Here is a 288,358-nt window from a genome sequence, read left to right as displayed (position 1 = left end):
GACTAAGGGCAGGAGGACCCCTCCAGCTTTGTCAGCCAAGCCCTCTGTGGGTGAGTGCTCAGAGCTCACACACTAGGACTCCTAGGACTGAAGGAGGAAGAGAAGAATGTCCATATCACCCGCACTGAAGCCCAAAGCACTGTGGGGATCATTCTGCCTCACCTTCACAAGTGGGCAGAAGTGTGAACTGAGTTGCATCCTGGTTGGTGGCGCCCAACCGTGGATGAGCTATGTTGTCCTAACACAGAGTCACATTTGCCCCATGGAGACACACATCTGCTTCAATCACAGGAGACTAGCCTCTGTGGAGTTTGTGGTCATGTAAAGAAGACAGACTCCGAAGGGCATTCCAAGATGGACAGGAGTCTCTGGGAAGGAAAACAATTCGCTCTACCTCCAAGCCAGCTCTTCCGCAAACTGCCAGCAAGCATTTGCCCAGCTGTGGAGAAGTAACTTTAACCCATGGTCAAATAATGAAGAAACGGAGTCTGTGTTTAGTTCTGCTGTAAGTACGGAAGGGCTGCTTTTATGGTGATGGCATTATGTTTAATGGGAGGAAAGTGTAGTATTTGCTTTCTGAGTGCTGGATGGCCATGTAGAAGATGAGTATCATATAATAGATTGCCCTTACTTCCTAATGAAAAAGGTTAAAATAGCTTTATTGACTCCTACTGCTTTTTACATATTAAAAGGACTTGACATCTATCTGCAAATTATCCAGATTTCTTTCATTGGTGTTAATGGGAGGAGCCAGCTGGTGCAGAGTGGAATCCAGTGATGGGCTCATTTAGAGCTATACAGGACCAGACTTTTCAATCACCCAGCAACAATAAAAGGTATCTTTTATCTCCTGAGCTGTTCCAAGAGTGTGGTGATATTTTATTTGTGTTCTAACAAATAAAGCTTGCCTGTGGATCAGAGAACAAAGTCAGCCACTATATTAAACACAGAAGTCAGGCAGTGGTAGTACATGCCTTTAATCCTAGCATTTGGAAGAGATTCATCCGGATCTCTGTAAATTCAAGGCCACACTGGGAACAGAGCCAGGCATGGTGGCACATGCCTTTAATCCCAGTACTAGTTAACCATAGAGGTCTGTAGGTCTGTACAGACAGCAGGAAGTGATAGAGCTGGGCGGAAAGAGGAAGTGATGTAGCTGAGCAGAGAGAGGAAGATGGCAGGGCACAGAAAGGTATATAAGGCGTGAGTATACAGGAAGTAGCTCTCTTGGGCTGAGGATTTCCTAGTGGTAAGAACTTGTGGCTGGCTAGTTCTATTCCTCTGATCTCTCAGCTTTCATCCCAATATCTGGCTCCAGGCTTTTTATTAAAAAAGACCATTTAGCAATTCGTGTTATATAAGAGGTCTGCCTCCTTCAATTCCTACCGTCTCCAGGCTAGGAGTTACTGAGGTTTGACCAGCTGCCCTACAGCTTTCGTCTGCTGTCCTAAGATGATCCCTCCCACCTTAGGGTGAGGAAAGAAATGTAACATGGATGCAGTTGATGGAAAGTCTCCATCTTCTTGTCTCCCCCATCACACACACACCAACATGGTTTGAGAACAAATGAGAGTAAGGCTTTGATGAACGCTTGCTATATGATGTGAGAGATGAGGATGCTAATATTCACAGTGAAGCTGTCACCTGCCACCTACCAGAAACTCTAGTCTGGGCAACCAGGACCTAAAGGAAGAACATTCCAGAAGGAAGAGGACTGTGCATTCTAGAAATGTTGGCTCAGAGAGCCTAAGAACTCAGCAGACAGGATGGGGATAACATTGCATGGGGTCACCAAAGAACCCCTGACACCTGTCAGTTGTTACCAATCTGCAAACAGCACACAATGATTGGAAGGAAGAGGAAGCAGGCCACTTTCCTTTCAAGATGGAGGGATAAAGACACTCCGATCTAACGACCCTGCCTTTAACAACCTAAGGAGTTCTTGGGGAACTGAGAGGTAGACTTGGCAATGTGTATTAAAAACAGGCTGTTGGTGAGCCCCAGAGCTAATGACAAAGTCACAGCTGGGCTCAGACTGTGCTTTCAACAGCTGCCTGGGCTGTGGGACTGTGGTGGATCAAGAAGTGAGGAGAGGTGACAAGTGACAGAGCCCAGGAGTCGGGGACCAGCGGGGAAGATCATGTTCAGGTAGAAGCACAGTATGTGGTAGAGTTAGGAATAAATGTCTATGACTTTGGTTCATAGAGATTTTAACGCCGAAGGGACCTTGAAAATCTCATGGTACCATGGCTCTCAGCCATCGTGTCTGAAAAGCCTGTTGGCCCGACTGCATCAGATTCACTAGGGAACTAAAGAAAACTAGAGGTGTTTCCATTTTACAGGATTGGGGACAGAACTGGGGCTTGGTTTTGATTTGAGTAGTTCTGAGACAAGGTTGGGCTGTGTTATCCTGGCTGACCTGGAACACACTATGTAGGTCAGAATGGTCCAAAGTTGTGAGACTCCTTCTGCCTCTGCCACCCAAATGCTGGCATCAAAGTGATGTGTCACTATGTCTGGTAGAACATCTATTTTTAATGCATACAAATAGGCTTGAAAAGTCACTCATCTTCTCTACATTTTAATTCACAAATAATGAAGCCAAGATCAAGTGACTGGCCATGCCTAAGGACACATGACTAGCAGCGAGGAAAGAGGTAACATTTGATCTCATACCACTAAGGAGTTGTTATGGGTCCCCAGGTTCCTCTTCAGCTTTCTATTTGGGGACTATACTAGTTAGCTCTGGCTGGGTGATGAATGAACTAAAACACAGCTCAGTCAGCCATCACATATTTTGCCCACCATTCTGTGGGTCACCAGCTCAGTACTCAATTGAGATGTTCGATTTTGTTGTCTCAGCTGCTCAACGCTAAGTTGCACAGCTAACTTTTTAAGTCAGCCCAGTGACTGCCTCTGAGGACTGAATGGTTCACCTGGGGCAACAGGGCACAACTGGACCACCTGCCCCTCATGCCTCAGCAGCAGCTTAGCTAAGCTCCCGCTAATGACAGCTGGGCAGGGTACAAATTACCAAGTGGAAGATGCAAGATCTCTTGTTCTAGTCAGGCCTACCCATCATCCTTCAGCCATGTTTTATCATCCTAAAACACTGCAAGGCAGACTCCAGAGACTAGCAAGAAAAGTTTCCTTTTGAGGAAGAAGTTGTGTAGCCCTAAGTTTTCTCAGATCTCACCAGGCTCCACAGTCCTGTGTTCCTCTGGTCCCACCCAGCCCTGAGGTCCCTCAGTGGCTTATAAAATAATCACTCAGAGGCTTAATATTAATTATCAACTGTATGACCTATGGCAGGCCTCTTGTTAGCTAGCTCTTATAGTTTAACTAAACTCATAACTATTAATCTATGTACCACCACATGTTCTGTGGCTTTACCTGCATCCCATTACATGTTGCTCCTAGGATGGCAGTCTGGTGTCTCCCTCACTCCGCCTTTCTCTTTCCTGTCTCTCTCCTTAGATTTCCCACCTGCCTCTAAGCTGCCTTGCCATAGGCCAAAGCAGTTTATTTATTAACCACTGGGAACAACATACATTTATAGCATACAGAAAGACATCCCCCAGCAAAGTTGCAAAGTGACCTCACAAAGAATCTGCAGGGAGGGAGGGAAACAATTGGGACAGTTTAAAATAAATAAATAAATAAACAGGAGCTTTTCTGCCTCACTTAGATTCCCATCAATTTACTTCATACTTTAGCCAAACTGCAATCCCTATTTCCTAAGTACAGAGCCAAGTCTTTTTAAAACACCTATTTGGGGACCCGCTATTTCTTTGGATCAAAACTCCTTGTGGCTGAAGGATGTGACACAAACCTGTAATCTCAGCAGTGGATAGGCAGAGGTTGTCTGAGGCCACTACAAAGCCAGATCCTGTCTCAGGAAGCCACAATGAATGAACGGATGAATGAGTGAATCGTTGGATACCATTAATGAAATGCCATTTCACTCCTCATGCCTTTGCCCTTCGAGAATCTTTTAAAATGTAATTTATGACTCCAAAATAGGAGGGGCCAAATAAAGGTAGATTCTTCTTTGTGAAAAAATTAGGAAAACAATATAAAAAGGAGTTTTTATTAAAATGCACAAATACACAAGAACCAAGAAGAGGCAGTTTAAGTCCTTTAAGAGCGTGGGATGTGGAAAGCAGATGTATGGTACCCAACCCAGGTCAGAAAAACTAACACCTGTAGTGGGGGTAGGCAAGCCACGCAATGCATCTCTGCACAGGACTAGAGGGCTCAGGAACTGGGAGTCCTGAGCACCATGGGAGACAGGATGGGGTGCTGATGATAGAGGGTTTGCTGAATGCACAGGAGGCAGCTGAGTCCTGGATCTGTAGCTAGAGTTTTCTCTCCAGGTCCCACCAAGCCTGGCAGTCTGACAGCCCACTTATAAAATAAACACACAGACACTTATATTATTTAAACTGTTTGGCCTAATGGCTCAGGCTTCTTGTTATCTAGTTCTTATATCTTAAATTAACCCATTTCTATAAGTCTATACCTTGCCACATGGCTCGTGGCTTACCGGTACCTTACATCTCACTTGTCATGCTGGCGGCTGGCAGTATCTCTCTGACTCAGCCTTCCACTTCCCAGAATTATTCTCCTCCTTGTCCTGCCTATACTTCCTCCTGCCTGGCTACTGGCCAATCAGTGTTTTATTTATTAACCAATCCGAGCAACACATTTGACATACAGAACATCCCACAGCATCCTCTCATGCTGTCATGAACTTGTGAAGATTGTTTAACATCCCAAGTCTGGATAGCTCCTTGGACTCTGAACTTGGAGCAGGTGCAGTCCGTATTGGGAGTTGGAGGACACTCTGAAGAGATCAGGATTGAGGGAAAGTCCTCCCATCAGTAGCTGAACTCCCACATGTGTGACGATCTGGGCTCTGCAAAAGCTGAGATCTTAACCTCTGCACAGCTCAGGCTGTGGTATTCCTCTTTGGGGAAACTGACCAGCTCAAGGGAGAAGACTTAAGAATACTGGCCTTTGGGGTGCTGGAGACATGACTCGGCAGTTAAGAGTGCTTATTGCTCTCACAGAACACCCGAGTTTGGTTCCTAACACCCACTTCTGGTGGCTCACAACTTGTAACTCCAGTTCCAGGGAATCCGACACATTCTTCTGAACTATGCAGACATCTGCACTCATGTGCACATACCCACACACAGACACATACATGTATAACTATACATGATTAAAAATAATAAAATTAAGTCTTAAAAAACATAATGGCCCTTTAAACCAGTCAGTAAGATCCCGGGATATCTGACTGAACCCCGGATGGAGAAGCCTCCACCCAAAATGCCTAGGTCTTCTACACAGATCTTTCAGACTCCCTTATAAGGACCAGACAGCCAAGGACCAAGTGACCTTGCTTCTACTGTGACAACAAAACCAGCATCCGACAAGAGAAGCAGGAGGTGGGTGATGGAGGCGGCAGAATAATGCAGCAAAACCCACAACGTCCAGGGAAATAAGCCAGCACACAGCGCCGAGATCAGAAAATGTCCGAGACAGCACTGGAGCACGTGGTGAAAACACACACGGCTAGTAGAACTAATTCTGAACAGAGCTGGAAATCCTGCCTCCGAGGAACAGGCAGGGCTTTATTCAAACTTATAAAACTGTTAGACATGCTACCCTATGTTCAAGCATCATTTTGTGAGAGGGACTTTCTAGTTAGCGAAGCCTGCTTAAACATCTGCTCTTAAGCTCTAAGGCTCCTGCCTCCCAGGCGAGCCCACAGCTCTTCTGGGTGTGTTTGCAGAGGGCTGTGTTCACAGAAATCTGCTGAAATGCTCTTCAGCTCACGCACTGGCAGGGAGGTATTCACGCCATAGCCTTCACCCTCAGCTTGTCTGCCATTTGTTTGCGTTTCCATCTTTCCTAGTAAGCTGAGTTGAGCTCTGAAATATTAATTTGGTGCTGGTGCCCACTTCCACCACGTGGGAGTGAGCTGAAGGGGAGTGGAAATTAGACACAGCCAATTCAAAAGGCAAACCTTCCTTCCTCCCTTTAGTCAGTGTCTTTCCGTTATTATTAAGTTCCATTAATTTCACTATTTTATTCTCAATACCACTGTAATGTGTTTCCCAAGAGCAGATTGCAAAAGAGGAAAGAAAAGAATAAAGGAGTGATTGTAGCACCGGAGGAAGCAATTCTTCCTTCTGTGAGGATCTGAAGAGGTGGCCGCTTTGAAATGGAGCATCTAACCCGGGAACTCTGGATGCCCTGTCACTGCGAGGGAACTGCTGTTTATCCACGGGATGAGGCCCACGTGCAGCCAGGTGCACAACTGTTACTTCCAGAAACTCGGTGTCCAGCTTGGCAGCGACTGAGAGCTGCTCCCCAGAGGGTGTAGTTTGTCTCCTCTAATTGCTAACGGAATGCGCTCCCCGAGCCAGGGGCAGCCTTTCCTTAGGCTGCGCGTCATTTCCATCTGTGCACGGCATGGCAGTTCTCACCCATCCCCTTTAGAAAGCTGCCTTATGGGGATTCCTGTGCCTTTTTTTTTTTTTCAACCTCTGTTTTCTCTAAATCTCCTGCAAATACAGATTGGTGTATTAAAAGAATTTACTCCCTTGGACTGGAATGTAGTGTGCTATTTGACACTGTAAAGTAGGATTGAATTGACCGTGTGTCTTAGAGACTTTTGACTAACAGATTTTTTTTTTTGAGTCAGTGGCCCTTCGCTCTATGGAGTCCTGCTCATTCATTTCTTTTTAACCCCTTGCTTTCTGGACTCACTGCTCTGACTGCTTTACATCTGTTATCTGAGTTCATCTCTCTTGTCTGCACATTTTCTACTGTTCATCTTTCCTTTTGTTCCTAGAAACTTCCTTTTTCAAGTTTCTTGACAATGTCTTTTCTTGTTTGGTCCCCCTCCTCTCTGCATGCTGCCTCCGACCTGGGCTCTTCATCACCTGCCTGCTCACTAACTACCGAAACAGTGCTTCGTTCCTCTTCCCTTCACGCCTGCCTCCCATAACCTGGGGTACCAGAACCTGCCTCATCCAGACCGTATCTTTGGTTGATCACTGGTTCCACTCAAGCTTACATACTTCAGCTTAGTGAGCTGCTTCAAATGACATCATTGCCTGTCCTTAATTTTACTTTCTAAAAATTCTTGTTTTTTAAATCTCTGTGTGTGTTTGTATAGTGAGTGAGTGTGTGTGTGTGTGTGTGTGTGTGTGTGTGTGTGTGTGTGTGTGTGTGTGTGTGTGCACTCCTGTATGCACCAGGCTAGCTGGCCCACAAGTTCTGGGCAGTCATCCTATCTCCCCCTCCCATCTCTTACCACAGGAGCATTAGAATTCCAGACACATGGTTTCACACCTGGCTTTATGTGAGTTCTGGGAATTCAAACTCAATTTTTAATGCTTGCCTACCCAGGGCTTTACCACTGAGCACACCCTGAACTCCCTATTTTTATACAGGCCAACATAATTTTTTAAGGACCTAGTTATACACATAGAACTGTATTTGTTCCCTTTGGCCTCCAACTTCAAGGCAGTGTAAGGTTCTTGAACGTCTACACCACAGTAAGTTCTGAATTCCCCTCTTCCACTTTGACAGCTGGTCTTCAGGACCATGGCTCCAGCCTCCTTCCAGTCTTAGCCTTACCCACCACACTACCCACCACACAGATCTTCCATAAAGGTTAGCTTTGATTGAGACATGGTCCTCATTCAAAAGCCTTCAGATGCTCCCATTGTGGAGCCATGTAGGAGCGCACAACTCAGACGTGCAGGCAAGCAAGCTTGGCTTTCTAGCCTGGTCCTCCACACACTCTGCACCTCATGCCGTGCTGAACTCAGTGTGTTCGTTGTTAAACTCATGGAGTCTGTTTGTCCTCCTTCTCTTCTGTTCACCTAAGTATCCTTCCTGGGTACTTCAGTTCCACGGCTCTCACTTATCCTATGGTCCCATCTTATTTCCTACACATCCCTCTTCTGATCCCAGCGGACGTTTGTCCCATTTCCTTTCCTCTTCTGCCTTCCAGTGCTGCTTGCATGCTACTAACCTACCAGCTCACCAGATAGGTGCCATCAGAAGGTGGGGTGACTCTTGGGCGAGCTGTGACACCTAGGGCAAGGCCACAACTCTTTTCAGCCTGGAGTCCTCACAAGGGGCAGATAAATGTGATGAAGATTTTGGAATCTAGAAGGAGACCCAAATGTGAGCTTCAGTACTAGCATTGAGGTTGACGTCAGTGGTTTTTTGGGGGTTTTGTTGTTGTTGTTGTTTTTGTTTGGTTGTTGTTTTGTTTTAAGTTTTTTGTTTTTGTTTTTTCTTCAAGACGAGGTTTCTGTGTAGCCTTGGCTGTCCTGGAACTCACAGAGATCTGCCTGCATCTACCCCATGAGGGCTGGGATTAAAGGTGTGTGCCACCACACCCAGCTGGTTGTTTTATCTGTAAAATGTGGATGGGAATAGGGCCTACCAGCTACTTTAATAATACATAATGGAAATGTCTCAGCATGATGCCTGGTACACAATAAATTCATATTCAGTAATGCTCATCTCTAGTTTCTTATTTGTTCCTTCATAAGATTGTTGTGACAAGTGTATGCAACGATAAATCATTCCCCAGCATCAAAGCTCCACAAGCACATTATGATCAGCCATGTGGATGTAACACAGAACACAACAGAGAGCCAGAGCCCTGGACTCAGCCCCAGTTCCAACACAGAGAGGACACACATATGATTGTAAATCCCCACTGGGCCAGATGTTTCCACCTTTATCTCTGAGTCTTCTGAGGCACCAGGACATAGTAGACAGAGGAAAGCCTTGGGTTTCAGAGAGAGCTGGATGTGAGCTCCAGGAGTGTCAGACTCTTTGCAAGGTACTGCTAGCTAAGCATAGCAGGCATCATATAGCATGCCTGTAAAGTCTCTAGTACTGTATTTGTCCTAAAGTAGCAGCTCAATGCTTGCATTCTCCAAAGTGCCTCACATGTAATATACACCTAGCGTGGTTTGGGTATAGCTCTCTGAACTTCAGCAATGCTAAAAGTTTATGTCTAGAATTTGTTGCAGGTGGGTTAGTGGCTCATAGGGCTGTCAGACTGATTCCTGCAGAATCCAGAGCAATCCCTTCAGAGATAAAAACAAAAAAACAAAAACAAACAAACAAAAACTTTGAAAACCCAGGGTCTACAGGGAAGCTGACTTCTGAAAGTGAGATACTATACATGGAGCCAGGCATCGAAAAGCAATCCACTGCCTCAGGCTGGCTCCAAGGCTCTTGCTGTGTGATGACTGGAGAGATGTGTAATTCCAAGAAAACAAACTTCCAGGGAAACATGCAGTCATCCTTCTTATACATAACTGTGCACTTAGAAATTACGGCCACTTACCGACAATGGCTGCATTCTAAGAACCTTCCATGTGAGAACCCATCTAATCCCCAAACTACCCCATAAAGTACGATTGTTACCATTCACTGCCTGTCATTAAGAAAATAAGGCTCTGTCCAAGGTCAGATAGTAAGTAGCCAGTCAGATTAGAATCTTGGTTTTAGACCATTCCTATAACTGTCATACAAAGGATAAATTTCATGTCATATGTGAGAAAGCAGCAAGCATCCACCCAGCCTGTACATCGGAATCACCGATGGGTTGATTAATGGGTGCCAATACCCAAGAGCCATCATAACCTACTGAATACAAAGAGGGTGGCAGGTGAGACCTGAGTGGGATGGAGGCATCTAGAGTGTCTCACTTCTACAACCGTCATGACTCTGATGACTCAGGGTTGACCTGGGTCAACCCAGCACATAGCCACAGTCCCTCAAGGTGCAGTTAGTTGTTGGGCCCACAGCCCACATAGGAGACTGGTATGTGCATGGTAAAAGGCCACGCTGCGCACCTTCTGGTGACTGTGCACGCCTCACAGTAGCACTTGTGCTGGGCAGGAAGGCTATGCCAGTTCCCTGTAGCAGCCCTACACTTGACTGACTACAGATGCTGAGGAGTGTTGCCAGCTCATGACTGCCCCAGACTGTCTGCCTGGCTTGATGGCTCTGAGCGTTTGTCTGTCACTTGGGTTTTTCTTTCTGCTAGGGGGTGGGGAGAAACATTGGAATACCCATTTCTATAGTGTCACTGCTACAGTGGCTAAAGAGAGGCCACATTAAAGCTAACTGCCAATGTCTTCTCCATTCCCTTCTCTTTGTTCACTCCATCTGCTTGCCCGATGCACAAGGAAAACAGAGGACCTGAATGGCCCTCCAAAGTTACACCCCATTTTAAAGCCAATGAAGGATGTGTTTTCCATCGCTTAGGACAAGTATACATTATAAAGTGCCCGAGCAATTAAACAAATGGTATTTGCAAACATCTGCCACCCAGAACTGTTGCCTGTGTTCAAACAAAGCCTCACAGTGTCTTTGGCAGAACAGAGTGAGAAGAGCTGGGTGCCACCGCTGAATGAACTCTCCTGATTACTGTTCTGTGGCCTGAGGGAATTAATTCAAATCCACACGGAGAATTTAATTCCCAAAGCGGCAGCTAGTTCCTAAGAACACAGACCAATGAGGACCCAGAGTAAATCTGGCAGTAACAGTAATTCCTGAGGGTTTCATTAACCTCTACTAAATCGCATTCACCGTGTTTCTTGGCCAAATGGCAGAATCCCCAAGTGACAGACTCCAAGAGGACAGCGAGATCTCTGGCTGTGAAGGCTTCTGTCCAGAAGCTCAAGGGAGGTCCAACAGTCTCTCCCCGAAGTTGGAAATTCTCAGTTGCATCCATTTCCCCAACATGTGATCTGGAAAAACATGCTACTGATGGTTAAAAGTGCAGACTGCTCTAAACTCTGGACCCAGTATATAAGCACTGAGTGATCTTCATACCCCCAAACTGTGATAGCAGGGTCTGATTAAGCTTGTTCTGAGGAGCAGAAGAGCTAATGTCTTCAATAATAATGCTGGGCCCCTAAGTACTGGGTTCCCGCTCACTCCTAGCAGCACGGTTTTATGGTTCTACTGTGAAAACTGAACTTTGCTCACAGCCCAGTTCTTGTGGCAGATACAGACACTGATGATACAGGACACAGGCTGACTGAAGGTGCTAGAACACCGTTCTGGCCTCCGGCTCTTGCCATCCAACCAAAGAGCTGGCAAGGAAGTGTTACTTCTTCCTCCAGGTGAACATGCCACAAGTGAGGCTCACGAAACACCTTCCTTGCCCCTGGGAGGATTCCTGGCTTTTTTCTTCTGGAGCTAAGAAAGGAAGTCCTAAGGGGAATTCCAGCTACATTTGGACTTTCCAGCATAGCCGCACTAATTAGCCAAGAAATGAATGGGCATCTCCTTCCAAGGCTGGAGAGCACAAGGCTAGATGAATAGCTAGTGCACTTCTTGGGCTTAGAAGTCGATGGCCAGAGGTGCTGGGTTTGAGGGCGAGGGGGTTGACCAGCCACCTACATTTCGTAGTTTCCATGAGAGGGCAGAAGAATTTTCCATGGTTTGGTGGAGACTGGAGGTTGTAGCAGCTTCCTTTCATTGTAGCAAATGCTCAGGTTTTTGTCAATGAACTTACAAAAAGAAGGTCCATTTTGGCTCAGTTTTCAAGGTTCTGTTCCATGACTGGCTGGCCCTGTTGCTTTTGGGGAGGCATTACCTCAGGGTAGAAGTTGGGGATAGGGCAAACTGCCCACTCAATAGAGTCAGGAAGCAGAAGAGGAAGAAGGGCCTGCAGCTCCGGACCCCTTCAAAATTCACCCTCCTGTAACCCAAAGGCTTCCATTAAAGCCCATTTCCCAACAGCACCCTCTTGGAGACCAAGTCTTTAACACATAGGCCTTTAGGGCAATGGTTGTCAGTCTGTGGGTCATGACCCCTTTGGGGATAGAACGACCCTTTCACAGGGGTCCCCTCAGACCATCTGAATATCAGATATTTATATTATGATTCATAACAGTAGCAAATTTACAGTTATGAAGTAGCAACAGAAATAATTTTATGTTTGGCGATCACCACAACATGAGAAACTGCATTAAAGAGTCGAAGCATTAGGAAGGTCGAGAAGCACTGCTTTAGGGGATGTTTAGGTATTTAGAAGAGAGCAGGTAAACATACAATAAACAGAGAAAGGAGAATGGAATACAAGCTCTAGAGATGAAATTCAAAGTTCACTGTGTGGACTGCCCACAGAATTGATCCACACTTGAAACACAGAACCAATTCAGACAGAGGGAGAGGAAAAAGAACCCTGAGGAAGATGAACAGAGAGACTCAGTAAGTTGGGACTGTAACACCAGGCTAGATATCTTGCTCAAAATTACTCCACACGGTGTAAAATAGTGGTTGGTTCTTTTGTTTTTTTGTTTTGTTTTGTTTTGGTTTTTTTGGTGGAGGGGTTGATTGTTTGGGTTTTGTTTTTAGATTATGCCTTGGCCCGTGAGACTCCATTTTCCAATCAAGGTCTGACTCATGTTTGAGGGCTGAAGAGCGCACTGAGTGGACATGTGAATAACAGTCTCTCTCCTTTCACTACCCAGGCAGCCCAGACCTGAATGGCATTGCTGGCAGCAGACAGGGTGCCATACTATCAACTCTTTAGGGGGGAACCGGGACTGCAGGGGCACATGGTCACATTAAAATCATATCAAGAACGTACTGGACACACCATACAGGGAAAAGGCCAGACAGAGAAAAGGGTTTACCTCCCTCACCCGGACCCATAACAAAGTAGACACCCACTCTGTGATGGCCCTACAGCCCTGCCATCTGACCGCTCAGTATGTGTCCAAGACTGACAGGCAGCACACTCCTGACTATCCCAGGGGCTTCACCCAGCTTGTTCTGTACGGTTGGTGCAGTGTGGTCAACTGCTACCCACCTGCCATCCTCCTCACCCATGTGGACCTGGAACCACGGGCCATCTGCCCACCTGCTTCTTCCTCTGGACCGCCTTCTTCTTTCACCTCTGCAGCTGGACTCCGCTCTGCTCCTGCAGCTCCTGACTTCAGCTTTGGTTTTAATTTGTCATTGTGTCAACACAGACCCTATTCCCATTTCTGGCTGCTGGCTTCGGAGACTTCTCGAAATTCCTTGCCTCTTTAACCCTTTGTAGTCAGTGTGCAGCCTACATAGACATAAACACATTTTGTATGATTGTGCCGTCTAATAAAAGAATTAGCAATTAAGACTGGAATCAAAGAACTTGTGCTGGCCCTGACCAGGGTTTCCAAGGACAGTGGAACTATGTGGCAAATTGCAAACTACCTTACCTGGTGATTTTTTTATTCAATACATTTTCACATTATGGAAAGACAAACACCAACATGACTTTCTATGTTTCTGTCTGACATCCCACACTCACAAGCACAAAGCGACATGACATCTTTTTTTTTTTTTTTTTAAAGATTTATTTATTACATATACAACGTTCTGTCTGCATATATTCCTGCAGGCCAGAAGAGGGCACCAGATCTCATTACAGATGGTTGTGAGCCACCATGTGGTTGCTGGGAATTGAACTCAAGACCTCTGGAGGAGCAGCCAGTGCTCTTAACCTCTGAGCCATCTCTCCAGCCCCGACATGACATCTTTTGAAGTGAGGTTGTGGATAAAATATTCGGAGACATAATGACCAAAGGTCTCCAAAGCTAGAGGGAATAACCAGATAGACTTAGCCTTAAGCAGGGTAAATCGAGAGAAACCCACAGGAAGGCCCTCATAATGAAACTGCTAAAACCTGGGAGAAAAGTGTCATTTCAAAAAACAGTGAAAAGAAACATAGTGAGCAAAAGAAAAGAAGAAGGAGGAGGAGGAGGAGGAGGAGGAGAAGAAGAAGAAGAAGAAGAAGAAGAAGAAGAAGAAGAAGAAGAAGAAGAACAGACTTTGTACCAGAAAATACAGATACTAGGACACAATAGGATGAAAGGGCTGTGCAGAGAGAGGAAACTTTGTACCAGAAAATACAGACACTAGAAAACACTAGGATAAAAGGGCTGGGCAGAGGGAGGAAACAATGCAGCAGCCTGGAATTCTGTGTACAGCAGAGGATTCCTCAGAAACAAAGGTGAAAAAAAAAAAAAACCTTTTTCATACAAACAGATGCTACGGGAATTATCAGCAGCAGCCACAGCTCACAAAACTGTAAAAGGAAGTTCTGACAGGAGGAAAAAGACACCACATGGAAACGGATCCAGGAAAAGAACGAAGATCACCAGAAATGGTAAGCATGGGAAAACCTGGAAGATGCTTTTCCTACTTAAAAGATAGCTGGCTGGTGAGAGCAAATAAGCATGTATCTGGAGGTTTCCCCAGGAGCACCAGCTCACAAAGAGCAGAAGACCGGGAAGCCAGGCAGCTGCATCCCTCCCCACACAGGGAGCTCCGCGCCGCCGGGAGGGCGGACGGCAGTCCTAAGAAAAACCATGAAACACTAGAAATCAGCCCGTACATCGAGAGCAGGGATGAAATGGGGTCAACAAATGCACCAACTCCACCAAAGGCAGGGAAGGGACTGAACAACAGATGGGGTGCCATCATTCAAATGTCTGTGACACCAAACCCATATTCAAACTTAACCTTTAACACAACAATATAAAGAGGCAGGGCCTTCAGGAAGCAATCAGGCCAGGAACATCTATAAAAGGGTTTGGAAGAGGGAATCCAGGCTCCCCGCTCTTGTTCTCCTGTCTTCAGTCACGTGAGAACATAGTTCTTTCATCTGGATGTGAGGGCACAGCCAGAAAGCCCTCATCAGGCACCAAAACAACCCCCACCTTTCACCCTCAGATTTTATTCTTTATAAGTTGTCCAGTCTAAACTATTTTGTTATAGCAACCACAATAGTTTATGATATGTGACAAATGGCAAACGATGAGAAAGATAACAGAGTCAAACACAGCCATAATAACCATCATATTAAATGTGAATGTTGCAAGTCAATTGTTCCAAACCCACTGTCCACAGCCCCAGACTCAAATCAGCAGATGACGTCAGTATGGACTGTGAGTCATGGTCCTCCTGCTCATCTTCACGAAAACTGAAGTAGCGCCGGGCGGTGGTGGCGCACACCTTTAATCCCATTACTTGGGAGGCAGAGCCAAGTGGATCTCTGTGAGTTCGAGGCCAGCCTGGGCTACAGAGCGAGTTCCAGGACAGGCACCAAAACTACACAGAGAAACCCTGTCTCAAAACAACAACAACAACAAAAAAAAAACCCAAAAAACTGAAGCAGCAGGAAGTAGATTTCACACTCAAGAAAACTCTTTATAAAGCATAAAAATTACAGACATCACTGTCCCTCGGTATATCTCTATAGTGTTTCCTGTCTCTGTTTCTATTTTCCTTAGTATAAAATCCATCTTTATGAAGACTCTACTCCAGCTGTTGATTACTGCCTGAATATTATTTTAATTATTGTATATTCAACCTATCTACGTCTTAGAATCTGAATTTTATCTCTTAAAGGCAGTGTAGATGGCGAAGGGGGTGGGAAGCTCAAAGGTAGAATGTTTGCCTGGTGTGAGCAGGTCTGCACTGCACAAAATAAAACAGACTTAGGCTCTCAATCCCACACATAAAACTTAGCTCACAGGCAAGGGATGTGGCTCAGTGGTAAGGTGCCTGCCTAACAGGAACCCAGGCCTAAGGTCCTGGATTCACTCTCCACCAACGGGGGAAAAAAAACCAACCCAACTCAAAATGGATCATAAACCTCAATGTGAAACCTGAAACTAACATTCTTGGATGGAAACCAATCATATCCTTAGACAGGCAGACCACCAAATCCATGATCATTTAAAAAAAAAATGGAATTAACTGAAATGTAAAATTTGGTGTTTTTAAAAGACAACATTAAGAAAATGAAAAGATGCCACAGATTAAGAAGACAGTTGTGATTCATATATCTGATATATGCCTCATACAGGGATTTATAAAAAATGCTTACATTAATAGCAGACAAAAAGCCCAATTTAATAAATATACCAAAGATGTGAATAAATAATTTTCTTTTTTTTCTTTTTTTTTCTTCTTCTTTTTTTTTTTTCTGAGACAGGGTTTCTCTGTGTAATTTTGGTGCCTGTCCTGGATCTCACTCTGTAGACCAGGCTGGCCTCGAACTCACAGAGATCTGCCTGGCTCTACCTCCCGAGTGCTGGGATTAAAGGCGTGCACCACCGCTGCCCAGCACGAATAAACAATTTTCAAAGATGATATGTGAATGGAGCTGGTGAGACACAGCAGTAGAGTGCTTATCTCCCAGCCTGACCATCAAGTTCCACCATTCACGTGCGAGCCATCCTCTGCGCCCCGCCTGCACGCTGTGGCACACATGCACCCTCACACATACGCACAGACAAATGAATAAACAAGGAAATGAATAAGTAACTGTAGGAAAAACCTTTTAGAGAGAAGATATGCAAATTGTTATCAATCCGATCGACAGGGCTGGGGTGTAGGTGAGGTGCTTACCAAGCGAATGTCAAGGGTTGAGCACCAGCCCTGAAAAGCAAGTTCGTGATAATTCGCCACGTAGGAACTCAAAAGTTAAAATCACAGGAATACCTCTAAGGCCACTAGAATAGCAGTAATAAAAAGACAATACCGGCATTAGTGTGGGTACAAAAGTTCTTTAACATCCCTGGTAGGCTGATAAAGTGTGACAACCACTTTTGGAGCCAAACTAGTTGGGCCGTTCCTTAAAGATGTAAATGTCAAGCTCAAGACAGAGGCCCCTGCTATGCAGCCAATGCAGAGGAATAAGACACACTGCACACGTGGTGGAACTGGTGAGGACACATCAGTCACAACACCCCTAGATGAAATCACCAAATACCTGTGAGCCGCTGGATGGATGGATGGATGGATGGATGGATGGATGGATGGATGGATGGATGGAATGGCACAGCCTGTCAATGGGATGTGTTCTAGTCAACTAGGGGCATCTGACCCACACATGATGCATTTCATTAAGTAAAAGAAGCCAGACAGAAGAGCCAAGAGAGCATACAACTCCATTTATAGTATCGGCCTAGAAAAGCAAGCCTGTAGAAGCCGTCTGGCCAGTGTCCATACCAAGAGTGAGGAAGCTTTCCAGGCTGACTGTTCTGAAACTGGACCCTGGTGATGCTTGAATAGCTACACAGTTACAATTCATTTATTTATTTTTATTTTTTAACGTGTATGAGTGTTTTGCCTGCATGTAAGTGCACCACCATGGGGAGTCCACACAGTGCCCATGGGGGCCAGGAGAGGGAGTTGGGTCCCCTGGAATTACAGATGGTTGTGAGCACCATGCAAGGGTTGGGAATCAAACCCAGATCCTCTGCAAGAGTAGCAAGTACCCTTAATTGCTGAGCCATCTTTCCAGCCCCTCGAACAACACACAAGTACACGTGCATACACATGTGCGAACACACATGGACACACAAATGCATGTATGCACATACAAATTTAATGAAATTTTTAAAAATCAAAGCCACAATTCACTAAGTTGTCAAAGACTCAAAAAGACAGAGACACCAAGTTTGGGGAGGATGTAGACAATATCCCACAACTGCTGATGGACTGTAGAACGGTACAAGCACGCTGGGCAGTCGTGGCAGTTCCTTACAAGGTAGAACGCACATTGTTAACGCGCATTCCTCCCCTATAGCATCCATCCACATGAATGGAAATCCGCCTTCACAAAGACATCCGTGCTCACCGCGATTTTTCTGATAACGGAAGAACAGCAAAACAAACGTTTATACCGAGCGGATAAGAAACTGAGTTATTCTGTGTAGAAAACAATGCAGCAGCAAACAGGAGCAAACTGGTAATGGGTGAACTTCAAGATCATTGTTCTGACCAGAAGCTACTAAAAAAAAATTAAAAGGGAGGGGCATGTCACATAATTTCATTTTTGTAAAATTCGGGAACAAGCTAATTTACTCTAAGTGACACAGAGCAGGCTAGAGTTTCTGTGCAGTCAAGGGGCCTAAGGCAACTGACTGTAACCCTATGGACGTATATATTTCTAAAGTGCATTGAAAAGTGTAAAGTGGATCTTCTGTTGTATATAAACTGTCTTAATAGGTTTCAAGATCAAATACATAAAATCATAATCTAAACCCCAAATTATATTCATACAAGTTAAAAATGGGTTATAACATGAAACACTTTTACAGATGGGAAAGAACTAATGATATGACTTTTATGTAAGGATTACAATTATAAAAATGTAGATGAAATGCTCCAGAAATACCTTAATAATAATTACTAGAAAAATTAAATGTATGCTATTTTAATGTCAAAGACACAGGAAACACAGGTCAGATATGAAAAACGAACAAAACTGTGTATGTGTGTCATATGCTCTGACGGATTTCTCACCTAACCTGATGCTCACCCTCTCAGCTAGGCTGGCTGGCTAGAAATCTCCCAGGATCTGCCTGCCTCTCCCCCACCAAAGCTGGGCATACAGGCACATAGAGCCATGTCCAGGATTTGAACTCAAATCCAGTTGGTTTTATATGAAGTGCTCTTATCCACTGAGCCATCTTTCCAGGCCCCACAGCACTATTTTGATGGCATATTTTCTCCACTTTTTTTTTTTTTTTATTTCTGTGAATCCTCGGTAGCGAGCAAATTTGAACACAAAACATTTGGATCCAATTCCTTTCATAAAGGAAAACCCAGAGCTCATTAATTTACCCTCAAGTGAAGTATATATCTTATCAAGCTGATCTTGATTTCCCAGATAAACAAAACAGGCAAGCCAAGATCCACCAGCAACACTGATCAATTCCTGAGGATTTCACAAACTTCAACCCAACAGCGAGACAGCAGAAGGAACTGAAGCTATTAAGAACAGGCAGAGCCCGGGTGACCCCAAACTTCAGCACGTCCACAGGCTACACTGCTTCATTCAGATTAGCCTCCGACATGGTGACTTCAGCCCCTTTGTTCCTTGACTTTTGTCCTTTAAAGAAAATCTCTACCATGCAGCATTATTCAACTCTCTCTCTCTCTTTCTTCTTCTTCCTCTCTCTCATTCTTCTTCTTCCTCTCTCTCTCTCTCTCTCTCTCTCTCTCTCTCTCTCTCTCTCTGTATGTGTGTATGTATATGGCAGCTTTTTACAGAAAATGACATTAGACTCCTAGCAAATTACTGGACTGGCAAATGATTTGGGAAGAGATGAAAATAAAGATAAGAAACGAGTTGGAAAAATATTTGCACAAGGTCAGGAGTTGGTGGGGGGTGGGGGTGGAACATGCTAGCTGAAGTGAGAATCAGTCTGACCACTGTGAAGACCAACTTCCTAGGGGAAAACTATTCCAGAGAGACAACTATTCCAAAGTCTCAGGGGTAGAGTGGGGATCTCAGCCATTTTCCATATTTTGTTCTATAGGGGAGGGTTATTGAGAAAATAATTAAAAGAGAGATGGAGACTTCTTTGAAAGGTTTATGCAAAATTGAAAAGTAATAAAACAATATTTTCCTTCTTTACAAAGAAGTATATATCCATGTGTGGAAATGCTACATTCCAAACTTAGCACAGTATCTACTTATAAGAAGGGGAAAGACTTTCTATGAGAGTCTGAAGGCAAAGTAGACTTGGGAGCACCCCTCTTAGAGTGCTCATCACATTACCAGAAACTTCTTCATTTGGAAAATGTACAAGGAAAATAAATGACAAAAACTAGCAGATTTCATAATACTGTCTGAAGTGGATTGTCATTTTTCCACACCAAGGGGCTTTTTCCATGTTGAGAATATCTGAAAAGCTTTAAACACTCATCAACAAAGTCAGACACCAAGTTATAACAAGCAGACAATCCCTCAAAAAAGATCTGTGTTGGTAGCTTCCAGATCGCAACAAAATATAAAACTGTTCGACTAAATGAAGTATTTGCCCTACAACTCCACAGTTTACCCATTTAGAGAACATGCCAATAACCTCGTGATCACTGCTTACCAAAGAATTACACACCCAGAGTTCCCACATGGACTTAGAAAGCATCCACATCGTATTACCCTCAAATATTCAGGTTTTGCCAAAAATCATCACATTAGATCTCAGGAACCCATCTAGCTTTACAGCATTATGAATTTCAGTGCTGAGGATAGCTTTCAGGCTGTGCCGCAGTTAGACTGACTAGGGAGTCACATGCATGGCCAGAGTACCATCCAAACGTCTGGATGTGGATACTCCAACTTCCTTGTTCTGGATGTTTTTGGCATTTTTACCAAAAAAATTGGTTACTACTCGGTATTTGATCTTGAAGAGAAGGCACTGTTCATTTGTGGACAAGGACTGATTGGAAAAGCACTATACATGAGAGGCCACACAAAGAATGTGCTGTGACTGAGACAAATGTTTTTATAAGTAAGCTGGGATGTCGCGTTTTTTCAAGCACATATCCTCTCTCCTTCCTCAGTGCTGTTTGCTCAGCTGGATGTCCACGGGGTCCAATTTCCCCTCCAATTGCCCTTGCACGCTAATATAATCGCTGCTCTATGGGTAATTGGTCAGCCTAGAGCAGCATTCGAATGCATTCGCTCATCTGCAGTCTGGCAGCTTCCCGGATGACTCTGCTGTCTTAGAGAACTAGCACGAATCTTCAGCTCTTGTCTTTATAATAAGGCTAACTAGTGTGGGTTTGTAAGGGAGAGTGTACTTTTAAGTGCTCAAAAGCTGCACTATCTTTCAGCAGCCAGTGTTTCTTGTCATGATGAAATACAGAGCAAATGAAATCAAGACTCAAATACATATTTCCTCTTCTATCGTCTGCCACCACTCTCCTCCCCAAACAGTCGAAAGAATTAGATTTGAACAGTCTGGCTAAAAAATAAAAAAAAAGTAGTAGTGAGCCAGTTTATTTAATAATGCCCTTGATGATGAAAAAAAAAAACTCATTCACCATATCAAGTCTCCATCGAGAGTACATTCTCAACCCCAACGAGATGGGTGATACATAGAAAGCACTCCCTTCGGGTGAATTAGCGAACATGGCTGCTCACTCTTGAGGAAAGCGCTAGTGTTACTGCAGGCTGAGCTGACCAAACACCCTGAACACTTGACTAACTGGAGAACTCGGCTGTTTTTGTACCTGGGTAGTGGGCATTTTCTCAAATACAAGTGAAGGTTAAATGGTCCCGGAAGGCTACCAAGGCTAATACTCAAGCTTTCTACACCCACCAGGGAGCTCAGCAGCTTCCAGAATTCCTCAGTTTCCTCAAGAACCATGGTGACACCAGTCAATTTTATCTTATATGATGAACATTCAGAGAGAATAAGACCAATGGATTTTAATGAGTATTATAAGAAACTATTATGTATGGATTATGTATGAGTTTATTAAATTCATTCTTTGACAATTCTTTGACACACATACATGATGCATGCTGACCACTCCCAAACCCCACCCTCTCCCACCTCCCCACTCCGTTTATCTTCATCCTTCCCTACAAACCTCTTCCTCACATTCAATTTAACCAGAGGCCACCTGTGTGATGGGGGTTTGGAGCTGTCTATTTGAGCCGGGCAGACTCAGCACGGGCACATATCTGAAGTCAATGACTCCCCCTCTCCCAGAATCTACAAATAGTTCAGCACTGAAGAGTAGGGCCCCATGGCTCCTCTCCCTTCCATTTCAGATTCTTGACAAGGCCAGTCTTGTGTGGTGCAGTGCAGGTAACCACAATTTTGAGTTCATGGTTACAACGGTTGCATGAATCTGGAGGAAGGCATTCCACACTGACTTTGGCTCTTACACATTTTCTTCTCCCTCTTCTGCAATGAGCCTTAGCTGGGGTGATTTTAGCCCTAACTTGTCACTTTTGCTCGGGATCTTGGGCAGCCTTGAGTCTCTGCATTCACTGTTGTTCACTTTTGTCTATCTCTATAAACAGATACTTGGACAGCAGTTGGATGCTATGTCAATCGGGTTAGATAATAGTAGTTTCTTCTTTAGACTTATGGCTTCCCCAGGCATAGGTTGTTAACCTCTGTGGGGTGGGCCTTAAACACATACAGCAGGCAGTTGGTTACGCTCACAATGGTTGTGCCACCACTGTACAGGTAGGCATATCTTGCCTAGTACACTGGTTTAGTGGTTCACAACTGGGTGAGACCATTGATGCCTCCCCACCCTACCCCCAGGAGCCTACATGTCACCAAACACTGTGAAAACTAACCAGCAGGAGGAAGCTTTCAGCTTAGTTCCAACTTGCTTTCTCTGTATCTGTAACGGAGGTGCATGGTACCTTCAGCAATAGTCTTAGCCTCTCGTTCTAGGGAGCAATCCAGACAGACAAGGGCTTCATTATTTTGGGATCCTTTGGGACCTCCGACCAGCTCCTGTGAAGGTGTCTTAGCCTCTAGTTCTAGGGAGCAATCCAGACAGGCAAGGGCTTCATTATTTTGGGATCCTTTGGGACCTCCGACCAGCTCCTGTGAAGGTGTCTTAGCCTCTAGTTCTAGGGAGCAATCCAGACAGACAAGGGCTTCATTATTTTGGGACCCTTTGGGACCTCCGACCAGCTCCTGTGAAGGTGTCTGGTTGTTTAGTAACCCACTGCTTTTAGAAGTAGGTTTATCAGATATGTAGGGTAACTTGCTTCAACTTTTTTTTTTCTTGAATTATAACACAATAGGTTTCCACATGGTTTTCTATTTACTGTTAACTTGGGTTAATCCTCCTCACTGCCTCTCTAGCTCCCCCACTCCTCCCACCTTCTTCCCTGCTTAGACCTTTCAACCCTAATGTTCCCCTCCTCTATTTTCCTTTCTGTGTCTCACATCTCTCCTATCCAGAACCCCTGCCCCACGTTCTGTTTCCTAGTTTCTTGGACTCCACATGTTAGACCTAATCCATGCGAGAGTTTGCATTTGTCCTTCTGTGACTGGTTTGCCTCAACAAGTGTGCTTTTTTCTTTTTCTTCTAGTTTCTTCCATTTATCCAAACATTTCATTTTTCTTTACAGGTGAATGAAACTACATTGTGCATATGTACACTTTTGTTATTCGTAAGTTGGTAGACAGCTAAGTTGTTTCCTCTGCCTACGTATCTGGACTACAGCAATAAGCATCATTGATATACAGGCATCTCTGGAGTGTGACAGTTTTTTGGGTACATACTGTAGCTGGGTCATATGGTAGTTTTATTTCTTGTTTTTTGAGAAACTTCCAGACTGATTTCCAAAGTTGCTGCAACAGTTTACATTCTCAGCCATGGGATATAAGGCTTCTTCTGTTCCCACATCCACACCAGCACTAGTTGTCACTTGGTGACTGCCATCATCCCCGGGACACACTTATGTTTTTGTCTCATACAAAAGAATAATCAGTTACTTGAAGAGGCTGGTAAAATATCCCTTCCTTCTCCAACCACGTTCTCTGCACAAGACCAAATATCTTCAGACTTCAGGGTAACAAGGGAGCTGATTAAATCATAAAGCAATGTGAAACCAACCTTCTTCTGTGAAGGCAGCTTTGTTTCACAGAAATCCTAATTAAAATTGTTAATTCATGGTGAGCTTATGTTTAAATACATACAATCTAATTTTCCCTCTTGTCATTTTTGTGTGTGTCTGTCTGTTCTGTGTGTAGGCATGCACAATTGGGTACAGGCAGCTGCAGACGGCAGAGGAGGGCATCAGATCCCCAGGAGATGGAGTCCTGGTTATTAGTTGCCTGATGTGGATGCTGGGAACCAAATTCAGGTCCTCTTCAAGGACAACAAACACTCTTGACTGTGGACCCATCTTCCTAGCCCCCCCTTAAAATTAGGGTACAGTAAATATCAATAAAGATAACATGTTAAAAATGCCAATATCTGCAATAATTTTTATGAATATTGAGGAGGCCTGAGGCTAAAACATGAAAATTATTGTAATGTATCCCCACTGAGCATATGCCACCTAGAATTAGAAAAAAAAAATGTGAAAAGAACCAGGTAGAAGTTTTATAGTATCTGAAATTGTCAGAAGGCAATGAGTGCTTTGGTTCACCAAACAACAAAATTTACAGTCTCATCTACAAGTCATGTTAATACAGAGTATTTATCAAAATTGCTTTTCTGTTAAAAAAAATGTAAGGATATCAAAGGATAAAAGTTATTCATTCTTTTATCCCCAGGGCAACCTGACAGGTCACCTGTGTGGCCCTGACCCATTGGTGCTCAGCTCATTCTCACTAATACACTGTGTTCACAGCAAGCAGTGTCTTGAGGCTTGGAGGCTCGTCCATAAAAGCCCTTAAAGTCTGTATAAAGTAATGTCCTAAGCACATTCTGTAACTCCAAACCTCAGATGTAAAGCGGCATCTAGACTAAAACTACAGTTGACTGTGTGCAAGACAAGTATTTCCGTCAAACAGCACCTACCATAATGCAGCCACACTGCACAGCTGAATGGAGCAGTCTGATCTCTAGACGAGTTAATCTGCCTACCTAGGACTTCTGACACTGGAGTCCACTATGTCCAGCTCGTTCTTCCTGATTATGAAATGAGTTCTGTGACTGTGGTAGAAGAACAGCCAAGGGCCACTAACTTTAAATATTCATTTAAATGGCACAACGTGTTGGAAGGGAGGATTCTTAAAACATGGTAGTTCTAAAATCCAGAATTTGGGTAGATTTTAATAAATAAGGAGGTAAGGGGATAAAAACACTCCAATGTTTTTCAAAAATATTTATTTAAAAATAAGATTTCTAAAAATACAGTACATAGTACATCTCAAGAGAAGTAAAAATTCCACAATTTAAATTAAAAGCAATTTGCAAAGAAAATAGAACATTACATGAATAAAACAAATCACTAAAATAAATTAAGAGCAATGTTGTTCTTAAGGTAGATACACAGTTCGTCTTCCCTCCAAGAACCAGTGTGGACTTCTCATGTAGACAAATGAGGGTATCCCATGGTTCCCACCTCTCAGCATCCTCCCTCTCCTCGAAGCACTCTCGCTTCTCTTACGCACCCTCCTCCTCCTCCTCATTACACTCGGATGTTAGTGAAGATTTTCTTAGGGTAAGACAAAGCAAAACAGCAGACGAGGCAGGCAATCGCCCGCGGACTCCCCCACACTACAGCTGCATGAGCAGCACACGGCAAGCTTCCAGACAGGGTCTTCCTAGACACCTACAGGAGTACCATTACTAAAGACAGGGTCTTCCTAGACAGCTACAGGAATACCATTACTAAAGACAGGGTCTTCCTAGACACCTACAGGAATACCATTACTAAAACTCAGGAAGGGTCTTTCATTAGGAATATGTGAGAATTGGGGCTGACATCAAATTTTAGGAGTCTCAAAATGACACAGGTGTTGGGTGGTGATTGCACTTGCCAGAGTGTGCTCATCTATCATGGTCCACGAACTCTGTTTTCCCAAGAGCCTCTTCTGTCCTTGGGCTCACAACCCATTGATTTAAATACCTCTGATTGGGGTGGAATTTCTTCCTTTTTTACCTTCAGTTGATTTTTTCTATCTATATTAATTTTTTCTTTGCTTTTTAATAATCACACCAAGACACAGAAAGCAGTGGTAAATTTGTTCCTATCTACAACTTGGGAAACATTACTACATTCTGCCTTTTGAACAATGGACAAGCAGTAGGATTCTTAAGAGTCAATCCAGTGGCGACACAACTCACAAGGGACACAGTGCCACCCTCCCCACCCAGGCCCTGCTTCCTCTCTTATCTGCTCATCTAGACATACTTCATGCACATGAGTTCATCACCTCTCAAGTTTTAGACTTGATTCTTTTTTCCATTCGGAATTCACTGCCAAACCACATACTGGATCAACATTAAGGAGATACAGACTGAAGCCGATGGAAACAACACAGCATTGTCAGTGAGACTGTCGACTTTCCCAGCCGCCTGCTCTGTCACTTCCTGGCCTGAGTTGTTGTCAGTCACTCAGCTTCAGTTTTAAGGAGACAATGATGAGTGTCTGTAGAGTTTCTGGGGAAGAACAGGGACACCAATCACATGCAGCAGTATTACCCCAGACAAGTCCATCCGTAGGACTGTGTTCTGCCAGTCATGTGAAATGAATCACTAAAAAAATTCGTTTGTAAAACAATCTCACTCTAACTTCCACGTAAGCAGCAGCATCCAGACTGCTTCTGTTATAAAGCTCAACTTCTGTTAGGATGTTTGCTCAAGTCAAGGTACTTTTGCATTTCCTATTGGGAAAGTGTGTATATGACTTATATTTTTTAAAGTGTCCTTTAATTTCATCTTATTTTCAAACACAGGCAAATAGCTATACCATTCTTTAAGTCATTAAGGATTATATCCACATAGAGAGAAATGCTAAATGCTTGACTTGTAATTAAAAATGGACCATTATTTGTCCTTTCTTTCAGCATTTGTGTCTAATAGAATGCTTTGCTTATAGAAATAATGTTTTTCTTCTCTGCCAAAGTGAAACCAAGGGGAAAAGTGATTCGAGAATTTTAGTAGCTTCAGCTATTAAAAGACCTTATAAAGTAGCCACACTATATTAAAATACAAAATTAAAACCCACACCATTCTGCATAACAGAATAAAAACTAAGTCTAAATAACAATCATTTTCAACTGACTCTGCCAAGCTAGCACACAGAGAAAGAAAGTTCCATCAGCTGTTCACTTCTTCAGACATAGATGTGAGAAGCTAACTTCCAGCCAACCAAAAAGAAAATTAACTCTTTGGTTCAAGAATTAAGACTGTAACTCAAAGCTAAAGTGAATAGCACCAGGATGTTTTAGTTGCTCAGGTTGTAAAACACAAGCTTCAGGCACCAGTAGGTTAGAACACCATCCATCCACACTGGCTCGGACACAAAGCTCACAGTACGCACACAATCTTCCCTCTTAACGGACAGCCTACAAACGATCAGACACCGTGCTGAGTGAAAAGGGCAAGCAAAGCTACAAAAGGAGATGGCCTGGTTATGGCAGTTTGGGCTACATCTTTACATATAAAGCTTCTGAGATGAAAAATATGTTATATGTGTGTAATTAGTTAATTATACAGTTGAGCAAGTGTGGGAAGCACTACCAGCACACACACGAGGTAATGAATTAAAAATGCCAACAGAAACAAAGACCTCCAGGGTCTTAAGAACAGCAGAAGACCCCAATCTTTAAAGTGTAAACCATCCTTCATACCTCAACTGTTGATTTTCTCTGGTGACTCAGTGTTCTTTTTTGCCCTAAGAGACTGCTAAAATAGGTTCCTGTTTTCTCAAACTTCGGGCAACCTATGATTTCTCCTCTGTATTACACAGCTGCACTTCCATGTTATTTTTAACATGTGCATGTTAAAAACGATGCAGGTTAACATATCCTACACAATTCTCTAAAATTAAAAACCATCTCTCAAGAGCATCTGGCCAGCTGAAGAGAAAGACCAATTAAGTGGAGATGAAATAAGTCAGAGCAGATGCTTTCCAGAACCAAAGACTCTTACAGTAAACAGTGCTAGCCGGGGACCAGGAGATGGCAAGGGGAGTCTCTGATATCCCAGTCCCAGGCCTAGTCAACTCTTTTGCAGAGAGGCTGATTATTCATGTCCATTCAGCCTTCTCTCTATCTTACTAATGTTCCTACTTTCTTTATCCAATTTTTGGCTATTTGCTGCTCATTGGTACCTGAACTCTAGGGTATGCGAGGAGGAAAAACAACAATATAGTAAAAGATATGATAATGGCATCAGTAATACCAACGACTCAAGAATGTTAAGCATTAAGCCAAACATAGCAGCATATGACTGTAACCCTAGAACTTGGGAGGCAAAGGTAGGAGGATTCTGAGTTCAAAGCCAGTGAAACACTGTCTTCAAATAATAATAATAATTTGTTTCAAATTATCACTAGCAGATAATATTGCCACATCTAAAGAACTGATAAAAATGTTATTTGGTTTTAACAAAATGGCTTTTAAAAATAAATTTTGTTTTTAAAAAAAGCAGAAAGACAAGGGAAGTGAGAAAAGTCACTTCTTGAAGTTAAACCATCACAAAGGCAGCATAAATGCTAAATATTGGTTCCTCTGGTCAATGACAATACTGGTATAAAATACTTCAAGTAAACAGCTTCTATCTTTCCCCACATCTGCTATAGAGTACTGTAGAATCTAAGAACAGCTAAACATAACTATCCTAAAATCTGTATTTGTAGATAAATTCTGAGCATGGTACCTACAACAAGAGGCAACAGATGTGGGTACTGAATCATATACTCACTCATTAGTTAACTATATGGTCAATAATACTAGCAAGTAGAACACACTAAGTTTATAGGACTTACTATCTACATTTGCCAATACTTGTAATTTTCAAAGCATTAATAGAGGTGGATGAAAGTCTAATGTTTTAACTATTAGTAAATTACATAATGTTTGTAATAAATTCCCAATATATCTATGTAGTAGAGTTCATGTCAAAATTTACATAATGAACTTCTATAGTTTAGTGAACTGTAGCTAGGTTATCGGACACATGACATACAAGAGCACTAACTAGCCAGAGAACAGACAGTCTAGACAAAAATCAGCAAATGTGAATGAATATTAGTGCCATATTAAGCCACTGCAAGACAGGTTGTGATTTTTAGCAATACATGTAAGAACATTCAAACTACCTATGATCTAACATAGGAAACTACGTGGCTTTCATCTAAATTCATTGGTACTTCCTGTTGAGAAGTGTGCTCATAATTTGGATCTTTGTGATTAGTGTTTAGAATTAACACATCCTTTACACAAAACAGTTACCTGTTTGGAAGTAACTTGAAGTCGATTAAGACTGGTTAGAATGAGCTACCATCCTTACTGGAGCCACCTCTCCACATTAGTGAGATGTTCTAGTGTTAGTGGAGATGGCTGCCTCACTTCCTCTACATCTCTCCCTTTCTCCTCCTGGGCTTGAACCAGGGCCTCTTGTGTATGTCACTGAGGTACATCCAGCCCCTACTTTATTACTATTAAGTAAACTCTCTTCCGGAACAGAGTTACTATGTTAGCTACAATTGTAAATGGCTCTTTTATGTTAACTAAAATATTTTAAAACAATTTTTAAACAAAATAGTGTTTTTATTTTCATGTAACATCAGCTAGCTTAGTAATTTGAAACAAGTCTGGTTACAAAGTACCAAGACTCTTTAATAGATCACTTAATGTTTAGGAGACTCGGAACTAAGTCCATTGTTGCCTACATTAAACTTATCTAATTAAAGTTTTAAAAATTGTGTGTGTGTGAGAGAGAGCGCACGAGCACACAAGCATGATGCTGGGGAGGGAGCCTGTGTGCCAAGGCATGTGCACAGAGGTCAGAGAACAACTCTGTGGAGTCAGGTTTGGTTTTTGTTTTGTTTTTTCTTACCTTCACCTTTAAATGGGTTCTGGAAACAATCTGGTCACCAGTCTTGCACAGCAAATGCCTTTCTGTGCTGAGCCACCTTGCAGGCCCAACCCTAATTGTTTACCAAGTGTAACTGCAGCCTAGTAATAAAATTTAACTCCAGAAGCCCAAGAAATGATTCTGCTAATGGAAAAATATCATTTAACACATATTTTGCTAAACTTAAATGGGAAACTTATAAATAAATACTTCAACATAATATACAGACTGAAAGGCAATCTCACTGCTAGTTGCTTTCCAGCACGCCACACATGCAGTCATTCCCAGGGCTATTCAGAGTGACGAGGGAGGCAACTATGGAATCTACAGGTTTAACTGACTGAGAAGGTTTCTTAAAAAGCAAAGAAAAAATAGTATTATTAATCAATTATTAATTATTTTAAGGCAATTGAGTCTGTGTATGTGTGAGACCATTCCAAAACTGAACTGAAAAATTAAATGTATTTTTTAGATATTCAGTAAAACACACTGGATAACATGGTTGCCACAGCAATTGTAATAAATGTTTTGTTCTGTAATAAAATAGTAATTTTAAAGTAAGTCTTCATAATGATAACAAATTAAATTACCAAAATAAGGTTTAAAGTAAAATATGAAATAGCTTATCCTAATCTAAATTTGTGATTGACAGTAAAGTGTACAAGAATACACATACATGAAGCCAAGCAATTTACCTAGAAGGAGCATCACCAACAGTAACACATTCATTTTCAATTTTCATAAAATTTTACACTTTTCTACATATATTCCCATAAGTGTGTACCTCTGACATGTTCACAAATTGGAGATACAACCCACTAATGGGACAGTGAAAGCCTAGAGCCAGTATAATTACATCAATTAGCCAAAAGAGGGCGCAGAAAGAACATAGGAGCTTAATCCCTAGGAAATGGCCAATAGGCATTTCTCCAGGAATCTAACAGTGATTACAAACCCCTCGTGGGGTTAGACATACATTTGACAATACTGCATAAGTATATATAGATATACTGCAATATAGATTATGTAAATACATTGACAGTAGCATTTCTGTAGCTCAAACTAGTGCATTAGTTTGTAGTCCAATGACTCAAAGAAACTGTGGAGAGGATCAGGACCCGGGAGAGTAAAGACAAAGGGAAGAGAATGTGCCTTAGAAGTGGTAAACCTAAGAAAACCATACCCACAAATCCTCAGCATGGGAAAGAGACCATTCCCATTACCTTGTGTCAGAGCTACTGCTACTCCAGAATATAAGCAAGTCTACAAAGCTCCATACCAGGCCTTTATTTGGCTCTGCTATGGATGCTCCAGGTCTTATGTGAATAGAATATATACAGCTGAAGGCATCAACTTGTATCTCCCTACATTATATATACACCACTTCCTTTTAGAATCTGTCATCAGCCAATTTAGTCAATCAGCTTGCACAAAATCCAACCCCTTTTCTTAAAATAAACATACTAATTTTATGTTTCCTAACCTTTATAAATGTTTCTTATATTAAACTTACTAAATGTCTTAGCACCAATAAATATTTTCATCTGCCACTTCTAAGACTTTAAATAATAAACATAATTAGAACATGAAAATATGGCATTAATATTTCTGAAAAGAGCTTATTCTATTACTTCAGAATATTTTATAAGACATTTACAGTATCTGAAAGAACTAGCCACAGTACAGCTGACTGGCTAACAATAATAATCTCTGTCTCAGCATTTCCCAGCTATGATTCTGTACTTTACAACGACCTTAAGAAAAGTATGTATATGGTTCAGGAGTAGTAGGTTTCTTCACTATTATTTTCAGGGGAAAGATCACTAGCACACACACTTTTCAAACATATGGATTTGCAGTGTTCTAAATGAAAAAATTAAATTATACAAAATGTCTTCAAATACAAAAAGGCTCCATGTCAAGGACCATCACTACCATGGACCATTCTTCTTTAAGATAATTTCCTGGCATCAGTTATTAATACAAGGTCTCTAGAGTGATGTAAATCATAACTGGGCAATGGAAATTCAATTTCAACCTGGGTGATTACTGATATATAAAGTTAATGACCTACTTTTAAAGTTTGATCTGAGTTGACCAGTATCTATTATATAATATATAAACCATCAATGTGTATAGTGAGATATACTGGCAGGTAAGTAAAAATATACATACTTTAAAACACAGTATTCCTTTGTATACTGTGTATTACACACCATCCAGTTATATTAGCATTTTAAAACATCTGCATTCTGATATAACTGCACTTGAAGAAGTAACTGGAATTATTGCAAACTTCCTATTCTTTTCAGTCTTTAGAATCTTAGGGCAAAATAGGAATATATGCTTGACTGGTCACTAATTTTTCCTGGGGCAAACATTCTATAACAATCACTGATCGCAGCGGAAAGGACAGCTAAGTTCTCCTTTATAATAAGGTAGCAGTTGGGGCATTACTCGTGTACCTTACTTCGCTTCTGATGAGCAGGAAAGAAGGCAGGCTCAGAGGGCTGCTCCTCGGCCAGCACTGCCCTTGGTTGTTCACCCTACACTGCATGTTAAAACCTGCTGCACTAGAAAAGGACGTAGTGAAAAGAATTTTAACATATTCAAAAAAGAAAATTTACACATAAGAAAGTGTACCAAGTTTTGTAAACCTGAAGAATTAAATTCAAATTTGGTTAGTACTGCTTAAAGGTAAACATTAAACATCTCAAATTTCCTATAAATTAAAATTTAAGATACTGTGAGTACTGAAGGAAATTTATGTACAATTATTTCATCCGAATCACTGCCTTTTGAGTTTAGTAACAAAAGCATTTAAAGAAATCCTAGTGGAAGGCTAATTTGAAAGTAAACATGCTTTTAAAACTTAAATATAGATCTTGTATTAGTCCCACAACAGGATCAAGATCACTATTAAAATAAAGCCTGGGGCACATTATGATGCCTAAGATTGGTGGGTGGATTTTAATTGACTTGAAGACTGTCATAGTTCTATTCTCATAAAACCTGTAACGCATTTCCAGCATGGAGGACCCATCTGTGCCCACCATCCATCTGTTAGACGTGATTGGCAAAGTGGTAGGGAACGCGCAGTGGTTGCCTCTGCCTGAAAGGAATGAACCACAGGATCTTCCAACGAGTGCCAAAAACCTCTGAGAAGGTCTGCTGCCATGGCTTCCGGGGCCGCGATCTACAGAAGACAGCATTATTAGTGAGAGACAGCACTCCCATGGTGCACTTCAGTCAGCTGAAACAATACAGGTTGGCTGGGGATCCATTACTGGACTCTGATGCATTGTGTCCCAGCATTACAAATACAGCTTTTCTTTCAATGTGGCATGCAGCTGAACTTCAGCTCTAGATAGCAGATATTGTATCTGCGTCGTCAATCAACCCAGGGTAACTCTGGAAGCAGAGGAGGAGCTCAGCATAACAGAATGTGTGTCAACAACACAGTAGCAAATCTCTTTTGATGTACTTTCGGGACAAATAATTTAACTTACTTCTGAGAGACAGGAAACAAGAGTGATCAGTACTTATTGTATTTAAAAACTCTGATGGCTGAAAGACCCCTACTGTAAGACTGGGATACGCCTGTCTAGCTTGGGCCTCAGACAGGGCACCAAGAAAAAGTCATTATTATATTAGTTTCCTACTATTAACATATGCACACAATTCTCAAAGGTTCTAAGTTGTTTTTATTTTAAGTAAGATCACTATAGACTTCATACTTACATTTCTTCACAACAGTTTGACATCTTTTCAATAGATGTTGTATCCTATTAAAAATAGAAAAATTATATTCAGATGTAACAAATTTATCAATACTTCTGTTTTATGGAATATTTAAGCCTATTCAGAAAATATTCTAAAGATTTAACAAGTTTCTATGTCTACATATATCCTGGAGTCCCCTTGGAGAAATAAAATCAACATTACATCATGTCAAAAAACTACTGAACTACAGAAGTGTCAAACACCTCTACAAGAACCATTTCATTCAATTATAACCTCTGAGGACACCTGATTTCTTAGTAATTCTTTTAAAAGCCTAGTTATTTCCACTCAACTCAACTGTCTGCAAATAAACATTAAAAATAAATGAATATCAAATGATACATAAAAATCATCAATGAATACAGAACTACCAGGATGCAAAGAGTACTAGTGACGATGGGCTTTACAGACTTCTATAAATAACAAAATTCCATAGGGCAATCTATAAATTGATCATGTTACAACATTTTAGTATGAAAATTAAAGGTAGTTGATTAATATGCCTTCATTAAAATAAAACATTTCTTTTTTTTCCAACAAACAAACCAAATCTTTACAGCAATACACTCTCTTCTGGGTGTCTGAACAAGGATGTAATGCAGGTACAGAAAGAAAGCACTTCAGCCGAAGACAGTTTCTGAAAATGCTGATGCGATCTGTAATAACAGTGGACCTATCAACTATACTGACAAACTGTTACGATATCCAAATACCCAACAAATAAATTGTACAACCTTATATTTAGGTAAAAATTAAGAGTGTAAGCACACTTTAAAGCAATACAAAGGAAATATTCTTCAAATGTGCAAAAACATTAAATTTTTGCCTTCTCCCTTGCCTTGACCTTACTAACTTGCTCACATGACGGCAGACAGTGGAGAATAACAATATTAATCAGAACTACTCATAGAAATACAGAACTTCCTTTAGTGGTGCTAGTCCACAGCCCTTTACATTTAGGCATGCTAGATGAGCACCGGTGATGACAAACTGTCAGATATGATGAACGAGCAAGCTAGCCTCTAGAAAGGAGAAGTAAATCTGGGTCTAGGAGACTAGGAACAAACAGTTCATTTACAGTTTCCTGAAGATTTACAAAAAGAGGGCAGATTTACTACATGTTCTATATACATCAACCTTTTTTATTATGCCTTGAAATTGATGGTATTTGAAAATCCTGTTGAAAATAAGCTTCTTTTTATTGTGTTATATAACTTCCTCTCAAAACAATTATTTATTCTAAACACAAACACAGCCTACAAATATATAAGAACATTTCGTAAGAATTTAGAGGAAAGCTGGACTTGAGGTTCACATCTATAAAGGAAGTGGGTAAGGTCATTTTAATAATGTCTGAGGGTGGAGACGTAACATGAGACTGCAGAGGGAAAGAGAGAGCGAGCACTCACCACATGCTAGCTCTAGAGCCGTGGTTCTTAACCTCCCTAATGCTGTGACCCTTTAATGCAGTTCCTCATGTTGTGGGGACCCTAACCATGAAATTATTTTTGTTGCTACTTCAGAACTGTAATTTTGCTACTGTTATGAATCATAATATAAATATCTGATATAGAGGATATTGGATATGTGACTCCTGGGAAAGGGATCATGACCCACATGTTGAGAACTTTCTTTAAAGGCATGTGAATGCCTGAAATACAGCCACTGACAACACCTTTACGCCTGAAAGCTATGTGAGGACAGGAAGGCAGGGTCTGTCTACTGTCACCATTAATCCTGGGGACAACTTTTACTGCACAGAATCTATACTGAGTAATTTACTTGTGGTCCTGAAGAGAATCAACTTTAAAGACCCCAAATTCAGCTTTCATATATAGAAACCGTTTGAAGGAGTCAGACAACTTTCTAGAACACACTTCAGGAAATAGACAGTATTCCTCTTTAAACCACCAGGAGTAGATAGCTGCTCTCTTAGAGGATGAGATGTTTACTCTGTTATAAAGAGGAGTTGGGAGGCTGCCCAAATCAAGCCACTGTGTTCTCTAGAATGACAAGTGCTCACCACTCTCTACCTCTGCATCCAGAACACTGTTAACACAAACAGCAGAAGTCTGCAGCTGCACACGGGAGCCGTGAGCTCTCACTCTGGGAGGAGCAAGCAGGAGTCAGTCCGACCTCACCACTTATAGGCAGGCCGGATGCTCAAGACAGACTCTGTCACTACAGGAAAATGCAAACCATGCAAACTGCTAAACCTAGCCTACTCTGTTTTGTTTTACAAGGTGGGATTTTTTTTAAGCATAATGAAAATACTCGACCCTTTTAGCGGCACTAGGGAGGACCAACAAGACCAATGCTACAGAGGAATACAATACAACATACAGCTTCAGCTAGCTAGCAGATAACCATTCTTTCAGGAATGTGAAAGTCACACAGTTACTGGGTGTTGCTACAATTAGTTCTGAGAAATGTTTATGCCTGGAATGATCTAATGATCAAAATGTCTAATACTTCAATCGGCCTGTATAACTAAGCAATATAAAAGAATGCCTCACTATTTTAAAAACTGGAGTTTTGCATTTAAACCCAGCAAGATTTTCAGAGACAGGTATTATCTTCCCTAGTCTCTCTTTCAATACTTTGTCTTTTCTTAATGGCTAATCTTGGCATAAGAAGGGATCTTTCAGATTCAGTGTAAAATTATGTTTGAAGGTAAGACTGGATCATGCCTGGAATGGAGAGAAAAAAGTTTCTTAGCAGAAGGGAGAAACAGATTTATTGGGAAATTAGAATAGGGTATAGCACAAAAAGCAAGAATATATCACCATCGGTTTCTTAGTTAACAGGTTAACAGGGCCAAGAGCCCGGCCCTGAGCACAGAAGGCTGACAGCTGCTCTTCTTTGAGTTCGTTCATTCTCACCAAGCACCACCACTTGGACACATAGGTGTTCTGTGGGGAAAAGGATGTATGGGAGAGAGGCCTTCTACACACTGAACAACAGATAAAGAATAAACAGTCCATCTGGTTCCAATAACTACCTTCAGAGATACAAGAGTCCTTGTCTTTGGGCCTATTTAACTCTAGAAGCAGCTTCCAAAAGGAGTTTCTTAGCATACCAAACACCAAGACCTGATGAAAGTAAAGGTGGCCGTCAGAGAGGGACCCCTGAAGACAGCTCCATATCGCATCCACAATCACCTGAACTCAGTCCTCACTGTAGGTCTCCGCGGCCATCAAGCCTCTCTGCTGCACATAGTTACCTAACTTATGACTCTATGCTGACTTAATGTAGCCTTGGAAACACTTTTCAGGAAGGATTTTTTGTAGCTCAAGATCATGGACCTGCTGTCTCTGCGTTCTCCTAATTTTAAGAGCTTCACTTGATTGTTTACTAGTATATAAATAGCAGTACATTTAATCTTTATGATTTTATTTTTATTTATGTGCTGTGTGTGTATGGTGGGGATGCGGAGGTACGCACTTGAATGAAGGTGTTCATGGAGGCCAGAAGGGGGTGTCAGATCCCCCAGGGCTGGAGTTACAGGCGCTTATGAGCCATCCAATGCAAGTGCTCGTACCAAATCTGAAATCTCTGTAAGAGCAGTACACCTCTGAGCCATCTTTCTAATCCCCACCCACTTACCTTTAAAGTCAAAAGCACCTAGCAGGACAGAGCTGTACAAAATGGGCATCTCTGGTATACGTCTGCAGGACTGAACTAACTGGACACACTAGAAATAGCATAATTCTTTCTCTTTAATTGTTTCTGGAGGTGAAAGCAAGGAAGGCCTGCCACCCTTCCTTCTCTCTGCCCTCCAGGGCTCGTCAGTTTACTCACTGGAAACAGGCAGCTCTTCAGCATCCATCGCTAACAGAGGACCAGCTGTATCTTTTATTGGAAATGTGAGGTTCACATAAACATTTCATCAGTAACAGGACAATAGTGCAGAGGTAGAAGGTTTTACATTTGTAGCCACTGAAAATCTCTTTCTAAAGGAATTTCTTTGCTCTTCTTCATCAAACCATCATCTGACTATACAAAATTGGTGAGAAGTTAAAACTCCATATCTCAATTTCCAAGTAGGAATGCTTACCTCCTAAGTTTTTGTGAGGTTTAAATAGATCAATATGTATTGAAATTCCTAATAAATCCTCAATGACTAAAAAGTCCTCATTTTTATTAACTGTTTTTTAAGCACTTCCTCATGCTTAAAAGAAAAACAGTGTCTCAATTATATCAGGTACTCAAATTAGGTTTACAAGAGCTTATCATGAAAGACAAAATGACCAAGACCATGTATGTAATCCTACAACTAAAGGGGGTTTACATCCATTCATAAAATAAAAACTCAAAGTAATGAACCATTGTTCAGTTATTCATCTATTTATACGGAGTAACCAAAACTACAAGGTAAGGTTTTTAATGAAGAAGCTGATGGTCAGCAAAGACGTCCACACACATACAAAGAGGCCACACAGTCACATGTTCAGACACAGAGGGTGACTGTACACACACATGTGCAGACACAGAGGTGACTGTACACACACATGTTCAGACACAGAGGGTGACTGTACACACACATGTGCAGACACACAGGGTGACTGTACACACACATGTGCAGACACACAGGGTGACTGTACACACACATGTGCAGACACACAGGGTGACTGTACACACACATGTACAGACACAGAGGGTGACTGTACACACACACACACACACACACACATGTGCAGACACAGAGGGTGACTTACACACACACACACACACACACACACACATGTGCAGACACACAGGGTGACTGTACACACACATGTGCAGACACAGAGAGTGACTGTACATACACACACATGTGCAGACACACAGGGTGACTATACACACACACACATGTGCAGACACACAGGGTGACTGTACACACACATGTGCAAACACAGAGGGTGACTGTACACACACACACACATGTGCAGACACACAGGGTGACTGTACACACACACACACACATGTGCAGACACAGAGGGTGACTGTACACACACACACACACATGTGCAGACACAGAGGGTAGCTGTACACACACATGTGCAGACACAGAGGTGACTGTACACACACATGTGCAGACACAGAGGTGACTGTACACACACACATGTGCAGACACACAGGGTGACTGTACACACACACACATGTGCAAACACAGAGGGTGACACACACACATGTGCAGACACAGAGGTGACTGTACACACACATGTGCAGACACACAGGGTGACTGTACACACACCCACATGTGCAGACACAGAGGGTGACTGTACACACACATGTGCAGACACACAGGGTGACTGTACACACACATGTGCACACAGGGTGACTGTACACACACACACATGTGCAGACACACAGGGTGACTGTACACACACACATGTGCAGACACACAGGGTGACTGTACACACACACACATGTGCAGACACACAGGGTGACTGTACACACATACATGTGCAGACAGAGGGTGTCTGTGCAAAAGGTGTTCTATCAGTAACCTCACAGTGTCCAGAAAGCTGAAAGAACTGAAAATCTATGCTTCCAAGTGAAAACCCAAACTTAACTACTTTCACATTTTAACATCGAAATTACACTTCTGAAGATGTTTCTGGTTATCAATAACAGACAAGAGTCGGGGAACTGAAAGAGCCTTGGGACTAGGGCTCGGGAGGTGTCCAACCAACCAATAGAATGTAAGAGACACTTGGCTCCCTTTGGCAAAGATAGAAAGTCATTACAGAAGATTCACGCTTCTTCTATTATGTGTACAGTGCTCTGTCTGCCATAAGAGGGTGCCAGATCTCATTACAGATGGCTGTGAGCCACCATGTAGTTGCTGGGAATTGAACTCAGGACCTCTGGAAGAGCAGCCAGTGCTCTTAACTTCTGAGCTGTCTCTCCAGCCCCACACATTTCTTCTAACCTCACAGTGCACATGAATTCAGATCACCAGCTGATAAAATCAACTTCTGGGGAAAATACCTTGTAACAAGTTAACACAAAATGTTTAGCAACACAGCAACATAAAGTGTCTCTACATTTAGGGGTCAAGAATTCTATGCACTAACTATCCTACAAGCATTAGCAAAGTTCATTCGAATGTTTCAAGCAGGCTACCACACTGAGCAAAGAGAAGTGAGGTACAGAAACACTTCTGCTCAGAAACACACTTACACAAGTCATTTAACTCCACACATAATTTTGATTACTACAAAAAAGAGAAACTAGTCTCTATAACATTCTTTATTATATCCACATACAAAGAAATATACCCAGTGTTAACATAGAGCATGAAAAGCATCTAAGAAACTTAATAAACTTTGGCAATATTTTTAGGGTTTTAAGACGACACCAAGGAGATATGCCATATAATTTTACAATTGGAAATGCTGTATTAGAAGTACATTTTCTAAACTAGATATAATTTAAGAAGGAAAGCAAAAATGCCAGTGATCTCCCTTTAAAGAAAGACGCGGCTACAAGAACCTGCACATGTGCAGTGCCGCAGCAAGCTCAATGCTTAGCACGATGTGCAGGCAGACTGCACTAACTCAATTCACTGACTCACTGACATTTGGCAAAACTCAATTATAAAGATCGACAATTCCAAGCCTACATTTCTGGATACATACTTAAAAGCAAGAAAATCCATTAATTGAGTAATAAAATGCTACTTAATAGCTAATCTCCTTTAATCTGATTTAGCATTTTGAACATGAGATACTTTTCATTGCATAAGATTAATCCCAGTTAAATTAAGTCACCATCTTAGTTATAGGCCTATTCTGTGAAGAGACACCATGACCAAGGTAACTCTTAAAAAACGAAGCATTGAATTGGAGCTTGCTTACATTTGCAGAGCAACATGCTGGGGAGCATGGCAGCACACAAGCATTCATGGTGCTGGAGAAGTAGCTGAGAGTTCTATGTCCTGATCCAGAGAGAGACAGAGAGACCGAGACAAAGACACACAGAGACACAAAAAAAGACTGACTGGGCCAGACATAGGCTTTTGAAAACTCAAAGCGCACCCTCAGTGACGCACTTCCTCTCACAAGGCCACACCCCCTAGTCCTTCTAATCCTGTCAAAGAGTTCCACTCCCTGGTGACTAATTATTCAAATATATGAACCTATAGGGGCCATTCTACTTCAAACCACCACAGTCACCCATGTACTAACGATTCTTTCTATAAGCAAATGTTGACTACAAATCAAACATGGGTCAGTAGGTATAAGGAGAAATATTTTCTCTGTAATGATTTTAAAAGTTATCTTTTGTATTCCACTAGAATTCAATAGCATCTGAATGACCAAGGCAACAATCACTTAGCTCTTACAAAGCTGCAGCTCAACACATCTTCCTCACCCTACCCTAACCTCACCACACTGAGCAACCAATGCACTGCGCTCCAAAGATGACGGCAGAGGCTCACACTAGCACACAAACTCCTGTGCCCAGGAGACAGAAATGCTTGTACACAGAATTGAGACAAACTGACTCCTTCGATGTCCATTACATTAATAACAATATCACTGTCTACTTCATTCAGATACAAGAGCAAAAGAGCTAAGTCTCAGTAAAGGCCGCTAAGAGAACCTGTTTCCTGAATAAAGGAAACAGCATCAAAGCCAAATGCTTTTGTAAACATGACTTCCAATTCAGTCAGAGCACACAACACATACATTTGAAGCCTAATTTAAACAAAATCAAATCTGAAAATAAAGTAAACCCTTAAAATTCTGCTTCTGATTAGTCAGTTTACTAGAAATACCTGATTGTGTTGCGATCCTCTAATTTGGAAATGAAATGGGGGGGTTATTCATTCCAGGTTAAAGGAAACAGTGGGGAGAGAATTACCAAACATGGGAACCTTGCTTCTCTGAAACCTTAGGTGAAAGTACAGGAGCCAGCACTTGGTGTGCTCATCTCTTGTTTAACAGACCTACATTCGAGCTGTAAAACTCCAACTCTCCATAAGGAAAAGACATTCTTTCTCCCCAAAGAATCTTTTGCACATGGGAGCACAGGGGTAGGGAGAGGAAAATGACTTCTGTGGAATGACTGGGACTTACTTCTCCACTGCTCTAATGTGATCTTCAAATACACCACTAGCTCATGGGGTAGTGATCTGTGCATTCAGACATGAGGAAAGGGATCCAGAAATGAAGCTTATAGGCAAGCTTAGTTTAATAAAAAATTAGAACAGAACAAGTATTTATAAAGAAGGGGAGCATAGTCTTATTTTTAACTTTAATGTTTTAAATGTTATTTTGTACGGATGCTAATAATTCCTTAGATTTAAAAGTCACACTCTGAGAAGACATGACAACTGTAAACAGCTAAGCCTCTCTGAATCAGCAAGGAGAGGAGTACCTTCTGAAACCATTACTCATTTAATCCAGTAAAGAGCAGGGCTTGATGTTCACCATGACAACCCAGGGAAGTGGACTTACAATGTCCTGTAATGTCTTTCCTTCTCTGTGTGGTGTTTGTGTGTGTGTGTGCACGTGTGCACACTCATGTAAAGGTCAGAGATGGATACCAGGTACCTTCCGCAGTCACTCTCCACTTTGGTTTTGAGGTAGGTGCTCTCAGTGAACCTAGAACTCACTGATTCAGCTAGCCTGGATGGCCAATGAATTCCAGGGCTCTACCTGCTTCCCTCTTCCAACACAAGGGCTACAGATATGTGCTGCCACACCTGGCTTTTATTTAGGGTTCTGAGAACCCAAACTCAGGTCCTCACACTTGGGCTTCTGAATGAGCTATCTCCTCAACACAACTTAGAACAATTTCCATTATAAGTATTTGCATTTGAGAGCAAGTACAGTAGTTAAATATCAGACTGACAAAATCTATTCCCTCCCTCTCAGCACTTGCATCTGTTTCTGAATGTCTCATAGTTGTTGTATTTTTGTGTGGTTTCTCCTCAGTTTAGAAATGACCTATCAGAACTCAATTTCCCTGCTTAATACAATGAACTTCTATTCAATATTTAAAAAATATATACAATCTGAAAATAATTATTAACATGTCACACTGTGATAGCAACAAATAGCTCACTTATTATGTTCAACTCAGAATGCTCAAATTTTATAGTGGAGGCCCTTTACAAAGCTTGAAATAGTTGCCATCAAAGTATAGTCTTGGAAGTTAATGGGGATTCACAAGGGGAAGGAAGTTGCTACTCAGCCACAAGCCTGCCAGCCCTCAGGAGTGATGGGCACTTTTAGCTGAATGTTTCCACATGTCCACTCCTAACTATTAACTGTAAGAACAGGGGAATCAGAAAATTTGTTTGAGGGATTTAAATATCCACTACAAATTCTGGCAAATTCAAAGTTGGAAATTAAGCAATGTACATAACTTGCTGATTTTGATATGTCTTCTGAACTAGAAGCTCATCATTGTTAAGTACTTATGAATGGGCATAACAGTAGAGAACAGAATTTTAGGGAAATAATCTTATCCTCAGTACTGTTCTTCATAGCCATGTCACTTATTATTATCACTACCAAAGGGTATTAGGAATATTTACACGCAATGGTAAAAGAAAATAAAAAATTTAAAAAAGATTAAAACAGACATGTCACAAAGCTCCATGGAACAACAATAAACATATAGTGTTCAACACCCATCATCAGAGAAATGCAAATGGAAAAAAGTACTATTCCAAACCACCAAAATAGCTACAGTTACCAAGACTGTCATCAAGAGATGGCAATGATATGGAGCAACAGAAATTCTCATGCACTGTTGGAGGACTGCGCCTCACTTGATAAAAGGTCCAACAGTAGGGGTGCGGGTGGCGGGGGGAGATAGGCTTCATGTGACCCAGTATTTCACTTCGAGAGCAAGTTTGTTATTGCTGAAAGAAACTCTACACCCCTAAACTGTCATCCTCAGTCCCAAACCCTATGCAATCAGTATGCCATTTTCTTCCTCTATGTATCTATTCTTCATATTCCACACAAATAGACTTGCTGAAGTATGTAATCTTTAAATCCACCTGTCTTCATGGTTATATGTGTGGTATCATGTACCAGCACTTCATTCTTTTCATATTCTCATGGACAAATCACAATTCTGGCATCTATATAATCAACAGTGTTGGACTTCCTCCTGTCTGGGGCTCCTCAGAATAAAGCTGCTGTGTATACATATGCCCATCTTTATCCTGGATATGGAAAAGGAACTGCTGAGTCTAAAGAAGAACTCTGTGGTTCTCTGTTTAAAGAACATGGAGCTGCTCTTTGCAATACTGCACAATGTTATACCACATCAGTGTGTGAAGACCAACTGAGTTCTAAGTCCACTCACACTGCCTTGAATAGAAGCACAAAAGTTTGTCATTTTGTTGAAGTCCAACTATTTTTCTCTGGTAGTTTTCACTTTGGGTGCTCTAAGATTATTGGTTATGTTTTCTTCTGAGAGTTATTCTCTAGCTTCTACACTTCAGCAATACAATCCATTCTGAGATAACTTTTTCCTTATACCATGAAGCATAGAGACAATCTTATTCTTTTGCATGTAAATATCTAGCGGTCCCAGAATCATTTGTTGAAGACTTATCTTTTCTGCACTGAACAGTCTTGGCGTTTTTTTTAATCAAAAATCTATTGACCATACATATATACCATGCTGACCCTCCATTTTCATGAGTTCTGTATTTGTGGATTTAACTGACCACGGGCCTAGAATACCAGGAAGAAACTTTACCCACACTGAACATGCAGAGACTTATCTAGACATCCTACCCTAAACAATTTGCATAGGATAGCAACAATTTATATAGCATTGGTATTGTAGTAGGTATTATAAAGGATAGAGGAAGATGTATGTGCAAATATTATGCTATTCCAATATGGGATTTTAGCACCTACTGCAGATTTGGTATCCACAGGGCATTCTGAAACCAATTCTCTACAGATAGCAAGGGACTGTATAGTTCTCAATTCTAGTTCATGTACATATATGTCCATCCTCAGGTCAGTACCACAATTCTTGAATACTGTTGCTTAATGGTAGGCTTTGAGGTTTTCTTTCTTTACTTTATTCATTATATGCTGGTAAGCACTTAAATGATCATATGCAATATAGATGTTAAACATAATGCAATGCTGCAGCCCCTCTGAGCATGTTTACATACATTCAAATGCACAGCTTCTACAAGGTTATTTTGACAAGGTTGGTCAAAAGGAATGTACATCTTAAATTTTCATAGGCATTGACAATTCACCTTCCAACAAGGTTAAGTCAAATTATACTCCTTCCAATAATATTTAAGAAGCCCACGTGACCTACTTCTCTCCAATAGAGTATTCTTTTTTCAATCCTTACAATTTTTCTCCAATTTTCCAATCTCTTTTGTCATGATAAAAGGATGTGAATATGGTTCTTCTAAAAAATGACTGATACTACAGCAAGTACACCAGTCTTCTCTCTCTCGTTGCTTCTCTACCTGTACTCTCAAACTGACCGAAGAAACACATGGAATGAATGCACCCATGAAAAGAATAGTACCTGACACTGTCAAGTGGTTGATGGAATGTTCCAATTACGTGGTATGAAAAATGACTGCATCCAATGAAGAGGAATGTTAGAGTAGACTTGACATTCCTTCAAGACTTTTTTCCATATCAAATATAGAAAGAGGAGCTGTCAGTCTTTTAGACATACTAAACAGTGACAATGACTTATGAAGTTAGTTTGCCCATCAATAAATCAATTAGGACATCCAAAGAATGGTTTAATTACTAGTAAAATGTTTGTCTTCACAATTGGGAATTTATCTTAAATAATTTAAAGGAAAACATAATGTTGAAATAGTGTTATTTGTAACATAGGAAAACAAAATGATCAGTGTGGTATAAAAGGAAGATTAGAAAAAATTACTTCACACTAGATGCTAATAATAGAAAAAAATATGTCATTATTAAGACTATAAACACAAGGTCTGCTGTCATATAAAAAATACTCTGCTAATTTTTAAGAGGGATGCAAAATTTTATGTATACTTTATACATAATTAACAGTTGTAGGTAATATTCTCTTCTAACTTGTAAACTTCACATAACTTTTTAGTTATTACATCATCATTTAGTTATAACCGCAATTACATCATCTGTTCATACATGTCAGTTTACATAAAAAATATACTTACTGTGATGATGCCAATCAGTTGTGTATAAAAGAGTCCTGTTATTCCAACTAACATAGTAATGCCCATAAAGGCAGCTAGTCTCATGATAGCCAGCTCATGCCGAACAACAAAGAGGTCCTACAAAGAGAAAGAAAGTCTTAAAAATGACTTGCAGAACTGCCTACTGTTGAAGTCATACCAATATGTCATGCCTAAGTATTCCCCTTCCTGCTTTAAAGAAACCACCTCCTCCTCTTGTTCCATGTCATCAACACACAAATATTAGAAATTTTCAAAAATAATTTTAGAACTTACAACAATAAAGTTGAACACTACAGGAATTCACTACTGTACTGTATCTTTAAATAACAATCTCTCTCAATACCAGGGTTATAAGCTACTTTTTTTTTTAAACATTGTGGCAGAAAACAAAAATCAGAAAAGGTATGGAATGTTTGGTCCACAGCAGAAAGTTTGTTATTACACTGCCAAAATTTTGGAATGTACAGTCATGATTTATAATATTAAAATTCAAGTGACCCAAATCCCTAATAATTATCAAATTTAACCCCAATGAGGGGAAAACCTGCATAACAGTACACGGGGACAGCCTCTTCAAGCACACTCCATTCATTCTTCCATTAGTCAGCCCTGTGACACACATGGTCAACAATAATGATGTGCCTTACACGCTCCAGAACTACACTGGTAAAACTCCCAAACGTGCCACACTGTACTACTGGAGGTGCGGGCACAGAGTCCTGCAGAGATGGAAAGGAACACGGTGGGGAACGGGAACTGTGATAAGGCAAACGTCATTTGGTCATTTCCAGGGAATGGAACTGAGGATTCTTAAAGTGAACTGCGTTCTAAGAACAGAAAATCAAAAAAACAATTTATTTGGCATCATGGTTCCTGAACATACCAGAGGGCGTCCAAGAATTAGGATTCTCCAGGAGCCTGTTGCTGTTAAACATGGAAGTAAAACAGCCAGTTCATAGATGCAACAGGTGGAGGGAAGGATGCCCCAATACAACCACTGTGTGCTTATGGTCTTTTCCTTAAAAATGACTGCCCCATCCCCATGAGAATCAGCCTATCACTGAGGGATTTGGGTTGTTTTGTTTTCTAAGAAAAGAAATAAATTTGATCCCATCTGACATATCTAACATAGAGATATGAGTTTTCAAAATGACTAAATAACCACCTTTATATGCAGAGATTAATGCTGATATGAAAATTCATTTTATAACAAAATACATTTTATTTTAGTCTTAAAATTCTGTATAGCTGTATTATTTTTCCTGCATATTTGGGCCTTTTGTTTATTGTAGCTGGAGTTTTCTCTCTGGGTCCCACCAAGCCCTGGCAGTCTGACAGCCCACTTACAAAATAAACACACAGACGCTTATATTATTTAAACTGTTTGGCCTAATGGCTCAGGCTTCTTGCTAGCTGTTCTTATATCTTAAATTAACCCATTCCTATTAGTCTATAAGTTGCCATGTGGCTCATGGCTTACCAGTACCTTACAACTTGCTTGTCATGGTGGCGGCTGGGAGTGTCTCTCTGCCTCAGCCTTCCACCTCCCAGAATTCTTCTCCTCCTTGTCCCGCCTACCCTATCCTTCCTGCCTGGCCACTGGCTAATCAACTCTTTATTTATTAACCAATCAGAGCAACACATTCACAGCATAGAGAACATCCCACAGCAGTTTATTAATTCCAAAATATAGTTGGAGTGTTTAGAAGTTTATTATGTAATTCCTCTCCTCCCACGTTCTTTGAAGGAACATAAATTCTTTCAGTCTCATTACATCCTAATGGAAATTAATATCTAAAGGGAAACTCACAATTTATACCTCTCTAGTGACTATCAATGAATGCCCAGAATCAAACATTACATTTTGTATATATGTATGTACGTGCAACTTTGTTATTATTGAACAAATACGACCAGCACCTAATTTCCAAGCAGACAGTGAATACTTAAGAAAAATTGTCTTGTTCGTCTTTCCGAATTTTATCAGTAGGATTTCTAAAAAGGATGGAGCAATTCATAAGAAACTGGGTAACATATTTTCTTGTTAAATTCATAACTGAATGCAGCACTGCAGTGTTTGGTAGAATTAAGACAGTGGCAACAGTGCTCCCAGGTTTTAACCATTTAAACTCCAGGAGACTGACAGTCTCAGATGCGAGAGCTGCTGCGTCTTCCATGTGAAATGCTACTCTATTTAGAACTCGACGCCACAGAAACAGTCTCATGCAGACGTGCACAGCCATCCTGTTATTACAGCACATGCTCAGGGCTTGTACAAGGTTTCTATGTTCCATCTGTCAAAACAGAAAAGGAATCCACTGACACAAAGAACTGACAACTGTTAGATTAGACTGTTTTTGTCTACCAATACCGGTAAATGTTATACAGACAACATCCCCAGCAGTAAGTCAGTACACATGAACAAAGAAGCTAGATTACCTTCACACTAGCATTAATAGTTTATTTTTTTCATATTGATCTTAACCCCACATTCTTCTTTGTTATACTTATCAAAAGTTCATAAGCTAAATATGTATTTCATCAGTATTCTCCATTCTTCAGGGAGCATTAACAAACAAGTGACCTTGTACATGATAAGAAAATGAAGATCATTAAGGCCTAAAGTATTGTAATGACAATAAACAGCTGAAAGAGTCAGATTACCTTTAAGGATGGTTATACAAAAAAAATTTTTTTTAATTATGAGATTTAGAAATATCCAAAGATACTTGCAATCAAATCTTCTTGGTTTTGTTGTTTTTGTTCTTTGTTTTTTGTTGTTGTTTTTTTGTCTTTGTTTTTTTGCCAAAAGCCTAGGCAAAGAATTGTGTGGCACAATTCTATGACACAAAATCCAAATAGTGACACTATTAGACATCCACCAGGTGGGATAGCAGTAATGTATCTTGCTAGCAGAAGAGTCTGGATGGCCACTGCACATTATTTATTTCCCTCTTAGGAATAATGGCAGCAAGTCCTTTGTTTAAATTCTTCCTCCTCGTCCCCTTCTGTTACCCCTGCTCTCATATCATTAAATGTAATTTGTATAATTTTGACCTTCACATAAAAATAACTATAAAAGAATCAATCAGAAGTTAATTTGAATCTACTTCATCTAAAAATAATTCTAAAAGCATAATTTTAGAACTGAAGTGGCATTCCACAAATGATTAGCTGTGTAACTCCTACTTTAACACTACAAATTATTTACTTAAAAATATGGATTTTCCCTCTCATAGATAGTAATTACCATCTACAATATCTAGTAGGCAGTGGGTATACATGTTTTAAAATTTAAACTATATGACATTTTTATAAGATAGAATGAGCAGTCTTTATGTTAGATAAAAATATTAAATGCAGGCTGCCTCAAAAAAAAGAAACGAAATCATCAATGTATGAATCTATTGACTTGTCATTCTTTTAATAGCAAATTTTGTAGTGTGATAGTATATTTCAAATCTATAATTACATCTTTTAAATTGCCTAGAAACTTTTCAGATGCACCAGGCACGGTGGCATTTACCTACAATGCTTGCACTTGGGGACGGGGCAGGGAAATCGGAAGTTTAAGGTCGCCTTGGGCTACACAGCAAGTTTGAGGGCAGCTTAGGCTACCTGAGACACTGGTCCCTCCCAAGCCTAGAAACAAAGTTCTTCAAGAGGGAACAGAAGCAGTGTCTGCAGACTGGTGCTTACTATGCCAGAAGCGCCGGCCCAATCCTCTTGTCAGATCTGTGAACAGACAAGCACAGAGTCTCCGCCACCTCACCAGTCTCAGGGACACTCCAAAAGAGATGTTTCCCACTATTCCAAGTGTATACAAGTCAGAATTACCCAATCTAAGATAAAAGTTGGAAAATACATGACTGATGAAAGATTTATGCCCCAGATATAACTTAAGAACATTTACTCTAAATATAGTGACACCTTCCTTCATATTTAATTAAAAATCTGCAGTTTTCTTTTGTTTCAGTAATACACTAAGTGACTAAAAATCTGCTGATGAAACTCTTATAAATAAGTATGTGTAACAGTCACATATAGACCTTGGCCAAAGATTAAAGTTTATCTTCTTCAATATTCATTTAATTTATTTAATTAGAATAGTAAATGACCTCACAAACAATGGGTTTGTTAAATCCTATAATCATTTTTATTCCAATAATTAAAGTAAGACATCAGTTTCAAGAGTTTTAAGAAAAACTCAACATTACACTGTCATGAAAAAGTTAAACAAATTCAGTGCCTAACATTTTAAAGGCTTTTCTAGACTTAAAGCTTATACACTTTACACATTTTCCCAAACTGATTATTTCATCCTATTTGTTTAAAAACTGAGCCTGTTACTCAAGTTTCTGAAAATTTCTGGACACCCATTTATTATTTTTTTACACTAATTGCGATCTTTGGAATTTTTTAACTTAAGATTTATTTATTTTACATCATGCACCTGAGTCTTTTGACTGTATCCTTGTATGTACACCGAATGTGTGCCTGGTGCCCAGGGAGCCCAGGGGAGGGTGGTCAGATCCCCGACAACATCAGCTACAGATAATGTGAGCCACTAGAGGAGTGCTGGGAACTGAGCCTGGATCTGGCAAGAGCAGCAAGTGCTCTTATACACTAAGCCATCTATCCAGTCCCTGGAATCTTTAAACTACTGTTTTCAATGAGGATAAATCATATAAACTAATTTTTTTTTTTTTTTTGTAGCTCATGGGCTGTCCTTAGCAGAAGACCTACAATATAAATCAGTTTAAGAAAGAAATCCTATTTGGGGCATCAATTCATGTTGAACTGTGCCATTATACTTTCTATACCTTCCTTCCCTCAACAACGGGTATATTTAAGTATTTCCGAAAACTTCACGAGTAGCCAGGAAAGGTGGTATTTTGAAGGTAAAGATCAAGATGAAGCCTGGGGCGGGGAGTGCAGTCCAGTGCTGAAGGGCTTGTCAATCATGCACAGAACTTAGGCTCACTCCCCAATACCTCAGGGGGAAATACGATTCTTTTTTTAAAGCATGAAGTTACTGTAAGAAAAAGAAAAACAGGGATAACTGCAAAGAAACTAAAATAATCCATTTCAGAAAGAGGTCTCCTAGAAACAGAAAATAAGAAATGGAAAATTAGATTCCCAAATGGTTTATTATCCAGAATTTGCAAACAGCCTGCTTTCTCTCAATTTTCTTTTTCAAGAGTTATTCATAATCTACCAGCTTCTCACCAACACTGGTCAAGTGCCATTCACAGGGCAATTCTATTCTTTTTTTTTTTTTTTTTTTTTTTTTTGGTTTTTTCGAGACAGGGTTTCTCTGTGTAGCTTTGCGCCTTTCCTGGGACTCACTTGGTAGCCCAGGCTGGCCTCGAACTCACAGAGATCCTCCTGGCTCTGCCTCCCGAGTGCTGGGATTAAAGGCGTGCGCCACCACCGCCCAGCCTTCTATTCTTTTAAGTGAATAAACACCTTCATCTTCAAAACTAACAGGCACCTGAGAGTTGGTAACACTTTGTTTCCCAGCCTAGAAGACCAGCACTCAGCTTTGGATCTAGAAGGAGAAAAGACACTCTGCTGCCACCTATCTACCTGAAAGGGGATCCGATCCAGAAAAGCAGGTAGAAACTTCCCATTTCTCTCAAGACAAAAGCAAAGGATCAAAGTCAAGCACACCCTTGCTGCACAAAGGATGCCCAGTACTCATTAACTCCAAAAGAGCCTGGGCCTCTTATCTCACATCTCAAGGAATCAGGGGGCAGAAGGTGGATGAAAGAGGGCTGACACTACCTGGCCAGCTGTCCACACATACTCAATAGCAGGACACAGGTTTTTATTGGTCATAGGAAAAATGAAAAGGGTATGAAGAAGGTCCTACAAAAAAATACATATGGACTAGAATTACTGTTAAGGTCAACGTGGTAATGGTGACTTCCCTACTAAAATTAGTGGTAATGCTTTACAATGTCATCTTTAAAAGGACTTCTATAAAAAACAGTGTACTATTACTTAGCCCAACAATACTTGCTATAGTCAGTATTTTATAGCAGATTTAACCCCAAATTTGACCATTTCACTAAGCCTCTTATAGTTTTCTTGTCTCACACTGTTTTTCTTCTTTCTGTTTTGCTAATCTCTATGTCACTATAAAGTCTGTCCAGAGCCCAACAGTACTCAAACCTTAGGGCCACATGCATTTAAAACTCTACAGAACTCTTATTTATATGGATTAGGGCATCTTGGTGTTGCATAATTAGGCTGAAGATAGACGCCCCAACATTGCAGAGGAACTTTGGGTGACTGTTCAGGCAGTCAGCTGTCTCTGTCATTCTAGATTTTTAGAAGTTGCTTACAATGCTTTTCCTGTTTACTTAGGTAATATTATATCCTTCTGGGGTCTTTGATGTAGTTGAAGACTAGATAGTTATAATAATTTTCCTTGGTTATGATAAAAAGATAAATTAGATAAGAAACCTTAGACTTACAAATATAGGAGAGATAGAATATTTTCTTTAATTTTGCCAAATACAAATAAACCATATAACTGTAATTCCTGTTTGATAACTTTTCTATTATATATAATTTTACTATGTTAAAGTTAAAACTTTCCTTTTTGATTAGACAGAAAAGGGGTAGTGCTGCGGGATGTCTTTCTGTACACTATAAATATGTGTTGCTATGACGGGTTAATAAAGAAGTTGCTCTGGCCTATGGCGAGTCAGGTTATAGCCAGGCAGGAAATCCAAGAGAGAGATAGGAAGTAGAAAGGCAGAGGCAGAGGAGACAACAGCTACCGTCCAAGGAGAAGCAAGATGCCAGCAGACTGGTAACACCACGGCCACGTGGCAAATTATAGATCAACAGAAATGGGTTAAGTTATAAGAGCTGGCTAGCAAGAAGCCTGCCATAGGCCATACAGTTTGTAAATAATATTAAGCCTCTGAATGATTATTTTATAAGCAGCTGTGGGACCACAGGGATGGGTGGGACCGGAGAAACTTTTGACTACAGACAATGGAAATATTTTTTAACTGAAAGCAATTGTTTATCTGTGCTAACCTGTGCTAACCAATAAACCCTTCAAAATGGAAGAAATGAAGATACTTTCAGGATTATAACTGGGATAATTTGTCCTAGGAGAGTATTTAATTCATACTGAGATTCACTATGTCAAATTCATGACAATCCTGACTCAGACTCCCAAGCCTGAGATTAATATGAATGAACTGTCAGCCCTAGCTCAGAAAACATGTCTAAATAAGAACATGCAATTCCTCCATGCATGTGACATGATCTTGGAAAGAATATTTCTAAGTTGCCATTTCATCACTTCTAACAGGAAGGTGAGCACAGGAAAAAAAAGATAAACTATTAAGCAATCCACTTAATGTCAACATGCTTGAAAAAGCTTAGGCTAAGAGAACAATGCTGTTCAACATTACTAAGCATAAACAATGGTAATATTCCTAGAGTTACTCTTACCAAAATAGCTTTAATATAATCAACATTATTGATAACTTGATTGTCATTAATACTAAGATATTATTACTATTAAAAAACCTGCATTATTCTTATCTGAGTTTCAAAAACATAGCTTTGCATATTTTTCCCTAGTATTTTTAATCTCTTGATATATTTTATACTGTTACTCTTTCTTCTAACACTCAGTATGTATGTACAAAAACACAGTACATGTATGAAAATACATTCAAATGCCACCTACAACCAGTTTCTCTACTTTAAAACATAATTCTTCCTCTTCTAATTGACATTAATTTACCCAAAGTTCCTATCTTTCAAATTATGTGTGTGTGCACACAAGTGTGCATGTACACATGTGTGCAGGTCCATGTTCATGTAGGGTGATACAGAGGACAACTTTAGGTATCATTGGGAAGGCCATATACCCACTTTGAGGCAGGTTCCCTCACTGGCCTAAAGCCTACCAATTAGGCTAGACCACTGGTCATAAGCTCCAGGTCTCCTCCTGTCTCCAACCCCAGCACTGGGATTACAGTATGTGCAACCACACTGAGTCACGAGGACTCTGCTCACTAAGCCATGTCCTCATCTCTCTAATATTCAAGAAAAAAGAATTTGTGCAATTTCAAATTTCTAAAGCTTCTACATAAGTATTATTGTGTCATTCTCTTTTCTTACTGGAATTTCTTCTGTCTGTCACCAAACCCCCAACAATATTGTTCAATGATTTGTAATTTTTTCATAAAAATGAATAGGCTAAAGGAAATATTCTCTGCTTCTGAGAGTTTTAGTAAAGCCAATGTAACATAAGTTAAACATTCACTATTTACCAGGTATTTTTACATATATCATATTTTTTTCTTAGTTGCTTTAGTTTTTTGAGATAAGGTCTTATATAACCCAGGCTAGCCTCAAAGTTGCTATGTAGCTGAGGTTGACCCTCAACTGCTGATGCTCCTGCAATCAGCCTCCAAAATTCTAGGATTACAGACAAAATTCACCATGCCTGGCTGTATATGTTTATTAACTTATTTAGTTTCATTATTAATCACACTTTTCAGTGTGAAAACAAAATTACAGATCAGAGGGGTTAAAGGTTATACACATAAGAGAAGCTAAGTGTCTGAACCTAGAGTATCTGTTTTCAAAGTGGCCCTTCCACTACCATAGTCAGCAAGCTTAATATTGAGAGCCAAATCTTTAATATTTCTGAGTTTTGCTAGCCACGCAGTCTGCCACCACCATTCAACTTTGTTGTAGCACAAAAGTAGTCATAGATTATGCATGGAAAAATGAGAATAGCTGTTTTGTCCCCCCAGTAAAACCAAGGTCAGCTAAATATGGAGATCCACTTAACCTGCAGAGGCAGAGGCTGCTGACCTCCGCCCTGTCCTGCAAGGTGGCCTCTCTTCATGATCTTTCCTCTCCATCGACTACTCTTACATCTTTTCCCTCACTTTTTGAAAAACTACGATCTTATGCCCCCTGAAAAATTTAAAACACTTCTGAGGCTATAACACAAACAGTTTCCTTGGAAAATTCACATGTTCTAACTAATACCAATTGTGCCACAGATTAACCTTAGCAAGATGAATCATTTCTAAAATTCTAATAGAAACAGGCACTGTATTTGCAGTGTGAAAATGCTAAAGACACACATTTACAAGCCTCTTTTCTGAAGGCTGAGGCAGGAAGACTACTGATTCCAAGCTTGGCTGGGCACCAGAGTGAGAGTAAGACCAAGATCAACCTGGCCAGTTAGTGAGGCCTGCATCCAAACAAGCAGGCTGGGGCTACAGCTGAGCAGCCAAGCACTTGTCCAGCGTGCATGGAGCTTGAGGGTTAACAACCAGTAACAACAAGAGGCAAGACTGTATTCTGAATTTTATTCAGTTTTAATAACCGAATACTTAATATTTAATAGCCATATTTAATCACAATCCAATCACATTGAAGACAGAGCACCACTAAGGTCAGCAGCCACACAGAACAGCCAAGTCTCAGAACAAGCCTGTGCACCAAAGCAACCACACACAGAACTGAGACTCCCATCACTCGCATTTCATAGCTTAACGGCTCACCTGCACATGGCATTTCACATACAAAGACATAAACAGTGCAAAGAGTAGAGAGAGCGTACCCTTCCACCTCTTCTTCTTTCTCAATCTTGTATCTCTGTACATGCACTCACATGCATACTCTCTCTCTTTTCCTGCTTTCTCCCACCTGTCTGTCTGTGTCTGTGTCTGTCTGCCTGTCTGCCCCCCCCTCACACACACACACACACACACACACACACACACACACACACACAGTATTTTTTTTTTAAATATAAGCAAAGTCCAAATAAAATGGAAAATAACATACGACTGTTGGGCAATCTCCCCTCCCTTTCTGTGTCCAGTACTTTTTCATTCCATTTAGCCTCAATTTTCTCTTGTAAACATTAGGAACACTAAAGTGAGAAGTCCACAGTACAGTGTTGACACAATCAAAAACCAAAGGCTCTGGAGCTGCTAACAGCATCACCATGCAGGCAAGTCTGGGCATTGCTTAAATGACGTGTAACCTAAAGAAAACTCTAGAACAGTGGTTCTCAACTTGTGGGTTGTGACCTGTTTGGGGGTTGAAGGCCCTTTTCTCAAGAGTTGCCTGAGACTGTCCTGCATATCAGATATTAACATTACAGTTCATAACAGTAACAAAATTACAGTTATGAAGTAGCAACAGAAATAATTTTATAGTTGAGGGTCATCACAACATGAGGAACTGTATTAAAGGGTCGCAGCATTAGGAAGGTTGAGAACCACTGCTCTACAATATCCTAGAATTCATCTTACTACTGAGGAGAGCTGGAGGCAGACGAACAGGTATAGTAGCACGTGCCTGTAATCCCAGCACTTTAGGAGACTGAGCAGGAGGGAGGGCTGAGAGTTCATGGCCACCTTGGGCTACATGCCACAATCTAATCTTAAAAAACAAAAACAAAAAAGAAAGGAGTCCTCTTCTCAAAAAGTTAACTACTTTTGAGAACCTTTAAAAATTAAATTAATTATCCACACTCCAGGGCAGGCCTAATGCTCAGGAAGAGCTGACCAATACAAAACAGACTGCATGTTTTATGTCCTCTTGTTTTGGTTATGGTCTGGTGGTCTTTGTTGTCTTGGTTTTTTGCTTCTGTTTTTGAAGAAACACACAGAGACAAACACAAGAGAGAATGAGAACATGAATTTGGGTAGGCATGAAGGTGGGATGGGTCTGGGAGAAGTAGAGAAGAAATTTTTATAATAGTAAAAAAGTATAATAAAAAACTAATCTATATCTGTTTTTATTTTTAAAAAAACAAGAATTTGATACTTTTCCTTTATAGTCACGATTTTAGGCTATTTTTAAACTAAGACTTGTATACTAAAAGAGCTAGGATTCTGTTTTCTGAAAAAATCTACCCAGCACAAATAACCCTAAGGAGACTTGTGTAGAAAGAACCAGAGACACCTTGTCGGCCCCAGGGCAGAGTCCACTGGTCTATGCACAGCTTTTGTTAGTCTGCCTGCACTCCTGCACTGCGAGGAACCACCGTGTTTACAGGTGTACACCACAGCTGCTCGGACACTGGGGACAGAAATGTGTCTTACCAAATTACGCTTCTTCAGTGGAAGAAAGTAATAATAGTGGCAGAAAGAAAACATCAGTGCGTAGCAGGTGAGAAGTTCGGTGTAGAAGCACAGCTGCAGAAAGAGCCAGTGGTTGTCCTCACCCACACAGTTGTTTATCCTGGAAAAAGAAAGAAACACGCACACTTTAGTAAGGTGCTCACATCAGGATTAGGAAGGGAAGCCTCTCCCAAACCTAAAAGCCAACTACTTAAAGATCCACATTTATAAAGTGCCTTCTCCTTCCAAAGGAGGCCAGCTAGAGACTAACCCTGTAGTTCCAGCAGCCCAGTGAGGCAGGAGAGCAGACACTGGGAGTCTCCTCATGTCGACGACATGGGAAGAAAATACAGCATTTAGACCACTGGCCAAAGGATATCCAGTTATAAGAGAGTGAGACCAAGAGGGCAAGAAGGAGAACCTCTCTCTGGCATTCAGCCCTTCTACAGAGCACTCTAGCAGAAGAGAGCAATTTGAATACTTTAGAGGAAAACAGCTCAAACTTACTACTTAGATAGAATTGCAAGGCACAAATTTTATTTTTATATTTTTACTTTATAAAAAAAATTGATCCTTGGCTGCTGAAAATAAAAATGTATTCAAAACCACTTATATGTACTCTCTGTCAAAACAATAGCAAAGTCTAACTAGGAAGATGATGATGCTATAATCATAAACTGTCAAGGTTGATTTAAAATTAGTAAATGCTGCCGGGCGGTGGTGGTGCACACCTTTAATCCCAGCACTAGGGAGGCAGAGGCAGGTGGATCTCTGTGAGTTCGAGGCCAGCCTGGTCTACAGAGCAAGATCCAGGAAAAGGCGCAAAGCTACACAGAGAAACCCTGTCTCGAAAAAAAAAAAAAAAAAAAAAAAAAATTAGTAAATGCTACTGTTACAAAATTAGTATATTTTAAGATTCCATAGAAAAATCTAATTTAAAATTCCAATATGAAACTATTTTTCTCAAAATTATATAAATGTTTTCCTTTCAAAATAGGACTATACTGTCACCAAGGGAGTGTGAATATATATGTGTGTGTGTATATGTCTACATATGTATGTATATATATATTTATATGAAGATATATATGTGTGTCAAGTTCAATTTGTACCTTAAATTGTTATTTTTAAGATGTGTAGTTTTGCATTATTTTTAAAAATCAAACATAGAACTGAGCTGAAATGCTTGTGGGTGGTTATCTGAGGCTACAGAGCACAGACTTGATAAACAGGACAATTCAAAGCTTTGTTATCTTCAAGAGAGGCTTTAAGAGAAGTGAGCTCGTTCACACCTGAAAAGGCTCTCAGCTGTTGTTGCCCCACCCCTCCTCTCCTCCACAGGCTCCAGAACAGGCTCTGAGACAGCATCTAAGGAGCCCTGACAGGCAGAGCACTCACGTCCATCTGTCCACCTGAGCTTAAAGTATTTAGAAAGAATGCTCAGAGACAAAACCCAAAGACGTTAAAGTGTCTGAGAGCTCGTGATTGACTCTGAAGCTGGGACAGTTCAATGCTGAGAACATTAAGAACCCCCTGCTTCCAACTAATACCGTGGACGCAGCAGCGCTCTGTACGAAATTCAATGGAGGAAATCCCCAAGCCGAGATCTGTCAACCTTCCTTGCTAATCTCCTCCCACCAACACCCTGAAACAGACACGAGAAGCAAGAAGCCTGGGGACAGAAATATCTCAGCACCACACTTGAAGTTAAAGGGTGCTTCACTTCCTCACCAACAAGCTGCTCTTTACCTCCTAAAAATACACCACTAGTATTAACAGGCACATTGCCCAGACGATGTTTTTAAACTTTAAATTATGGCATTCTCTTGTAAGGAAGATTAACACCCAACTGTACCATGAATATTTAATATCATTTTAGTTCATCAGGAAAACTAATACAAAAAAGTGCTCTCTGACTTTTCAATGTGATTACCACTTATCTGAATGCAGATTTCACATAGTATTTTCCATGTACTATTACTGTGGCTGTAACTATCACTGAGGTTTAAAATAATTAATTGAGAACTGATCTATTTAAAATGTGAGGCACATTTTTTTGAACACTGTATGACATAGAATACAGTATCTTATAGTAGACTTACACAATTAAAAAACCTCAAGTACTTTTATTTAAAATGCTCTTCTATTTTTCTAGTCTCTGGAATCTATTAAAATAAACAGTTATAGTTAAAAAATACAATTTAAACTACAAGCTTGCTAATTAGCAATGCTATCAAAATATAGCTATAAATAAAAAAGTTATCATAATGAAGTTATTATAAATAAGGGAAGTGAAATTGATAAGCATCATTAGACAAAGGTGAAGTGTCTTCTTTAGCCAAATGCAGGTAAATATCTTTTTTTTAAGTTAAAGGGTGCTATTACATAGTTAGCTTCATATATATGTGCATGTATGTATGTACAAATATATATGGACATATATTTATAAAGTGCTATATCAGTTTATTAATGCTATACCAATTTAAATAATTAAACAAGATCCAATGTTAGAGAAGCAGAATTAAATATAGTATCTTGCTAAGAGATTTTTGTGACAGCTTTGAAATGAAATACATTAGATTCAGAGCATTTGTGGGTTTTTTTGTTTCGTTTTTTTTAAATCTACTTTTTAACAGAATGTCTTTAAATATTACAACAGAGCCCCCTATTGACCAAAAATATTGGCAGTTCCACAGAAACAGCTAATTAGCACTTACATATATCCAACACGCACAAAATGTTAATAATATCCAACAGAAAATACTATAAAAGGCGTAAGGAGTGGAAGGGAGTTCTTAGCAAATCTGAAAAGTGTTGTTCTTCAACGAGTAAGAAAGAGGAATCTCAGCAGTGGCCATTGCGGTTCAGAACCCCAGGAAGAGAAACAGCTGTCAGGTAAGTCCATGTACCAAACGCTCTGCACAAATTGCCTCATTTGATGTGAGCACCTTAGTCCTCCTGTATATTTGGGTGTGTGTTAATTCTGAAGTTTTCTGCTCAAATGTCTTCTTGTTAGCAAAGATAAATCTCTACAGATAATTTGCTCTGGAAATTGCAAGAACCATTTTTTTTACTAAAAGAATATTTAATGGAATGACTTAAGTATTATTTTTGCTTAAAGCTGGAAGGTTCTCAGATTGTTTTTATTTTCATTAACTAATCCTCCTGCCTCAGCTCCTGAGTGCTAGGATTACAGATGTGCACTAACACGTTCAGGATGATTTCACCAGTAATCCTGTTGCTGTCTGTGAGCATTGACGGTCATCTACTCACCAAGGACAGTGGTGGTCCATCCTCCTCACACAGTGGCCACAGCGGCTGCAGTGATGGGAGCGCTTTGGCCTCATCAGATTACACTTGTTGCATAGCTCCCAGAGCTCCCGTTCTGAGAAGGAGAGCAGACCCAGTTAGGAAGACAGCAGGAGAGTGACGGTGAGACGCAGTTACAGCAGTGAGTGATGCTGAGACTCAGCAACTACTCTAAATTCCACAGACTCAACTTGTTTCTCCAAGACATTTCTCTTTTTTCTGAGTCTCCAAAGTAATCAAGTACCTTTGCCATAACTGCTGCTACAAGTTCTGTGTTTTATACATTTCTATTTTAACCTTACAAAAATAAGAAATCATCATTTCAAAGTAAATGACAGAAAGCATGGTTCTGAAAAAAATCATGAGAATATAAGTAAAATCTTATAAAATTCTAAACTCAATCAAAACATTAGAATTTTAGATAAGTCAATTAATTCATACAAAATATTTTATCTAAGAGCACTAAAAAAGAAATAAGACTAAGTCTTAGTTTCAGTAGACAAATAAATTGAAATCAATCTTATAAATTATTTCTCTGAAGCACTTTATTTTTTAATTATTAATGAATTAATTTGAACATATGTATTAGAAACAGGCTGGTGGTCATATTGGGTTTAGAAGACACCCAATAAAAAAAAAGTGAAGGTTAAAAATATCATTAGTATATAATGCAAATAACAAGATGAGTTTTGTTTTTATGAGACAGGGTCTTGCTACAATGCAACCCAGGCAGGCTCTGAGCTGCCAAAGCTCCTGCCACAGCCTCCTAGTACTGGAATCAGCTTTGCCTATTACCCAGTTAGTAATTTCCTTTGGGGTACTGGGAAACAGTCTACAATGACAGGTTTACAGAAGTAAAAAGAAAAGGCACTTTGTTTTCACTATAAATTGTTCTAACCACATCCACAAAAACTATTTATTCATCTTCCAAGATAAAATAATTGCTTCCTTATATGAGATGCATATTTTCTGCAGTTACTAAGATGAAATGTTACCATTATGAAATTCTTAAAATTTCAGCACTTATGCTTCCACTACCTTCATAATCTGACAGTAAACGGACAGACATAGCAGTTTTCATGTGTTATCATGTAGAATATTATCATGTAGAGTGTGGGATGTAGAATATTATCATGTAAAGTGTGGGATGTAGAATATTATCATGTAGAGTATGGAATGTAGAATACTATCATGTAGAGTGTGGGATGTAGAATATTATCATGTAGAGTGTGGGATGTAGAATATTATCATGTAGAGTGTGGAATGTAGAATATTATCATGTAGAGTGTGGAATGTAGAATATTATCACGTAGAGTGAGGAATGTAGAATATTATCATGTAGAGTATGGAATGTAGAATATTATCATGTAGACTGTGGGATGTAGAATATTATCATGAAGAGTGTGGGATATAGAATATTATCATGTAGACTGTGGGATGTAGAATATTATCATGTAGAGTGTGGGATGTAGAATATTATCATGTAGAGTGTGGCCCTTGCATACAGTGGGAATCACTAAATGCCTGCTCAAATACAAAAGTTAAATTTTTAAAAAAGATTCTAAATGTTTTTAAAAGAAGATGACCATAGCGTTCAATTTTCTGAAAGGATTCCCTTTTTAAGTTCTATTACTTTGGTTTAATGGCTGGGAATAGATCAGCATACTCCAATCTTAACAGGAAAGTGTGAGGAAAACACTGCTGTAGACGTTTTGAAGAAACAGGTAAGTAAAAGTACATCTGTACCCAATGAACTATCTGAAACGATCTCTTACAATTCCTTTTTAATGGAAACATATCATGGGAGACACTATGGCAGCAGTACAAACACCTGGAGCTGGCCTTGCTACAGCACACAGGATGGAGACACCTGCACAGTGGCCCCAGCACACGTCCCGTCTACACTCAATCAACACCAGACACCCAACGCTGACACTGACAATTCCCACAAACAAGCAGACAGAAGGAGATTCTCCACAGTGGGCCAATTTCCACAAATCAATCCTTAAAACACAAACATGTTTTTATTCTATCATTTTCTGATGAATTAGCATGGAGCAGTCTATGGAGAATCAGTGCTTTATCCATGTCTAGCATCCTCCTCCTGAGGGAAGAGAACATCTGGCTATAGAGAAGGACAGTAACTTCGCTGCCCAAACCAGGGCTCTTAACTTACCCCACTTGTAACCCTTCTCACCACAGACATTTTTATAGGACCCCAGTTATATAGGTAAATAAGTTTACAAATCAAACATTATTGATGAATCACAGATTATTTGAAAGCAATTATTTGGTTTACACAAGATTTTGACATTTAAAGAATTTCATACCAATAATACTTGTGCTTGTTTCACAAAAGAAAGTTTTGATGAATACTTGATACTGCAAGACAGAAAGCTTTTAAATGTTTCACAGCTGACTGATATTTTGATTTTATAATCTTCAGTACTGAGAACACTGTACGTAAACACATATATGGCATAAGACCGTCTAAAGCCATTTCAGAAATTATTGGAAATTCTGTCATAATACCAAGCCAAAAATCATTTACTGATTTTTTTTTAAATGAAACTCAAGTCAAAAATTTAAGCAAAAAATACAAATTTCTTTCTTGAGACACATCTTGCTATTTAACCCTGGCTTGCCTGAAACTCACTATGTAGACCAGGGTGGCTTTGAATTTGTGGGTAACTCTTCTGCTTCTGCCTCCTGAGTAAGATTATAGGCATGTTCCACCTCACCCAGCTCTTCAAACAGCAATATTTAAGATCCAACATTCCAGTACGATAAACCCAGGATATGCTCATTTGATACATGCATGCAGAGGAATGGTGGTGGGGAAATACTAAGTCCTTGTTTTCTTTAGACTACTGTTTCTATAAGAGGAGAAAACGTATGCACAGTTAAAAACCCTACAATCCACACATATAATAATATAATAGTCACGATTCTGATCCTACGTGTTTCAGGCGGCATTCACAAGGGGAAGGCTGTGTATTTAGAACTCAGTGACTCGACCCAGCTCAGTGGAGGCAAATGCTACCAAAGGTGCCACAGATTCATCATTCATTTGATTTAGAATTAAGCTTGCAACTCAGAAATCTTTTACTGTAGCTCAAGTTTTCCTGAGCCCCACATTCAGTTACAGGACCCACAGTTTAAGAAGCTGGGGCCCAGGCTAGCAGACTAGCAAACTTCAGTATGCAGGGCACTCAAGTCCACTCCTTTTCTGTAAAACCCAAGAACACTTGTGACACAGTATTACAAAACAAAATCTTCGATTTTAAAAAGTACAGCATGTTCTGTCAGTGGTGCTGTAAAAGTGTCCCAAAGCAGACTATGGAGATGGCCACATAGTAAACTGAATACTTTCAATGAATGAATTAAATGACAAGTGACGTCCCTGTAGCTAGAGTTTTCCTGCCTGGCCCACAATCAGGACAAATATCTCTCACCTGCCAATCCCACAGCTGCTCAGACCCAACCAAGTAAACACAGAGACTTATATTGCTTACAAACTGTATGGCTGTGGCAGACTTCTTGCTAACTGTTCTTATATCTTAAATTAATCCATTTCTATAAATCTATACCTTGCCACATGGCTCGTGGCTTACTTGCATCTTAACATGCTGCTTGTCATGGCGGCGGCTGGCAGTGTCTCCCTCAGCCTTCTGCTTCCCAGAATTCTCCTCTCTCCTTGTCCCGTCTATACTTCCTGCCTGGCCACTGGCCAATCAGTGTTTTATTTATACAGAACAAGATCCACAGCACGTCCCCTCAACAAAGCCATTTTTTAAGAGCTCAAATAAGATTATTCCACACAATTTGAAAATGATAGTGATATTTCTAAGTTAGGTTACTGTTTAATACTTGTTATTTCAAATATACATGCAAATAATTTTAATAATATATATGTATAATAATCTCATTTGACTACTACATCTACATGCTCAAAGGTTTTGAAATCAAATTCCAAGGACCTTCTCAAGGGAAAAAAAAACCTTGTGTTTAACTTCACCTCATATTTAGTGGATCACATGTATGCTAAAAGTATCCTGCTGTGGATATAGTTCTGTATAAATAAAACACTGATTGGCCAGTGGCCAGGCAGGAAGAATAGGCGGGACAAGGAGAGAGGAGAATTCTGGGAAGTAGAAGGCTGAGTGGGAGAGACACTGCCTGCCACCGCCATGACAAGCAGCATGTGAAGATGCCGCTAAGCCACGAGCCACGTGGCAAGGTATAGATTTATAGAAATGGATTAATTTAAGATACAAGAACAGTTAGCAAGAAGTCTGCCACAGCCATACAGTTTGTAAGCAATATGTCTCTGTGTTTACTTGGTCGGGTCTGAGCGGCTGTGGGACTGGCGGGTGTCAGACATTTGTCATGACTGTGGGTCAGGAAGGAAAACTCTAGCTACAGTATCCTTTAAAAAAAAAAAAAAAAGACCAACATGTCGATGAGAGACAGAGGTAGCAGAATCAGCTTAAAAGCTTGCAGGCTACCCAGTCTGGAGTATTTCATGTAGCTGCAGAGACAGGACACCCTGCTCCAATGCTTCCCTAAGGTTATTACATTCTACATCTTAGTCAATAAGAAATGACTCCCAAAAGTTGTCCTCTAACCTCTACATACACACTGTGGCGCTCTCTCGCGCTCGCTCTCTCTCTCTCTCTCTCTCTCTCTCTCTCTCTCTCTCTCTTTCTCATACACACAGAAAGAAATATGAAGAAAAGGAAAGAAGAAACTGTATATAAAGTAGTCCTGTGTGATTCAATAAATATGGTTAATAACATGTAAGGATTATGGCTTTAAGTTTCTTTTTCTGAATTATATGAAACTGCTTAACCTTCAAGATTTCACTAAAAAAAAAAATCATGATTCTATATTTTCAACATCTGTCATGCTATATTATTTTCCTATGTTAAATTGGCAACTTTCACTAAGTTAAAAAACATACTTACAAATGTATCCGATAACCAGTGCCAAAGAGTACACGATAACTCCAATCCCCCAAATCAATTACACCAAAGGTGAATGACAAAGGAAAAATGAATCTGCACACACGGTTGAAAAGAAGACAGTGACAGTCCTAAGTGTGTTGACAGCAATGTAACTCTCCAGCGAGGTAACCTAGGACAATCACACTCCTACCCAGCTTATCCATCTCAATTGTCGTAAGAATCATGTGATATGAGACTTGTAGACTTCGAAAAAAATTAAAATGTAAGGAAGAGAGTTCATTTGTTTGTTTTAATTGGGTAATGGAGAAGTTCTTTGGTCTCTTAAGAAGAAAATTGCCACCATCAAATAAGACAAGACAAAATGTGAATCCCCCTAAGTCAGCAAGATTCCCTGGTGTTCTTGGTCACTGCATCTATAAAGAAACCAGGACAAGCGGTGGTTTTATATGGACTCCAGTCAGCACAGATACTAGCATATTCTTTGTGGAGCTGGGGAGATGGCTGAGTGATCATGAGTACTTTCTACTCCTGCAGAGGACCAGGATTCAGTTCCCAGCACCCAGTTCCAAGGGACCAAGGGAATCTAATGCCTTCTTCTGGCCTCTGGGGACACCTGCATGCACATGGTGTACATACACACACACACACACACACACACACACACACACACACACACACACACACACAGAATCCATAAAACTATATTATTTGTTTAATGTTCAATGCTTTTATAATTTCATCACTTGTTGACTTATTTATTTGCTTATTTATTTATTTATTTATTTATTAGTTTTTTGGCTTTTCCCCCAGTGTTAAGAGTTTGAATTCAGAGCTTTATTGGTAGTGGATTTGTTTGTTTGTCTGGATGGTTCTTTGAGAGACAGTGAATGTGAGTGTCTATGTCACCATGTACTTCAACTGGGCTCAAATTCAAGATCATCCTCAATTAGACTGATTTTTTAATAATAAAATCTCTTATAAAAATTGAGACTCCCGCCGGGCGGTGGTGGCGCACGCCTTTAATCCCAGCACTCGGGAGGCAGAGGCAGGCGGATCTCTGTGAGTTCGAGGCCAGCCTGGGCTACCAAGTGAGTCCCAGGAAAGGCGCAAAGCTACACAGAGAAACCCTGTCTCGAAAAACCAAAAAAAAAAAAAAAAAAAAAAAAAAAAAATTGAGACTCCCTAATTCTCATGTTTGGATGAAGTTTGAACACAAAGGTCTATGTATTAAGAGTTTGGCTGCGAACAGGAAATGTGAACGCTGACAGACTCTGAAATGTGATTGCTTGTTCTTGCGAGCATCTCTGCCACTGCTATCCATGAAGATATGACACAAAGGGTGTTCAACCAAAGCTGAGCCAGTATAGATACCTTCCCCTGGACCTCTAGGCTATGAGCCAAATGAATCTCGTTTCTCCATCAGTATTTCATTACAATAACACAAAACTACACAAAGAACTGGATTCTAAGGGTAGGATTGTTACAATAACTCTTTAGCGAAAATGTGCAACTGGTTTTAGAATTAGGCTTCTGGAAGAGTTAGGGAGAACACACTAGAAAAGCCTAGAATACTGTAAGCAAGGCCTTATGGGCAGCTCTGGAGGAGGCTCAGGAAGGAGTTAATGTTTGATGGAAGGCTTCTCACGTCAATGTGTGCTAAATAAATCTTTTCTTCATAAAACTTGCCTACCTTGGGTATTTCATTGTAATGACAAAAACTTAGCAATGTGCCCATTTTTCTCTTCTAAAATTTTAAGATCTAGTAATTGAATTGGGTGACAATTCCACAATAGCTGATCATGGCCACTCCCTTTACACTGTCTTTTACGGACTAGCTGTGTCAGGAGCCCATAGATACTTGAGTGTGTGACCACTGCAAACAGAAGTGTTCCTTAGAAGTGGGTCTGGAGTTACAAAAGGCCTGTTTCTTTGTTCTGGGGCTACTGGACTTCAGTGTTGAAGTAGCAGCATAGGAATATGACATGGACATCTTTCTGATATACTGCCTGGGAGGAAGAGGATTACAGAGTACCACCTCTCTGTTCTCACCCCCAAACAAATGCACATTAGCTGCTGAGAGGCTGTGCTGCTACTGCTCTGTGTGAATAAAAATCACATATTCAATACAATGCTACAGCAATACAAACATCAGTGTGAAACCCCTATCTAATCTATACATTTGTGCACCAAGTAAGGCTCTGAATGGCAGGTCTCAAAAACCAAGAACCAGGATTTCTGGAGAGCTCTGTGTGGTGACTTGCCAATCTCATTTCACGTGGAATTACCACTTTGGTTCCCAGGCTCTGTTACACACTGAAACCATGGGAGAATCTTTCAACACACACACACACCAGTGTCAGTGTCCAAGTATTCTGATTTACCTAATACAGGCTGTGATCTGGACACTGAGATTTTTTTTTTAAAGCTCTCTGGGTAATTTAAAGTACAAATTAGGAAACCACTAAATTACTATGGAAAATGCTCTGGTTCCAACATGGACTACAAAAACATATAGAAAAGTACAGAACTCTAAAAGTTAACATAGAAATAATAAAATGAGCTCAAGAGAGATAAAAGTGAGCTTCTATTGTATCTGGCATATAACAAAATAAACAATCCATTTTCATTTTTTTTTTCGTGATTTGAATGGCTATCTGGCAACAGAATAATAAAAATTATCTTTAATTGATATCAAGATCAAAAGTTTTCAATTCTTCATCAAGTTGTTAGACTCTACAGAAGACAGGAAATAGTGTCCATAACACTGACAATATTTGCTCTAAGCAACTTATCAATATCACAAGATGAAAATCCTGTTCTTAAATAAATCAGAATTTCTCAGGTAATTTGTTTCATTTAACAGATAGTTATCTGTTGTAAGTGGCAGACTCTTCTGGAGACTAGAGACACAGTTCACAACAACACACACACACAGAGGGGAAAAGAACCTACATGTTCAGAATAGATATGGAGCTAAGGGGTGAGGAGGAAAGAACAGTCTCAAAAGGAAGAAGTGGGGAGGGGTCTTGCAACTGAAAACAGACATGTTAGCAAAGACTTCAAAAGTGGTTTCAAATGACTTACAGAACCCATATATTACAGGTAATAAGATATGTTAATAAATATTAATAATTCTAGCATCAGCAAAATGGATAAACCTAAAGAGAACCCTACCTGCATGTGGGATCTTGGGGTTTTCAGGGAGTCTTCCAGGATCAGTTAAGGAGGCCCTCACTAAGGCAACCAGACAGAATATGGAAATGCCATAGAATACTATAATATGAAATTAAATAGAAAAATTAGTCATTCACACTTTAAAATGTTTTATCAACAAGCATAAAGTTTAAAAAATGCATTTTAATCAGCCCCATCAGGATAACTTTATCAATAGACTAGATATTAAAATGAAGAGGATTTCTTTTACTCATCAAATAGTCCTGCCAAGATGATAACTACACTAAATGTACCAATTTCAATATGATTTTCTAAAATAACTGATAAACTTAAAATAAATGAGATTCTTTCACACAGTGACCTCTGATAATGATAAATAAATGGATGGACTCATTTAAAAGGATCAAAACAGCCTTTAAAAAATATTCTACATTTAACCTTTCATCAACTCTGTCTTCAAAATTATCCTGATTATTAGTGAAATTCAATTGCTTCCTTTGATGAATCTTAAGAGATGTACTCTTAAGAATTAAGAAATGAAGAATTAGAAACTTTTGAATGTTAAAGTAACCATAAAAATAATATTAAGGAGCAACTGAGATTCAGTCACTATAATTACACAATTGAAGTTAAAACATGGGCCTTTTGTAGTGGACTAAAAAGCCAACACATTGAACACATGAAAGGCAAACAGTGTTCACTGAATGTGTGTCTGACTGCAATGTAAGTGTGTTTGTTTGCTTGTCTGTCTGATGTACATCTTACTATGGAGCTCAGGCTGGCCTAGGCGTCACCATTTTCCTGCTTCAGTCTTCCGAGTGCTAGGACTACTGTATACATGATCATATCTAGCAATATGGATCAGTCTTGTCACATGAATAATAGGGATTATAATTTCTTATAGCTCTTAGGAGATCAAAATGAGGGGAAGAACATGAAAGCTGTAAACACTATGGATGATCTCATGAGTCATTTTTGGGGTCATGAAATTCTCATCTACCAGTAATATATCCCATCCCCTTCTCAATAATGCCTCCATTTTCAAGCCAGGCACAGTGATACATGCCTGGGGCCCAGCATGAAGAAGGCAGCAGAAGAATGGCAACTCTGAAGCCATCTTAGGTGACAGAGGGAAGCCCTGTCTCAAAACATCAATCAATCAATCAATCACCTCCCATATCTGCAGTTAAATCCAAAAGAGAAATAAAACTGCTGTCAGGCTTCTCTTAACAAAATGGTCTTCAAGTACTTTTCAGAGTGAAATGAATATGGAGGTAGAATCTTAACTCTGCAAGTCCAAAAAAGCTACTGTTTTTATACAACTGTAATTTAAGTAAAAGGTTAGCAGTACTACTGAAATAGCATATTCAAAGGAAGTCATGGAGACAGTGTACTTCAAAACATTCACAATGAGATTAAAAAAAATCTTTATATAAGGTAATAAGACTTAGAAACTTACTTATTATTAAAATGCCTGGAATATGTCCTTCTTCATAGTGAGGAAAGAGGACAATTTTGGGAATTAAAACAATATTGTATAACCAGACAAAGACAATCAAACCCATGCAGCACCAACCATGTGGGTCAACAACAAAGTGAATCCGAAGACCCATTCTGCAGTTCTAGAACTGCCTGCCAACCCACAGGAAGACAATCCTAAGAGAGAGGAAAAGGGAAAGTTACTAACACGGAAAAATTACTCAACCAAGAACTGTGTCCCTGGAAACTACATAACAACATTTACTGAATTTTCTTTGTATATTTAGGTTTTGTCCACTAGGAATTTAGGGGAACAAATAGAAAATTCACTAAAATCTTCAAATAATTTAATTGTAATTGTTCATTCTAAATCATCATTAGTAAAAGTGAAAGTTGGCATGATCTGCTCAAATGAAAATACTTTATCCTTAACTACAAATGCCATGTGTAGACACAAAAGAAAGAGTGACTCTTCCACCGAAAGACATGTACAAAAGTCTTAGCACTTTAACCAGGAGCCTAACATCACAGACTCGAATCTGGTTATCTTACAGTAGAAGAGGTGTGTTCTACCTGGAAAGGAATTGGAACCGCTACAGGGCCAAAAACATCTGCACCTTTATCTGGGTAGTACTTTGTAGATATATGTAAATATAAACATAAAGACTGTATATGTACTTAAAACCGCAATGAAAAATGTTATAAACCATTTTTAAAATGCTAAAACTAAGTGAAAATTACAAATAGTTAAAATGATTAAAATTTGTGGGATGAAGCCCAACTCATTTCATTACTATCAACTAAAGAAGACTCCTGTTTAAATGGGACTTTCATTCAGCTGAGAGTTAACAGCAGCAACAGATCCCCATATGATGCAATCTCCAAGTGAGCTGAAATTTCAATCACAAGTGATGTCCATCAAGTGACCTACAACATATCCATTCTGTAGTGGGTATAACTTACAAAGATTAAACAGCAGTTTATTGTATATAGTCTAAGGGCATCTCTGACATAAATTATTGTGGTATAATAATAAATTAGACCAGTCATCCTCAAACTTGCAGCAAACCAGAATCAATTAGGGAGCTTTAAAAAAAGGGAGAGAGAGAGAAAGATTCCCAGACCCCATTCTAGGGCCACAGAATAATTCCTCACAAGGCTCAAAACCCAAGATGACTGCTGCTGGCTCGGTACTTGTACTTGTACCAGCTGTTTCCTAAACACTGTAGATACAATTATCTTTTTTGTTTTTTGAGACAGGGTTTCTCTGGGTAGTTTTGGTGCCTGTCCTGGATCTCACTCTGCAGCCCAGGCTGGCCTCGACCTCACAGAGATCTGCCTGGCTCTGCCTCCGAGTGCTGGGATTAAAGGCGTGCAATGCCCAGCTGTAGATACAATTATTAATAAGGCATGATCTTTGCTTAAATCAGTGGTTCTCAACTATGGGTCATGACCCCTTTGGCAAACCTCTATCTCCAAAAATATTTACATTACAATTCATAACAGTAGACAACTACAGTTATGAAGCAACAATGAAAATATATGATTGGAGACCACCACGACAGGAACTATATTAAAGGGTCAGAGCATTAGGAAGGTTGAGAACCACTTTCTTAAATATACAAGTCCAGTTGGAAGAAGTCATTTTAAAGGGGTTAAATTTACTATGGTAAGTTCTAGATCTGTGAACAAGTTGTCATTTAATGCACAGAAGATGGGGCCTAGTTACATCGGGATTCAAGCAGGACTTCCTGAACAGATACAAACAGCTCAATCTTAAAAGATGTAGGAGTTATCTTGGCAAAAAAAAAAAAACATGGCAAAGGATTGCAAAGAGAGGCAAGAGCAGGGTGACTCTGACCTGAGCATCACAGGAGGGTCACAATCTGCCACCAAAAGTCATAATACCTCCCAGGGACTGTGACTCAGGGAACACAGAGGAGCTCTACCATGAGGGAAACAGAGATGTCATTTAGAATGCTCAAACTTTATTCTTAAAGCTATTAAAATGGGGGTTAAGTAAAATTTCTACTTTAAGTTATTGACACTCATGTGGAGACTAAAGTTAAAGACAGATCAGTTAGAATAAAAGAATACAAAAGCCAAAATTAATTTTAGAGAAGAGACCAATTGAAGTAAAATCAAATCAGTGAGCCTTACTAATTGATTCACTACTAGGAGTTAAAGAATAGACAAGGATGACTCTCAGATCTGCAGTTGATATGATACCCCCAACTACATGATTCTCCCACCAAAGGGCCTTTAGGGTGATCAGCGGGGCCATAGGCTACCAAAACAAAGATCAAAGGCCACTTAAGTTAAAAAGAATACCTCTTCTCTCATCCTTAGAAACTCCCAACTCCTGAAGCAACAGAAGAAAAAGAACTCAGCTAAGCAACAGTAGACTTCTTTTTTTTTTTACCTTTTTTTTCATTTTTATTTATTTATTTATTTTTCTATTATCATCTTGATACAGTATAAATTCTTATCCTAATAGTGAAATGTTTCATTGAGGCTTGCCCAGTAATTGAGTAAACCCAAAACTTATTATAAGCCACAGTCATCCTAGGATCCCCCCTGCTATGTAGCCTCCCTGGTTCTGTGGGTTGCAGTCTGATTGTTCTTTGCTTTCTATCTAGTATCCACTTATGAATGAGTACAAACCATGTTTGTCCTTCTGGGTTTGGGTTACCTCACTCAGGATGATATTTTCTAGTTCCATCCAGACTTCTTGCCTAGCATCAATCCTCAGAACAACGATGAAAATAAACTAACTTAAAATATATATTTAATTTAAAAGGTACTAGTTTCCCCTTGGGAAAAAAAATGGCAAGAATTCAAACAAAATACTCTCAACAATCTAAATCAGATAAAGTTCAAATCAGTATTTTCATAAGAATGCTAAAATAGGAATAGAGCCTAGGTCTTTTAAAAAGACCATTTAGTCAGAAACTTACAGGACAGTTCAGTGTCGCTAAAGTAAAGAAAATCAGAGAGAATAAAGCACATTGTGTATTTCCTAGGAATCATCACACTAAAAACTAAAGAAGCACAAATACAAATACATACATAGTTAGAGAGACACATTCCAAAGAATAATTTGGGAGGATGGGAAGCTGAACAGGGGCTTTGCTGTGTAACTATCAAGGGCTACAAGAAAAGACAGAGGCTCTGACTCCCAACATACTCAGCAGTACGAACTTCATTTGCCTCTTCAGCTTTCCATGCTTTGGTTCTACCCAAGACTGAAAACTCATTTCACATTCCTAATCTTGTTAACACGAGAAACAGAAACACATACAAATCTGCTAAGCAAGTAGGAAAATCATCATCTATTCACCTTTTGAACTGTTTTTTAATTCCTTCAGTTTTGAAGTGACAATGTTTTTTTATTATTAAAGATCAATCCCTCACAACAGAAACTACTACACAGTGACAAAACCACGTGAGATGGGTCTGTTTCCCTGAATGAAAATATATGTAGATGGGAAACTCTAAAACAGCATCCTCACGAAGACCGAGCCCAGAGAAATTAAACAGGGAACACACTGTTGAATACTGAGAACAAATACCTGATCAGTAAAAATCAGCGGCACATGGTCCTTGCAGTAGGCTGGGAGAACCGTGGTCTTCTGAGAGCCCACAGCTGCTTACAGCCAAGAGCCTGTGACTGGTGAAGTGGCAGGATCACGCCAGTGTGGATGGCTACCAGGTGTGGCTGATGGCTGGACAGAAACTATTACACACCCTGAGCAACAATCAAACTGAACAGCGCTGCTCAGGCTTACGGGCGGCATTTGCCAAATACTTTCATTAGCTGGCGATCCCCACATGCTAATTTGTATATTAAATGTGAGCTCATAATCAAACTTTGAAGTGACTAGTTGACAAACTGGTTCGTCAACACCGAATTGCTATCTGGTGACTATAGTATAGTGACTAGTTTCATATGGATGTAAATTACTACAGCACAAACTACTTTTAAAGAAATTATAATTCAACTATAATAAACTGCCCTGAGGAAATATTTACAAAGTTCAGTTTATTCTGAAGGTATACGATCTTTCCTGTCTTGAACCTTTAGTGCGCCACCTCAGAAAAAAGATTTGAGTCACTGAGGGGAAAAAAAAAATAACAAAAAAATGACTAAATGACAGAAGATTTAGAGAAAAATAAGGATTAGCCAAAATAACTAACAAGAAATGAAATCAAACATATATTTGTAAACTTAAGTTTTCTATTTAGCTAAAACTGGTTTTATTACTATTCCATAAGTATGAAAAATATTCATCATTTGCTGTTCGTGTCTGAAGTATCCCCAGCACTCTGCTTACTGTTTAAATCCCAAGCTAATACAAACTTCCCTGGCCCTTTAGTTCACAATGATAGTATGTATGGCTGATAAGCAACAAAGTACATATATGAGGCATCAACTCACAAACAGAAAGAAAATCTAATGGGTCATCATTACTGATGAGGAAATGCAGAGTGACTAGGTATTTTTTCATATGTTGAGAAGGCACAGGGAAAAGAGCACTCCCATACATTGCTGACCTGCACGTAAATGATACAGACCTCTTGAGAGGGCAATTTGGCACACCCATCAAAACGTGAAAGCCTTTAGCCCAGCAGTTTTATTTATACTACCTATGAAAGCACACTCCCAAGTGTGTACAAAGTAGACAGAAAAAGGATATACAGAGATACAACACTTTTAGTAATCATTAAAGTACAGTACCATCTAAAGCCTATCACAGATTTACCAAACTTGGAAAAAGCACATTTAAGATTAAGGCATTCTGTGCTATGTGCATGGCACTTTACAAAGCCACACTATAAGCCAATCCTACACTCTAGTTAATAATGACCAATACTGAAGTATGAGGGTGGGGTTCCTGATGTCTGCAAGTTACTCTGAAATAGAATAACAATGAAGTTGACTAATGGATGGACAGAGAGACAAGTGAGTATATGATGAAGTTCAGACCATCACTTATAGAACCTAAGTGATGGCACCCAGCTGTTACACCTCCAAATTTATTTCCATGTTCGTTTAGATTTTTTCAAGGTGAAAATTTGGGGACCTAAATTATAGAGCAGCTTGTATAATAGTTTTTATTAGACAAAATAGAAGAGATTTCTACAGAGTAGACAGGGAAAGCCTGAAGGAAACGGTAACCAAACTGCTAACCGTGCTCATCCATGATACAGATGGGTTCAACTCTCCCCGTGCTGACTGAGCTCACTGGGAAGCTGGCTCTGGAAGCTGGGTTACACCCCATTTCAGACCCAAGCATGCTTATTTCATACGTCCTCCAAAACCGAGGAGGGGTTGGCCTGCCTAAATCTATGACAAGGAGGGAAGAAAATTGCACAACAGCCTAAAAGTAAAAACTCTGTGTCTTTGAGAACGGTAGAAAGTGAACCGTCTCCAACTCAGAATGGACGTTCAGCCTTGGGCGGACCATCCATGGAGAGAAAGCTCACATGCTGACTGAACTGAACGGGACGTTCACTGACCGCCTCAACTCCCCAATGGATTTCTGCTTGGCGCGTGGCTGGACGTCACCTGTGTTTGCTATCTCAGTCAAGCCACTCCAGGGTCGCTACTGGACAGTGTAAATCCTGACGTGACGATAGTCTGCGGTCAAGGGCTGCTTCTCGCTACTCACTACTTGGTACTTCTCCTTTCCGTCTGCTCGCTATACTCACTCACCCGGGACTGAACACGTGGCCATCGCAGATCGCTCTTTAGACCACACAGAACACATGGAGACAGAGCAAGAAGGAAGACGACCTTTATGTTTTCTGTACATACTTAACTTTCTTCAGAGTCTACTAGTGAGGACATGTAACTCTAAATGCTTTTCAACCAACTGAAAAATAGAAATAGCCTAAAGCACAGACACCAGTGACCTTACAAACAAAATGTTTGAGATTTCTCACTTCAAATTAGTTTTTTTTAAAGCGGTACAGAACGATCTGCATAAACAATGTAAAATGTATAATTTTAAAAGATGTTTCTGAGGTTTCTAATGGAAAAAGTCTTATTTAAGAAAATACATTCTGTCAAAATTTAAAATAAAAAAGTCAAACAAGTCTAAATTGTCTTTAATTCTTCATTAGCAAATGAACAACCTGCTAAACACTAGATTCCAAGGACATACTATGTCCCAGAAAGCAAACACATTCCCATACAAAATCAAATGCCCACTTACCACTTGCAAATTCACTGAGATGAGCTGTACTTTGTCTGGCACTTGCATTGAGAAGTAGTATCTTCTTGAGTCATTCTTTTATTTATTTCTTTATTTACTTATTCCATCATATGGGCCTCCCGTCATTAACAGTTCCCTGCAAGTACCTATGAATAGTTTAACAATAACTGCTCAGAGATCAAAATAGTAAGCAGGTAGTCATTCTGAGAAAATGCCAATAACTAAGAGTGTTAAAATCAGAAATAAGACAATCCCACCCCACCTGACATGTGCATTCATACTCCACCCACCCCCAGGAGCACCCATGGCCATTATTCCTGGAAGCTCTCCTTTTTGAAATCACTCAGTTCCCATAAAACCAAATAATTCTATGTCCTGCATTTGGGCTCTACTGAACTTCCTTGGCCACAAAGCAGAGTCACAGTGCATTCTGAGCTCACTTGGTGAGACTCAGAACAATGATGACCAAAATGTGAAGCTAGACGTATCTAAGCATGACTGATGAATAGTGAGTAAATGTAAAATATATGTTTCATTCAAATTTTTTTAACAAAAGAATTTTCTTCCTGTAACAAAACCATGGAGAGTCAACCACAAAAGTGAATTCCTACAGTTCAAAATTTAAAAGACAATATTATAAAGAACTTTAGGATATACCAATTCACTCCTTTATTCAACCAAGTTATTAATTATATACTATCTTCTAGAGTACTGATATTAAAGAAACTCAGGTCCTCTGGAAGAACAGCAGGTGCTCTTAGGCACTGAGCCTTCTCACAGCTCCCACTAACTTTAACCAAGTTCAAAGGTGTCTCCTCTTTGCCTTGGTCTTAGGGGCCAAGTATTTATGACAAACTTGAGGAGCTGCTACCCCTCAATGGTAAATAAATTTTTTTCCAGGAAAAAAAATCCTGAGCATTACATGTAGTACATTTTGAAATATGGCCAAAGTCAATAATGCTGTAAGGCTGGAGCTCAATAGTGGCTTCCTCACAGCACTTTCTGTTAGTCACATTATTAGGAAAGAGCACAGGATAATCATCCATGAGTCAAATCCCAGGCACTTACTGACTTGAAATCAAGAAAGGCATCACTCTCTGTGGAATATAAATAATATCTAGCTTAGCCCCTAAATCCAAAAGTTAGGGGATAAGAATATCCAAGTGCCTCAGAACTATAAAATGTCATAAAACATTAACACTGTACACCTATTAACACTCTACATCTAAAAGAATATAAATAACTCCTTAAATAATTTTTCAAACATACCACAATAAAAACCAAAGTTGCAGATGGATATCTTTAAAGACACCCACAAAGCTATTTTGATTTTACTCTACTCTAAAAATTAGTTAACCATAGCAGTTAACTCTGAGATACCAGTCTCTGACTGACTCCCTAGAGTCAGCCAATAAGCTAATGCAAATTTTAAAATATCACAGATAGCATATTGTCAACAAAGTAGACCTAAGTCTTGTATGGGCATTAAAAATAAGGAGCTAGGTAAAATGGTGGCACAGCCTTGTTTCACTTTCCAAGCTTCATTGTAACATGGCAAAACAGAGGTAATAATGCCAACTTAGAGGACTGCTGTCACACTTCAGTGAGAAGCTGCTCAGCAAGGAAGCAGCATTGTCCAAAGGTAACTTGAAGGGAAGTGAATTAAAGTATTGCTTCTACCTTTAGCAATTACTAGAAAAAAGTATCCCTGTATCCCATCAATAAAAGTGGTACAGAAATTTAGCCATCCATCTACTTTCTACTTTGTTTATTACCAAAGCCAGGGAATTATTTGTCATAATAAACCCTTTAGGGCCAGGAAGATGCTTCAGTGGGTTAAAGGCACCTGCCATCAAATCTGATGACCTGCGTTCAATCCCTCAGACCCATCTGGTGGAAAGAGAGAACCAACTCCTTCACATTGTCCTCGAGCTATACAAACGCGCCATGACAAGCATGCGCCCACACACATGCATACACACATTCACACAAAATAACGAAACAGTCAGGAAAACCCCTTCAGTTACTGCAGCCTTGCCATTGGCATTGTGTTGCATTATAAGTATGCAGGAAAGAAAGAGGTGTGCCACATGCTGCCTGATAGATTTTCAAGCAGAAAAAGAAAACTATGGGTTTGATCTGAAACAAAGCCCTACTCCAAGTCTCAAGTGCAAAGCAAGGTGTCAAACTAGGGAGTGAAGTGTGGCTGGAAATCAGCACTTGACTTTGGAACAAGTCCAGGCAAGGAAGGCATTCTGAGACAGCTCTCCAAGAAGAGTCCGAAAGAAGTGTGGGTGCAGCGGTGTCCAAGTGTCCCACCCTTGTACCTCCAGCGGTTCAAGAATGGACTCTGTGGAAGGCTTTCAGCCACTGGATTTGAACAACGGCTGTTGCTCTTCACATGTATTTGCTGTTCTGTATACTGGTCTCATGAGTGAAATAACCACCAAGAACGTACTTCAACACTGAGCTAGAATTACATACTTCAGTAGACTCTAACAAAAAAAAAAAAAAACAATAACCTGGAAGATGTAGAATGATATCAACTAAAGACAGACTACCAAACATTGTTTCAGCCCATACAGAAGTTCTGTGGGAATTTTCACTGAGGAACATGGGAGTACAAGAACACAAAAGGCAACATTAATGTAGGATAGGGACAGGTTCAATAATAACCTTCCTCCAAAAATAGTACCAGAAAAAAAAAAAAAAAAACATGTTCATATCAAGTAAAAGCCAGAAATGAAGAAGCTAAGTAAGGTTCTTCCCGGCTGTTGACCCCCATGCTCTTCCAAGTAGGAAAGTGAGTAAGCCAGTGCCCTTCAAGAAGCCACTGGGCCAAGACATCCTGGGAGAAGAAAAGGAAGCTAGATTAGGTTGCCCACAATAGCAGAATTTACCAAAACAAGTATGAGTTAAGCACACTAATACTAAGTGCTCCTAACGATGAAAACCCACAAGTTTTAAACAACGTAGGAACTCTATAACCACAGAAAAAAGGCCTAAGACCAGAAACTGGAGATCACCATCAAGCACTACTAATTTGTACCTAATCTGATCAATCTATAGCGTATGTGTGTGTGTGCACTCATGCACATGTGCACACACATGTGCAACACACAGATATCTACATCCAGCCTTTTCAGTCCTGGAAGATGCTTAATCTACCCTAAGATGACTACAGAAGAAAAGGAGCCTTATAATGCAAAAGACATACCCAGAAAATGTCAAAATTTACCCCAGGGAGATGTAAACCAGGAAACAAGTAAATAGACTACCATTATAATAAGGTGTTTTGGGTTGGCTAGCTGCCTAACACATGGAAAATATGCCAATTAAAATGATACAGCTTAGTCAGGCAGTGTTTGCGCACACCTTTAATCCCAGCAGAGGCAGAGGCAGGTGGATCTCTCTGAGTTCCAGGCCAGCCTGGTCTACAAAGCGAGTTCCAGAACAGCAATGGCTACAGATAGAAACACTGTTTCCAACTACAAAACAAAAACAAACAAACAAAAGATACAAATTACTGGGGACTCAACCAACAAATCATAATCCTGACAAGACAGGAGGCGTGTTTCTTTCTACTTTTGTTTTCCATTCTCTTCCTCCCCTCCCCCTCAAATATATACGGCAGAGATCAAACACTTTCAATTTCAATAAGAGCCATTTATACACGGACTGTTCCACTAGATGATAAATGAATGCTCTTTTATTTCTAGAACATTTGAAAAGTTGAGTCTAAGTCCTAATATTTTTTAAATAAGAAAAGTCTACATTCCTTTGTTTTCCCAGTTATGTCTAATAAAGTTATAGTGTTCAATGTAAAACCCTATGCTGAAAACACTTCCATTGGCTCCATGTGGACATTCTCAGTTTCTTTACTAATATATGTGCTTTTCTGTTATGATTCTAAATCACCCACTATGAACTAGAGAATCAGGCAGTGAGCGAATAAGAACAAACATTATGATCGACTGATTTCCTTTTGTCTGGATCCTAATTGCTATATTGATGTGTGGATACTTAAGTGTTTAAATTTTCTTAATAAAACAAAGCATACTTAGATAGCAGTTTCTCTTGAAAAAGTACTATTTGGTTTCTTCCAGCTACAGCTCCTATAGTACTAACAGAAATCTCCACAGTCTGAAGATGTCTATTATAAGTCTACTCTTTTACATCCAAATTGAATTCTAGAGTTCTGGTACTACAAACATATTTACATTTTTTTCCCATGAGGTAATGCTTTAAATGTCCCCTCACCATGTCAAAAGGTGTTAAATTAAAAACATAGCATTTGCCAAATAAACATGGAAAGGCTTTTTTAAAAAAAACGGTTTTTGGAAAAGTTTAGCCTGGCTACCTAAATATATGGATGAGAAAATAAACTGGATCCCTGACCTACCCATGACCCCACAGCTGGATAGTACAGAAACCAAAAGAGAATCTGGTTTTTCTTTCCTCAACTCCAAATCGTATTTGTTTTATTTCCAACTGATTTCACACCTCTTCAAAAGCCTTACTATTGAGAGAGGGCACAACTAAGGAAAAACAGAGGACCCCTCTGAACTTTATCTGTGAATCTCAAGCGCTGGAAGAACTTAATGAGATACTGCACCAAACCCTTTCATCTAGGAACGGCTCATACTAAGCAGTCATCAAATGGCAAGTACTATTATTATCTTTTACCACAAAGTAGGTAGTGAATTTTTTTGGGGGGTGCACATATTAGCAGTGGGTGGAGGACCCATTTGACAAGTCTTTTTAACTTATACTTAATTACCCTTATTTGCCCTTATTTTGAGCTGCAATTTTACACTATGATTTATGACCCACCCACAATGACCTTGATTTTTTCCCCCTCCTGTACTTTTATGAACTGCTAGACTGCAGTATTTTCAAGTAATAATCGACCAGGTCCTCTTAGCCCTGAAGATACAAACATCTTCCACTGACTCGTAAGGGATCTTAAAATGTGACCCAAATACAGCTCGAGAAAGACCATAAATTTTAAACGATCACTGCAGTGTAAGTCCAGGTAGCGATTACAGAGAATGGTAACAAGTGCAAAGTGCTGCCATGCGGAAAGCCATTTTCTCAAAACCACCGGTGTGGCCGAGGGAGAGGAGAAGGTCAATGGAGGTGCACGGTTTCTCCAGGGGATCCTCTGCAGCTCCGCACCCGGCAACCTCGAAATGAATGAAACGCCGGGTCACACGGACAGCCCGGGCCCGGGAGGTGCAGGGAAGCCGGAGTCCCGGGGAGAACTCGGCGGATTTCTCTCACCACCCCAGTCAATCCACCGGCCGGGGAGGGGCCGCGCGGCCCGCGGGACCGACGCTCCGCGGCAGGAGTGGACCGCCCGCCGGCCCACACTCACCGCCGCCCGCTCCGCAGCTCTCCACTCGGCTCCGCGCCTCCGCCGCCCAGGCCGGGCCGCGCTCCCCTTCCGCTTCCGGGAGCCGGGACGCCGGGACCGGCCGAGTGGGTGTCGGCATGCCCGCGCGCCCGCGCGGAGGCACGGCCGCCGTCGCCGTCTCCGCTTCGCGCCCCGGAGCTGCGATGGGAGCCGCCGAGGGCCGAAAGACCTGAAAGCGCTCCGCAGCCCAGAGCTGCGCCCGGCTGGCTCTCACCTAAGGCTACCTGCGCCTTCCCGCCCTGCTGCCCCGGCCCTGCCCAGGGGGCCCGCCTGTGTCCCCACACTCTTCCTGCATAGGATCACCCTTAGCTTTAAGCAGAGCTCTGGTCTTCCGTTCTGTTAGGGGACAGACCTCTCTCCCCAGTGACAAGTTATGGATTTTTCCATATGCACTTTGTTTCAAAATGTCTGCAACATTGACAGCTCCAACGTTGGCTCTTGTAGGGAATGCATAGTCTCAGGCTTGCTCATTCTATACCTGATTTTTAATAGGATCTGCAGGTGACTCCTATCAGTGCAACCCAAAGACTGAAAAGCATCAGTGTTCAGTCTTATGGCCTCTAGACCCTCTGTTGGGTTGCTCCAGCTATCCAAGGTTTTTTCCAATTCTTGTTGGCAACCTAAATCCACATTCAAATATTCTTTGTATGTATTTCAGGAGATCTCTATAAGTTGCCAGCTTTCCAGTCAGTGAAACCTAGGAAAAATCATTGGACTCAACAGTTCAAATAACCCATCTCCCAATCTAAGTTGCTATCCTCACAAACGCCTGAGATACAGTGAGTAAAACTTTTTGCAACTCACCCCAGCTCCTAAAACAGCGCTATGGAAAGCTTACCACTGTTCAAGGTGTGTGGAGCTAGGTGGTTATGCCTACTTGACCCAGAAGGAGACAAAGTGTGAATGGGAGAGAGACTGCCTGCTGTGGGAAGTATGTACTTCGTTTTAAATGGTATTGAAAACCTTCCAGATGGAATTGTTCCTGGTGGTACCAATTACTCAGGTCCTGGGATGACAGCTGTACTAACTTTAAACTTCCCTGCAACTAGCTTGCGTCATTTCCCGTAGAATCCCTTTAATTTCGTTTCCCTAAAATGTCTTCTCTCTCCTCTTAGATTGAGGCATGATAGGAAGAAAGAGAAAAAAAGGGGACATGGGGAAGGAAAATAGAACCTCACCCTACGATTACCTTTGGTTTCCTCTTAGCTGGGTGTCAAGAAACTATAACACAACAACGTAAAGCCAAGGCTGCCCTCAGAGATAATGCTCCTTCCTCCCTCCCCCGATACATCTCAAACAACAATATTAAAAGTCGCTGTGGTCACTTAGAGCCAGATGGCTGTGGCTTTGAGTTTAACTCTATTAGCACCGCTCTCTCAACTCTAAATCTATAACACTGAACCTCATAAAACAACCTTACAATCTTATTTACAAAAAAGGACATTCTTTTTTGTTGTTGTTTTGTTTTGTTTTGTTTTTTTCAAGACAGTATTTCTCTGTGTAGACCTGGCTGTCCTGGAAACCAGGCTGCCTTGAACTCAGAGATCCACCTGCCTCTGCCTCAAGGGCATTCTTTAAGATAAGAGAAATAAGTAAATCATGCCCTTTCTTATTTTTAAGCTGTACTTAACTTTTAAACTTTGCTTAATCTTTAAACCTTGTAAATTATGTACTTTGAACACGTTAACTTAGAAAGCTGCAGAATTATATGTGTGTGTATACACACACATACATATATAAACTTATATGTATATATCATACAGACTCCTAGCAAAACTGCCTCCCCCCCCAAACACACACACACAATCATGTCTCAGGTGTGTAGTATTGTCCTTTCCTCAAGCACACTCCCTCTTTTGTGCTTGTTTCTCTTTTTCCTCACTCCCATAATTCTACCCCCACATGCACTTAAATCTGAAGTGTGTGTTGTCCCTTATTGATACTTAATAAATTCACATTGCCTTGGATAGTCTTTGAATTCTTTTCTGAATGTAGTTCAGGCTTTACCTTTGTGGAGGTCCTCCAATGACAATGCTGTATTGTATCTCCAACTAAAGACCAGCCTCCTGTCTCAGGCTCCTGAGTGGAGGGAATACAAGAGTGTGGCTCTATGTCCGTCTTTTGGACATGATGCTTTTAATACTAGCCAAATTGTGTGTGTATGTGGAAGGCGTGTCATCTGGAACCCTGCCAACACAGAGTTCTGAGTCACTACTGAACTTGTATAGCACTTACACCTTCATATTATCATGAGCTGCTTGGGAATTGAAAATGTGTTCTTTCTGACTGCAAACACTTCATGACCTTTGAAGTCACAGTTTAATTTTTTTTTCATGGTGTGATCCCCCAGACCAGCAGCATCTGTGTCACCTGGGAAGCTGTGAAAAATCACATTTTTCAGCCATACCCCAATCTACAGTACTAGAAATTTTGGAGGAGAAGTCTACAAACCTGTGTTCTAACAACCAGCCTGGTGATTCAGAACACACATTTGTGGGAGCCTCCAAAGATTACAACTTGTGGTTTGACTCAAGGTCAGAGAGTCAAGAGTTGATGTTTCTCTCCAAGGCTGCATAATAGGGTGCAAAGGCATGGTCGTCAGGTGTTTTATACTTCAAGGCCTAATCACAAGATGTTTTGCCTTGGGGCATGGTTACCAGGTGTTTTGAAGGGTCTACACTTGGTTGTACATTGTGCTTTGTTCTCTCCCCTTGGCAGTGTATAAAAAGCCCATTAGAAATAAACTTGAGGCTGCTGAGAATTGACCCAGGGCCCTACCAAAGCTATCCTGTGTCTCTACCTTTTTTCTTCATCTATATTTCTATCTAGCATTTCTCAATTCCTCATTCCTCCCTTCGAGGGACCCTTTGATAGGTTGGGGCTGAACCCCAACACTGAACCCCGACACACATTCATGTCTTAGAATTGTTCAGCTAGACTGTTACACCCTAAAGCAACCCCATGGTAGACACTGATTTGACTAGATGCAGGGGTTTTTTTTCTGTTTCACATTAATAAGTTCCCCCTTTCACATTTAGCTATGGTGTTGGAAAGCTTGTCACAGTTGCTTTTGGAATAAGTAACTTTGGTTATCATTATGCATTTGAGACAGTGAAATTTTTGTTACTTGGTTTCTTTGAACAGGCAAAAATAAAAAAAAGGTGAGGAGTAACTTTGAAGGAAAATACTTAGAATGAATTCCCCAAACCCAGTGACCTGAATTACATATTGTTTTGATATCTCTTCAGACATCTCTTTGGAGGGAAATAATCTGTGTCAAATGATCTCAACCACTGCCCAAAATAATTAGCTGAGACATATGAGTGCACATGAAAACTGAAAGTATACATGTTTTTTTATGCCTGTTTTCATAAATTAAACCTTCTCTAATCAGTCAAGCCAATTCCACAGAAGTTTTCTAGGGAAAGCATGGAAGGTCAGTGGCCAGAAAAATCCCCCCAACGGTGACCTGCTTTAGCATGGGAAGTTAAAGAATATAGACAAAGGACCACCTCCCTCATCTCATCCCATGATTCATGCTAAGCATTGATTGTATTGATAGGCACATGTCACAGTGAGTACACAGAAGAAATATGGCATCAATAGCAGATACTTGCCTGAAGAGGTTTTTGGTTGTTACTGCTGTTGGTCTTCTTAATGTTTTGATTCTGTCACAGTGAGGATCAAACCTGGGGCCTCAGAAACGCTAGGCAAGAACTTGACCAATGAACACCATCCCCAGCCCAAGAGCCTTTCTACTTAATTTAAGCATGGAAATAGGTCACACACCATATTTCCCTCCAGAATTCTGTTCTACTTCACGGATCTGTGATGCCGAAGCATGATTACTAATCAAACTGATTGTATCTGAGAATTAAAAAAAAAAACCATAGACAGGGACACGTAACAGGGCTGCCACTGCCAGCGTCATGTCTGACAATGGCACAGACAGAGAGCACTTGTGGAGACAAACCCCGCCAACTGCTGTGCTTCTGTGCCCATGCCAGGGAGGACTGGGTCTGACTGCAATTTCCAAAAGTCAGTGCAGTCCAGAGTTTAATCAGCACTGGCTAATAGCCCTTGGCAGCTTTGGGTGGATGGCGCTCTCCACCTGCCCAGCTGGGTACCATGCCCTAAGCACCCACATTTGATGCACATTCATGATTTCTTGGTTGCTCTTGTCATCACTTCCATCTGTGTGAGTGGCAGAGTGCCCATTCCAGAATAGACTAATCATCTGAAAGTTGGTCTTAACCTTGTTTGGGGTAGCACATCTCTTTGAACATGTGATGTAAGTTGTAGATCCCTTCCTCAGAAAAGCACACACACACACACACACACACACACAAGTGTGCACAATTATTTCATATATTTATATATAAAGTTCTACACACTGCCCCACTTCCCACATTTTAAGAGGCCCACAAGGAAGTTATGAACACCAGATTAAAAGCTTGCCCTAGGATGTTGAAAGTAGATAAAGTGAGCTTTTAAATTTCAAATAGCTAGGGAAACTCTGAAGAGCACCGAGTTCTTAGAAGACAAAGTGGAAGTGATGCTGAACAGACACATGCTAAGTGCTGCTGTTACAAAGCCAGTAGTCCCAATAGGGTGGGTCAGGGGTGGCCTCATGGTCAGGGGCGGCCTCATGGAGAAGCAAAAGAGAGCAGGACTTGGGGTTTAGGGTTTGAAGTAGGGTTCAAATTTCCAGAGGAGGAAAATGTGACTGATGAGCGAATGAAGACATGAAAACGTAAGGGCCCCTGTGGTATGGATCAAGTGTAGAATAGGTAGAAAGACAGAGAAGAGAATGGAATAAAACAGTCAAGTCATGATGAGCCACAGAAGCAAAGCTATGTCTGAAGAAGAGCCGGTAGACAGGGTCAATACCTGCTCTAAGCTGGGAAAGACTGCTACTGAAGGCATCATTGCCAAAAAGCAGAGTGGCGGTATGTTTGGAAGGATTTAAATATTCTAAACTGAACCTGGTATTTGTTTGCTTACTCCGGATGTTTTGACTACATCAAATAAATATTAACTTGGGATTGCTACATTTTGATAAATGTCAAAGGGAAATATATTCTGGTAGGTGTTCATATGAATTTAGATTCCAGGACACTAAACAAATTAAAATCTGTTTGAGACGGAAAGAATGAAAATCAACTAAAAAGAGAAAAGAACGCCTGACACTCACCATGCTGGAAAAACAGACAGACAGACAGACAGACAGAACAAGGTGCAAAGAGTAGACTGTAGCACCATTGCTGCTGAAGTCACAGGGCAGTTAAACTACACCATAATGATGCCCTCTGATGGTAACTGACTTCTTGCCATGGAACCCTCAGGCTGCGGGCTATTTTCACACATTACTTCTGACACTCAATTGCACGGCTATCTTTACCTCAATACCTGGTTAATTCCCTCCTCCTAACCCCACCTCCAAATGCCAATCAATCCCAAAGCAACCTGTGCTTCCTCAGACTCAACTAGAGATTACTCAATAAAAGTCCACCTTATAAACCTGCAGTCCCTCATCCCTCTGGCCTAGGGGTGTCTCCCCTCCCTGGGAGACAATAAATCTGACTGTGTCAGGCTACGGGCCTCTTTCTGCTCCTTGTCGGCTGACTGGGTCCTAACAGACCATTTAATGACGAAAGCTTTCCGCTGTCACTACTCTAAGTCAATGTTCTTCAGGACACAGTCTCCTTTCTGTGTCAATGGTGCAGTAAAGCAGCTTCCACTCCCAGCAATGAGGCTCAGCAGTTTACACTGGGACTCTACCAAGGTGGGAGGAACTGATGCTTTGAGATGGTCACTGTTCCCTCAGCCTTTGAATAAATGCAGGTCAAAGCAGACAGCAAAGCGGAAACCATCTTGTCTGGGTATTGGTGACTGAACTCAGGGTTTCTACATGCTAAGCAAGGGCACTGTCACTGAGCTACATCTGTAGCCCTTGGTTTGTTGTGCATAAGTTTTGGCTATGTAGCCCAGGCTGGCCTCAAATTCTTCATCCTCTGCTTTCCACCACCCAGGTATTGGGATTATTGTTATGTGCTACCATACCTGCCTGGAAAAACGCTTTATTAATGCAGCCTACTTACACATAGCTGAAGTTACCATATCTACGTAAATATGATTATCAGAGTCCCAAAACAGTAAGGCAGTAAATGAGTCTAGAAAGATGATGAAAATCCCTGCCTTGGGAAAAAACAATACAAAGACTATGTTAAAGTAGAGAAGGGTTCAAGACATGGCACAGTGGTGGAGCATTTGCGTAGCATATACCAGGTAATGGGTGTCATCCGCAAATAAATAAATAAATAATAATTTACAAGACAATTTTGATGGTGACAACCATCAGAGCTAGAGATTGAATGAGATCTCACACCAAGGAAATGGAGAAGCATCATAGTAATAGATGAGTGATATTCTGGGACTGGTCTGGGGAAAGGCTCTTCTCTGCATTCTGTAGAGGTCTATCAGCAGGGATGATAGAGATGATGGGTGGATTAGGTCTCCAAGAAAGAGAATGCAGTAAAAGCCGAGAGAAGGCGGCTGTATCTTGAGAACCAGCTGACGTATATATTAAAGATCCGAGAAAGGAAGAAATGATTCAATAATTCCCTGTGGTACAATTATTTACAAGTCAATATCCAGCCCTGTTTTCTATAGAGCTTCAGATCCATACATTAAAAAAGAAGACTCCCCACCCCATACACACCCTTGTTTATTGTGTGCACTCAAATATGCAGAGTCTTTGGGACCAGCTATGAGAGTCCAGGGAAAGTACTATTGTTCTTCCCAAGGCAGGCCAAGCCTCCCTACTTCATTTTCTTGGAAGACTTCTTGTTAACCCATTAGTGGCTGAGGGAAGCAATGGGAGAAATAAGTTCCCAGTGCCCAAGGGGAGAGTGACCACTACTCCACAAGACTAAATTTTCTCTCGATGAAAATGGTGTTCTCCCAAAAGCAGCATAACAAGCACACTAGGCAGGAAGCGCGCTTGGCTTTAGTTCTAACCCAGGTGGTCGTTGTCTTTCCCCGTTGACTGGGATTGGACTGCAGTCTTCACAATTGGCTAGTTTAAAAGAATCGCAAAGGAAATGAAAAAAGCAGAAAGGAGTAAGCCACTTTAGTCACTTAAGTTCCCAGAATGCAGCAGGATCTTTGTGTGAATAAAAGTGTCACTGGAAAGGAGGGATTAAAACATTTGCATAAAGGTTTTACAAGATGGGGCAGAGAAAAAGATTTGTAGGAGTGTCTTAAACGGTGAGGGAGAGAAAAAGATTTTAATTTCTCATTATACATAAAGTTTTAGTGAGTGATAGAAAGGACTAAAATGTAATGGTTCTTGCAACTGGTATCTTTAAAGTGTCTATTTCTTTAAGAAAGTTTTCTTCTAAAACTTTCAATGGAGCATGCCCAGAAGCACCCCTGTACATCTGCCATCTTTATAATGCAAACTAAGCTTGTCTACACACATTTTTGCCCGCCATCTTAACATGTGCTTGATGGCTTTGAGGTGAGCACGCCCAGAAATATGTCTTCCTTCTTTCCTTCTTGAACTCTGACTTTAAACTGAGCATGCTCAGAAAAGTGCCTGGATTATGTGATTATGTATGAACTCACCAGGTTTCATCTCTTGGTAATTCTAGTTTGGGCTTTACACTCACCAAGATGCAAACCCATATGAAATGATAACAACTTCAGTTAATGCACAAAACAAAAACAACTCAATAAACGCTTGACTTATGAATGGTCTGTTTGTTTAAAACCTCTTTTCCTTTTTAGGTATGTGTGTCTCCATTGATAGCTTAGGTCAAGAAATGTGTCACATCCTGCTTCTGAGAAGTAAGGCAAAAGTGGTTGTGAACATTTTAACTTTCACTCATTTCTGTCGCAGGAAGCATAAACAGCAAATGACTTAGAAGAAGAGGAGCAGGGGGAGGAGGAGAACGTAAGCTGCCAATGTGCTGTTTGCAGAGGTTTAGCTGAAAGCCCAAAGGCTGTATGTCTGTCCTTGCCCACCACCACACATACAAAAGGGAAAATGTCAATTGAAGTGACTAGAACCCTCAGGATGGGGTCTGTAAAACATTCCATAAAGAGACAGAAGCAACTTTGAATCTTGAGCCTCATAGTTTTTGTTACAACTATGCAGCTCTGACGTTGTACTGTAACGCAGCCTTAGACAATCTGTAAATAAGCAGGAAGACTGGGTACCAATAAAATTATAATTTCAACAATGGGTTCAGGCTCTCTCTGGCCCATCACATCAGTGTCGACGGACCCCTGCCTTGTGGGAAAATGGGGGGAGAAGGCATTCAAAATAAGAGTCAGAATGGTGACCAGACAGTTGGGGATGGGTCTGAGTCTGGTCTTTACCTACTGTGAACACTGATGGGTTTTAGACATTCAGGAGGTGAAAGAAGGCTTGGGGTCAGGAGAGGGGACAGTCAGAAACAGGAAAGCATAAAAAAGGCTCATCATGGTGCTGAGGAAAGACCATTGGATTTGGTGATTAGAAATTTCCTGGAGGACTAAGAATCCATTTAAATGACTAAATAATTCAAGAGAAGGTAGATCATTTGGAAATGGAGGCATCGATTATTGCTGCAAGAAGCTGATAACCAAAGAAGTTGTTTCTTATTTGTGTTTCAGGATAGAGATGCCTGGTTTGTCTTTAGGACAAAATCCTGACTTGGGAGAAGAAAGACAAAGGAGAATGGGGAGCTTACACCCGGTGAGAGCAGGGACACCAGTGGAGTCAGTAGACTCAAGAGGATGGTTAGCGCCACCAGGAAAAGGATCAGCCGCTCAGTCCGCAACATCAAAGGACAAAGAAAAGGCAGGGCCTGGTGGGTGGGAGGTGTTGAAGTGGAGAGGAGGAGAGCTGAGTGCTTAGGTCTGAATGGTTTCTCACCTCTCCCTTAGGGCAGCAGAACAGAAGTGCTGTGCTCTCCAGGGGAGTGGAAAGAAAGACTCAGCACTTCTCCTCACTGCCAGTCTGTCAACCTCAGGAGAGATCACCGAGTCCTTTAAGGAAAATCAGAGAATTAAAACAGTCACTTCTGTTGTGTCTTACAGCCGCAAACACTGGAGAAATAACTTTTAACAGATTTTCCAAATGTGTGAATTCAATAGACCATCTTGGAGTTCATGACATCCACATCTAATACCTGGAAAATTTAGGTCACTGGCATTTCCCCTTTTTGACACTCCACAGTGCCGCAGAAGGAAGGCTCAGACTTAGCTGGTTAAACACATGTGAGCTCATGAGTGAACACACACACACACACACACACACACACACACACACACACACACATACACACAGTGATATTGTGTTCCCCAAAATATTGTGCACCCTAATAAACTTATCTGGGGTCAGAGAACAGAACAGCCACTAGATATAGAGGCCAGAAAATGGTGGCACACACACCTTTAATCCTAACACTCCAGAGGCAGAGATCCGCCTGGATCTCTGTGTGTTCAAGGCCACACTGGAAACAGCCAGGCATGGTAACAAGAGCCTTTAATCCCAGGAAGTGATGGCAGGAAGCAGAAAGGTGTTTAAGGCATGAGGATGAGGAACTAGAGCCTGGTTAACCTTTTAGGCTTTGAGCAGCAGTTCAGCTGAGATTCATTTGGATGAGGACTCAGAGGCTTCTAGTCTGAGGAAACAGGATCAGCTAAGGAATTGGCAAGGTGAGGTAGCTGTGGCTTGTTCTGCTTCTCTGATCTTCCAGCATTCATCCCAATACCTGGCTATGGGTTGGTTTTATTAAGACCATTTAAGATTCATGCTACAAATTATATTGTAAAATAAAATTAAATTAAATTTTAAAAAAAGATTCATGCTACACACACACACACACACACACACACACACACACACACACGCACACACGCACACACGTGCACGCGTGCGCACGCATGCACGCATGCATGTGCAAACTGATTGACATGAGTGGAGCAGCAAACGTGCCTGAGAAAATTTACTAGGAAACGCAGGATACAGTTATGAGGAGAAAAGCCTGCAGCAAACAGGCAGCTGGGAATCCAGTAGAATCAACAGTGAAAGACCCGCCACCGGCCCTGAAGACGCATCTTGGGTTTATTAGTTGCCTGTGCTGCTCTGGATAGTAACACCCAGGAAGCTCCCAGATGCACACAATAGACAGCACACACAACACTTCCGACAGTCTTGTTCTGGGCCCTCTCAGGCACGCGGAAACTTTCACTACAACAGTGTTACAAAAAGTCACTCCTCGTTGGTGTTTTTCTAGCGAGCAATATCCTGTTCACTCCTTCCTCTCTCTGACTTTTGCTGCTTAGGAAGAGCCTGGGGATGGGACTATGTGGAGACACATAGGCAGCAGTAGAACGTGACCTCGGGTTTAGGAAGTCCTGCATCCAGGAACCTTCTCGGGCCTGACTTGTGAAAGTCTGAACTCTCAGACTCTTCCCTGGATGTGCTGTCTGTCATTTATTAATTGCTACAGGAACGACCAGGCTGTCATTACGAAGTCTTGTATGGGTGCTCTGTAACTATTAAGAGTGTGTTAAAATTACAGCATATGCAGTGGCAGCTGAGGCTGTTCTGTGGAGACAGTTTCAGCATAAAAACATACCACACTATGACTCCCATGACCCCTCCTTCTTACCGCTGCCCCAAAGCACTGCACAGACTGCAATTTTAACTCTTTAATCACACCAGGAGTCACCTGACCGGTGACTCCTACGCTTAAGCAAGACTCTTCCCTTAAAGCAGGATGTGTAGTTAATGATGCAGACGCCTTCTTGTATAAGCACATATAAAAATAAGGGCAGGTGGATCTTCTTTGGTGTTTCTCAGGACAAGGGAGAGCCTTTCTCCTTTCTTACTGTTCAGACAGGTGAGTGGAGGTGCATCTGAGAGCTGGATGAGCAGCCGGGCTTGGGTGCCGTGGAATGCACATTCTGGCAAGTTGAGACATTTGTCTGATCTGCTCCTGAAGTCGACCCAGAACAGATGAGACTGGACAGATGCTGGAAGTCTTGTTTGTCCCACAAAGGTCTCTACTGCTCCACCTTGGTATCATGCCAGAAAGAAAGCACTAGATGCAGAAGGTATCTCTCATAATGCAAACAACTGGATGATATCTTGAAAATGTTGATTTTCTTATGAATGGTGACATTATCTTAATTGCATATGATAATATCCATAATTCTTAGAAAGTAAGTATACTACATTAAAAGTGAAATGTCAGAATACTTGAAATTCACATTTTTTTTTTTTTTTTTTTTTTTTTGGTTTTTCGAGACAGGGTTTCTCTGTGTAGCTTTGTGCCTTTCCTGGAACTCACTTGGTAGCCCAGGCTGGCCTCGAACTCACAGAGATCCGCCTGCCTCTGCCTCCCGAGTGCTGGGATTAAAGGCGTGCACCACCACTGCCCGGCTGAAATTCACATTTTTTTAAAAAAAATATTTTTATTCTGCATATGTATCTATGTGTGTGTGCATATGTTTGTGTTGTGTGCACCCACCAAGGCCAGAAGAGGACATTAAATCCCCTAGGGCTGGAGTCATGTGTGGTTAGGATCTGCAGAATAGGATGGGTGGTTTTCTAGAAGACTCTAAGTGATCTACCCTGCTGAGCCATCTCTCTAGACCCTGGCATTTACTTTTCACATTGTCCAACAAAATATAAATGCATATCAAATATAAATACACACCTCCATACAAGTTGAGCGACAAGGAAGATAAGGCAGAATGTCAAAGCTGTTGAGCTGAGGTGGAGAGCTTGGAACTCTTCCTGTCACTTTTCACTTTTTCAACTATTTCCCATATTAAAATATGTTATGGAAAATTCAGATTCCAGAGAATCCCCAAATCCACTGAATCAGACTCCCAGAAACAGACATTGCTATTGAGTATCTGAAGCAAGTAAAATTGGCCATAATAACTGAAGGCTATGGAACCATAAAGTTGAACTCTAAGAAAAGAGTAAATGCAACTTAAAAAGTGTTTTGTTTTGGTTTTTAAGTGATATTTGAGAGAAGTAAACCAACTTAAAGACCCAAGTTTCTTTGAACAAAACCAAACCAAACCAAAATGCGTTGAGTAAAACTCTTGCTTCACCTGTGTGTGGAGTCAACAAAACCAACTGAGTAAATCAGAAGGGCGAAGTGTGGCTCCTTAGCTTTTCACACCCCGACCTGAAGAACGAACTCAGCAGAGTCCAGGTAGAAAAGCACAGCGCCCGCCCGAGAGGGTGAGGGAACAGCACAGCCAGACTCTCACGCAGTCTGAAGACGTGTTCGGAATTCCTGCCGTATGAAGATTTTAGTTCCTAGTTTTGTTTTGTTTTGTTATTTCGATTGTTGTTTGCTTGCTTTCCAGTGCTGGGTGTGAGCCCAGGACTTTGCTGGGTGCGATCAGAGATTTTCAGTCACTCTGACTGGCAAAAATCACCTGTGTGGCTTAAAACACGCAGATCAATGTGCTGGCCCTGGCTCCCACCTCCAGGCCTTAGAACAGTTTCTGCATTTCAAAATCTCAAGTATAGTAGAATTATAGTACAGAGACAGGGTTAAAAAGCAGTTGTCCATGGAATAAAACCCAAACTCCTCAAAAAGGCACATTCTGTCTTCTTGAGCCAGGGAGCTGGAAAGGTACCCTTCTTGGCCAGTAAAGGTACCCCCATGAGCCAACCCAATTTCTGAGGCTTCCTCCATTCACAATGTATCTATCTTGAATTGATACGTCTGTGGGCTAGGTACCTTAGCAGACTTTAATTAGGAGCCTTAGGGAACTGTAGATAACTGAATATTTGGAAATGAGGTGAGCAAGGGGCAAGACACCGAAGCGAGCTCAGAGGGAAACAGTAGACTAGTGTGTCATCGGAGAGAAGTCTACCTGCTTTACAGTTTTCATTGTGGTTTTGCCATGATCTCATCACCCACAAGGACAAGCAGGGAAATGGGGCGTGGGGTCTACTTTTGTTTCTTTGAGAACCCCTGTAATGACCCAACCAAGTTCCCTGGAGCAGCATTCATCAGTCTTCTAAGATACCATCAAGCTAGGTAGAAGCATCTAGAAGAGAGCATCCTTTGCCTGAGGTAAGTGTTCACTTCCTTTGTTGAACAGGAATCCAGGCTCCTCGCATCGACATGATTGCATCGTACAAAACACGCCTACTGGAAATTCTTGTTTTCCAGCATTGGTCGTGAAAGAGGGGTGTTTCTTTTAGTTGGCAGACAAAAGGAAGTTGTAATAATTTCCTTGGAAAATATTAACCCAAACCCCGCCCAGGTGGGCCACTGCTGCTTTTTTGTTTGTTTTCTTTTTCTTTTTCTTTTTTTTTTTTTTCAGAGAAGGAGGAGGACAAAGGAGAAGAGGAAGGAGGGAAGCAGTGCCGTGACCATCTGAGCTGAAAGTGTGGGTGGGGACAGGAAGCCTGGCTTTAGGAAACGAGCGTTACAGGAAAGTGTCCTTCACTCAGTGAGTTACTCTGAGTAACCACCTTGTCACCACCGCAAACTCCACAGTGCAGATCCGGCTTAGACTAGGAAGCAGAGATCATGAGCTGTCCTCAAAACTGTGACTTCTGTCCCCACCACGGAGACCTGGCTTTGTGGCCGTCCAGCAGGAAGAGGCCTGTGCAGGAGTGTTCTAAGATTTCTTCAGACATCTCTGACCTCTGCTCTTCCTCTCCATTCCAATTTGTTATCGTGCGGAACAATCTCTGCCCCTGAGAAAGCTTTGGGACACTAAGGAAAACGCAAAGCTTTCTGCCCTGAATACTCCAACATTTGTGTACAGTTCAGTTCAGGCCCTTTTTACAGTATTCCACTCAGAAACTTCGTGTGATTTACATGTGTGCACTGACATTCACAAGCCCCACACATGTAAGCTACCCTTCCAAGAGTAGTTCGTGAAACATACTCATTTATACTCATTTCATTCTTTTAAAACATTAAAATGATGCATTATGTATTTGTGTATACATATACTATCAAACAATGTATGAGAGACAGAAGTACAACCAAGATGTATATAGCACACAGGACTTCTGTTAAAGGGTTTTTGGACTAGAGAGGAAGTAATGACTAACAGAAAAAAAGCAGTATGGCTACGGATGACGCTATCTTGGCTGCCCAACAGCTCTCTTTTTCTAGTTCTTCATTTCATTATTCAATTATCTTGGGCAATCCTGACTGTACTAAGTTCTTTACAAGGAGAAAAAAGTGGAAGAGAAATGTTTCCAGAGCTGGGGCTCAAGTCCCAACACTCTTGCAGGATAAGACACCGCTGGACATCCTTTTTCTTCTCTACTATAGACATTGGCATGTAGATGATGGAGCCACAACCACATTGTCGCTGAGAAGAGCTTTGTGGGGATTGGCAGTGACAGGCAAGAAGGAAGGAGCCCATGTCCCCCAGAGAGTGTAGAGATGCTGACTCGGCCAGCTTCCATTTCGGTGAAATAAGCATATTTAATGCCTTCTGGGCTGTGTTTTCTGGCACCGGAGTTGAAAGCACTTTACTGTTACTACGACGTTAGAAAGGGCTTTGGAACCTAAAGAAGGGATAGACGTTAGATGAACCTCAGGCTTGTTGCGTGCGTGTCTTTATGTGCATACAGATGCATATATGTATAGAACATATGTGTTTACTGACACACAGACACACACACACACAGTGTAGGGAGAAACAAGGGTGGGAATCATTCACCTTCTGCCACTCCTTAGCAGTAACACCTGAGCAAGGTTACTGTTGTGGGGGCCTGAGTGTTGTCACCTATAAAACGGCACTGAATTCTCTACTCTGTGCGTCTTCATGCAGATTCAATGAAATTATATTTAAAATCTCTCTCCACATATATATGTGTTTTTTTTTTTGTGTGTGTGTGTGGGAGAGAGAGAGAGAGAGAGAGAGAGAGAGAGAGAGAGAGAGAGAACTTGGCACTGTTCTTGACATATTGTATATGTTCAGCATGTGACATACATTAATATTGCACCTTTTGTACCTACAAACCCATTTTTTCGAGCTCTACACACTCTGTACTAGACTCCTCTAGGCACCGACTACAATGGGGAAAGATACCCCTATATAGTCTCTGTTCTCACAGAACGTAGAATTCGGTTAATGATAGAAACAAAAGTATAATTATGATCTGAGATGAAGTATGATATAAAGAAATGCAGTATCATGGAGGCATGTAAGCAGTGAACCCAAGCTTGGCTGGGGTTATGGAAGACTTCCCTCTGAAAGCAGTTTCTGAGCTTGGGGGTGAGATTTTTGGAGGGATCAGCACAGTATGCTTTATAAAAGAAAGAATAGGAAGCAAAAGCATGTATTTTTACTTGCTCCTGTACTGTAGACTTCAAAGGTCTGGGATTATGTCCAGATAATCATGTGTCTATTTATTCATATTCTTTGTACCGTGTTCAGCACAGACACACATAAATATAGGAGACCAGATGAATGAAATAAATTTTCCTTTATTTTTATTTTATGTGTATGGGCATTTTGTCTTCATGTACATCTGTACATGATTTATCTGCAGGGCCCTTGGAGGCCAGAGGACATTGGCGCTTCTGGAACTGGAGTTACAAATGGTTGTAGGTCACCATGTAAGAGCTGGGAATAGAACCCTGGTCTTCTGGAAGAGCATCCACCCAGTGCTCTTAACCTCTGAACAACTTCTCTAGCCCTTCTGAATGAATGAAGTCTTTAATTCCTGGTCAAAAAAAAAAAAACAACTATATATATAAGGGTTGGGTAGGAAGCTGACCTGCCATGCATGAGACCATAGATTCCATTCTCAGAGACACTCATATAACACACTCTCACATAATCAGGCAATGTCTCCCAGAAGGATTTAAAGCATCCAAACATGTAGTAAAGTCTCAACGATTAGAAGCTCTTACTGTGCCTGAAAGAGGCGTTGCCTTATCTGTTGTACACATCTTTGCTGCACACAGAAAGGCTTGAAGTGGAAGGAATGTATCCCGTTTATCTTTAAATAGTGTAGTGTCTTTCATAGAATAAATCTCCTAAAAATGCCGAGATTGAACGGCATTCTTAATTAGGGATTCAATGAACAGGTCATAGAAAATTCTGTACCTCACCTTGGTGGAGGATTATAACTGCAAACACCAGAAACTGACTGTGATGGTAAATACCTATTACCTTGGCACCCGGGAGGTGGCAATAGGAGAATCCAAAGTCCTAAGTCATTCTCAGTACATAGTGAGTTCCCAGCCAGCCTGGGCCACATGAAATCCTTTATTTGAAATGATAATATCAATAATATTAATATCCTCAAGAACCATTGGAATCAGGATTGCCATGTGGCTTGTTTGGGCTAACCTTGGAATAAAGATCACTTGTGTTACTTCTAGAGCAATCTTCAGACGAGATGATTATTCCAGAAGTGTCTGCTCCTGTCAAATTCATAGGCCCCGAAAGAGTGTGAAGCAGAGGCAAAGCCAACCAGTGACAAAGGCATTATGTGTGAAAAACAAATAGACCCTTGTCATCAGATGCCAAAAACAAGTGCACACTGGGAAAATAAAATCTTAAATCTCACTCAGCTATTCTCCATGGGGAATACTGAATGTCAGCTTTCTAGAATATAGAGAAACATTTAGGGAAAAAGATATCTAAAAGGTATTGGAGAAATAGGACAGGGTACTGTGCAGAGAAGAAACCTCCTAGACAACTTCTTTTCAGTTGGTTGATTTTCAAGTTCCTTGACCATCCCACCACAGGCCTGGAAGCTCTACAGGAGCCGAAACTGTTTAACTTGCACTCAAGCTAGTACGGCACATGTATAATTGGGGAGCCTTTGCTGAATAAAGCATACACACACGACAATACTATGTGCTACTGAGCAATGTGTGCACAAGACTGCCAAAACACTGGAGGAGATCCAAAGTTTAAAAGTACATATTCCTATGAATGAGTAGTAGAGGGGAGGTCAGAGGGCAAAGTTGGGTGTCTTCCTCAATATCTCTGACAGGATCTCTTACTGAGCCTGGAGCTCGTGGATTTCTCTAGGCTGACTGGTCCATCAGCTCCAGGAATCTGTACACACACACACACACACACACACACACACACACACACACACACACACACGCATATGCACACGCATGCACACACACATGCACACGTACACACACACATGCATGCACATGCACCAGGGCTGGGTTTACAGAGGAGTGCCACCACTTAGCTTTCACATGAGTACTGGGGACGTGAACTCAAGTCTCCACATTGTATGACAAGCACTTTACTGACGGAGCCATTTTTCCAACTTCAATCTCTCTCTCTCTCTCTCTCTCTCTCTCTCTCTCTCTCTCTCTCTCTCTCTCTATCTATCTATCTATCTCTATCTCTATCTCTATCTCTATCTCTCTCTCTCAATGAGAGGAATATGAAACCAAGATTTAGGAAGGCTTTTGTAGTAAGGACCAATCAAGTCATTGCAATGTTTGACAGAGAACCTGGTCCAGGGACACACTCAGATAGAACAGCTAGGTGAGACATCTGTAATAATAGACCTGTGAGACATAAAGCTAGAATGCTAGAGAAGGAATGAGCAAATATAATAGACACTCTACTGAGACTGTCAAGGAGCTGGATTGGAAGACCCAAGTCAGCCACTGGAGAGCTGAGGAGGTCCTTGATTATAGCCTTTCACGGATGCCCTGTGTAGAACATCAGTCAGTTCCGCAAATGGAAAGCTTCCATGTTTCATGTGGTCCCCTAGCTATGTAAGGAGAGCAGATATATCTGGACCAGAGTGTGACAGAAGGAGTGCTGTCTCGTCATCTTTTACCGTGAACTAGTCTATACACAGATGGAAATACAGCCATTAGTAAATCTGGATTCTAAAATCTGTTAAAAGAAAGGAAAATACTGCCCATGCAAGTTTAGACAAGTCTTACAAGGCTGACTCTCTTTACCGGTAAAATAGGTGATTGCCTGCTTCATAAGTTTTTTTGAGAGGAGTCAATGGATTTAAAAGATGCATCTGCTGTCTGATGACACAGTATTTGTGATTTCCTCTCATCAGTGTCCTACACGCCTGTGTTTTTATACATTGAGCCACTGGACACTGCTTTTCCTTGCGAGTAAAAATGTTGGTGAATGGACGCTTTTATGAGATTCTCACAAATCACTTTACGAATATAAGCTCTGACCCCTCTATCAGCTAGCCCATCTGGAGTTTACATGAGAGGGAAAGGCAGGCCAGAAGTTTGAATAAAACTAATAATTGTTTGGAGCTCGGGCTTGAGAGCCTATTTGCAAGTATAGATAAAAGGGATTTGGGAGGATGTAAGGAGGAGAAGGGGACCCCAACTGGCAGAGATGGGTTTACATAATCAGGGGTAGGCAGTTGCACATCAAACAGATGCTCAATAGCTTTTGGCACCAAAATATATTGACCAGCTGGGATATCATTAATGCTTAACAGTTTTATCCTTATGACCACATCTTGGCCAATTAGGTTGTCTTTGACCACCAAAGGGTATAATATATGCTCTTGTAAATGCCACATGTGTATTTCTGTAGCTCATATTCTATTACATTGATGTGTTGCATAATATACACTAACTATAAATGCGTTTGCTTCTTCAGAGCAGCATGTTAGATGGTGATTTAAGAGGGATAGAATTAAAATGTAAAATTAATTTCTTTATAAACAGTAATTAGTCATTACTTGGGGAGGTGTGGGGGTATGGGGGTGTAGGGGAGAGTACTAAAAGTAAAGAGATTTAAATCAAGTAATTTCTAAATAAATAATCAAAAAACTACTGTTAGAAAGCAATCCGGCTGGGGAAAGCCAATGCTGTATAATATTTGACACAAATAAATGCAGGCAGGAAGGAGGCAACTGCTAAGGGACAGTGGCTGTGTGACTTAAACAGGGACTGCTTGTGGAATCAGAAGTCAGGGACAGTGTCATAAAGCCCATGAAGTCATCTCAGAAACACTCCTGAAAAACCAGTACCAGACAGTACGTGACACAGTATTTCCGAGAATTCTCCACATGCTGAAATTTAATGTATTACAACACTTAGATCATGTTCAGAACTTTACATTGAAGCATCTGCTGAGTCCTGTTTGTCACACATACTCTTAGACAAGAGCAAGAAGCCCAAACATAGAAACCCAACTTGCTACAAAATTCAAAGGCCTGTGAGTAGATTTCACCTATAAACAGTTTCCCTTTAAAATGACTTGCAATGTATTTAACAGGAGACTTACTGAGTTTCTTAGTAACTTCTCCGAGCGGCCTTTGACTCTAACACTGTTCGTGCATTTTCCTCATACTCCAGGAAATGGTTTGGTTCCTAGTGCCTGAGCCCCCTCCATGTGTGAACTGCTAAAAGCAGCCTCAATATTCCTTCTTCAAAGTCAGATAACCAACAGTAAAAACTTCATGTGGAGAGTATAAAAAGGAAAGAAAAATATGGGCCGTGAAGCAAGCTGCTTCCCACCTCTGCGGCAAGAACCACTCAATAGAATCAAAATATTTCCTAAATCTCAAAGGCAGCTTCAAAGTATGCAAAAATCCTCTTAGAAATCCTTCTGAGAGCGAGGTGTTACAGTGAATGCCTGAAATCCCAACACTCAGGAAGTGGATCTGGAGCTTAAGGTTGTCATCCCTAGCCATATAGCATTTGAGGCCCAGAATACATAAGACCCCGTCTAAACACAAGTGAAAAAAGCGGAGGAGGAGACAATTTCCCCTTTATGCAACCACTCAACATTTCCAGATTGAGCAACCCTCACTTGTTCTGCAAAGGCTTTGCTTTCAGAGGTAATCGTGGGATGGCTTTGGAAGTGGAAAGCCCAGGGATGAAGGACTCATGGGAACCAGCCGCTAGGAAGTGCTCCTCTCCATGTTCTGTCTTTGTCACGCACTGGCACTCCTCCACTTGCGTCACCACCTTGACCACGGGGCTTGGGCTACTGCAGTTCAGCCTCAAGTGCATGGTGGTGAGTTTGGTGGGTGAGCAGTGGGAGCAGAAGTTGTAGGGATGTGTCTCGGCTCCAGGAAAATGAATGGACCCGCATTTCCCAAAGCAGAGGTTGTTCGGGACAACAACTTTTTCACAGTCTTCGTGGGCAACTGTCTGAAAGGCAAACAGATTAGGTCATCTCAAGGCATTTTGTACCACTCATGACACAGAAAGATGCTTTAGAATAATCTGAATTGGGAATATACTTTGTGATATCCAAGAGATGATGTCCATTAGGGACAAGCTTTCCTTATGGAGTAACTCATCAGTTAGCCTCTAAAAAGCCTTAAGTTAACATGAAAATAATTCCCACCATAAACAGCAGACTTGAAAGAATTTTCACCTAGTTGGATAAAGTCAGCTGGGAACAAAAATCTGTAATGGCAGCCTTCTTATTTAACCACCATATCCTACCTTTCTGTCCCCCATAGGGCATTGTGTACAGCAGCTTCTCAGTAAATACTGGTCAGTTAATCATGGAATAGGCCAGATACCATGAGTTTAATTCCATCCTGTTTTATTTGAGCTGTAAAGCAGTCAAATCTGTGAAGCAGCAGAGTCCCAATGTATGGACCTATGTTACATCACCTGTGCCACTTTCTCGTAACCCCATACGCCCAGTTTTATGTGTCTTTCAAAATATCTGAGTCAAACTCCTTCATTTTAATTTAATTAGCAATAGAATTAAAAAGTAAGAATTTCAAAGGAAACTTGACTGCCCTAGTCTTAGGAGCAATTTTCTGATTGCACACAGACCAGCAAAGCAGATATTATTACTTGATGATTGACTTGTCTTTGCTACACAGTCAATTGCCTTAGAATACTGCCTACTTAATTGGCTGGTGTTACTAGACTGTAAAATTTTAGTCTCTCCTGCACTGCTTCTGGTTCAGTGTCTTTTTGATGCATTTTCTGTGTTTTAATTTAGCATTTGAAATGCAGGTGTTGCCAGGCCTGGAGGAAGCAGAATAATAGAATGTTCCTTTGTCTTAATAGTGCAGACCTGATCATGGTCACTATAAGCTAGCCAGGACAAGTTAGGAAGTAGGATAAGGAAAGAGATGTGATTTCACATGTTATTTTTGAAAACGTGTGAGAAACATAAATTACACTCTAAATTATGTTTTGCTCTTACAACGCCAAGAAATGATAGTGAGAATCACAACATAGAGTTTCTGCAGGAACATTTTAAACATCATATAATTTTAGTGACTATTAAAGAAAGCTTTCATGAACCTGTAAGGTAGTAAGGTGTGAGCATCAGAAATGAATGTAGGGGCACCCAGAGAGATAGCCAGGGTATCCCACCTCACCTCCAGTTTGATTTACACGCTTTTCTAATCTTCATGAAGATGGAGATGAGCTGCAAGGTAGTTCTGGCAATTGCTCTAGATTCCCAGTTTCCTAACTGAGCCTTACTTTTTTCTCTGTAGATAATACCCACTAACTAAAAATATACACACTCAACAACGCTCTGTGCCTTCCAAATGATGACTACCGATACAGGCCGTACCACCATGCTAGCATGGAACATTTCCAGCATGCCAAGGAACAATGGGAGGTGTAAGAAGGAAATGAGAGAAAAGGAAAGGTGATCACCTTTGGCCAGATCCCACAACAAACACCCAAGGACCAAATGTGGAATCAGGCAAGGCACAGGCTCTTGGCGGCCTCTTCCCAGCCTGCCATTCTTCCTAGCTGTCCCCAAGTCTCGCAGACTCTGGCTGTTTTCACCCTAGAGTGCATACCTGGTTGAAAGGCACTGTCCTGCAGGTCTCCCAATGTACTTCATGGCTTTTGATGGGCAAGATGACCCCCCGGGAGGCTGGGCCTTTTCTGAACATGAAGCGATGCCAGAATTTCTTGGCTTCCTCCTGAAGAGGTGATCTCTCCACTTTCCTCTCATCTGCTGGCTGAGTGAGGGCCTGGATCCCCAGTGGGACATGATCACTTTCCACATCCTTTATGGGGTGAAGTTCTGTCTCAGGTTTCTTCCAGAGTCTTCCAAGCCTGGACAGCATCTTCTCTCTCTGCCTCTGGCCTTCCCCAGCCTGGCTGGCGCCTATGAGGTGTGGCACCGCCACAAACAGATCTGGCTTGTCTTCTGCTTCCTCATGGTTGGCCATGTGGAGATCTCTGCGACCCCTTTCTAGGAGCACAAAGGAAAAAGAGCTCTGACTCTGGCAGCTGTCCACACATCGGCCTGCCTTCCCCAGAGGCAAGAGCACAAGCAGCTGAAGGAAGAGGAGATACATGCTACCAGGTTCCAGAGACGGAGATTAGATTCGCAGATGGCTGGGCCTAAAGGAGAGGCTCCCTCGGCGGGACTGCAGCCAGGACATCCCATATATGCTACCTGCCTAGGAGAATGGGGAGGCAGGTGGTCAGCAGGCAGGCAAAGCAAACACAATACGTGTTTGCTTACATTATGTAGTGCTAATGGTGTCTTCACTTTGGCTCTGTATTTTTGAAGCCCCCCCCCCCCCCAGGGAAAGCCTGAGACCCAGGGGTTAATTAGCTGGTGGCTTAGCTGTTGTCTGAGACTTATGAGTGTCTGTGTTGGCAAAAACAACTTACCCTTTGTCTGAATTCCTCATCGTTGTCATTAGAAGAAAAAACAAAGCCCGCTAACATTTGCTGCACATCTGCACTGAACTGGGGTAGAAGAGACCCGGCCTCCTGTCTCCTGTGTGTGCTCCAGAAGCCTGGAGAGCAAAGCAAAACAAAAGGACATGTTATGCAAAAGCCCAGGCCTGAGAGAGAGAGAGAGAGAGAGAGAGAGAGAGAGAGAGAGAGAGAGAGAGAGAGAGAGAGAGAGAGATGTCTGCCACAATGGTTAGCAAAGGACTTAGCGTTGTGGCTCAGCAGCCTTCTCTGCATCCACATGTGGATTGGAGCTGCTGGTCACAGCCGAGGAGCTAAAGGAATACATCTTCCCTGTCCACATGTGGAGACTCAGCATTCTGGAGTTAATCCTTTCACATTAAGAAGCAAACACTGAGTGCCAAATTTCACAACTGGCCAGAGATCAGTAAACTCTTGCAGTTGTTTACAAATGTCTCCACAGGATCCCAAGTGACATAAGCTGACAGCTCATCAATCAAGGACGATAATGCGTCCCTCAAGCCACTTCATCATCATTGTTATGATTTTTTTTCTTTCTTTGACCGAGCTAGGCTTGACAATGTGGATGACAAAACCGGGCTTGATGGATTTGGGGATGAGGCTGGAGTGGGGAGCCCTTACCTGACTGAATCCACATCTGCCGTAATTCTAAGTAACTGGCGATCAGATTCAATAAAGACTGAGACAAACACAATTCTTTGGGGACCAAGGAGGTAGGTGGCAAATGTGAGATTAGCCCAGGGTACAAGAAACATATCAGTTTGGCCCTCTCCGCCCCAAGTAGCACCCCAGTCGGGAAACAACACATTTGCTTATCTCCCATGGCCCCTTTAATTTAGCCACCGCAGGCCTTTCGTTTGCTGGCAGAGGTAATCCGGAATGCACTCTCTTTTTGTTTAGTATGCGGCTTTCTCTCCACAAGTTCCCCACTGAGATGTCTTCCCAGGCATTTGTGTTCATGATAGTCACGGCTGAGTTCTACAAGGCAGAGCCTCCCATAAGCTATTTATAAATTATGTGTAAGTGGATTATCATTTTACTAGACTTCTAAAAGATGTATATTTTACTTGTTCCAGATGCCCATGGTACTTTTCCTGGTATTCACTGAAGGCCTGCTGATCCTGGTATTCACTGAAGGCCACAAGAACATTGACATTCACCATTTATTTTAAATAGTCTTTTTAAAAACTTGCATGACACTTGAATTTCTTAGCTCTCCTCAGCCGTCAAATGCGCTGAGCTTTCCAGAGCAGCCATTAGATCTTCTGGTAATAAATATGGTGCAAAAGCCAACTACAATACATTTCCTGGTTCCTTTTTAACTTCATTGTTCAGTGACTTAAATTCCACCGGTCAGTCAGTCATGCAGTGTCTAGCAAGACCCAAACTAAGCACTAATCCAGGGATTCTACCTGGGGTCTCATCTTACCTGGTTCTGGAATTACTGGCTATTGGATACAGTTGGAACAATTTCTGTTGAACAGACATCTGTAGAAGTCTTACTTTGTGGATGAAAAGTCAGGATCGATTCTAGAAAATGACTGAAATGATTAAAATCTGGCTCCTGCCTTAAGCAGCTTAGATATTCAGGGGGCGCAGGTTCTCTCATTTTATTGCCTATGGGGATGTCAGTCACTCATTTTTAATTTTCTTTTGGTCTTAACTTCCGCTCTTCTGGGCCTAAATTTTGGAACTTATAAATGCCAATTATAAATCGCTCTCGGAGAATTTCCTTTTGCTCTGCTGTCCCTTCCTGGTGCTGAAGCACACATATATGCTGACTGACAGGAAGCCTCCTGTGGGAGAAGCATGGAATGAAAGGCCAGCTCCAGACCATCTCTTACAACTAAGGACAGGGAGGCTCATCTTTCTCAGTGCTGTATATTCTCATCAGTTCTAAAGTTCTGGATGTGACATGCTACCATTTAACCTTAAACATATAAATGAATATTTTGCTGCTTTCAGAGGGAAGAGGTGACCTCTGTTGGTCTTCAGTTGGCATAGGCATCTCTTCTGTCCATTTGGGTGAGTCAACTGCAGGCAGGTCTGGAGGAGACTTCTAAACACAGCAGGAAGCTGCCGTGGAGAAAGAGTCTTACAAACTCCTGCCGTACTCTGTACCAGCTGTCACAAGTAAAGAAGCCTGAGCCACGCTGGGTACACCCAAGAAGCTAAATCCATTTCAGGGGCCCAGGTAATTGAGAAAGCCACAGCAGCCAGGCTCAGAAATCACTCACTTCATCTGGCCACAAATGCTCTGATTCTGCTTTTAAATTGATCTCGTGTTCAGGGAAGTCACGTGTCTTTTGCAGCCCTAGAGCCCTTTCTGAAGATACCTGTGTGAACTGTGGCATTTCTACAGCATATCAGGGAAAGGTAGCCATGAATGTCAACCTCTCTAAAAAAAAAAAAAAGTGTTAAGGGCCTCACAACTGCCTGTGAGAGAATTCTGTTCCCACAGAGTCTCCGAAGGATGCTGGAAAGGCATGGAGTGCTCTCTGAGGTTAAGCAGAGGCCAGTTCTTCCCTGAAAGTCCTTTTCTCAAATCAACAAATGGTGAGAGGCCACTGTTGAGACAGAGATAGGTATGTGAGCTCAAGAGGACAATCGAGAGATGGAAAAGGAAATTCAGGGTGACGGCTTTGTTTGAGAAATCTATTAGGGTACATGTCAGCCCCTCATTTCTGCTTTTCCTCAAAACGCAGGATAGCAGTAGAATCATGGGAACATCAGATTTTCTTAAATGCAAACTAAGGCAGAATCTGTTTTAATATTTAATTTAGTTTTTGTTACATTGTGTATAATTTAGTTTTTGTTACATTGTGTGTGTGTGTGTGCACGTGCGTGCGTGTGTGTGTGTGTGTGTGTGTGTGTGTGTGTGTGTGTGTGTGTACATAGCCTCAACATATATAGAAGTCTATTTTTTCCTAACATATTGGTCCTGGGATGAAACTCAGGTCATGAGGCTTGTCCGCAAGTGCCTTTGCCCACTGAGCCATCTTGCCAGCCCTTTTTCCTTATTTTTCAAACAAGGAGAAAGTTAAACCATTTTCTCAGTAATTTACTCTAGTAAGTTACTTAAAATATAGAACTATTTCTAATATCATTCCCTGGCCTATTTATGGAAAGCACATTTTCAGAAGCATCTCCTTCCCCAGTTCTGTTCCATTCCCTGGACTCATTCATTCATTTGTTCATTCATTCATTCATACAATGTATATGTGAGTACCAACATTGTAGAATTGTAGGGACTAATGATAAGGATGTCCTTGTCCATGACTAGTAGATGATTTAATTTGTAGTGTTATTTAATTTAATAAAAGTGCTATTTAATCAAAATGTAAGAAATCTTTAGGCAGATACCATTCTTATACTAATCAGCCTCTATCAACTATTCCCAAATGCCAAAACACATTGGACTGCACACTGTTTTTCTTCATTTTATTCAATAAGTATTCACTGAGCACAAGGCAATACAGTAGACGTTGTACAACAGCTTTCCTTTCTTTTTGAGTAGGTCAGAAGTAACCAGATTCAATAATACAAAAAGGTTCCACAATAAAGTGCGAGCCTTCCCTTGATCCCTTCTCCCTCCCAGACTGCTGTCCTTGCCACGATCACCTGTGACCTGAGCTTGTTTGCTTTGGGGCACTGTATGTCTCTCAACTTCACCAAGGACAACACTGCCTCTTGGTTTGGTCATTCTGGGTGACTTCTGTGTCCACAGGGATGGCTTGTGACCACGTTATACTAATAACATGTCATTGGTATCAGATGGATGCCCACTCAACCCTGTCTGAAATGGGATAACCTCCACTTTGATCGGCCTCCTCACCCACGATATTCTGACCTGACCCCTGTTGTACCCAAGAGCCACAGCCCTCTGAACTGTGACTTGATGTTCCGTACTTACATCGTGTTTGTGGCTTCAGTTCTTACACGCCGTTGTTCCTACATCATGGTCCTTCTTTATCACCCTACTACCACAATTCTAATAAAGTAATGGTTATGTAAACATTTATTTAGTATTTGTCTCTACTCTAGATTTTAAATTCTTTTTTTTTTTTTTTTTGGTTTTTCGAGACAGGGTTTCTCTGTGTAGCTTTGCGCCTTTCCTGGATCTCGCTCTGTAGACCAGGCTGGCCTCGAACTCACAGAAATCCGCCTGCCTCTGCCTCCCGAGTGCTGGGATTAAAGGCGTGCGCCACCACCGCCTGGCTAGATTTTAAATTCTAAAAAACGATCAACTAGATGGTTCTTGTCACCATCTCAGGATGTAAGTCAGTTCCTTTCACAGTGTAAATGCTCAAAAGTACTAGTTTAATGAATGGATGAGGTCATCGATTAACGTGCATCTATGAATCTTCTGGTCTTCACTTACTGTACTATTCAGCTTGAATTCCATGGTTGATAACTTTGGATTTCTTTCTCCGTTCCCTGCCCTTTACACATTCCAACCCTGGAGACATGAAGCTATTCACCTGGGCCCATGGCTACCACACAACCTTACTGCTGCCAGAGACAACAGTAAGATGGGACAAACGGTTCCGTACAAAACCCTCTCTCTCAGCCCTGCTCAGCACTCTGCGATTGCTCTAGTCCTTTCTTTGTTTTCCATGTGAACTACAACTCCACTTATCTCGGCCCTTTGATTGCTCTGTCCTGTCCTCGTTTTCAGCAACTGACCTTACCTCTTCTTATACGGAGAAAGACAGAAGTCACCAGATAAGAGTTTCTCACATGTGACCTCAAACCCTGCCAGTTCAGTGTCTCCTTCCCCGTCCCCCAGAATCACATCCTCTCCACACTTCACTGAATAGCCCCACAGCAAGCTCTCCTAGACACCTCCATTAGCATTTTCATAATGTCGGACAGGCTCAGACTTTCAAAATGTCGCCTGAAGCCCTAAAAGCTTCTATGTCCTGCCCTCCAGTGTTCTCATCTGCATTCACAACTCAGTAATGGGATTGCTTGTTCAAACCCAACCTCTAATTTCTTATCTGCTTTCACACCCACCCGCTGAAGTCCGACCTCCACTTCTTTAAAACCCCCTCCCTCCTTCGAGAACCATCTCCACCTTCCTGAACTCTTAGCAACATCGACTTCATTTTTCATGGAGTCAGACCTCAGTAGACTAAAGACAGAAATGAACATCAGAAAGAGGGTGAAAAGTCATAAGAATCTCAAATCTTTGAATTACAAGAGCAGCCTGTTGCCAGTCTTGAGAAAAGTGTTTTTCCTTTTTTATTAATTTTTTTCTTTATTAAGAAATTTTTTATTCATTTTACATACCAACCACAGATCTCCCTCTCTTCCCTCCTCCCCCACCCCATTCTTCCCCGTTCAACCCACTGCCCATTCCCTCCTCTGAAAAGGTAAGGTCTCCCATGGAGAGTCAGCAAAGCCGGGCACATTCTGTTGAGAAAGGTCCAAGTCCCTCCCCCTGCATCAAGGCTGTGCAAGGTGTCCCACCATAAGTAATGGGCTCCAAAAAGCCAGCTCATGCACCAGGGATGGATCCTAATCTTACTGCCAGGAGGACCCTTTAGCAGATCAAGCTACACAACTCGCTTATGCAGAGGGCCTAGTCCAGTGCCATGGAGGCTCCACAGTTGTTGGTCCAAAGTTCATGAGTTCCCACTAGCTTGGTTCGGTTATCTCTGTAGGTTTCCCCAGCATGATCTTGATGCCCCTTGCTAATAGAATCCCTCTTCTCTCTCTTCGACTGGACTCCTGGATCTCAGTCTGGTGCTTGGCTGTGGATCTCTGCATCTGCTTCCATGAGTTACTAGATGAAGGCTCTATGATGACAGTTAGGGTATTCACCAATCTGATTACTGGAGTAAGCCAGCTCAGGCACCCTCTCCACTACTGCTAATAGTCTAAGCTGGGGTCATCCTTGGGGATTCCTGGGAACTTCCCTAGCACCAGGTTTCTCCCTATCCCCATGATGTCTCCCCTCTATCAAGGTATCTCATTGCTCTCCCACTCTGTCTCTGTTCCAGATTGACCATCTTATTCCCTGATGTTCTCATCCACCATCCCCTATCCTCTATTGCCCCCTTCACCCCCAGTTTACTCACGGAGATCTCATCTATTTCCCCTTCCCAGGTCGATCCATGTGTCCCTATTAGGGTCTTCCTTGTTAGCTAGCTTCTATGTAGCTGTGGGTTGTAATCTGGTTATCCTTTGCTTTACATCTAGTATCCACTTATGAGTGAGTGTACATAGCATGTTTGTCCTTCTGAGTCTGGGTTACCTTACTCAGGATATTTTCTAGTTTCATCCATTTGCCTGCTAATTTCATGATGTCATTGTTTTTTACTGCTGAGTAGTACTCCATTGTGTATATGTACCACATTTTCTTTATCCATTCTTCAGTTGAAGGGCATCTAGGTTGTTTCCAGGTTCTGGCTATTACAAATAATGCTGCTCTGAACATACCTGAACAAGTGCCCTTGTGGTATGATGGAGCATTCCTCGTGTATATGCCCAAGAGTAGTATCATTGGGTCTTGAGGTAGATTGATTCCCAATTTTCTGAGAAACCACAATTCTGATTTCCAAAGTGGCTGTACAAGTTTGCACTCCCACCAACAGTGGAGGAGTGTTCTCCTTGCTCCACATCCTCTCTAACATAAGCTGTCATCAGTGTTTTTGATCTTAGCCATTCTGACAGGTGTAAGATGGTATCTCAGAGTCATTTTGATTTGCATTTCCCTGATGACTAAGGATATTGAGCAATTCTTTAAATATCAAGAAAGGTGTTTTCTAGGTAGATTTCTAACTCTGAGTGCTGGTACTAGAGGCACGTGCCCTGACTTGGGGTTAGCTCCTTCTTTATTCAGTCATTTAATGACAGATAGAGCTAGGCTTAACTAAGATCCATGTGTGGCTTCTTAAGCACAGAGAGATGACTATTCAGGGTAAGGACTACCATGTCTAGGGTCTGCAGGGTTCAAAACTCCAAGCACAGGCATTCTACTGAACACATTTTCTGTTTCATTTTTTTTTCCTGGCCTGGAGCTCTACAGTTAGCTTTGTGAATGTTTGTTTCAACCTCCCAAACCTAATAGCAATGTGGATGGAAACTTCTGGCGAGAATCTGGCTGTACTGTGCTTTCTGAGAGGGGTCTCTGTCCTAGAGGACTTATCCTTAACTCTCCATGCTTGGACTCTACTTTAAAATCAAATTCCCACTAAATCTGGAAGGATTCCGAATACACCATTCTTTATTTCCCAGGCTGGCTGCATCTCAGATTGGGTATCTGAACTTTGTCATACTGCCGCTATAGCGCATAGATAACTCTCAGGAGGATTTTGACACTCCTAAGAAAGGTAACTTGGGCAGGAGGAGGATGTTCCTGCCAGGTAACGGAGGCAGCTTGTCAGTTGTTATGCTCCAGTTGGAAGATGGAGGTGGTGTATCACCAACAGAGAGTGCAGGGGCATCTGTCTCAAAACTGTTCCCCTCCTGGCCGCCTTGCCAGTTTCTGCTTATACAATGCAGGCAGCTTGGGGGAGCCATATTGTCCCTATAAGCTCATAACACATGGACAAATGATTAAAAACACATGGAAAACAGTTCCGCAGCTAAGCTGCAATTCAGATGGGACGGAAAATCAACTTGCAAAGCTTTCAGCTGACTCAGGGCCAAGTGTAGGACAGAATGCAGGGGGAGTTGCCAAAAGAAAGGAAAGTTGTGTGTATGGGGGGGGGGGTGGGGTGCAAATCATGGATCAGAAACCTAAAACAATGACGCCTTGTATTGACAGCCCTTCTCCGAGGCTTTCCAAGAGCAGGCACTAGAATCAACTCTTTGAAAATATTAAAACCTTCATTTCATGAAAGGTTTTGGACAGATTTATATTTTCTACCCTCTATAAATAAAAGTTGGCTTTACTATCTTGGCAACACCTATGCAGAAACATAATCTTAAGTATCTGTAACATAAATATTAAAGTATTACACATAATATTACCTCTAGGTGTGGGAATTAAGTAACAAGATGGCTGGAGACACACTGGAAAAAAACAACAACAAAACCCAGTGATAATAAAATGGAAAAATAGAGCAAACCTTCTGGCCAAGGTTTCCTTTAGGCTGCTTGCCTGAGTCTGGGCTCAGGTTGACCATAAACTCAGAAGGGCTGAGACACATTTACACAAAGTTCGGCTTAACTTAATGCAAAACCCTAAGAGGGCTTATTGTACCTGGTCACTAAAATGACCTGGATTCTACTGGGTAGGAAAGCAGTGGGCAAAGGTATTTACTGGGAGACTTTCCCTGCTGCCCTTCCTGTTCATTAGCTTCTACCCGGAGTCCTTCCTCACTCCCATACAGGCCCAACCACCATTCCTTCCATATGTAGTCCCATTGAGATGATTATTGATTTGATGCATGATCTGTAAATACATCCTTTTCAGTACATGCAACAAATGTACGCTTAAATGCTGAATGCCAAAGGAAATTTCAATAATGTGGCTCCAGGAGCCATGCTCAGGAAATAGCTAATACCCAAGTTCAGCCCATTAGCACAGCAAACACCTGCTGTCAGGTGGGACATCATCCCTTCATTTAGTTCTTATTAGAGTGGGATTTGTGCATTACAGTTCTTGTCTAAAAGAAAGGCATCATGGGACTTTCAAAGAGGGCTTTCATAGTCATCTGGATGTCTCCTAAAAACAGTTCCACACTGAACACAAATGCCTTAACACATGGGAAAGTTATCACTTGTAATACAGAACCTTAAAACCCCAGTTCTCACCCCCCACTTCCTCCTCCTGGTTGCAGTTAGTCACTGGTGTGATTCTGAGAATAATTATGCTAAGTGAAAGAGAAGGGCAAAAATAGTAGAGTGCATATGTAGTCCATTTATAGAAGATTCTAGAAGTTATAAGCCAATCTATAGTGACAGAAAGTCAATCAGGTATTACCTTAGGATGAAAGATCAAGAGATTGAAAAGGGACATGAGGAAGTCGGGCAGCGGTGGTGGCGCACGCCTTTAATCCCAGCACTCAGGAGGCAGAACCAGGTGCATCTCTGTGAGTTCAAGACCAGCCTGGTCTACAGAGTGAGATCCAGGACAGGCACCAAAACTACACAGACAAAAAAAAGAAAAGGGGCCATGGGAACAGTTTTGAGAGAGGTGTTTACTATCTTAATTATAAGAAGTGACATGAACATACTATGCCAAAGGACACATGTTAAATGTATAGTTTATTATCTGTCAATTATAAATGGTGTCAATAAAGTTTCTGAAAGAAAAAGAGAGCTGTAAGTGGTGGTGACACATACTTGTATTCCTAGCACTTAAGAGGCAGAAGCAGGAGGATCGAGAGTTCAAGGTCATCCTTGGGTACACAAGGAGTTCTAGACCAGTTAGGGCTACATAGACATTTTCTTAAAACACACACACACACACACACACACACACACACACACACACACACACACACACACACATACACACACACACACACACGAGTTCCTCATGAATGTAGACAAAAGTGTCTGAAAAAACTCTTACCAACTCAAAACCAACAACATACGCAAATGGCTAACCCATCTCAACCAAGGAAACCGCTGAGAGAATAAAAGGAGAAGCCAAGGATTAGAAGAAACCATTTTCTTATGCAGAGTAAAACTCAAGAACAAGAATTTTTAATAGGGCCAAGATTTGAACAGGTATTTCACTAAAGAAGATCTATGGATGGCAAACACACACATGAAAATATGACCATTAGTCACCAGAAAAACATCAATTCAATCCATGGTGTGGTAGAACCACAGGCTTAGCAGAAACAGCTCACCCCCCCGGCCCACATAAGTGCTGCTGAGCATGTGGAGGGCCTGAAATAGTTGGGCTCTTCTGGTGGGAATGGAAAATGGAGTGACCACTTTGGAAAACAATTTTGTGCTTTCTTAGAAGCCGAAACACACTGCATGATCCGCCATAGTACCTCTAGGTATTTACTTATGGGAAAAGACAGCAAACTATCCATTCAGAGACTAACACGTGAATGTTCATAGCAGTTTTATTTGTAACAGCCTCAACTCTGAAGAGCCTACATGTCCTCTATTGTGTGAGCAAGTGAACAAGCTGTGTGGGTATCTTTTCAAAAGAACAAAGTGGATGAGCTGTTGACATAGCAAAGATCAGACAATTTCAAACTAGCCACTCGATTTCTTCAGTTGTAACATGATTTCTTCAAGTTGTTCGTGCTTTTTATTGAGCTTTAATAGTTAGTGTTTTCAGAAAATTCACCCATTTTGTTTAGATTGCTGGATTTATTCTACTAAACTATTCGTGGTAATCCCCACTGGTGTAAGAATGGCTAGGGACTTTGGTGCTGCCACCCGCCTCTTTCCTGGTCTTGGTAATCAGTGCCTTTCCTTCCTGATCAGTCTGGATAGAATTTACATACACCTTTTTTTTTTTTTTTTCAAAACATCATTTTGGCTTCACCGATATCATCAATTATTCTGCATTCTTTTTCTCATAGTGCTGGGATAGAGCCCAAGATCTTTCACATACTAGAGAATCCCTCAACAATGGAGCCTTTGGAGTTTTGAACCGTGGTTTTATTATACGGCATAGGATTAGTGATGAACTTGGAATCCTCCTGCCTCTGCCTGTATACCACTGCTCTTGACATTCCATGGTGTTCTAGTATGACGTTTGTTAATTCCTTACTTTGGCCTTCTCCTTGTCCATTTTTCTTCTTTCCAGACAGGGTCTACTATGTAGTGTTGTTGGTTGTTTGTTTCTGCTCTTTTGGGGGCCTGCCACCAAGCTCCCAAATAAATCACAAGCAGAGGTTTATTCTTACTTATGAATGCCTGGCCTTAGCTTGGCTTGTTTCTTGCCAGCTTTCCTTAACTTAAATTATCCTGTCTACCTTTTGCCTCTGGGCTTTTCCTATTCTCTTACTTCTGTAAATCTTACTATTATTCTGTGGCTTGCTGTGTAGCTGAGTGGTGACCTGATGTCCTCCTCCTTCTCCGACTCATTCCTCCTTTCCTCCCAGATTTCTCTTTCTAGATATTCTCTTTGCCTGCCAGCCTCACCTATCCTTTCTCCTGCCTTGCTATTGTCCATTCAGCTCTTTATTAGACCATCAGGTGTTTTACACAGACACAGTATCACAGCTCCACAGAGTTAAACAAATGCACCATAAACAAAAGTAACACACCTAATATTCTACAACAATGTCGTCCTTGCTGACCTCGGACTTGCTATGTAGATTAGGTTGGCCTTGAAGTCACAGAGATTTGACTGCCGCTGCCTCCCAAGTCCTGAGATGAAAGGCATGTGCTGTCACACTTGGTCTATTTCTTCTTATGAAGGTAGAAGGGGGGTTATTAAGTGACGATCTATCTACTTTTTAATATAAGGTCTTACTATTATAAAGTTTCCTCTGAGCACTGCCTTAACAATAACCCACAAATGTTTATATATTTTCATTTTTATCCAGATAAAAATACTTTAAAATCTTTTTTTATTTTATCTATAATATACACATTAAAGAAGTGTATAATGTAGTGAGTAACCATGTAGAGAATCTTCCAGAAACAATTTTTGTTATTGATTCCTAATTTAATTCCATTATATCCAGGGAAAGGCTTAAAAAACATGCAGACACTTCATTTTTATACCCTAAAACGTTGTTTGCCCTGGTAAATGTTTCACAGGCACTTAAAGACAGATTCTGATATTTCTGGATGGTTCCAGAAATCTCAGTTATGTTAATGTAGTTAGCGGTATCCACATTTCTGCATCTGAAGTCTCATTGATTTCCTCACTACTCATCCCAATGATTTTAAAGAAAGGAGCATTGACAAGTCTGACTGTGAGTATAGATTTATCCATTTCTCTCCGAACAGGTTTGGCTTTACCTATTTTTAAACTTCGTTACCAAGTGCGTGTATGTTTCAGATCACAATGTTCCCTTACGGATCGATCCCTTAGCATTATGAACTAATCTTCCTTTGGTATCCTTGGCAATATTCTTTGCTTTAAAATTTATGCTGTCTGACGTTACCATAGCCACTCCAACTTTGACCGTGTCTAAGGTGGCATATCTTTTTCAACTCTTCCACTTACATGGATTGAGTATTTATATTAAAAGCATGTTTCTTAAAGGCAGCATGTAGTTGGATCTGAACATGGTTTTTCTTTACAGCATGTTGAGCAAGACTGCCTTTGGGAGGTAAAGATGCAGGTGTAGAGAGGAGGGAAGGCGTACCACTCAGTGCTCCTTGGAAAGTGTTACAGGTTACTTCGAGGCCACTAATGGAAGTGTTGGTTGATCTTTGTTCCTTTCTGTCTTAAGATAAATTGAGTTTTACTACCTAGCAGAGTTTAGGGCCTATAAAAACTGTTCAAAATGAACAGTTATGTGTAAGTTATGAGGATAGTATATTCATTTCCTGCACGATCCTACTCTAAAGGCTTGTAAAATTAATTTCACGAAAATCTTGGTGTTCTGGACATTACAGCCATCCAGACACACTCTGCCGTTAGTAGCAGTTCTTTGTCATGGTTGATGGGGAGGAAAGAGGAGATCAGTAAGGCAACCTTGCCAATTTAAAACAATGTCGAATTTAGCATTCCTAGCCCACGGACCAATGGTACAAACAAGCAAACCAAATCTAGGTGAGCATCAGGCAATACAATGGAAGGTGTAGCTGAGTCAGTAAGATAAACACACAGCAAATCCAGCATTCCATTTCCAGCTCTTGAAAATGAATTTTATGTGGAGACTTTCCATAGCACTTCAGTTTGGAATTCATTCTTAAGGTATTCTCTTTGGGGCTGGGGCTGTAGGTCAGTGACAGAGTGCTTACCTAATGTGTGCTGGTTTTAATTTCCAGCACCTCAACAAACTATAAAATCAAGCACTCACTTCAATAGTTTGTAGTGTATTCCTGCATTGTGTAATCATCACCACTACCTAACCCCAGAGTATTTCCATCCCCTCAGAAGGAAATTCTATACCTATTGCTAGTCAGTCTCAATCCCTCGATTCCTCTACTCTCTGGCCCACTTTGGGTTTTTGCCTATTTTGGGCATTTCATATAAATAGGATCATACAATATATGATTTAGGGTGTGCCTTTCATAAATTTTATAACACTTACTATTCAAAGACATTGTACTAGAATACAATAAAACCACCTGAATATTACTATTGGAAGAGAGTCTGCCTGCCATTTGTGTGTGTGTGTGTGTGTGTGTGTGTGTGTGTGTGTGAGAGAGAGAGAGAGAGAGAGAGAGAGAGAGAGAGAGAGAGAGAGAGAGAGAGAGAATGAGCATGCACATAGAGGTCAGTATATGTGTGGGGGAAGTGTGCGTGTACATAGAGACCAGTGTGTGTGTGTGTGTGTGTGTGTGTGTGTGTGTGTGTGTGTGTGTGTGTGTGTTTGTGTGTGTCTGTGTAGCTGTGTGTGTACACACATAGAGGCCAGAGCTGACCTCCGATGTTGTTGCTTAGGAGCTGTCTACCTTATTTTGAGACAGTGCCTCTCACTGGGACCTGGTTTTATCCATTAGACTAGCCTGGCCAGAGAGCCTTAGGGACATTTCAGTCTCCACCTCCCAGCACTGGGATTGCAAGCACAAACCCCCACTCTGGCATGTTACATGGGTGCTGGTTAAGAACATGGTCCTCAAGCTCGTATAGCAAGCGTGTTACTCATTTAACGACATCTCCATCCTGCTGCCTATCATCTCTAAGATACCAGTCCTGATGCTGATTTCACATTGTGGCTTCAGAGGATCTCAGTGTCCTCCTCTGTAAAACGTGAGTGGCAGAGAAGATGATATCAAAGATCTCTCTTTAATTTCTGTTGCTTCAGGAATCTATTTTAGAGACACAAACTGCCTATTGTTTAGGGGGAAAAGTTAGAAAATGAATTGAATTCAGAAGTACTGGTATTAATGGCACTTGGCCTTGATTATAAGCTTAGGAAGTGATTATTATTAAGATCATGTCTTAATCTGGAGAAATGCAACAGAAATCATCCTGAACCGTTTGCCCCTGAGTGTGCTTCCCCCCTGGTCTGAAAAGAGAAGACGTAATTACCAAGCTCCACTGCAACTTTCTACCTGGTCAAAAGCTCTCCAGGGAAACTGGGCAGTGATGGCACATACCTTTAATTCCAGCACTCAGGAGGCAGAGGCAGGTGGATCTCTGAGTTCAAGGCCACTCTGGTCTACAAAGTGAGTTTCAGGACAGCCAGGGCTATACAGAAGAAACCCAGGCTTTAAAACTTTCAAAAATTTTCATATATGCTCTGTGCTTTTCTTTTCTTCTTTTTTTTTCTTTCTTTTGGTTTTTCGAGACAGGGTTTCTCTGTGTAGTTTTGGTGCCTGTCCTGGATCTCACTCTGTTGACCAGACTGGCCTCAAACTCACAGAGATCCACCTGACTCTGCCTCCCAAGTGCTGGGATTAAAGGCGTGTGCCACTGTCACCCAGCTACTTACTACCATCTTATTGAAGTTTAAGACCATGTGAGGTGCAGAGCTGATGCTATCTATTCAATATCACTGAATAAATACTATATGCGTTCACAGAAGCTAATAATTAACAGCCAGTCTAAACAATAAAAAAAGAACAGACATGTTGAGATTTCTCACCCATCCCTTCTCAAAAGGGGGTAGACTCATTAAGATCCCAACTGATCGTGGCACGTGCCTAGCATCCCAGCACTTGGGAGGCTGAAGCAGGAGGGTCATGACGTCAAGGCTAGCCTGGGCTACATAGTGAGAGACTGTCTTGAAAAAGCAAATAAAGTGATAGAAATAAAACAATACCTGTGAGGCTCCATTGAAAATGCAAAATACAAAAAACTAAAGGTACAATATCTGAGAATGAGATGTTTATTTTATTAATTTTGACACAACACTAGATACAGTAGATTCAATATGCTACTTCATTACAGAAATTAGTTAGCACCAGTTGATGGTTTAAATTACACAGAACCATAGTGTTTTTTAAAATGCATACATATTTGGTTGTTTTAAAAATAGAAATACAAATAAATGTTACCCAGTTTGTTTTTACCACTGCAGAGAAGGAGAAGAAATGATTAACTGTAGCTTTTAATCTTTCTCTTTAGCAAATATACGGCATGTGTTCTTTAAAGACCAAACTTTAGAAAATTTTGAAAAGTTATATACCATTGAGCTGCACGTATGTCCTTGCATGTGGGAAGTTCCTGAGTGAGCATTCAAGCTAGAGGAAAAGGGCTGGGGACAGTCAGATTGCACCTCCTGATGTCCTTCCTGGCTGCTCTCATTTCCAGCCATTCCAGCTCAACCCTGACAGTCGTGTCACACCCAGAACCTAAGACTGTCTGACTCGTATGGTCTTTCAATCATTGAGACCTGGTTTCTCAATTTGATAAAGCTTTCATGATCAGGAAAATTTCAAAATGGTCTACTCCTAATTGATTAAAAAAGGAAGAAAAGAAAAGAAAACAGACCACACACAGTTTTAGAATGAATTTCTCACCCTCTGAACTGTGGGATCCATCCTCTTCCCTTCATCCTGGATCCCACCTTTGCATAATACAAAAGCCAGTGGATCACAAGGAACTTGGCTGGAGCCAGAGTGGAGGAAGGGTTTGCCTGTTTTGGTTAAACGCTAAAGGATCCTTATGTCCCACATATCTTTGCATTTTTCTGTCTACAGAGGACTCCAACCCTCCGAGGTAAGAGCGCCCAACTCTGCAATTACATCTGGATTTCAGTAAGAGACAGAATGTCTGAGTCTTGTCCTAACCTCTTTAGGTAAAATTTTCTATGAACTGAAACTTTGATAAATGAGCAGAAATGAAGCAAGCCTGTCATGTTTTATATCCAGAAACTGGAAAGACTTTCTTAAGCCATTTTTAGTGTCTATAACACTCGAGATATTATTCTATTTAAAAAGTCTGCCCTAAAGCTCTAGTCTACATGAACACCTCATTTAATTCTAAAGTTACACTGGTGCTCATATGACAAGTTATATTTGGCACAGCCGTATTTTTCAGTGATCATGAAAAGAAAATTTTTAATAAACATTTCAAAAAGGACATTCTGACTTCCTATAATTAACCCTGGGTTCCAGAAGGGATTGTTGAGAGAGGCACAGCATGCTTCATTGCTACAAAAACATTTCACTCAACTGAGTTTATAAATTAACAAGGTACCTTCTATTAGAGAATCTAGTTAGCAGAGTATCTCTGCAAATATTACAGATTTAAAGGCCGGAAGTCACATCAAAACCCTTTCCAAGACTGTGGGCTTTCAAAGGTTCTGTTTCCAGTATTGTTTTCCGTTGTTCATCAGTATAGTTCATGGGGATGCTTCTGAGACAGTGGTATTTTTCTTCTGTGTGTCAACCAGTATGCATATCTGCTCCTTAGTCTAAAGGTCCTTTAAAAATATTAGTCAGCATAGTAAATGAAGATGGAGATATTGCTACTTCAAAATTCACACGACCTTGGAAGGCAGGGAAACCCAATATTTAGCCAAGGAATGGCATAATGCCATGAGTGCATTGGGACAGAACATGGTTCATGAGTTGTATGGTTCGATCTGTCGAGTAGAGGCAGGCCTCTGCCTCTACCTCATTAGACCTGTGCAGTTGAGCATCCTCCTGAAAGACTCTTCTATTCAAAAGAGAGCCCCCTTGTCTACCCACAGCCTCTAATTTTAAGTTTCACATTAAAGAGCCTAAGGATACAAGCCAACCCTTGGCATTCAACCTTGGTTTAATGGATCTGAAGGGCTAGCTTCACTCAGACTCTGTGGCAGGAGCACCTGCAATACAGCTCTTTCTAGATGGACTCATTTGTGGTGTAGAAACAAAAATATCTAAGGTCCATGGAAACGTATACTGCATCAGAGTTGGCATAGGAAAGAATATGAATCTTCTAGAAGAAACAAATATTACAGCCTATAATACTGCAGGTGTTTATTTAGAAAAATATTGAGATACAGAAATTGTATCTCATCTTGAAAGACATGTTCATACATCCACTTTCCTGAGACTGTTGATCTAGCTTCCATGTTTACTTGATAGACTCACAAAGACATGCCCAGCCAGTTACAACAATGCATTTCTACTGAGCAATATACGTAGGTCTTGGAAATAGATAGGTGAGAAGTCTCAGGTTATATTCGGAGTTTCCTTGAGCACACAAAATTGTGAGTCTTGCCTTTACTACAGTTCTTTGACTGCCATTGTCCTCTTTTGTGAACCAAAACACAGTTCTTCCCAGGCTTTGGGTACTGAGGGGGCCCTCTCCTCCAGTTGGTGAAAGCAACAGGTTCACCTCCAATCCACTCCCAGCGTCCAGTGCGTGCTTGGTTCTTCAAGCCTAATGTGAGTCAAGAGAACACACAAGTATTTTTATTACATTTAAGCTTAGGTACCATGGCTATCCTTTTCCATTTTTTTCTACTCCTTCCTTCAGTGCTGGTATTGAGTTTATTTCTTTATACATGCTAGGCAAGTGCTCTACCACTGGGCTCGGTCCCTGCTCTGTTATTCTTCACTTTTTGAGTATGGTCTCCTTAAGTTCCCCAGTTAGTCTTGAACACATGGTCTTCCTACCTCAGACTTCCAAATAGTTGTAATTACAGTAGTGTACCAACAACTTGCCTTAGTCTATGGTACTAAGCATCTATAAATAAACATGAGTCCCAGTTCTAGATCCAAGAATAGGATTTGGGGACACAACATGACACACTTAGGAGTATCAGACTTTGGAGCCAAGCAGATTCTGTTCTCTTGGGGTAGGTTACTCATCCTTTCTGAGTTTTAGTTATCTCGTCTAAAGAATGGGCATAGAAACAGTATCTGTAGTTTGTTGAAGATTAAAGATGCTAGCCCGTGTAAAACTCTTACCCTAAACAAAGAACTACGGCAACTAACGAGTGCTGAGAGGGAAGAAACGGCCTTTCCAGGGAAGAAGCCCCTAGCTGGCCAGCTAACACCAACTGGTCAAAGCTGAGTTTATGTACATACAAGTTAATGTTGTATGGACTGAGCAGGTTGTATTTATATATTTGAGAATCTATAACTATGTAATTATATAATTATTATAATAATGTATATAATTAAAGGAATAGAGGCCATGAATTTGAGAAAGAGCAAGTGCGGGGTAGGGAAGTGTTGTGCTGTGGTTTGAGAATCTTCCTAATGCTGTATCCCTTTAATACAATTCCCCATGTTGTGGTGACCCCCCAATCATAAAATTATGTCATTGCTACTTCATAACTGTAATTTTGCTACTGTTATGAGTTGTAATTTAAATATCTGTTTTCTGATGGTCTTAGATGAACCCTATGAAAGGATTATTCAATTCCTAAAGGGTTACGACCCCCAGGTTGAAAATCACAGTGTTAGAAGGAAGAAAGGAAAAGAGGAAATAATGTAATTATATTTTAATTTAAGATTTTTAAAAAATCTTTCAACATATCTGGTGTCTACTTAATGGCAGCTGTTATTACTTTTAGAATTTATTTTATTCCACCTACATGTAGATCTGAGCAGTATGTGTGCAGTGCCAGAAGAGGCCAGAAGAGGGCATAAAGTCCTCTGGAAATGCAGTTACAGATGGCTGTGAGCTGCCATGTGGGTGCTGGGAACCAAACCCAGCTCCTTTGCAAGAGCAACCTGTGTCCTTAACTTGTTGAGCCCTCCCTCCAGCCCCAGAAGCCCCTGGCACCTACCCACAAAGCTCCTACTACAGGGAAACAGATATTTTGTTGCCCATTATTCCTCCTTCCTATTCTTTAAAAGCCTTTGTTGTCATTTGAATGAAAATGGCCCATAGGCTCACAGGGACTGGCACTATTGGGAGGCGTGGCCTTGGTGGGGTAGGTGTGGCATTGCTGGAGGAAGTGTGTCACTGGGGGCAGGCTTTGAGGTCTCAGATGTGCAAGCCATGCCCAGTGTGGCATTCTCTCTTCTTGCTGCCTGTGGATCCAGACATAGACCTCTCCTATCCTTCTCCAGTACCATGTCTGCCTGCATACTGCCATGTCCCACCATGATGATAATGGACTAAACCTCTGAAACTGTAAGCCAGCCTCAATGAAATGTTCCCTTTATAAGAATTGCCATGGTCATGGTGTCTCTTCACAGCAGTATAACCCTAAGTAAGACAACCTTCATTTTCATTCCAAGATGTTTCAATCTGCTATAATTCCAATAAAAATCAGTTTTCCTTTCTTTGCCTCTCTACTCCCACTGGCAATTTCTAAAAATTAGATTCTAATGTTATAAGTGTCTGCAATATTTGCTTAAGGAAGCACTTTCCCTAATTCTCATAATAGAAATTTTAAAAAGAAAGGGTGTGAGAAAGGGACTCTCTAATCGTAGCATAGTCTGAAATCTTTCCACTCAGACTTGACCTTGACAACAGTTCTAGCTACCAGCACACTGCCTTCCTCCACTGACATTTCAGTCAGGACCAGCCTATCCTGCCCTGGATTACCTCCTTGGGTTACTCATCAGATAACATGTGCCTTTTAAACACAAAGCCTTAGAATCATTACAGATTCACAGGAAAGTTATGTTCCAGACTAAATCAACACTCTTAGACCATGTCTGAATTTAAAGGCCCAGTGAAGCTAACAGAAAAAGCTGAGAACCAAAGACTATCTTTATAATTATTACCCCAAATACGATGCCTCTAAAAGGAGCAGTGGGAACACGGACTCTGATGTGCCCTGAGAATTCTGCCTCTGAAGTAACTTGTAAAGATTTGTTATAACTGTCAAGATTAGAGAAAATATTAAAAGTCTGAAAAATCAAGGAATAACATTCCAAGTACATAGAACTGTTGATTAGTGGTAAATCATTTCCAACTTTAGCATGTAACTTTATTTGTATATACACATTCTACTTGCACAGAAATATCTTGTTTATTCTAAATTATCCCATGTTTCATATATAATATATAGTTTATATAATACATAATTGTTGAGTCAATTAATATACACACATAAGAAATTGTTACAGCCTTACTAGCTAATGTAAGAACAATAAATATTAACTACACCTTCACATAGGCATGTTATAATCTAGCATACTCTATTTATAGATATTTCTAAATTTTTTTTTTTTTTTTTTTTTGGTTTTTTGAGACAGGGTTTCTCTGTGTAGCTTTGCGCCTTTCCTGGAACTCACTTGGTAGTCCAGGCTGGCCTCGAACTCACAGAGATCCGCCTGGCTCTGCCTCCCGAGTGCTGGAATTAAAGGCGTGCGCCACCACCGCCTGGCTATTTCTAAATTTTTAAACTTTAGAAATGCCATTGTATTGAATTTTTGTATCTCTCAGTCTAACTACATCCCTCATTATGTCTTTGAAACAGATGTCCAAGAATGAAAGTCGTCTTCTAAAAAGCCAAAAAGTCTAAAGTAGTCTTTTTTTTCTCTCTTGATGCTAGGTATTGAACCCAGAGTCTTGCACATGCTCACAATATGTTCTGTCACTGGACCATACTCCTGGTCTTAAGATGGTTTTAGCTGACTGACTGGCTCACACTTGCATGTCATCATAAGTTACAACCACTTGGCCAATGGACAGGCATGGCAGGCATCAGTTCCCTTGCTGTTTGGGTGCTTGCTCCCTGCTCAGCAGAATGCAGACACTTACCTATCCAGAAGGGCTTTCTTCCACTGATTTCCCATAACCACTGCATATGCCTCCTGGAGAGTACGGTCACAAGGTTGCCCTGGTGCCTGCATATACACAAATGAAAATGAGAGTCTCAGCACCAGGGAGTCTACATTGCTGCTCATATGATGTGCATAATAGATATAAAAAGAAAATTAGTAAATATGTAGAAAATGCTTTTCATTATCTCAGTACTCTATTTGCTTTGATTAGTCTATAGAATAGGAGATGGGCAACAGCAACGGAAGTGGTATCATACTACACAGCTCGACTTACATCACAGCTCAATGTAATTAGAATATCTTTTTGGAAATTAGCAACTGTCTGCTTGTAAAGATTAATTACTTAACACCAAAACATTATAAAGATTATCCTCCTCCTCCTTCTTGGAGACAGGATCTCATGTAACCCAGGCTAGCCCCAAACTCCACACGCAGTCAAAGACACCCTTGAACTTCTGATCCCCTTACAGGAATTTTTTTATAGCTAGTATAAATTTGACAGTCACCCACTTAATTTGATCAGTAAGGTACCACAATTTTCTTCCCAGATTAAAATGATTTGAAGTCTAAATTTTGAGCTTGATGTGTTTATTCAATAACCCAATAGACATGACCCTGTCCATAACTCAGTGAAAGAGACTAGATCTATTATCAAACCTCCTCCATTTCACAGAAGTTAGAGAAGCCCTTCCTGCTAGCACACACCATTTTCCCTCAAAATAGAGTTCTCTATGAATTACATTGAAGCTAGCTGAGTTATTCCTATAAGCAGCAGTCTATTATCTGAATTCTCCAATGGGACTTGTTTAAAGCTCTTTAAAAACACTCCCATAAAAGCCAGTAAGTTCTGTTCTTCTTGAAAAGAGAAGAAATGGGTTCAAGGAAGAAACAATACATAATGTATGCACATAACATAGCATGACAACACATTGTGCCCTATAGATATACAGTTATTCCAACTAATAAAAATAAAGTAGGAATTTAAAATGTTAAGAACTGGTGGGATTGCCCAGTGGGTAATGCCATGCCTGACAACTTCAGGCTTGGGACCCACATCATGGAAGGAGGGACCCGACTCCCTTCTGAGTTGTCCTCTGACTTCCATATGGGCACCACAGTGCTCATGCACCACATGCCCATAAATGAAGGAAAACGAAATATAATCTAAAAAATTGTAAGCCAAATGACAAGAAAATAAAACCACACTGATTTTCTTGCCTGATCAACATCTGTTGACATGAAAACAAGTGGAACATACAAAGTTAAATAACTGCGGAGCTAAACTTCATTCATTTTGCCTATATCTTTCCAAAAGTCAGTAACCACAATTTGTTCCTTAATGATTTTTCCTTCCACAATCACAGGATTTGTTGTTCTGTAATTCAATGGTGTCTTATAGGCCTCCCGAGATCTGTAAGACTGCTGGAGAGCTTCAAGCTGCTGGATTGAAGCTTTAGGACTTGGTTTTGAACCCATTATTTACTGCTGGCTTGTGTCTGACAGTTAAAGTCACTACAATGAGATACCTCCTCATATCCAGTGTGGCCATTCTTTGTGCTCTGGGCTCAGGACACACAATGCTCAACTTGTGCTAAATGGGCTTGGGCTATCCCATCACTGTGGAGTGCTGGACTAAGAATCAGGGAGGCAGGATCCATTTCCTGTTTGGCGCCTCTGTCCCTTCCCCGGTAATTTTCTTACCAATTGCCACCAACCTCACAACCATCACCAGGATGGATATAGGTTTATTCCTGGATCCTTAGCATCTCCCCTGCTTGAAAGATTTTGAAACTATCTTTAAAACAGACTTTGTAAAATGCATTTTCGCTGCTTAAATACAGTTTCAGTTTTCTGTTTAACTCTCTAAAAACCAAGAAGTTCCCCCACCAAAACAAACAAAAGACAGGTAGAAAAATAGCTGTGTCTCATCAGTGCAAAATATTAAAGCAATGATCCACAAAACAAATGTTTTGGCACGTGTATGGTGGCTTTAAGCAAAAACAAATTTTCCTGTTCATTTTGTTCAAATACTTACAAAATACGGTAGATACTATCTGTATGGACTTGTGTGTTTATAGATATAAAATTGAAATATGTAGGTAATATATATAAGTAAAATCCTTTTGGAAACTCTAAAATGTGAAAGATTCAAAGTCCAGGAGGAGAAACAGAGGCTTTACTTTTTCTGGCTATGAAAACAAACATCTACTTCTTCAAAAGATTTTGCAAAAGTCCTGATATTTCAGGGCAACTCTTTAAGGATAGGCCAGCAGGGGTTCCAGACGCTCCTGTGGGATGGGGAAATGGCATCATAGATAATGATCTATAATAATAGAATTACCAAATGTACAATGACTGCCTTAGGAAATGAGCAGATGAGATTACAATATGTAAATTCAAGAAATGCCTAATCTAGCAGTCTGGCTCCTTTGGGTTAGAAAAATAATAAAACACCAATGGAGAAGCAAAGAGATGCGAGATAAAGATTGAGTTGAGTTAGTAATCTGATTAGGGACAAGGGATAACATACAATTTACTGTTCTCATTGAAACACAGGCATTTTAAATGACCCTCTGGAAATTAAAAAAAAAAAAAGTCAGACATATACCAGGGAGAGGCCAAGGAAACAGCACAGTATAGGATAACAGTCCCTCAAGCCCAATCAAAACACATTCTGTATGTGTACTAATTCTAACGGTGGAATCTAAAGCCATTTTCTAAAATATCTACTGATAAAGTAAAGCTGTAAGTTACAAAGTGTAAATGTGTGACTTTAACTTCAAAAAAGGGATTGACAAGCACTAGAGAAATGTCCATTGTCAAGCCAACCAGACTGAACAAGATAAAGGTGATCCAGAAAGAACTGGGTGAAGGAAGCAGGAGGCCCAGGGCATGACTAAAGCTGATGGCAGAGGGGTGACTGGGGTGTAGAGACAACTCATGCTGGAGAGGGGGCCTTACTACCCCCAAATGCTCCTCCTGAAATCATATAATTTGTTTAAATCTCCCAGTGGTGTTTTAAAAAGTGACTGAAGCCAGTATGTACATCTCTGTTCATTCTCCTTGTCCTTCTGAAATCAAATGCATTCTGAAGTACCATGCAAATGCAATCAAATAAAATATTTAATATTTCAACTAAAATTAGAAGTGTAGAAGCTTTTAGTGACTTCTGAAATGTCACATTGCCTTACATGCCCTAGAATACCATCAAAGATGATATTTGATGAGCTGTTTAGTTTCCTAGTCAACAAGGTGAATAGATAATGGGCAATTTGAGTTTATTTTATTGATAGTAGGTTGTTTTCTTAAACTATATTCCTAAAACTATTCCCCAAGACTAAAGTGTACTAAATAATTTGGAAATAATTTGAACAACAGTGGTTCTGAAGCTCCTTATGAAATCATGTTTGAGCTGAGAGTGCCAGCACTCTGGCGCACCCCTTGAATCACCAGGGGAGATGGACATTTTTCAGGACAAAAATCTTCCATTTACAGTATTCCCAAATGTCAATCATGTTCTGCTATATGTAATCAACAGATATTACTGGAAACTCATATTTATGGGCAGAGGAATTCTTAATTTGACTTATAGTAAGGTATGAACTCAGTAAGTGCTAAATCTAGGAACTTAAATTCAGAAATACGTACATTCTTTTTTTTTTTTTTTTTTTTTTTTTGGTTTTTCGAGACAGGGTTTCTCTGTAGCTTTGCGCCTTTCCTGGAACTCGCTTTGGAGACCAGGCTGGCCTCGAACTCACAGAGATCCGCCTGGCTCTGCCTCCCGAGTGCTGGGATTAAAGGCGTGCGAACGATCTGAGGTCTGTGACATTACCAATATAAAATGCATCTTGCCATGTAAGATAGCTTATACTGAGCTATGGTGTCTATTCCCTAATGAATAAGGAATAATTTAGGTGTTGGTCTGTGAGACCAATACCAAAGAACAGTATTTTAAGGTGTGTTCTAATCTAGACTCACTTTATTCCAGTACAAAAAGTTAAAACATGAATCTATAAATTCAAAACCTAATTACACTTTTGGTTTTCCTCAAAGGGGTCAGTTGGATTCAATTTTAAAGTTTTACTTCTTTGCTGTGAGAGATACAAGACTTTAAAATACATGATTTTGAAGACTTGTGTTAGATATGCCTACCATAAAGTTAAAATAGACACACTTGTCAGTGCATATGTGGTGAGAAATCCCCTACACTTTGGAGAGCTTTCAGGGAGTGTAATGGAAAAGTCCTTTCTCCTTCCTTGCTTAGATGACAATGAACAATTGATTTTGCTTCCTTAAACCTGTTTTAAAATCTGTAAATTGTGAGTATTGATACTGGCTTTCCTTGCAGAAGTGATGGACTTGAGATAAGTTATACGTGTGACAGAATTCCGTAAATGACAAAATATGAAAGTAAGGTGTCATTGACAAGGCAGCATAGAGAACTAGGTCAGGCTAGTCTAGGTCGGGGTGATGGTGGTTAACACCAAATTGCAGATGAATTCTTAGGTTAAGTGCATGAGGAAGCAGGCAGGCTTTTAAGTTAATTTCAGCCTTGTGTTTATGATGAGCATGAGTAAACCAGACAGTATGAACAGAACTATGACGGAACTTTCTGTAGCTTGTAGGCTATTAACCATTAAAAGCTAGCTGTAATAAAAAGTATCGATTTAAAGGTATTGGGAGACCGAGTCAGTGTTACCAACGGGAAGTCCTACTCTAAATGTGCAGTATTTTATAAAAAGGATTTGTAACACTAAGAAATTAGAAGATCATGATTTCAGAATCAAGAATAGATATTCGAATAAAAAAAAAAACACCAGCCTACCTTATACCAACATCTCTGTATGGATGAAAATACAATTCCTAGGGCATGTTACCTTATTTTCTCATCGTAAGAACAATCCATGAGAGTCTGGGGTGTAGCTCAGTAGTAGAACATGTGACCAGAATTTATCAAACCCTAGGTTTCTGCTCCAACACACACATACCACACACACACACACACACACACACACACACACACACACACACACACACAGAGAGAGAGAGAGAGAGATAGAGAGAGAGAGAGAGAGAGAGAGAGAGAGAGAGAGAGAGAGAGAGAGAGAGAAATGAGTGAATAAGTAAATAAATTAGTAAATGTTCAAAAAGAAAAGTAAGAAGTAATCGTGCGTGTTTGGGAGACAGCACAGTCAGTGAACCGACTGCTGTTCAAGCGTGGGGACCTGAGTTCGGATTCCCAGGGTCCGCAAGCACGCTGGGCACGGTGGCGTGTGCCTCCAACCCCAGTGCCAGGAAGACAGAGAGACAGGTGGATCCTTGGCATCTCCGGGCCAGCAACTCTGAGTGAATCAGAGACCTCTGGGTTCAGTGACAGATCCTATCTACAAAAACTATGACAGTGACTGAGGAAGAAAGCTAACGTTGTCTAGCCTCCAGAGGCATGCACAAACGGCACCTCACTACCCCCAACTAATAGAGAAATTAACTTTTAAAAGTAATCCCCAAAGCTTACTGAGGACTGGCTTACCGAGGACTTGCTATGTCCTCTGGGAGTCACTGGAAGTGAGTGATGTCACAGGTCAGGCTCTACCCATTGAGAGCTAGCCACAGTTAAATGAACCAATAAAGCGGCTTCAAGTGTAAACCTGGGAAATTCCATTCTGCAAGAAATCCCCACACTATGATCTTGACAACCTGGACGGCAGGGTACATCCGCCACCCTCCCTTTGGCCAGTAAGATCCATGACCCTGTCCATTTGGAAGCATCTTTCTCCTGGCTAGCTGGACAGCTTCCAGGTTAACATCCCAGATCTCTCAAGAAATGAAGGAGCAAGACACGGATCGCTGCCCCAGTCTGCCATCCCCTAGATGAACTTCAAATAGATGTAGGATATCTGGTTGTTTTAGTAAAAGGGTACCTTATTTATTCTTCAGCATGCAGCATTGTGGCAACATAGAGAGTTAAATAATTTTTAAGAATTTTAAACATCTGGATTTATATTACATTACCAATTTACCAACAACCCCACCACCACCACCAAAGGCCCTGATTAACCTGTGTCATGACTCTATTTACAGTTAAGATATAAAATATACCAGTAACAAAAAATACAGTTGACTCTCTTTAAAAATAATCTAGAAGGAAATCTGGGTGTGATAGCACACCCTATAATTTCCAGTATTCAGGAAGCTGAGGCAGGAGAGTCAAGCCCATGATTTAGAGGCCAGCCTGGGCAACATATAACTTTGTCTCAAAAAACAAAACAAAGCAAAAACCAAGTAGGTAAGTATACAAATAAGCAGAGATCTTTATTTATAATTTGATGGATTTTGACAAAGGTATTACATCCACATAATAACTATGCAGACGAAGACACAGAACCTTTCCATCCCTTGCACTAGAAAAGTTCTTGGTGGTGTTCCTGATCCTCACAATCTGTGAGAACCCTTTATTATTGAAGCCTCATAGATTAGATTCTCCTACATATATACGTGGACTCATGGAATGTATGCTCAGTTGTGTAAGGCAGTATATACATTCTGTATATTATTTATCCATAATGTACCCACATTATTGGAGGTTTCAGAGTTCAGTCACAATGTATTATCTCAGTGATGGAGAAAACAGGCAGTACTTCTATAAATCAATAATAAAATTGACCCAAATTATTATCACTATGAATAAACATAAAATTCTTTCGTATTTTCTAGCATATATTTTAATCTCTTGGTGAAGTTGCTAGGTATAGAATTACTAAGTTACAGGGCACATAACTTTATTTAAAAACTGTCAGACAGTCCCACAAAGTGGATACTCCATTGTGTGGTTCCATGTATAACAACCCATGAGAATTATCTTTGCTTTATACCCTTACCAACACTGGCCTGGTCAATTTATGATTTTTTTAAATCATTTAATGACTGTAAAGTGTTTTCATCTTCCCTTGCCTGGTCTCTAATGATGCTGAGAATCTTTTTCACTACTTAGGAACCTACTGTTTATTTTTTTTTCTTGTGAAGTCTCTAAGTCATTTATAAAACTGTTTTAGTTGTATGTATGATATGTGTGCATTGATGCTCACACACTGCTACGTGTGTGTGAATGGCAGAGGACCACTTTGTGGAGCTGGTTCTCTCTCCTCCTTTCCACGTTACTAGCCACCTCATCTTCACTTGCCATATCTCAGCTGTCTTTTTGTTACTAATTTGTAGGAGCTTTGTCCCCTATTCAAGAGCTCTACCAGATATGTGGTTTAAGAACAGCTTTTCCTGAATGTGGTTTGTCCTTTCATTTTCCTAATGGTGTCTTTAGATGAGCATACCCCTTTAAATTTAATAAAGTATAAGATATGATCAATATTAACTAGAAATTACTGTAGTCTCAATTTCAACAAGAATGCATATTAGTGTAATTACATTGCTTGGATAATATCCAGGTTATCAAATAAAAAGGTTGGTCAAGGATTGCTGCATATGCGTTTTAAAAATCCTTCTGGATAAGATGAATATCGTTGTCATTTTCTGACCACAAGTCATCTTTCATTGGATGTTACCCAATGAGCCTTTGTCCTACTTGCCTGGCTTTATGGGCATCAATGCCTCCCACACTGCCAGGGGCTGGATGTCAAGGCCTTTCATTACCAGGTATTTTAAAAATCAGTGGGCATAGAGGTCTACCATCTGAAGGGTGGAAGGGAGAGGAGAAAATACCAGAACCTGCAGTGCTGCTGACTCAGAAAAGTCCTTTGACCTTTTCTTTAAAAGATGGAGATACAAGGAAAAAGAAAAGATTTTGGCACCAGTACAGCCATAGCAGAAAAGATCTTAGCAGACATGAAGTACCAAAGTCAGCCACAAATCCATTCTGAACTAAGAACTCCCCTTAGCCTTCTTCGACAAAGCTGGACAGACATTAGACAATACTCAGTCAATGACTGATGCAGTCACAGTTCCATGTGAAGATAAAGAAAGCATCAGGCAGATGTGACATAGGCTCCTTACTGTTCTCTGCAAGCCTGGGTCGCTGTGGTCCAGGTGCCCTTCCGCTGTGTGACCAGAGTGTGACAGTAGCCTGAGTGCAGATGCCATCCAGCTGGGCAGGATTTGTCCTCCAGCCCCTGTAAAAACAGTTCTCAGTGTTCACATCTGAGTGAACTCGATAATCTGGAGTCTATCTCACAGTAGCAACCTGTGAGTCTCTGCACTTCAACCAGCCAGAGGCAACCCTCATTGCAGCTTCCCATCCTGAGAGACAGTGGACTTCCTGCAGAGAGCACCCCCACAGTCAGAAGCGCTTCAACTTTATACCACTGACAGTCTGATAAGTAATCAAAATTGACTGATGTAATACTATATTTTGGATCTTAAAAAGCCACTTGGTAGCATTTTTTTTTTTCTCGTGGCTTTCCAGGTGTAGTAAAAACAGACATAGCATGAGTTAAGAATTACATGTCCGATTACTTGTCTTCAGATAAGCTCATCACAGGGCATATTGCCACTAAAGATACTTCGCTACTCCGCCAGTGCCCCACCTTGGTTTGGGAGCTCCAGGCTTTCCAGGCAATCCCATCACATAGATACAATCTGTGGGTGCTTTCTTCAAAATGAAACAGTCCCTTCAATTCCACAGAACAGTTCTTTGGAAACAAGGGCAGCTGACCCTGTAGTGAAGAGCAGTCGTTTAGAATCGATTTAATGGAAGTTGATAATACCCTTTCCTCCCTTGGATTTTCCTCTTCTGGGCAGCATCTGCGCTGAGTAAACTACCCCCGGAACGTGGTCCATTTTGTGAATTAAGTGTGTTCATGGCCCAGGGAACAGTTTGCTACAAGGCAAACAGGAAGGAAGAACGAATTCCGTACCTGTCTGGGGAAGTGTGAGTCAGTTGTGGATTCCACCTTATCAGCTGGAGGCAGTTCTGCCTCCTTGATTGTCTTTTGTGGTTGACTGATGACAGATATTTTGGCCTTTTGTTGGTGAGCTGAGGAACTGTCACTGTCTAGTTTCAAGGAGACTATGCCATGATACTTGAGGAAACCAACAAACAAAAACAAGGAGAAAAAAACAATCAAGACAGCAAACAAAAATTTCTGTTCTAATAATGAGCACATAAAAGATTGTATCAACAAAAGAGATGAAAAGGATTTTTCTTGATCACCCAATCTTCTAAAACAAATTTTGGAAAAACAAAAAAACTTCAGATAAGTAGACAAAGAGAAAAGATATAATAATTGCACTACATATTTTCATCCATGAACATGGCATTCAGCAATTCTCTATGCTTACATTGTAGATGGTGTCTGTTCCATTTCTACAAACGGAAGATGGATGAACCTGAAATCAACAAAGCACAGTATGCACACAAAGCTGACTTAAAAAACAATTAGCCAGATATTCTGGGAAGGCCCTGTAATCATTGAAAATTTAAAAGAACATTTCCTGAGATTTTTTTTTCATGTCAAGCTCAATAGAATTTTTTTAAACCATCATGTCTAACCAGAGCTTATAGTTGTATTGATTTCAGCATCCAGTATACTGGCTGGGCATCTATAGCACAGAAAGATTCAAAAGAACATACACACAGGAGAGTGTGCCTTGTTAGAGTCATCGCTTCCACACCCAAGGGTGTCACTTAAATGTGCTTTTATTCAAGGGTTGCTGATTACCCTATCTGTCTTGGTCTAAAAGAACCTAAGCAGGATTCATATGGCTGAATGAATGTACCTACCACTTCAGTTGGCACAATTAGTGGAGTGAGTCAGCATAATGATATTTGCACACAAAAAAGCACGGCATGACTCTGCAAAGAACTCCCTATGAGAATCCAGTTTCTGCTGTGTCTCAGACACTTCTCACTATGCACCCACACATCTATCCCCAGAACGCCCCCATCCTTACTGATTGGCCATTCCCACGGGTCCTCATCTTCCTTTGAGAGAGGTCTGTGTGATCAAAGCCCCCAAGGGCATCTCCTTTAGTGGAAGATGGAGGAGGCCCTCTTTCCAGATGAGGAGAACCGGCAGTGGTGAGTGAGGATGACCCTGGGGGCAGCGGACGCCAAATGCCCTTCCCCCATGTGCTGTGCTTGCTTCGGTTGAAGGAATTTGAAGGATGGCACCGTCCTGGAGGCATGCAAGATGGCAGGCGATCAGTACACTACACAAACACATAAGTGATGGCATTGACACTGTTCCTGGAACAGCTTGTCATTAAACCTAGACGGATGAATCTCCCACCAGATGTTGCCTTTTGCCCGCTTGCCAGAAACCCCTTCTCTCTTCATCAGTTCCCACCTGGGAAAGCAGTATCCTTCTGCACATGGATGGGGTGATTATAAAGTCATGAAATCCATCCCACAAATCATAGATGAAAATCATCGTCATGGTTTTCTAATCATTCCAGACACTTAGGAAACGGGCTCACTTCCCTCCTCCTGCGATCCTCCTCAACCCCGAGGGTTTATTCACTGACCAAGCGCCACCCCACATACCCTTTGAAAGTATTCAGTTTTCCTCCAGTCTTTTAGAAGTAGAAACTGGAATTGTTGAAAGATGTCATGTGATCTTACAGCAGCTCCAAAAATTTGCAATCAACTATAATGGAACAAAACCCTAGCGAATCATAAGGGAGGCTTCGACTGGAAACCTGGGCAATCAGTATTTCTGGGAAGGCACCAAAAAAAAAAAAAAAAAAAAAAAAAAAGAACCAAACAAACAAATGAAAAAAGGAAAAAGAAACTAAGCTAGTGAAATGAATCAGCAGCTGAAGATGCTTGCCACCAAGCCTGACTACTAGAATTTGAACCTGGGAACCCACATAATAGGAGAGAACAGATTCCCACAGGTTGTCCTCTGACCTTCCCTCAGCACCATAAATAAAAAGTCATTAAAAATTAAAGTACAAGCCGGGCGGTGGTGGCGCACGCCTTTAATCCCAGCACTCGGGAGGCAGAGCCAGGCGGATCTCTGTGAGTTCGAGGCCAGCCTGGACTACCAAGTGAGTTCCAGGAAAGGCGCAAAGCTACACAGAGAAACCCTGTCTCGAAAAACCAAAAAAAAAAAAAAAAAAAAAAAAAAAAAAAAAAAAAAAAAATTAAAGTACAATAACAAACCTCAACCCAAAAGAAAACAAAAAAACAACCTACAGACAGGTGCTGTCCGGATATTTATCTTAGTTCTTAGCTACGCTGAGATTCGGGCATGGAGCCTTTTACAAGCTAAGCAAGTACTCCGCCACTGAGCTACGTTCCCAGGCCGGGACATGTTTGTATTAATGTGAGCAGACGTTTCTGCTGGGGAAAGAAAAAAAAAAAAGCACGCGGGGTGAGGAGGAAGGTGGGATGAGAGAGGTCATGGAAATGTGGTCTGCAAAGTAAGGGAGACAGCACCCATTTTTATGACAGGGTGAGTGAGGAGACAACAGATTACAGGTGAGAAAAACTGCAGATCAGAGGGGCATGAGAAGCATAAAAATAAAGGCTTAAAATGGAATGTCACGCCGGACATATCAAATGCCACATCGATAAGGAACCAGAAGCAGAAGGACTTTGGCAGGACAAAACCTCTGAGTGCCAAGGCTTTGCTTTTTATTTTATTTGCGGGTTGCTCTCTAGCATACCCTTCCCAGGATGGCTTGGCTCGGCATCACCAAGCCATTCATTAGTATTCTCCAGCTGCCCCCAAATCCCCAGCCAGCTGCATCTTCGCGTCTATTTTTCTCCAATTCCTTCCCTTCTTAGAATTTCCCTGGTCCCACTACAGTGGGGGGCTCCAGGGTTAGGCACTGAGAGCGCTCTTTAACAGAGGAAGATAATTACAGCCCTGCAAACTCTGGGGGAAAATAATTGTCGATAGGTTCTCACCAACATTGTTTCCCCCTTGGTGAGAACAACAAACGCTTAGAAAAAAGCAACCGGGCCACTGACTTGTTGCTTTCCTGCAGCCACTGCTCTTAGCAGGAGGAAAACCACATGAAGCACACACCAGAATAAAGAAACCAGAGCCATGATGGAGGCGGCTTTCTTGACAAGAAATCACGCATTTTGATTTGAAGGTGTTATCAAGCACGTTGGCTGCTGCTAGCCGGCAGCCATGGCGCCAGGACCGCTCCTGATTTCAAGACGAGGATCAAAAGAATACCTCCTTTTGAGTCCAAAATTTTCACTGCAGCTTTTGTCTTTGTGCCAAGAACCGCATTCACAGGGGACTTCAGAATTACTTCAAAGACCTCATCATCTTCCTCTAATCCGTCATAGGTAATTGCTATATTCCACATCTTAGTTGACATTCCTACAAGAAGTAAACATTTTAATTACTCTTTAATTGCTATTTCAATCACCTAGGTGTCAGAGAAATATATTAATTAACATGTCTCCAGCTAGACTGCAGTAGTCCGAGGGAGCTATTGTACTGCCACCAACTCGCTGAGGCCCTGCTGTTCTCCCAAATAATATAAAAAGACCGCATTTGTTCCTGGACAATGATGATCGGCCTCAATGCAAACACTGTAACAAAAAGTAAGCTGCATTATACAGGGCGAGGAAAAAAAAAAAAAAAAGGTTAGTAGACAAAATCCCAGACATTCATTTTTCTCCCAACCCAACGCCTCCGTTCTTAAGAATAAGTAGTTACTACAATCTGAAAAATCTTAATAGTTGCAAAACTCTTAAGATGTTGCAGCAGACAGAAGTGATTATGGGATGGTACTTGAGGCACCTCTCAGGATCCTTGAGGTGGTTCATTTCCACCAACAGCTGCTCGCATCTGCTGCTCTCCCTCCCTGAGTCTTCTAGCCCACGGCTGCTTTTCCTGAGGATGCAATGCTCAGCAGTTGGACACCTTCCTAGAGAGAATGTCTGGGCGGAGGGTTATAGACAGAGCCTGCTCCAGCCTCTTTTTCTCCTCTCCGTCTCTATCATGGAGTATAAACAAGTTTATTCCATATAATCTTCTGAACTTAATGTAAGTTTTTATTCACTAAGATATCCCAGCCAATCTGTCCCATCAGGCTGGAAGGCAACCCAAACTCAGACATGAAAGTATTCAGGCTGGAAGACACTTCTGAAATGGCCCAATCCTCAGCAGTTTCTCTGATGGGAACTGTAGGACTGGGTTTGTTTAGAGGTGCGGGCAGAGATGAGCAAGCTATAGGGGACAAAAGGCAGTAGGAAGACTGCAGTTTAGCCTCTAGGCAAAGCTTGCAGAGTCCGTCCTGCCTCCCCTGCCTCTGGGTGCCTATAGAAAAAGCTCTGTAAGGCGCTCAAAGACCATTTCCCAGCCTCCACTTCTGAAAATCAACTCTTCTGCTTGCAGACTGACATGTCTCTAATTCTGCCATCCACATGGCAACCACTTTCTTGAAGGTATGTCTCACAAACATTTTTCAACTGAATCAGTGTCTCATTAAGCATTCAATGAAAAGCTGCAATTGTTCACTTCTCCTGTATTTGGCTGCTTTTAGAGGGGAAATTGGGGCTTCTGCAATAATTTTGGTAAATAGAATAAACTGATGGCCGATGTATGAAGCTTCCAGCATCAACGTGTTCTCAGATTACTTCATTTTATGGTCTTTGCAAAATCGGAAGTTAAACTATCTAATATAAAATATCAATTAATTCCCATCCCATGGATGAGTTAGTCTGTCCACCAAAATGTATGTTTTATCCATAAGTTCTTACCTTTGCATTAGAAGATATGGGGAACACCAACAGTGCCCCATAAGCCAAACTCTGACCTAAAGGAGTTTGAAACTTCTTGGAGACAAGACAATGCTTTTGGGTATCCCAGGAGAATCGGTCCCAGGACTCCCATTGAATGGAAATACCTGCAGCAGATGCTCGAGGCCCTTGTAATAAACAGCCTCTGCCATCCTCCTGTAAACTTTAGGCTATCTCTAGATTGTTTATAATCCCAAGATAAAGAACACTGTGACTATCGTATTGTCCCAGGGGTAATGAGAAGAAAATCAAAGGTTTTGCAGTCAGTACAGACAGAATGGTTTTTCTGATTACTTTTTGATTTGTGTTTGGTTTGATAGATGGACATGGAACTGGGACTTCTCTAGCCCTTCTACAGATAGACCAGAAAGTCAAATAACTATTAAAAGCTATATGTGATTAGATGACAGGACATACAAAATGGAGTCTGTGTAGTAGATGCCTGTAGGACCCAAATACCCGGATTAGAGAAAGAAGCAATTGAGCAAAATTGAGGTTTGGGTCAGGAGAGTAGAAGGTAGATCAGCTGAATGGAAAAGTTACATCTGGGGAAAGGAGGCCACAGGCTGCAGATAGATTCTGTAGCCACACTACAGAGAACTCTGGACCCAGGTGGCCAGATTTGGGCTTTTAGACAATGGTTAATGAGAGAGGACGGACATTCTGAAAGTGAATGCCTTAGCAAACTGAATTTGAGTGTCTGTGTGAAGGCTGGGTACCTGAAGACTCGAGGGCTTTAGAGGCAGCTGTGGAAATGATACAAGCATGAGGTGGACAATGAAGACAGTTTGTAAACACTAAGATTATTAATATTTGGAGAACCGCTCTGACCACCAAGCCTCATAATGGTAAGTACAATTTGAATAAAAATCCAATACATAGAAACATATTTCCAAGTCTCTGGCAGTTGTCCTCCTGTTTGAAAATTTATTTTAGAAAAATGACAGTATCATTTCCAAAGAAACCAACCAACCAACCAACCAAAATCCCAAAGGGCCTTAAAAGTTTTTGCTGGATCTTGTGGAACAGAACCGAATAGATGAAAGAGCTGCCTTCTGAGTTTCTTTGAAGGGCTTCTGATTTGTTGGAGTATGTTTCAACCTCGTTTCCAGCCTCCCAGGTGTGGGAGTCACCATCTCAGGTTCAGGAGATTGTGAGCAGCCATCTCCTTGCCGTCTAGTCCCCTGCCTCCTCCACTGTGCAGGTGCAAAGCTCCCTTAACCCCCTGAGATACACCTGAGCTTCGGAGGCTGGAACTGCCCCTACCCTGTTTCCAGAAAACAAAGGTACCAGGGTAGAGAAGAGGTGTCCTTTCATACAAAAACCCCACTTTATGGAGTAAGGGAATCCCTGGATATTTTCCTACAAAGCAGATTTCTCTGTTGAGAGATAGTTTCTCAATATTTTTTTTTTTTTTTTTTTTTTTTTTTAGTAAATGCCACATTGGAGAGCTGTTCCTTTGGAAAACATGTTGACTTTTCAGAATGATGAAGATTTGATTAAGAAGGCATCACATTTTTCAGAGGCACACACTTTCTTTAGAGAGCACTCGTTTTCTTTAGAGTATTGCAGAGGCACGTACACACTTCAGGTTAGTCACAGCAACTGAACGCATTCTCAGGATTCCAGTCTGCAAAGTTTGGTGAAGAGCTACAAGACAAGCCTTCACCCCGACCCGAGTCAGAGTTCTCCAACTCTCCAGAGTTTTCCAACACAGTAAGCCATGTACGAGATGGCCCGTTCTGTTTCTCTAGCGTTGGGAAAGCTGGTATTTCCAGAGAAATAAATAGATTGCTCTCAGCAAATAGGAAAGGATGGAGCTGGGCACAGCTAAAAGAGGCAAGGATTTGCAATATGAAAGTATATAAACATTTACAGGACCTGTGGATGTGAGGAATTTTTGAATTCTCTAAAGTAAAGCTTCATGATATGAAATTATTTCTGGCTTAATAAATTCCAAAATCATGAGCAGCCAAGCATGTGGCTTTTAAAAATCATATAAAATATGCTTATATTATTTTTCAATGTATAAATAACCCCTAAAATTCCAAGACCATTTGGAGCGCCCCCTCCCGGCAAGAAGTCATTAATAGCTGACGAAACAGCATGGAAACTCTTCTAGACAAATGGGCATTTATCTTAGGCAGAGGACTCTCCAAGAGATAAATTTCTGAGTCTCCCCTAGTGTGATACATTCTCGCTCTTCTCAACCCAAACAGAGTGCCTGGTGGGCTGCTGAAAACCTAGCTTGCAACAAACCGCTATGGATAATAAAAGGGACATATGGCAAAAAATGATTGACTTTCAAACAAGTCCTTTAAAACATGAGGACAACTGAACTCCAGGATCCACATCTGCTTGGCTGTGAGTCTCTGTATCTGTTTCCACCAGTTACTGGATGTAGGTTCTATGATGCCAATTAGGGTAGACACCAATCTGAGTGCAGGGGAAGGCTAGCTCAAGCACCCTCTCCACCACTGCTATGAGTCTTAGCTGGGGATAGACAATCTTGTGAGTTCCTGGGGGGTTACCCTAGCTGCAGTTTTCTCCCCATCCTCTTAATGGTACATTCTGTCAAGATATCTCTTTCATTGCTTTCCCTCCCTGTCTCTCCCCCATATTCCTACCTCCCATCCCTTCCTCTCTACTCTCCCTATCAGTTTACCCAGGAGATCTTAAGCCTTTCCCCTTCCCAGGGCGATCCATTGTTGTAAGGGGGGGGGGGGCAGAATCATGATGGGAAAAACCACAGAAATAGCTGACCTAAGCTAATGGGAGCTCATGGACTCTGGATTGACAGCTGGGGAGCCTGAATGGGACCTCTGAATGTGAGTGAAAGTTGTGTGGCTTGATGTGTTTGTGGGTCCCTTGGCAATGGGACCAGGACTTATCCTGGGTACAGGAACTGGCTTTTTAGACCCCATTCCCTATGGTGAGATGCCTTATTCAGCCTTGATACAGGATGGAGGGGCTAGGTCCGTCCCCAACATGGTATGACAGCCTGTGTTGACTACCCAAGGGAGGCCTTACCCTCTATGAGGAGGGGATGGGGGTGAGATGGGGGTAGGTGGGGGGCAGTGGGAGAACAGGAGGGGGGGGAACAGGGGTTGGTATGTAAAAGGAAAGAAAAAAGTTTTAATAAAATATTATATAAAAAAAAACATGAGGATAAAAAAAACCATTAACCCTTTCAAGGTAGAGCTGAGGGCAAAAGCCTGAGGATAAACATCAAATTCAGAGCAACAATGTGGTCAGCCTAGAAAACCAACTCATCCACGTTAGAAAGCTAAATAACCTGAGAAGGAGGCTGACAACAGTATCTGAGCTGTTGCAGTCCAATTTCGGGTTCGTTGTTAGAAGCTGAATCATATCCCCCCAGAGCTTGTATCTTGAGGTCTTCCTAACTTAACTGCCAGGACCTCAGAACGGGACGCTACTTGTAAATGGGGTAGTGATGTGAATAGTGGGTTAGTGAGGTAATTGTGGAACAGGGTAGCTCCTTAACCTAAGCTCACTTGTGTCTTATGACAAGGGAGAATTTATCCCCAGGGAGAGCATCATGTGAAGATGAAGTCAAGGACCAGCAAACCACAAACAGCACAGAAGAAAGACAAGGGTAGACTTTCCCTCACAGATTCCCACGTTGGTCTCGGAATGAACAGCCTCTGAAACTGCAAGGCCATAGCTATGTTTGAAACTACCCACTTGGTGCCACTTTGCTATGGACAAACAACACCATCTTCATGTTGTGAACAGCACAAAGACATTCCTCTCCTAAGACTAAGATCACCAGTTTGGGGATGATGACGTTCAGCCATTTTAGTGTCAAGTGAGCTTGTTCTCGGTGGAGAGTCATCTCACAGTGCTGAACATCTCTGCAGCAAAGTACAAAGTCACAAGCCCTGCTCCTTGTCTAGCACATTCCCAGTTGTTCTTAGATGAGTGATCCAGGTCCATTATAGACCACGGGGATGAGGGAGAGCCATGAACGAGGCAGAGTTAAACCCATCCACAGGGGAGAGCCTGGAAGGGCAGTGTTCAGCCTCCTAGCTTTGAGGTAGATTTCCCCAGGGAAGCGGAACTTTTGTATTAGTGTCTCAGCCTTCCTCTTCCTCTTCCTCCTGCTTCTGCCCACTAGAATGCTGCCTCCCCTAGGAAATCTTCCAGCATTTTCTTTATCCAGAACCATGGCTTACACTTTGGGTTCCAAAGTACTGTTGGTAAATATTTTTATGTCTGTGTGTTGCATAAAATAGAACATCTTCAGGAGAAGAAACCACACTTTCATATTTTACATTTTGTACCTAGAAAATTTTCCACAGATTTAAATCAAAGTAAGTACTATTCAATTAAATAATAATTTGCCCTGAAATCACCTTGGATCAACTTATTTCAAAAGAGGTCGTTTAGATCATTAGGAATCTATATAATCATAACATTTGAATTTTTTTACTGAAATATGTGGTTATTAAACTACCATTATATTATAATAATATTTAAATTACCTTATTTTTCTGAATTGTTTTGGATACTTCCTTTGACTTTTTATATCTATTATTTGCTATGATCTTTTTTCTGTTTAAATAAATATTCACTTGTAATAAGAAAACATATAGGGGCAGAAGTTCAGGCCAAACTCGTCTGTTGGGAATAGGGTGGTACAGCTCCCTGATGATCCTCTGCTCAGCTGAAATTGCATAACATCCTGCCTTCCCAGTCTCTGGAGACTGCTTATAGAACATGTAAACACAAAACGTACCTGGGTCAAACTGGATCAGTTTGGATGGCGTGACTGTAAAATCTTTCCCAACTACAGCTGACACTTGGTTGACCTTAATGGAAAAAAAAAATGTCATTTAAAAAATAAATGCAAATATTCTACACTAGAGAAACATTTACTCTTCTGCCATACCAGACTAAATTCATGGTCTCAAGTCTGTTTTTAATGTTAGGTAAGATTTTAAAAATTATATTAAACCATTTTGGGTCCAAGCTTTGTGGGTTTTTTTTTTTTTTAAGTTAACTGGTTGCTTCTCCTTTTAAAAGTATCCAGTTATTGGAAAAAGTAGACTGAAGTTTAAAACCTTATTGTTCTCTTTGTTATGAGTGCCGTTTTATTCCATTACCTCTCTGGGTTTTAAAATGGAGAAGGACCGGGGTTGAGGGGGGAGGGGGAGGGGAAGCCCTGAGAGCCTGTGGGGCACTGTTAGCTAGCTTTGAGGACTCCTGCAAGCTCCATGGCACCGAGAGCCCTCAGGCCAGATTAACCAAACAAGTCCTGAGCATTGTTTTCCTGCTGGGATGAAACCATCACTCTGTGCCAACATGAACGAGGGCTTTGTGGGACTGACAGACCCGGTAAGCAACCGTGTGAAGGCACTCCAGACCCAGGACCCACAGCCTTAGAGGCCTTGTCAGGAAAGCTGTACAAATGGAAAACTTCCCTGGTCTAAAGCAACTCCTGATGGCTCCACTGGGTCCCTGATCCAGGACTAAAAATCTAAAGAGGCAAATGTAGGTTTCTGAAGTCATGGTCTTAGACCGGCAAGGGAAGCTTACATGTCTGTTAAAAAATATCTGTGGTGAGTTGGGACAAGGCCATCGAATGAGACCTTGGGTGAACATCATAGGCAGTCGTTAATTTTGTACATTTTTAAGATATTGCAGATGGTCGAGGCGGTGGAAGGAATGGAGTACACAATTTGAAGCTCTAAAATGCCTGTTCCTGTGGTCTCAGACAATGGCTCTATTTCCAACCAAGATGCTAATAGGTTAATTGTCTGTCTAGAAACATCTTGCTGAAGAAGGGATTACCTCGTAGGCTTCCATTTGCTCTTTGTCTGCAATGCCAAGGCTCCCCCTGAACCAGCTTTTGCTGGGAAAAGGCAGCCCATTGTACACCTGCATCCACCATATGCTGGAAGTTACATTTGTCGGCATGGTTCTCACACATGCAATTACCTAGTGTTTACCACCACTGAGTTTACAGAATCCTAGGTCGGAAAAGCATGTCTGAGGCAAGGCATTTGGAAAGACAGGTTGGGTGAAGGGGGACAGTTCAAAAAGGGCAAACAGCACAGGACAAAGTATGTCTTCTCTCTCTTTTCAGTCAAGGAGCCCATAAGAGCTTATGTAAAATGGCAGGTTATACTCTCTATGGAGCCGTCCCCAAAGCCTCAGAGTCTGTACTAAGTGAAGACCTGCACACTTAAGTATCAGGTTCATACAACTTATGTAGACTAAGGTCCCAGGTAGGCTCTTTTTACATGTTGGGGTGAGTGGTCACACAGATCTGAATGCTTCGCTCAAGTATGCAACACTCTGTGAAGGACTAGAGGACTGCTAAAAAGCTACACCAGGCTAACTCTCTTCTTCCCCATAGCTCTTCCCTGGAGTTACAGGAAATGCCAACTCTTGAACTTTGATGATAAACCCCCAGCAGGTCCAGGAGACCGAGACCTATATCCACTAGAAAGGTAAACAGTGAGTCTGGATGTGGCCAGGTTTAGGTCCACAGGGTTTTAACTCTTTGTGACTGCAGCCAACAGAGATGCCATCTGTCCCAGGGGCTCCTCTCAACAGAATGAGGCGGAGTCTCTCTTGTTCTCCATGGAAGCACAGGAATTAGCACTGCCAACCTTTCTGAAAAGCTGTTCTCAAACTCCTTCAGCTCTACAAGCCACAGGTTGAGCTCCAACCTATGGAAAGGATGACAAATCTGGCCAGAAATGACAAAGTGGAGACTCCTTACACTGGGCGTGACTGTCCCAAAGTGTCCTACTTTTGCATGGCATGGATACAGCTCAAGACAGTTCGTGTCTCCTGTTTCACCTCATCCGTGGAGGAACGGACAGTGATCCTATTCCATTCACAGGGGACAGCTGGTGACTGATGCTTGCTTTGGTCAATTCATAGGAAAGAAAGGTCTACACCTTTCACAGTGGAGTTTAATACAGATCCACTAAACTGGATACAGCTCTCTGTGAAATCAAACTTGGAAAGCTAAAGAGTGTGTAGAAATAGACAGATTTCAAAACCAAAAGCAGATCTTAAAAACTGTCTAGGAATCCACTGAAGGGCTGGGGACAAAGACGCTATGTTCTTGGACTCTCTGGCATGTAGTGATACCCCTCGGTTTGAAGTTCCCTTGGCCAGGCTGAGTTTTTCTAAGAAAATCATCAGAGGCACTAACCAACAACATCAAGTTCTATCTTGACAATTTGCATTTTAGAATTGTTACCTCTATGCCCACAAAGGCTGAGTCCATGGAATATCCCCTTCTGGTAACTTCCAAGGGCAATAAGCCCACATTCTCACAGACCTCATATTCAGTCTGGAACCATTCAATATAAGACCACTTCAGCTCCAAGCTGTGCATGAAAAAACAGGAAAAAGGTGATCATAAGGGACCTATAAGCCTGTCCCTCAGTTTGGTCAGCTAGAGGGAGCCTGAGCACCGAGTTCCATCAAGGCAGCAAAGGAGTTTGGTTAATTCATGTCAATGACAGAAATCGCTCACACTTATTTGGAGTGTTTGTTCATGACTAACTTTTGCATTATCCTATTTGATCCTTATAATGAACTTGTGAGGGAACAGAGAAAGTGCTAGGAATTCTATTTTATCAATGAAATAAGTAAGATTAAAAGATTTCCAAAAGTCCAAGGTTGTTAGTGAGTAGGTAGAGGCTCAAATTTGAGTGTGAAGGCAAAGGAACCAGCAGGCATGCAGTTCAAGAGTCCATTCAGTTTAGGAAGATCTCTGAACTTGGGTTTATTTTAATGAAAAGTTAGCCTCAGGATGTGCTTAGGACTTAAAGTGTCTACATGCTTTGTTCCTAATGCTTACTCCTCCTTCTGTGTGTGCGAAAAAGATACGATGGTGTGCGGCTTGGGGACAACCCCAGGCAACCCTCAGTGTCCATCACAGAGTGGGTCAAGGACCCATGGCTGACGCTGACATGTGTAGACATGCAAGTCACACACAGCCTGCACATATCCCTCTTTGTACCTTACTTCATCTCTAGATGACTTACAATACAGTGGAAGCACAGTGAAAATAGCTGATTTGCTATATTGTCTAGAGATTAATCACAAGAAAAGGGGTTTATGTGTGTTCAGTATGACATAATTCTTTAATAAATAATTTTGAATTATGATTGGTTATATCTGCAAAACCCCTGGGACACAGGGGCCAACAATATACAGCTGAGTGTGATTCATAAATACTTCTGATATATCACAAATAAATCTGACACCAATAGAAATTGTCATACTTAATGGTTGTCATCTACAGAACATAAAAAGAAAAAAAAGGACTAAAATCAGGAAGTTTCAACAACTAGTTTATCCCCCTTGCAGGGGTCACAGGTCACTATCACATCATACAAAGTTCACCAACAAAATAAATGCAGTGGCACTGGTTCTTACTTAAGAATGACAGACTAGAGGTGGAGTGACCTGCAGCCGAGACTTACTACAGGGTCTCATAATAAGACACAAATGTTGTACACATAATGTGTTTATTCAATAGTTATGAAACATTGTTGTTACTACATCCTGGATTTCATTAAAAGGACTTGAAAAAAGCAACATTATATTTAAAAAAATTGGTTCACTCGCTGGTATTTAATGCAACAGACTGGTATTTAATGCAACAGACTTTAAGTCTAGCATGAAATGAAAAAAACCCTAGGCTTAAAGAGTAATAAAATAATAGTCAACAAGAACAATTCAAATGTCAGTAGAAATGACAAGTTACAAAGAATTCCTAAAGGACCCAGATAAACAAGGAAGCAAAAAAGTGATTCAGGGAGAAGGTAGAGGAATACATGGGAAACTGATCCCTGTGGGTGGACTTGAGTCAAGTGAGTTCCAAAGCTGAGTTCTGCAGATCCACCCATTGCTGATGCTAAGCATTGTAAGCAGGAGTCAATGCCACTGTGCAGACCCCTGACCTCAAAGCCCAACACTAAGTGCAATTTGATTGCTGGTTTAGATCAAGAAGGGAACAACTGAGCGGACTGTTCACTCCAGAGCACAGAGGGTCTCGGTGTATGGGTGTGTGTGTGTGTTTTCTGGATGCACCGTCTGAATTAACTCGATGCCTGTAGGTTAAGGGTGTCACCAAACAATGTTCTATTTCTATTTTTCTTAAAGCTATTCACCATAAATAATAAATAATCTATTGAAAAGTCATGAAACTTAATTCAGGCTATAGATTTTTCCAGAAAAAAAAATTTTTTTTAAAGGAAAGCCTCCTATACCCTGAGGGTATGTGCAATATGTTCTGAATGTGATTTTTTTGTTAGTTTGTTCTTTTACAGTAATGTATTTGCAAAGCTCTTTCTAGTCTTAAACTCTATGTAAATACATGAAAAAAAAAAAAGAAAGAAAAGATGTGGCCAACCACTGTGGACTTTCCCTACAAGAACCCACATGACTATAGGTTTGGTATTAGGTAGATACTCAGATGTAGGAGCCTATAAGAACAATCCAGAAGTTCTGTGTATGCAAGCATCATGCAGATAAGGTTGGACTGATGTTTTCTAATGGACCCTCTTCTGACCATTGAGTGGAGTGTTTCTACAGGCAGAAATGAAGGTTAGTAATGTACCATGTGAGAAACACATCTGATGAACTTCTCAAGCCAGATGGGCAGGAGCCCCGAGGTCAGGCCTTCTCCACCTCACACTGTGGATGCTAGAGTCAGGTCTTTTTCTTTCTTTTTAACTAAAACTTTATCTTTACTAGTTTTTCCTTTTCTTTTACAAGAGAATAGTCATTATATTATTATACTACATGTCAATATGTCAACTCTAAAATTAAAAACTTCAAGTGTCAAATATACAAGTAATGGCATTTTATCCAATAATTCATAATTTTTTTAACAGTTTCTGCTATTTTGGAACAAACGTTAAAATTTCCACGATTTGAGTGTCGTTAAATAAGAATTGAAACACTTGGCATCTCAAAAAATGGCAGAACTTGCAATTAACCCTGTGACCTCAGTGATCTGTCTCCCCTTCGTTATTTTATTCTTTAAAAATAGATTTTGCTACTATGGCCTATTTTCAAGAGTTGTTCTTGCTTGAAAAAAATAACGGAGTTGTGAAAAGCCTCTGTGCACAATTTTGTTAAACGGTATAGTCTAGGAAAGCAGAACGTCTAGTCAACTTAGAATACACATCTATTTCTGTCGTAAAAGGTAACTTTAAATCTACATTAAAAGGAGTGGAATTCAAACCAGTTTTACAAGGACTCTGCTTTTATAAGGTCTTTTTCTTTGTTTTCTGTTCTGTGAGGTTTTTTGTTTGTTTGTTTGTTTTTCAAGACAAGGTATCCAGGATTTCTCTGTATAACAGCCCTTGAACTCTCTCTGTAGACCAGGCTGGCCCTGAACTCACACAGATCCTCCTGCCTCTGCCTCCTGGGTCCTGAGATAAAAGGCGTGCGCCACCACACCCAGTGAGTCAGGTCTAGCAGCACCTTTGATCTTTCCACAGCGGATAGTGTTTCGTACTTTACCATGTTTTTACCATGCTCACAGCCATCAAAACTATTTCCAGACTTTGCAGATGTCCCCTGGGAGGAAAGACACCTTCAGCCGAGAGCTACCACTCTGCAGACACTCAGCACAGCCGAGGAGCTGACTCTAAATGAAAGCTAAATGTTGGTCTCCAACAACCACTTTTGGAAACAGAAGACAGTGAAACTGCATCACACGCCTTGAGGCTGCTGGTCCCTCTGCTACTCGGTGACTCAAAGCAGTCAGACACAAGAAAAAGTATCTGGACACCTCATTTAACATCCCAGATGCTTTGCCAAAGTCTAATTTTCTTCAATTGCCTTTATCTTGACTTATGTTTTCATGCATAACACACTGTCTACTTTATTTGATACTAAGCACGCTCCCTGGGAACAGCCTTTGCTTCCTTATCTACGACAACTCACTTGCAGAGTGTGGAGGACACAAAGTGTCACAGAGTCCTCGACAATTATCTGTTCATTGTACTGTTTCCTGAGCTGAGAGACCGCCAGAAATGTCCTTTCCCAGCATCCTCAGCATCTTTCATACACCTTGAAAACAATTCTGGGCCAGAACATTCTCACGTGTTCTTTATAACCCCGACTTACTCTGTACTCTTTGACCATTATTCTGACCCTGTTAGAGAGAAGATGGCACCAAGATCATGGTTCCTTAAACGGGCACGTGTGGTATTCTCCGAGGCGTATTGTAGTTCCCAACACTGGGTGGATCTGGAGACAGTGCTGACTGTCACAAGTGGCAGAAGGGTGGCCCAGGCATTTGGTGGGTAGAACCCAGGGATGCTGCTTAGCAGCTGTGCACAGGACACTGGCCTATGATGAAGAATTATATTTCCCTACACATCAACAGTGCCAACGCTGAGAGAGCCTGTTTTACAATTTTTTAAAAAAAGGGTGCTTTTTGGTATTTTATTTTGTATCTGTTTGGTTCATGTATGTGAAGGAACAGCAAAGTGAAAGCTACGGGGTTAGAACATTAGTTTGGGATCTGGGACATCAATCTAGGTTAATAAGAATGCTTCAGCCTCTCCTTGCCTGGGTTTGCTCACTTCTCAAAGCACACTAAAGACAAGTCATACTTCAAAGGACTTAAATGAACATCCAGGAGTGCTCATTAAGTATGGCGAGCTTCTCCGTAAAAAGGTTTCATAGGAGCTAAAATTATGATTAAGTCATTATTCCTATAACTAGATCTTCACTTATAATCAGGTAGCATATGACTTCAGAAAATTATGCTAAAAAGTATTTTTTTCTAAGCATTCTATCTAAGGTTTATCAATTCAGAGATGATGCTATTAAGCCTGATAACCTTGTACTCTGAACACCTGTGTTTCCCAGTTTCATTTTCTCTTGTTAGTGGGGAGTGGTTAGCCGAGAGGCAGCGGAGCGAGAGTGGAGAAAACAGCCCTTCGGAGTCACACCTTGCAACCACTCATTAGTGTGGGAATGCGGTCAGTTCCTCTGTCTCTCTAGGCTTCGGTTTTCATTATCTTAAAATGAGAAGAATTACAGTCACGTCAAATCATTAAAATGAAAACTAGTTAATGTGCACAAAGCACCTGTACACAGTGGGTGCTTAATAAGTGCCATTTTCTCTCCCTTCCTCTGTGCTTTCCTTAGCTCTAGACTGGGGGTAAACATGTTAACTCAGGGCTGTAGACACCGTGCAGGCATTAGTGAGCAAACGAGCTTCAACCTCTCCCCCTCCGAGGTGTTTCATAAAAGCCGTTTAAATGTTTTAAACTTTGCCTGATAGAAATTCCTTTCCTTTTACATTTCTTTTGACTTTTCTCTTTTGAGGCCAAGACTCAAACAGAACAGCTGGGTGCAGTTGCCAAAGAGGACAAGACCCAGTGTTAGGAGGAACCACTGAATGAGACGGTCCACAGGGACCAACGTTTCTTTTGAAGTTAATGCTTTTTCTTTTCCTTTTGCTTTTTTTTGGTGGGGGGGGCAGGGAGGGCACACATAATAAAGAGGTCCACATGGAACTTGTACTAAGAAAATTACATTGGGGTAAGTTGGCTTCATTTTCCAGTCTACAAAGATGTTTTCAATGAGCACCGTGGGCCCTGTGTACCTTGCTTAGGTTCTGTAGTTCATCTGGACAGCCAACTTGAGCCAGAGAACAGAGTAAGTTTGTGAGTGACTCATGCCAAGGCCAGAGTCAATAAGAGATGAGCTTTCTGAGACCCAGAGGTCAGGGTTCACGTTCAGCTGCCACTCTTGCTCTGGCTTGGAGAGAATTACTTCCATGTTTGAGTCTAATTTCCTTATTATCTTTGGAGGATTGTGTTTTAAGCACCTAAAACATTGCCTAGACTTTAGGCACTTAGCCAAATCTAAATCTTGAGACAAACATCCATGGATGTTAAGCTTCTATTTATGACACTGTCTTCCATGTGTTCCATGACAAATTGTCGCCTGCACGAACATGGATGGGGGAGGGGAGCGAGGATGGCGGCTCTGCAGCCCGTTAAGGTGAGATATGCTGCACAATGAGCCCTCTCTCATAGACTCTAAATAACATGATCAGCTCGATGACTTTTGACGTGATATTATTAAACACACTCACCAACTAGCCAGTTGCTGGTAACTTGATTAATCTCACCCAGACCAAATGTTCCTATGTTTGATGAACTAGAACATCTATTGATCCTTCAGGACTAGTAATGCATAGAAAGTACAATAGCAAAACACAGAAAAGCTTATTGGGAATAAGTATATGGACTGTTGGCTTTGTGAACCACCCTAAAATCAATATCCAATTAGAGATAGGCTTTAACCCACCAAATATTTCAGGATATTTGTGTTGTGAACAATCACTAAATGATGAGGCCAAAATGCAGACCTGTTCCACTCATGTCCAAAGGAAAACTATACTACAATCCCCAGGGCATTAGATATGGAGGCCACACTAATGTTGGCAGTTATTCACATTTTCACAAAAACCCAGGTAAACCTTAAGGTCTTGGATGGGTAAATATTCCTTCTTCCTTGCAGCTTAGATGGGCAATGCCTACCAGGAAAGAAGAGCTTACCCAGCATTAAGGAAGGGCAAGGGGGATGGAGCAGGGTGGTGGGCCACCTGGGCTAGTGAACCACCTGGGCTAGTGAGGACTGAACCCCAGATCCCATACTAAGTCTCTTCCAGCTCTGCACCTGTTCCCTTGCCTGCAAATTCTAGATTATGATGGGACCCAACTATACATGGTTTCGCTGATTAACTGAATAACATCAGCTAGAGCCCAAAGTAATGAAATTCCAAATGCCTGTGATTCATATTGTTAAGCAGGCTCTTGCTGGTTGCTTTGTGAAGACACATCACTGTTTAGAATTATTTTTTTCTTTTTTAAAAAGTCTGGATGTGTGTGTACTTATGTGTGTGTGTGTGTCTGTGTGCGCGCGCTTGTATGTGTGTGTATACAGACACAAGAATGCTACTGCCCTTGTGTAGAGGTCAGAAGACAACTCTTAAGAGTTGGATCCAAGGAATAAACGCAGGGGATCAGGACTAAACAACAACCTCTAAGTTGGGTTGCCTCTCTTGGTTTATAATCAGAAGATGTGTGCTTAGTTTGTGGGGGGACCACATCTACTTGGGCGTAAATATCCCACTCAAATGCTGAGATAAATGCTGAGCAATTTCTACATCCCCGCCCACTCAAAAGAAAATAACATAAAGCCTGTTGGAACCAAATCTGAGTTATTTTTGTATTAGCTGTCTGCAGGCATTTTTTTTTCTTCACGGGTTCTAGCCATTTAGAGGCGATAGGAACATCTCCAGCATGAGCCTGTGAGAAGTGATCTCTGTGGAAGCAGGCATGCCAATCTAAAACAGCCTCCACAGAAGTGATAACTCCACTATCTGCGTAATGTAGACTCTGCTGTGGCTTTCTTAAGTAACTGTCATGGTTACCTAGAAACATAAAGCATTTTCACCAAGCGATGTCCTTGCCAACAATAAGGCAGCAAAAGGGTATGTGTGCAAGAAAACCTAGTGTCATTGCTGGGGGCACATGTTGTCACCCACACCAGGCTGGCATGTGGAGGACCAAAGGTTTGTACAAGCACAGGGACAAGTCTGATCAATACTATGCGTTTCAGTTGGACAACTTTTAAAAAAGACTACAAAGCTGAGTGAAGTCAATTCGTTAATATTTTTAGAGCGTAAGTTTTAATTTTTTTTCTTGAAAATAAAGATATTTGTTTGAAAAAGCAAGCCATTGCTAGCCAATCTTTAGACTGTAACCCCGGCCCCCCCCACCCCCACCCCCATCCCCAGACCCCAGGAATTGGTTCCCTTAGGCAGAGGCAGTTTAATGGGTGGGGAACATTTGTTTTAGTTTATAATCTCGGGGTTTTAAGTGCAGGTGCCTAGTCTTCCGTGCTCCTAACTCCCGGTGCTGTGAGCCTGGCATGTTTGTTGGGTTAGTTTATAGACACGGGTGAAGGAGTGCACTTGAACAGGCAATGGAGGCAGGGTCAGAACAGGTTTCAGCTACAGGATGCCAGTTTTTGCTAACAACGACTATAGTACCCTCTGCTGGCGAATGGTGGAACTACACCACAGGTTGGGGGAAGAAAAACCGTGGCACTGAGAGCATTTCCTCATCACCTTTCTCTTCCCGTCCACATTTCATTATAGAGGGAGCATCGTAGGGATGTGCTCATTTGTGCTATTTTACATGCCTTGGATATGGCGAATGCAAAATTTAGAAGGAATGAGTCACTTTTCTCTGAGGAGTCTGGGAAAGGCAGTAAATAAAGAAAAACTAATGCAGCACAAGAAATGGACGGATGGGCCTTCACTATGACCATCTGCCAGCCAGTAAATTATTAAAGGTCTGTACCCGAGAAGCATCTGGAAAGGAGGCGCAGACACTGAAATCATTCTGCTCTGTTAATCTCGTTAATATTGTGAATTTGTTCTCGTGATGCTGAGTCGTCTACATCACATATATTTATGTTTCTAAACATCACTCCGTATCCCCTCACATCTACTTCTGCTTACGTTATCGTTATCTTCATCTTGCCTATAAGGTTAGCTAACTTGTAGAGGCATTAGCATATTTTCTCTCTTTCTTCGTAAGAGAGAATATATTTGGCTGCTCCTTCCTATTTCATGCCACCCCCACCCACCCCGCAGTTCAGAAGCCAGTGGTGACTAACACGGTCCTAGAGTGACCTCTGGCTGCAGCATGCACACACCGGTTTTGAGCTCAGTCCTGAAAGCCCTCCAATAGCAACTTCCCAGTGTGTGAAAGGGGGTGCACTTAGAGGCATGATGTAAAAGACACCATTCACTTAACCTTTTCGTGTCTTTGTAATCTGGAAAGCTACTGGCTTTTCCATCATCTAGAAATAATACAACAGACATCCTTTCTCCAAAATAAATTGTGTGAGCATATGAAAGAGTCCATCAATTTACCCTGTTAGGTCTGGTTTGGAAAAGATTATTTTACTTTCTTAATGGGATACATTCTAAACATGACATGTAGAACAACCAGTGAATAATTGAAGTTACCTTTGAGGAGTGGCAGTGTTCCCTGCGGGGTCCATGATCTGAAATTCCAGGATATCTGAATTCACTTGCAAAGATGAGTTTATGATGTAAAGAATGGTCTTCCTGCTTAAGTCCTTCTGGCTAAATTGCTCATGGATAAATTCACCTACAAGCAAGAAATAAATGAATCTCACAGGTAATTGAATCAAACATCACTTAAGAATTGATCAAACTACACAGCTGTTTGGTTTTGAAACACAGCTTTAAGGAATAGATCAGGACTGGAGATGTAGCTCAATTGGTAGAGCGCTTGCCTAGCATGCACGGAGCACACCTAAAATCCCACATGATGACACACGTATAGGGAGAGTGATCAGAAGTTCAAGGTCATCCTCAGCTACATAACAAGATTGAGGCTAGCCTGGGCTGCCTGAGACCTTATTTCAAAACAAAACAGCAAAAGTCTATTTGAAAAGGAAATTAACATTATTGCAACTATGTTAAAATTCAAATGCAATGGACTCAAATTCATCTTTAAATTTGCTTTGCTTCAGAGATATTTGCCTTAAACAGAAAGGAAATAGGAAATGAATAAAACCCATCACCTCTGTGCTACCCCATTTAATAAGATATTGTGATCATTGCCTTCCTGAAGTAGAAATAATATATAATCTACCAAACCACTAGAAAAAATAGACTTTTTTAAGAAGCTGATATCATTTAGAATTCATAGTAGAAGAAAGAAATTAGTCTCCAATATCAATCTGACCCTAGCCCTGTTCAGAATATAAAACAACCTGTATAACAAACAAACAAATAAACAACATCAAAATGGTGAAGCTGAGCATCTGGGTGTCAGGATTTGTTTCTCCTTATGAAGATGAATGTAGAAAATACAGCTTCAAATCCCCTTAGCAACAGTACTGTAGAAACTGAGTCTATCAGCCAGTCCTGGGGAGCACTCACCAAATGGGCCTGCCCTTAATTGAGTTAGTTACTCTCTCTCCCTGCCAGCAACTGGTAGTTTAAAATGAGAGATTACAGGGATTAAGATGGAGGGTACCTGTGGTTGTATTCTCCAGATGTCCATGCAATGGGCCTCGTAAAATCTTAAAGAGGATCTGGTCATCCTCTGTGTCGGGGTCCGATGCCTTCAGCACATGGGAAGTGATGTAAATCCCGTAACAGCCATTTTTCAAGAGCCCCACTTGAGAAGGGGAGTGCAAGCGTGTGATCCGGGGTGCCGCTTTGTCCAACTGGTCCACCTGAGTCATCAGGGTGACATTGCTCAAGGACCTTCTCTCCCTGTGCTACTCTGGGCTCCCATAGTTCAACAATGGCAAACTCCTCAACCTACAGATTACTTGGAGTCCTCATCTGTTGGTTTCTGCTAACACCTGGCCTGTTCACCCTGTCCTAACAAATACAGAGACTAGGGCAGAGCCTGAGTTTCCACCATAAACCTTCACCCAGCTTTAGGATTTGTCTGGCATCTGACTCTCCTTATATATTAGCCTTACGAAGGGAAATACTGTATCTTCCCACCCCAATGCCCATTCTTGTACCTGGCAGCATGCCGGAACCATGACAGAAGCACATGGAACGTGCTAGAACTGACCCAAGAATTACATAGCCAATTTAATGTTAGCACCACAGAAAGATTTGCTGTGTTTAATGAACTACATAAAAGAACCATAACTATTTACAAATGCCATAGACCTTTTCTACATGCTTTTTTTGTTTGTTTGCTTTGTTTTTTGTTTTTTTGGTTTTTTTTTTTTTTTTTTTTTTTTTTTTGGTACTTCAGGGCAGGATTTCTGTGTAGCCCTGTCTGTCTTGGAACTTGATCATTTTTCTCTTTCTTTCTTTCTTGTTTTTGTTTTTGTTTTGTTTTGCACATGCCTTTGCCCAAATGGCAAAAGTGTTGAATAGAAAAATGGAAACAGTTTATGACAAAAATCACAAAAGTGATTATCTTTAGGCTGTGGGTTGTTTTACTGAAGACCACGTGACTCAACAGGTAGACTAGATTTTTGAGGGTGGTGGATGGACAGGTAATGTGTGGCAGAGATGCAACCCCCGGGACAAGCTGGCTAGCTGGATTAACTGAATCATCAAGCTCCATGTTCAAGAAGAGAGATCCTGCCTTCATAAAATAGAGTGATCAAGGAAGATACCCAAAGTCAGCCTCTAGCCACCAGAGGAACATGCATGTACACAGGAGCACACACACATGCTTCCACACTTATAAACATGCATGCACACACATATGCATGCAAAAAAGGTATATTGATGTTTTCTGGATTTGTTCTAATTGATTATAAAATACTTTAATTGATTTGGATCTGAAAATTATATGCTGGGACTTTCAGCACTTCGGGGCTTGGCAGGAGGTGAGGTGTGAATGTCCTGATGATCACCTAGGGAGAGAAGCTTTACAGCCATGGTGTCGTGGAAGAGGAAAAAATGAAAATATACTAAGCCATATTAGGATCCTCCAGAATACGAGACAGCTGAATATATGGTTGTTATTTTTATTTTTGATGTTATATTTTTCTTATAAACCCAAGTGTTACAAAAGTAATGAGTGTCTGTTGTGGTCAATGTTTTTAAAATTGCATCACTTTATAAACTCTAGTCACTTTGGTCCCTGTTGTGCCTCTGCCCATACCTGTGTGTTCAGATATATTAAACATTCTGCTTTTACGAAAGCAGGTCTTTGACTTGGTATACCAGAAGGCTCTGTCTATCTTATGCTAACTGGAGTTGAATTTAGTGATAATTCTCCCAGACGTGTCAGTCCCATAGGAAGCAATGGCAGCTCCTTTCATCTGCACATGACCTTGTCCCTCCACAGGAGGACTACAGATTTGAACAGTCTTGGGAGTGTGTGATTTCCCACAGGATAAAGGTCTTGTGTGCCTTCTGGCACCAGTCAAGTACACCCTTCATTTACTCATTTATTTGTTTTTATTTTTCTAGATCCAGTAGCTTCGCCCTCTCGGTTACTCATATAACCACACAGAAACTGTTGATCCATGCTTGGGTCATGTACATGGGTCAGTGTATATACGTGGCAGTCAATTAACACTGTATTGTCTTGACAAAAACAGCTCTTGTAAGCAGGACACTGAGAGTGTCTTCTCTGCCACATTGCTGACAGGGCCAGTTGTTTCAGAAAAGCTGCTTGACCCATCTGCTCTAAGGGACCAGGAGGTCAAGGAAATCTTGGAACAAAAATCTCAGGCTTTCCCTGTAAGTTTAACACAATGTTTGCTTGTTTGTTTGTTTGTTTGCAATGGATATATTTGTGATGAAAACAAAACCTTACCACACCCAGCAGACAGCTTCTACAACTTCAGAGAAGGAATAGACTCTGAGAATAGCTTTGTTCTTCGAGGAAAACTGAGCTTCAGTTCTAGCACATTCTCTCTACTCCACCCCCATTCCCATCTCTGAAGTACAGGATGATGTGGGACAATGCTCTTGTACACTGTAGAGGTTCGTCACTCGAATTCATTTAATAAAATGCTGATTGGCCTATAGCCAGGCAGGAAGTATAGGCGGGGTGACCAGACTAGAAGAATTCTGGGAAGAGGAAGGACAGAGTTAGGAGTCTCGAGCCAGACGCAGAGGAATCAAGATGAGAATGCCGCACTGAGAAAAGGTACCAAGCCACGTGGCTAAGCATAGATAAGAATGATGGGTTAATTTAAGTGTAAGAGCTAGTTAGTAATAAGCCTGAGCTACTGGATGAGCATTTATAAGTAATATTAAGCCTCGCGGAGTCAATTGTTTAAGAAGCGGCTACTGGGTATTTGGGAACAGGTAGGTGGAAGAGAAACTTCAGACTACAACAGGGAGCAGCTGGGTCTACGTGTAGAGTTTGCAGCTCTTAGAAACTTTCAGAAGTGAATCAAGGAAAGTATTTTTCAGTAGACACTGCAGTGACTGTGTATCAGTGACATCAACAGCATCTCCCCAGGTATTCACAACTCATTCCATTTTCTCAGCCTTCATAGTGCCAAAGACTCATCCACACCCAGAGACCCTGAAGCTAAATGTTCTAGGCCACAGGCCCCGATGGTCTAGAAAGAGTGCTTCAGCCCATGTTCAGCTCCACAGTCTTGGTAATGTAGATTGGGTGAGCCTTACCCAGTCCATTGCCAGCCTAAAGAGAAAAGACTGGGGTTCCCCTAAAGAAATGAGAGCTTTGTCTCTCCACTCCTTTGAGATTCACAGCTACATCATCACCTTAGCTGTAAGTATTAGTCTACTGGCTTGCTTGAACAACATATCTTGAGCCTAATAACATGAGGCAATTCCTAAATCAATTTTCACACACATACTTTCTCTCACATTCTATCAATCTGTACTGTCTATCTACACAGATATATGGATCCTGCACACAACACACACACACACACACACACACACACACATTCATTTGGGGAATCCTAACAAAGGCTAAAGAGCAAGGAGAAAATATAATTATCTCACTAGTCAGAGAATATCCTGAAGTAGAATATTCCATCTTTGTTGCTGTTGGTTGAAGTCTGTGGAACAGGGTGAACTCCATCCAAGAAGAGTAGATTTAAGAGTTCTGAGAGCCAGAACATTCTTGATGTGTTTTGACTAAGAGACGAAAAACACTCTGCCCTCCAAGAATCACTGAGAGTCAACAAACGTGGCAGTATGGAGAAGGACACAGAATTTGGAATCAAACAGACTTGACGTCTTTGATCAAATTATTTAACTTCTGATATTCAGTTTCTTCACGTACAAAATGTAGACAATAAAGCTTACCGCATAAAATGTTTATGAGAACCAAATGAGATTTATGCAAAGTAGGTCTGATCTTTAGATAACAATTTTCCAAAGTTCTTGGCTGTAAAGCATGTTGGAGTTAGAGGATGGGGAGCTGTACTATAAAAAAGACATCTAGACATGACACAGGGCCAGGGCACTCACGAACACAGGGCAGCTGGTTATCTGCACAAGACTGAGCCCATGTACATTTCATCATGGGGCGGGGAGGGAGCACAAGGCACCACCACCGCTCCCTGAGGGCCCATGGGCAGCTAATGGTTGCTGGAGAGAGAGAGAGAGAGAGAGAGAGAACACACACACACAAACACACACACACACACACACACACACACACACACATATCATTTTCTTCAGTGGTGTAGCTGTTAGTAAGTTCCGCGTGCTCCCATGAATAACCTCCTCCCCATGCTCATGCAAGCAACACCAATTAAACTCAGTGGGTCACACACACAAAGGAGATATGAAAGTGGGGGGAGCGGTTTGCTGGGGAATGGTTTCAGTGGGGCGGGGGAGGGCAATAAAGAGGGGGACTGGGGAATGCAAATAATTAAGATGTGTTATATAGGTGCATGAAACTGTCTAGGAATTAAAAGTGGAAAAAATGTTCATATCTGCTGCTGCTGTTATCGTCATCATCTGTTCCTGGGTGGTACTGATGCAGCCTTCTAAGCTTCCATACTTACATGTTTATTTGAAAATCCTTAACATGCCAGTAGATGACATGCCTGCCTAAGCAGAATCTTTAATGGCGCAGCTGTAATTACAAATGTCTAGTATGTACCTTAGATATGTTTCAGGCAGCGTCTGAGTGCCTTGGCTACCTAATCCTGTTTCATTCCCACCCCAGTTCTGCAGGCATACTTTTCAAAGATTAGGAAGTGTGGTAGTCTGAATGAGAACGGCCCCATAGGCTCATGTATTTGAATGCTAACTCCCTACCTGGTAGACTGTTTAGGAAGGATTAGGAGGTATGGCTTTGTTGAAGGGGTGGACTTGTAGGTTTCAAAAGTCCGTGCCAGGCCCAGTCTCACTCTCTCTGCCTTGAGCTTGTAGATCAGGATATAAGTTCTCGGCTCCTGCTCTAATGCCATGCCTGCCTGCCTGCTGCCATGTTCTGTACCATGATGGCCATGGACTAAGCAAGCCCCTAATCAAATGCTTTCTTCTATCAGCTGCCTAGATCGTGGTGCCCCTTCACAGCAATAGAACAATAACTGACAGGAGGAGCTTATGAACTAAGAAGAGTTCATTTTAAGTTTCCCCGATAATAAATGGCAACACAGAAATTCAAACTTATGTCTGCCCGACTCTAAGGCCTGTGTTTTTGTTTCTTCCTGAACTTCTACCAGTTTTGAAGGTCAGCCCCATGCACAGTCATACTGATGGCCTGGCATGCTGCAGCCTGGGTCTTAATGCCAGAGGGATGGAAGTAAGGAAATACCACCTCTGAAATGGCTCTCTCCTCATCTCTAGCACAAACCATGTGCCCGCCATACTTGCCTGGATAGTGAAGAGAACAGGCTCTTTCTGAACTTTCCCATCCACAACAAAGCCTTGGTTCTTCCTGTCTGTGGCCAGGAAAGTAAAGCAGTCTGCCTGGGAGCCACCTCCGGAGTGCTGATAGGCCACACCCCTGCTGTCCACATCTTGCTGGGTAAAATTATGGTGAAGCACCTTCCCCCTCAGGTAGAGGTACCCATGGCGTGGGAGCTGGGCCAGAAGGAAGGTTAGGTTCTCTGGAGGTGTGTCAGCGTCGGTCAGCTGAAGGTGATCAGCGGACAGGAGGCCCTCAGCCCCTTCGGCCAGCTTCAGCCCTTTGTTCCTGGTCACCACAGGCAAGGCTCTGTCCACAGTCTCCAGTGTGATCTCAAACACCCCATGCTGGGTCTGCAGTCCATTGCTAATGGTAAATCTGGCAAAGAGAGGCAAGGCAGCCTTCAGCATGGGCTCTTGTCACCATCGACTGGAATGAAATGATAACATACATACCTTTACTAAAGGACACGCTGTATTGAGACTCATGGACAAAGCAAAGACAGACTTTCAGAAGAACACCCTTCCGTCATTGAACCAGTTGCCAGGTAATATACAAGTTGACCATACTAACGTTAAGAGCATTTTCCCAGCACCATTAATGTCCCTCCTGTATGAAGCAGACAAGCTCGGTGCCGTCTTTTGACCGAAAAGGGATTTCCTGCCCAGCTGGACTGACTGTGTGAGGAGCTAGTATGTACTCATATATTTTTAATTTTGCAATAATATTTTTTCATGGAATGTGGAAAACTTAACTTTAAAGACTGATCATTGGGACCCCAGTATAATGAGATACCGAATAGAATAATTCATTCTAATTTATATTATTTCCATGTTTTTTCTAGTACCAGGTATTTAACCTAGGGATTTACATGTGCTAGTCTGGTGATCTACCACTGTGCTATATTTCCAAACATCTTTTTTACTTCTGTAAAAAAAAAAAAAAAAATTCTGTCTGTCTGTCTGTCTGTCTCTGTCTCTGTGTGTGTGTGTGTGTGTGTGTGTGTGTGTGTGTGTGTGTGCATGTACGTGTTCATGCCCATGCATGTATGTATGCATGCATACCACAGTACACACGTGGAGTCAGCAGACAATCTCCATGTTAGTGTCAGATCATGCCTTCCACTTTTTTTGAAACATGGTCTGTTGTTTGCAGCTTGTATGCCGGGCTAGCAGCCCCGCCCCCTAAGCTTCCAGGGATTCCTCTGTCTCTGTCTGCCGTCTGACCACAGGAATGCTGGGATTGCAGATGTGCACTGCTGGATCCGGCACTACATAGGTTCTAGGTATCTTGACTCAGAGCCTCCAGCTTGCACCTTACTCACTGGCCACGCCAAACCTTTTTGGTTTTTAACTTTTTGAGACATGGACTCACTAATGTGCCCAAACTGGCCTTGAACTCCTTATGTAGCTTAGCTGGGCCGTGAACTTGGAATCATCTTGCCTTAGTCTCCATGACAGGCCTGCACCACCAGGGCCTGGCTAATGGTAACTGTAAAAACAGATCACATTATTCAGCCATACTATATTCTAGCTGAGTCTCCTTTCTGGGCCTTCTTATTATGCTTTTGTAAGATGAGAGAATAGGCCAGTTCAACACCAGATCCCACCCAACACCATGGGATTATGTGAGACTCTAACCTCCTAGACTCTACATATGCTTCTCTGCACCTGCTTCATTTGAGGTATGGAGGGTTGACGATAAACCAGGATCCATTCTCTGCTGAGAAGAGCAGTTTAGACACATGGTGGAGGGCACAGACAGAGAGCTGGAGTTAGCGCTGGAACCCAGACTACTTGACTCCACATGCTCCGCTCTTAGAGTTTTCAGTCAATAGCTCAACAACCCACACACACAAATCGAGCTGTAGTCCCTAAGTACCAATAGCCAACTTTGAAAAGAAAGTTAAAATGACACACGTTTTCTTACAATGAACCCTCTTACAATCATGGGTATATGTTTTTGCTTTATATCAATCACTAAGGCTATTCTGTTCTCTGCAGTCAGTCACACAGTAACAACAGACTCTGATATTTCAACATACTGTTTCTATTTTAAAGAAATGTAAGATTATCATGAACTGTACTAGTTAGGTTTAACTGTCAACTTGACATAGCCTAAAATCACCTGAGAAGGGAGTCTTTCTCTGTTGAGGGGCTGTCCAGATCAGGTTGGCCTGTGAGCATGTTTGGGGGGGGGGGGCAGTGGCTCAATTGTAAATCGATGTAGGAGGGTCTAGCCCACTGTGGGCGGCATCATTCTGTGAGCAGGTGATCCCTAGGCTATATAATAAAGCCAGTGAAGCATAAGCCTGGGAGAGCAAGCCAGGAAAGGAAGCAGCAACCACACATGGTCTCTGTTTCATGTTCCTGATCAACTTTCTGCCCTGACTTCTCTCAATTATGAGTAAAAGCCAAATAAGTCCTTTCCTTTTCTAAACTGCATTTGGTCATAGTGTTTGAAGGGAAAGGAGGCTATGAATTTATGTAAATAAAATACAACTTTAAAACTCCAAAAAGTTAGAAATTTACTACTTTCAAATGAGATTGACAAATTCACCACAGACCAAAGGAATGAATGTACTGAGAGTTATTCAGAGTTGTTTCTTAGCAGCTTCTCTCTATTAATGGTTTCTAGAATATATATGCAGGATGCATACTCTACCGAGGTTAAAACATATGGAGTATTATCATACCGATGTAAACATTTCTAAGAGCGTATTTTACTGGAACACAACATTAAACCACAAAGATCTCTTTGTTTTAATTAGAGAAAGCATGGCATTTATTTTGCAAGTCTGGTATATTTGACTAGGAAATTCTTTATCCTCAGTGAACTGGCTCTTAGGCTTCAGGACTTGAGGGTTGATGCCTTATATTTGACCAGAAAGGAACCTGGAACCAGGTTGTGAAACCAGCTTTCCTGGGGCAGAGGACTCAGGGGAAAGCATACTTAGCAAAAAGTCAAGGGAGACAGGTTTGGCTGAGTACAGATTTTGCTGTGAAGGTTACACTAAAAGGTTTTGTTTGTTAGATGAATAATTTCTTACATACAATGTGTTTTGATCAAATCTACCCCTCCCCTCCAATTTTTCCACTCTTCCTCCACTACTTTTCTCTCCCAACTTCATGTGCTGATTTTTTTTTTTTTAAACTGAGTTCACTTAATGCTTCTTGTATGCTCGTGGATGTGGGACAATCTACTGGAGAATGGGTAGCGTCTTAGAGTTGACATCCCTGACAAATAGTGACTGTCTATCCTTCAGCAGTCAATCGACTCCTAATGGCTCCTTGGCTAGGGGTGGGACTTCTTGAGCCCCTCCCCCTCCATGCTGGCATTTCAGCTGGCTTGGTCTTGTGCATGCTGTCACAGCTGCTGTGAGTGGCGTGTGCAATGGCCCTGGCATGCCCACCAAAGACTGTGCTGCTGCGGTCCTCCACTACCTCAGGCTCTCACCATCCCTCTTCCCCATTCTGTGACAATGAAGCCTGAGCCATAGGGTGAGGGGGATGATGCCAATGTCCTGTTTGGAAAGGCGCATTCCCCAGTCTTTTTTCCCACACATTGACCAGTTATGGGTCTGTGTTAATCACCATCTATTGGGGGTGGTGGGGGAGCTCTCTGATGAGGACTGAAAGATGCAGTAGTTGTCCATTCCGCCATTTCTCAAGTAAAATGGCTCTCTTTTCCCTAACAGATTGCATATAAAATGTGCTTTCTGAGGGAGTTTAAATCAGCTGTTAATATAAGATGAGAACTTAGGAGATGCTTTATGACTATGTCTGTTTAGCAGAATAATTGTGGTAGGTTTTCCCCTAGGGCCTATGACCTAGCCAGCCATGATTTCAGCTCCATTAATTGTACTGAGCATGAGTTTCATCTTGTGGAGCGGGATTTAAATCCAACCAACAAAAAAGTGGTTACTCCCATAACACTTGGGCCACTGTTGTACCTGTGGACGTGTTCTGCCGGGCTAGATGTTATTGTAGCTCCCAGAGGCAGGGAAGGCTAAAGACTCTGAGTTCTCTAACTAGCTAGTCACAAAGACTGCCTACAAGGAAAATATGATGTGACACATAGAATAAGCAATCTATGTCCCCAACGTTAAAATTGCTAAATGAAATGAAGTAAGCGTTTCATACTCCTACAGTCTAAGTTTATAAAGAGTGCGATTTTCCTTAGAGAATCAGTTTGCATGGTTTGAAGAAAGACACTGAGTTACTCTGAGAATTATACATCAAAGAAATCAGCAATCACATTTTCTTGGTAAATATGAACCTTTAGTTCATAAGTGCAATACAAATTGGACATTTTCCTTGCTTGAACATGAAGCATTATCGAATAATTTTGGTGAAAAAAAAAGTGCACTTAGAAAAACATCTGTGCACTCTTTGGACTTTTAAGGGAGATGCACTCTGAGGTGGAAGCGCTGAGTTCTGCCTCTCTGGCAAGGAGTCTCGTAGGACCAACTTCATTCTCTTCCTCTCTGTCAGGGCAGCCCATTCTATCTTCCCGTTCTATCCAACGGCCCAAAGTGACAAGAGAAAGAAGCAAGGCAGCCCCTCTGGGCCCCCAAGGCCTCTTTTCCCGCTTTACTCCTCTGAAACACACTTCACACGTTTCACTCTGCCCACCCCTTTCTGAAGTGAAATGACTCTCTGTTCCCTACCACATCCCAGCAACAAATGTGCTTTCTGGGGAGTTTGAATTAGTCACTTAGCACCAATATAGCTCAAAAGGTATATAGTTTCATAATTTTCTTAAATTTTATTTCACGTATATATGTGTGTGTGTGTCCCCTGTGAGTATGTGCACTTGTGTATGTGGGTGCCTGTGTATGTGTGCGCACATGTGTGTGGAGGCCAGAGGCTGACATCAGGCACCTTCTTCAATCATGCTCTACCCCCTTCTTCTTCTTCTTTTTTTTTTTAAGATAAGGTCTTTTACTGAACCTGGAGCTCATGCATTTGGCAACACTGGGCAGACAGTGAGCTCCAGGGATCTGTCTGTCTCTGCCTCCTCAGCTCTGGGATTGCAGATGTGCACCATCGTCCTGGGCTTTTACTCAGGGCCTCATGCCTACATAGCAAGCATTTTTACCAACTGAACCATATCCTCAGCCTCAAGATGCGCATTCTTAACATTAGCATTACTTGTAGAGTTAAAGAGTTTGTGCCCCATTAAAGGCTGTTAAATATAAGCTAAAGAAAGAAGACAGCAAAAAGAAAAGGTGAAGCAAATTGGGGGGGGGGGGGGGTCAATGCGATTCAGTGTGAGCCACAGTGAGTAACTCGCTCCTCCAAGGTGGCCATTTTTAATATCTGACTAGAGACTCAGTTCTGAAAAATGTCCTTTGAAGACAGGTTTTCAAAGTTCGGTGTCAAGGCCAAACATGACCTCTGTGAGGGCACTGGAACTGTCTCCTGAGCCATGCTGTCCTTCTCACACACCTCCCCTCCTGATGCTGGGGAATCTGACCCCCTGGGGAATAGGCAACGTGCCATCTGACAGATGGGAATGAGGGTGAGCAGGCCAGGGACCACGGAAGAGTAAGAAATACATTTACTGAGGCCAGTGCTCCCAGCTGGGACACTGAAGCAGCTGTCTGCACTGACCTAAAGCTAATAAGTCAGGGGTGAAAAAAGATGCAATTTCTAAACATGGCTGAATCAAATACATCATTCCAGTTTTGTGAGTAATGATGGAAGCCACTCACTGGCAAAGAAGCGTCACCCGTCACCGGGGTTAGAGAAAGAGGAAGCGGTTCTGCTTGGACTCCCATCAAAGTAAAACCAGCCCAGCGGCGAAACAAGGTCGACACAGCCTCTGCCTGCAAAAGAGAGCGCAGAGGCTCGCCCAGGCCTCCCTTCAAAACCCTGCAAACACATTCTGGATGTCAGCGGTGTCCATTCTGAGGTGAGGAGGCTGGCCGTATGGCGGCGTTAGCTCCTTCTGCAGGTCCATTTTGTTTGATTTCCCTTGTTACCCACCTCCCAGGGAAAAGATGCCGCCAGGATGACCAGCATCCTCATGAAATTTGGGGAATGACTTCAGATTTGTCGGGGGGGAGGGGGGTGTCTGCCTGGTCTGATTTTACCATTACCACAATGCTGTCGAGCGTTCTGCATTTCCTGGCAATAGAGTTGGCTGAAGAATCTGCCATCTGTCATGGCATTTAAAAGATAAAAATGGAATCATAAATAGCGCCAGCTCCTCAGGAAAAAAAAAAAAGTCCAGCCGGCATGTCAAAATGGAGGACATTAACATGTTCTTTCAGGACCCAGCCGCCAGCAGCTGAAGTCAGCTTGCTAATCGCTCCATGTCATCTGTCCTAGCGTGGGCTGCCAAATCTCTCTTCCAGGCCAGCAGCACCAAACAATGCAGGGGAAATTTATGATTCACAAAATATTTTTGCAGAAGGTAAAATCCAACCATTAAACCCTATTTAATTAATGCTGCCACATCTTACATTAAAAAAGAGAAAGGGGGAAAATTCTCTACCATAGAATTCATCGCTTTTACCCAGCCAAATTCCTTGCCAAATTTAACGGCAAGCAACATAAATTTAGGTGATTAGATTGGTTGCATATATTTAATTTTTAAAAAGCACCATGATCACACTTTCATTAAAACAGGCACTCGGCTTTGGTTTCAAGCCACCTGACAAACAGCACAGCAGCCCGTGATTGGGTGAGCGAAATGACAAGATTAAAATGTGGATCTTGGGCAGATGCGAGGCTCTTCCATTATAAATATGTAAAACTGCTGGCCCCAGATCAGAATGACACATTGAGGGGCTCCCTTTGCACAAACAGAGTCTCCACAAATTTTTGATACAAGAAAGGTATAGCGCAAAGAATACTTCATTTGAAATAAGCTCTCAGCCCCCAAGTGGGTTGTGATGCACAATTGTTACGTCAATTGGGCGACTTCCTTTGCCTCTTTGGAATGTTGGGATTCTGTGCACAACCTGGTAACAAGTGCATCATTCTCAAGATGGTGGTTGGAGGCCTAGAGGAAAGACATACAGAAAGCGTCTGGTGCCCTGCCCCAGGGGACGTGGGTGTCCAGACAAGAGGAGTATGCCCACAGGTAAATGAAGGCGCTGGAATACAGGAATGCTTTCCTCCCTATGTGTCGGTAGCCCTGTTTTTCAATCCTGAGACACTCAGAGGCCATCTTGGTGAAGCCCACATGCCTGTCCTACCTTCACTCTTGGAATTTGCTGTTTTGATCTACTTTTTATTTATTTATTTATTTATTTTTGCTTAACCTATTTTTCTATTTAAGTAAATGTATTTAGAAAGAAAACGTTTAACTCTAAAGCCAGAAATATTTACATACTAAAAATCTCAACTCCATAAATGCTACAAAAATATATATACAAGAAAACAATTTCGTAAATCCTGGGTAGATGTTCCTCAAGGGCATAGAGACTGGGGCTAATATTCTTTGTTAAAGAAAGGAAACTAAATATGAAGAGCTCTTAGGGCACACCCACACATACCCAGGACCTCCCTGGGAACCACTCTGAAGGGTGAGTGAGCGAGCGGGGCCAGCCTCTCACTCTCCAGTCCTGTGTTTCCGTGACGCATCTTCCTCTATCAGCCAACACAGTTTCATACCTTTGCATCACTAAAGACCCAGTCACTGGCTCTAGGAAATCAGGCCACACATTTCTGCCCAAGAAGACCTTCAAAGACACCCAGTGTGCAAAACCAAGTAGAAAACAGAATGTCAAGAAACAAAACAAAGTGAAGTCTAATTAGCTCCTTGAAGTGAGGACCCCGGAGCCCTGTGGGACCAGCCCTTAGTTCTCTTTGTCTCCAGGAGGGCCTGGCAGGGCTTCTGGAAATTCTCACGGAGGTTCGGAACACACTCAGAGCAACGGCCGGCCGGCTCAGGGATGCTGGTCCTGAGGTATCAGATTCTTAAAGAGCCTCTTAAAGATAGATTCCAGCTGGGACTGGAGTTACCCATACTGGCCCAAGGCCCAAGGCTTTGAGTTTTGCTCCCAGATAGCTTCGATGAGCTAAAGAAAGTAGATACTCCTAGGAGAACTAGCTTTAAAACGCCAGCTAAGGGGACTTTGGCTGGTAGGAGTCGAGCATCGAATCGGCTCAGTGGTCCTCAAGTGAGCGACTGGGGTTTGGGTTTTCCTGTCTTAGCATCTCACCTTCACTTCCCTACATCTGTGCACATTTGCTCGCTGATCCCTCCGGCAGCCGTTAATGCCCGCAGCTGACAGTCCTGTGGGCATTGACTAGATGAGCAGGAATGGAGAAAAGCAAGAGGCTCCGGAAATGCAAATAAAGCCAAAGGCCCTGGTTCCGACCGGCATGCATTAGACCAAGGAGCACCCACTTCCCTTAGCAAACAGAGCCCTGAGCAAGAACCGCTCGCGTCTGAACCTCCCTTATTCCTCCATGATCGTGCTCGCTACTGCAAAGATGGAAGGTGAGCCGGTGGCCGTGGAAAGACCAGGGCAACAATGGCAACACCAGTATAACACCAATGACAGGTAGTGCCAATGCATCCAATGCGCCCGATGTTGTATGCACCTCACAGGCCTAATTCATCTGAACCTCCGGATGACCCGACTTGGCAAGTATAGTGAGCACTATCCAGGCCCATAGACGGAGCAACAATACAAGTCACCGTGTAACTTGATGAAGTCCATGCAGCTGTGAGTCACACAGGCACTAAATGACCCCAAGGCTCTATTTTCACAATGGCAACCTACCACTTAAACACAAGTGCCAGCTAGAAGAAGAAGTCTCCCTTCTGATGGTTTCATTAACACCCAACATTGTGCAAGCGCAGACTCAGGAAAGATATTGCTCAATTAAATACTTATCTTCCTGGTTTATGACCTCTATAAGAGACATGGGGCAGGAGAGATGGATCCACTAGTAAAGGACTTGATTTGAAAGTGTGAAGGCTTAAATTTGAGCCCTAGAACCCACATAAAAGAAGCTGGGTGTACTGGTGGGTGCTGGTTATCCAGTGCTGGGGGGCAGAGACAGGAGGCTTCCCAGGCTCATTGGCCAGCCAGCCTGGCCTGCTGGGTAAGATCAAGGCTGATAAGAGACCTTGTCTCAAAAACAAGATGGATGGCATTTGAAGAATGACACCCCGAGGAGAGAGTGTGAAAAATGGGAATATTAGTTCATAGCTGTTGGTGTTTTTGTTGTTGTTTCATGCTGGACTTAATCTAGGCCATCCCTCAGAAATCACTTTTAAAGCCCAAATGACAAGCAGCAGCATCCTTACCGATGTTTAGACTGCTTACCGCAGCGGGAATCAGACAGGTAAAGTATGACAGAGAAGAGAGGTATTCGAATGTGGGTGCCGTTCTAGGCCACGGGAGTTTATGGGAGTTTATAACCCACTGGATAATACAGGAGTCTACTGTGCTCATGTTACTTTACAGTGCACTCTGGAAGGTTAAATGGACATGGTAAACATCTTCCTGGGGACTGGAAGTCCTGTTTATACCGCAGACAAGTTAATGCTCTCTAACTGGTGAAAGCAAGGGGTGGATGGTATACCCACTAGCTAACCCAAGACTGCCCAGTCCTTACACCTGGGCTGGGTTTCCAAATTTATCAAGGACCACACGTCCAGCCAGCTTTCCTGTCACTAGACAGAGCCCTCTGAATTTCTCCTGCTTTGTGGGACTAGAAACACATTTCCACATTCTAAATGAAGGCAGATTTGCAGTAGTGCTATATCTCTGCCTTTGCACCCCAGATCATTATTCATCCCAATGATTTATTTGATGCTGAATCCTTGAGCAGGTGCACAGTCCCCAATTATAACACGGTTTCTATGGGGAAATATGATCCACTTTGTGACAACGTGATTTATGATATAGTTACAGGAACATGTTGTGTCAAAAGGCAGTGTCTGCTCATGCCAAATTTATTATGCTAATATGCGCCTTTTCCTCGGATAGAAAAATGCACTCAGAAAGGGGAAATTACATTTCTATGTCTTTCTGGCGTGGGGGGTCTTCTCAGTTCTTTGTGTTCCTTTCAGAGAAGAGCTTGCACACAGATCTGCAGATCACACTCAGCTTTTAACCACGGCCCTGGTTATTTACATCTATCATTTTTAATGGCGTGTGTTTACCTTTCCTACAGTCAGGAAATAGAAGAAAACACAGCTATAGGAGGGCTGGAAAAGGAGCTAATGTCCCTTCCTTTAAAGGGTCACACGGTTTCATGTATCTTTAAGCGATGTAAGATGTTAGAGAAACATATAGTAAAATGGCTACTGCTAATTTACTAATCTCACACATTTTCTCTTCCTAAGCATTCATTGAAGGACGGGTTCAGAAAAATGTCATGGGCTCACCTGAAGCTGTCACTGGGGACGGCTGCCCTGCTCTTGTGTACATAGCAGACTGTCTGTCCTGCTATGTCCATTTGGCTAAAGCTGGTAATGGGGACTCCGGGACAGTGGACGTACTCCACCTGGCCATACTGTGGTGGGGAAGTGATGAGGTAGAGTAGTTCCTCAGGCTTGTCTGCGCCATCCACAGCCAGGAGAGTGGCAGTCGTCAGGAAACCTCTGTCACCTTTGGCTACCACGAGCGGTTTTGCATAAATGACAATATCACCTGTGTGGCAAGGAGACTCTGGTTAAGATTCATATTTAAAAATACTCGCTGCCCCCATTGCTGAAGACACCACACACTTCAGACTCACGAGGAACTGAGGAGGATCCGATCTGGATCCAGCTCCTCCAACCTCCTCCCTGAGGACTGGCTCCCCAAATGTTAAAGGGACTACACAAGCTGCCAGGGAGAAAAGTAATCATTGGTGTTGCTCAGCGATAAAATCTCTCATTTCTCATCAAAAATGCTTCTTTTTGCCGGAGATGCAACCATTACAGAAATCCACAACTGGTCAAAATGCAGAAAATAACTGCCTTTGGGGCACCCCACCCCAACCCCAATATATTTATACCACACACCGCAAGGCTCAGGGAACGTAATGGAAGAGGGGCCGGAAACACTGTAAGTTGGAGAAGCAGACTATCTGCTGAGACAGTGTCTTCTACATACGAGAGGGAAGCTGTACCCGTGAAATCTGAGCACTATGGTTATCTAAACAAGACCTGCAAAACGACAATACCAGCTATCATGCCAAGGTGTATGGAGGAAGTATTACAAGGTTCAACCCTTGGATGGAGAACTACAGACAATAAATGGCTGTTGGATGTGGGAGAACCAGTCTGCTCCAGGAATGAGCCCCTGCTAAGCTTATGCAGTCCCAAGTGGTCAGACCTAAACACACATACACATGAGCACCATTAAATGGACTCAGCAGGTTGAGTGTGGACGTGTGTAGCAATAGCAATTACAGAAAAGGCCAATCATGTGAGAGAGAGCGGGAGGTGCCCGGCAGAAACGGAAGGAGCTGGAGAGGAATGTAAGGGCGGATATGCTGCAAATAGAGTGCTTATGTATGACGTTCTCAAAACTTCCTTAAAAATGTGATTCCTGTGATGATTAATCTTCATTGTTAACCTGTTTGGATTTAGGATCATCATGGAAACACAACTCTGGGTACACCTGTTACAGTGTTTCTGGAAATTTTAACCGATAAGAACTCACCTCAAACGCATGCAGTATCAGGAATGGGGTGAGGCCGGAATAAATAAAAAGAGAAAGCAAGCTAATTGCCAACCTTCATTTTTCTATTTCCTGACTGTGGATGCAAAATGGGTAGCTAGCTGCCTGTAGTTCCCGCCACCAGGCCTTCCCCACCATAACACACCATCCCCTTAGTGCTATGACCCACCAGGCCTTCCCCACCATAACACACCATCCCCTTAGTGCTATGACCCACCAGGCCTTCCCCACCATAACACACCATCCCCTTAGTGCTATGACCCACCAGGCCTTCCCCACCATAATGCACTGTCCCTTTAGCGTTATGAGCCATGATAAGCCCTCCCCCCCCCCCCCCCGGGTTGCTTCTTAGGCTTTGATTACAGCAGCGGGGACTGTAACTAATATGATGTCCAAAGCAAATATAAAACACAAAGGCCAAACTGCACTCAAGTCAAAGCTAACCTGCCTTTGGAAGGCCTTTCTAACTAACAAGAAAAAAGCAGGTCAGGAGGACTGAGCCAACATGTCACAGAAGAAGCAAAGGGCACATTTTATAATACATCTATCTTATAATATTTAAGAAAATACATAGGGGGGTTGGGGATTTAGCTCAGTGGTAGAGTGCTTGCCTAGCAAGCACAAGGCCCTGGGTTCGGTCCTCAGCTCAAAAAAAAAAAAAAAAAAAGAAAATACATAGGTGAGTGTATGAATGAGAGAGACAGAAGCGATTAGCACATGCTGACGATGTTTCACAAACCAGGGGCTACACACCGTTTCATTTGCTGGAGATCCATTAAAAATGATCATATCTAAAATATAAAGCTTTTGGTTGGAGATGTAGCTTGCCTGGCACGCACAGGGGCCAAGGCTCTATTCTTTTTTTTTTTTAAAGATTTATTTATTTATTATGTATACAGTGTTCTGCCTACATGCATGCTTGCAGGCCAGAAGAGGGCACCAGGTCTCATTATGGATGGTTGTGAGCCACCATGTGGTTGCTGGAAATTGAACTCAGGACCTCTGGAAGAACAGGCAGTGCTCTTAACCGCTGAGCCATCTCTCCAGCCCCGTGGTTTCACCTTTTTTTTTTTTTTTTTAAATTTATTTTGCAATACAATTCAGTTCTACATATCAGCCACGGATTCCCTTGTTCTCCCCCCTCCCGTCCCCCTCACCTTCCCCCCAACCCCCCCCCCCCCCCATTCCCATCTCCTCCAGGGCGAAGCCTTCCCCACAGACTGAGGTCAACCTGGTAGACTCAGTCCAGGTAGGTCTAGTCCCCTCCTCCCAGGCCGAGCCAAACAATCCTGCATAGGCCCCAGGTTTCAAACAGCAAGGCTCTATTCTTAACACTACTAAGTAAGTAAACAATACAGATGAGCAGGGCTGCTTCCTGTCAGGCACAGTAGTCGGGTGCTTCTGCGTTCTCAGCTATACTGAGGGGAGGAACTTTCTCAAAACCCACAGACTACAGATGACAAATCGGGGTGTGGAGGGGCTACTTACTGCTAGAGGCTATGTGTTAATAAAAGACAGAGTCAGAAGCGGCTCCAAGTCGCCAGCTAGAAACACAGCTCATAACCACTGCACCATGCCCGTGCTGGTCCCTTCTCAATAATCAGCACTGAATGGGCGACTATGCAACAGGAAAGGTAAAATATGTGAAAGAGATTAAAAACACAAAAGCCTCTGGGTATCATGGCACACGCCTTTAATCTCAGCACTACGGAAGCAGAAGAGGCAGGCAGATCTCTGAGTTTGAGGCCAGTCTGGTCTACAGAGTGAGTTCCAGGATGGACAGGGCTACACTGTGAAACCCTGTCTCAAAAAAACCAACAAAACAAAAACACAAAACCCAGTTAGCTATGAGTGAGATTTAAGCACTCAGCTACTTCTCTAGAGCCATGCTTACCTGCCTGCTGCCAGGCTCCCCACGATGATGGTTATGAGCTAACTGTGGTGATATTTTATTTGCTCTAATAAATAAAGCTTTTCTGGAGATCAGAGGAAAAAGCCAGCCACTATATTAAGCATAGAAGTCAGCCAATGGTAGCACACGCCTTTAATCCTAGCATCCGGGAGACAGAGATCCATCCAGATCTCTGTGAGTTCAAGGCCACACTGGGAACAGAGCCAGGAGTGGTGGCACATGCTTTTAATCCCAGCACTAACCATAGAGGTCTGAAGGTCTGTACAGACAGACAGGAAGTGATGTAGCTAGGCGGAGAGAGGAAGTGAGATGGCAGAGCAGAGAAGGCATATAGGTGTGTGTACACAGGAAATAACTCTTGGCTGAGGACTTCCTAGTGGTAAGAACATGGCTGGCTTCTTTCTGCTTCTGTGATCTCTCAGTTTTCACCCCAATATCTGGCTCTAGGTTTTTTATGAATAAGACAGTTTAGCAATTCATCTTACAACTACCCCTCTGAAACTGGATGTGCCGCTATTGCCTTGGTCACCGTATCTCTTCACAGCAATAGAAAAGTAACTAAGACCAACCTCTTGTGAAAACAAAACATCAAAAAGTATATTTATTTTTATGTTTATTTATTCTGTGTGTGTGTGTGTGTGTGTGTGTGTGTGTGTGTGTGTGTGTGTGCTTGTGCACACAGCTAGTCCCTGCAGAGACCAGGGGAGGGCATTAGATCCTCTGGAACTTGAGTTACAGATCGCTATGAGCCATCATGTAGGTATTGGAAACCAAACCCAGGTCCCCTGCAAAAGCAGCAGATGCTCTTAACCATTGAGCCATCTGTCCAACCAAAATCCGGAGGTATCTGTGGTTGTCATTAACTGAAGATCCTATTGGCTTCCACGGCAGAGGCCAGCTATGCCATTAAATATATCACAATCCACAAGGAAATTCCCGACAACAAACATTATTCAAAATGTCAGGAAAATGGCAAGATTATGGAACTCTGTTTCAGACGACAAAACCGGTATTTGGGGCACACTGAGCTTTGATCTCCAACTGAAAAGCAAGAATCGAAGACCACTCTGAATTCAAATGAAAATCTAAGTTGCAGATGCTCTGAGGCAATGGCGATAAACACACCAATGGCAGCAAGAGAAACAAACAAACGTTTGCAGGGGAAGTCAAAATGTCACAGAGCACTTTCTCCAGGGGCAGAGACACCTCTGGGAGGAGGAAGAGCACCCAGCTCTTCAGCACCGGGAAGGCGGAGTACATTAGTTAAAGCGGAGTATAGTTAAACCACAGACCTCTGCATCCCAAACATCGCCGAAAGGCAGACGCCTGCGCTGTCTGCCACTGTGGACATCAGAACACACCATATCACAAGTGGAAGGGTAAGGGTTTTTATAATAGGCCCGAGACAGAAGAACTAAGTATACGTTCTGTATAAATGAGATGGTATGAGCAATACTCAATATGGCTCTACTTAGGATAAGTTACTCTTAGACTGGAGAGATGGCCCAATAGTTAAGATCACTGACTCTTCTTTGCAGAGGACCTGGGTTCGGTCCCCAATACCCACATAGCAGTTCACAACCATGTGTAACTCCAATTCCAGGGTATCTGTCACCCTCTTCTGGTCTCCACGGGCACCGGGCACACATGTGATACACAGACATACATGCAGACAAAGCTCGTACACTTGTAATAAAAAATAAAAATAAAAACTATAAATAGATCTCTTAAAAAGTTATACTTGTGAAGTCATGAGACACATAATAAGCAACTTAGAAGTGTCATATTAAGTAACACAAATAAAAACAACAGGAAAACAAGATACAATGATGTACAGTGATAAAACACCATACAAAGAAGCAAGAGAAACTCTGAGCTTCATAAATGTTAGTGGATAAATACACCTGTCTACTTACTGCAGGTTTTCATAACTGCTTTTGAAAATAATTGCTCATCAGCTATGGTGGGGTGCGGGGAGTCGTGCTGAAGTCTCTATTGCCCAACCGCCCTGAGCACAGCCCGTTACTAAGCTTCAGCCACCGGAAGGCACGTGAGAAAGGTGAGCTGCCTTCCAGCAGAGTTCATGAAACCCTGGTCCACAAGCTCTTCATCAGCCTCTCCCTTCCTAAGCAACTGTGGCTTCAGAGACAAGGAGGTGACTGGACAGGGGATGCTTCAGGTGCCTGTAGAACAGCTTCCCCTGCGTAGCTGTGAAGCTACGTCAGTAAGGAGACAGCCTGCGCCGTCCCCCGCCTGTGCCAAAATGCTAGTAGTATTCCACGTGCCGGAACACCCTAAGTACACGATTGTCCTAGTTAGGTCTCTGTTACGGCAATAGGACACTGACCAAACCACGTTGAGCAGGGAAAGGGTTTCAGCTTGCAGGTCACAGTCCGTCACCATCGAGGGAACCCAAGGTAGGAACTGGAGGCAGGAAATGAAGCAGAGCCCGTGGAGGGACACTGGTTACTGGCTTGCCCCCATGGCTTGCTCAGCCTGCTTTTTCTACAACCCAGGACCACCTGGCCAGAGGTGGTGCCATCCACAGTGGTCTGGGCCCTCCCACATCAATCATCAAGAAAATGCCCCGGACTACAGCCCAATCTGAGGGAGGCAGTTTCTCAGCGGAGGCTCCCTCTTCCTGAATGTTATCAAAACCTGACCAGTGATATTTTTACAGAGAAGAATAAATGGATTCAGAATCATCTAGCTTATCTATCTGACTGTCCTTAGTCATAAAAAACATTTTATAACTGGAAAACACATAAATAAAATGTAAATATGTCCCAAAAGAAATATTAACTTATATGATGAAAAATTAATTCAGGACAATTGTAATTATGCTGCACACATAAAATAGTTTTTTTAAATTGCACTTAAATCACTGTATTTAATTCTGAGCATCCTAGCAACCAAGGCAAAACAAGAAAGCATTCAGTCAATAAAACATAAGGATCAAGGACTGTTTGATATGAAAATGTTGAGACCCTGGGATTGTGAACAAGATATGATTTTCAATCTCCCAGTGTAAACTGCAGTCGTAGATTATAGCACAGTGGCAGTTGCGTATCAGGAGGTTACATTCTCCTTTGTTAAACATTTTCCCTTTATGTCTTTGTTTTATTTTGTTTTGTATATGTTGCTATTTCACCTGAGTGTGTGTCTGTGCACCAGGTGCATGCCTGACGCCTGTGGAAATAAGGAGAGTCTCGCGGCCTGTAGCACACACGTGTGTGTACTTATACCAGCTCATTTCTACTCACAATCCTGGTCCCAGGAAGCATGGGTAAACACACTCTTACCTTTCCCAGTGTCTTCAATGATGATGTGACAGTCAAATGCAGGTGATCTGTTGTCCCCGTCCCAGAGGTAGAAGGTAAAACTGTCTCCATCCTGGGACTCCATCTTGGCAGTGTGTGTGTATCTCAGAAAGTTCAGGTCCACATCCTCCTGGGTGCACTGCATGCCAGCCGAGAGAGGGACCCAGTCCCTTCCTATCTGAAAAGTGCCACAGTCAGCCGGGCACCCTGGCTTCCCCACCTCTGTTAGAGGCTACTTCCCCCAGGCCCTGAAAACCTCTGATAGGAACTCTTGGGGGAAATTCTACACTAGTTTCTGCCACGGAACCTTGTATTTTTTTTCTTTTCAAAGAAATAAATTAAAATAATTCAAGACCTTGAATGAAAAACAACTTCAACCAGTGGACTTTTGACAAAGTCATTCCACAGCATTGGTATTTCCGAGGTATTTATCATCAGTAATCATGGCTGATTAAATATCCCAATTAACGAGAACAGGTGGGCAATCAGTTGCTGGAATGGGCTGCTTAGAAATTAAATGTGTTTCTTTTGGAATTTCTTCTTTTTATTTATTTTAGTTTTTTATTTTTGTACAACTAATAAAACCTCTTTTTTGTTTTTGTTTTTGTTTTCAAAGTGGCTCATTTGTTTCCAAGCTCATAGGGTAAAAAAAAACAAAAACAAAACAACAAAAAAAACCCAGAATGCACTGGCATTTCCCCCCAGCCCAATGTCTAGACTTACTAAAACCTAAAGAAAGCTATCAGATTCCCATCACACCCCTTACAAACACACTCACACACATTCTCACACACACACTCTCAAACATTCACACAGACACTCACACACAGTCACACACACGGTCTCACACACAGTCACACACACGGTCACACATACTCTCACATACACACTTACACACTTGCACACACACTTTAACACACTCTCACACACTCACACATTCACACACAGTCACACACGGTCTCACAGTCACACACACTCTCACATACACACATATACACACTCTAACACACTCACACACTCACACATTGACACATAGTCACACATGGTCTCACAGTCACACACACTCTCACATACACACACACACACATACACACACACACACACACACACACACACACACACACACACACACAGTCAGCAGAAAGTATAAACTCTCAGTGCCTCCACAGTTTCCATCAGGATCTTCAAAGCCCAACTCAAGTCAACCTAGTTAGGCATGTGTTTTGCATAGTTTGGGGCAGAAATTGTGGCTATTGTCCTTGTTATTGTGAAAAAGAGGCTTTTATGGTAGCAGACTGGCTACAACTGGGAAAGTGTTAGGGAATAAAATATTAAGCCTATATTGTATTAATAATCCTACTTTAATTCTCCTAAGTTCCAGGCATAGCTTTTCCTAGGAATGGCTCACAAAAGTCATTCAGTATAACTGGAGGAAAACGTCACTTTCAGTGATTCACAATATAAATCACACTGCAGTTTACCTGTCTGGTTGACAGACTAAATCACATCTAAGTCATTTGTGTTTCCTTTTTTGTTGGCCATCCACCCCCAGTTCCCAGCGAGTCTTGGGCTCTCCTCCCACGACATCGTCACTTTTCTTGAGCTGTTCTACTTGGTGGGATTTCTTCTTTAATATTTTTGCCCACATGACATTTTCAGCCCTGTCTTCCCAAAGTCCCCTGGGGAAAGTCGTGTTTATCGAAGTAGTTAAGCTAGGGTCCTTCTTTTATGGGTCTATTTGCAAACAGAGACTTTCAAATAGATTCTTTTTAAACCATAGGATCCTATTTAATTTCTCCTCTTGGTAATATTGTCCTAGAAAATAAATACAGGGGAAGGCATCATTTGCTCTCCTGTTTCTAATTCTTCATTTGCATTCCCAAATATGAATTTGACTTGACAGAATCATCTGATGCCAGAAAAAGGAAAAAAAAAAAGAAAGAAACTAAAACATAACAACAACAGCAACAACGAAGAGGAGGTAACAAGAAAACAAGAAGCCTTGAGAGTCCAGGAGGCCTGGTGGCCCAGTCCCCAGCCTCAGTCAGCCAGCCTCAGTGAGCCCGGGGGAGGTGTGAGAAAATGGTGTGCAGCCTGCTGGGACCCTGGACCCATCTGGATCTTCTCATATCCGAAGCAACTCAGGCCCCAAGCCACCCAAACGTGTGCGCTCTCACTGTGTTTCTGCTTCATTACGCTTTGAAATGAAATAAGGACACAGCTGTACCTCAATTTAAATCAGTGATTGCTCTTCTCTCTGACTCTCTATGGTACCCGCACTCTGTGACAATCAAGCTGTTCCCCACAGAATGAATCCTTGCTGCTTTTCTATTCTAAACTGAGCCTGCCTTAGATTAAGACTCAGGCACTCAGGCAATCACGCCGAGGCTGGCTAGGGGTTGTTGCTGGTCTCTCGCCACCATTCAAATACACATTTTGACCCATGAGTCAGCTGACCTTCTCAAGTGGCTGATCTATGATTCATGTTGGACTAATCATTAAGCACCATACCTGCAATCTGAATGGACTGCAAATTTGCTATTACAGGACTAAAAGGAACCAAGAGGGCGTGAGCAAACTGCTGGAAGAGTTAGCACCAGAACCGGAGTGGCTTAACCCTTTGTGTGCCTTCGTGTTTCCATGCTTCTCACTTTCCATTAAAGTCTGGGGATATATACAGACCCAGGCATGTTGACGGACCGCCATGCAGTTTGCCGGATTCCAATACTGCAGTTCGTAAGATATGACGGCCATCAGCGAGCGGGGTGGGAGAACCCGCACATGAACTACTTACTCCCTAGTGTAGATTTTGATTCGAGATTTAATCCTCTCACACAGTCGCGTGAGGCCAGGGAGAGAGGCTCCCAAATAAAGACACTAATAAAGACAGACTTTAAATATGGCCACGTTCCTGTGAATGGCATGGCAGAGAAAATGAGAGATGCAGAGAGAGCGGTATGGGGGGGGGGGGGGCGCGGAAAGCACATTAAAAAGGAGGGAAGGAGTGTTGGAAGGAGGAAAACGAGGAGGGGCGGTGACAGATTCAAAAGGTTTCTGATTGAAGAGGAATGCTAAAAAAAGAAAAAAGCTAAGTTACGTGGATCAACATGAAAAAAGTCTGGTGGGGAGGTAGGCGCCTCAGAATATGCTGGATTCTCCTTAGAAGCCAGCTTGTTCCACCCAGGCAAGCCCTTCCTTTCAAATCTAGGGACAATTCTCAGGAGAAGGAAGCAATGAAGTGCCTGAGTACTGGTTGAGTTTATTACAAGTTGGTAAAGAAAATTCAGAAGGGTATGAGTTCATCCTGGCAAAGGAAATGTTTTACTTTTGAGTGAAAAATATGCCTATTCGAGAATAAATTCAGTTGTATGAATATATGTGTTGATAAAATTTACACCTAAAGGGCCAGTCTAAGGCTAGACAGATGGCTCAGTGGTTAAAAGCCCATTCTACTCTTGCAGAGGATCAGGGTTTGGTTCTCAGCACCCACATCAGACAGCTCACAACCATCTATAAATCCAGCTCCAGAGAACCTGACCTCCATGGGCACCTGTACACATGTGATGCTTACAAATTCACTGAATGGCACACATACATCTAAAAAATAATGAAGTAGGGGTTAGCAAGGTGTCTCAGAGGTTAAGAGCACTGGTTACTCTTCAGAAGTTTTGAAGTTAAGAGCACTGGCTGCTCTTCAGAGGCTTTGCATTCAATTCCCAGCAACCACATGGTGGCTCAGAACCATCTATAATGAGATCTGGTGCCCTCTTCTGGCCTTCAGGAGTACATGCAGAAGGAATACTACATAATAAATATTTCAAAAACGCAAAAGCACTAAAAATGATAATAATAAGTAATTAAATAATTGTGTTCAAAGGCCACTTACCTTAAGCTGAAGTTGCCCATTTTGGGGAAGTCTTTCAAATAAATAGTGGATCGTCTCCCTGGGTGAGTCTTTATCTATGGCTGAAAGAACAGCACTAGACAGAACACGAGTGTCACCTGCGGTCATTGAGATTTCAGCCTTCCTGTAGAAAGGAAAATGCCTGTGTTGATATGAAAATGGAAGGCACAAGTTCAGCAGGGAACACTTATATTGGTTTTCACAGGTCCCACCTTCAAGAATTAAGAAATAATAACTAACATCCAAAGCATTGGAAACTGTGAGTCATATACCAAAGTCTGCAAAGGGGGTGTGAACCAGCAGCCATGACTAGGGTGCTAGGTGAGAGATGCTTACAGGAGTAGAACTTTACAATTTTCCAAGTTATATGTAGTTTATATAATGATTTCGCTTCCAGCCTTTGATATAATGCTTGCAATGTCTCCATGAAGAAGGTAGGTCAGGTACTATAGTTCTAACTAGACAGACAGAACCCTACTGAAAGCGACTCATACAGTGTCCAAAGCTCTTCCTGAACACCCTCCTAACGCTGATACTCTTTGGTTATCTGTGGTCCTCTAATGTCCCCTTCCTCCTCCTGGAAAGGCCCTGAAGTGTGATCTTTACAGGTTCTTCTTCCTGAAGAAGTGGAACTGCCAGGCTGGCTCCTGGCATCTGGACAGCAAACTGGAAGCACAAGCAGATGGAGTGGCGGATGGCTGCAGCTTCCATGAAGAGCGGCACCCAAGCGAGGAAGGGATTTCTAGCCACCAGTGTCCTAGCTCTCCACTGTGGTCATAGTGAGATCACGTGTGACTATTGGCTGCCTCCACAGCTTTGGTTCTGGGACACAAGGGAGTGCTTGAAGTCCTTGGTCTTGGGACCAAGGACAGCAAGTCTCACCGAGTGATGTCAGCAGCCACCAGGTCTTCTGCAGAGAAGGCAACGTCCGACACTTCATTCCAGCGGCTCTTATTCAAAGAGGGATCCCTGCTAGCCCAGGACTGGCAACTTCCTGGATCAGAGCGGGAGACTTCAACCACCCCTCCAATGGAGAGTGTGAACCGCAGGATCCTAGAAGACTGATGAGTCTGCTGACTGGTGCTTGTGGAGATTAGCAGTGCTTTTTTTTAAAGATGAAAGAGCCGCGTGTCACCACAAAGAAGATGAGGGTGGCAGGAAAAGGGTGTCAGCATTCCATGTCAGGAGTGACAGGTATCACAGTCTGGGGAAAGGACTGTATTAGAGATAATTTATCTAGAAAGGATTCTGGAAGCAGAAAGATGGGAGCTAGTGAGAACGGAAAGGGAAAAGGTGCCAAGGGGTGTTGTTACTGCTGACGGCAGTTTAGACTCAATCCTAATAGACTCTTTTAAGTTTAACTTTTGTTTTTTGAAGAAAGAGGACCCAACTAAGCTGTTCAGGATGTCTCTAACCATTAGATTCAAGACATCCTCTTGCCTCAGCCTCCCAAGTGGCAGATGCACACCACAGTGCCCAGCCAGAATTTTCTGAGGAACTATACAGAGAATTTTCTGAGGAACTATACAGAGCATGACCCGGATTAAACTTCTGGAGGACAGAAAGGTGGGACATTTGTCTTATCTAGTATTTCCCATGGTTATCAACTCTCTGCTCCCATAGTTACTGACCGTCTGATCCCATGGATCTGCGTGAGTTGATGCAGCTTCCTAATGAGGAAAGGGAGTCATAGACTGTGAGCCTCTGAAGTGGAACACTGACCTGAGTTGGGACTCGGGGGACAGTAGCACCTACCACAGCATCTGAAGGAACCATCAAGGAAATGGGGGCAAGTGTTGGCAAAGACCAAACTACTCAGCAGAAATGAACAGGGCGGGCATCAGATTGTCTTTGTGTTCCTGGAATAGTGACAACTGCTTGTAATGATGACTGTGTCCAGCCTTTCAAGCACTTTTACACATCATCCTTGTAACAATCCTATGAAAAGATGTTCGTCAGCATCCCGGTCCACTGAGAGGGTAAGGGAGAGCCGGAGAGAAGTGAAGTGGCATGTTGACGGTCACACCTCTGCTAAGTGGCTGTTTGAGTCACCCAGATTCAAGATTTCTTAACCACTGGGCTACAGAGGAAAAGGTGAAGATGAAATACAGGAGGAGACAGAGAATGAGAATGTTCTGGGAGGAAGTAAGAGTTCTACCAAAGAACACAGATGGAAGAAAAAAGGGGAACCTCTGCTTCCCCCTCCTGGGGAGAAAAGGAAAGAGGAAGAGAAAGGGAAGGTTAAGTGATCAATGTCTGACGTGACCGACAGGCCAGCCAACCAGATCCGATCAATGCACTTCATGAACGTGAAATGAAATGTTGCACTGTGACCCACGAATGTGTTCAATAATTACGATATTTTGTTTTTTTTACAAAGGAGGGATTCTGAAGCAGGGTTGAGATTTGGGGATTTTGCAGCTGTCGCTGTCACTGGGGTTTAGCAGTGAGGCTGTGGCTTTGCAATGGGCAGACTCCTTTACTTCTCCGGTCTTGGTCAGTGGGTGGCTGAGGAATTAATAAAATCAAGTATATGAAGGATTTAGTAAAGTGTCTGCCACCTAATAAGTACTTAATAACAGCTTTCATCTTGCTCCCTTCTTCGAGTGATGATGATTAAGAGGTTTGTAACAATATAATATCCTCCCATCCCCATGGTCACGGGACTTCTCATAGAGTCAAGGCTAGATTCAAACTCACTGTGTCACCCAGGCTAGCCTTGAATTCATCCTGCTTCCTCCTGGGTTCTAGGATTACAGCATCTTTCACATTTATACATGAATGCCAAACCAATCTGAATTGTCAATTCCAGGACTGAAAACCAATCTGAATTGCCAGTTCTAGCGCTGAAATAAGGAAACAGACATTTCCTGTATATTCTTAGTTGAACTGGTGTCTGAGAAGCAGCCTTCCAAAACACTATCATCACCATTTTCCATAACACTTTCTACGGAGTGTTTGGCACGCAGAAGGACTGGTGAAGACCCGAGAGGGTGAGACAAGGACTTGTCTACTCTCTTTTCCCTACATAGTCCAGGAGACTTTGGGGGTTTAAAGGTTTCCAGGAAGGTGTTCCTAGCCTAATGAAACTCACATAGTCTGCTTAGTGCTTAATGGCTACACCATTAAATAATGGGGGTCTCAGCAGAGACCTCAAGAGCCATTCACAGTCTACAGCTAGCCCTAAAGGCCTGCTGGGCCTCTTGAAGATCTCTGCAGGCTGTGAACTGTGACACTTGACAACGGCAGAGGAAATTGCTGGCACTATAGAAACGCAACCCTATGCAAGGGAGTTGCCAACAAGTTTTACAGCTCAGAGCAGTAGAATTCTAAGCAGCGGCATTTTGATATGAGATAGTGGGGTGTTGATCCACAAGGGATGTAGTACAGGTTGATAGAGAAGTACCAAGACGATGAACCAAATTGGACTGAGCATTTTCCTTGATCACTCTTAGTCTAAAATTTGATGAAATCTATTAAGAGGACTGTTGGCAGTTAACATGGTCACCCTTCAGTTGAGTTATGGACTGCACTTGATGTGTGTGTGTGTGTACATGTGTGTGCGAGCATGCATGCATGCACACATGCATTTGAGTACTATATGTTCAGCTATTTTTATTTTTACAATTAACTTGAACTTTTAGAAGCTCAAATCATTTAAGGACTAACTGTTTAGGTCACGTTTCCTAGCATTTGCACTGGAAATTCTTGATGCCTGAGTAGTAGGGCAGTTGTGGAAGATGGGCACAATGGAGGCCTTGCTGCTCCCTGTGTACCTAGTGCCACGGAACTCTGTGGAAATCCTTTATTATTATTATTATTATTATTATTTGGTTTTTCGAGACAGGGTTTCTCTGTGTAGTTTTGCACCTTTCCTGGAACTCACTTTGCAGATCAGGCTGGCCTTGAACTCACAGAGATCCGCCTGCCTCTGCCACCCGAGTGCTGGGATTAAAGGCGTGTGCCACCACTACCCGGCTCTCTGTGGAAATCTGAAGTGATTCCCTTCAGGCAGCTTACTTGCTCAGCGTTGGTTTCTCATCATTCACTGGGGTGATATTTACTGAAACGGTTTTAAGTAGTTTATGTTTCCCATCGGACAACTGGATCACAAAGTTATCAGCAAGGCTCTCCGAGTCGTCATGGACGTAGGCCAGCTTCATTCCTGGAAGAGAAAAAGGAGAGTGCTCCTTCCGGTTGAGCCATGCGAATGTCGCGGATACTCCTCTTTAACATCAGGCTTTGGTGTTCACACAGCTTACTCGTCAGTGCTTTACAGTGACACCAACTCTGTTTTGTGAAGTCATCCAGAACCCATTACACCCCCTTTTTTAAAATAAGGAAACCCCAGAAGCCACAGAAGAACAAAGGTGTTGGAATATTTAAACAAATCTGAGAAAAAGAATTACGTGTGGAACATTAAATTGTGATCTATCCAGTCACCAAAGAGAATCCTAAGTAGTTCAAAACTTCACTATAAAAACTGCCTTTAGCCATGCTTCTTTTAGCCCTACCCAGTGGTCCTTTGGATATTTAATTGAAAACTTCAATTTATCACTTTCAAAACATACTGTAAAGTTCTAGAAATACTAAGAGATGCATGCAAAATGTTTGCTGACATATGACCATTAATGCCAAGAAATGAGCAATGTTTAAAATAGGACACACCTATGAAACATTGCAGCATAGTTCTTCCATACAGCAAAACACTGTCACTGCCAAAGTATTCCAGGTAGTATTTAGAATGTAAATAAAGTGATTATGAGTTACCTAATATGGCAAGGGTTTGGTAAATTCTGTATGTTTAGGGGTGGGGTGTTTGTGAGAATATATTCAAATTGTTTGGTTTTATTTTTAATATAGCCATAAATGAACCAAAAATAAAATGTAAGTAAAATCTCACTTTTGAAAATGTTATCAAAATATGTATTCATGTGAACAATTTTTATTTTTTTTGTTTGAATTGACTATGCTATTTAAACTTACCCAGTGCGTACATGACACTTATTTAATCTGATAACACTAACCAATACTATCATTTTTCAAAAAACTCTCCTGGGCCTTCAAATGGCTCAGTAAAGGTTCTCAGCTTCACAGCGGAGTTTGAACCCCAGCATCCACGTGGTGGAAAGAGTAAACCGAGTCCCACAAGTTGTCTCCGACCACCACATGTCAGCATGGCATACAGAAACCCCACAATTCCCCCCAAATGCACAAAGTAAATAAATAAATGGAAAAAAATTTAAACTGTCTTTTTTCCCCTTTAGATAAACTCTCCTTATGTAGCCAAGGGTGGCCTTGAAAGCCTTGAGCTCCCCCTGCCTCAGGCTCTTTAGGTGTTGGAATTACAGGTACGCATCATCTAACCCAGCTCAGAAAACAGAAATGAATGAATGAGCAACAGAAATCAGACTTGTCTTGTAGCTAGAGTTTTCCTGCCTGGCCCACAGTCAGGACAAATCTCTCTCACCTGCCAGTCCCACAGCCACTCAGACCCAACCAAGTAAACACAGAGACTTATATTGCTTACAAACTGTATGGCCATGGCAGGCTTCTTGCTAACTGTTCTTACAGCTTAAATTAATCCATTTCCATAAATCTATACCTTGCCACGTGGCTCGTGGCTTACCAGTGTCTTCACATGCTGCTTGTCATGGAGGCGGCTGGCAGTGACTTTCTTCCGCCTTCCTGTTCTCTCAGTTCTCCTCTCTGTTAGTCCCGCCTATACTTCCTGCCTGGCTACTGGCCAATCAGTGATTTATTTATTGACCAATCAGCAACACATTTGACATACAGACCATCCCACAGCATTGTCTGAGAGTAGATTTCAAGCTATTATTCCTTTACTTTATGTTTGTGACAATATTATTTGCAGCACATGGGGACTGATTTGGTCCTATCAGCCTTGAAGTTCCAGGATTTATTTCTTTACAATTCACAAAAACTGAGACTATGAATTGGTTTTTCAGATTCAAACATGAGATGACATCTGCAACTACTACAGAATAATCTTTGGGAGAAAGAGACTACATTCTAACTAGAGAAATAAATATTTGAAAGATAGTAGGAGAAAAAAACCAAAAAGCACTAGGACGAGTCTGGAGAACAGGTAGGCTTCCTGTGAGAGGAGAGAGCTGCATTCTGAAGGTGCCATTTTGGCCAACCCAAGGTGAGGGAAGATCTTCCAGGTTGGGGAAATGAAATACATAGTGAAGGAAGGACTATGGGATTAGGCACTAATTCTAGAACTGCATACTTGCTCAAATTTTTGAAAGTATTTTTATACATGGAAAATGGGATAAGGTCGTTTAAAAAGTAATTAAAAAACAATTCAGGCTGCTCCAGTGTGTCATTTCCCTAAAGAACACATTATCTCCACAGAGACTAATGAGTAGTTATTATATGTGGATCTATATTTGTTTCAACTGTGGAAATTTTGGCAGACAAGCCTCTTGAAATTTAGCCCCATGATCTTAATCGTTTGAAAAGGAAATTTTAAATTATGATTAAAATTCTGTGTTAAAGTACCGATAATCACAAACATAATTGTTAATGGTATTCTAAAAGTCAAAGAAAACATCACACTACATCTTCAACTGTCTACAATGTCTGGCTGAGGCTGTACGCCCCTCTTTCATCAAGAACCCATAACTCAGTCTGAAAAGATTAACAAGTAAAGCAATATTCTTTCTTTCCCCCATTTCTATGGTTTGTTATTACCTTAGTGGAGTGAAACGGTTTTCATAACAGTTTTAATAACAAAAGTTTGTAAGCATGAAACACACATGACATTTTGATATATGTTCAACTTGTGGCATGCTTACATCACACTGATGTGCTTTACCTCACCTTGTTATTGTGCGCATGTGTGTACTCTTACTAATGTCCAGCTACGCTACGTATTACTAACTCCAGTCACCACAGTGCACAGATGGCTGAAACTTTGTCTTGTTACACTGAAATTTTGTACCTTTAGATCAATAGCTCATTTCCTCCCTCTCCCGCCAGCCTCTGATATCCACCGATCTAATTTCTGTTTCTACTATTACAACTTTAGAGTCTACACATGGGTGGGCTAAGTCATTACATCATCAACAGCAGGTGCATAGAAGTGGAATATAACCTACCAGTCTTGAGAAGGTCCATGGAGAAGTTGTAAATTTCATGTTTCAGCTGCTTGATCTGCGGAGACTCTTTGCTGATCGCCACGTTGATGAGGAGGCCATGCTGGGGCTTGTGAGTGATGCTGAAGAGCAAGGGGTCCTTGGGAACATCCCTGTCAGCAGCAGTGATGATGGAAGAATCCAGCTCTATCATCTGACCCTCACACACCTGAGCAGGAGCAAGCCAGCAGAGATAGCAGTATGAAATAGAACCTTTTTCCCTATGTCTTTTGAAAAGCTGCTGGAAAAAAAATCCACCCCACTTATATGAAGATGTCCTATTTCAAATTTTCCATGACATTTTCAGATACTAGGTTCTAGAAAAAGAAATTTTGAGTTAACAGGAATGTAAAAAGAAACCTATTCATCTTCCTCAGATCTTTTCAAAACATTCGAAGTCCTCGTTAGTTCCATGCACAACATAGGGTGCATGACAGAAACATCTCTGTGAAGGTCTTGGTGACAGGAGTTCACTTCCTGAAACTCACATGAGAGTGGAGAGGAATAAGTCCACAAAGCTGCTCTCCAGTCTAAACATTGGGCTATGGTATGCATGCCCCCTCATCATTCACATCTATATTTGTGCACAAACAATCAAAAAACTGTTGTAAATTAAGACGATTTATGCTGCTAATGATTCAAAGGTTGGTGCTGGGGGAAGCAAGCAAAAGTATGCTTACTCTCTGGAAGTCAGGAAAGGTCAGTGTAAAAGTGAATCTGGAGTCTTTTTTTTTTTTTTTTTTTTTTTTTTTTTTTTTTTTGGTTTTTTTGAGACAGGGTTTCTCTGTGTAGCTTTGCGCCTTTCCTGGAACTCGCTTTGTAGACCAGGCTGGCCTCGAACTCACAGAGTTCTGCCTACCTCTGCCTCCCGAGTGCTGGGATTAAAGGTGTGGACCACCACTGCCCAGCTTAATCTGGAGTCTTTACTTCAGACACTAATTGGATATATAACTCACAAGCCCTTGTTTCTACAACTTTTAGGTTTCTGTCTGCTTTGGAAGTAGCAAATATCTACTGCATACACCAGAGCAAATTTGGTGGTTCTTTTTTAAATTTTTTTATTTTTTTAATTTCATACATTTATACAATGCATTTTGATCATATTCATCCATCACTACCCCTCCTACTCCTCTTAGTGTCCCCATCTCCTTCCCAACCTCATGTCCATTTTTATTGTCCAATATTTGGTGTTTTACATTTTTATTATCATAGTAGATATTTTTATTTCAAGTGCTGGGGAGGTGGCTCAGCAGGTACAAGTTCTTACTGTGAAACTTCAAGGAGCTGAGTTCAACTCCCAATAAAAAGCTGGGTGTGGCTGTGAGAGTCCAACAGCCTCAGTGCTAGGGAGGGCTGAGAAAGCAAGCTCTCTGGGTCTTGCTGGCTGCTAGCCTAGCTCCAGGTTCAGTGGGAGACCTTGTCACCTTGTCTCAAGGGAATAAGGCAGAGAGTGATAGAGCAGGACGCCAGACATCCTCCTTCTCCTACACACACACACACACACACACACACACACACACACACACACACACACCCCACAGTGAAGTGCTTATTGCCTCAAGAAAACTTTAGTTATATAGAACTCAGCCATTTTGCCTTTTTTTCTTTTCCTTTCTCAGAGAGAAGATAAGACAAGGAAATTTTTGTTTTCTGTTCTGAAAGACAGCAAGATTTAAGTAATAAAAGCACACAAATTCTACACCTGCTTCCTGGGGATCTGCAAGGCCACTTGCTACATTATGGAGGTAGTACAGGTATTCTCAAGAATCAAAGGCAGGAGGACTGGGAAGGCCTGTCTACCAATAGTGTAGTCAGGGAAGGAGTACCAAGAGCTGCTGAACACCAAGAAACATGAACTATGAAAGAGTGGAGGCCAGCAGGCTATCTTCACAGCCGAGGGGATCACTTCGTGAGAGCCTGTGCTTTCTTTCCAGCTCCCCGCACTGGCCCTGGAGGGGCTGTTCCTACAGGTACACTGTGGTATTTGGACAAAAACAATGCTGCTCTTATCTGACCTTTTTTTTTCATTAAAAACCAAAAAAACATCTTGGATTAATTCCTAATGAGAAACCTATTGATTCAGTTTGGCCAGTGTCTCACTTTCCCCACCCTGAAGAACTTGAGTAAAGCAGTTTAAAAACATGCTGTAATTCTCCATCTTTATAGAGTTTAACTATGAAGCCTTTTCCCCTTGACTGTGTGATAATGTATATCATTTACAAAAATGGTAAATTCATTCACAAGATTACCAGGGAATTTTCTAAAACAAAACCCAAAAAACTACAGAATTCTTTTTTTGGAAATTGAATTGTTTCTTGACATTATGAGAATAAATAGTCTAAATGAATATACATAAAAAGCAGATATTTACCACTAAACAGGTTTGCAAAGGGTTATAATAAACTAAAATATTTTGATGGAAGCCCAACTATCTGTACAATAAGGACATTTTCCAACAGGAAGTCAAATGTGTTATATGAAGAAGAAAAAAATTCTTGAAGCTTAAAAGTTGTCTCTGCCAATGCTCAAGGGTCTGTGTCTGATTTGCATGTATGAGGAAGCATGGGTGAAAGACATGATTACTTCCACAAAGGAATAAGGGACAATTTCCCAGAGGCCTAATTATTCCAGAAGCTCTTGCTCCAGGCAGATAAAGACAGTAGAAATAGGTGCAGAAGTGATCATTTATTGGTTTTTTTTTTTCTTCACATAATCACTGAAGGGCTCTCCAGAGTAAACCTTGAGCCAAAAGAAGAGGGCAGGCAGGAGTTGGCTCTTAAATCTCATGCTGAGGTGACGCTCATGTGCTGTTAAGATTCAGTAGAAAATTAAAATCAAATAAAGACTTTCACATTTAGAATGTGATTATTTTTAGCAAAAAGAATGAGGAGAAATAATGGCTTTGGTCAACATTAGAAAAAAGATGACACATTAAATAGTACTGAAAACACTTGTTCACTAAGGACCTACTATGCTTGGCCAACTCGATCATCATAACAACCTCTTGAAGGAAATTACATATGTATTTTTGAAGATGGGGAAACAGAAGCTTGAAGAGAAATAACCTGCCCAAGATGCAGAAATTATTCAAAGCAATACACAAGTTCCTTTGAGGCCAAAGCCTGTGTGTGTTCATTCAACTTGCTAGTACATGTGTATGAATTAAATAATCATACATAGACATGCAGGATATTTAAAAGGAACTACATATTGATAAGAAAAGATTTCACATATATACTTAAGTTTTGCTTTAGAAAGTAAAGTATAGAGTAGTGGGTATGATTCTCTCATTTGTAAGTAAAAACATACAGAAAAATTATAGTATACAGACATAATTCTGGCATGTCCATAAATCTCTTGGGTTACTTAGTTAACCTGTTTATGCCTCATTTCTTCAGTAATGAAATGGCAATTAAAAACACCATCACCCTAAAAGCCTATTGTGAGGATTAACTATGGATACACAGAAAGGACTTGAAACCTAAAGCCCAGTAGGTACTCTATTACACACACACACACACACACACACACACACACACACACACACCTTTACCATCACCATTATTACTAGGTTAATAGTTCACAGTGACTAGTTATATGGCATAAGATTCTGCTTTCCTCACTCTTCACCAGATTAACGTATTAGGTGCACCTGGACCAACATACAGCGGTTGTTTAAGCAAAAGCAAAAATCAGAAAGAGATAAGAAAAAAAGGAACATTCTGGTATGCTTCTTACAGTGATATTCTGTACCACAAAGTCAGGAGCTTCATCATTTGTGGGGTTGATGATAACATGAAATGTCGTCTCTAAGGAGCGTCGCTTCCCATCTGTGGCATACACCGTGAACTGGTCGGCAGTTGGTTCCACCCTCAGGTGCCTGGACTGCACGTAGTTAATGTGCAAAGCCTTCATGTCTCTCCACTGGAACGAAGCTAGCACACACCAAGACAGAACAGGGAAATGATAAACAGCACTACTCAGGAATCTTCAGTCTTCAACAGCTGCTTCCCTGGAAAGCAGATAGGCAATCATAGTGGGGACTGGTGTGATGCCCACCAGCCATCAACAGAAAGGCAGGTAGGTACCACAGATCTGAAAGAAGGATGCAAATCTGCCTGAAGGACAAAATTGTGATGACCACTGATCAGGATGCAGGGGACTTCATGGTCACTCTCCAGACACCTGAATTGAAAGCCACAGAGGACTGCCCTTGGCTAAACTGTCCTGACATTCGGCTCTTCTCATACTGGGTTGAGAAGGTGCCGCTTCCTTGACACAAAGGCAAAATGAGTGGAGATCCATGTCTATGTAACAGACACCAAGAAACTCACTGCACTGAGGAGAATTAGTTGACTTGATGTTCAGCTAGCCTTAAATCAGAAGAGGAAAATTGCCGTAGGGTGTGAATTAAATCAAAAGAAAAGCTGCATGACCTTTAATTTGATTAATCTTGAACCTCATCTCGCTCACATTTAAAAATAGAAATGTCTTTAAAGGAGCTTGAAAATAACTTACTTAAAAAGTATTATCATCAGAAGATTTCAGTTTTGCTTTTTGTTTGTTTTCTTTTATTAAGGGCTATTCTGGTTGCTGAGAAACATTTGCTTTCCAAATTAAACTGGGCAGTGAAAACACACGCCTTTAATCCCAGCTCTTGGGAGGCAGAGGCAGGAGGATCTCCAAGTTCAAGGCTAGACTGGTCTACAAAATGGTTTCTAAGACAGCAAATTCCAAGAGCATTCATAAATATGCTTATTTTTTCTGTGAGACAGAACATATACATAATGCCTATTTTAGAGATGATTTTCTGGAAAACGAGTAAGGTTAAATGTGTATAAATGGTCTCTGTGGTAAACACTACTCAGAGACACCCTGTCTCAGAAAACATAAAAACAAAAACCAACAACAAAAGATTGATGTGATCTCCTTGAACATTTCAGGTTTTCTCTTTCAGTACCATTCATAGCATATTTCTTAGTATTTTCCAGGAATATCTATTAAAAATGCCAAAAGACTGTGAGAATAAGACCCTGTGGTTCCCGCCAGATTCATTCTATCACAGGACTGTGTTGCCAGGAGGACCTTGGAAAAAGGAAGTACTTCAGTGTTTATTCATATACTTTTCATAAGTGAAGTTTCCACTTAGTTCAGTTGTTAATGCTGATGCAGAAGAAAAGCTAAGGTGAAAGTTAAAATGAAAAACAATTAAGATTCAACGCATCAGCTAGAATTATAATAATAATCTCTTGAATGCATATGGTGTCTTGAATGTATTTGAATCCTTGCCCATTTCCTAAGCTTGGCCCAGCTAGTCACATCCATGAACCCTAGCAAGACATTGCGGGTCAGGTGACAAGGACTTACCTATGCTGATGCCCATGTTACTTTTCTCAAAACCTGCAGAAGGGAGTGTGTTTTCAAGATAGCCGAACTGGGGAGGAGAAACCAAAACAAATTCTAAGTCATCTGGGGCGGTGTCTGGGTCAGTGGCAGTCAAATGATGAGTGGTAAGGGCTGCCGAGAAGCCTTCATCCACCACGAACGTCCTACCTGCGTACCAAGAACAATAGTGACAGCCAGTGAGATGGCTCAGTGGGTAAAGGCACCTGCTGCCGGGCCTGATGACCTGAGTTCAATCCCCAGAACACGCACTCACAAAACAAGTAAATGAACATGTAATAAATTGTAAAAACACACACTTCTGTCAGCCTGAACTCCTCCATCAGAAGAATGAGAACTAAAGGCAGTGATTGCAGTCCCAGCTAGAGCAGCTTCCCACGGGCAAACACGCTTCTATGGGAGACGCTCATTTTCTTGGGCATAAATTCTCTTTGCAGTAAAAAATTCAGGGGTAACGAGTGGGATTTAATTTGACTTATGGAATTGTATACTTCTTTCTTATACAAGCCAGCCAGATGATAATGGAAAGGCGGCGGTAGCAATGCTGAATGCTCTGCTACAGCCCTCCAGTCATTCTCAAGGAACTCTGATTTCCCTTGTGTCTCGATAGAAGTGACAAATGAAAATAAGAATTGCCAAACTGTTTTAATGATAAGCCACTAAATGGAGTTTATGTACTCCTCAAGATCAGTCGTTACCACTGTTTGTCAGAGTGCTAATTGCCGGAGAGCGATTATGAATTGCTCATAACGAACATTTTTTCATGCCTTGGTGCTTAATTATTCTGCTGGGATAATGCTTCCTTTCCAGAACATTGCTTGGGAGATAGTTAGCAAATTACAAGCGCGCTCATACATATGCTTATTTTTTCTGTGAGACAGGACATATACATAATGCCTACGAAGAGATGACTTTCTGGAAAACACGTAAGGTTAAATGTATATAAATGGTCTCTGTGGTAAACGCATTCTGTTCTAATAGAAATTATTATGGATAAAATAAATTATTCTCTCTCCAGCTGGCAGTGCTATTTTCCCATGTGAAATAAACCAGTATATTTGAGGATCTCAACATCCTTGTTGTAACATGTAACACAAAGATACAAATGCTGTTGTATTCTCTCTATGTATGGAAATACATAAATTTTTAAGCAAGTAAATTCTTTTGCCCTGTGATTGTTTTTATTACAGATTTTGGATTTATTATATATTTCTGTTGAGATGATTCCTGGGTGACAACTGCATTTGGTGGTGTTCTAATCTAAGAGAATTATTTCACTGAACCTTGGGTACGACACTAAGACAATTATACTCATAGGAACAACATGGTCACCTATTATAATTGAAGGTGGCTGGTTGTCGACTGGATGCACTGTGATGTTGAGCTCATACATGGGAAAGGACTCATGAAGAGGAACAGATGGATCAGGTCCATTGTAGCAACAGCCATTCACCGAAGGGCCGGCTTCATCATCAGAAATCACCAATATAACGGTGTCAAAACAAGGCGCTGGGCCAACCTCACCACCTGGAAAACAGAACAGCAAGATCAACTCCACTCACACCTTTTCTGCCTACATTGAGTGGAAGGGAAAGGAATTATGGGGATAAAATATGAAACTCAATTTTATCACTATAAAATTAAATATAGTCAGGAAAATAATACAAACATATTTGTCCATCTGTTGCCTCTTGTGAAATCCCTGCCAGCCACAGACCACCACATGGAAGAGTAAAACAGGCAGTTCCCAAATGAGCAAGGGGCAGGCACAGAGCTTGACCAGGGATCCTTTCATCCTTCCCTCCCAACCCTTGGATGTTAGCAACAAGCTCAGGGAGAGGCAGAAGGTACCCTTGACCCCTTGATAATTACCTCTCCAAGTGCATTGACCACCGGAAATGAACAAGCACCAACCACAGCAGTCATGAGACACAGAGGATGCTGGGTAAGTGTATAGAAAGGTAATCTACGTTCTGGTCATTTCTTTCTTTCTTTCTTTCTTTTTTTTTGGTTTGGTTTTTTTTTTTTTTTTTTGGTTTTTTGAGAAAGGTTTTTCTGTGTAGCTTTACACCTTTCCTGGAACTCGCTTTGTAGACCAGACTAGCCTCAAACTTACAGAGATCCGCCTGGCTCTGCCTCCCAAGTGCTGGGATGAAAGGGGTGCGCCACCACTGCCCAGCATCTGGTCATTTCTTTCTGTGTTTCTTCTACTACACACTAGCCAATCACTCATCAGCCAACAGGACAATCTATACTAGCCAATCACTCATCAGCCAACAGGACAATCTATACTAGCCAATCACTCATCAGCCAACAGGACAATCTGTGCTCTCCAGGCAACAGAAAAGCCCGGAATGTGGGCTCTCAGCAATTCTTAAATAGCCAAAAAGAAAAACAATGCTGGGAGCTGTGAAAAAAAGGGAAGGGAAAGCTGGGGGGAGGGAGGGGAAGAGGGAGGGGAGGAGAAGGGGAGAGAAAGAACAAGAAGATCGGTGACATCATCTCTTCTCATGAAATACACTGGCCAAATCTAGAGTACTGAATCTAGAGTACTGAGCTTAGTGTGATTTAAAAAAAAAAAAAAAAAACCAAGAAAAATTCAGAAATTCAGAGACGCTATCACTTGAACAAGAAAATGATTAAAGGCTCAAAAACCAGAAAATCCAAATTGAAGTTTAGACAGTTCAATAGAAATCATTTGTTTGATAGCTGCTGGGAGAGGAAGGGTCAGTTTTCTTTAAAAGTATGACCGAAGAGGGTCCAGGGCAGGTGCCACACCCGGGAGTATTTGGACAGCACAAATGGGACTTGATGGGTTTAGATGGGTAGATAGATATAGGTAGATGACATGGGTAAAACTGAAGAACACTATGTAAAGTGAAACAAGCCAGATGTGGAAAGCAGTTTTTGTTGTGCAAAAATGGAATGTGGACAGTAGCCAGAGGAGAAGGGAAAGAAAAATAGACTTTTACAGCCAGAGAAGTGTGCTGGGGCAGGACTGGGGAGAAGGGTGAGAGAAGGATCCTTTGTGGAAGAGGATGAAGGGATGTGATAAATGCATGATTATAATACAATTACATCATTTTCTCCTTCCCTTCCCTTGATCCAAAACCTCCTATATACCCTTCCTTGCTCTATTTCAAATTCATAACTTTTCTCATTAATTGTGTGTGTGTTCCTAAATACATACATACAATCTGCTCAGTCTGTATAATATTACTTGTATGTATATTTTTTTCAGAGCTGACTATTTGATATTGTATAACCAATTGGTGTGCTCGTCCCTGGGGAAGAACATTTCTCCCACTCAGCATTCCTTAGCTGTCTGTAGTACTTTGTCTAGAGTTCAGGCCTCATGAGCTTTCTCCTTTCCAAGTTAGCATGTCTACTGGCATTGTCCTTGTTCAGGTCAAGTTTAGGTAGGCATGTGGATGAAACCTCATAGGCATAGCTTCTCTAACATTTCACAGCACACTCACTGATTTCCAGCTGCTATAATCTTCCAGCCCCCTCTTCCACAATAATCCCTGAACCTTAGGTGCCAGAGTTGTGTTGTAGATGTATTGGTTAGGACTGGACTCTACAACTTGGCATTTTGACTGCTTGTAGTTTTCTGTAATTGCCTCCATCTCTTACAAAGAGAAGTCTCCTCAATGAGAAGCAAGGAGTGCACTTAGCTGTGGCCATAGGACAAATGTTTAGATTGTCGTTAGGGGTTGTGCTGTTTTAGTGAAGTTGTGGTTGTAAGCTCTCCTCTATGATCCATGACTTCACTAGTCATAAGTAGTGGGCTGGGTCTCCAGTACCAGGCATGGTTTCCCTCTTGTTGAGCAGGTCTTAAGTCCAATTAGAGAGCTGTTGGTTCCCACCAAAGCACGCATGCCACTACTACACCCTAAGGGTTATCACGTCATGCTGGTCATTGTTCTACTTTACAGGACTCACAGTTGTTGATTACTTCCCTCCTTTGGAAGTGGGCCTCCTATGGCACCTTCAGGGCCTCTGAGCGGAGGCTTTCAGTTCAGCTCCAGTTCACAGGCCTCTGGGTCCTGTGTCTGAAGTACATGGTGTCTTCAGCAATGGGGACTTACCTTCTACCTCCAAGGGTGAACAATTCCCCCATAGACATGCCTGCAGGCCAACCCAGTCTAGACAATTCCTCACAGAGACTCTTTTCCCAGGTTGTGTCAAGTTGATAATTAAAACTAATGAGTATGGGTGATAAAATTAATCAGAAGACTGAAGCAAGGGTTGGAACAGATAAGTCACTGAGACATTGGGTCTTTAATGCCAGGATTCTTAATGTCAATCCAAACAGTGCTAAATGGGTGCCAGTGGAGTAAAGGAGTGAACATTCTGCAGAAATACAACATTCAAAACATCATTTGAGTCTATTATTCCTGCTAATGGAATATAACTAAAACATGTACATGAAATCATTTCCCCCAGGGCCTTTCTAAGCCTTACTAATTAACAGTTCCTTCCATGGCCATCACACTAGAAGAGATTTAGATGTTTGTAAATCTGCCTTTTAGGATTTGGAAGGCAGTGTAAGAGAACATGACTCATCTTACCGTAAGTTCCCTGAGCTTCAAGAGCCTGCTAAAGATGTTGGAATTATTCAATAAACAACCATTGGTCTTTGAGTCCCTTTCCTGTAAGACTATTGGTGACCTACAAAGGCAGGGGGAGTAAGGGGGGGGGGACACATAAGCCTGAGGCCAGCCTGGGTCACTCAGCAAATATGTCTATGTTTTACCATGTCCTTAAAATCTGAGTGAGGCTGACCTCAGAAGTAATGGACTAATATCAATGGTGGAAGAAATTTTAAGACTGCATAATATTCAGACTGTGGCATGACTTTTACTAGCTGATTTTACCCAGGTTTACAATGAGAATTAGGAGCAAAAAGTAGAGGAGGAAGATGTGAAATGTATAGTTTGCCAAGGAAAAGAACATGCTGTACGCTGTGCACAAAGTTAAGTGTGGGTAAGTGGCTGCGGTTGTTAAAAAGTAGCAGCATACTTTGATGAGGAAGCCAGGAATGTGGCTAGAGGACATCACATTTCAGGAAGCAATAAGACCTCATGGATGGGATGATCCAGAGCATAAAACGCCAAGCTCATTTGAAAGACTTTTCTTTAAAAAGAGAGGAGCATGGGAGTGCCATGCTTGAGCAGACTGTCAAGGAAGAGGCTTTTTGAGACAGCCACACAGACATTCAGGCTGCTGTCATTATGGTCCAGGACCATTAGGTTACTTCTTAAGATGACGACAACACTTGGCTTTGTCCCTATGGTGCCGGTTTTACCGGCACACACAGTTCAAGAGTTAGGAGATCATGGAGGTATGCACCCAGATTTTAAAGGAAAGCATGTGAGGCATCTCCCAATGTGTGGCAGTATTTGGGGGTCAGTGGAGGCTTATGAGATAGGAGCTTGCTAGAGAAGTAGATGCTAAAGTTGGGCTCCTGAAGGTGATAGCTTAGCCCCTAACTCCAGTCTTGTTCTTTGCTTCTTGGGCTGTCGACATGGGAAGGGACTCGCCTCATGCCTCTGCCATCAGCTAAGATTCTCTGTCATGCCTTCATGGCTGTGAACAGCTGAAAACTCTCAGAAATAAATGCACAAAATGTCTTCCTTCCCATCGATGGTTTCTGCCACTGTGACACAAAAGTCATGCGGTGTCCACTCAGCTAGCCTTCCCATGTCCTCTTCCTTCCTCCATTCCTCCAAGGAATGGGTGTGTTAACAGGATAGTGTGATTAACTCCAGCAAGAGGAAATACATGATGCTGTTTCCGGGCAAATGCTACTAACTAAGACCTAAGTCAATGACTTAGGATTTCTGTTGTGATGAAACACTGTGACCCAAAGCAACCTGAGGAAGAAGAGATTTATATCTATCACAATCCCATATAACAGTCCCTCATTCAAAGCAATGAGGACAGGAACTCAAACAGGGCAGGAACCTGGAGGCAGGAGCTGATGCAGAGGCCATGGAGGGGAGCTGTTTACTGGCTTGCTCCCCATGGCTTGCTCAGCCCACCTTCTTATAGAACCCAGGACCAACATCCCAGGGGTGGCACCTCCCACATCAATCACTAATTAAGGAAATGCCTTATAGGCTTATCTTATGGAGGCATTTTCTTAATTGAGAATCCCTCTTCCCAAATGACTCTGTTTTATGTCAAATCGATAAAAAACTTGGCAGGAAAGAAGACATGCAAAGAAGAACAGTATGAAGTGTCAGTGTGTCCTGGCCATCCTTCCATGTGAGAGGGTTTTCTCTGCACACTTAGATAACAATCCTTTAGCACAGTGTGGCTCATACTCCACTGTGGCCCATGGGCTCCATGCTGTGTCTTGCAAATACCAGATGCTGAGTTACTGTTTTCTCTAGTCAAACACTTCACACAGCAGGAAGAAATGCCAACTGAGTAACAATGTATTGAGGTAACAACAATGGAAACCTGGTCCTTATGAACCTGCGCTTTGGTTCTGACTGTCACATGCTACAAGCACGTCATGCAAAGTGCAAGATATCATCTTGCTTTTTAGAAACTTAGAAAGGACACTAGTTACTTCTAGGAAGCTGACTGGTGGCCAGGAGACTTTTTAAAGTAATGGTGCCATTGTTTTAGGTGGCCTGATTTGGTATTTGCATCATGGTTTAGAAATCTGTAAGTAAAATGGCCAAATTCTTCAAGTTGACTGAAAAAGGACTTGCGGACCTTTGTCCATGATGACCCCAGCTTACAAACTGGGGTGCAGGCTGTAGCCTGCGTTATCTTTAGTGGAAAGAAATATTAAGATTATAATGTGATGGGAGCCCATGACAAGGGGTGGAGATGAGACTCTTCGGAATGCCTTCACTACACAAGGCTGACACTTACCTGTGTGTTTGTATGTCACAGCTCCTGAGATGACATCTCCCTGAGAGAACCTGTTCACATGGTTTCCAGCCTTTCTCACCACCCCATGCTGCGGCTCTCGGGTAATCAGAAACAGCAGTTTCAAGTCATCACTGTCTGCATCAGTAGCAAAAACGTATTCAGGGGTGATGGTCACCTCTCCACCCTCTGAGCAATGCATCATGGGGATCAGGTCAGCCTTCAGAACAGGTGGCTCATCATTCACAGGGAATACCTAAGCAGGATAAAAAAAAAAAGCACATTTTTAAGGAAAAAGACAAAGTGACAAATATCCCAGCTGGTAAACTACCGCTCACAGTCACGGTGACAGGCATTTTTCATCTTCTGGACACATGGAACAATAGCCATGAAATTTGGCCAAAGCAGCCTGAGTCTTTTGACTTTCTCAATTGGTTGAGGGATGCTCCACATGAATGAGAGTCTGTGGCTCTAGCTGGGAATTCAGGGCACTCATTGTTCTCAGAAGACAAAGATGAAATGCAATAGAAAGCATCCCTCACTTTAACATGCAGCCTTTCATTAAATACACACACTGCACAGGGATTCTGGGCCCAGGAGTCGGATGCGTGTACATTCACAGCATCAAAGTTAGTCTTATTTCACATTATTTGGTGATTCAAAGCATTCTGCCACCTTCGACTTCTGGCCACCCACAACGTTTCCATGGGTCCCCAGGAAACCATAGCGGTGTGTTGTCAAATGGCTTGAGCAACAGGATTTGGATTGTTTGTGTGTTTGGTTGGTTGGTTGGTTGCTTGTCTGGTTGGTTGATTTAATTTTGTGGCTGTTTGTTTGGTTGATTTAGTCAAGTCTGGACTGCTGTGAGCCTGTGTACCCTTTCAGCCCTACCCATACTTCAGCCAAAGTGATCTTAGTAAACATCAATTTCAAGTTGCTGGTCTGCAGGGACCTTCAGTGTCTCCTCTGCTCCCCCCATGATTCTCCTAGGAGTCTCTGGTGTAACATGCCATGGGTGCCTTCACCACCCCACTCCATCTTCACCCAAGCACACACTCCTCACCAACTCTCATGGCCTCTGTCCCACCCCCTGAACCTGCTCCATACATTCTGTCCCACTCTCTTTGTACAACTGATTTCTGCCTCAGATTCCATGTATGTTTTTCAGGGAAGGTTTCCTGATCACTCAGGAAATTGAGAAGGTTCTGTTACTTACACTCCTGTTCATAAAACACATACACATTTTAATCAATTATCTTTGTGATTATCCAGTTAGTGACTATCATCATCTGTGATCTGTAACTTCAAGAGCAGGAACCTCCTTTATCTTGTTCAAAATTGTTCTACAAGCATCTGTCTAAGACCCCCAATATACATTACAGAAGGCACTTACTAAACGTTTGTTGAATGAATAAATGAATGGATTTCCTAGTTACTATGTATTCAAGGGCTAATGGCTATAAGACAAATACACAGAGAACTATGCCGATGCTTTCCTATCTTTATAGGAATGAGTATATCCTTATAGGAATGATACAAAGATGAGTGCATAGATACTGTAACTTATTTGTCAAAGGTGTAAAAATATAATTGTCTGCTTTCTTCTTTGCTACGAAGAAAAATAATTATCTTTGTTCATATCTTCTGTGTGAATCCATTAAAGACATATCTTCTTGCTTGACCCTAAGAAATTTTACCAATTTGTTCATGTGGATGATAACTGTGAATAGTCATTGTGAGGGGAAAAACCATAAACAACATTGTCCAAAAACCGTTTTGTCTGGCTTTCAAAAATTATCCCCTTTAACTTAAAAAGTACTAATAAATGGTTTCTTTCACCAAGATGTGCTGCTTATTGCCAGACATAATAAGATGGTCAGATACAACAGGTGGGAGTGGAGTCCTTTAAAAAAAAATGGAAAAGTAACTCAGAGGATCTTCCTTTGTGTATAGACGTTTGCCATAAAGAAAACATCCCCTCTTGAAGCCGAAATGGTCTCCTGCTTTTCACGGAGCCATCACAGGCCTTTGTGAAGACTGAGGAGGAAAATGAGAGGCAGACTATGCATAGAACCTGGCACCTCAAGGAATCAATACCAGCCAGAGGGAAGTACGGCCAGATAATGAGGAAGAGTGCCTCACATTGCACCGTCACGTTGATAGCTCTGAATCAGCTGTAGACTCTTCAGGAGCCCAAGTATATTAACTAAAGAGAGATGATTCCTTCCTTGTCTGTTTTTTTAAAACAATCTATCGATATCAACACTCTATCAGTGACCAGCTATAAAATATCTTACAAATACATATCAATTTTATATCACTAAAATCTAGCCCCTATTCAAACAAGAAGAGATGGAAGCTAGCACAATGAGAATACTTGGTGGCCCTTCAGGGACTGTGATAATTTTCTCTGTCAGCAACTATAAACGCTTGCAAATCATCCACGAGATGCCCACGGTCTTGGTTACCCACACAACGGGGAAACTCCAAAGTTTTCAGAAGTCCCTTGAACATGCCTCAACTTCGTGAGCAGACTTTGTCAAAGGAAAGGGGGAAGTGACTTCAAACCAATCACATGCCAGGGTTGTGGTTATAGACATTCCAAATGGAGCCCCACATGCATGGCTTCTTCCACAAGCAAAGAGAAGCCCAGTGGCTCTGGACAGTCATCCCAGCTGCTAAGTAAGCCTGTGTGCCCTTCAAAAATATTAGACATATTTTATATGCAAAATGAACTACTTTTAAAACTAAGTATCTGGATTTAAGCTTAGAATAATTCTAATATAACCTTTGTCTCTACCAACTGACTCCAGACACACACACACACAGGTGCTCTGGCAACCTTCTGCTTTGGAGTCTGTGTATTTTAAGTTGTTTTGGGACCCTGAGGAGTTCCCAGAATAGAGACTTTACATTCAAATGATTCAGGGAGGAAACTTTCTACCTACCTCAATGTGTAGAACAAATTCTGCTGAATTTGTGCCATCTGTGACCTCCAAGAATATCTCATCTTGAAAAACCTCAGATCCGTCATGGTGATACCTGCAGGGAAAGTATGGAAGCTAATCTTTTAGAAACACCTGGGTGTAGCCTAAGCTGCATGACACAAGTACTCCTCCATCACCTTGGCCATGACTTCACTAAATAAAAAGTTATTTAAATAAGTAAATAAAAAAAGAAGAAGTATAACTATAAATGCAAAGATATGTAAGCACTCAATATCCCTAAATGTAAACTTGTTCTACCTGGGAAAACACTGTTGTATGCATTGGTAATTTTTCCCCCAAATCAAAAAAACAAAACAAAACCCAGGCTTTTGGAAGCTGGGGAGACAGCTTATAGTTAAAGGCCCGTTCTGTTCTGTTCTGTTCTTACATAAGACCTGAGGTCAGCTCCCACACCCATCTCAGGCAGCTCACAACCCCCTAATAACTACAGCTCCAGGTTCTCTGATGTCTCTGGACTCCAAAGGCACATATGTGGATATGTGCATGTGTATGTGCATATGTTCATGAAAACACACACACGTAATTAAAAATAATCTTGAGACTAAATTTCAGAAAGCAGTCTTCGCATGGCCTCCGTGACAATGGGAAGTACTTGACCTGGTACCTGTGTAAGAGTGGAGCATGCTGGCTGGAGCCAGAGTAACTCTAAGACGAAGTAGAACACTCCGAGGACTCCAGGATCCCCGTGCCTTCCAACATTCCTCCTGTGCTCTAACGCTGCTCCTCTCTGAAGCCTTGATCTAAGAACTAGGTATCGCCTCCCTCCACCATATTCCAAGTTCCATTTACACGCTCCTCATCTCTACCAGAAAAGACTCTCACATCTCCCCAGATTTAAAAATACCTTTCTTTGTTCTAACCTTGGCCCTATATTCCTCTTAATTCTCAGCCAATTTTTTTTTGAAGAAACTGTATAATTCTAGGCTTTTCACATACTTTCTAGCCTACTACAATGACACTCAGTTAATTCTAAGTAGCTCTTGAGCCTTTTTTTTTTTTTTTAAATCACACCAGTGGTTTGTTCATACTAACAAATGCAATTATAACCTAGGAATCAAAAACAAAAGTGTCAATAAAATAGTACAGTATATTGAACCTATATGATTTTGTTATATGGACAAAAAGGACTATATTTTATTCAAGATGGGCCACCAATAGGGTGATAATGGATTTAATCCTTATCTCTCATACACATTAACTGCTGTGCTCTGTTTCTCCACGCCTCTTACTGTTTTCATCAAAAATAATTATGAATAACAATGGGCTGATCCACTTCACAACGCTGCTGTCCCCAAAACAGCTAAGTGCGTCTGAGGACGCACGTGTGTAAAGCGGGATAGTGGGGCCAAGCAGACTGATGAAACCTGACTCCTGCATCAGCATCACTGTGCTTAGTTCTGCCTGAGAACAGAACGATGTGCCTTGTCAGTCTTGGTGACTCGGGTTAAATAACTAAAAAATACTTCGCTGCAACTCTCTAGACAGGCGACTAGACATAGAATGCTAGCAAACATTTCTACTTTTCTCTGTCCACCATTTATCTCAGCATTGTCTAAACAAAAGTCTTTCCTTAACATGTAGATAGGAGCTAAGATTTCAAATCCAAACTAGAAACAAAACAGAAAAAAATTTTTTTCTTTTCTTTTTCTTTCTTTTTTTCTTTTTTCTTTTCTTTTCTTTTAAGACAAGGTTTCTCTGTGTAACAGTCTTGGCTATCCTGGAACTCTTTCTTAGACAATGCTGGCCTCGAACTCACAGAGATCTGCCAGCCTGTGTCTCCCTAGTGCTGGGATGAAAGGTGTGCACCACCACCCCATTCCTCCCTCTGTTCTTACCAGGTTGGTCTTGAACTCCTAATCCTCCTGACTCAGCATTCCGAGTGTTGGGATTAGAGAGTAGGCTACCATATCTGGCTGATCAATAGTGTTCTACCCTGAGTTTCCAAGGTTATGAAATTGCCTTTTCTTAGAGCCAATTTCAGTTAGCTGCACAGACTATTTTAGTCTCTACTGAGTTTGCGATGTGTGCAGTTGTAGCAAAATTAATATTCATGGCCATTAATTTTTTCTTGCATGAATATTCATAAGCTCATTCCCTCTGCTATAGTAAGACAGAGAGAAAGAAAACATTTGAAAGAAAACTCTTTTTTACTTCTTTAATTTTCAATTGATCCTTAATAATATGAAGTGGCATGTTGTTTGAAAAGAATTACACAGGGTCCTTTCCCTTTGCTGGGCTTCACGAGTGTCTAGATAGAGAGCTACTGCACAGAAGGGAAAAACACACACACAAAATCTTCTAACCTAACTTTTAAGGTATGGAGGTCTCTCCATGAAAATGTGCCTCTTGGGTTTAGAGGAAATCCATCCAGCTCTACCCTGCCATGGAGGGGCATTTCCTGAAGAGAGAGGCTGATGCTGTCCAGTGGGGTGTCCACATCAGAAACCAAAATGGACTCTGGGCTGATGGTGCACTGACCACCCTCGACCACTCTCAGGGTGTTGGTGAATACCTAGAAAGAAGGAAGGAGACACTCAAGGCCTTGTTCCATCAGGTGTTGCTGAATACAAGAGTTCAACAGGTCCCTAGAAAGCTTCCGGAACTGTCCTTGCATGTCAATTAACTTTTTAAGAATGTTTATAAGCAGGTAAGTCATAACTAAATGATTTGGATACAAAACATTTTATTTGCATAGTTCCAGTTCCAAGCTCTGATATATACAAAGACACAAAGATCGATCTCTGATTTGGAAGTACCTATGCTTCAGGTGTCCCAGAGTCTCTGCAGCACAGCCAGCAAACGGCAGCCTGCTGCAGCACTGAACTGAGAGGAAAATCTCCCACCACCGTCCACACAGCCTCGGACAAACCCCCATGAAGCAAAGGCTCCACCTCTTTTCTTAAACCCTAGCACAGTGGTTCTCAACATGTGGGTCGCGACCCCTCTAGGGTTAAAATAACCCTTTCATGGGGGCCACATAGTAGATCTCCTGCATATGAATACATTATGATTCATAACAGTAGCAAAATTGCAGTTAGGAAGTAGCAATGGAAATAATTTTATGGTTGGGGATCACCACAACATGAAGAACTCTGTATTAAAGGGTCACAGCATTAGGAAGTTGAGAACCACTGCCCCCAAAATCCTTTAAGACTTGGAAGGTTGACGGAAACTCCATTGTGTGTTTTGCAGACAGAGTGAGTGCAGGCAAGCTGAAAACAAGAGGGTTAAAATTCCATGGGAAATAGATTTATTCCAACATTAGACTTAAATATTAAAAGCCACAAGGGCAATTTCAATACAAAAAACCCCAGTGTTCACCTGACTAACAATTCAGTTATAGGCACAAAGCAAGTTAGAGCAGCTTGGTCTATTTTATTACCACACTACGAGTGGGCAGGACGTGTTCCGTGATTAAACAAGTCTAGAAGACTGTCATCTACAATGTAGTCACTACATTTGTAAGGAATGCACATGTGCTCCAGGCTCTGAGACTACAATAGAAAACCCAGTCGAGTTTATTTAGCACATCAGCTTCCAAAATGAAGACTACCTCGTAGAAGGAAAAGGTAGCGGATACAGTTAAGACTTCAAATTGTGGACTCTGAGGGTTCCTCCCAGAAAGCCTGTGGCAAGCACACCACCAACACAAGGACACTTCTCACACAAAGAATCTTTTTTCCTCAGCAAGATGAGGCCACAGCCTCCACCCCAGTGTGCATCCTCTCTGTTCATCAACGGGGCACAGTGTGAGGGAAGTCCATTCCACAGCCATCAGAGGCACTCATGCATATCTCCAGGGCAGCACCCCGGGTCATGGAAATAGGACTCTGACTAGGATGTGGCTGTCTTCATTCCTTAGTAAACTACCAGCAGCAGAGAAAAACCCAAGAATAATCGACTTCTCTCTATACCACCCACCCCGACAGTGCTTCCTAAATGCTTCTGTCTGACTTGTCACACCTCTGTCTTCACTAAAGCAGAAGAAAGAAACAGAACCCTTTCCCTGGGGGAATATGCACCAGGGGCCATGCACACCAGCCCCATTTTCTTGGTGGGTCAAGCTAGTCTCCCAAATAGGGAACAGTGCATAAAATTCACTTTGCTACGTAAGATGATTTTCAAAACTATTTCTTTGAGAGCAAGCTCAAACATGAAAATCCTGTGGGTTCATAAGTAGTGCTTAAGAGGCTCCAGGTTTGTGTGGTGTCGCTCAGCCCTAATGACTGTCACTCAACTCAATTTCGTATCATGAAAGTACCAACTCAATTTCTAATAGTCTCAGTTCTTTGAAATACTATTTCATTTGTCCCTGGTGCCCAAACAAAAGACAGAAATCAACATCCACTGTAGCCCCAAGTCTTCCTCACTATTCCACCTTCTTTCACATGAAGATGACTCTTCCATCTGCCTCGTAATTACCTGCACAGATCAGCCTTCTCCAAGCTTAGACCTTTTCGCATAAAAGATTTTTCAACAGGTTTTGTAGGGGATGCTTTGGTTTGGGATCTCAATCTCATATATGGACAAGGGCGGTCTAAGTGAAATCTAATCAACTTTATTTAATAGCTGTTCTGACTTATTTTCACCATAAGCATTAGGCCAGGTCTTCAGCAGGAAAGGGGTCCCAGATGGAGTTGGTGCAGATGCCTTCTAGTTAAAGAGCTGTCAACACTTCTTCAACCACAGATTGCAAGCTCGCCAGCTTGAGAGGTTGGGCCGCTGACATAAGTGAGTGTAGTGTGTCGGTGGGGACTCTGAAAATGGACAGCGCATCCTGCCTGGCAGCCATGGCGCCTGTGGGCTCGGTGCTGTTAGGGCTCTTTCTTTTCAAGAGAAACCCCAAGTCAGTCTTGTTAAGAAACCTTCTGGCCCTTAAAGGTTTGCAACTTAACAACTTAAAATATTATTTAGACCCATTGAGCCATTTCTGCATGTTGATAAGTGCCTTCCCTTAGGCCTTTCAGTAAGAAATCTGTTTGCTGGCCTGAGGCAGGTATAGCTGTGATGAGTCACCAGGAAAGAAAACATCAGGGCTGGCCATATTCAGGTAGGTAGATGCCTGGGCAAGTCACCCTTTACCTTGGGAATGAAGCTGGGAAGGTCTAGAGCCTTCTGGTCTATAACAAATGGGGGATACTATTCCTTTGTCTTTCCACTTTTAAGGAGAAAAAAATGATCCCAAAAATAATCACACTAATCAAGTATAGTAGTGGGGAGGGGGACAGGAAAAACTCAAAACAAAACAGCCTCAGAGAGAAGACATCGCAGGTAGCAATGCCTTTGTAGTTTGGTTTTAAAGAAAAACTCAGGCCCCTTAAGACTTCCATAAACATTGAGCAGTGGCACCAGGGAAAACAAAAGGGTCCATCCTAATTCATTTTGGAAAATTAAAAAGCTTCTTTGGATCACACAGCAGCATAGCTGGCCTGTGGTGAGAGCAAATAGGTTCTTCCGGTTGCTAAGAGACCCATCACTTAATCTCCTTCCCCTGATCAACAAGGGGGGTGCAGCAGATTGAAAGAGATGTTGATAAGGCTTTGAAAACAATGCCAAATTCAACAATGAAAAATTCTCACCTTTCAGATAGGAAGTCCCATGGGTAGAGTCTCCCACCCACCCCCACCTCTGCTTTTTTTCTAGACTGCAGCTGGGGAATGAAAACATTACTCTTTCCTTTCTCTCACTCCTTTGGGCCCTCCATGTCAAACACGGCATACCTCAGGAACCTGATTGTCCACTGGGAGAATGGTTATGTTGAAGCAGATTCCATGCAAGGTGCCTCCATGCTGGTTACTGACAGACACCGTGAACTGCACATGTCGAGGACTGGGACCTATATCTTGCATGGGTGGCATGTAGGCCACTTTCATATGGTTCACAGCATGCTGTAAAGTAAATTGAGATGGACACATGTGTTGGTTTGCAGAGACCGGAATCCTTTAGCAACCTAAGTCTAAGGCCACTGCAGCATTAATTGATAGGGAGCACAGTAAGTATTCCTGTGGATAGAAAGATTCCCAAGGCTTTACTTGGTAAACCACATTGCCTAAACAGAAGAGGAAAACTGATGAAGTCAGGCAGTATGTCAAATGATGGGGTCCAAGCAATTCTGCAAAAGGCAGACTCAGACTTCCCTCAGTCCCTCTCTGCAGTCACTGTACTAACGCAAGCTGGGTAAGCCTGCAAGGCCTCTGCTTCCTTATTAGTAAAGTTATTAAAACAGTAGCACTTAGCACATTTACAACTTCTAACTATTAAGAAATCAGACATAATTAGCCCCAAACCACAGACGTCTGATGCCTGAGCTCTCATAAACCACACCCCCCATGAGGTCTTCAGAGGAGAGTTCACAAGAGTAAGCAGAGGGATACGGAAGGTTTTGGGGAGAGTTGTGTTATGGGATGAGCTGCAACCCCATAAAATGACATACTAAAGTTCATTGAAACTGTGGAATGTGCATTTATTTAGAAATAGGACCATTATAGATGTATGTAGTAGAAATACTTGAGTAGCATAGGTCCTCAATCCAATAGAACTGGTCTCCTTGTAACAGGAAGAGACAGATGGGGGCAGGCATGACTGACAGAAGACAAAGCTTGCATCTGCAAGCCGGGGGATATCAAAGGCTGTTAACCAAGCACTCGCTGCTAACATGCAGAGAGGAAGGGTTGTCTACAGGTTCAGAAGATCGAAACCTGCCAAGGCCATGTTCTCAACACCTCTAGCTTCAGGAAGTACAGAAAAACGCCTTTTGTTTTGAACTACAAATGTGTGGTAGTTTGCTATGGTAATCATGAGAAACTAAAATAGAAGAATGAGTGATCTATATTTGGTGGAATAAAAACATAGGCATGGGGCCTGAAATCAGTGTCCTGCTATTGGCAAAATGATGTCAAAGGCTGTGTGGCTTTATAACAAGGTTTGAAATCAAATCGGATTTGATGAAGGCTTTTCAAGCAGATTCACATGTTTACCAGAAGTAAACACACAAGCACAAGGATAAAGACATAAGGCTCTGTAGCAGAAGTGACTGGCTAGCTTCTCAGACACAACACTGGGCATACCACACCTCAGAAGATACATTAGACATTGTGTTAGCCAACATTTTTACAAATTTTCATACCTGGGTAAATGATCTCAGCCCCAGGGCTGTAGGATTTTTGATTAGCTTTGGTATGCTGTCCACCATAAATAACTTCCCGGCATCCAAGTGTCTAAGAGAAATATAGACCACATCAGCTTATTTTCCAGCTAAGAAAAATTAAATCAAATCACTCACAATTGTGATCACAGAATAGTGATCTGTGTTATCTGAAGGGCCAGGCCATATCAAGCTCCCACAACCAGGACCAGAGATAGCTAATAATCCAAATAACCCCTGTGCTATCTATATGACCAGAACCAGGCCAGCTCCTTCCCTAGGCCCTTAAGTTAATACAGGCAGTCTATCTCCAGAACTCATCTTCTTGGAAGAGACGACATGTTGAGTTCCGATGTAATTATGCCTTTTAGTGCACCAAGGATTGCATTACACCAGGAAACTTTCCCCCAAATTGTACTGTGCTAAAATACACTGGCAATAAACCACTTGGCATCAGACTTTCCAGAAGTTTGATCTGGGCTGACTATGTCAGGCTGAACTGACTTTTCATTCTCAGCTCTTCATGGCTCGTCTTCCCGCCTGCCTTGACACTTGCAGGGACCACCGCACCACAATCAGCTTTTTAAAAATGCATCAATGTGGGGCGAAAGCAGACGCCCCATCTTTTTAGTCTCTTTATGTTGGGGGCTTGTAGCCTTAAGTCCAGCATCATCTATGCCACCCTCATCATGACTGAACAGAGTTTTTTGTTGTGTCATGGTGAAAAGGAACCATTTGTCTCATCCCAAGTGTTTTCTCACTGCCATTTATATGACACTAGCCTAAGGGATATTTATGCTACTGTTTTGAATTGAGATTATAAAATATGAATACCAAGTGGTCTGCCATATCTAAAAATAATATTTTGCAGACTTCAATAAACATCGTTAAAAAGAAAATTAAGGATTTGCTTTAGAAAAATGAGATTTCAAATGCTTTGTTTAAGCCTCATTATGCTGAAAACTACAAGCTGCATGTAAGTCACTAGCTGTCACTCAATGAAGGTAAGGACAAATTTGTGACAAGAGCGAATGCTGAACTGGATGTAAGTTCAAGTCGGACCAATGAGGCAACTGAACCACACTGCCACCTACTGTCACCCACTGCCACACACTGCCACACACCGACACTCTTGGAACCAGTGGGACATACGGTAGCTTTTGCAAAGACACCTGTGGCTGAAGGAGAAACACGGAGGACGTGTTATTGTGTAGACGAGCTTTCCATCATGTGATTCTGTATCTAGGAAATGTAGGTGCTTTTTAGTGATGTAGGCCACCTCCGTTTCCTTGACAACCAAATGCCGGGAAATGCCAGGAGCTTCTTTTGGAAGCTGGTCATCTACTGGAGAGATATGGATCGTCACCATCTGGAATGAAAACACACTGCTCTATTAAATTGAAATACAAGAAAACACCCAAGAGAATGCCCCAGGGTTATCTATAAATAGTTAAGACCACTTCTTCAAACTGGCATTGACAATATACTTCTGTTAAATGATTTAGAAACTACTAAGAATTCACTTATCTGATTTATGTTTTAAAAAGATAGTCGCCGGGCGATGGTAGCGCACGCCTTTAATCCCAGCACTCGGGAGGCAGAGCCAGGCGGATCTCTGTGAGTTCGAGGCCAGCCTGGTCTCCAAAGCGAGTTCCAGGAAAAGGCGCGAAGCTGCACAGAGAAACCCTGTCCCGAAAAAAACAAAACAAAAACAAAAAAAAAAAAGATAGTCATCATGCCAGATGTGGTGACACACGCCTTTAATCCCAATACTCCAGAGGCAGAAGCAAAGGATCTCTGTGAGTTCAAGGCTAGTATGGTCTACATAACAAGTTCCAGGACAGCCAGGAATATATAGAGAGAGTATCTCAATTATATATATATATTATATATATATATATAGAGAGAGAGAGTATTCAATTATATATATTTTTTATTATTATACTTATTATATATATATATATATATATTCATTACAATTCTAGCTAATCCATTGGGAAGGTTAGGAAATGGGCATATAGAACACCAAGCACAATCCCGATATTTTTTCTATCTCCTTTCCAGTAATAACCTATGGGTCATTGCTCCCTCCCTCCATCAATAATCCTAGACACCTTGCTGTCACTCCTGGTTTCCCCTTTCCCACCCCCAGCCAACCCATTGCCAAGTTTCTACTTGCAAATTTTCTGTATCACTCTTGTAATTTCTTCCTTATGTGATTGCAACAGCCCAAGCTCCACTAGCTAATCTATACTTTTTATTAGCTTGAACTAACTTTAAAAATCACAAGTCAAATTAGTTAGTTCATTTCCCTCCAAACCTTAAAACAACCATCCAGGAAGTATCATTATTCAAGCTCCTTAGCATGCATGACATTCAAGACCTCTCACGGTTCACACATACTGTACTTTTCAACTTGATGTTTTATTGCCTTTCAACATGAACCCAACACTCTAGTAACACATGGTGGACTATCTTCCCCTCCCTCAGATCCACATCATATTGTTCCTTCAATCTAATGCTTTGGTCTTGCTGCCTCTAGGAATCCGATTATTTTCACTCTTGCAGGATCTTCTAGATTCATCTCCAGTTTCTCAGTTGGAACTGCTTCTGAACTTGGCTTCTCCCTTGCTGTTCTACCGAGTGGTTATGTTCCCCTCCAAGACTCGTCGTGGAACTTCAAGAGCAGTGCAACGGTTTTGAGATGATTGGATCAGGAGGGTTCTGCCCCCATGAGTGGATTGGGTCCCTAGAAATGCACGTGAGGGGAAAGCTTGTCCTTTCGTCATGTAAGAGTTTGTCCTCTTAGGAGAACAAGGCAACAAGGTGCCATGTTGGAAACAAAGAATTACCTTCACCAGACAAAGAGCCTTCCTGCTACATTGATCCTGGATTTTCCAGTCTTCCAACAGTAAGAAATGTTTCTGTTGTCTATAAATTATTCAGTTATTTTATTAGAGTGATTAAAAACTAAAGCCAGTTATCAAAATAAGAATACAAAGATAATCATAATTCTAGTCCCCTAAATCTATGTCATGATTTTTTTCTCCACTTACAATATTTTTCTAATCTACAAAGTTCAGAAATTCTCTATGGGCTTCCACAGCAATAGTGTGGATCAGCGAGTCTCTCCTTAATTGAAAAACTGGATTTAATAAGGAAACAATAGTTATTGTGCCTTCAAAGAGACCATTTTCCATGCTAATTTATTCTCCAATGTGTTCTTTATGAAAGAAGAATGGAAGAGCATGCTTTTTATCCCCTGTAGTAATTCTTGGTGGGCGCATTTTTCAACATGCTTTATGATCGCCTAAGTTGATGTGTCTTTACATATTTATGCATGCTCAAACAATTAGTGTGTGTGTCTGTGGGCAAGAGAAATTCCATTTCAGCAAACTCCACAGAGAAATAAAAGCATTCTCATTGTGCTGGAATCTGTTTATAACAAAGATATTATTAAGAACCCATTTCCAGGCAGAGTAGGAACCCATTTTCAAACCTGTCACCAGCCTCTGGACTCGAGCTTCCCTCAAGTCCTCCAGTGTCCTTGTGGCCGCAAGCACACACAGACAGATTTACAACGAATCAGAGTAACCAGAGAAAGGTCAGCACACAAAATGACTGTGTCACACCCTGACCCTCAGACGCAGGCTCAGCAATTACATTTCGCCAGGTGGCATCTGACTTTCTTGTGGCCTGAATTATTGATCCTTCATGTGCCCTGAGCTTGGATTCTAGCCTGCTCTTGATTTTCCTTCATTTGAGAATACCCAGTGTTATTTCTCAGTGCCAAGAATTACTTCCATTTTTAGAGCTGCCCACTCTATTAACTACAGTAGTTTTATATAAGCTTTTAGGAAAATACATTAAATGTTTGTTGAACAAGATGGCTTTTAAAGGCTGAAGACAGAGACAAGTAGAGATGCTGGGTAAAGAGATGGGGTGAACACACAACCTGAGCTAGGAAAGAGTCTTCATTTGCAATATTCAATATAAATGCAAATGTGATGTAAATAGTAGAGGTCCATATGGCTTAGGGAAAAGTGACAAGTAAAATACTATGTGAGGAACAGAGGCAACTTATAAATATTATCTATCATCAGATTGTTGAATCATTGGATGGGACACCTACAGATATACAGAGAGGGCCAGCTGTGTTTAAGAGCCTCCCCCCGCCACAAAAAAACCCTACATGCTGCATAAAGACAGGGCAATTTTGTAGCCTTCTCGCTCTGCCTTTCTTCCCTAGTCCATAAATATAAGAGCACAGAATCAGGAAAACATGTTATTGTGTCACTGGTTAAAAGCACTTACTGCTCTTGAAGAGGACTTAGGCTCCATTCCCAACATCTGCACGGCAGCTCACAACTGTCTATATCTCCAAGTCTAGGAGATCTAATGCCCTCTTCTGGTCTCCAAAAACACCCAAACATACATGCACCTATTTGTGTATGCATCACACACAAATAAATAAAAACAAATAATAATAATAAAAGAAACCCATCTATTATATGGAATAAATTTATAACCAGATATTTAGAATTTAGACTGATTTACTTGCCCAGATTTAGATAACTGTTTCAAGAGTTTTCATTAACTTGGTCTATATTATATATTTCTCTTCTTGTGCATAAAGAACATGATTTCTAAAATGCTTAAAAAGAAAAAAAGAAAGACACCCTGAAATCTCAATGCACAAAAAGACATAGAGCCTTATAAACATCCTATGATATTCTAGCAACAGCTTGAGCAGATGCACAGAACACTTAGAAATATATTCTGCTGATGGTTACCGTTCTGAGCTATTCAGTCTAGCACAATCTCCTACAGAGGCTCAGCCCAGAAACGATGGGTCAACTACATCTATGATACAAGGGGTGATTACTTTCCAAGGAGTTGACTTGTTAGTAAAAAAGCAGATGAATTCAGAGTTCTCCTTACACTTCCCACCCATCTTATCTTAAAGACATCACTGAGTTCTTCCGGTTTCAGATCTCTTCCTTCAGTATGTCCGTGTCAGCAAACAGATGCACAACTTGGTCTTTTGCCCACTGGCTGTTATCAGTGGCTGTAGCATTCTAAGAGTCCATCAGAGTAATAGGACACACACTTTAAGCATTCTTTCTTGAATAGGCTGGAGATTTTCTTGCATCCACATATATGCTACCTTTGAAGGTAGCAGGTATAAAATGACCAGCAACATACAGAGTCCATAATCACTTAATTTCAATTGCTCCTTTTGAAATTTAACCCCTACTCTCCACACTTTTACAATTGTCCATACTCTACACCAATCCCATATTTTATGATTTCTATGTGATAATGTTTGCTTCATCTTGTTTCTGCTTACTGTAGACTCAAATTATATCCTCTAGCACTAGTCAGATCTGAGATCTTAAAAACAACAAATAAAATCCATTTTTTTTTTTTTTTTTTTAGTATTTACCAGATGTCTGAAAGCTCAGTGTTTTCCCCATAATAATTCTCTTAGGAAGTTTCTATCACTTGCTTGAAAAACAAGTAAAGAGGAACGGAGGTTGATTAGCGATTGTCGGGAACAGGAGGAAAACTCAGGAAGTTTAAATTAAAGATCATTTAAATACTATCTTTAAAAAAATGTCTTCTTGGGTGTTGAGAAGTGAGCAAATTTATGAAGTTGTCTATGTATGTACTATGGCTAAGTAACCTTAGAAACAGTTACCATGTAGAAACTTGCAAAGTGCTTCAGAAAAGTGTGGGCACAGTACTGGGGGAGGGAAGCATACTTATTTTTGCCCAATCCGTTGCTTCTCAAACTTCGAATCTCAAAACCTGTGGTGATATATTGTGTACCCTAATAAACTTGCCTGAGGATCAGAGGACAGAGCCAGCCACTAGAGTAGATATAGAGGTCAGGCAGTGGTGGCTCACACCTTTAATCTCAGCACATGAGAGCTCATGCCTTTGCTTGAGAAGCACCCTTGCCTTTAATCCCAAGAAGTAATATGGCAGGGCAGAGAAAGGTATATAAGGAGTGAGGAAATAGGAACTCACTCTCTTTGGGCTGAGGATTTCATAGAGGTAAGAACTAGTGGCTGGCTGCTCTGCTTCTCTGATCTTTCAGCTTTCACCCTGATATCTGGCTCCGGGTTTTCTACTAAGAGACCATCTAAGATTCGAACAACATCTTGAACAACAAAACCCATTTTCATGTATTGTTTAATAACATCTCTTAGAGCAAATCTTGGTATTTAAAACTTTGGGGGGATGTTCTGAAATGGCCTCTCACCTGTGGCACTGAAAGATTTGGAGGGTCACAGCCGTCCAATAGGACAAATTCAAAAGAGTCTTCAAAGATTTCTCCCCCGAAGTGACGGTAGTAAACGATTCCGTTGAACAGGTCTCTCTGAAGGAAGCCAGGGACCGCATACCCTAAAGGCCCACAAAATACCACACAATTTTAGGCGTTGGGACCAATGAAGCTGAACTCACCTCTCAACATCTTCTCTGCTAGTGTGCTGTACAAAGCCAAAGATTTGCATTAAATATTTTTAACAAAATGCAGAGCAATGGACTAAAATTGCCCTGTCTCAATGTGGAGATTAACAATGGAAAAAATATTTCCAAAGAAGAGCTTTTATTTTAAATACAATAAAGAAGGTACATATTTGATCCACACTGTCAAATCCCTGACACCAAAATGTAAGCAAATATATTAATGGAATTATTTGAGTAGTCGTCTAGAATAAACCAAATATCTCCCATCATACTTATTTATTCTACTGCCCTTCTTGGCTGACTTAACTTTTAATAGTGTAATGGTTATCTTGAGCTTAGTGCCAGAACTTTCTACTACCTTAGGTAGTAGGTTGACTTAATATGAGTCAAGTTTCTACTGCAGAAGATGGGAAAACAATAATACTTTGCTTCATAAATCTGGTGTCTAATCTTACACAAATTTGACCACAATACAAAGTTCTTTAAGAAAGAATCAATTCCATTCCAACTATCTTATCTACCTAGAACTTACCTATCAGTCCTGGCCCTGGCTTCTTCATGATCTCCCCAGCCTGTGGGGACTTTGTGACATTAAAGAAGATGTAGTCATCACTGGAGTCCATGTCTGAAGCTCTCAGCATGGACCCTTGGATCAAGACGGTCTGGCCCTCTTCTAGCTCAATAACAACATTGGTTATGAGGAAGGGGGGGCTATCATCTTTAGGCAAGATGTTGATGGGGAACTTGTGCTGGCTGCTGTGCTGGCCATCGAATATCCTGAGAGCCACAAAGTCTTTAGTAGAGTCACTGTCGTCATGATGATAGCGAATGACTCCAGCCTGCAGGTCAGCCACGGTGAAGAGAAATCCTTTCCCCTCTGATGAAGAGAGCAGATGTGGTACTGAGTGATCAAGGGAGGCAGCAGAGGCAGCGGTTGAGAAAGGAACCACTACAGGACAGTGGGCTATGGGAAGCAGTGGCAATACAGATGCTCCCAAACTCACCGTGGGGTTGTGCCCTATAAACCATCGTAAACTGGAAATGTTCTAAGTCAAACACATAAAGAAGAGACCCTATGACATCCTCAAGAATTTCAAAACAAAACAAAATATAAGTCAAGGACAGTCTGTAGACTGAGCAGTTTAGTGAGCAATAGGATGCCGCGTCTGATATTGAACACCAGCTCTCCCGCTTACTACCTGTGTGGACTTGAGACTAGTGTTTGAGACTCTGTAAAACAGGGAAGATAATAATATTAGAGTTAATTTTAGGAGTCAACTAAGAGATACCGGACAGTTATGGACTTAAGACAAAATTGCAGAGGAAGAATGATCACTCTATCATTTGTCTGTCTATCTATCTATCTATCTATCTATCTATCTATCTATCTATCTATCTATCTACTTCTCTCTGTGTTTCTCTGTGTCTGTGTCTCTGTCTCTCTCTGAGTCATGTTCTTCTGCCCACCCCCACCTCTGACTTTGTGGGCTTTTCGACCTTAGACTCATACCTCTCTGGCAGTCACCCACCTTGTTTCCTAGGACTTCGACCTTGGACTGGACAAGAATTATTTCATCACTACCCTAGTTCTCAAGCTTTGGCCTAAGACTGAAATACTGGATTGGCTTTTCTGGACATAAACAGCAGTTCTTTCCACAAACACATCATGAGCTTTCTCTGTCTCCATAGATGCACACACATACAAAAACAAATCCCCATAAAAAATCTCCCCTTATATATTTGTATGCCTCCTATTGGTTTCATTTCTCTGGCAAATCCTGCCAAGCATAACTAGATACAAATAAAAATGGATGCAGATATGCCATGGCAACATCACAGAAGTCACACAGCAGTAAGCTTCTGATAAATATTGGTTAACTCTCAGGTCATTGTCATGATCTAGGGAAGCAGCATCAGCACCGAATGGGAAGCTATTAGAAATGCAATTCCTCAGGCTCTGCCCTTAATCAGAAATGCGGGAGATGGGACTCAACACCTATGTTTTACTAAGCCCCAACCCGAGGGTGGGTACATGCTAAAGTTTGAGAACCAGAGCTGGAGCCTGGTTCAAGCAGAGGTATAGATCCACATGTTAGTCACTTCCTGGTTTTCAAAATTGCAGGTTGTCTATTTGTAAACTAGGAACAATAATAGCATCTTACTTCATAGAGGCGAGGAAAATGAGAGACCACATATAGAATGGTTGGCCCAGTACAACACAGAGTGAAGGGTTGATAGATGTTAGTATGACTTTCTCCCCTCTCTGATTCCAGAACACCACCATACCATGGGTTACCTCCCCAGTTTCCACTTCTGCAGTATTAATAAACCCAGTTTCATTTCCTGTGTAGACTATTACAACACAAATGTAAGTCATTGCACTGGGCTTCTGGAAAACTTGTCAAGGACTGCAAACTTAGATGATGTGACTTCTCTTTTGTCCCTCTGTCTTTTCCTGGCTCGCAGACACACAGAAAACAACACCGGTTATGAAAGTGCTGCAGTAGCATGACCTCTGACCGACCCCTGGTCCTGACTGGCACACTCAGGTTTCAACTGTCTCCCACTGTCCTGGAAGCAGACAGAATTTACTGTAATCTGTTAGCTTTCCAATTCTGAATTCCCCAGTTACAAACGATGACAAGTGAAAGTTCTCTCTTTTCTTTATTGTTCAGTAAAGTAAGAGGATAATTGAACTAAATCCTCTTAGCACGTTATAAGGAACAGACTTTGATCATGACATGAACAGTGCTTTTATAAGGGTTATTACCTTCTTATCTATCATCCTTATCGTTACAAAGTCATGTCTTTTAAGCTTCTAAATTGTGGCAACTAATAACAATATAATAACATCATTATTACTGAAGCATTTTTAAAAGTTTTTCTCCCTGCTTTACAATATATTTCCCTGAAATATTTTGTCCTCCAACTGGGGACACCCATAGAGCAAACCTGAAGTTTGAGTAACGAGCCAAGCATTAGACTTAGTTCATAAGGGATGTGAGCATCCTACAGAGTTGAGTTTCAATATCCCCACATCATCTGACTGTAATGATTTCAGTTTGGAGGACATCCAAGAAGTGATACATAGGTCGGGCGGTGGTGGCACACGCCTTTAATCCCAGCACTCGGGAGGCAGAGCCAGGCGGATCTCTGTGAGTTCAAGGCCAGCCTGGGCTACCAAGTGAGTTCCAGGAAAGGCGCAAAGCTACACAGAGAAACCCTGTCTCGAAAAATCAAAAAAAAAAAAAAAAGAAGTGATACACATATTCTGTTAAATATGATTTGAGTGCATGCATGCTTGCGTGCGTGCATGTGTCTGTGTGTGTGTGTGTGTGTGTGTGTCTGTGTGTGTGTGTGTGTGTGTGTGTGTGTGTGTGTGTGTGTGTGTGTGTTCATGTGGATGAGCATCTACATGTATATGGGGGGAATGATTGGACATGCCAGAGATCAACCTCAACTCTCATTGCTCTGGGGCCCTACGCCTTATTTTTTTTTTTTTAATGTTTTTTAATGTAACATATATACGTGTTTTACTTGCATATATGTCTATGTGCCACATGCATGCCTGGTGCCTGTGGAAACCCAAAGAGGGAGTCAGAAGCCCCTGGAGCTGAAGTTAAAGATGGCTGTGAGCTGCCAGGTGGATGCTGATAATTGAACTCAGGCTTTCCGGAAGAGCAGCCGGTGCTCTTACCCACTGAGCCATCTCTCCAGCTCCTTCCACTTTGTTCTTCGAGAAGAACCTGTCACGGAGCTCTGGAGCTCATGGATCTGGCTAGGCTGGTTGACGAGGAAACCCCAGTGATGGGATTAAAAGCATGCACCCCCACACAGGTCTTTTATGCCGCACTAGCCCGGTGATGGGGTTTGCATTTGAAGAGAATAGTCCCCTGATTGGATTTTGGGTTCAACAGGCGGTAAATCATTCACCTCTTACTGTAAGCCGTCCGTGCTGCAGGCCACCAATGGTGACCAGCTGCACAGCACCAATGTCGTCATTGTCAACGATCTGAAGCTGTTCCCAGGTGATGGCCCGAGACTGCCCTTCCAAGAGATTCAGACCTACAAGAGAAAATACAGAAACATGTCCTACAACGTACCTGTCTAAGGTTAATGAGTTTTCACTCCTAAATCTATCTCAGAGTTGTATCTTCAAATGTTTTTCATGAAACTGGAATATAGCTTGTGTTTTTAGTAAACTGTGCTCTCATTGCAGTCTGACAGCTGATTCCTTAAGAACCATGATGACACCAGGAACTAAATGCTGAAGGGAAGAGCAGAAGTTAGGCTCACAGAGGCCCCTAGTTGAAATGCGTGCACAGAGTTGTCAGAGGTTATACCTATATGGTTTAAGTGGACAAGAGTGAGAAGGGGTTTTACATATGACTGAAGAGAACATACATATCCCATGGGGTAGGGAATGCATAGTACTTCAATATCCTTATATAGAGCTACTGTACCTGACAATGTTTAAGTGCCTGGCACTTTGCAAAATAAAATGCACATTAATTTCAACAATAACTAGAGATGGATTTATGCAGCTAAAGGAATGACATAAAACCTTTGCTTAGACTCAGTATGCCAGAGGAAGTCTGGAGAGTTTCTATCACTGGCAATAGGAGAAACACAGAATGAACCTTTGCTTAGACTCAGTATGCCAGAGGAAGTCTGGAGAGTTTCGATCACTGGTAATAGGAGAAACAGACTCTGAATGAAGTCCTGCATTACCATCAGACACCCTTATCCCTCAGTAGAACTGGGAGTTGACAGCTCACCCTATGCTCATCCACCTCTAACTCTTCTCAGATACACTGGCTATGTCTGCTTCAAGGAGACACCAGAACAACAGAGTAATCCATATATCTTTCTGAAAAGTTGTGGCCAGCTCAGCCATATCTCCTGCTAGAGCTCGGGCTGTGAGCAGCTTTGCTTCCCCACAAGCTCCTGCCATGATGTGCTACCTCATCCCAGCCCCAAAGCAATGGGCCCAACTATCCTGGACTGGATTTCTAAACCTGTGCTAGCCTATCCTCCTTATAAGTTGGTTGTCAGGACAGGGTCGATACAGGATCTGCCTCAAAGTCTGTTTCTGGGGGAAACTGGGCTAAGGCAGCTATGACTGTAAGAACAACAAAAAGGAAGAAGTGAGAAGAGGAAGGAAGGGAGGAAGAGAGAGAGGGGAGCTAAAGAGGGAGGGAAAGAGCCAGGAAGAGAGGGAGGATGAGGATAAGTGAAAGACAAGCAAATGCAAATAAGCCCCTCGGCTGCTGAAAAGCCTCCCAGGTTCTTGGGGCGGTACTGGGAATCCAATATAGGGTTTCTGAAGTGACATGTGCACACACAGCACATGTGTGGCATCGTGGGATACATCAGAGGAGCATCCAAGAAGACTAAAAGTCAACTGACACATCAAAATGCTAACAGCAACAATATCCTTATTATATATAGTGGGGAAATGATGTTATTCTTCTACTTAATATATTCTCTAACTTTTCCATTGTAGCAGATACCAAGTTCATAATAAGCAAAAATTCATTTTAAAAAGGATTATAATGTCTGCAGCAGCCAGACCCAGACCTGGAGCTCCCTTGACGCATCTGAGCATCATGTATCATACATACAGATGACTCCATCTCCTCACTAAAACACAGTGACCTACACGAAAGTAGCATTGCTATTCAACTTTGGTTGATCAATTTTTTCATTTCTCTCATTACCCCTCGAATAGCCAGAATTATTAGCCTAAGCTTAGAACTGGAATCAGACATGGATATATTCCTCTTAACATGACCTACAGCGCCACTTGAAAGCATGTTTTGAATGTCATTGATGGTATTAGTGAGAAAGGAAAAGCCATTTGCATTCCACATGTGCATCTGATCTAAATATATGAATCACATTCCCAGTCTACTTGAAATTGAGTGGCAGTGTAAAGCCCTCTTTTCTTTTTTTTTTTAAGCTGCTTAAGCTCTTATTTACTTATTTTGGTTTCCATGCAACCCACAGCACATAGAGTGAGTTCCAGGCTCCACCTTGCTCCCACTCCCCTGCAAACTGAGTCAGAGAGACCCCCTCTCTCTCCATCCTACTCTCAGTCAGTGTCACAGGCAGCCACGGTCTGACTGCATTCAGTTGAGATGGGGACACTTTTATGGTGTCTCTCCCAAAGATGGAAGGTAGCCAGAGGACTCAAGGATGCTGGATTTCCGTTTCTCACCAGCTACTAGGAAAAAGCAGAACAGAGATAACTGTCTGCTGGTTTGGGTCTGTCTGGGTTTCCATTACCTCATGGACGAAATGGAATAAAAGTATTTTTCTTGACCCATCCACTTCCTTGTATCTCCCTCGGGACTACTCCCACACCTGTATTCCAGGACACCCGGGGCGCGTTTGTGTCTGCTGTTCTGATGGAGATGTGGACGGTGATGGGAGCACTCCTCTCAAAGAAGAAGTCATACACCTCCAGCTCCATCTGGAAACAAACAAGTCAACGCTAGCCATACACAGACAAATTCAGGCTATAGTCCCATTAGTTCTGGACACACACACACACACACACACACACACACACACACACACACGGCAAAAATGGGTCCAGATTTGGTGTTGCTGTTCTCTCTTGCTTTAAATTTAATTCTATTTTTAAAATTAACTTTATAACCAATTGAGGAAAAAAATCATATCCTATAAATCACCCCTTTTAATACATGTAAATTTACCAAGTTGCACAATCATCTCCTGAGTAACCTGCTTTTCCATTACCCCAAAGGTCCTCATGTCCATTACTGTTCCCCCTCCACACCACTCAGCCTACCCAAGGGCCAGTATCTGCTTTATGTCTCTATATAGTTGCCCTTTCTAGAAATTTCACTTAATCACACTGTTTCCAGTATGGAGCTATTCTGAACAATTTCACTAAAACATTCAAAGAAAAAGGTGTTACTTTATTATAGGAAGTAACTTATTTGTGTTAGGTCACTCATTTCATTCCTACATACTATTTTTTGGTTCTGGTTTTTAATTCTTTAATTGACCATGATTGTAAATATTTGGAGGGTAGAGTATACACAAAGACATGCATGTCTACACACTGTGCCCTAATCAGATCAGGGTACCTGACATATCTATCTTATCAACGCTTGCATGTATCATTTCCCAGTGTAGGGAACATACAAATCCTCTCTACTATTTTGAAACACACACTCTAGTGCTATTATTTATTATTTTATGTGTGTATGTACGTAAGAATACAGTCTATAAAGAACATGTATATTCAGGGGTAGAAGCCTGGGTGTGCACAGAGACCAGAGGAGGAGAGTTTGTGTCCTACTCTCTTTGCTGTATGCCCTTGGAACAGGGTGTCTTACTGAGCAGGAGCTAGGCTAACAGCCAGCAATCTCCCGTCTCCACCCTTTCCATGGCCCTCAGGACTCTAATGCCGTTGTGGACTTCTGATTTCTCTGGACAACTGAGAGCTAGGGCCACACGCAGTCCCACCTGGATTTCACACCACAGCCATGGGCTGGAACTAAAGCTGATGCTCGCCAAGACAAAAGACCTTCTTTCTTCAGCCTGTCAGACCAGTGTCTCTTCGGGCAGCCTCCTCTGAGAACCTGAGGATCCAGCAGACCCAAGGGCTAATGGAAAGCGGCTTTCCAATACTTATTCGAAATCCACCAGGCTGGACGCTTTCCTCCCTTCCTTCTCACCTTGTAATGTCTCCTCTCCGGATAGCTGCTGTTTGGTGGCTGGTAGGCAACTTGCATGTGACTTAGATCCTTCCAGGTGAACGAAGAGATGGGTCTGGTGTGATCCAGCAGGTGGGTCACATAGCCCTGGAGCGGGGCTTTGGTGATGTTGAACACCAACAAGGGTTTGGGGGTCTCATCTTCCTCACAGTCCAGGACTGAGGTTGTCAGGGGCATCAGGATGAATTGGTCCACCTCCAGGACAAACATGGCCATGAATGCAGCCCTCGGGGCCTGGTTAGGAATGCCCACTCGAATAGAGACAGGCAACCACGCGCTCTCTGACTTTTGAAAGAGAGAAAAAATAAAAAGGAGGGAATGACAGGAATGAAGTTGTAATGTGCATGGTTAATGTCACCCCATATAATGAAGCTGCAGCCCAGAGGATGGCCCAGCTGTGACCACCAGCTACATCTTAGCATCACGCGCAGACCATCAGAAACTACCTCCAGATGTTCACTTTATTATTCCAAGGAGGAAACCAGAAAACTGGCAATCTAGAGCTTCCCAATGATGCCAGTGTGCAAAAAAGATTTGGAATGGGGCACCTGTTTTGGTATCAGAACGAACTATGTGTGTGACTGTGTGTGTGTGTGTGTGTGTGTGTGTGTGTGTGTGTGTGTGTCCGTGCACATGAGCATTGTGTGCATCACATTCATGCAGGAGCCCGTGGAGGACAGAAGAGGGCATTGGATCCCCTGGAACTGGAGGTACAGGTGGTTGTGAGTCACATGTGGATGCAAGAACAGTGGGTGTTCTTAACCGCTGAGCTGTCTGCCCAGCCCTGTGCTTGGAGCTTTAGTACTTGTTATTTGTATGATGTTAGTTAGACTAGTTCCACAGTTCCTAAATCCCATGCTCCTCTCACCTATAAATGGAATATAAATGGAAACTCTAGACTCCTATATATTAAATGAAACCATGAAAATAAAGCACCAGGCAGTGTCTGCACAGCCACCAGTGACCTCTGCAGGCCACGTGGTTTCAAAGGTGGCAGAGGAAGGGGGGGAGTGTTTTTGTCTTCATCCCTGTGCGCTTGTGCAGCTCAAGGGGGTTGTCCAGTTGCCTAACAGAACAAGGGAACTGCACGGGACCACTGAAGCTGGAAATGCACCCTCCCCAAATGAGAGAGCCACACTCAGAAAATGGCACCATGACATTGAGGTCTCGGTGAGGGGTATGGGAGGAAGAAGCCTGAGAGCAGTAGGCCTTTGCTGTCATGGGTCTGATGTGACCCACTGCTGCGAGAAGCAGGCTCGGTGATCGAAATCACAATTGTCCCACACACTGGAGTTCTGAATACTGGGCCTGGAGTAGGGAGAGAATGTTCAGGCAAGTTTTCTTCACTTGCTCTTAGCTGAAAGACTGACAGATGATAGCCTACATCAGTCTCAACTGAAGTCCACAAATTAAAAAAAAAAAATAGAGAGATAGAGAGAGAGAGACACATCGGATCTCAAAAGTAAGAAATGCTATCTGTATTCAAAATGTATGTGAGTCTGTTGACTCCAGACTCTGGAACACTCTTGATTACTCTAGGAAACAATAATATCAAGAAAGATAGAGAAGACTTATCTGGGGAGAAGGGTGCTGAGCTGACTCCCCAGCCAAGCTCCCCAAACCCATGAAGGCTGAGGCTGGGGTAATACCATGTTCCTTTAGAGTCTTACACTGTCCAGGCGCAGCAGGCAGAGGGCTACTTCAAGGACCACCCCTGAGGAAGAATTGCCCGAAACAGAATAATGGTGGCCCATCCTCATTTAATACTTGGGAGTCCAGAATTTCTATTTCTAAGTGGGGAGACCCAGAGACTTAAAAGTTAGAGATCTTGTTTAGATTCAAACTGTCCTTGTGTATGTCAGCAACTGACATGTGAATGTTCCCATGCCACATGGGGCAGAGGACTGGCTCTGGGGTCATTCTGGATCCTGACCTATGGAGACCATTCTTCAGAAGACAAAAGTCCAGCACCATTAACCTGGAGAGATAAATCATACTCTACTGACTGCAATAAACATTGCAGGTGGTGGCCAAGGCTAGGGAGGAGTGAACCCTCCCTTCTGGGACGGAGGGAGAGGCTCTGAGATGGAGCTTTCCAGAGAAATCAGGAAATTACACAGAGACAACAAAGCAACCTGAAACATCTGGCCAGCTCAGGGAGTGTGAAATCATTTTCAACTGGTTCCCAGGTAGGTGAGACCTCCCTCCCCAGTACCCTCCCTCTCAATCCCCAGCCCAAGCACCAGCAGAAGGTTCAGAAATTAACCAGCAACATCTGGAAGAAGAGACACTCAAAAGAGAACCAGAGGAACCAGGCCTCTTTTCCCCACAGCAGAGCGACAAAAAGAGCGTTATTCTGAGGTACCGCAGGGACTGTATCTGCCCATGACATGTCACTGGAAAACAACAGTGAAGAGAAATCTTGGTCTTAAAGAACTAGGACTCAACAGTGAGACCATTAAGTGTAGAGCTAAAATCTAAATAAGCCCATTCTTCTTCTTTTTTTTCCTCTGAGACAGGATTTCTCTGTGTAGTCCTGGCAGTCCTGGAACTCACTCTACAGTCCAGGCTGGTCTCAAACACACAGAGATCCACCTGTCTCTGCCTCCCGAGTGCTGAGACTAAAGGCACTGCCACCACATCGTGGGGCTCTAAATACGTTCTTTGAAATGTCAAAAAAAGAAAAAGAAAGGACACAACTGTCAATAGTACGAACTTACTTAAAAGACAGATTGTGTAAGAAATGATGAGACACAATGGCCTTATATCAGAAATGAAATTTCCAGTGGTATTAATGGAGCCTGGGAACTGCCACACGGAAAGAGACTAGAACAATCTTCAAGCATAGGAAGGAGTCAAAAGAGCCCTCTGCAATTCTGGATTTTAAATAAGATTAATATAAGTTAAAGAATATTTGTTTACTTTCTTATTGTGCTGGGAATCAAACCCAGACCTTGTGCATGCTAGAAAAGTACCCTAACACTAAGTGACTATTTCCAGTCTTTAGAATACTTCTTAAATTTAAACAAAATACAAAGTGAAAGAAAGGACTTTCAAATGTGCAAAATTCGGTCAAATGAAATATACCGCACTCTGTAAGACAAGTGTGCAGGTTGTGTGTGTGTGTGTGTGTGTGCGCGCGCGTGCGTGCGTGCGTGCGTGCGTGCGTGCGTGCGTGTGTGTGTGTGTGTGTATGTGTGTGTGTGTGTGTGTGTGTGTGTGTGTGTTATACTGAGAATCAAATCCAAGACTTTGCACATGCTAGGAGATATTTCCTTTTTACTGACAAGAATACATAAATAAGTTAACAGAAAAAGCTACATGTTTCCATTATTACTATAATATAGTTTATATTTCCTTAATCAAGAAAAAAATTTAAAAAGTCAAGAAAATGCCCAGTCACGTGGACCTCCCATAAAAGACACTTGGGATTCATAGAAAGATTGAAAGTAAAAGTGTAACCCAGATTTATGATGTAAAAAACAACCAGAGTGGCCACATTCATTTCAAATAGATAGAATCAAGGCAAGAAGCATTAAAGAGGACAATGTGTCCAGCTGAAACAGACAGACCACTCGAGACAAAAACTGCCCACAAGCAACATTATATTTAGTATTGTTCTGACCAAACGGGTGGAGAAGAGAGCAGAAGTAAAAGGAATAATTACAGGAAAAGAAGGCCCAAATTATCATCATTAGTAAAGATATAATTATGGTCTTTTGAAGCCCAGAGAATCGAAAATTTCTTAAAATAATTGAATTTAGGAAAGAAGCCAGATAAAGGAAAATTATACCAAAAAGTTGCGTTCCTATTTACCGTCAATAACCAATGAAAAGACACCATGAGAGGAAAAAAATCTGTTCCCGGTAATTTCACAAGAACTTCTCAGGACTGGACTTCAGAAATGTGCTCGACTCACACAGAGGAAAGTCTCCTTTCCATAGACACATACAATGACGTTTGTCCAGCGGGAAGAGATGCTCTGAATGAGGAGACTCAGGTTGGCCAAGTTCTCACAGGCCAACTCCTCAAAGAATTTTCGGTTTTGACCTAATGTTGATTTAAAACAAACAACTTATAGGCTTTGAAAGTAACCTACTTAATAATTTGTCTGGAACCAGAAATCAGGCAAGAATGGCTGAGGAAAGTCTAAAGATGAGCGGTGCCAGGGCCTTCACGTCATGGATCAGATCACACAGCTGTGGCACTTAGGGGTGACATGGTACCATCAAAGAAAGAAGAGGGGAAAAGGAACAAGAAGTTAGCCTATGGGTCACTTCTACAACGGAAGGATTGTCTACTATCCCTGGGAAACAAGTACGTACTTCTAACAAACAGCTCTGCAGATTTGGCTACCTGGAGAAAAACAATTCCTTACACTTCACTGTGCAATCAAACTTACCTTAGGTGTTACGAAGACAAATGTGAAGAGGATGGCCTTTAAAATCATAGAAGAAACTGGGCTGCAGGTGTCCCTCAGTGGATAGGGCACTTGCCTAGCACTCATGAGAGCCTCCACGCAGTCCCCAAGACTGATAGTAATTAATTAATTAATTAATTAATCAATTAATTAATGTAGAAGAGTAAAATTATGTGTGAGTGGACATTTAGTCTCTTGGCAAGAATGATCAGTACAGCCACAAAAGTAACCGAAGGACAAGACTCAAAGCTGTGCAGATAAATTGATGCCATGAATCAAAATGAGCACCATGGTCCTCACAGTGTCTGTGTGCAAGAAAATGGTTATCAATGACATCAGTTTTATTTCCTTCTTATTTTCCCATGTGTTTAATGTTTTTCTCAGTGTGCACACGGCCCTCACATTTATTTAGAAATGAACCTGTTTCGTGACTTGTCAAAATGAAAAAAACAAAGAAGCTCATTTAGAAGGACAACCTCACCATGAAAGTGACCCAAAAACACAAATAAAGCCTTTGACACAGTGAGGGAACAATTATGAAAAAAATCAATCAAAAAGAAAAATATATAACATTTTTAGTGGAGGGAAGAAGTCCTTGATAATGAAGGGAGTTTTGTAACAAAACAAACAGACAATATGTGTTAGTGCCGTGGAATCCAGTTTTGATTCCACCAGTCATAAGACAACCATACATAAACAGCAAGGCCACCACTATGAACAGGAGGCTGCGCTACACTAGTACTTCAAACCTGGCTGGTCACAAGTTATTTCTGTTGGTGGCTGTTTAGCAATAGTGTACACAAGCTCTGTAGCAAGCATTTTACAAGGATTGTCTCACTGAGCGCCCTCAGTTACTAAGAGTTAGGCTGCAGTACCCTCACTTAAGATGAAGAAAATGAGACATAAAGTCCCAAGTCAGATGGCTAGTTAAATATGTATATCTGAACCCAGGGACCCTGGGCACCAGCATTCCTAACTACTAGCTACAGACAGGGAAACCTATCCTTTGAAAAGCTCCCTGGCTGATGTGGGTGATCAAGTGGGCAAGATGCCCTGTAAGTTTTACTCCCAGATCTGAACTATAAAATTCTGCAGTCTTGTTTCATCATTTTCTAATCATTTGCGGAATCACCAATTTCTTGGGTACTGATATTCACCACTAGACTGGGTTTATTTGGAGAAACGCTTGTGGGAAGGCAGAGAGTAATCCTGGAGGTCTTACCCAAAGTCGCCCTGGATCATCTCATAGTGGCATAAACCTGGGCCGCATCTGCAGGGGCACTGTTTCCCCCATTTCCCAAACGAATCATAGAATATGTGAGCATTGGAGTGACATACTAAATATTTCATAAAGTTTCATCCATGTTGAATCATCATTCCAGTGTGAAAAAAAATTGAAAGGAGGAGGGCCAGGAAAATGAAGACATAGAAAGCTGAAGGAGCCTTTGGGGACCCCTCCCCTCAGTGACCCAGGACCCCATCCTAAGGTCTGATAATGCACAAGTGGTACATTCCACTGCAGATGTGAAATGGGACTAGGCCGTCTTGCCTCTTGGTGACTTGTGGCCTTATAGAGAAGATGCCTTGATATCAAGGAGGGAAAAAGGAACACTGGAGAAAAGGTTTTACAAAGGGTCAACCCATAAACAATGTTGAAGAGGAGCTAGGGTGTAGGTGTGAGGCCAAGTCCGCTCTTACCATACACAGGGTTTCAAGTTCAATCTTCAGTGCGTGTGTTTTCTCGCATTCACACATGTACATCCCATACACACACACACACACACACACACACACACACACATAAAATATATATATATACACACATATATATGTGTATACACACACACACACACACACACACACACATACATTGGCGGTGTAGAGCTACAGAAGAGACAAAGACGGAAACTACATGCTAATTTTACGTGCCTAAGCTGCTGGTTGAAGTGCTTCCAGGCACAACCCACAAGCCTGAAGTCGTGCCCTCAGTAACACAGGAACTCTTCTGCACAGACACCAGCATGGGCACCCCCATGGAACTGCTTTCTTACAATGAACCAGCTAAGGACACCAAAGCGTAACTCCAGACTCTACCTTGTACGTGGCTTTACTCCTTCGGTCCGTGAGATCCAGCTGGATGGCAATATAATCAACGTTGGGCGATGGGGGTTGTGTGTGTTGGTAATGAAGCCCCATCAGCAGGAACTCCTCACAGCTCACTTTCAGACTTCCCACTTTCTGCAGTCCCAGGGCACAGCTTCCACCTGGACACTTCAGTCCTTCCCCCAGTTCTAGAAGGCACAGCACTGAATTGAGACAGCCGCTTGACCACAATGACGGTACAAACCCAAAACCCATCCTCCTGCCTCACTCACTGCCCCAGGACACTTATACATGGACCTTCCAATTATTCACTGACTAGATTGTCACTGTTCTGAAAGGTCATAAATTCCTTTACTAGAAAAATAAAAATAAAAATAGTTGACCAGTTGTCTCATCTGGCTTTGCCCACCAAAAGATAGGCTCAGGAAAAAATAATTAAAGAGGGGTTTGTGGTATCTGGATATCTCTGACAAATATGCCAGTAGCTCACTGTGGAAGTCACAGCCCAGCCACTGTTTCCTTTTACATTACACAACCTCACGTGGGCTGTCTCCCCCAGAAATCCCACCGCCCCGGCCCTGGGTGGTCTTTTAAACAAACCCTCCCTTAACCCTTCTCGACCCCTTGAAGCAGCCTGTTTTGAAGCCATGGTTACCTCTAAAAGACTCTGTCTCTCCCAGCTGTCTTTTCACCCTTGCTCTGCTTCTTAATCCAGTGATTGTGATAACAAAACGACATGCCTGATGCTCAGCTTTAGCTGTAAGCTTCTGTCCAAAATCCCAGGTAGCACTGCTTATCTCTGGGTCTTCCTATAGTTGCTAGAATACCACTATGCAGATAGAAAAGCATTCAAAATGTACTGACTGACTAACACAAGGAGCACTGTGAAATATAGTAACCAAATGAATTCCACAGGGGGAATTCAGTCAACATCCTGGATTTCAGTCCTGGCTGCTACCCACAGTCTTTACTAGAACACAACCCAGTAATCCTCAGTAAAGAAAACCTGCTCTCACCACCGCTGTCCATTGCTATAATCATACCAGGAAACTCACAAGCACTATAATGACCTGTGCTAAGTACACTTGTCCTTACTCCATCTTTACACAGCCTTGTGGAATGGCCGTTCTCTTTTCCCATCTAACGGAGGCTTAAACCCATTGGTAAGTAAATTGATAAGGGAAAAAGACAAACAGCAAACCCAGGTATTTCTGATTCTGACTCCAAATTCACAGCCTTAACTCACCTACATTTTTCTTTTGTTTTTTGAATGTGTTTTTAGTTACACTTTAATTTTATTTATTTTGTGGAACTCAGTTTTCTCCCTCTACCATGTAGGCCTGATGATCAAATTTAGGCCAGCAGGCTTGAAGGTCCCACTGGTGCGCACACGTGTGTGTGTGTGTGTGTGTGTGTGTGTGTGTGTGTGTGTGTGTGTGTGTGTGTGTGTGTGTTGTGTGTCCAAAAGAACTTGTGCCACAGTATGAGTTTGGAGGTCAGAGGACAATTTGGAGGAGTAGGTTTTCTCCTTACTCCATGTGGTTTACAGGCATTGACCTCAGATCAGGCTTGGTGACAAGTACCTTTATCCACTGAGCCATCTCACTAGCCCTAACTTACATTTTCAACAAGCTAAAAACATACTTGTTAAGTAGAACTATTCACCATAGTGAAAGATGAGCGTTTACAGACATTTTGGTCAGTTTTGGTAACCTTAACTATTAAGAGGTACATACGGGTCTCAGGAAAAAAGCTGTGGGGCTGATCTCCACGAGGTCCCTCTGGCTTACGATTCAGCACAACCAGCTTGCCATGGGCTGGCAGCTGAGTGCCCATTGGGTCCAGTCTGATGGTGCAGTCCAGGTTGGCTGTCCTATCATAATCAAATTGGAGCAGGTTCTTATCAATGGCTTGGGATAAGCCGTAGAATTCAGTCACTTCCAGCATATTGCTGCTTAGACGGATGATGTTACAGTCTGGCTCCACAAGATGGACTCGGAAGAGAAAGGTTTCCATGAAGGTGTCAGTTTCAGTAAATCTGGAGAGAGAACAGGGTCAAGGGTATATTTATGGGTGCACAGATTATTCTGAGACTTGTACACTCATCTTAAACATTGCCCTTCATGAGCAGGGTATGGTGATGTATGCCTCTAATCCCAGCTGAGGCATTTCCTCCCAGAGTATCAGCTTGCACTCCAAGAGGCAAGACCAGGGGTCCCAATAGCATGCCCCAAGATCCTTTCAGGCAATCTGGGCTTTTTAATAAAATTCGCTAATCAGTTTTATTACCAGTTTGAGGACAGCCTGGGATAAAGACTGCATTTGAGGCTAGCCTGGGCAATTTAGTGAGCTCCTAATTCAAAGAAAATCAAGGCCAAAGCAAAATAACAACAAAAATTGTCCTTTACAAAATGTGTACTTTCAGGTGGAGTTTGGTTCTATTTCTTCCTTGACTTTTGGCCCCCTGTTTCAATGGCTTCGTCTCTACCTTTGGGCCAATGCTTTTTCCTACCACTTTCCTCCTGAACCATCTCTCTTCCAAATCCTGCTCTCAAACTCACCATCCATCCTAATATCTAATGACTGCTGAGACCCCAGAGTCCCATTTCTAGCACGCACATAATCTAAGAGCTTAAGGGCTGTAGAGTTTGTGGATTTTGAGTTTCAATTTAGGAGTGAAGAAGTGTTGAGTATCAAGAACACTGAACGCCACTGAACGGATTGTTCTTTACATCTAATTTGGATGTTCAGCTCAGCATTTTCCAGGTAAACTAAATGAGTAATAGCTACTGCCACAGTGATTCTGTTCTGGAGCATTTGCAGAGGCGACTGGGGATGGCTTGTCATGCTGTGGAAGTGAGAGAGGCAGTAAATGATGAGTGCTCCCTGACAACGTAACTCTGACCTGATGCCTTTGTAATGTGGTCCAGGTGTTTAATAAGGCTTCACCCCAACTGCATAGGACCCTGCAATAGGCCATGTCTGTCCTCTTTCACCAAAGAGGAAACAAAGGCAGAGAGAAGTCAAAAAGCTTGACAAAGAGGCTGACGAGGAGATTAAGGGGGAATAAACTGCTCCTTGGTCCCTTGCCTCTAGCCCTTCTGAAAGCTCTGCTTCAAATGTCCTCAAGACCAAGTGCATGGCAGCTCCTCTAACCCTCCTTGCATGAGCCCTTTCTCTGTCTTCCTACATGCTAGAAAGTCAAAGGGTCTCAAGCACCAGCTCCCTAGCCTTTCCTGGCAAGGTGTTTGAAGTTGATTTGGTGTTGACTCTAAAGTCTAGGAAGACCAAACACCCCTTCGTACTGATGTCGTAGCTTCCTAGGGAATCCTTGGTGTCATTTCACTACGTGAGCATAGCATTTTGTTTGTGACTTTCCTTTGGTGGTTGCAACTCTAGTAGCCCCCTGATTGCCCCTCCTCCAGCTTCTGGCAGCCACTCAACTACTTTCTGTTTCTGTGGACTCACCTATTAAGACATTTCATATAAATGGAACCATGCAATACTTGTTCTTTTGTGGCTGGCTGCTTTCACTTAGCATAATGTCTTTAGGGTTAATTCATGTTGTACAAATCAGGACTTCATTAGTTTGTGTGGCTAATATTCTATTGTGTGGTTACACCCTTCGTCAGTTCAATTCGTTCAGCATTTTTAGCCATTATGAATAAGGCTTCGCTGAATAACACTTCACATAAGCTTTCGTAAGCACAGGTTTTCTCTTGTGTATATAGGTTGGAGGTGTTTTACAGGATTATATGGTCGATCTATGTTTAATTTCACAATTGATTTTAAACACACTTGAATTGTTTAATGTTTAGAAATGGAAGATACTGCACTTTCTATAACTAAGCAGCTGGCAATCAAACAGAAGGGTCTCATTCAATTTTGTAATACGTGTCTGTCAGATTCTCATAAGGAACTTGTATTTGTAATTTTCAGCACAGTAATAGGTTGGACTAAAAGAGCTAAGTCATGGGATGGAGTAATGGGAAACTCTGCAAAGACTGAAGGAAACAAAACGAAGTCAGTAGTTTGTAGAAAGGCCCCAAGGAGGAGGAGACAAATGAATTGAAAATTGCCTGCAATTGCTGCCTCACTCACCCAGATCTCCAATTTCTGCTGATTACTTTCTTACTGATTCTAAGGACTCCTCTCGGTAACATACAGTCAGAGAAAATGCCCAAGAAGGACACAGCATGACTGTCTGGCAAAAATAAAATAAAACAATAAGAACACTTTCTATGGCACTTACCTGTAAAGTCTAAGCCTCACGGAGTCTTCATCGAGAATTGGGCATCCGTTGTGAACATACTGTACTTCGTTGGGAAGGAAATGGCAATCGAAGACCTAGTTCACATGAAGAAGGAAATGTCTGAGAAAACCAGGGCAAAGCTCTATTTCTCTAGCCCTGTAGCACTGCCTGAAGAGCTGGTTGTGGGGACACACACTTGCAATCCCAGCACTTGGGAAGCTGGCACAGGAAGATCATCACAAGTTCAAAGTCAGCCTGGGCTACATAGTGAGTTCAAGGCCAGTATCAACATCAAACAGACAAACAAAACAGAGCTCCTGAAAGGGAATAAGAGGTAAGTTATTCCGGAGCCATTTTGAGTGACCATGGCCTGAGAGTGCAGGTTTAGGCTATCCTAAATCCCATGGTCAAACATGGCAGCAGTTCCATAGTTTTACACAACAAAAAGCTCATTAAATCAAGACAAGTTTAAAATCCAGTGGGGGTGCACCAGAGAGGTGAGAATAGCAAGATGGGCAAGTTTTTGTTTCGTTTCGCCCCAGATGTTATCTGATGACAGCTTAGCTTTGCTAAGTTAATAGATTTCAAAAGGTTTTTATCTATTAGACACAGGATGTTAGTTCTTACATAGAACTGGGCAAGAAATGGCTATTTAGTCTCTGGACCAGCAACACTCCAACCTCTCCACATCACTGAAGCCTTAATCAGTCAACCAGCCTTTGCAGACACAGCTTCTTTGCAAGATTCCTCTTCACACCAGCCTGGGCTACCTAGTGAGACTTTGTCTCAAAAAAAAAGAAAGAGGAGGAGGAGAAGGAGAAAGAGGAGGAAGAGGAGGAGGAGGAGGAGGAGGAGGAGGAGGAGGAGGAGGAGGAGGAGGAGGAGGAGGAGGAGAAGAAGAAGAAGAAGAAGAAGAAGAAGAAGAAGAAGAAGAAGAAGAAGAAGAAGAAGAAGAAGAGGGGGAAGGGGAAGGGGAAGGGGAGGAGAGGAGGGAGTACCTATGTTCGATTAATGGTGGGGGTGCAGGCATCTTTTTACCAGCAACCCCTTCTTCCCTAACCCTATGGCTACACATCCTCTTATTTATAGTTGTGCCTTGTTTTGTTGGTGTCTAAATTATGATAATCCAAACAGGTCAAATAAACAAACTAATGGATGTCACATCTCCAAATAACTACATGTCTATAAACTATAATGTTTTGTAAATATCTGCTATTCGTTAAAGGAATATTTATCTCCTTCAGAAGCGTATGGCAACTGAATTCGAGAGGTCTCTCCAGGTGTCTGAATAACCCATTTACCACAAACATGCTGTTCTGTGTGGCTTTTCTTTCTTTCTTTTTCAAATAAAGTCTTTATGTTCAAAGATGGAGACACTGGCTGTGTGTACTGCTGTGTTGACCAGAGCCAAACAAGAACTACAGTTGTTTCTCACCCTCTTGCGAATGACAGCTGTGATAGTTACGGGAAAAAAACTGGCTGATGAGAATCCAAAATAATATACTCTCCTGCAGTGAAGTCATAATTAACCACATCACCTCACTCAGAGCGGTAGAGAGATGACTATTTTACATTAGGACCCTGGTTTTTGTTCTTTTTTGTTTTTTAAGACATCTGCCCAAGTCACAACCCTACCCTGCCCTGACAGAGGTGGCAAAGTTCTGAGAAACATCCTTGTGCTCACCCACACATCACTGTGAGGCGTTCTGAGCACCTTTTGCAACCTCAAACATTTCCAGACAACATAACCCACCCCGGGAAGACATTCTCACTAGTAAGAATGAGTTTCTAGTCCTCTTCTGAATTGACAACCAGGAAGAAGATAAAGGGAGGCCCTTCCCATATCATTGACAAATAGCCACGGTAATAAAGAGACAATCTGCTTTGTTAAAAGAAACATCTGTTCTGTGTTTCCTAATATGTTCTCCTTTTATAAAAGGCGACAACCATGATTGACCATAAATATACTAACTAAAACAAAGGAGAGCTAAATCCTTTTCTAATTACTGTCTAGCTTTGTTTTTTTCCACTTCAACTGCTTTTCAATTACAATTTATAATTAAATTGTCACACATTCCTGACTCATTACTCACTTTAATGACAGGGAAGTGGTTCAAACTAGAGATGTTTTCTTAATGCTGTATTTCAGATTCAAAACCAGCAAGCTCAGCACTAAGCCAAGGTGATTTTTTTCCACCCAGTGAGCGTTCTCCTCTGGTCCAGGTGTGGAGTGCTGGGGTAGGCAGGAAAGTCTTGCCCCGGAATCTGAGAGCACCCTGCCATTGATCTGTCTAACTGGCTGTCCAGGAGGAAATGGAGACAGAAGGCACTCGCACAAACCCAGGCAAGTGGCTTTGCAAATATGCAACGGGAATGAACCTGTTGGTTCTAAGACAAACTTCAGTAATGAAATGAAAACACTAATTGAACAGATGTTAAACAAAGCATTTCTGTGCAAATCCCACAAAACTGTTCATTACGCAGCAGGGTGTTGTTAATACAATAGTCTTGCTAGGAATGGGTTCACATAAGCCTAGCTCGAAGCTTACTGTTAAGCTCTATTAAGGAATAATGTTTGTTTAGCTCTCTCTCTCTCTCTCTCTCTCTCTCTCTCTCACTCTGCGTGTGTGTGTGTGTGTGTGTGTGTGTGTGTGTGTGTGTGTGTGTGTGTGGTACATGTGCACTTACACACTTAGCCATGCTTAATTCAAAAATTCAAAAATAATAAATAAATCCCTGGGCAAGGCTGAACCACTTTGGATTTAAAGCAAGCATAAATTTTCTTCAAACCAGACTTTACCTGGGAATCTTATCTTTGCTGAAATTATCAGAACTTAAAATTAGAAAAAAAAAATGGAGAGAAACCATGTTTCTACACGCATACCTATGGCACCTGGTAAACCGGTAACGAAGCCCTGGAGTTTTAATGGGCTACCACGAAATAGATTTTAGAATGTACAGATCACATGTCCACTTGAGATGCTGCAAAGCTGTCTGCTGTGTCAAATTATTCTAGAAACACACACACACACATACCTCCAGTACCAGACTAGACTCTTTTCCAAGTGACCAGCAGACACTAGATGACAGGGCACTTGGAGGTGTTCCCGAATAGTCAAGGATTTCCTAATCTAGTTGGGATTTTGTTGTCTCTGATGCACATTATCTTCTTGATAACTGGATCTTTGCCTTAAAATCAGAGAAAGTTTGCCAGAGATGACTGGAAGGTCTTACTTACTCTGTGAGACTCATATTTGCATGATGAAAATGTCATCATGATTTACCTTTGTCATTGTGGGGTCTGAGTATGACCTAAAAATGTCTCAGCATTAACAGGATCCAACTAAGAAATCAGCCTAGGAAACTCGCTGTCCTCTCCAAAGATGCTTCACTTGCAATGAGTGAGAGAATTGAGGGCCAGAATAACCCTGTAAGGGTGGTCACAGCATACCCTCCCAGTGACCGCTCACTACTGTCTGTCTCTCTGTCTCTCTCTCTTTCTCTTTCTCTCTCAATCTCCCTCCTTCTCAATATCTTTCTCTCACCAACTCTCTTTCCCTGCTTCTTTCTCCCCTCTCTCTCCCTCTTCCCTAAAATAAGAAACCAAATTTTTTCCCACTGGATTAATAGCTACTTTCTAGGGTCAAGCACCTGGTATGACCCGGAATTTCTCTGCAATGAGAAGAGATACCGGGAAGGTTTATTGGTCATAGTGCATTGCTAAGGAAAAGATGGGCACACATCTGTATGAGTTTAACCCTTACTTCCTGCAATATGCTAGATTCAGGTAAAACCATGTCAGTGGCAAGCTTATCATACGAACCCGGTTGAGAATATTCAAAACTAGGGCTGGTGAGATAACGCAGAGGGTAAAGGCATTTGCCACCAAGCCCGATGACCTGCTCAATCCCCATGGTTCAAGGAGAGAACTGACTCCTGAACATTGTTCTTTAGCCTCCACAAGCATGCTGTGGCATGCCGGTGTCCACACACACACAAATAAATAATTCCAATTTTCAAAGTTGTCAAAAATATGCTCCACCTCTTTGAGAAAAGCAATAGGATTCCATGCCCATGCCTTTCAATGTCTTGGTTTCAAAGACTATACAATACTCATAATGATGGCGTGAGAGACCTTTACCCATGCCTTCCGACTTACACACACACACACACACACACACACACACACACACACACACACACACACACTTCTTAACAGACACGGAATGTGACCTACCTGTGGAGTGAGTTTCCCAACCCTCTGGGTTATCGGCTCATTCATCACCACCTCCACTCGACAGGCATCCTTCTCTTTGGGGATGGCAAACTTCAGATGATCTTCAGACAGGAAGGCAGAACTGCCCTTCATCACCCTCAGGCCCTGGTTGATGCTGATGAAGGTGGAATTGGCCAGGTCCAGGTGCAGCAGAAGCAGCGGGAGCAGCAAGGACAGTAGGGCCTTGGTCCCGATACAACCTGGAGAGTTCATGATGCCCTGGCCAGGTCTGTCTGCAGGCACAATCTGCTCAACAAAGCAGGACTCCTGTACTTCCTCCCAGAGTGTCAGCTCGCAGTCCACAGGGTGAGACCAGGGGTCCCGACAGCATGCCCCAAAATCTTACCATGCCCCTTCCATTCAGACTCAGACAAGGAGGCCTTTCAGGCGATCTGGGCTTTTTAATAAAACTCGCTGATCACTCCTGACAACGCTGGCAAGATTAATGTGCCTCCCAAGTGCTTTCCTAATCCTGCAAACAGGAGAAGAGGTTTGAAGGAAACGGAGAGAGACCAAAGGTTTGTGCAGCTATTTAAAGAACCGTTCCCAACAAAGGGATCTTTCAGCTGGCCTATAATTTCAGCTAAATTAAAAGCAAATAAACTAACTTGACCTTCAGGCCCACCCGAAAGGCAAGGAAGCCATTTCATTACTCCACTTGTAGCTGTTGCTTCCGGATGCAGGGGACCTCATGGGATGTCAACTGTGTGGTCTAGCAGGATCCCCTGCCTGGTCGCTGGAGCGCAGCAGCAAGTCCTGGAGCTCAGTGCAAGCTGAGTGTTCTTTGCTTCCATCCCCTATTTCTTAAGTGAGGGCCACTCTGATTTGTGTCGGAAACCTGATAGCGCGATCTGTACAGTGTTTGAGAACATGGGTAATTCAAAATCAATAGAACCCAGCTAAGAAGTATGCCCAATAATGGGTCCAGTGAACTTAGATGGGCAATGAGGTCACCTAAGAGACTCTTCAGTGGAAACTGGTGAAAATGATGTTTTTTTTTCTAAACAAGCATTCAAGCTCTTGCTCATACACAGTGGGACTTTGAAGAAAGAGTAGCTCAAAGTACACAGCTAATAGCATGTATGCACACGCACTGACCTCATCATCTACAGGGCTAATTCTGTTATAACACACTAGATTTGCTCAGATGGACTTGTGTTCCTCTCCAAAAATACCATGATTATATTTTCTGTTCTTTAAGAATAAATGTATTCTAGCATGTCCCTAAATCCATTTAGATGACTAGAGGCAGTTTGCTGTCTATGGAGAAGCTGAGTGGTAGAGTGCTTGCCTTAGAAACTTACACCTTCCTAATTTCAACCTTTCCCTACAGAGGAACTGTAGAATAAATAAGTGAAAATGAGGTAAGTGGCAGCCAGTGTTCACAAAAATCCTGCGGCACTCCTTTCTCCCACATGGCTCCCTGCCCTGCCTGCTCTGCACACCCTCTCATGCCCTCCAAGGCCACCCCCACCCAGCAGCTCTAGAAGCACAGCAGCTAGTGGCAGCCAAGCCTTTGATGAGCACCACAAGAAAGTCAAAAGAAAGATGGCCAAGAAGTTTAGCTCACCTCTTGTGACAGCCAAAAGCTCATCATAAAAATTCAGACCCCTTTGACAAGTAGTTTCCTTATAATCTGTGAGAGAAGTCTGAAGGAACTGCAGCCAACGGCAGGAGAAGTCAGCCCGTTGACGATTTTGCAGATGGTGCACAGTTCTGCAAAAGGAACGGAAGGGGTGGTCATGCACAGCAAGGAAGCTAGGAAAAGCGTGGGGGTTGGTGGGAAGCGTGGGCAACAACGTCTCCTGTGTGCAGGGTTGTGGAAAAGAGGAACGAAAGCCCCATCATCATCTTGGGACAGGACTCACTAAGACAGTGAGTGCCAGCTGGGCCCGAGGAACATTTCTTCGAACTGCAGCTTTTTTTTCTTTGCTTTTTTAAAATCACGGTGTTTCTCATTACCTTTACCGCAAACATTTTAAATGAAATGGTTTCAAAGCATTGGTTTCATTAGATCATGCCTTTGATTGATAAAGAACTGTGTTTGTGCTGCTTCTACAAATGCCTTGTAGGGTCCACCTCTAGTACATTAAAGGGAAATTTGTCCCATGTCATTATTTGAAACCTTTCACAGATGGCATCTGTCCTGTGTCACCTGAGGGGGTGTAAGCTTTACAGATCGGCCTGTTTTTTAATGATGTCAGTCCTAAAATAAAGCTGTTCACAGATTCCCACTGACCATGCTGTCCACTCAAGATATATTGGCTTATTTGTGGAAAAATGCAAATTTGGTTGTGGAATTTTTCACAACAAAGTCAAATCGTCTTACCATTTCCATTTGTCGTCCAAGATCACACAGAGAAGCAAGCCATGCAGGAGGAGGAGCGAGGACAGAGGAGAAAAGAACTTTCTGAGGTTTGGGCTAGCTGACTCAACAGGTGAAGGCCGCAAGGGCCCCCTCCCCTGGCACCCCTGCTCAGTCCCTTCCATTGCCTCTCTCTACCCCACTCTGCTTTTTTAAACCACACTCATTTATTTGCATATATGTGAGTATGTGGGGGGGTGTAGTCAGAGGACACCCTATGGGACTTGGTCTGTCCTTCCACCATGGAGTTCCCTGGGTCAAACTCGGGTTCTGAGGCTGGCCTTTGCTCTCTGAGCCATCTCACCAGGCCCCAACTAATGTTTTAATGTTGGGCACTAGGGTCCGTTCTTTGGGCCTATTTGTGTCTTTCCTCAATTGCCAGGGCACATAATGAGCCCCACGCCCCAAGCCCTTACGTTCAGAGTCATTTATGGTTTTTTTCTACTTGTCATGCCCCCCCCCCCCAAGTGTGTATCAAGCATCTCCTTCCCTAAGTAGCCGAATGAAGTTCTGGTTGCCTCCTTTCTGGCTAGGTTAGTGGCAATTCCAACTTCTTGGCTGCTTCCTTTTTTGTCTGTTAATATCCAGGCAGAAGACCGTTGGTTCCTGTTTGTTTTTCAGGCTAGATGAGTCCCAGGGCAAATATGATAATTCTAGCCTTCTAGTATCTGAAAGGCCTTTCCCCTGAGTGCCAAAAACAGCTTGTGACATTTTCAGTGATAGGATTGGATGAAGGTGACGGGAGATTGATTACATGACCTGGTACTGCATTTTAGGACACAGAAGACTGTCTTAGCCGCAGCATCAGGCTCTCCTGCTGACTTCTCCTGCCACCGGGAAATCAATTCTGCTGACGATCAGAATGAGCGTCAAAGTGGATTCATCCTAAGTCAGTCTCCTCACTCTATTGGAGTCCAGTGAACTGAACCCGTAGTAGAGAAGTCAGTAAAGCCATGAGTGGACCCCGGCCTTAACAGAAACTGTGAAGTTAGACCCTGAAGTTGACTCAAGCTGCAAAGGTTGCAGTGATCTGTGTGTTCACAGAAAATCAATGGTCTTTCTTTCGAATGAACCCACAATCCAAGCACTGCTTCCCACTTCTCAACTCGGCTAACGCAGCGATAGCCTTGTGGTTGAGCCTCTCTTTGAAGCATTTCTCAGGACCATGGCTGAGATTCCTAAAGAAAAAATTGTCTATGTCGTGTCACTTCTCTGCTCAAAATGCCCCACGGTTTCTCATCCTGAGCAAAACCGGAACACTTGAGGATGATGGCCTGCTCGGGCAGAACGCTGTCTATTCCTCACTTGCCTGTAATTTCACCTCCCGTCCGTCTTTGTTACCCCGCAACTCTGCACAGCCGTGCTAGCCTCTTGGCAGCTCCTCGACAAATCAGGTGAGCCTCTCTCCTTTCTCCGCCATGAAGGCTTCTCTGGTTGCTGCTTACTCTGTGGTGACCACCACACCAACCCACACCCACCCCACCAGCCCCGTCTCCCTCACCACTGTCAAGCTTTCTGTCAAACATCAAAACTGCAATGTGGCTACACTCAATTGTCCCGTAAGAGGAGCATCCTACATGTCTCTCCGATTGGTCTTTAACCTTAAAACTCATGACCACCTAAGCAGGCCACTCGCTTGTTTATGTTAGCCCTTGCCATTTCCAGAGTCAGGGATTTTTTAATTATTTATGGATTTTTTCCCCCCAGTGCCTAGGACAAGGTCTGATACAGCCGTAACTGTTTCTTAAGTGAGTGAAGAAGTGAGAGGAATAATCCCTTATATTTATTCATACAGACTATAGTTTAACTGGTAATGCTGCCGTCAACTTTTGCTGCCGGGGGTGGAACAAACAAGTCAGGCCATGGAAGCAGGTCGAGCTCTGTGATTTCAAGGACAGCCTGGTCTACAAAATGAGACACCGTTTCAAAGAAGAGGAAAGAACTGCCATCGTGAAAAACACTGCCAATCAACCAAGATGTCAAGAGTGCTTGCTATTTGTTTTGTCAGCCTGCCACAGGCTAGAATCATGTGGAAAAGGAGACTCTCAGCTGAGAAAATGCCTCCATCACATTGGCCTCTAAGCAAGTCTGCCTGGCATTTTCTTGATTAATGATGGATGTGGAGAGCCCAGCTCACTGTGGACAGTGCCATCCCTGGGCAGGTGGCCCTGCATTGTATAAGAAAGCGGGCTGAGCACGCCAGAGGGAGCAAGACAGTATGCAGCATTACTCTGTGGCCTGTGCAGCAGTTCCTGCCTACAGGTTCCTGCCTTGAGTTCCTGCCCTGACTACCCTGGATGATGGACTGCAGACTATAAGATGAAATAAACCCTTTCCTCCTCAAGTTGCTTCTGGTTAGGATGTTTTATCAGGGATAGAAACCCTAACTAACTAAGATACCAAATAAACTCAACTACTGAAAGGTAACAGTAAAGAACGCATCAACTTGGGGTCAACTACACACATTCAACGCTAGGATTTCTAACTCTGGAAAATGCCATTTTCCGAGGCTTTGGATAAGTAGCTATGCAGCCAATCAGCCTTTCCCAGTCAGCACCTTATGCAAACACATGAAGAACTGTAAATCTTTCTGTCCTGTGATCCCTAAGCAAATTGGAACTCTTTCCCACAGAGACCAAAGCAGCCTTCAACTAGAGTGGCGAAACTCCAGACAAAGCAAATGCCCGTCATCAAGGAAATGGCTGAACAGAATCAACCTACTTATACCATGGACTGTGATGTGTCCGTACACTGAAATTGGGGGCACATTACTCAGCTTGGAATCATTTCCATAAAATGCCATGAATTATATTAAATGGAGATGAGAATGTATGTTTTGTTCCATTTAGTAAAACAATGAAAGTTGTATCTCTATATATTCATACATACATGCATACAGAAAAAAAGCTTTCTTAGGGGCTTTCTATTGCTGCAATAAACACCATGACCAAAAACAGCTTGTGGGCGAAGGGTTTACTTGGCTTACATGTCTCAATCAGGCTCTATCATCATGTCTCCATAATCAGCAGAAGCCAAGGCAACAACTGACATGGAGGAATGCTGCTCACTGGCTTACTCCCCCTGGCTTGCCCAGTTTGCCTTCATATACCACCCAGGACCACTTGCCCAGGGGTGGCACTGCCCTCACTGGGCTCAAATGACAATCAAGAAAATGAAGGCACAGACTTGCCTAGAAGTCAAGTCTTATGGAGGCAATTTCTCTTTTGAAGTTCCCCCAGCACTGGGGTGTTGCCATAGTTCACCAATTTGTGCTTGATGACTTTACATTTTGATTAGTCATGTGTTAATAAGAAAGGAACATGGGCCAAAATAAGCCAAAGTTTTATTTCATGCCCACCACTTAAAAAAGGCAAATAAAATCCTCTCTGATATAGTTTAAGATGCTAGAGCAAATACCACTTTGATTCTCTTATGATAACTTACTGCCATGTGTCCACTCTCTCTCTGTGACTAGAATGTCTGTTTGTGGCCTGGGAAGTTACATATCTACCAGCAGCTCCAACAGTGACTGCAGGCCCAGGAGGAGGGTCAGCCCTGAAGCTGCGTTAGCAAAGCTCTCAGACCTCATCAGAGAAGTGTGTGTGTGTGTGTGTGTGTGTGTGTGTGTGTGTGTGTGTGTGTGTTGGACAGTGGTTAAGGCAAAAACTCACATCTCACTAAAGTGCAAAGAACTGGTGAGTGGAGTTCTCAGCCGCAAGGAGACACCTAGAGCACATTCTTCCCCAGCGCTCAGGGACCATCAGGGAAGATGGGGTAGAAAGATTGTAGGAGGTGGAAGATGAGAAGGATCAGAGCCAAACAATGTCTCTGGACATGACAGGACTGCTGTGCTCATGAGCTCACAGCAGCTGTGGTCGCCAGCATAAGACCTGTACAAGATCAAGCCAGTCAGCAGTCTAGCAAGAAGTGGAATGGGGCTCATGAGCCCCCACTTCTAATTAAGATGATACTAGTTGATGGCTTTTAGAAGAGGGATGATCAGTTTTCTCCAAGGGTGTGGCTCCTAGTAGGTCAACCACACTCCAGAGGATTGCCCTATATCCAGAAGTATATGGGCAGCACAAACTAAAGTCAATGGATAGAACTGGAAAAGAAAAAGAAAAGAAAGACACTGAGGCTGGATGGATGGTTCAGTGGTTAAGAGCATTGGCTGCTTTTACAGAGGACCAGAGTTCAATTCTCAGCACATACTTGTAGTTCACAACTGTCTATGATTCTGCTTCCAGGAGATCTGATTCCCTCTGCTGGCTTTCATTGTGCATAGACATATATGCAGGCAAAAAATAAAAATAAAAAAGCCACACATAAAAAAATTAAAACAAGACATGAATTTGGGGATAGGGAAGTTGAAGGAGGAGGTTGGAAGTAAATATGATCAAAATACATTGTATGAAATTCTCAAAATATTGATAAAAATATTTTTTTCACAGTATCCATCCTTCTCTTTCATAGAAATAGAAACTTTAACTAAATACATAGTCACATAGAATGCAGTCTCTCTTGCAGTTAGATATGGCTATGTGACCAGATTCCAGCCAATGGGACAAAAGAAGTGTCACATGATATCCCAAGACACTTTCTTTAAGAAGTCCCATCCTCCCTTGCTGTCTGTTGCTGTGATAAAAACCATGTCCAACAGCAGCCTGGGATAGGTACAGGAGTATTTTACCTTGCAGTTTGCAGCCCATCACCAAGAGAACTCAGGGCAGGAACCTCCTAGTGGCAGGAGCTGGAGCAGAATCCAGGAGGAATGCTGATTAATGGCTTACTCCCGTGGCTTGCTCAAATGCCTTTCTTTTTTAATTTTTTTCCAAGACAGGGTTTCTCTGTGTGGCCCTGGCTGTCCTGGAACTCACTCTGTAGACCAGGCTGGCCTTGAACTCAGGGATCCACCTGCTTCTGCCTCCCGAGAGCTTGGGATTAAAGGCGTGCGCCACAAACGCCCAGTCTCAAATATTTTTCTTATGCTGCCCAGGCTGCCCAGGTACCCAGGATTGGTACTGCCCACAGTGTGCTGGATCCTCCCACATTAATAAGAAAATGCCCCACAGATATTCCCACAGGCCAGTCTGATGGAGGCAATTCCTTGAGTTTTCCTTTTCCCAAGCAACTCTGAGTTGTGTCAAATTGACAGCTGAAACTAACTATGACAGTCCCTTGTCATTTTTCTTCCTGCCTCCATCTGACCTGTTAGCCAACTTGGGCAGATTTTCAAGTACACCATGTCCCAGGTTGGCAGAACAGTGAGTGAGGATAAGGCCCTGTGGCATCTCCAAAGCAGTCAACACACTACAACATCTTCCCAGAATTCTATAAGACAAGGTCAGTGGCTCATTCTCCAATTATATCATAGTAGGTCCTTAAATGGGGAATGAGATCCAGTCCAAGTCCTAATGTACCATAGCAGGTCCTTAAATGGGGAATGTGGTTCAGTGCAAACCTTGATGTCCACCTACCAGGATGAGACAAGAGAAGAAAGAGAAAACTCATCTCATTCCTGAAGCTCCCTTGCCAATGTTGTGCAAGGCCCAGATCAGAGCTCTGAAGGTCTGGATTCCAAACCTGACCCTGCCGGCATCAGCTTCCTCTTTTGAAATGGGATCATCCACTCTGTTTCCCCACGACACCAAATGACAGTTGGTATTGAAGAACTTTTGTCATGAGCTCACATGAATGTAAGTTATCAACGGTCCGAGTTTGCTTTCCACTGCTATGGTAAACACCACGGCATGGCCAAAAGCAGCTTGGAAAGGATAGGGTTTTTCCCAGTACAGTTTACCTCTATCATGAATGCGAGTTAGGCCAGGAATCTGGAGCATATCTATCTGGGGCTTTTGTGTCTTGTTTATATTTCAGTTAACTTCTGTATGTAAAACATTCTTTGTTGTTTTTGCTTTTTCTTCCACTTCAAGACATGGCAAAATGGAGAAGGGAAAAGACAGGAACAGGACAAAAAGAAAAACAGAAAAATAGCTAGGACCCTATCAAACAGTACGATTTCATGGGCGATGAGGGAGGGTCTTTTATCTCGCCAGACAAGATGATGGTGATTGTCTTGTCTCGGGTGCAGTGATAGTGTCTGAATGCAGCCAATACTGCTTACCAACACTGGAATGGAAGGAAGCCCAGCACATCTTGAGAATTCCATTTCCTTGGTCTCAACATAGGGCCACCTCAGCTCCTCAGAATCCACCTGCCTACGGCTTGCTTAGGTCACTGTTATGGGACCTGTGGGTCAAAGAGTTACTGGGGTCACTGGGCTAGACCCCTCGGGGGAGCTTAGAGCATGGCTCTGAGCCACATCAGACTTGACTTGGCTTTTGCAATAGAAGCAAATCCCACCAGCTTGCTTTCAGCGTTCAGCTGTTTCACAGTATTTCAAACTTCTCGTGTCTCGCCTGCAAATCAGTTCTGCTTTTCCTGACCACTTCCCACCATCGCTTGTCCTTCATGTGAAAATCGTGTACTCTAAATATTCCTATACAAGCTGATTCAAATGTGTGAAAATGTTCTGAAAGCATAAAATCACCCTGTGTGGGACTCTTTCTTATAAAAATCCACAAAGGTTTCTGTATCGTGAACTGTCCCAAACAGAAGAAAGCAATTTAGTATCATTTCATTGATAGGAGAGACCTGTGTGCTTGTATCTCTTCCCTAATTGTGTGTAGCTGAGCTCTAAGAGCACGTATTCTGTGTTGATGTAAATACTTCTACAGTCACCTTGGCACACCAGGATCAGCAGTGGATTCTCTGCCCTCCAGCTTCTCTTAGAGATGGAAATTCCCAGTGGCCAATAGCAATGATGCTCCCTGATGAGACCAGCACTCACTGGCCCTCGTCTCTGGTTTTACAGAGACATGGCAACCACCTGCCCTCCCGTGCCTGGGCCCAGCACAGACACCAAACCATTGCACGTCTATCATATGGCCTTCTTAATTTGGTTTGTACTTTGCAGAATTTGGGTTTAGTTCACTATTCTTCTCAGCAGCACGCCAAGTAGTTATTACCCCTTGATCGACTATGATAAGTAGTTCTTCTTATCTTCCATGTGGGTGAGGCTGCAAGGGTCACAGCTTTATCGATCTATGGTGAACCTACCTATCATCTATCTATATCTCTCAGCTACATCTGTCTATTATCTATGTATTTATTTGCTTTATTTTGGTGTAGAGTCTCATGATGCCGTACAGCCTGTCCTCAAACACACAGCAAACATCTGCCTCACCTTCGCAGTTACTGAGATGAGGACCATGTGCCACCTTGTGCCACCAGGCCTGGCTCTGGCTCACAGCTAAGTTATTACAAGTGCCCTAAAAATCCCCTAAGAAAGAAAATAAACCAATGAGAAAATAGAATTGTGTGTAAAACATAGCCAGCTCATTATCAACCCATCCCACCCACCCAAACATCCAGCGGCCATTAGAGCCTTGGCGAGAACAGGAAGGAAGTCAACACAACTTTTTTTACTCTTTTCCACGTTAAAATCTTGCAAGTTCCAATTAGAGTAAACTTCAAAGCTGCCTTGAGGGTTTTATGATGTGTTTTTTAAATGACCAAAATTTTTATGCATATATTTTCCAAAATAATATAAATCAAATTTCAAAGTTGTATAAACCTACGGCTGACTATAATTGTCCATGGGACAACTGAATTGAATTCAAATCACATGTGGCATGAACTGGCCACCAAGGGCATTGAAATGTAAATCAGGAAGAGTCCTGAGAAGAAATCAGAGCTGGCCATCTGGTCAGTGGACAAAGTCCTTCTCTGTGTATAGCAGACCTTTACCAAGGACTTTGGATCCTCTGTGCCGGTTTTCCCTGAGGTAGGGAAGTCTAATTGGCCCTGGTTACAAGCCACCAGAAGTGAGCATCCTAAATCTCCAAAGGTCTAAAGGTCACAGCAGCAGCAGCAGCAGCAGCACTGTGGGAAAAGTGTCCACCTCAGGGCTGTGTCTTCCTTCATCGCGGGGACCTCACTGCACTCAGGGCTCTTCATGGGGGGGGGGGGGGGGGCTCACTCAGGGCTGTGTCTTCCTGTATTCCAGGGACCTCACTCAGGGCTGTGTCTTCCTGTATTCCAGGGACCTCACTCAGCGCTGTGTCTTCCTTCATCCTGGCACCTCACTGCACTCCCACCCAGCCTTGAGCCGTATTCTAAAAAGACAACATGAAGCAGGCTCTTCAGTTCCTATGGAGCCTCAGCTGCTGCAGGAGCCCCAGGGGTGGAGAAGCCCTACAGTCTCACCAAACATGAGATTCCCTTAGAGAGACTAGAATAATGGAGAAAAAAAATAGCCTGAAAATTCTAAGGTTTTTTTTTTCTCCTTTGAAGATTTTCTTAGTATGTCAATGTACATATTTGTGTGCTTTTTGCTAATAGCATTTTCTTGCTACTTTGATTTCTAAGATCCTTAAATTATATGTTCTGTGCTTTTACCTAAAAAATTTCATAGAGGAAGCCATGTTATATAGAATGAGCCAACCTGTATTTGATTCATTTAAGAGTCTGCAATTATGGGAGGGTTTGTTGGCTTCGAGGCCTTTAAACTTGGCTTAGTGTCAGGGGTCAGACACTATCCTGTGATGGGGGTAGGCAGGCCCCTTTGTTAATAATGCTCTTAAAGGGACAGCCAGTTCCTTCCGACATCACTGCCTCCAATGAAACTCACTGAGCAGTCACCATTGCCGTTTGGAAGCATAACAGAGATCATGAAAGGTTTAAATACTGTAGATAAAAGACCCGGGGGCTTGTGAAGCAAACTGGGAGGGGTCAAAAGGGTCGGTACCGTGAGAGTCACCGTAACCCAGACGCCAAGTACCAAACAGGGCAAAACAGACTCCACTAGCAAGTGCAAGGTCAGAATGATGACCCTGGATAAGTTACCTACTCTGTGTTTCTCAAATACATAAAAACCACCATCTACTTCCTAAAACAGTTGGAGAGCAGTCTAAACAGTTTCAGTTTTAAAGCATGTGCTTAATAAGTGTGGTATTTTTTTTTTAACTGCTTAATAAGTGCTAGGTTTATTATGATTATGGGGTCACTTTTTAAAGTCATAGTTTATAAAACCAGAATAATAATAGAGACTATTTTATAGGCATGTTAGGGGAAATAGATGAAAAGATGCAATATAGCTCAGCCACTTTAAAGGCCCCGAAACCAACGAGCCCCTTCATAATTGCAGACTCTTAAATGTATCAAATACAGGTTGGTTAATTCTATAACATTACTTCCTCTATGGAATGTTTTAAGTAAATTAATTAAAACACACAGAATATATAATTTGAGGATCTTAGAACTCAACTAGCCCACATATTTGATTTTATGTGTCAATTTATTTGCTTCCTCTGAAAATAAGTTTTTTTTTAAATATAAGGTACATATGCTCATTCATTAAAGATATAAAGGAACCTGCAGAAAAGATAAAAATGCACTCCCTAACATCCACAGAAAATACTCAGGTTTCTTTGGGGACCTGTGTGTGCATGGGCATGTTGGAGGGGGGGGGGGCATCTGTGTGTATATGCACACAGTGTTTCATCCTTAATTGGAACCACATGCTAAAGAGAGGCTACCACTCTTTTCCATCAGCGTGACATTCTATCACAAGCATTTCCCTGAATATTAAACATCCCTTGCTGTCTTACTTTTAACCTGTGCACTACGTGCACTACCAGGATGCTTTGCAGTTCCTGCCTTCACTCCGCTGCTGCATGCACACGGGTGCTATAACAGACACTCAGAAACCGAGTCTGTTAAAGGCACTGGCTCCTGGCCTGGGCCCACAAGGTCACTATAACCAGGATATAACCACATCACCCCTGCCTTTCCTTTGTGGTTCTCCTTCACCATTGTCAGAGCCTATTTGACTTGGCATTAAGTATGTACTCACTCGAGGAGTGTCTGTCTAGAAGCTGACGGTGCCGAAACAATCTCTTCTGCCTTCAAGGCTGAAGGCACAGAGATGTCCTTCTCTTAACATTGCAGTCAGAACAAAACCTGGAAGGCCAGGCTGGCCACCCCCATCCGTGACAGCTGGGCTGTACCCTGGCGTAGAAGAGTGACTGCATCATGCCACAGCGCAGAACAGATGTGAGACGATGGTCAAGATGACCACATCTTGACCAGGATGGCTTGATTACGCAAACCTCTTGACCTTGGCCCCAGATGTTCTTCTGTTTAAACCTAAAGTTCATGCCAGCACCCCACAGACAAACTCGGGGTCACTGGACTCCTTTACTTGTTCCAGTTTCCAATGTATGGATTAAATCTCCTTCCCCTGCTTTCCACGGACACTCGTTCCCTCAGATGGTGTAAGAGGATGGGCGGCCATGTCTGGCTTATCGGGGCCACCTGAGCCAGGCCTCTACCTAAAACTCTGGCTGTGTGGCTAGCTACTCTAACAATAGACAGTGAAAATCCTTTAATTATAAATTAGTTCCTTTCTCTAAGGTTCTCCTTGTAATGGACCCCAGGGTTGGAATTATATGATTAAGAGGTGTGAACTTATGACTATTACGCCCATGCTTTCTGCAAAGAAGACCCGTGGGTGCCCTCAGCAGCCCTTCTCACAGGTGGCAGGCAGTACCACACCTTTCCTGACACTGCTTCATTTGCATTTCCGGGCTTGAGTTAGGAGAGCCCACTTCCTTTCTAGTGTGTGGTCACCAGTATTTTCTCCCCTAGAAGTCCCTTCACCCTACAGAAGAACAATCTTAGACTGAGACACTCTGCCCATGCTCTCCCCATCACCCTCTGCAGCTTCCACATCCAAGTGCTGGTCCAGAATGTTCCTCTTATCATAGCTCCTGGGGTCTCCCTGGGAAGTGCTCAACTCAGAACTGTGGGGACGGAGCCTCCCCCAGGAGGCTGTGCTTGGAGACCAAGAATATAGAAGAATCCACATGTAGATGTCTTTGTGTGAAAGAGTACAAAGATGTGAGGCAAATCAAAAGAAACAAGAGTTAACCTGGCTTCTGGAGAGTTGGAGGCTTCCCAAGAAAAGCTGGATTATCAGGTACTTGACAGTATAAAACGGAATCTGCTGTACTGGTGTGAGAGCGAGTCACACCAAAACGTCAGAATACATTTAAAGCACCTTCTACTTGACTGGGAAAAGATTGCTCACGTACGCAGACAACTGTCCAGCACCTCTCCAGCTGTGCTGTGCAACCTGCAGCGTCTTACTTCCATGTCATCAATGATAACACTCACGCTCACAGACGCCACCACCAAGACCTTCCCGGAAGAGATCTGGGAACAAGGAAATGCTTCTGGTAACTTAAGAAACCTGTTCGTAAGTGCCAGAAACTGTGATGTGGTTTGATCCCTGGTCACAGTATGACAAAAATGACAAGAGATTGACTGGATTGGGGGGTTGCATCACAGCAAGGAATTCACATCTTTCTGTGAGAGCAATCGACAGCCCATGGTTAGCACGGACAGGGAACATCACTGTTGTTCTGCTAATGACGTGCTACGCCTGTCAGGATGCCTTCTAAACAACTGCTGATGGCCGCAGACTAGTGCTGCTGGCAGCTCTGCTCAGAGAGGCCCCTTTTTGCAGCAGTCAGTGCTAACAGTAGAAATGCATAACCAATCACAATGCATGGAATAAGTGACTGCTGAATGCTTAGACATACGTGGGGCATTCATATCACCTCTCTCAAGACTCATGGAATATAACAGGGTGGAAAGAGTGTGAGATGCCGAGAAAGGGGTGGAGTGTCCTGAAACCCTGACTTCCAGGCATGCGGTGGCTATTCCAGGCTTAAGCTCATGGCAGCTGTGATTACCAGCCCAGCATCTGCACATGAGGCTGCCCACATCCTGTCATGGAAGGAGGAGGGATTCCCAGGGTCCATTCTTCCTTAAAGATTTATGTGCAGTAATGATGGATGGGGGAAGGAGAGACATTTCCTTCAGTGGAGTAACCACTGGTAAGGTGACCATGCTCTTCCAGGTTCTTATAAGCAATTCTCATGAAGCTCACTGGGGCAACAAAAATCTGAATGAAAAAGTGGAGGAGAAAGTTCATTGTAGATAAAAGGGAGAGCTTAGGTAGAGGCAGGGACATCTGAGAGAGTCCAGAGTGGACATGACCAGGCTGAGCTGGGCCATGTGGGGAGAGAGGGAGGGGAAGGAAGAGGGAGAGAAGGGGGGAACCAGGTGCAGCAGCTAGGAGGCCAAAGGTCCAAAAGGGGTCAGGTAACCAACATGTCTGGATTATATAGAGAAGAGCCTCTGGGGGAAGGGCAGCCCAGCCTCTGGGCTGGAGAGTTCAGGGTAAAGGGTGTGTTATGACAGCCATACCCGGTAACAAGTAGGGACTGAGGGATGCTGGGAGAACCTGGCAGCCAGGTCTGCTTTGATACATTAAATAAGCACCTCAGCCTTTGTCTGGGTTTCAAACTTAACAAAAACAAAACAAAACATAAGTGCTAGTTAGAAAGGGGAAGAGGTTCAGCAGGCAGGGAGAAGGACAAGACAGGATAACAGGGGTATGAACATGATTGAAATCATTATGTGTATGTGTATAAATGTCATAGAAAGTCTATTATGGAGGGTAATTAACATATGCTAATAAAAATTTTAAAATAACAGAATTCTAGAACTAGAAGAAACCTCCAAATTTGACACATAATCATCATCACAACAAATAAACATGTATTATTCACTTGTACCTGGCTCTGTTTAAACACACTTAATCTTCATAACAACCTATGGACAGAGTCTATGATTATTTCCACGTTGCAGTTAAGGGAACAGAGAAGCAATTTGTTGAGCTAAATGCTCATAGTGTAGCTGAGACTCCAATCCCAGCAGAAAGGCCAACATCCCCGAAGCCTGCAATCCCGGGGCCCTGTGCTCCAGCACACAGTGGTCTGCACAAGGAAGTGGGGCCGAAGGAGGCTCCGGCATCGGCCAGCATGGAAGAATCAGTTCTACTGTTCTCTGGTGTGATGCAGTGTGGAATGAGGCCAGTGCCCCCACGAGATGACGGCAGAGCCAAGGAGCCACCATTCCTAGACTGACAAACTCAACAGAACTCCAGTGGGATGGTTTTCCCTGCCGAAGGTCTGAACGAAGTTTTGAGGATGTCTTCAGCGATAACTTCCTTTTTTTATGTCTTTCTCCCCGCTCCCCAGTCAGTATGTGGCCCAAACTTATGATTCCCATGCCGTGGGCTCCTGAGAGCTGAGACTACATGTGTGCCACCATGCTCCACTATTTTTAATAATTAAGAAAACTAAACAAATTTCTGATTTGACATTACTAAAATCCGGAAGTGAGAGGATTTTCCCCCCTGATATAACAAATTGAAGGAAAAGAGAAAACGGAAGTCAACCAAAGACGTGTGAGCCTTTGATAAGGCCACCATTTCTTTAACCAAAGCCTTATTCTTCATTGGAATTTGTTGCACATTATCAAATTAAGACACAGTCAATACCTTTCATGGCTATAAAATAGTTAAGTGTGATAATATCTATACATGTCATTCAAAGCCTGTATGGCCCACATGCGTATACACACACACACACACACACACACACACACACACACACACACACACACACGTTGAAAATATGTCAAGGCTCAATCAAGATAATTTCCCTTTCTTCTCCTTTCTCTCCCAAATCCCTAGAGAAAAATTTTCTAAAAGTCACTTTTAAAATTAGCAATTGATCTCAGTCCGGGGAAGGCTTTGCCCTGGAGAAGGTGGGAATAGGGGGTGGGCAGGGGGGAAGGTGAGGGGGGCCAAAGGGGGGAGAACAAGGGAATCCGTGGCTGAAATGTAGAACTGAATTGTATTGCAAAATAAAAATAAAAAAAATTAGCACCTTACGGTGGAATGTGGCTCGGTTGGCAGAGTGTTAGCTTAACATGAAGGAAGTCCTGGGGTCGATTCCCAGCAATCCGTAAGTTGGGTGTGATGATACACCTTCAATTCCAGCATTGGGGAGGTTGATCCAAGAGGATCAGAAGTTCAAAGTCACCCTCTGCAACACAGTAAATAGGAAGCCAGCCAGCCCTGACCTCCCAGCAAAAAATTGTTTTAAGCACTGTGTTGTGATGGATACATGTTATTGAACATTTATCAACATTCACTGAATGTACATTAAGAATGAGCCCAAATGTAAACTATGGGCCTGGCTCATAATAATGGTCCATTGTGACAAACATCTACTTCCATTCACCCAAGAAGTTAATAATATGGAAATCTAGGTGAGGGATCAGAAGGTCTAAGTGAACTTTATATTTTCCATTCACTTTTCCTTAACCTAACATTTTTCAAAACCTAGTGTTTATTAATTTAATAGATTTTTCTTTATGTGTATGAGTGTTTTTCCTGCTTGTATGTATGTAGACCCTGTGTGGCCTGCTGTCCATGGAGAGCAACAGACCCCCTGGAACTGGAGTTAGGAATGGTTGTGAGCTACCATGTGGGTAATGAAAACCGAACCCTGGTTCTCTGTAGGAGCAACGAACATTCTTAGCCACTAAGCTATCTATCTAATCCTTTAAAGTTTCTTAGCTTTTAAGACTTATCCATTGATCCACCCTTTAACATGTCTCATGGGTTAGATTGAATGGATTCTCCTCTGGTTCCTCATAGAGCCAGAATACAGTCCATGTTGTAACGTTGGACCCTCAGCAACAAAAAAAGGTCAAGCAAGATGCAGGAGGCTGGCCCATCTCACTCCCAGGGTGTGGATGCCAGCTCTGATCTTAGCAGGTTTTCTAGTCCCCTCCGTCCCAGGGATCTGCACCCAAGTGCCTGATGAACACCATCAGGTCTCACTGGCCCTCAGTTTGTGCCCCCATGTTGACCCCATGGGAATGCACAGCTGTGCCAGTGTCCATTAATGCAGGCCCCGCTGAAGTGTTCAGTGTGGCTCACCGAGCCTAATGGCATTAGGAAATGTGAAACCTAATCTGCCTGCCTGCACAGAATTTGGCTGTAGAGAGCATGGGGTGCAGTGTGTTGGGCAGCATAGTTAAAAACAGTTCAATTTCCTGCTCAAAAACAAAACCTCCAATGTCAGTCTCCCAAATGTCCCAGGCCTAAAACAATCCAAATGTCTGAATTGATGTCTGATTGAATAAAGATGCTCAGGAGGAAGGTGTAACCTATAAGAATGATGTATGATAACTGCAAATCAGACAGAAATATTTTAAGAGTAAATACGGAACATTTTTGGTTCAACACATTTTGGGCATCTTTAAACAGACTATATTCAAAATGCTGGTTTGGAACTGGAAAGATGGCTCAGTGAGTCAGGCACCTGCCGCACAAGCATGAGGATCCAAATTTTGTTCCCCAAACCCCACGTAAAGCTCAACATGGTGACGTCTGTAGTGCCAGCTCTCTTACAGTGAGACACCAAGCAGAGACAGAAAAATGCCCAGAATCATGTGGACCAGAGAGTCTGGCCTGAGTCAGCTCTGAAGAAGAGGCTGTCTCCAATACAACGGAAGGTTAGAACTAACACCTAACATTGTCCTCTGACCACCACATATGTGCCTGCATGTACACACACACACACACACACTAGAATAAAATAAAACAGGGGCTGAAGAGGTGGCTCACTGGTTAAGAGCACACACAGGCTTCTCTTCCTGAGGGCCCAAGTTGAGTTCCCAGGACCCACGTTGGGGCTGCTCACAATCACCTGTTACTCCAGTTCCAAAGGATCCAATGATTTCTTCTGGCCTCCACAGACAATGGCACTCACATGTACATTCCTCCACACAGCTGCACATCCATACATATAAGTTAAAATTTTTTAAAAGTCACTAAATAAAATGAGTGTCGGCTTGCAGTTTGTCTAGCAAGTGGAGCATATTCACTCTAGGCACAAGGTACACAAAGGCAATTCACACTGTGGCATCATTGAGCATCTGATGAAGGACTCTTCGTGGAAAGCACACTGCCATGCCTGTCTTGGCAAGAGTTGGCCAATGAGGCTGAGGTTCCTTTGTTGGTATTTGCTTTGTTCTGCTCAGCCAATGCCAGGACACCATTCACATCATCATGAGCCAGAGGCACCATGTAAGCAGACCACACTGTGACTAGGCACCACTGTCCCAGCCTCAGCCCCACTCCTCTGCCCTGAAGGAAGAGAACAGTTCTGTGAACGCTTATGTGAGCCTGCATTATTAGAAACAGCAGGAACACACTAAGATAAAAAGGCACTTCAAATGCCTACCCCAGATTAGTGGGTCCCATCTCTAGCTTCATATTACAAATGACCCAAGCATCATTTGTCAGTGTTTCTGATTTAATTTCTCTGGGTGGAGCTCAGTCGTCTTAATTTAAAAGACCTCCAAGTGATTCTAATGAAGAAAGGATGCTGGAAAACCATGGCTACAAACGACTGGAAACAGTATCTCCCTCTCCTGTGAGTCTAGGAAGAGGGAAAAGAGACTTGAGCATCCACAGACTGAAGTTAGGTTCTTGAGTCTGAGAAAACTCTCAGAATTAGGGAGTCGCTGGACCGGAGCAAAGAAAGCAGGCGGGATTGGAGCTGAGGATGCTACCTCAAGGATCAGTGCCAGCAACAGACCCAGTGTGAGGTGACTGGGCAGGGCTGCTGCAAAGGAGATAAGGAGGTGAAGGGCTTAGACGGCGAGAGTAGCAAAGGCAAGAAGTCCCAAACCTGCCATCACCAGGGTTACCTTTCACTGAGCATAATGCCGAGTCATTCCCTGTGGAAGATGTACATACAAAGTTGGTAGCTTCTGGAATTAGAGAATTGACAGAAAGGAATTTAAGTGAAAAATCAGTCTAAAGTTTAACTAGAATCTTTTGTCACCACTGGTTTATTTAATTCACTGTGAATCTTGAAAGACAAAGGATATAGGAGGATATATGTACACACACAAACACACACATTGAGACACACATGCACACAGATGCACATACATGCACACAGACACACATGTACACAGACACACACACAAACTAACAATAAGCTTAATTACTCACAAGGCTAATGTTTTTCCTTGTTTCATGTTCCCACAGTACATGGGATGATACGTATGAGATGATAAGCCGTGATGATAATGTGTAACATACCACACTCTTTAACTGTCTCTCTCTGCAGACAGATTTTGTGTACCCTAAGTATAAGACATTAGCCATGCCCCTTACTTTTTGTCTGGGGAAAATATATAATAAAATAATGTGTTACCTGAGCTTCCTCAGCCTCAATGAACAGCTTTTGTAGAAGTTATCACTGTATTAATTCATAGAATTTCAACTGTTCACACTTCTAGCACCTGCTCTCATCACTACGGCATTGTCCTGAAGCCTTATGGTCACGGGGCTCTCCGTTCAGCCATGCACAATGACTTACACACCGGGTAGCCTGTGAGTGCCAATCTGCTATAAAATTCAGTGTGACCGTGTCTCCACGTCATGGGCTCACGTCGTTGTCATCATTTGCTCTGCTCACGGGATGCAAATACTGCAGTGCACAGGCGTTAGCACCCGGAATCCTCCTAACCGTATTACCCACAGGCTGTGATTCCCACACATGCAGGACCTAACACCAAAGGGACTTACACAGCCACGGATCAGGAAATGTCTCTTCACTGGGAGTAAATGAAGACCACGGTTCCTAGTAAAGCAATTCATCAACCATCAGTGAGTGCGGCCACAGACCATCTGCAACACAAAATGGTGCACAGGCCACCACACACTGCGGTACCACACGCTGCTCCCTCCTGGGTGGAGCCATCAAATCAGTACCACGTGGGTTTTATGGCCAAATGAGAAAGATAAAATGGGTTCCATCTGGGACTTTTGAAAGATAATACCAAAGTACAAAGCTAGTCAGAAGTCCTGCTTGAGGAAATTTCCCTGCGACCCTCGCCTGCAGCCAAACACCGAGTCCAGGACATGCTCTGGGCTGATTTTGTAAATGGAGCTTTGTACATAGCTCTGGGTTTCATTCTAGTTTATTTCTCCACAGTGTCTTAATAATCTGGAAGACCAGCTAACACCAACAGGTGGTGGTGCTGGCGTGGCTACATGGCTGACAAGGTGTGACTAGGAGATATGACACCATGTCTCTTTGTTTGCTATTTAAAACAGTCACATGGCCACGCAACTCCTTCTCTCTCTGAGGCAGCACCCTCCGGTTAATTTTTAATTGCCAATCAGTCCCTCTGGCAGCAGCGGTTCCTCTCATCCCACGAAGCCTAAAGGCTTAGGGCACCAGCTACTCTCGTATTTAAGTAAAATCATTTCAATAAACACTGTGTGGTTTCGTTCAGAGCTGTTATATAAAAGCAGACACTAAGTCAGCAGAAGCCACAGCCAGCAGATCCAAGTCACACTCCATGACATGTGGTGAGCAGTTGTCCGATTCCACACGATGAAGGAAACACTCAAAGAAAAGAAGGCCAAGTGAATGAACGTAAAGAAAGCAAGGGGAAAGGTCTGCGATTTGAAATGGGTTGTTAAAGCTTTAACTGCTGGGGGGCTGGTCATCAGGACACACAGCCTTAAATGATGTCAACTTCCTGCCAAGGGGCCACTTTTACACAGCCTGTAGTGTTACTGTTTCCACTCTCCCTGAAATCCTTCACATTTGTTAACACCAGTGAAATGCCTCCCCCAAGATGCTCTAAAACCCAACTGTCCCCCTGGGAAAGATTTTCTCTCTGACATAGTAGAAGACCATATTTTTATTTAAACCCATCACAAGGCATTTGTTCCGTGCTGTCTATATTTGTCTATGAGCTTCCAAGGCAGGGGGACTAAGCTGTCTGTGGCCGGTAACAGGCTTTCAATGAATGGATTAAAAAATGAAATCAATAGTTCAATAGTTATTGTGTCTTTAAGATTTTTGTTAAAACAAGAAAACATGCTGGGTGGTGGTGGCGCACACCTTTAATCCCAGCACTAAGTAGGCAGAGGCAGGCGTATCTCTGAGTTCGAGGCCAGCCCTGTCTACAGAGGGAGTTCCAGGGCAGGCAGGGCTGCCCCGAGAAACACATGATACACCTTAGATCCTGCCATGATTACAGGTTACAAAGACACTGTAACTAGTTTCTTCTTTAAAGAAAAAGAAAGAGGGAGGCAAGGAGGGAGAGAGAGAGATCACTTCTCTTGAGAGACATCTGGGACTTATCTCATAGTGCTGTTTTAAGTCCCCAAACAAAGCTGTAGAAGACAAATTTATCCAACTCACAGGCAGCACAAATCCTTGAGGGCTGAATGCTGTCACTGAGGACATAATCTAGATCCACAGCCTTGATAATCTGAGGTTGGAATGATGGACTCAAGCCAGTGCATTAGCTTTCAATAAGCAAAAATGTGTAACTCTATATCTCCAAAATTAACTGCATATGTATGAGAAAAAGCAGACCTGTTTTGGAAGTAATTAGGGGTGGGGGGAAGGGAGGTGCCTTCAATTATTTGAGGAAGGCAACCTTACATGGCTGTATGACAGAGAACCAGGGACAATCAGGGGGTGACTCCACTTCCATCAGCCTTCCAGCAATGAGAAGGCCTGAGGATTGTGAGCTTTCTGGATTCCCTTTTGGGTGTGAGATTGAATTTCCCCTGCCCCCTCTCCAGGCTCTTCCAGTGCCACCGTTTCTTGGCCACTGGTCTGCTGGTCGAGTGTGACTTCTGTCCTTCCTTAAATGCACCATCTCAGCCCCTGAGCCTGTCTGCTCCGGGCAGTCTCTCTTCCCAACAGCCTCAGTCACCAACTCCTCACTCACTCACCAACTCCTCACTCACTCACCCACTCCTCACTCACCAACTCCTCACTCACTCACCCACTCCTCACTCACCAACTCCTCACTCACTCACCCACTCCTCACTCACTCACTCCTCACTCACTCACCCACTCCTCACTCACTTACCCACTCCTCACTCACCAACTCCCCACTCACTCACTCACTCCTCACTCACTCACCCACTCCTCACTCACCCACTCCTCACTCACTCACCAACTCCTCACTCACTCACCAACTCCTCACTCACTCACCAACTCCTCACTCACTCACCCACTCCTCACTCACTCACCAACTCCTCACTCACTCACCCACTCCTCACTCACCCACTCCTCACTCACCCACTCCTCACTCACTCACCTACTCCTCACTCACCAACTCCTCACTCACCAACTCCTCACTCACTCACCCACTCCTCACTCACCAACTCCTCACTCACTCACCAACTCCTCACTCACTCACTCCTCACTCACCAACTCCTCACTCACTCACTCCTCACTCACCAACTCCTCACTCACTCACCAACTCCTCACTCACCAATTCCCCACTCACTCACCAACTCCCCACTCACTCACCCACTCCTCACTCACTCACCCACTCCTCACTCACCCACTCCTCACTCACTCACCCACTCCTCACTCACCCACTCCTCACTCACTCACCCACTCCTCACTCACCCACTCCTCACTCACTCACCCACTCCTCAGTCACCAACTCCTCACTCACCAATTCCCCACTCACTCACCAATTCCCCACTCACTCACCCACTCCTCACTCACTCACCCACTCCTCACTCACTCACCCACTCCTCACTCACTCACCCACTCCTCACTCACCTGACCAAATTCTTCTGACTCCTTCCAGCTCTCACTCTCCCAGACGAGCTTTATCTGCTCCCATGGAATCCAGCAGTGCTGGACCACCGCAGACATTTCAGCACTATTTGAAGCCTTTTTAAAAGGTTTCTGTCTTGTCGGGCGGTGGTGGCGCATGCCTTTAATCCCAGCACTTGGGAGGCAGAGCCAGGCGGATCTCTGTGAGTTCGAGGCCAGCCTGGGCTACCAAGTGAGTTCCAGGAAAGGCTCAAAGCTACACAGAGAAACCCTGTCTCGAAAAACCAAAATAAAAAAACAAAAAAGGTTTCTGTCTTGTCCCCTGACCTGTAAGCCGCTTCAAGATAAACACCATGAGTCTTCTGCTCACTTGAGGTTCTCTAGCGCTGGGCTGGATGCTGTATGGAGAAACTCTACACTGTGTATCAGTTGAGTAACTGTTCCCAGTGAAATATCAGAGCTGTAGAAAGAAGTGCTGGCGGAGGAGGCAGGGAGTGTGTGTGGGGGGGGGGGGGTCCCCATGCTCTGCATGCTTCCATGGCTCTGTCTTTTCATTTGCTGACAGTTCAGACTTAAAATGATGCAACCCCAGAGTTTCAAATTCTCAAACATTTCTCCCTGGAATGGAAGCAGTTGCTACAATAAAGCAAAATGCAAAGTAACAAGATGATCTACCTCCTTATACATTTATCTGAAATTACAAGTCCGCTTCTCCAATTCTGGAGCCAGAAGGGTCACAAATATGAAATGACTGTCCGGTTGCCTTTAGTCTTCAGTACCAATCACTTCAGTCTTACTTGTTCATGGACCTGTTTCGGGCAACTTAAGCCATGAGTAAGAACAAAGAGACAGCTAGGCTGTTGGCCTGAGATAGAATCCAGAGTAATGGTGGGCTAGAGTCTGCTCTACCCAGTCAGAGGGCAGTGGAGGGTTAGGGTCTGCTCTACCCAGTCAGAGGGCAGTGGTGGACTAGGGTTTGCTCTACCCAGTCAGAGGGCAGTGGAGAGCTACGGTCTGCTCTACCCAGTCAGAGGGCAGTGGAGGGTTAGGGTCTGCTCTACCCAGTCAGAGGGCAGTGGAGGGTTAGGGTCTGCTCTACCCAGTCAGAGGGCGGTGGTGGGCTAGTGTCTGCTCTACCCAGTCAGAGGGCAGTGGTGGGCTAGAGTCTGCTCTACCCAGTCAGAGGGCAGTGGAGAGCTAGGGTCTGCTCTACCCAGTCAGAGGGCAGTGGAGAGCTAGGGTCTGCTCTACCCAGTCAGAGGGCAGTGGTGGGCTAGTGTCTGCTCTACCCAGTAAGAGGGCAGTGGTGGGCTAGAGTCTGCTCTACCCAGTCAGAGGGCAGTGGAGAGCTACGGTCTGCTCTACCCAGTCAGAGGGCAGTGGAGGGTTAGGGTCTGCTCTACCCAGTCAGAGGGCAGTGGAGGGTTAGGGTCTGCTCTACCCAGTCAGAGGGCAGTGGAGGGTTAGGGTCTGCTCTACCCAGTCAGAGGGCAGTGGAGGGTTAGGGTCTGCTCTACCCAGTCAGAGGGCAGTGGAGGGTTAGGGTTTGCTCTACCCAGTCAGATGGACTGGAAGAAAATTGCACTACCTATTTCTCTTTTCATTTCCAGTATTTTATGTAATTTGCTACATTTTTACTTCTTTCCAACCTTCACACCTGTGTGAGCCCTCTCTCAAAGAAGAATTCATCACTGAAAATAGGCAGGCCACGCACCACGTGCACACGTCCAGCAAGGTAAGTATTAATACCCTCTATTTTACTCCCCAGGCAGCTGGTTGGCCTGACTAAAGTTTTAGGTCCAGGAACACTGCAGCCTGGGTTGGAACTTACTTGTAACATGTACAGATAGCTGTTGTATGAGTGCTATCTTTTGATTTATAGAATGAAACAGAAACATCTACCATGTTATCACAGAGGGAACAGCCACAGGAGACAGAATCAAAGCATTGTGGCTGCGCTGTCCAGGGAGTAGGGCCTTCATGTTCACCGGAAAGATGAACCAGGCTTCTAGGGTCTGGTAGGAAGTAGGGAATGTTCAACAGCTTTTCCACATTTGGGCCAAACTTCTCCTGGGGATTTCTACCCTTCCTGAAGTCTTCCTCACTTTACTATATATGCCGCCAATCTATTGTTAACAAAAGAAGAATTGTTGTGCTTAGGAGGAAGGCAGACCCTTGCATGAGATGCCAGGGCTTGCGCCTCAGGACACAAAGGTGTGTGTGATTCCTTAAGTAAAGACAGCAGAGCATCTATCTGTAAGCACTGAGCAGCCATAGCCTTTGATGGAAAGCAGAGCTCAGTCCCAGTGTTAGTCCGAGTGTTTATCTACTCCCTGTCTCTAGGGGCCAGACAGGAAAATGAAGCTGAGAGTGCAAAGTGACTTGCAACCTGAGCAGCCTTCGAATGATGCCCCAAAGGAGCGTTTCTAAGGACCTTTTAATACACGTTCCCAAAGATCACCAACCCTATGCAAACAGGCAGGCTTAAAGGAAAAAACAAAACAGCCAACAATGTTTGCCCTCTGCCAAAACGTACCATCGAGGGGCAGGAACACTGTGCTAAGTGTGTGTTTACTTTGTAAGATCCCAGTCCTCAGCCTGCAGTCAATCATCTACTACACAGAGTGTCTCGGCCGCTGGAGGCTACATTTATCGGAAAAGACAAGCAAGCCCTCTCCTATCTTGATGGCCAGGTTTTAAAGTCCTTTGAAACAGTGCTGCAGTCACAGAGGCAAAAGGTGGAATCTTGGTCACAGACGAAATATAGCCAACCAAGATTCCACCTGGGAGCAGGGGTTTTGTTTGCCTTTTGTTTTCCCAGCACCTCAAAGGTCTCCATTTGAGCCTCTCATCATGTGGCACAAAGCTGTGGAGTCTCTTGAATGGAAGGGTCAGGTTGCAAGCTGTGTGCCATGGAAGCCACAAGCCCTGTCCAGACCACCCAGCTCTCCAAAGAGGGAGCTACATCAGATTCAGACAAGATAAGACAGTGCCCTCCTGTGCGACCTGGCCCTGAGAGACAGCCTTTCCAGGGAGTTACTTGATCCCCTTGTGAGGGGTGACATTTGTCTAACTCAACACACCAGTGATGCTGGTCCTTGTGAGAGTAAAATTTAGAAGATATAATTAAGAGTTTTGAAGAGAATTGATAAAATAAATCTTTGAGCCTACCCCGCAGACAAATGCTTAAGGATTTTGTACTCCATGTCTGCATTTGGAAGACGGAGCCAGTCAATGTTAGAATAATATCCATTCTTGGGGCAACTTGTAAGCAAGGTTGGCTTTTGACCCCAGCATGGAAGAGAAAGGAGGAAAGTCAGTGGACCTACCTCCTTTTAAATGTTTAGAGCATTTAGGTGTCTAGCCTAAGAGGGTTGGCAACAGCGGAGACTGGAAACACAGTGAGGACAAGGACCCTGACCATGCCATCTGTACTGATCATTTTGGAATCCTTAGAAACTAGCACTGTGCCTGGAATGAGGAGAGGGCAGGAAAGGCCCTTGATAAGCACACACTGACTACTTTCTACTGTAAATACTGAATGCCATAAAAGTCGGGGGTGGGGTTGCAGGCTGCTCTGGCTTTCATTTGTTGTCAAATGAGGGCTGCAGCTTGAAGAGCCACTTCCTGTTCAGTCACCGAGGGTTGGCCTCAGAGCAACTCAGTTTCTAGGAAGAAGCTCCTGCTCTCTTCCAAGACATCCAGATTCATTCAACCCAACTCACTCGAGCGCAGCCCCAGCATCGCACCATTACCAGATAGTAAATAACACCCCCAGAGACAAAGTGTCCAGGACCTTGCTTAGCTCTGAGGGGCAGGCAGGCTGTCTAGACCAAAATCTGACAATGTGCCATCCCAGTACCTACACACAAATGGCTGTCTGTCACTCCTGGCAACAGAAAAGCAGATCTGGGGAAGTCAGGTGAGAAGGATGGGTAGAAAGCCCTGGTTCGGCAGTCAAGAATGCAAATTTATGTTGTACCTGAGTCATGCTCAGCATCAATTCATGTTCAGGCTTACTACTTAGACATGAAGTTTGATATTAACCAAAGACATGATGAGAATTTTACAGTGTACGGCAATGTTTGCTCAAATGCAGCATCAGATTGACCTGGAAAGATTCCTGTCCCAACACTGGGTAAAAATCTGTCTTTTCACCAAATCCCAAAGGTCTGACACTTTCTCTCTCTCTCTCTTTCTCTCTCTCTCTCTCTCTCTCTCTCTCTCTCTCTCTCTCTCTCTCTCTCTCTCTCTCTTTCTCTCTCTCTCCTCTGTCTCCTCAGACAGTCTTGCAATGCTGCACAAGCTGCCCTTGAACTTGGAAACTTGGATCCTCCTGCTGTAGCCTCCTGAGCAGGGATTGCAGATGTAAGACCCAACTGGCTTAGATTCTTATCTACATTAAGTTTTGAGCGTCTAGAAAGGAGAGAAAGAGCAGATGTGGCTAGAAGTTACACAGAACGCTGTTTACCAAGTGGACAGACCCATGGGGATGTCAGCGTGAAACTTCTCCAGCTTTGGAAGAGCCAGGAAGGACCATAATTTTCCAGAGCAGAAGCCTAAAGAGCTGCAGGGTCCTTCCTTGGGTCTGCAAAGCAGCCCTGAAGAGGTTAATCTCTCCAGCAACATTGCCGCCTATAAACACTAGCTAGCCCTTGAAATGCTCTTTCTAAGTCACATCACTCATCAAGACTGAATGCCACAGTAAACAAAACAAAAACAAAGCAAAACCCAGAAACTAAAATGAAATGCCTTAAAAGTGATTTCTGTGCCCCAGATGCAAACTCTCAGAAATTATTTACTTACTTACTACATCACTGAAGTCTCTGGACCAAATCTCATTCATGAGCTGAAAGACTAAACACCAGCCACACTTCAGAACAATGATTGCCTTGCCTCCCTCACACCGCCTTTCATCACTACAAAACAAGACTCATACTTCAAAACAACATATCCAAATGTAATTAAGCTAGTCAAAGGTTCCCAGAGACCACCCACGCTCTAGATTCTGAGACCCTGGGGATATTATCTGTCCTGTTAATTTAGAATCTTTTCTCTTTGCCATTTCCTTTAGCTGAGAGAAAATACTCTAACTTCAGGGAAATTCTCACAAAAATGTAAAACGGTTATTTCCTTATGGGTGCCCCTGGGGATGGAATAGGAAGGGTTACACAGAGGTGGAGGGGCCAATTCATCTTCGGCATTTGGTTTGGTAACACGCAAGTGCCCGCCTTCTGAGTTAACAGAATTAAAGTTTTGCAAGCAGCCGGCAGCCTTCCCTCACAGTTGCTCACAGCTGCCCACCTCTGGGGCACTCCGCTAACAGAACAGTCACAGTCAAGAGCAGACAAGCCAGGGAAGCAGGTACTTACAGGTGGTGGTTTTCTTTCCAAGCCAAGAGCTAAACACTCTTGGAAGTGGAGGGCTGGTCACTGACCTGGTAATCGAGTTTAAAATGTTTTCAGAGGAAGAGGGAGAAAAAACATCCCAGCAAAAGAAGAGAGCTGAAATTCCAGTCTTTCAAGTCAGCTGGGTTTAGGTTTTCTTTGTACTAAAAATCCATTAACCCACACAACACAAACAGGGAGAGACTTGGAGATCCCAAACGCACACTGTTTGCCGGTCTCCTCCACAGCCGCTGCTGTGGCTCTGGAAACTTACTTCCCCAGCGCCAAGTTTCTGGACTCCCCAGAGAAGGGCGTGTTAAGGAAGGCGTGGTAAGGATGCCTGCAACTGTTTGCAGGGAGCCGGACCCCCCTGGCGGGGAGCCTCAGCTCCGGTCCCTTCTGCTTGCTAGTTGGTCAGCAGGGACAAAACTGAGCTTTTGTTATTAGGTCGGATGCTTCTCTTCCCAGCTTTCTTCCTCACTAATACCGCTGGCTGAGCTGAAACAGTCTCTCCTGTCAACAGCACACACACACACACACACACACACACACACACACACACGGGCAGGGATTCACTCTGACACACGTGCATGCAGGCTCGGGCTACACACACACGTTCACACAGACTGTTCAAACACACTTTTCCCTGCCCCTCTTTTCCTGGGGGCAGCCCCAGCTCTGAAAGGTCTGTATTTAAATTCCCAGGCCATGCTCAGCTTTGGGAAGGGGTGGGGGAGGGGACTGGCCCTTTTGAACTTTAGTCATGGTACTGAAAGGAAAAGATGCCAGAGTGGATCTAGAGCGTGGATTCTAACTTAAAAAACACTTAGCTCTTCATTTATGAAGTATTTCACGTGTCTGCCAATCCACATCCATAACACATCAAGAGGCTCCCTCTCAAAAGTGACTCCTGCAGCTCATCTCCGGATCCAGTGGGTAAAGGGCTTACAACTGTGTAAGAAACTGCCTCCCTGTAGTGTATTCCCACCAGGAGAAAAAGCAGCCCGCTTTCTGGCTGAACTTCCCAAGGAGCCAGAATTGAGAAGTTGGGGCAGGACCTCCCTTTGGGAAACAGCATGTGAAGACTTGTCCAAACCTTAGCCCCAGGCAAAGGCCACTGCAGATCCAAGAGACACACACACACACACAGGGCTGGTTTGAGGATGGGGGTGTGGGGAGGAGTGAACACGAAGTACATGGTGTACATGTAGGACAATGGAATCATGAACCCCATTGTTTATGATGATAAATTGCGCAGATTTAAAGATAGATATGTCCAATTCCATGTGAATGTGCCGACAACATTGCCATGCCCCTTCCCAATTAGGAAAGCGGGGGTGGAAAAGAATGGGGGGGAAGAGGGGTGGAAAAGAATGGGGGGGCGGATACAGGAGCAGAGGAGTGAAGGAAGGAAAGGGAGAGCGATAAACAAAAACTGAAAAACGATACAAAAGAAGAGAAAGAAACAATTCCTTTGATTTTGAAAGCATGCTTTGTGGAAACTTCCTTAATAAAGGCACACTTCGTACTTACTCGGAGTTATTGGAGATTTAGGGTCTCCAAGCAGCCTTTGCCTCCTTACAGCACTGTGAGAGTAAGTGGGTAAAACTTGAGTAAGCAGGCTCTTTATAAGGTAAACAAACACTATAAACAAGCACAGCGGCAGTGGAGCAAGCATGTGTTCTTTGAAAGAGCAAGAGAGCAAGCCACCATGACGATGGAGAAGAAACATGGCAAGCTAATTGTGCTTTGAAATGGAGTTAAAAGTTTTCTAGGTTGTGACTAGCTCTCCACCAAAGAAATGGAGACAGTTTTAGATGCTATCAGTTGAAATTAAAAATCCACTTGGTAAATGCTAGCCTGGGTGTGTTTGTGTGTGTGTGTGTGTGTGTGTGTGTGTGTGTGTGTGTGTGTGTGTGTGTGCGCGCGCTTCTCCTAACATCGGGGCTAAACCAGGCTTGTGAATTAGCCTAGAAACACAAGTAAATACCATGAGAAAAGTCCTCCAGTATCCTAAGGTAAAAGCGAACATAGACTGCAACATGCATCAAGGTGCCTGCAGTAAAGGCAATCCCTGCAATGCTAATTATACAGGTCAGGCTTGCTGTAACTGAGCTGAACATAGTCCAGAACGGACAGTAGAGATGGTCAAAACATCCTGAAATCTGAAGTATTATTTATGTAACTAATTCTCTTATATCATCCACAAAAGAATTGGGGCCTGTAGAAATAATAACATCTTAATCAGTTGGTATTCTTCGAATGAATTCTTTAAAATGCAAAGCCCAGATGTTTACTAAAATAGGCAAAGAAACTACAAAGAGCTCCTCTGAAAGACGGCTCCTAATTTAGGGTCAGAAAAAAAAATCTATTTTATTTCTAGCCCTGGCTAGAATGATAAGAAAAATGCAAAATGACACTCACAGGACAATGGCATGTCAGTGGTGAGGGACGGAGGTACAGCTAGCTCCACACTGCCACCCTCAGCACTGTGAAGAGTTCTAGACTTCTAAGGACCCCAGCCAAACCAGGACTCCTGGTTTCAACACTAGAAAGAACTTTAGGACTAGCCAGTCTGTGGAGCTAGAGTGGGAGACTTTGCTGAAGATATTTTAATATAAGCTAAGCAGGTGTCCCAGTTTGCTTTCTATTGCTTTGATAAACATCACGATCAAAAACAACTTGGGAGGAAAGGGTTTATTTCATCTTACAGCTTACAGTCCTTCATGAAGAAGTTAGGGCAGGAACCTGGAGGCAGGAAATGCATCAGAAGCCAGGGAGGAATGATGCTTTCTGGCTTATCTTCAGACTTAGTTGCCTTCTTATACCTCCCAAGAATCACCTACCCAGATGTGTTACCACCAACAGTGCACTGGCTCCTCCCCCACCAATCATGAATCAAGAAAATGCCACATAGGCGTGCCCACAGGCCAGTCTGGTGGAAGCATTTTCTCAGATGAGGTTCCCTCTTCCCAGATAATTCTAGCTTGTGTCAAATTGACAATGCACAAAGCAGTACAACTGGCCCCTTGCCAACTTGACATCCAGACTCATCACTAGTCAGTCATAACCTCTCCTTTGTTCCTTAGATCTTACATTAATATTAATATAGAACATATTATAATTTTTAAAAATCCCAGTCTTTGAATTTTTCCACATTTTAAAAGTCTAATTCTCTTTAGAAATGCAATGTCTCTTTAAAAGTTCTAAGTCTGTGGGCTCCTAAAAAATAAAAAAAACAGGGAAGAACCAGGGCACTGTGACAAATCAAATCAAATCTAAACTCTAACAGTGTAAATAATTCAGTGTCCAACTTTTTGGACTAACTCATGATCTTCTGGGCTCCAAAGAGCTTGGGTGGCTTCACTTCTCAGGCCCTACTACCCACAGTGTATAGAGTTTTCAAGGCTCAGGCAGGCTCCATTTCACACCTGCCCCTGTCCTTGATGGTCAGCCCATCAAGTTCTGTCACCTCTGATACGCTCTGCTCTCCGCTTTGACTGAGGCTGTACCTTCACCAATGGCCTTTCCAGGGCTATCTTTGGGGACTCTGACCCTGACACATGGTACCAAGTCTCAGCTGTTCTCCTCGACCTCTTCAACCCTCCAGCTTTCATGCCACCAAAACCATGTGGGAGACCCTTACACATCATCAAATTAGCTGCCAGCTTGAGACACAGCCTTGACCCCTTCTAGACCACAGCTCTGTGTGTTGACCACAAGGAAATACTTCCCAGACCTCACATGTTAAATGCCTGGTGGTCAGCATATGGCATTATTGGGGAAGCACTGGAACCTTTCAGGGTGGGTGCTAATTGGAGGAAGTTAGGTCTGTGGGGGAATGTTCTCGAAGTGGATATTGAGACCCTGTCTACCCGCCCTTTCTCTTTATTCCTCTGCCCCGCCCCCCATGATACTTTCTGCCGTGCCACAGCCTGAAGTCAATGGAGCCCGACAGCCCTGGGCTGAAACCTCTGAGATTTGGAGCTTCTTCCGTTACGCTGTTTATCCTGGGCATTTTGTCATCAGCAAAATGCTAACACATTAATAATGAAAGGAGACACACAACAAAAATCAACAGCTATTCGTTTGAAAGCCACCAAAGCCCAGAAAACCATCAACCAAGCAAGAATCCCAGAAGAGTTTGTATACCTTATCAAGAATATATTACTACAACTTCTACAGTTCAACACAGGCTAGAAAAACCTAAATAGCATAAGAAAAAAATGATGCCTAAGGATAGCAAGGAAAAAAAATAAACCTTTTGTCATTTCTGAAATAAGTGTTTATATAAAATATTTTAAAATTACTGATTGACTTACTAAAGTATTTATCTGCTCTAAGATCAACATGCAAAAGTTCATGGTACTAATATATACCTGTACCAACTAACTCCTACAGAAATAATCCTAAATATTAATGTTTTACATGACAAGAATTTTTAGTAAATAAGAAATTATGGAATTGACACTGGCAGGAAAAAAAGCAAAGAAAATGGACAGCAGAGCATGGAAGACACTCATTTACACATATGCGCCATCAAAACTGCAAGTCAAACAGGCCATGCATTTTTCTCATTAGTAATTAACTTGAACAAAGCTTCAAATGCTAGCATTGAACTGATTTTATTTAGAAATATAAAAACCCCATCAGGAATCTGATGGGGGAATGTTTTTCTGTACGCTGCGAATATGTGTTGCTCTGACTGGTTGATAAGTAAAGCCGTTTGGCCTATGACAAGGCAGCTTAGAGGCATGCGGGAAACTCAAAGAGAGAGACAGGAAGAAGGCAGCCGCCCAAGGAGCAACACGTAATGAGACACAGGTAAAGCCCTGGAACGTGTGTCGATACATAGATTAATAGTTATGGGCTAATTTAAGATATAAGAGCTGGCTAGCAAAAGACTTGAGCCATGGCCATGCAGCTATAATTAATATAAGCCCCTGTGTGTTTACTTGGGGGACGAGAGTGGGAGAGCTTTGTCCCAACCGCCAGGACACAGGAAATCTTCTGACTACAGGAATCCTTTTTATTTCCATTTTTACAGGAAAATGTACCAAAGATCACATGAAGTATTTACTTTGAAGTTGTCTTTCATTTTAACCATGCTTATGTGGAGATTAGAACCAGGAGTTGTGTTGTGTTTCCCAACATACCTTAGCATACCTCATGAAGTGGGGAGTCTGCTTACTGGCTGTCTTAGGGTTTCTGTTGCTTTGAAGAGACACAATGACCATGGCAAATCTTATAAAAGAAAACTTTTAATTGGGGTGGCTTACAGTTTTAGAGATTTAGTCCATTATCATCACGGCAGGACATGGCAGCATGTAGCAGACATGGTGCTGGAGAAGGAGCTGAGAGTTCTACATATTGATCCACAGGCAATAGGAGGTGAACTATAACACTGGGTATGGCTTGAGCATAGGAGACCTCAAAGTCCACCCCCACAGTGACACACTTCCTCCAACAAGGCCACACCTACTCCAATAAAGCCACACCTCCTAATAGTGCCACTCCCTATGGGGCCATTTTCTTTCAAACCACCACACTGGCTCTCTGTACTTTCTAATGTGGTTCCAGGAAAACATCTTAATTTGGGTCCTCTCAATAGACAATGCGTCTCATGAGCAAAGTCTCAGATTGGATCCCTAGCAGTAAAAAAGAAAAATCATAGCAGCTTAGAGCTAACCAAAACGTAACTACAAACAAAAGATGCTTTTGTATCTTAGCCGTGAATGGCATGAGTCTATTAACAAAGCCATGGATTTATCTGAAGAAGAAATGAGACTGAAGCCAGACACTGATTGTGCCTCCCAAAAGCCAGAATGTGCTGACCCCCTCTGTTAGTTAATCGGCTGTGCTGTGTTCTTACCCTGCATGGAAATGTCACGAAGCACAACAGAATCTGCTAATAAGAGTTTTATTAAAGATAAAGGGACAGAGAGTGCACAGGCCTGTAAGAAACACGTGTGTGGAGAAGAAGGAACTGGGAACATGGCGCCGGATTTTAAAGGCTGGGCGTGCACAGATCAACGTCACTACTCCACGCAAGCATGTAGATCACATGGCCACGCTGCATGCCTACGTAGCCATGGAACATCACGGATCCTGGTCACACGAGACACCTTGACCCGGAAATGGCTATCTTGACCTGGAACTGGCTAGGCGGAAGTGTCCGCCAGGCATATGCAAACACGCCCAACTGTGGGGCATGTTGTGAACCCTTCACCCTCCCTAGGGGTTAATGAGCCTTAAGCCAGGGACTGCTGATAGCTGGAGCACCAGGGATGATTGAGACCAGTGCCTGCTCTCAAGAATCTTATAATCCAGGCAAGAATTAAGGTAAGACTATAGAGCAGGTTCAGAAGGGACAGGAGTAGCTTGGTGGTAAAGCATGTGGTCCAAGGGATCTGATACCCTACCCGCTTCTGGCCTCCATGGACAACTGCACTCACATGCACTCCCCACACCCCGCCCCCCACAAATACATGCACATGTGCAACTTTAAAAATGAAAACAAATCTTTAGTTTAAAAACTACCCACCTCAAATAAAAAAAAAAAGAACTACCCACCTCAAACCCAAAACAACTCAATCAACAAATGGACTAATAAAAGGAGCAGACAGTTCCTAAAGGATGAAGGGCAAATGGCTAATAAACACACTAAAACTGTTGACCTCATTAGTCATCAGAGAATGTAAATTAAAACTACAGTGAGTTCCTTTTTCACTCCAGCTAGACTAGCGGACATCAAGGAAACAAATAAGGACAATTGCTGGTGAGAATGCAGACAAAGGGGAACACTCACATGGCTGGTGGGAATGCAAAATAGTCCAGCCTCTATGGAAATCAGTATAGAGGTTCTACACAAAAGCTAACAATAGATCTCCCACGTGACCCAGCTACCCAGCTGTGTGGCTCCTGGGTATTTACCTAAAAGACGCCAAGTCAGCATATCCAAAGATACTTGCCTATCAATGCTTACAACTTTGAACCAACCTAGGTGTCCAACAACAGAGAAATGTGTAAGGAAATTGTAGTATAGAAACACAATGGAATTTTTCTTCAGACATAAAGAAAAATGAAGATATGTTATTTGCAGGAAAATGTATGCAACTGGAAATAATCATATTAAGTGTGTTGTATCAGTCACAGAAAGACAAATGTCACACGTTTTCTCCCCTTTGGAGGTCCTAGACTTTATAGATAGATAAACGTTCTTGGGTTCTTTGTCATATTAATAAAATAATTTAGAAATGCACTCACAAGGGAGCTGAATACAATTGTATTAAGTTTGAGAGAACAACAGAGCAGACAAGCTGTAATTTTCAGCAGCAAGGAGGATGGTTAGGCAAAAGAGAGAAAGGCATGTCTTTTTAGTTATTGTTCAAGAAATCCAGAAAGCTCAGCAATGAAGGTTGGTGAGCAGACACATGGTGGAAGTGAGGGTGGTCTAGAGAAAGCCCAGAGTGTCAGGGAAAATGAGCTTAGGTTTTGGCCAAAAGAAAAAGAGATTTAGGAAGAAAGAAAGAAAGAAAGAAAGAAAGAAAGAAAGAAAGAAAGGAAGGAAGGAAGAAAGAAAGAGGGGAAAGTCCATTTTTTTCTAAGTACTTCTGATGTGCTAAGATCTGTAGTGCTCTGTCCTGACTATTCTTATGTCAACTTGACACACAAACTAGAGTTATCTGAAAAGAGGAAACCACAATTGAGAAGATGCTTCCATAAGATCCAGCTGTAAGGCATTTTCTTAATTAGTGATTGATGGGGAAGGGCCCAGCCCATTGTGGGTAGTGCCATTCCTGGGCTGGTGGTCCTGGGTTCTATAAGAAAGCAGGCTGAGCAAGCCACAAGAAGGAAGGAAGTTAGTAAGCAGCACCCTTCCATGGCCTCAGCATCAGCTTCTGGCTCCAGGATTCTGCCCTGTCTGAGTACCTGTCCTGACTTCCTTCCATGATATCAGCAATGTGGAAGTGTAAGCCAAATAAACCCTTTCCTCCCCAGCTTGCTTTTTGGTCATGGTGTTTCCTTGCAACAATAGAAACCCTAGCTGAGACATGCTGCAGGATGAATGTTCTACAAGACTCTGCAGGCATGTGAGGGAGTGGTTTGGGAAAGGATGAGCACATTATCTCATCAAAGGGATAATTATTCCTCCCATATCCATAGCATGGCATTAGATAAATTGGCCTTCCTGAGGGTGGTCTTCTTTACTGGGAGTTGCCAGGCCCAGTTGGATTAACTCTTAATGGAAGAGACAATAGTATAGAATGTTCTAATCTTTGGAACAGATCATAATGACCATTCGACCAGGAGGCCCAAGGAGGAGCAAACCTGGTGTTTATTTTTTTTTTTAGTATTAGCAGAGAAGTGAGCATCTCACAGTATCTACAGCTACTGTAACATTCCCCTCTCAATAACTGAGATCCTCACATTATTTGGGAACCACAGCAAGGATCAGAGCTGCCAATATTTCTGGCATTTCTGGTCTCTAGTAAGGACAGCACCAAGGCTTGTGGCCAAGGACAATTGAGGCCCTTATCCCTAAATTTCTTGCTTAGTTTCTATCTCGTCTTCACCGAGAAACAAGGGGGACTAGCGGGAGGAGGAGAGGAAAGAAAGAGAAATGGAATCGAGCATGCCGGGGAGCTATGCTCAAAGTATATCTCAAACCTTCCCAAAAATGGCGTGATGTAAACTGGTGTTAATAAAATGATAGTGCGTGTGCAGATAGCATAGGAGGAACCAAGACGGACTCCAAGCCAACCAAAGCACTGAAAGTAGAGCATCCAGAGATGACTTCCCAAAGGACCCAGGACTCATTCAGAAATAAAGACTAGGAATGGAGAAAGGTTATTTAACTCGGAGTGCCTGCAAAGTTGAAAGAGCTGAGATGCCTGCAGCTTGCTACCAGCAGAAAACAAGGAACTACATGTCATTGAAGCTTAAAGCAAAAAGTCAGGCAAATGTTAGATTTGGGGAGTGTGTTAGCTACTTTCCCACTGTTGTAATAAAACACCATGACCACGGCCACTCATGGAAGAGAGAGTTATTTGGGCTTATGGTTCCACAGGGATAAGAGTCTGACCTAGGATTGTGGCAGCAGGCAGCAGGCGCAGCAGCAGGAACAGCCGAGAGTTCACATCTCAAACCACAAGCAGGAAGCAAAAAGAGTAAACTGGGATGGCAAGAGGCTTTTGAAAGCTGAAAACTAGCCCTCCAGTGACACACCCCTCCAGCAAGGCCACCCTTCCTAAACCCAAACAGTCCCACCAATTACCAACCAAGTACTCAAATACCTGAGCCTATGGAGGACATTCTTATTCAAACCACCACATGGAGGTGGGGGGGGGGGGGGAGCGAGGGCGTTGTCTTTGATGACTTCTCATGGAGCTTACTTTTTGCCCTATTGGCACAAGAAAGCCACTAGAGGCTATAAGCCAATAGCTCGTTCTTCATTGTCTAGACCACTCAAAATAGAGAAAGAGCCATGTCTCTGGCTTCTGATGATGGTGTTGACCTAATGCAGCAGGTTCCTGTGTTCTGCAGCAATCTCTAAGGACTACAGCCTGGGTGTGCCTGCAGTCAACCATCCTTACATATGCTTCCCTGGAAATGCTTAGGGCTGCCTGCTCTTCTCTATCAGTCCTGATGAACACTCACCCTCTCAGTCAGACTCAGTCTCCCACAAGGCACCGTATCTGTGCTTCTTCCAGCACACTCATGCACCCCACTGTTTTCTGAATAGCTTGGTCTTTTCTTTCTGGGGTTTTACAGTCATGATAACGACAACCAACTCAGCATTTTCATAGCATCCAGTTTCCTCCTCTAGCAAACACTGTCACTGAAAAATGATGGAGCTCTCCTGACACCTTCTGCTTCCCTTTCTCTAGTCTCAGGGGCATTTCAGCACGTGTTGATGATGGGCTCACTGGATGCCTGGGAAGTGTGCTGACACCAGAGCATCCTGCCATGAGTCATCTATTTACAAGGAAGGGAACATAAGCCTCTCTAGAGTTTTTGGACTTGGATCCAATGGGACATTTAGCTACGTATCACTGGAAGTTGTTTGGATAAAATATTCTGTGGACTCTTCCTCATCATCAACTATGATTACCCATGGAATTACCAGGGAATCTAGAAGACAACACTGGATCCAAGAAACTTCACCTCCCTAGAATTTCAAGACAGAAATTACTTGACAAGGTATTGTTTCTATGCCCATTAGAGCACTGTCATCCTAGGTTTTGGCTTTGTTTTTGTTTTTAATACCATGGTGTATGGAATAAGGATTTATTACTGGTCTACCCCATGTTTTTCTGCCAAACTATTATTTCTCTCAATTTCTGTTACATATATTTAAATAAATGAGGGTTTATCCTGTTTTTATATTCCTAAATAGCCACATCTCTATAATTGATTCCTCACTATTGTTGGTAGACTACCAAATGCTTTGTTAAGTCTTGGTTCTTATAATGGCCCTTACTTAGGGTTTTGTTTATATATTTATTTATATTTTGAGACAGAATCCCAATCTGGCTTCAAACCTTTGATCCTACTACCACATCTTCAAAGTACTGGGGTTACAGGTATATACATCATCACATCTGACTCCTTACTTGGCATTTTGATGTGTGAGGCACAGCATCCAGTGAGCAGTGCTGTTGATTCAGTATATGACACCAAGGATGTAAGAGGTCTAATGAACTCCTATATGCCCTGTCTCAGGTGGGCACTTGTGCTTGTCTGTAACAAATGCTCAAATTGCTTGCTACAAATTGTATACATAAAACAATAGTATACATAATGTAGTTTATTGTAAAGAGTGTACATAATGAGGCTTGTTGCAAATAGTATACATAAAGTTTTCCATTTCTGTGTCCATTTCCAATGCTATTTCATTGACATTAATTTGTTTGGTCTTTATAAAACACTTCAGTTATTGGTTTTATTGCAAACAGGAAAATCAGTGAGATACCTCTATTACTACAAGGGGCTGCCTTTGAGGCTTCTTTTCAACTGCATTCAGAATCTCAGGGGCCATTAGCAATGAACTGGTCACATGGGTGTTCATTTTAAAGAAGAGAAATTCAAACTCCAGAAATATGCTCATATTCTCAGCACTGATGACAGGACTGAAATATAAATTCTGGTCCTTTCATCTGAGGCAGGATTCCAGTGAGCTGATACTTCTGGAATGCACCTTTGCAATGTGTCCCATGCATTTCAATTCTCCTGTGGTAGGACAAGAGGAAGAGCTGTCCAACTTTGGCATTCCCATCCGGAGTGATGTCAAGGAGCCTTCCGTGGGTCTGAGACCACTAGTCCTCTAATCTGCAGAGCCACAGAGCAGCTGTCCCAGAGCTAACAAGGCCTCTGAGGCTGGTTCTCATGTTTGGGTCTATCTTCAACATAAAATACAATTTGCTTATAATTGAGGAGCTGATGTGAATGTCAATAGTTTGAGCAGCTTCGCCATGTATGGCAGCGGAAATGGCACAGGTCGGAGGGTCAGGAGTTGAGGGAAAACTTTGGCATTTGAAAATCATGTTTCTATCTTTCAGAAACTTGATTCCCTGGTATATACAATAGAGTTATGCCTTTGTACATCTCCAGGCCTTGTCATGAATTGAAAATAGAACAGTATAACTAAAGAGTCCTTTGTAACCACTGAACTGAGGATTAAATGCTATTAGATTAGTCAATGTGAGTAAAGTAATCATAGACGCAACAGAATAGACACATTATGAACTATCAACAGTAGTCACACTCTTTAGGAGAGAAATAAATGGGGCACTTAATATTCTGAGGAGCAGAACTTCCTACACACTGGAAGTTTAAAATGTTCTATGGGATTTCTAAATGCATACTCTGATATTCAATGTGTATAAAGCAAAATCACACTGATCTCAATTGCGGAGACTGATGCATTTACACACTGTTCTGTACTCATGTAACTACCGTCTAGGTCAGATCTAGGCCATTTCCAGCAACCCAGAAGGTTTCCGCATCCCCCCATCTAGTTGATACCCTCAGACGTACCCACAGGGGTGGAAACTCTTCCAGCTTTAAGCACAGTAGATGGTTCTTGTCCAGTCTTGAATTTTGTATCCATGCAACCATGCCGTAGGGATTGCCTAAACCTGGCTTCTTTCAATTAGCATAGGCTCTGAGAGAGTCATCCATGTTTTTTACATACTAATAGTTTCTTATTACCATGCCAAACATTACTGTATGAATTCTCAGTAGTTTTTTATACATTTTCTATTGATGGACATTTGAGTTGCTCCAGTTCATAATGGTGAGTACACTGATCATGAACAATTTTTTTAGCTTTATGTACTAATTTCTCCTGGGTGTATTTTCAGGACTAAAACTGCTTTGTCATAAGCTAGTTACAAGTTTGAGATTTAACTTGTTGAAAGAGGATGAAAAAAAGTACTTTCAAGTTCTTTCAAGTTCAACCCATTTAGTCTGACTCTAATTCTGTAGATTTGTTATGTCCCGCGCCCAGGGTCCTCCAAGGCCATCAGGGGTCCACGAGGACAACATTATTTTCATTTTAAAACTAAGATATTCTCGCCCTTGTTCATTCCCATTCTCTCAGGAGTATAGAATGTGATTTTCCAGAGTCTATGTGACATGTGATACCATGAGAGATTGAAAGCAGAAGCAGATGTGAGCATCCAGCTGTTTCTAATTAAGTCAAACATTAAAGAGATTGGCAGAAATGTAAAATACCACTTCTAATAGTTTCATTCAAAAAGTTATTGTTCATTAAAACATTTATATTTACAAGCAATCAATGTGTTGCCCCTTTGGAATTAATGCGTACTTTAAATTTTATTTGTTTTCTGATACAGCAACTACGCATTGATGTAACTGAATAAACAAAAGGTCTTTAGAGACGTGGCTAATTGTTTAGAGTAAAGAGCAACACTGAGGTCAACGTACTTGAGGATTTGTTGGTCTAAGGAAGTATCTTGCAGTTTTCTCCTGTGTCAGCAGCTTCTGGACCAACAGTCTACCTTTAGTCAAAAATGAGGAAGGCAAGTCAGACTAAAAACCAAAATACTGTGTGCACAGACCAAGAGGTAAGGCTTCTTACTTTCCATTGGGAAATATTGACCATATCGTTATTTATTGTCACACATTATATCATGGTTCATGGTTCCATATTTGTATACATGAATTTACTAAATTCTCAGAACTCTAAGGTAGACAGAAAGGGCATTATTTTTCTAATATTTACAGATGAGAAAATTGATCTAGAAAAGTTGAGTGGCAATTGTTCCGTGGCCACACAGCTAACTGGCTGGAGTTGAGTGGCAATTGTTCTGTGGCCACACAGCTAACTGGCTGGACTGAGATTGGGGTGTAGACATGTGTGCGCCCCTTTCTAGTGTTCTCTCTGTGTGGCAAAATGGAGGAGTATTGTCTAAATATCCCCTAAGTTGAGTTTGGAGTTGAATATTTCATAACTGTGTACATCTTAATTGACACTCTCCCCTTGACAATTCTTTGTGACATCCTCTTCTCTACAAAACTTGCTTTCAGCCAGGTGGTGGTGGCACACACCTTTAATCGCAGCATGTAGAAGGCAGAGGCAGATGAATCTCTGTGAGTTCAAGGCCAGCCTGGGCTACAGAGTGAGTTCTAGGACAGGTGCCAAAGCTGCACAGAGAAACCGTGTCTCAAAAAACCACAAACAAACAAACTTGCTTTCACCAAAGCATTCTTCAAGACTGAAAACCAAATACTCGGGGCTTGGTGAGATGGCACAAGCCTGGCCACCTAAGTTTAACCACCAGAACACAGGTAAAGGTAGAAGGAGAAACCAACACCACAAAATAGCACATACCCAAGTGGTTCCCAAGGGAGAGTGGGGGAGAGTAAGGCATACTCAAGTGTGGGTATGACTTCCTCATGGGAGAGTCTCAGAGAATAGGGCAGACCCCTAGATAGGAGCCCCTCAAAGAAGAGTCACAACTAATTGTGTTAGCATTGGCCATAGGGAGCATTTTGGTGGCTCTCAAGTCATAGATAAAGAGCCCCCACTTTTGATAAGTGAGATGACTCGGGAGGTACCTTGGATGGGATTACACCCATCCAACCAGGAGCCACTGGAGTCGCACAGGGGTTTGGCGTGTGTTTTTGCCCTGTCCGTGGTTTTCTGGTAAAATTCCTAGAAAACCGAAGGTTTACAGTTAGGGAAGAAGAAAGGCCTGAAGCATCTGCAGATTGTGTTGGAAGTTTTGCTTCTCTGTTGGTGGGAGACTTCAACCAGACATTAGGATTAGTGACTCCCTTTCTTTCTCATGTCCCCAAATTTTACCTGTCTTTCTATTCTGTGTCAATGCAGCCACCACAATCACTGGTTTGGCTCTGTGGTCCCCAGGTTCTTGGAAAATAAAGCCAGCTTTAAAAATGTAACCTCTCATGCTTCTTCGCAGTCCCCAAACTGCTCCACTCTCAAGCTCTCCTGGATGGTGGTCCCGTGAGGGGAAGCAGGTCCCCAGAAGGGTTCAGGAAACTCTCCATCACTTGTTCAGGGTAGCAGAGCAATCACTGAATCACTCTCTCCATTATGAAGGGCCTGGTGCCCCATGCTTGGAAACTAAGGGAAACTGTTGCAGCTTTGAGACTAAGCTTGGCTGTTTAGTGAGTTCCAGAGTGGCCTGGGCTCCAGAATGAGACCTTGCCTCGAAAAGAAAAGGCAAAAAAAAAAAAAAAGGGAGAGAAAAGAAAAAAGTATTTATCAGTGTCAATGAATGTTGAATGTTCCCCACAAAATAAAACCTAAGAACTAAGGGAAGAGGAACTATCCACAGAGGGTTGGAATTTCTTTTTCTTTCAACCATGCCTGATCTCTGTCTAGGAATCGGTGTGATGACACAGAGTCTTCCATTCCATATTAGAAATTTCAGGTTATTTATGAGTATGCATAAATACTGATTAAAGGGTGAGTGCTTTGAAATCAGGCTTAATTTCACTGTAACATAAATCTTGGCTGAGTAAACATTGCAGACGTTTATGGCAGAACCTGCCCCACAGGCTGATGCTTCCTGAGTATGTTTTGGGGGAGCAGAGCATCTGCTCTCTATCAGGACAGAGAGTATTTCATGGCGACTGCTTCCTGGACAGATAAATAGACACCCCCTAAAAAAAAAAACTTAATTTTTCAATAGCCATTCTTTGAAGCTTAACATTACTAGCACTTTTACAATGAAGAGTTAGAGCTGCGGCGGCGGGAGAAGGCTTTCCATTACAACCCCTTAAAGGTGCACTATTGATCTCCTGAGTGGTTGCTCTGCTAGAAAGCTTTGCAACACAGGAAGAATTGATTTAAAGAAACTTGAAACTGCCGCATCTTTTCAAACATCTAAGTTCTGGCTTGCAGCAGAACTGACCAGCTTGTTATTTCAGAATCTAAGCACGCTAAGCCTAACTCAAACGGCTGGGAGCTACTCTTTGGTGGCCTCTGGGCACGAACAGGGAAGCAGTCAGGCATCAGGGATTTAGTCAGATGGCAAGCAGACCTTGCCTTCAGTTCCTTAGGAAATTACAATCACTGAGGTCTGTGGATTCCAGTCCCAGGACAATGTACAACCTCCCAGGAAACTGACTTTCTGAACACAGACAATATTCTCCTGATTTACATAAAGGGATATTATGTGTAACCAGACACACTTTGTTTTATATATCATATAATTGTCACTTTTGGAAGTACTGTTAGTTGCATATTTCTTAAGCATTTAGTATATCAAATTTTGTATGCACTAAAAATATAACCTGAGACGGAGTAAGATTTTTTTTTTTAAGAGATTACCCGAGCAAACAGTGATTCATCAATCAGGCAAGTCCAAGGGAAGAAACAGAGAGGTGGAAAAAGCCTCTGTAAGGTGAGCAGAGAAGAAAGAAAAGCCAGTGTTGATGGCTGCCTTCTGCCACTGTGTCCGCCTTTAGGAAGACCCTGTTACATAAGGGTGTTTATTGGTTGCTGCTTACTGGCTGACCTTAAATTCTGCTTGTCTTTGTTTTAGGCTTTTACAAAATTCTTCTACTTAGGGACTGTTTAATTTCTGAAAAACTGTATTCTTCAGAAGAGTGCACTAGCAGACAGATACAGTGTTGGAGTGAGAGATGACAGACAGACAGACAGATCACTGTCCTGAGAAATAAGAGCAAACCAGAAACCCCTCAGGGGAGACTCTTGACTGTGGTACTGACTGATCATTTCAAGGACCCTGTCTTATACCACTGTAAAAAGGGACAAAAATGTATAAACAGTTTTACATATAGTATTATCATAAGGGTATTATTCATTTATTAAAACAAAAATTACAAATAACATAAACAGTAAAAATAGGGGGAAATGTATGATATATACAAATAATAAATCATCATACTTTCTTTTTTAATAAAGTATGTTTATTTATTTATGTTGTATATATGTAGATGCATGGGCATGAATGCCCTGATGACTGTGGGAAGGTCAGAAGACAGCTTGTGGCAGTCAGTTCGTTCCTCCTACCATGTGGATTTGGAAGACAGAACTCAGCCATGTGGGGGCGGCGGAGGGGAAGGAGCTCAAATAGAGTTGCCCTCTAATACGCGGACAATGCCTCTCCCAGACTCTGATGAGATATCACAAAAAAAAAGCCCCATGCTAGGTCTGAGTTACCTCTTTTTTAGTTGTTGGCCTGTGGGTGGGGGTCCCCTAGAACTCTCAAACATTGTAGACTGTTACCATTGCTCTTAGATACTCTCCAAAGCTTAATGGCAAGACCCTTTTGCCAAAGACATGACAGACTTGGGTCATAGAACATGGAGAAATCAAGCTGGCACCAACTGGAAGCTTCATCTCTACCGGTTAGATTTCATAATGCTAGAAAATTCTATGCACACCACTGGAGTAGAAAAGAAGTCAACAGTCTTACTCGGCTGTGAACCCAGAGAATTACAGTACAACTGGCTTGGCAAGATGTGCGCCCTGGTGCAGTAGTGGTACCAATGTTATGGGAGAAACCAACCACTTTCTGATTGGATATAAGACCCATTGTTGTGATTTGTTTTGTTTGTTTGTTTGTGTTTGGGGGGTTTTGTTTGTTTTTTCCTGGAACTGAGGATCGAACCCAGGGCCTTACACTTGCTAGGCAAGCGCTCTACCACTGAGTTAAATCCCCAACCCCTGTTTTTGTTTTTGTTGTTGTTTTGAGACAAGGTTTTTCTGTGTAATAGTCAGAACTGGAACTCACTTTGTAGACAAAATTCTATTTTTTTTTGTATGATTGCTCTGCATGTATACCTGCATGCCAAAAGAAGGCATCAGATCCTATTATAGATGGTTGTAAGCCACCATATGGTTGCTTGGAATTAAACTCAGGACCTCTGGAAGAGCAGCTAGTGCTCTTAACCCCTGAGCCATCTCTCCAGCATAAGGCCCATTTTATAAGATAAAACTCATGCCCAGTGTCATTGACTGAGCCCAAAACTGTGGCCAGCTAAGTAATAGGCCCTAGATGAAAACAAATACTATTCTTTTGCTAAAATAGACCTAGTAACAAACTGTACCCCCTAAGTTCTCATCTTTATATCCATAGATCAGTGCAATTTCAACTTTCATTAGAAAGCTTCATTTTGCAGTAGATGAAGATTGACAGAGATGTGCACAACCTCTCAACATGCAGAGAATAAGAGACTTTTGACATCTCAGCTCTAAATGAGACATTTATATCTTAACTCTTTCCCTTCAAGGCTCAGGGATTATGGTGGAAGTGGGAGCAGAAATCCTATAGGAGGCTGAGGTAGTGAAGGACTGCATCAAAACAGTATTTGCCAGATATAAAGCCATTGTGCTCATGAACTTACAGCAGCCCTGACTTCATGCACAAGATCTGTACAAGACCAGCCAGCCAAAGTAACAGCATGGATGTGGAGGGGCTCAGGAAGTCCCACCCCTTCCTGAGGAACTATTAGCAACTGACAATTGTTGAGTAGGGACAATAGTTTTCTTCAGGGATGTGTCCCCTGAGAGGCTTTCCATGCACAAAAGATGGTCTCCACTCATGCACATAGGCAATACTAAATGGAATAGTGGAGGGATACAGGAGAAGAACTAGGGGGAAGACAAGGGGTTGTACTGAATAGTCTTATGTCAATTTGACACAAGCTAAAGTCATCTGAGAGGAAGAGACATCAATTAAGAAAATGCCTCCATAAGATCAGGTTGTGGGCAAACCTGTAGAGCATTTTCTTAATTAGTGATTGATGGGAGAGGGCCCAGCCCATTGTGGATGGGGCTATCCCTGGACTGGTGATCCTGGATTCTATTGAAAAAAAAAAAAAAACAAACAGGCTGAGCAAGCCATGGGAAGCAAGCCAGTAAGCAGCACCCCTCCATGGCCTCTGCATCAGGGCCTGCCTTCAGGTTCCTGCCCTGTTTGAGTTCCTGTCCTGGCTTCCTTCAATGATGGACTATGATGTAGAAGTGTAAGCCAAATAAACCCTTTCCTCCCCAAGTTACTTTGATCAAGGTTTTCATCACAGCAATAGCAACCCTAACTAAGACACGAGTGGATTTGATCAAAATACATTGCATGTATGTACGAAGTTCTCAAACAATAAAAAATTTAAATACATTTTAATAAAATAATTTGCCGCAGTAAATATTATTATATAATTAATAATATATATAATTTAGATATTTTTATATATTATATGACATGCATAACTAATAATTAATTATATAACAATTAATATGTTGATATGGTTTAATATGAGTATATCAATGATATTGATATTTTCGACATATATCTATATGATATATCAAATAGCATTGTCTATGTTGATAGAAATATATTTATGTTGGTATCAATTAATATACTAACCAAATACTAACCTGTTTCTACTAATATAAATATCAATAGTGAATACCAATTAATTAAATCCCTTTGTGTTGAGCTCTGTTCTAACCCTTTTTAAAGGATTATTTCATCTATTCTTTATAACCATACTGTGAGTAATCACTATTTCTTTTTTAAAACTATGGAAACTATTTTGAAATAGCATCTTATAGAAAACTGGCATGGACACTACAAATGACTCCTATATCCTCCACTAGGGTTTACCAGGTAACAATTTGTGACATTTATGTGCTGACTCTGTCTCTGTCTTTTCTCTCTCTCTTTCATTTTCTTCACATCTTAGGTGAACTGAACACATCATGTTCCTTATACCTAAGACTTCATTATGTTTCCTTAGAACAACCGCATTTTGTAATACACTCATGCTACAATCAAATTCATGATGCTTTCCATTTTCAAGATAATACTTTATATCATATTGTTCCAGTAATTTCCTTTATAGCATTTTTTTTAGATCCAGGATTCAATCATAATATTCAGAATCACCATTGCATCCAGATATCGTCTGTATTCAGTCTCCTTTAATCTAAAATACTTCATCGACCTTTGCTTTTAGTAGTATCAAGATTGTTGAAGTATTTAGCCTCTGCATTTGTAGGTTGCTCCTCAATTCTGGTCCTGGTTCTGGAAAGAATAGTGAATGTGCTACTGTGTCTTCAGCACAGCACAGCAGGCAGTGTACTAGTAACATTGGTAATGTTAGGGTGGCCCAGGCACCTGTTGTCAAGCATGCTTCTCTGTTGCTAAGCTACCTTCTCCAACCCTTTATCCCTCACCTCTACTTTCAGAGGGTATGTAGAGTCTATTGCCTCATCAAACTTTCACTGACAGATATGCGTCCAAATCAGTTACAAGATAGCATTTTCAAATTGTTATCTTGAAGTCTATCATTCCTGGATTTCATG

The 288,358-nt window shown here is 42.2% G+C and overlaps 3 protein-coding genes across 10 annotated transcripts; all 3 read right to left on the bottom strand.

Annotated features, from left to right (window-relative positions):
- Nucleotides 1-24,661: 24,661 nt before the first annotated feature.
- Nucleotides 24,662-81,155, bottom strand: Zdhhc21 (zinc finger DHHC-type palmitoyltransferase 21). Of its 4 annotated transcripts, none has more exons than XM_052715223.1 (10): nt 81,000-81,155; nt 75,623-75,768; nt 71,266-71,349; nt 69,385-69,581; nt 67,926-68,024; nt 59,749-59,860; nt 56,458-56,596; nt 45,323-45,439; nt 33,121-33,164; nt 24,662-32,575 (listed from the first exon to the last, which is right to left on the bottom strand). In XM_052715223.1, the coding sequence occupies exons 4-10, from the start codon at nt 69,536-69,538 to the stop codon at nt 32,443-32,445; spliced, it is 798 nt and encodes a 265-aa protein (XP_052571183.1). In that variant the 5' UTR covers nt 69,539-69,581; nt 71,266-71,349; nt 75,623-75,768; nt 81,000-81,155; the 3' UTR covers nt 24,662-32,442. The 4 variants fall into 4 exon arrangements, with proteins under 4 accessions (XP_052571183.1, XP_052571186.1, XP_052571185.1 ...); XM_052715226.1 differs by having other exon boundaries at nt 69,502-69,581; XM_052715225.1 differs by lacking the exon at nt 71,266-71,349 and having other exon boundaries at nt 69,502-69,581.
- An 18,919-nt stretch (nt 81,156-100,074) lies between these two features.
- Cer1 (cerberus 1, DAN family BMP antagonist) lies at nt 100,075-103,859 on the bottom strand. Its single transcript, XM_052717685.1, has 3 exons — nt 103,640-103,859; nt 102,811-103,422; nt 100,075-101,176 (listed from the first exon to the last, which is right to left on the bottom strand). Exons 2-3 carry the CDS (start codon nt 103,315-103,317, stop codon nt 100,829-100,831), a joined length of 855 nt encoding a protein of 284 aa, XP_052573645.1. The 5' UTR covers nt 103,318-103,422; nt 103,640-103,859; the 3' UTR covers nt 100,075-100,828.
- A 14,699-nt stretch (nt 103,860-118,558) lies between these two features.
- Nucleotides 118,559-269,012, bottom strand: Frem1 (FRAS1 related extracellular matrix 1). Of its 5 annotated transcripts, XM_052717548.1 has the most exons (38): nt 268,516-269,009; nt 241,737-241,882; nt 240,128-240,638; nt 235,891-235,985; nt 233,375-233,676; nt 231,630-231,826; nt 225,077-225,400; nt 223,731-223,839; nt 221,298-221,429; nt 217,897-218,241; nt 217,156-217,298; nt 212,060-212,256; nt 210,870-210,960; nt 209,464-209,631; nt 206,047-206,255; nt 203,684-203,777; nt 200,739-200,991; nt 195,177-195,371; nt 193,809-193,994; nt 192,180-192,376; nt 188,406-188,610; nt 185,299-185,443; nt 181,261-181,402; nt 177,357-177,552; nt 170,861-171,125; nt 160,468-160,879; nt 155,201-155,402; nt 154,159-154,303; nt 145,327-145,456; nt 142,846-142,918; nt 136,510-136,659; nt 134,270-134,493; nt 133,658-133,705; nt 133,234-133,398; nt 132,904-133,032; nt 132,374-132,489; nt 124,347-124,432; nt 118,559-121,058 (listed from the first exon to the last, which is right to left on the bottom strand). In XM_052717548.1, exons 3-38 carry the CDS (start codon nt 240,377-240,379, stop codon nt 120,853-120,855), a joined length of 6,528 nt encoding a protein of 2,175 aa, XP_052573508.1. In that variant the 5' UTR covers nt 240,380-240,638; nt 241,737-241,882; nt 268,516-269,009; the 3' UTR covers nt 118,559-120,852. The 5 variants fall into 5 exon arrangements, with proteins under 5 accessions (XP_052573508.1, XP_052573509.1, XP_052573510.1 ...); XM_052717549.1 differs by lacking the exons at nt 233,375-233,676; nt 235,891-235,985; nt 240,128-240,638; nt 241,737-241,882; nt 268,516-269,009 and having other exon boundaries at nt 225,077-225,396; nt 231,630-231,746; XM_052717550.1 differs by lacking the exons at nt 118,559-121,058; nt 124,347-124,432; nt 132,374-132,489; ... (7 more) ...; nt 154,159-154,303; nt 155,201-155,402 and having other exon boundaries at nt 160,819-160,930; nt 268,516-269,011.
- Between the last annotated feature and the right edge of the window lie 19,346 nt (nt 269,013-288,358).

This window comes from Peromyscus californicus, unplaced genomic scaffold (assembly GCF_007827085.1).
Source record: "Peromyscus californicus insignis strain IS unplaced genomic scaffold, ASM782708v3 Scaffold_5__1_contigs__length_169319896, whole genome shotgun sequence".
Taxonomy (NCBI): Eukaryota; Metazoa; Chordata; class Mammalia; order Rodentia; family Cricetidae; genus Peromyscus; species Peromyscus californicus.
Note: the sequence above shows the minus strand (reverse complement) of the source record. Positions and strands in the feature narration are given on the sequence as shown.

Coding starts and splice junctions, on each gene's coding strand:
- Frem1 (XM_052717548.1), bottom strand. CDS start 240,379: ATGAACTCTCCAGGTTGTATCGGGACCAAGGCCCTACTGTCCTTGCTG. Junction 223,840..225,076: donor CGGAGAGGAGACATTACAAG/GTGAGAAGGAAG, acceptor GTTTGTTTCCAG/ATGGAGCTGGAGGTGTATGA. Junction 136,660..142,845: donor ACTGATCCAGTTTGACCCAG/GTACGTTTTGTG, acceptor TACTTCTTGTAG/GAATGTCAACTAAGATGTGG.
- Zdhhc21 (XM_052715223.1), bottom strand. CDS start 69,538: ATGGGTCTTCGGATTCACTTTGTTGTTGACCCACATGGTTGGTGCTGC. Junction 59,861..67,925: donor CCCCAAGATCCCACATGCAG/GTAGGGTTCTCT, acceptor TCTCCTTCTCAG/AACGGGAGCTCTGGGAGCTA. Junction 45,440..56,457: donor CACTGAAGAAGCGTAATTTG/GTAAGACACATT, acceptor TTCTCTTTGTAG/GACCTCTTTGTTGTTCGGCA.
- Cer1 (XM_052717685.1), bottom strand. CDS start 103,317: ATGTATCTCCTCTTCCTTCAGCTGCTTGTGCTCTTGCCTCTGGGGAAG. Junction 101,177..102,810: donor GGACAGTGCCTTTCAACCAG/GTATGCACTCTA, acceptor TTTGCCTTTCAG/ACAGTTGCCCACGAAGACTG.